Raw genomic sequence first — 231,791 nt, 5'->3', positions numbered from 1 at the left:
TTTCAGGGATAACATCTGTCCTACAGATCAGCATCTTCTTCAGTGCAGTATTGCAGCAGTAGGAGCACTTCCAGTTTGCAGAATAGCACAAGTTAGCAGGTGACTTCTTGAAAGGATAACTATGTGTGGCATGAATGTGAGCACATACATACTCAGAGTGCCATATGGGCTATATTTATTTGGTGTATATATGCAGAGGAGAATGAAGTATATGTGTTGCATTTCATGTAATAAAACAGGTGGTGTTGCTTTTTGTAAAACACTTTTTGTCCTTCTCATGCTTTTCTCTGAAGGCAGAAAAAGTAAGCAGGAAAAAAATGTGAAGAATTTCAATAACAAAAGGTGCTATAAAAATGCTATTGAACATAAGGTGCTCCAAAAAAAAATTTTAATTATTTTACACTAAAGTTCCAGTGTGACTTTCCTAATTTCCCTAGTCTCTTGAACTGGGACCTCCACTGCCTTTGGGAGCCCTTTCCAGATTTTCAGATCAGCTAATGAGTTCATCAGTATTCATATATTATTCTAATCATAAACAAAATTACCTCCAGTTTCCCATATGTTGTAAATAGGTAAAGCAGATCGTCATCATATGTATAGTATTTATAATATTGGCATTTAAGTGACTCTGGAAACCATGCCTTCTTTCCTCCAGCTTTCCTAGTGAATTATCCACCCCCATTCTGCAACTGTTACAAGCTGTAATAGTGTGCGCTGGGTGGATGCGCTTTGTGCATATTTGGCTTCTTAAGTCTGGCGGTAGAAGCTAGATGGAATTCCTCAAAATAACAGGAGGCACCTGCACCCTATTGAGAATGTTATTAGTGGGAGAGAATAAAGATCTCAGCTTGTCCAAGGGTCTGTGTGTCTTATCTGCTCCAAACACAGATGTTGCATATCTTGCCGATGCCTCCCAGGCTGATGCTCATAAGCTTTCTCCATGGTCCTCAGGGCTCTTATGGAACCTCTTATGGCTCACTTACACACTGACTTCTTTGGTGAAAGGACAAATAATGAGTACCTATCTATTGCCTTACTTCAGTTTGTAAGCCCCATTCTCTAAAAGCCAGACTCCAGTACTTATCACTCAGAGGTTGAAAACTTAAACAAGAATCACAAATCTGTACTAAAACATGCAAGGGGATTTCAAGAACACGATAGCCTTGATTGGCTTTCAGATCATGGTCTTTTGTTGGCATAAGCGCTCTAATTTGTGTGCTTCAATAAGAGTGATGGGTAGACTTTTCAGGTTGACTGAGGGATAGGAGATCATCTTGGACAATGGATTTTCCAAATGTCTCCCATTTTGTCATTGTGTTGCAGATCTTCCGGCCTGAACATCTTGGAAAATTCACCAAAGTCATCCAGCTCTCTGATCATCTGTCTGCCTAACAAACATTTGGTCCACATTCTAAGAAGTTATTCTGATGGATCTGTGGTGGTTGCTTCATACCACACGACTACTTTTTGTCCTTTTATTTACAGCACTTCTATGAATAGTTTCTTTAAGTTTATACAATCATTTCACATCTATTGTAACAGGAATGTTGTCATGGAACTGCCAAAGTGATGAATGGGTTGGGAACTTTTTGTGGTACCCCAAGGATCCTTTTGCCTGCTGGCCGACTTATCTGTGACTTGAAACTCACACTGTACTCATCTTTCAGTTCTATCCTTCTGCCATTTGCCGTTGTGTGGATGCTAAAAAGCTGGTAGAGAGCTTCTTGCAGCTTTTCACAAGCTTCTCACAGTTTTCCTGTGAGAAGCTTTCATTCTCACGCAGTCTCTCATGAGAAAGCAGTTAGAGAAAAGTAAACTCTTGGCAGCTGCATAATTGTTATGAGAACTGCATGTTGTTTTGGATACATGGAAAAATAATATTTACGGATGGGTGTTATACGGCTCAACCTATCACCTTGAGAGGTGGTGGGTGAATAGGCCAATCATGTAATTTCTTTATTGTGAACCACATTGTAAAAGATGAGCTTTCCATTAAATGTGGTCTTAGCTCTGCTTCGGCCATATCATCTGACCTGACTCATGTCGTGATTTTCGCCGTCTCTCTGGGGATAACAGCGACACCGTTGCACATCTATTAATCTTTGGCAAGGACTCCTCTGTAGGGCACACCTGCCTTCTCTTAGCCAGGATCTGAAGTTCCACTTTTTCCTCTTCTCCCAACTTTCTGAGTATCACTGTGCCTTTTGTTCTTTCTGATGAGCTCCTAAATATCCTGATGATTTCTACTCAAGATGTGACCATTGACTATCCTCACCATATTTCTTCTCTACTTCTTGATACAGAATCTCCTTTTTCTTCTACCTTTTGTTTCATTTGGTCATGTGATGGCTTACTGTTACCAGTCACAGATCAGTCTTTTGGGTCTTCTCATCAGCTCATGTCTGCAAACCTTATTTTTCCTCTCCTCTTCCGTTGCATGCCTCTCTCAACTTCATTATGGGCTCTGGACATATTGCTGGATATTCTCTTCCTTGGGGCCTATCAGATGACTGGATATGGCACAAACTTCTGTTGAATGCTCAGTGGTTACATTCAGCCCACAGCTGTTTTGTGCAGATAATCCTTTTTCTCTGCAATTTTTCAGATGTCTTCCATTTCTCGAGCAGCTATTTCTTCTCTTCCGTGTCTTACCAGTAAAAAACCCACCACAGCAACCACAAAAACCAGACCTACTGCAACCTTTCCCTCTTTCTGTTGTCTGCCTGCTGTTGTCCTTAATTAAAGGACTCAGGTATTGAAAATTTTGAAGTTTCCTTGCTTCAAAATAAATGTTTCACTACGTAAATAAAATATCTGACAATGCAAATCTAAAGTTACAGAGCTTTGTTTCCGCAGAAACATTAACAGTGATAACCATACTGGTTGAGAATGAAATTGGACTACTGGTGACCTGAATTTCATGCCTGTTCTATGATGAGACCCTGTTATTAAAAGGAAAAGACTTCCGTCTATCTAGGTCCAATGCCTAGTGTCCAACAGAGAGTTTTCCTGCATTAGATCCTGAGGCCAGTTAATGAATCCCCTATGCCCCTATGGAGGTGATCTTATAAGCATCCCAAATATGGCCTGATTAGCTTCTTCATTGCTTACCATGTGTGCCCAGCCAGAAATCAAATCTGCATTCTTTATGCTTCTCACTACGCTTTAAGTAACCCCACTTTATAACAGCCAAGTTATGAGGTGCTGATATAATGAATTTTCCTATATACTTCTTTGGAAGCTACTTTTAAGAGGATGTATATTATTTCATTTTCTGTAGAAACTGGCAAGAATGAGAAAGTTTTTCCTAAATTCTGTAACAAGCTACTTTCTATGATGAAATATATCTGCAAGCATTTCTTTGGTCTTTTTTCACATCTCACTAGCTTTTGGTAAAGGCCAGTAGCACACTGTTAAAGTGAATATTATGCCTTTCCAAAGCTGTGTAAGCATACATTCAACTTCCTTAGAAATACAAGGGCATAGTCTAACCAGATATTTTCACACACCCACTACTTTTGTTTTGCGTCCTAAGTAATAAAAAAGTTAATTACATAATATCTTTGTGAGACAATCGAGCAAGTACATGACCAAGACCTAACTAGGTTTTTATGCGATTGTGCTGGGAGTATGAGTTAAAAATGCATCATTTTTCCTTTAAAGCCAAGGATTAATTCTATTATCTATTTTTCACTGAGTATTTCCTCTGCACTTCTGTTTTTATTACTCATTTGCGATTCTGTGGAACCTCTATTTTTGGAAAAGGCAGCAGTAAATGTAAAAATGCATAATGTGTCTTTAAAGGTCAGTAAATAGAACACTGGTGTAGGATCTGTAAAAGTTAACATCTTTGAAGGCCACAAAAAGAAATGTATATGGTCATTTTTTAAATTTCTGCTTCATTCATCTCTAGGTCATAAATTTTAATCTCTTCAGATGATTGTGAGTGGTTATGCATACAGAATTACCAGGGAACCCAAAAACTTCTCTAAAATAATCAACTGCCTTTTGTCTAACAGCAACTTTTCTAAAAAGGACCAAAGAATAAGGGAAGTTATAATCTCAAGATGCACTCCAGACCTCCCTCAAACGCAGCTTGACGTCAGCAGGCCTTTCTTGCAGGAACTGTTTGTCTTACAGCTTCTGAAAGCAAGTCACAGATGGAAGCTTTGACCGGGAAGGAAGATAGTTTATGTGCTGAAATTGCTTTCTGTGGAAACTCAAAGAACCTGTGCATGTGTCTTTAGGCTAGTTCTGCAGGCAAGAGGGAAAAAATGGTGAATATATACATTTTAACAGCCCCTCTCTAGTGTAAGAAATCATCCTGTGTCATTTACACTCATAACATCTCTTGAAGAACTAGCGTCATAGAAAAGGAAGGGAGAGCTGGTGGCTAGATCACCTCTAACTGTAATAACAACCATCTGGGTGTTATGAGATAAATCTCCATGATACTCCTATAGTGGAGCTGCCTCTAGTGAATGAATCTCAGGACCTGAACTCAAACCCAGATGCCAGAGTGTGAGAGCTTTCTGGTGAAAACCCCTGGTAGTGAGAATTAAGAGGGTTATTGAAACTTCATGTACTTCTCTAGTAATGCAAAAAAGCCCATGGCTGTGGGTGATGCTATTCAGACTGTCATATGCTGTATCCTGAAACTCGTAGTGAGTGAAAGAACTGCATTTACCCTAGGTCAGGTCTCAGAAGCTGTGGTCTGATGGGGTCAGACATGGTGGCCACATCCAAAGAGCAATGGTCTCTGGCCTATGCCTCTTCCTGAATTACATCCAGGAATTACTTGGAGATTGCTAGCTAGCTTTGGCACAGCCATCACAGGGACTCTCCTGACAATTTAACAGTGGAGGCAGTTAAATTCCTGGGAAATGTTTGATTTACTAACCTAGATATAGTCACTGAATATCCTTTAGAAGAGTGAATGAGACTACCAGCAAATGTGAATTGAGGGATTTGGCAGAGATCAAAGGAATGGAACTCAGATACTGGCCTGTGAATGGCATCCTTGCTTTTAGATTATAATGTGGATTCTCACTGCATTGTTTTTTTGAGTATTCATTTTTATTATTTTTTTCTGCCTGCGCAAGCCTATTATAAATCCAAAGGAAAATTTTTCACTTTCATTAAATGTTTTTTCACTATGTGATTGATCCTACAAGTATTATGTCCAGGGTATGCTCATGCTCAGTGGGAAGAAAAGCAGAAAAATGCGTCCTTCAATGTTTAAGGCAGTGAATTGGCTATGCTTGCACTCTTAGTTCTCCTAGACACATCAAAGAGAGCTTTGATTGCAAAAGCCAAGCAGAATCTGGACCAGTGCATGTGTAACAAATTGTTTATTCATCAGCACTTTTCTTGGCAAATAGACGGCTGCTAAAAAACAGTATTTGTTAGTCTTCCCCTCAGCTACACAGTAGTTCTACAGTGAGTACCAGAGATGCATTAGTAGAACAATCAAAATTTCTGGCCACAACATTCTTCTCAAAAGTATCACTGCTTGAAACCCCAGGGACATTAAGTGGAAAGGAGTCAGAACTTATTCCCCTACATGAACTACAAGCTATTTCTGAACTAAAAATGAGCAAATTTTGACAAAAAAATAGCTACTGTGAATCTGACCATATATTAAATGCTGTCAGTGGATCACTTCTGAGACAAGAAGTTCAGGTTATTGCTCAAAACATATTTTACTTCTGAAAAATCAGAGTGAGATAGAAAGTCTTAATAAAAAAGAATTTATCATTAGATTCAGTATCATTTTTCTTTCTTTTCAGTGTTTACCTAGGTTTACATTTACTGACAGTTTAGGTAAAATGTTTTGCAATCTCATGACAAACTAGTATGTAAGATCTCAAAAGTAATTGATGTTCACCAGTGTATTGAAGAGATCCAAAGGTAATGTATGAGATTTATTTGGTCCTGCATTTACTGGACTTGATCCTACTCAATATATTTAATTTGTATTTCTATAAATTGCAAGAGCTTGCAACACTGCAGTATATTTTTCCTCCAAATCAGAAGCAAGAGTCAATATGCTAATACTGCCCAAGTGTTATATTAAGTCATCTGGGTCTATACAGTGTGCATGTTTTATGTCTCAGACAATTTGCATTCCATAATTTTGTTATGAGGAGGGAACAGGATCTATTACTAACACAAATAATTTTCTAGGTGATCCTATGGGTCACACCATGTTCTGCTGTGATTCTTATGCATAGAGCACAGTTTATGTACTAATAAAATGATGGAATGTAATATTTAGGCATTTACAGAAAGTTCAAATGAAATGGTCCAACCTATATTAAAGTGGGCAGTGTTTAGATAGAATGTGTGTTTTGATGTCTTTTATTCTTCCTGCTACTAAGCAAGACAATTAACATTTTCATAATTGTAAAAATGAAGGAATGTCTGAGTTCCTTAGAAATTACAGCTTAGTGTACTAGAGGTGATTTGTAACTCTTGGTTTGTAATTTTTGTGGATTTACTACTTGTAGTGTTACATCTAGGTAATGATATGAGTTCTTAGCAAACATAACTGAGATTTATAATCTAGGTCAAACCTAATATGCATGGATATTCTACCAGTGCCTTCTTACTGTTCTCATTTTCCATCTTTATTCAATAACACAAATGCCTTTTGTTTCTGCAGGAAAGGATCTGCCCCAAATCCTGATATCCCATGGATGCCAAAAGAAGTTGTATCTACACCTCTGTAATAACTCTAAGCAAAGTTCTTAGCATTTGTGCCATACATACTTTCATTTTACTTTCCTCTCTTCAGGCTATCAAAATGTCCTCATTTTTTTCCTTCCCTGCTTGAGAGGCATCACGTTTTACTTTTCTGAAGGTGAAAAAATATTGTGTTGAAGTAATTTGAAGCAGAGAAAAAGAGCTCTTTTGTTCTGTTAGGAAGTTCTAACTGAACCTCTTTAGTCACAGCTATGAGAAAATTTGGCTGAAGTTTGAAAACTGAGATGCCACTGCTAAATTGACTAGACGGCTATAATGGTTACATTTGACTGAAAAAACACTTCTGAAAATACTCACTGGACATCTGTCAAGAAGCAGCTCCTCACTCATGATCTCACATAGGCAATGGGAAGGACATACATTATTTATCTGCTGAGTTTGATAAAGCCAAGTGAGTTTGAAAAAGTGATTGTATAAAGAAGACTGCAAGTGCCTTGTTGCTATGTTCAGAACAAAGTTCTCCCCAAAACTGCTGCCTTATCCCGAGGGAGGCGAGGGGAAACTCCTGTATGAGCTAAGTGCAATTTGTCAGATGTTAGACTGCTCAGTGTGCATTTAAAAGGTCAGTATGCAGAAGAAGCAGTCTGGTTAGAGTATTGCCTTGGCCTCCTTCTGCCTGTGCACTCTGGGAAAGCAGTGTACACAGGACACAGGGAAACAAACACATCCCACAAAATCTGCACTGCAGAGGGCGGGGAATGGGCACGCCTTGTTTGCAGGTGAGGTTGTTCCATATGTGCAATGCACTTTTGAAGTATTTCACTTGTAGGGAACAGATTTACTTGATTTTTTTTTGTGCGTGTGTGTGACATCTTTTCATTTCATTTTGAACTCTACAGGCTGCTAATTTACCACAGAAATTCAGTATCACAATTACTCTGTGCAGCTAATAGTTCCAGTTCCCAAAATTAACTAGCCAGTGATGCAACCAGTAGGTCCCAGCCAAAGAAGACACTGTCACAGGTACAATACAATCAGAAGACTTTACCCAGACCCTTGAAAATCTTGAAGAGCTGTGTCAATCTATTTTATAAAGAAGAGTTTGTAAAAACCTTTGGTCCATGTAAAGCAAAGGTTTCATATGTTTTTTTCACTGTTATTTTATATTATTTTCATTGGAAATTACTATGAACTTGTGACTGCCCTGTGCTTAATGTACGTACGCTTAGCTGAACACAGCAGCCTATCAAAGGAAAAAAAACCACTGTAGTCATAGCAACATTCACCATCTTCTAGAAGAAGGCAAAGCTCAATCGCTGGGAAACCACAAAGGTAAACCCTCCATGCGTTCCACAGCTGTTGTTCTGCAGGAAATGAGTACATCTTGTGGGTACTACGAATTATAAACTTGGACAACCACAAGAAAGCATTAATAATGAAAGGCAGCCTGACTCCTGTTTTGTTTTCCTTTTGAAGGTACACAGCTCACTGTCTGTGTCAGTGTTATGTAACCACAAATTGCCTTCTCATCTTCTGCAAGCTGCATTGCTGTCAAACGATAGTGATGACCCAGCCACACTGTCTAAAGATGTCAGGGGAAGAGAAAAACCAGACTACTACAAGTGACACAGTGAATACTCCTTTCCTGTTACAAATTCCACATTAAATCTAAGTAATTATTTGGCTGCAGTGATACTTAGTCTACAGGACAATGCCTTTACAGGCGTTTAGGAACAGCAGTTTACAATAATGCTGGCATATGGGTTTGATATCTTGTGTTGTTAAAACAAATCAGCAAGTCTAGACTGTAATTTGCTGAAGCAATTTATGGTTATTTCATGGGGTTTTTTCTCTAAGTGGAGGTGAATACATTTGACTGTCTTAAGGGGAAGGATGGTAGTGCACATTCTTTTGATTTTAACTGAAAGACTGATCTGAAACAGAAGTATTAACATCCTGATTTTCATATCACATCAAAAACTGATCTAAACTATTAGTGCTTTATTCCACTATGATATTCAAATATTTTGGAAACTGCTGATTAATCATGAAAAAACACTACTGCAGCCATTTCTTCACAAATTAGTAAATTGAGACTGTCAATACAGCAAGCCAGTAGCAGAGCAGGGAGCAAGGACCCATGTGGGAAACCCTCAGCTGCCTTAAATTTTTACTAAAGTCATCAAAGTGTAACAGCTGCCAGTAGTTGATGGTTCCCCTTAGATTTTCACTCCTGGGCTCCTGCTCCACTAGCAAGGCAAAACAAATGTTTTTTGTATTTCTGGAAACATTGCAACATTGCTTTATGCCAGACTTGATGGTACTTTTCTTCTAGGCGAGCAAGTACTTGCAGGTAATTTTGTCGCGCTATTTTGGACCTTATTACAAATCTCATGTGGCTTCAAAATCTGTATAACACGAGAAGACACTGTGCTCATTCTGCTTAGACATGATTGCACTTCTGAAAAATGTAACATAATATAGAGATAAATAAAAACCCACCAACCAACCAACAAAAAACACCAGGCTTTCGAGAGCTAATAGTTTCTCAGCGGGAGTTTGATTTCCCTGTGCCTTTGAGCCAGAGAAACAAGTCACCAGTCCCACTTGGCTGGTGCCAGGCTCTCTGCTGTGGTACACCCTGATACCAAATTTCCACACAGATGAAACTGTTCCCAGATAAAAGACTCAGAGGGGCACTGGGATTTGTAGTGAACCTTGCAGAGCTGCCTCCCACCTGTCTGTCCACAGCTGGCTGTCTTCCAAAAAGAGGGCCTCCTGAGACACTGTGGACTACAGCTTCAGGGCGCTCACCAGCAAATGAGCACACTCAGCACTGACAGAACAGAAAATGGATTTATATGGACTAGTCATTAGATGACTATTAAACAGAGAAAAATTTAGCTCATATCTTTGTTGTAATGTTTTCTAAAAAAATCCCAGGAATTTAACCAACAGAGACTTTTTTCTTTGCATGGACTGCTATGCTTTCCAAAGCTAATCCATTCTTATACTGAAGTTCTTCATGGCCATGATGGAGTCTTGTATTCTCGTATTTTCTTTATTTTTTTAAATGCTTATGTACATGTGTATGAATTACGTTCTAACAGCATAATGTTTAGATAATTGTTTTGGTGTCTTGCAGTTGTCATACTGACAGACTTTGAAAAAACAAATGCATTTATTGTTTCTAGAAATCATCAGATTATGAATTCACAAGTACACCTTTTTGTTAAGGAGGTAGAACATCCATCATCCTCTATGAGTACAAAGTGGCACAACTCCAGTGAAGGAAGTGATGTGCTACACTACCCTGTTTTCATTAAAATAGCGGTATGTTATGAAAGAAATAACTGTATAATATACTCATTGCTTGTTGACCTTAACCAATACCCAAGATCCTAGAAGTCCCTCTCACCTTTTCCAGCGGCTCCTCATTTCTGTGCTCCAGACAGCATAAATACATCATTTTGTGGTAGAAGATGGAAGAGTTGGTGTTTTACAGAGCACTACATGAGGATCTCATAGCATTGTACAAATGAAAGAGTTGCTCTTTTACAGAGCACTGCATGAGGGTCTCACAGCATTGTGCAGAGCATAACTAATTGAGCCCTTAAACTTTCCAGGACTTGGGAGAAAGAAGTTGGACTGGACTTCTGTTCCAAATAGACTGCAGTTTGTAACAAGCCACCTCATTCAAATTATTTCTCTTCTGACATTATTACACTTTGGGTTGGGCTTGGTTTTATTTTGTGTTGTCCATATGGAGTGCAGTTCCTCTGTAACTTAATCCTTGAAACATCAGTTGTAAGAAGGGATCCTCCCTTGTGCAAGAGATGTGCATGTTTATCAAGGTTATCAAGAAGCAGACTTGAGATTCTACAGGTGGACACTTAGAATTCACTAAATGGGTAAAAAAGCTTATTTGGATGATCTAAAAACACTGTAGAAAGAGGCATGAAACTATGTGGTTGTATTGGGGCAATCTACAAGTATTAGCTGAATATCTATCCCCTCATTGTTCAGAGAGATGTGTCAGGTTATTAAATTGACAATCATAAGTGAAAAATGTTCTGGGGCTCACCCTGGTGTTTGTAGGAGGCCTCTGCCCATGTAAGATGTTTTTGAAATTTCCATGCACCAGTCCAGGATGTGTGTCATGGCCTCTTCTGAGAAGAATGTAGTCACTTGGCCTTTGGCCTCATGACTTCCAGCACACTCCAGGAAAGGAGTTTCTCACCAGGAGCTGTAGCCTGCAATGTCTTCTTTTTCAGTTACCCTCCTAGCTGTGCCAGACTATATTAACCCTGTTAAGAACAGATACTGCCATGCTCCCTAGAATGCCTACGCTAGGGAAATCTTTGGAAAGGCTTATTGCAGTATCAGTGTCCGTATCTGTTGTAACAGGGAACCTCAGCAGGAGTGATTTCAGTCTCTCCGGTAAACAGTTCATGCACAGAATCTGATTTACTCTTTTACCTTTCAACATCTTTTCTCTAACACACAAAGTTTTAAAGTGGTATAAAAATCAATGAAATAAAAAGTCCCTGCAGTCAAATCAGATGTAATCCTCTCATACTCCTTTTCTCCTATGACTTCTGTCAACAGTTTTCAGTGCAGGATGACAGTGTTGGAATGTGACTGTGACACCACAACCACTGACAATCTGATCAGACTGAAGCTGTTACTGTCACGGACAGGGTAGATCTGGGCTCAGCAGGGATATGCATTTAACCCCCTTGAGCCCTGTGCCAGATGGGAAAGTAAAATGAGTCTTTCAGATCACCCTAGTGTCCTCCCAGAAAGCACTCACATTGCTGTGTATTTGACAATCACTGTATCTGGAAAGAAGCAATGTATTTAAACAAATATTTCTAACTAGACCCTTGACTCTTACCGTTATATTAAAGGGATAAAGGTATTAGATTTATAAATGTGTTCAAACATATATTCTACCCTGTTGTTTTTTCCATAATTCTAAACATTTCTGACAGCATCTTTCGTGACCTCCTGTCCAAAGGTTTTTTCAAATTCTTAACATCAAGAAAATAGGAGAGGTCCCAGGTGTCATCTTTTGTCATTTTCTCTGCTAAACCACATAGAAGATGAAAGAGAATTTATTTTCTAAGAATTTGAAAAAATAGCTAATACAAAACCAGAAATACTGGTTAAGGAGCATCCCTGTGTAATACAGGACTTTTTTATTACTTCACTTTTGCTTATTAGTGTGCAAAATTACCACTGTGAAACAGTGCATTTGCATCTAGTTTACATTCGGCTTTAAGTGGCACTTATGTAAATGCAGAGCAACTATATTGAATTGAATTTCCCCCTGGTTTTCAACAGTGTGAGAACATTATTGGCCTGTCCTTTTTGTTAGAGCCCTTACCTTTCATCTGGAAATCCAGGCATTTCTCCACATAAAATGACATTTGACTAATGACAGGAAACCAGTGTCAGAAAGCCAGCCTATAATGTACCCCATACAATACACATAGCAATCAGTCAAGACTAAGGGATTATGGCAGCCCTACTATTTATCACTGCTTAAAACCCATGTAAAGCTTTTGTCAGGGGAGAAAAAGGAGAAAGAATCTAAATTTTTCACAGTAGGCCTAACTGAGAAAACAATTCATTGTAAGAAGATGTTTTAAAGCAATTTTCTGAGTGTATGCTGATTTCATCTGCTGCTGTTGTTCATCCCTGTCCTGAATTTTTGGGATAAGGAGTTTTCTGGCCATGGATCTTGGCTGAGAACAGCCTTCTCTCTCTCTTCTCACAAACCACTGCAGCACAAATATCTTAGACACTTGTCTTCTTAAAACACTTTTTTTCAGAGTAAATACAACCAGCAATCATAAAGTAACAATCCCCATTTGCAGCTGTAATTGAACATTGGATCCTGGAACCAAGTATTTGGTGGGAAAGGACCAGACCTTCCTGGGCACTGCAGCCACATTAGGCTGTACTGAGCCATAAACCAACCTGCCCCCTCCGAAGTTCATATTAAGCAACATTGGAAACTGGTCAGTGAGTTATTCTTAACCTACTGCTGTGGCAGTCACAAGAATATTGCTGGAGAAAATAACATCTAGCAGAGCTGGGACCCATGATGTAAGACATCTTTATTCCTCCTCTGTGAATATGCTTTTTCATCTGCTCTTAGACTTAATATGAACTGCCTGATAAGTTGATGGTTGGTCTTTGTATTGAGAGTAGCATTTTCCTTGTACCTATGAGCTTCACTAGGAAACCTTCACTCGACCCACTGCCTCCCACTAGAGCCACGGTGAGCTGCTCAGGTCCATGGGCAGCTCCTGCACCTCCAGCTTAGAGTCTGGCTCCACAAATGGTGATTCCAGAGCTTGCTTTGCCAAATCTCCATTCCTGGCCTCAGTTTCTGCCTTATGGAGCATTTGGATGAGCTCAAGTACATTAAGATGTATTGCACAGTCCTCCTGCTGTGTGGTACGCACACAGCAAAGAGACAACAGGGGAAGGCAAAGGGGGCATGGCTGTGTCATGTCTTACAGACTTTGTAGACAAAAAGTATCAACAGATCAACCTGGCATTTTTATTTCATTCTGTGGTTGTAAAACAAGATATTATTTGAATTCTTTGACAGGTCCTATAAGCCTGACTGAGAAAGGCAGCCACTGGGCCTCGCAGAGCGAGTTCTGTGTTATTCTGGTACTCACCAGAGTAACTTTGGGTTAAAGAAGGGTCAACCAGCCAGCTGGCTTCTGGTTGACACCAGAAGAGCAATGAGGGGGAGAGGAACAACTGACTGAAAGCAGACTACACACAACACATAAGAAAGATGAAGCAGGAGGATGAGAGAGAGCTGCGTGAGTGCTTGCTCTCTGGAGGACTTTAAATACTGGTATGATCACCATCAGATTTTTGGTTCGTGTTTCCATGACCTCAACCTAACAAGCAGTTTTTAATTTACATAATGCAAGATTTGCAGAATATTCAGCAAGGTATCCTGGGATTCATCCTCCAGTATCTGTATAAAGATGACATAAGTGCAGCTCTTCAACAGTCTCCTGCTGGTGAGGTTGGATAATCAGCTCTGCATTGGAGGAGCTAGGCCATACCCAGATGCCAAATAGAAATAAACTCTTCTATGGAGATTGATTTTGCTCCTATACATGTAGGAATAACACAGAAATATATCAAACACCCTAAAAAGAAGCCTCCTGTCTCTTTCTGTTGGAAGTTACTCCTGTTCAGTAGCAAAAGCTACATTAGACCGATTCCCTTGTTTGCTTCCACTTCTGCTGAGAGGCTGTTTCAGAACTTCACATGGTTAATGATAAATGTCTTTCTCCAGATACATAACAAACAAGCTAGGCTATCACAATGTTCATGTTTTGACTAATGTGGTAAATTTCTGGGAAGGCAGGAAGAAGCTGATTTTAGTAGATGACTGAAGAAATAATCCTACCTAGGGTACAATTTTTGCAATAAAATTGAAGAAATAAACATAATCTGGTACCAGAACCAAGAGAAAAGGAGTATGCAACAATGCCAAAATTATAAAAAGGAAAGAAGATATTTTTGAGAGAGACAGTCCTTGACATGAGTACTTTAGTTGAGTTGGTAAAGAGGAAAGAGTGCTGCTGATCTGGTTTACTCTTCCATCAATCCATTAGATATTTCTGCAGCACTGTTTGTTCCTTTAATTTGGTATTGCCACTTGTATGTCTTGTGAAATACCATTTGAATGCCAGGGCAGCTTAGATTTTGGCACACACTGTTGACAGCTGTTTTGAAACTACAAATATGATGTATGCTACATCTGGTGAGGTTGGAGTGGAAAAATACAGTGGAAAAGCACAATTCCTCTTTTGGAGCTGCTGGGAAGGGTTTACAATATCTAAGCCCCTTATTCAGTAAAGTGACTCTTTAATGACCTGCCCACAGACACAGTCTTTTATAATCAGAACCAAAGATTGATTTGAGTATTTCTGCAAAGCTGGTTCATTCTTTCTAACTAGGAAAATTGACACAGAACATGAAAGATGAGGGATGCTTAAATGAGTAAGCTATATCAGTGAATCAATAAATTATCTAAAAATATTTTTTTGTTAATTTTCATGACATGGCTATGACTGTGCCAAGCAAGGCATCATGTGTACTCAAGTGTAATGAAGCCTCATACCTATGATTCAGTGGCAGAAGTAGCAGCTGGCCTCTGGCACGTGCAATGAATAATCAAGAGATTTGCTGGTGTCAGGCTAAGGTTGTAGATGCTACCAAGTGTCCTCTTACGAGAGAAGTGGAGCTGACTAAGTTATTTTGATATTTTCTCAATTTTCTTTTCCTAACAGTAGCTTTCACTTTCTGCAAAATCACTCTGTGGCTGATATTCAAATCCTTTCAGTATGTAATTTTCCCAAAACTAAAGTCAAGTTTTTTTGTTATATCCTTAATACAGATTGATTAGACTGAGTGTAGAGCTCAATTAAGACCATCTCATGATGGAGCTTTCGTGGGGGAAATGAGCACACCAACAGCAACACTAATATTTTATTTCAGAGGGAGAAAGTTTTTCTATCAAGGTTGCACATTTCTGCATACTGCATTGATTTTGGTAGGATTTCACACCCATAATCTCAACTCCTACATTTTGTACTGCTATATGCTACAGGGCCTTCAAAATGAGTTGTAGTGCTCTCAGGCTGTCCTAGCTTCTACTGAATTTTTAAAAATATGACATGAGTGGAAGCTTATTTTATGACCACTTTTTCTTAGTTGGCTGATTCTGGCAAGGATTCCTGCATTTCTATGATACAATCCCACTGGCTTCAGATGAAAATACAGCCTTGAAACTGGAAGTGAAGCATGAGCACAATGCTATGCTTGAACAAGAATATGCTCTGCTGCAGCCACAGAATGAAGCATTCAGTAGGAATCACCATTTTAATTACAATCATGAAACTGAGTCTGGATTTTCTGCAATAACCATCACCAAAGCTTCTCAGCTCATCCCTAGTGCATCCCTAACTGCCTTTATCAATTGTTTTGTTCTTCCTTCCAGACCCTGTGAAGCTTCACTCTCCTGGGCACTGATGTACCAATGCTGGAGAAGAAAGGGCCATCGTGATGCCTTGCCAGATCCTCTGCTGAAAAGGGGATTTGTGGAACTGGGCAGAGTTGGGGAACACTCTGGGCCTTAAATAATGTGGTACAGTGAGGTCAAACTGTTGTTGTGTGGCACAATGCAGCCTTGAAGAAGGACATAGTGTGGACATGAATGATCCTCAGCTCCACGCTGACCCCACTTCTGCTCCAGAGACATATCCAGTATTCAAGGCTGGCACTCAGTTAATTGGAAGCACTGTGCCTCCAAAAGCCAGAAGGATGAAAACATTTTGGAAAAAACCAAGGAAATGCCAATAACCAGAGCAGTCACCTTCCCAGCCAATCCTGTCACCTCCTTATGCATTCTAAAATACTCAGGATACTTTTATTTTAGGAGGAAAATTCTGGATTAATAAACAGAAGCCAGAAATATTTGGAAAGTACTACTCCCAGGATTAAGTGTTGCAGGTGGAAGGTCCACGTTTAAAAAAATGCACCACTCCTTGAATGCTACATGTGTAGAGAAACATGGACCCCTTTAGTTTTTAAATATGCAAGTGTATAAAGTGAATTTCTACTTTGCTCTGGAATTAAGCAATATTGATTATGGTTTTGTAATGGCATTAAAAAATGAAGATTTCCTGTAACCATAAGAATATACTGTTTTTATGTGACACAAATGTGTGAATTAAGAGGTTTTCACTGGACAGGACATGAAATCTTTCATAAAGGATCATCCTTTTCCCAGAACAAAAATGGCAACAGATCAAGTTTAGAAAAACAACTTCCAAGACCCTTACCTCCCACTCCACTTCTTTAAGACACACTGTATTTTAATTAATTAGACTTGAATTTCTTGAGGTTGATAGTATTACCATTTTAGCAGTTCTCCAGTCATCCATAAAGCTTCCTATGAAGTCTAGATTCAACTTTACAAGTAAAAGTAAACAAAAGCATATCTTAAAAATTAGAAGAAAACAAGACAGATAACCTATACCTTTTGGCTGCCATTTCAGGATAGTATAGGCAATGTCATGAGTTCTCTGACTCCATATTTAATTTGTTTTTATTTAACTTATTTTGTAGATTCACAAAATATGCCATAGAGTCTTTGGCTTTGATTTTGCAATGGCAACTGCCTGAGTAGATCCTTATGAAGTCCCCTTCCTCAATGGAGCTTAGATATTGTAAATCTATCCCAGTCATCCCTAAAGAGAAATTGGACCTTTTCACTGTCTGCAGTCAAACCTCAGCACCTCCAGATGTAGCACGCATCGCAGCCTTCACTTCAAAACAGCTGTCAAGAGCGTGTGCCAGACTTTCAGCTGTCATGCCATACAGTCAGGATCCCACACGACATACAAATGGCAAAATAGAATTAAATAATGGTACATGATACGAGAAGAAAAACGCAAGTTACAAAATGGTAGTGGTCATGCTCACTGGCTTTGCAAAATTCAAAATTTCTCTGCTGGAGTGAGTTTAATACAAGACTGTTCTAAAAATCACGAGGTCAAGATGTAGCTGCATTTGTTGAGAGAAGAGGAGTAACTCTACCTGCTTAAAGTATTTTTAAGAAAGGTGTCCTAAAATTTATCTGGACAAAATACCCCTTCCATTTAATTTATCTGTTATTTATTGTGCATATAAAGCTCTTCTGTTCAGGAGTGATGAAGTATAGTGTGTAACTTGCAACCTCCAAATTGTGGTGTAGAAAAACCCTCTGAAATTGCCTTTATATAGAATTTGGAATGATTTCATCAATTACTAGCACTCCTCCTCAGTATAAGTAGACCTTTAGTTAGTAGTGTATTTGACAAGTCAGATCAAGCTGACAACGTTCATTAGTCAGACATACAACCACTGTAAACATCTTCCAAACCAGAAGGTTAGGCTTAAGAAACAAGACTCTGCTGTTGGCAGGTTCAAAGATAGTTTTTCAACTTTATACAACAGCTCATCTGTGCCATTATAAATTACTGAGAAAGTAATACCCTGAAATACATACTCATGGCCTGACACTGAGAGAGGCCAAAGAATAAGGAAAATTTAGATGATCTTGATCAAGCAGTTTTATTTGTTGAATGCTGTGTCACCAGAAGCAAACCTGTTCAACTGCAGTTCAGGTAAATACTTCTGCATTGGATTTTGAAATAAACATCAACATAAAAATGGGTATGCAAGAAATAAATGGTGAGAATTATTTAATTGAATATCTATATGACAAAGCATTTCTTTTTGTGTAAAGGCACTGTATGTTATTAGTTATAGAGTATTAAATGAAGAAAAGCCCTCTCAGAAGTCTCTCTAGACATTACTTTTTTATAAGATCAAGTCAGGCAAGATGATGTAATAGTCCATTGTGACAAGAACGTTTATAGATCTAGGAAAATTTTTAAATAAAATATAGACCCAAAGATGGTCTAGTAGTTCTAAGTCTTCAAGATTTAACATCCCCCCCCCCCCTCCCCTTCTGTGTTTATCTCAAAGCAATCAAGGTTTTTATTTCAGATCTTCTTATATATTTAAGTACATTGGTGGCACTGGTTGTCTACTATGGCAGTGGTCTAAGTATTTAAGCTTCTCATACACTCTTTGCAAAATTAAATAGAATGTTTAAAATAAAGTATCAGAAAATCAAAGTCCTCATGTTTATATTTCAAATGAATACTGTATAGATTTTTCTCTACCCCCCTCATTATGGAACATGCATGTTATCTTAAAAACTTTTCCCTTGTCCTTTATAGCCTTATAGCACCTTCCAGTAACTGATGGGAGTGTACAAGAGAGCTGGAGAGGGACTTTTTACAAGGACATGTAGTGAAAAGACAAGGGGGGGATGGCTTTAAGCAGAGAGAGTAGGTTTAGATTATGAAGTAGGAAGAAATTCTTTACTGTGAGGGTGGCGAGGCACTGGAACAGGTTGCCCAGAGAAGTTGTGGTTGTCTCATCCCTGGCATCATTCAAGGTCAGGCTGGATGGGGCTCTGAGCAACCAGGTCAAAGTTGTCTCTGCCTATGGAAAGGAGATGGAACTGGATGATCTTTAATATCCCTTCCAACCCAAATCATCCTCCAATTCTATGATTCTATGAAATGAAACTCCAATTAACTCCTGATGGGTAATGCCCTGCCAGGTTATCTCTGAGCAATGAGATAATTTGATTATTGCAGTATTTTAGGTGTGCTAACAGTAAATTTAAACACTACCACTCGTTATATTATTTGTTCCTTGTTAATGTAGCCTGTCATTTTATTCCTGCCGAATAACACCCATCTACTTGATCCAAATGAGGATCTTACACGTCCCAATTAACTACTATTTCTTGCCACCACTTCAATAATATTTCACTCTTTCAATATTTCAATTTTTATTGAGCAGTACTCATGTTGGTCAAGGAATTATGAATAGGTCTTCCTAACAAAACAGCAACCTTTTTATTATAGGTCACCTAAAACTACCAATGTAGTTGCAGGCTACGTTTGCCCTTTCTTCTGTTTTTGAAAGATTGTGCTGACTATGTAGAGCTAATACATCGTTTGGGCATTTGTATGTGTTTTTTAATTAATTCAGGGAATATTCTGAAGTAATAAGAAAATGTGTATGTTCAGATGCTACTAATGAATATCAGTTTAAAAATCTACATAAAAGGGTGGACCAAACTACTTTTCTTCTGCTATGTCTCCTCTTAACAGCAGCAGGAAACATTCGAAGACAACTGTATTTACTTGACTGTTGTATACCAGTTTCACAGACCCAAAGAATTATGTTTAAGTGAGCTGCCAAACCTCGTTTGGTGCCAGCGTGAGCACTCCCAGTGTATCACCAGCTGACCTGCTGCTGCAATTCTAATAACCACTTTCTTGCTCTACACTCATATTTCCTTATGAACAAGATTCCACAGTCATTTCAACATATCCCCCTTTTCCAGAGGTTAAAACATGACTGGAAAAGTCTGTAGCCTGCAAAGCTACAGTTAATATTCACCTGAGTGTCTACCTGTAGTTATAATCTCCATAAGGCACTGGAATCACTACATTTTATGGGTATCTGTATCAAAACTTACAACATTCACTGTAGCCTGACACTATCCCAATTGGTTTCCAGCAGAATTCATGCCAGTGGGCACAGTCTGGATCTGATTTGGAGGACGGTGATGGAAATAGGGATCGTTAAAAACACCCCATTATCATATGGTCTGGTAGTTGGCTACAGTGCAGTTCTACAAACATGATTTAGTACAGATGTTTCATTTAAACTCTAGGTTTATAAAGGTACACATTTTTTTGGTTTACTCTGATTATAACCACAGTCTACTCCTCCCCAGTAATCAACTGCTAGAATTTGTCAAATGTTGTCATTTAATATGTGGGTCACTTCCAGTGCTGTGTTTGTTGCATGGAATGCTCCACTTCCATAGAAACAGATGTTTTAACAGCAAAAAGAGCTAAACAAGTGCATGTGAAGGCGCAGTGAAAATAATGTGTTTCATTTCTGTTATTTATAGCTGTCCACAGCTATCATAATTTTTTTATTTGAAAATTATTAAATCAATTACAAGAAGTTTATTTGCAGATACTGCCAAGAATGATGCATGCTAGGGAACTGCTTCTGGGAAAAGTGTCTTCTTCTGGGCCATTACAGAGGTGTTTCAAAGAAGTCAACGCATTTCTGAAAGACTACAGTATAACAGGGTCTGCACACTAGGCCTCAAAGTATACACAGAAAAAAAAATACTCTCTTTAGATCTCCCAGCCCTTCTGGCAGATTATGTCATGTGTAAGGGCAGTGGAGCTGATACATACTTAACTCCTCAGCATGTCTGAAGAGGGTGTCTTGCCCTCTTTAGTACAGCTGAGATGGTGGTTAGAAGGAAGAGTCAGGGGAGGGGGCTCTCTCTGCAAAAAGGCTGAGCTGAGAAGATGGGTTTCTTCCTTCTTTCAGTTTTATTTGACTGAAATACATCCCACCTAAACTAGGAATTACAGTTGTATGAAAAACTACTAATAGTCTTATCTAAAATGAAAGGGGGAAATATTTTTCGAAACACGGAACTATTTACACATGCCACAACGAAGTAACAAGTCAGCCACCTGTGAAATTCTTTGCTCCTTTAAATCCTACCTGACTAGTTTCAGGTCACTGTAGGAGCTGCTGATTTTTATAACAAAAGTAATGTTTGAAAGCAAGCCATGCTGCATAGTTTCCAAAGCACAAAGACAGAATAATTCGTAACAGTGCTGTAACATTCCTCATCCAGGGGCACATCACATAAAGAGAGAGCTGCGTGCACCCAAGGTAAGGGCTTATAGCTGATAACCTCTAACATAATTTCCCAAACAAACCCAATAATTTCTACACCTGAGCCATGGGCAAGCCTGAAAGTACAGCCCAGGTTAATTTGAAGGCTCCCTGTGTTAGTTTTGATGCCCACCCAAACGCCCTGGACATGTACTCCACCCCCTATGCTGGGTTTTCAGTGCAGTAGTCAGAGCCAGGCCAGATGAGAGAAATATCTATGTTTGGAAAGCCTCAGCAAATGTGGGACACAAAAGCAGTAAACAAATCAATGGGATGCCAGACCAAATGTGTTCCACATTTGTGAAAATAACAAAGTTGAGTCAGGAAGAAAGGTTTATGTGTCTTCTCCTCATACAATCCTTCCCAAGGTACTTTCTTTCAATCCCCCCAAAATTAAATCCAGCCCAGACAGCAGCAATATTTGTGAGTACGCAGCATCAACCAAATGTATTGCAAAGCCACTGACAGCTCCATGTGGCTTGGCATGAAGCACAGCTCAAAGGGGTGAGCAGGTGTTTGTTCCCACAGTCTTCCTCCACACCCAAGCACGTGGATGTGCCACCACACAGCACTGCTGGAAGGACGTGTCAGGGCCACTTACCCAAGCTCAGGAGCCAGGGTGGCAACTTCTTCCCACACAATTCTCAAATCTCTGCCCCTGCCATGAATTCCTGCAAGGGAAAATCTCTGGATCATTTCTCGAGCCATGAGAAAGACCCTGTGACACCTGCCTCTGTTTGTGCCAAGGATGGAAAGCCTTTTCAAATATCTTTTTGAGGGACTCATGAAGCCACAGGAATCAGCTCACCTCTCCTAAATAGGTTAGACAGCATCTGCTAGCTCCACAGTTTGGTGTCTGGTAGCTGTGCTGCAGCAGGCACAGAAGCAGTATGGGACAGAACAGTTGTTCAACATCTAATTTGTATTAAACTTTAAATGCAAAAAAATAAATTACTGAAAGATTTGTCCAAAGTTTCTACTAATTCATTTTTCTATTAAAATCTTGACATGCCTTAAAAATCGTTCACAGCTATTAATTAAAACAGTTCTTTGCCACATCCTTAACGAGAAATGGGAATTTTTGAAAGCTGGGTAATCTGGAAGATTTTTACAGCTCTTTTCAGTGTATTCAAACTAAGTATTTAATGTTCACATATAGTAAGTGAGCACAATCCAACCCAACCCTACAATAAAGGAAAATAATGTAAGCTGATAGCTTTAAAACCTATAGTTTAGACAAAAATAAGTAAGTCAGCATGACTGGCAGCAGATCAATATGAAGATATCTTGAATTAATGTATTTTATTTTAAGGATTATGGCTATTTTATTTATTCAGTTAACTCAGGCTTTTTCCCTGACAGCAATTTTCTACAGAGAAAGTGCTATAAAATTCTTTTGAATTAATTTTTGTCTTAGGAGTAATACGTCAATTTATGGTACAATTTACATGAACAAGGCTAGTCATTTAATTCCTTGAAATTTAGAATTTCATTGTCCACCTGAACCAGATATTGTTTTTAATCTTTTTTGCATGACATAACCTTTATAAAGTGGGTGGAAGGGCCTCACTAATTTACTGGGACTTTCATCCATTTAGACATTTAGAAGCCTGGTTAAAGAAAGAAGATGTATTACACTAGCACTGGATAAGCAGATTAAAGGAATACTAGGGCATACATATTATTGTTGCTTTCTTAACTAATAAAACCATTATCTTCCTATATATATATATATGATCTTCATATTTAGTATATGTTCTCCTTTTGAACAAATGAACCAAAAAAACCTATTGCAATAATACTCAACTGGTTGGGTAGACCTCAAAATCCAGAATCCTTTTACGCATCAGCTATGCACAGTTGTGCCTGCACGTTATAGTCACATTATATCTTTCTTCCCTGATACGGTTATTTGCCACAGAATGAAAGTCTGGAACAAGGATTCGAGGATCCAACTTGAAATATCAATAAGAAAAAGGTTTTACTCCGTGGTCTTAGGTGTGGCCTCTTCCTGCTTTTCTTTCTATCACACCTATTTGCTGTTTCTTTGCAAACTAATCCTCTGGACAAACCTAAAAAATACAGAAAAAGTCATAACAAAGTTACAGATTGCTTTCTGTACCTGGCACCATAGCCATGTGTCTTCCAGCAAGTATTTCCATGTTCTTCAACTCCCTTATTTGCTGCAAACATTAATGGAAGAAAATATTCTCTTGGAGAAATCCTGTACTGTTTGGGAATTTGTGTGCTGAACATCCTGGGGCTCAAGAGAACCTCTCGACATCCTGCCTTCTCCATGGGATTCCTCTAACCCCTCTGATGTGCGTGCCCATGGATATCTAAATGAAAGTAAACAAAAAAATGCAGGATGAACAGTAAAATCAGGTGAAGTCCCAGATGTCTTCAGATTCTTGAGGGTTTCTTTTTCCCAGGTGTTTTAGCTTTCTCAAAAGGTTTGTGTTCTGGGAAAACACATTTGTCCCAGCACCACAGCCCCTTCTAGTAATTCTCCTAAACGCCAAATCCTCCCTCAACATGCAGCAGTGTTAAATTTGGTAGTGCTGCAGTTGCTTTGATGGGAAGATCAAGCAGTTAATTCACAAGAGACAGTGGTAAGTTTACCTTTTGTAAAATGCCTAAAAAGACTGGGGAAAAAGCACTTTTTTCCCCCATTTTCTATTTAGAATCTAAAAAAATGAATTTGTCTATTAAAACTCTCACAAAAGTAAATGCTGTTTGCTGACACCAGCATATCTGGGAAAAACTCAATTGGACAAAAATCCATAAAACCTGTAATTACAAATCATTTGCTTTCATGCTAGAAAGCTGTCATTTAGAGGGTTTCAAGATAGTATTTTGCAATGTATTATTCAGTATTTTATTTTACATTATTTTATTAAGCCTTATTAAAAGCAGAAGAATTACTTTAAATTTTCAGAATCCTTAAAGATATCATCATCAAGTTCACATAAAGTTTTCACTGAAACATCTTTTATTTGCTTCTTAAGCTGAAAGACTTTGTCTTTGATAATGACAGCTGGACGTATCGATATGGCATTTGCATAATGCATATTATGATTGCTATATGTAAATAAAGCAAAAGAAAATTTTTAGAAAAATTAAAATTAATATAATACAATGCAAGAATTATGTTCATAACTTGCATTAAATTTTACAATACCTTCAATAGTTTTTATCACAATGGAATTTAAAGAAAATACTTAGGTATAATCCAAAGCAACATTTTAATAAAAAAAATTTTTTGAGAAAAATTTCTACTCCTTTGCATAGGTATTAACAAGGAAATAAGCTTATTTATAAGTCCCAGAATTAGGAGACAGAAACATATACTTCTCCTTTATTATTTATCTGGAAATATGAATTCCTGTAAATTGAAATTATTCAGTTCTACTTCTGGCAAAATTGTATAAAATGATAAAATGCATAGAAATGAAAAATATTGTAAACATTGTAAAAAACTGAAGGAGATATTTCAACTTCATACAAATTTTTTCCTAAATTATAAAATCTGGAATTTCCGCGGCTTGTGATACAGAAACACAGGGGGTTTTGGGGTTTTTTTTTTGTGGGGGGTTGTTGTTGGTTTTTTTTGGTTTTTTGTTTTTTTCCCCTGGGAAGCTCTTTTTACCTGTTTGGAGTACAATGACAACTCAAAATTCCATTTGGAGATTCCAAAATGCTAGTTTCCACAGCTGGAAAATTAAAGCTCTAACTTTCATTCGATGGAACTTTGGATTCCACCTCACCAAGGTACAGACCTCAGTGTCATTCACTCATCTCCATGTCTCATCTTACAGAGGTGTGATGAAACATTGATTTTTTTTTGTGCATGTTAGCTTAGTATACAAGTGTTCTGGTATTAATCTGATCCTTGTTTCACTTCCATGGCTGCAGAGAAATACCTTATCCTTTTAAGGAGCGGACTAAATGCTTCTCTCACCCTACTTTTTGATCTGACCACTTGTGATTACACCTGCAATCTTAGTCTCACACTAAACCTTCCAGCACAGCACATCCCAGGAGCCAGCATGTTCCCCTGGCTGGACTTGCAGCTGCAGGACACAAAGCAATTCAAAATGTTTTTGAGTCAATGCCACCTTGTGACATATCAGCAGTAAGAGGTATGAAGTTCTCTGGAGTTACACTGCGGGCAATATTTGGAAGGACATTCAGAGCTCCTTTTCACAGGCAGCTCACACCATTTCAATGAGTCTATCCTCCACACAAGCTCTGCTCAGATTTTTCCATGTAAAAAATCCATGCAAAGTGCATTGTTGCAGTCCTCCACCAACAAAATCAGAACAGCTGAATGCATATCATCTCCTCTATGGTAAATCCGTTCTGGCCACATCCTTCTCATGATGCTGACAAGGGGGCTAGGCTGTCCAGCAACAGCAGGAATTGTCTGGGCTGCAGTCAGTCACCAACTACAAAACTCCTTCTTGCACCTGGAGTTGAACTGGGAACAAAGCCACATCCAGGAACGTGTATATTTTCCCACCTGTTTTATCTCCAGTGCAGATGTATCAACAAGCTTCTGTTTCCTATTTGAAATCAGTTTCCTGAACACACAGTTCCTATCCTATAGATCTCCTGGCACCATATGGTTAGGATTCTCCTAAACTCAGTAAGCTTTAGATAAGATCAAATTAGGTATGAGTCAGAAGTTCTTCATGCTCACCACACTGCTGATTTCTACTCTGCATTTTCCCAGGATAAAATCCCAATTGATTTATTTTTGCAGACTCACAGGACATCTACCAGAATCAAGCCTTTGGAGGGTGAGAAGACAGCAGCATCCAAGCTCACCTGCCAACAGTACAGTGGAAAGAGAGACAGGAAAATGGCTCCTGCTGGGAAAACAGAAACGCTACAGTCTCACTTTGTTCATTATGGAAACATGGCCACTGAGTTTTCCATCTTTGAAAAACTGAAAGACAAACCAAAAATATTATTATTTGTCCTGACAGTTATAGTGACCTTTAAACTTGAAATTTGGCCCACTAAGGCATTCTGGCTTCACAGGGTTTTTTTTAATTCCTATATAAAAACGCTTTCTGCCTGTGCGTTCGGAGCAACTGGAAGGTTGCAGATAAAGAAAACTTCCAGCAAGTTGGTTCCAACATCTGCCTCCTGTTTTAACCTGGTTTGAGGGAGTCAGTCCATTGGCTGGTGGCCCCTGTGCAGGTCACAGGTTTTGCTTGTTTAGAGAGCTCATCACATGCCATAACCAGTTAAATTTCCTGGCAGATTCAGAACTCCTTTGGAGAGGTCAGTGGGGAAAGTCATCTTTGTGCCAGCGAGGCACTGCCTGCCCTGCACTGCCGTTAATGGACTTCTGTTAAATTCAGTAGCTGTCTCAAGAGTTCAGAAGAGAAATATGAGGCTGTGATTTAACAAAGTAATTTGATTACATAGAAATCAATCCCCTGCTAGAATTTGATAACTGCAGCAAAAATTCCTGCCTAATTTGACACAACTTCTATTTAAATCATTCCATGAGCTTGTGCTTAAACACTTTTTTAAATGAAGACTTAAGCAGAGGAAGATAGTGCCTTTGTGCTCTCTTTGGGATAACAATCTGAAATGCTTCTAATTGGGTTTGCAGCCTCTTACATATTTTATATCATTTCCTAAATCGGAACAAATTCCTAAATCTGCAGAGAAAGAGAAATGGTGGAAATTTCTCAACCTGAAAAGTGTTTCAAAGCTGAATTTTTCTTGAACATGATTCTAAAGTTGTGTATTACAACTAAATTATGTTTAGATATTTTAGGCTGTAAGGAGTCAAACTTACCAGTGTGCTTAGCACACTTCTCCTGGAATGCTTGTAGCCTCCAATTTCTTTATTGCTACTTAACATGACTATGTGGAGAAAACACTTGCATATCTTAAGTTCTACCTCTTCTTTAAGATGTCAACATTTCAGTGAGGAAGCAAGTTGTTTTAAGAGAGGGAGATAATATACAAGCACAATTTCTTTCATCAGACTTGTCTCTCTCTCTCACTCTTCTGCTCCTCACTCTGTGTCTAAACCTCCACATCTTGGAATAAATGTTTACAAGACACAATACTTGGATTTTTCTTGTGGGTGTGCAGAGTCAGCCCAGGGGCTGGGATTTAATGATGCACAGAGGTTTAATTTCACCAGAAATAAAAGGCAGGAGCAAACCTGGTTATCTGTGTATTCCTTTGCGCACCACTGTCTTGTCTCAGTTCAGTAGATGGAAGCACACATATTTAGATTAACACCTGCAATATGGCATTGGGTAAAAAACTTGTAAAATACCTTGAGTGTGTAACATTTTCTTCCTTTTTTTTCATTCAAGCTTAAAAAGTCCTCTTCTATAATGCACTGCTGATGGAAAGGTGTGTTCTGAGTGAGACATTGTGTTTCCAAGCAAGTTCCCACATTCCAACAGCATTTTTTGGTGGCTAAGCACAGAAGATTAATTTCCTTGGAGATTCACAGGTTATCACACTTGGGCCCAGCCTCCTGAGGTGCATCTCAGTGGTGCTTCCCCTCAGTCTTGCCAGGAAGAAGGGGCTTTGCATGCAAAGGTTGAGGCACCATGAGATACTGAAGCACAGCAGCTTGTCCTCAGTGGAGAGCAGATTGCAGCAGTGCTGCTGGAGAGCTGATCACACCTTCTTTTAAACATGGTCCATAATAATGTTGTTTTTCATGAAATTATGAACTATTAAATCTACGTGATGTATAGATGAGAGAGGAAATGTTCACAGGCCTGCTGTAGTTTATGAACATGTGGTGCACAGATGTTGAGATTTTTCTTCCCTTTACTTTTGAAAATTTGGATTACATTTCTCTCCTTCTCTCTAGTGCTCAAACTCTGTGTTTGATACTTTATTAGATGTCTCAGCAGGGTAAATGGATGATTAATATATGTTGATGACAGATATTTGGTTTCTATAAGCTGTGGAGTGAAAGATAAATATGATGGGAACAGTTGTACCTATGTATGATAACTAAGCCTCTTTAAGACTGTGCTAGGGTTACCCATGATTTATGGGGATGTCACCACTAACACTAGATAGGGAAAACCTCTTAAATTTCTCTTATTGTAATCATCACTTTTTCTTCAGGTATCAGGGGGAAAACAAAAAAACAAAAAAACAAAAAAAAAAAAAAAAAACAAGACAAAGAAAGAAAGAAAAACTTAATTTTTTCAGGGTTGGGAAATATTCCAAAGAACACCCAGTTCCTGATAGTAAAATGAGAGCTTTCTTCAGAGCAATACATGCTCTGTGCTGCCATCTCTCAATTAACCCTTGAGAACAAACCATCAAAACAAGACCACAGTGTTTGTGTGTGCTGGGATCCAGGGCTGCACTACTGGCTCACCCTAGACTCTAGTCCCCACTTCACTGTTAAGAAGAAAAATCAAAAAGACAGTTCTGAATCACTTCTGGGCCAAGATGAGCCATGCCGTCCTGATCTGGATCCTGGAGAGTCATATACAGAGGTAAGGTTTTGCTTCACGACCATTTCTTTTGTAATGAGAAGCATCTGGCCACAGCAACTTAAATCCAATTTCCAGTGTTTTAAATTCAAGGAAAATATTTTAATGGATTAGGTAGGTGGATTGACAGGAATAACTCAAAGCAGTTGGCAGGCTGAAAGCCTTACCTCATTTCTGTGTCTATCATATACAAAATCCTCATTTGCAGAAATACATCACTTCTGTTTCTTTGGGTTGTATTTGTTGGAGAAACAAACAAACAGACAAAAAAAAAAAACCTTAACAATTTTATTAGGAGCTCTTTCTAATTTCTTTAGGTCTTCTAAAAAAACACATAAATGTTGCCAATGTAATATTAATTTTATTTCTAGTATCAACTCCTGATAACTGCAGAACCCTGAACAGAACTGGAAATCCTATAGGCAAAAAGTATTCCAGACAGGGATGTAGACGAAGGATAAGAAAAGTTGGAACACAACCAAGTCAAGTCAGCTATTTCAGTTGAAAAAAAGGAAATTTCCCTTACAAGTACATAACTATAATAGTACTACATGTGCTAAAAAAATTTCGATCTATTACTCATTATTTTATAATAAAATTAATTTTTGACATATAACCAACTACTTACGATACTTTTTTCATGTAAAACTTTTACTCATTCTCACCCCCCCCCTCCCCCCCTCCCCTCCCGCAGCCCCCTGGCCCCAAACCCCACTTTCTGGAAATTTAATTCCTTCTGAAGTTAAATAGTTTAAAGACTACTACAAATTTCTCTGACTCCTAATGTTACTGCAGAATGATGGAAACTCTGCTTTTCTGCACCTTTCTTCTCAGCTTCATTAAATTTTCATGAGTTAAATTTGCATGTAGAAAGAGAATGGTTCCTTCCCACATCTGGTAATTAGTCTGGGAAATGTATTGATATAAGAGATAATCTGATTAAGGACCACAGTTGAACTCTATTCCTCCTAATTAATCATTATGCATGTTGATAAATGCCTGATCTGAATTTTGTTTCCAGAGTACATGGCCTGACAAAGGGTTTTTCAAAAAGGTTAGGAAGTCTGCTTTCTGTTAGTGGAGAAAATAGCAATCATGTTAAGGTTTGGCCCTTCTACTGTTGCTTTGAGGCCCAAGCCCACCTACACCTGGAAACCTAAGGCAAGACTGGCAGGAAGCTAAGTTAATTTGAAGGGACAGGGAAGGACTGTGTGCTGTGAGAGTCTCAAATACTCTGCACCACATACCAGCCTCCTCCTTCTCCAAGACTTCAGAAAAAATAGCAAATTTATATTCTATCTGCCACTTTGATCTGAGCTGTTGGCAAAGTATTCCTCTAGAACAATACAAATTAACAAAATCAATAGAAAACTCCCTTTAATTGTAATTGGGTTTGGAGCAACTGATCTTAAACATTACTAAATTGGTTTTGATTTTGATCACCACTTAATTGTGGACAAAAGGAGTGGAAAACTTAGAAATGAGGAATATGTGCCAAATGTTCCCCTGACCTGTCAGAACTGGTTTCATTACAGAACCCCACTGTCAGGCTGAAGCAAAGCAACATCTCCCAGCTGCTGAAGCAGACAAAGGAGCCTGAGGTGCAGGCTCCACTCACAAGGCAGCCACTCCGTGGCTGGCAGGTGGCACCGTGGGGACACCCAAAACTGTTCAATTTCAGTAGAAACTCTGAGAAAAACAAGCAGAAAAATATTTTAGGCTAAAAATGGGATATAAAGCTCTTTTAACCTGTTCTCACTTGCTGCTGAGGACTGGGAGAAGTCCTAATGCCCTGACACTGTGTTGCCCTTGTGCTGCAGAGGCTGCACAGAGGGTCTCTCCAGTTGGCTGCAGCAGTTCCTCTGTAGCCTTTCTTGATAATGGTAAAGTCCTTGACATCAAGGATATGCAGTAGTGATTGTTACTACACCAGTTTTGAACCAGTGCCTCCAGAGATGAGATCGCCGTTAGTTTCAGCTACACAGGCAATATTCTTCAGCTCTGCCCTCCATTTGGCACAAAGAAGGGTTGACAGGGAATTACCCAGGGGGATAGAATAAGCACTTGGAAAAAAAAAATTATTCTGTACAGGTGGAAACAAGTATGTTTTAATTCAGAGATGTTTCTGTCTGGAGCAAAACTCTCACTTGACAGTTTGAACCAGGATGTGCCTCTGCGTGTTTCCAGGCCAAAGAAGAGGAGTTACCCAACCCAACAGTCAGTCCTCCAGCTGTTTCCTAGTGCTGGATCATGTGTGTCAGGTTCAACAGCAGGGGCAGAGGTACAAGACCTTTTGAGTTTCTCCACCTTCCAAAAAATGCTTAAACTGGCACATTCTCAAACATACAGAATAATAACCTCCTGCTGTCTTAGGCTACTGAGCAGACCTTAACTTATTTTAGGATTATCAGTAGTTTTCAAACCAGCGGAAAACTGGAGAGACAGCTGCCCTTGCATTTTGATGGTTCTTAAATTTTCATGCTACTCACAAGGCATCTATCTGGACTTCTTTAGAGCCTTTGATACAGACCCCCTTGACATCCTTCTGTCTGAATTGGAGAGAGATAGATTTGATGAGTGGACTGTTGGATGAATAAGTTGTTGGACAGTCATATCTGGAGGGTAGTGGTCAATGTCTCAGAGTCCTGATGGACATCAGTGACAAATGGTGTCCTTCAGGGTTCAGTATTGGAACAAGAGTTATTTAATATCTTCATTAATGACATAAAGGATTGAGTGCACCCTCAGCAGATTTGCAGATGACACCCAGCTGAGTTGTGTGGGTGACACACTTGAAGGACAGCATCCATCCAGAGGGACCCGGACAAGATCAAGAAGTGGCCCATGGGAGTCTCATGAGGTTTATAAAGACCAAGTGGTGGAACTGCACCAGGGTTGGGGCAACCCCTGGTGTCAATCCAGGGTGGGAGATGAACAGATTGAGAGCAGTCCTGCTGAGAAGGATCTGGGGGTTCTGGTGGGTGAGAGGCTGGACACAACCCAGCAACGTGTACTTGCTGCCCAGAAAGCCAAACATCCTGGGCTGAATCAAAAGCAGCATGGGCAGCAGGGCCAGGGAGGGGGTTCTGCTCCTCTACTCTGTCCTCCCACCTGGAGAGCCCACCTGTAGGGCTGCATACAGGTCTGGTACCTCAACATAAGAAAGACATGGACCTGTCAGAGAAAGTCCAGAGGAGGCCACCAAGTTGATTAGCAGGATGGAGCACCTCTCCTGTGAGGAAAGGCTGAGAGCATTGGGTTTGTTCAGCCTGGAAAAGAGAAGGCTTTGGGTGACCTACTTGCAGCCTTCCAGTACCTGAAGAGAGCCTACAAGAAGGCTGGAGAGGGAGTTTTTACAAGAGCATGTAGTGACAGGATAAGGGGAATGGCTTCAAACTTTAAGACAGTATGTTTAGATTAGATATTAGGAAAAAAATCTCTACTGTGAGGGTGATGAGGCACTGGAACAGGTTCCTTAGAGAAGCTGTGGATGTCCCATCCCTGGAATCATTCAAGACCAGGCTGGATGGAGCTCTCAGAAACCTGGTCTAGTGAAAGGTGTCCATGCCCACAGAAGGGGGCAGAACTAGATGATCTTTAAGATCCCTTCCAACCCAGGCAATTCCATGATTCTGTAACAGCTGAGATGGACGTTCACACTAATTCTAAGACAGTGGTGTTGAAGTTAATGAATAAATAGATTGGACAGGTTTGTAGTCTGACCATGCGTGATGGCTCCTGTGGTGGTCTGGAAATCACTTACAATCTCTGAATTACATTACCTTACAGATTACTCATAGGCGTTACTTTATAGCCAAAAGTCCTACATTCTATCTTATAGACTAGTTCTGTAGGACAAGGACAGCTGGAGAAATGTACTGGAAGGAATTCATATTATACTGGATGTCCAAGTCAGCCATTCAATGTGCAACACAGGTGTGCACAGGAATACATTTCTGCCATTCCACACATTGCTGTAAATCCCATGTCCAAGAGCTGACTGACTCTGGAAGTGTGCACTTTACAATATGCCAGTAACAATATGTCAGTACTAAAAATATTGACAACTTGGCCCAAATGAAATCTTGTTTTCTTTTCCAGTTTTCTCTCTTCACTGCTCAGGCAGTGTAGTTCTCCCAAGTGGATCAAGACAATGGAGAGTGCCTTTTTTTCCATAGAGGCTGACAGATAGAAGGACAATGATTAGGATAAAGCTGTAATAGTCAAAAGAGTTAAAATACCTTGCTTTGTCTGATATGTTTCAAATATGCTGTCCTGTGCTAATGAGATGAAAAAGAGGACAAACATTCCCCTTTCCCTAGTGGATCTGATCTGGGTGTAAAAATGAAGCTCTAAAAAAGTTTAACTGGTTCCAGCTGGATGCTACACAGCCTACAAAAGACTAGTTCCTCTTAGGCAGATTAGAGCAATGTAAATTCTTCTTATGTCATGACAGTGGCAAGCACTCAGAATCTCTACCACTGGGAAAAGTTGTGAAGGGCACTACAAGAGCATGTAACAGAGAAAAGAGGGATTCTCTTAGGAGAATTTACGGACTTACAAAGATAGCAATAACTACATGTGCATAAGAGTAGACTTCATCAGGAAAGTATAGAGGACCATATCTCATGGGTTATTAAAGAGTGGACAGGGCAAAGTAATGGAAAATGCACTGTATTGAACAATTTTTCATTAGAAGCTGGAAGGACATGGTGAACTATTAAGTAATTTTTCTTATCATGCATGTCTCCCACTGCTTTTGAAAATAGCCTAGGTTGCCAGATAGATCCTTGCTGTGGGACAGCAGCCTCACATTTATAATAGCCTCACATTTTATAATAGTTCACAAAGAAACAGTCAATGGGAACCCTTTAAAAATGCGTCTTTGACAACAATTTGTAGGTTGAAACATGCTGCTTTTATTTTATCTTTCATAAGCCAGTACGAATCCATCATGTTCATAAGCCATGTACAAATCCATCCAACTTTTAATGGCAGGCACATTGTGCGTAACTGGAGCAGTTTCATGTAAATATGTGAACATATTTAAACAAACAATCTAAGGCAGGCTTACCACAGTGAATGAAAAAAATGAAAACTAATAAAATCCCAAGTTAAACTGGTGTGTGCTCATGCAATATACACCTACTGGGACTTAGTTTAAAAGAATTTTGAAATATTTATTTCTCTGATATTTATTTTAATGGAAACTTTCCCAACTGCTGGTGGCAGATATCATAAGCTAGTGGTGATAAGAAAAACGGCAAATTTTCTGTTCTCGTGGAATGTCTTGTTTTAGCTGTATGCAAAGAAATACCATGTTGTAAAGCTGTACTGGAAGACTGTCACTGAAATGAAAATGTGGAAGAAATTTAATTGTTTCCATTACTCCTTATTTGCGTTAAACAAATCTACCCAGCTGCGTAACCTGTGAAAACCTGACAAAGCTGCAGATGTTAAGAATTTAAGCAGTTTGTGGTTCTCTTGATAGCAAACCTTATTAAATGTGAACCTATATGGTTTATGCAAACATATGAGATACAAAATAGTAGGATCTTTTAATTTAACTCTGATAGCAGCTTCCAAATATAATCTGTAAATATTTAATCAGGGACAAAAGGTACTGGTTTTTACAGCATTTCATTAAAAACAAACCCAATAACCTAGTACTCTCAATTACAGTATAGTGCTGGCAATTACTGCTGCTCCATCCAATACTTTTTCATAATGTCTGTTACTTTCTCCCATTTTGTGATTGCCCTGAATTTCTCCTCTTATTTTATCAAAACCAGGCCTGAATCAGTTTAGTTTATTTCTTTCTTCATACCAAAGAAGGAAAGGTAGTATAATTCCTACTAAATCTTGGAATACGTTTTTTGTACTAGCAAGTATTTTCTTTTTCTAAAAATACAACATTTATCCAATGTTAAAGCTTGTTGTAAAATAGAAACTGAACTGGCAACACTGACTAAAACCACATATCCAAACCAATTCCTTTGCATCTGCTTTTATTTCTTGGACTTCTTCAACCTTCCTCAGATTTCAGCTCCATGTACCAAGCAAGTAAGAATTTTGCAAAGGATGAAGCTATCAACCTGCAGGAACAGGCAGAGTTCATCAGGAAAGTTCCTAGCACAGCACCAACACGAAGTCTCTGTGTGCAGACAGCTACAGCACACAAATCACAGTTTACTTCCAGTTATTTTTTGACTGGTATTGCTAACTAGTAGCCAGCCTATTCCTGATACTGTCACACTCAGTGAGAAGCAGCATGTTACGGACTTTGTGTCTGGATGACCTTTTCTCATGTGCCTGAGGAAAGAGCCATCTTTGGAAAGGAGGTAAAACTGAACCCATTGACGAAGCCACAAGAAGGAGGTATACCAGCTCCAGAGCTAACCATGACTGGCCCATGTGCACGCAGCTGGCTGAGCAGAGGCAGCCTAAAAACAACTCTGCCACAAGCACAGCAGTCCCATAACATCGAGAACATTGTTCCCAAGGGAAGAGGGGTGACACACTTGGCACATTGTGGAGACTGGTCCGTGAAGCAGAGGGAAGATTTAGACTTGAGACAGAATTCCTCCTTAAGTCAGCAGTGCATGTACTCATCACTCTCAACATACCAGGACATAAATCCTTTAGCCACCTCATAGAAAACCAGAAAAAGATTTTTCCAAGTAACTGCATTTCAGATATTAACTTTAGGCTCTTGCTTTTCTGCTTTGTTCTCCTCCAGTCAGTTAAACAAAGAGATGTAGAAAATCCAAGGAGAGAAATACGAGCAACTGAAAAAGAAAAGTGCTGTCATGATTGTTCAATAGGTTGCTGGTATTTACAAAATTCTGTGTATTCAGGTTCAATATTTTCCATATGAAGATCATCACTTAGTAATAATGCTGAAGCTGTAAGGAGGATAGGGCCCCTCTTCCAATAAATAATTTGCAGATACAAGGAAAAGTACAATCCCTGCCCTGAGGAGCTTGGAAATAATATCCTGCTTGTATAAGTTGAAATAGAAATGTGTTTATTTTTACTACAGTAAGTGCTTAACACACAATAACTAAACTAAAATTATTATTTCAAAAGGATTTAGAATAATATTTTAATTATCTCAATGTTTATAGAATTGAAAAAGCAGGAACTACTAATAATTACAGTCTCAAATACTTGTATTTTTTCTTTGGAAAATCCAGAGACTGGTATAATGATATGCACTTGTAAAAAACAAAGCAGTTGGATGGATGAGCTCTTCCATTACAGGATTTGGCCTAGAGGAGTGCAAACAAACCAGCATTCTCTTCAGGGCAATTGACACCTTTTGGTCTCCAGAAATTTATATTGTTGAGGAACTTTGGGAGTTTTACTATGCCAAGTCAGAAAACACTGCAAGTTATTTATGAGACCAGCAAAGAAACAGTAACCACATAAAAGAGCATATAATATTTTATTCAGGTTATGTAGGAATACAGAATATAAAAAATAACATGGAAGAAGAGTAAGTATCCAGAAAATAAGTATTGTGGGAACTCACATAGTCTTTTCAGATAATTTTTATCAATATGAATGCTGAGAAGCATCCATTCTTCATTGTCTGTCAAGATAGACTACATACGGCTCTGGAGAAATATTACCACATTGTCTGGTTCTCTTATTCACAGAATATCTGTGACATTCCCAGAATGAGGACCTACAGGTTTGTTGTTAAGTTACTGCCTCCCCCTCCCTGCCAACCCCCGTAACACAGACTAACATGAATAAAGCACATGGAGGAAGAGATTCAAGACAAGTGCATGATGTTGAAGAAAAAAAAGAAAAAAAAGAGAAAACTGTGTTATTTCATAGAATCATTTCGACTGAAAAAGACCTTCAAGATTGTATGTACAGACTGGGGAATGAGACTGAAAAGCAGTGCCATGGAAAGGGACCTGGGGGTCCTGGCCAAGGGCAAGCTGAACAGGAGTCAGCAGTGCCCTGGCAGCCAGGACGGCCAAGCGTGTCCTGGGGGGCATCAGGCACAGCATCACCAGCCGGGCAAGGGAGGGATTGTCCTGCTCTGCTCTGCACTGGGGCGGCCTCACCTTGAGCCCTGGGGGCAGTTCTGGGCGCCACAATAAAAGACAGATATAAAACTATTAGAGAGAGCCCAAAGGAGGGTAACAAAGATGGTGAAGGGCCTTGAGGGGAAGCCGCATGAAGAGGAGCTGAGGTCACTTGGTCTGTTCAGCCTGGAGAAGAGGTAATACCTCATGGAAGTCTACAACTTCCTTGTGAGGAGGAGAGGGGGGCAGACACTGATTTCTCTCTGTGATGATCCAGGACAGGACCCAAGGGAATGGTCTGAAGTTGTGTCTGGAGAGGTTTAGGTTGGATACCAGGAAAAGGTTCTTCACCCAGAGGGTGGTTGGGCACTGGAACAGCTCCCCAGGGAAGTGGTCACAGCAACAAGCCTGACAGAGTTCAAGAAGTGTTTGGACAATGCTCTTGGGCATAAGGTGTGACTCTTGGGGATGGTGCTGTGCAGGGAGCTGGACTTGATGATCCTTGTGGGTTCCATTCAACTCAGCATGTTCTGGGATTCTGTGATTCCAACCTTTGACCAGTCACCACTTTGTCAACTAGACCATAGCATGCAGTGCCACAACCAGTTGTTTCTTGAACACCTCCAGGGATGGTGACTCTGCCACGTCCTTGTGCAGCCTGTACCAGTGCTTGACTACCTCTTCTGTGGAAAAATTCTTCCTGCTGTCCAACCTGAATCTCCCCTGGCACTGCTTGAGGCCGTTTCCTCTTGTCTTGTTGCTAGTTGCCTGGGAGAAGAGGAAAATATTTGGAAAATGCTGCAATATGGACAGCACAGAACAGAGAGTGTGAGATGAGTACAAAGTAGAGGCAGGACCATGCCCATGAAGGGAGGTACTGGCCTCCCCAGAAGTGGTCCTTGGGCTCCCTCTTTTCCTTGCTGTGCTCCTCTACTGCTGTGAGCAGTACCAGTCTTGTATGCATGGGATTTGCTCCCATGCCTGTCATCCAGGGTCTTTGCTGGATCACCCATCCCATGGAGGAGCTCCAGCACAGACACCGTAAAAGAGCTAAAAGATGAAAAGACCCAGAAGAGAAAGGAGTACAGAAATGAGAAGAAATCACTGTTTTAATCTACACCATATGTACAACATGGCTGAGCTACAAGCTCTAGGGAGTCATAACTCTGAATGTCCTGACTTATGTGTTTAAAATCTGAATTGTTGCATTACAACATGGGGTGGGTTTTTATGCATTTAATTTCATTTTTTCTTTGGGGAAAAAGAAAGTATGCTTTACCATACAGTCAAAGAAACCACATGATGGACAGTCAAATAAATATCATCCTCACATTTATTTGCATGATTAAGCCATCAGACAGTCAAGTAACTGGAATGGAGTGCATTTATTTGAGTAACCTCCAAGGTACTTTTGGGCACATAAATAAAATAGGGACAGCAAGTCATGGCCATTAATTTTTCCATTGTTTAAAACAGTGTAGGTCTAGAATAACTCCTCTGAAGCAGAGGTAAAATCAATGTAAAAACAAACTAATACACATCTGAAAACCGGTCTGCTTTTCCCACCCTCCCCCTACACAAAGAGGCTTTCATTTAGGAGGATTTTAATTAGTTATGAAGGGCAACATGCAAGTATGTGTCTAGACAAGGCTCAGTGCTGCAGTGGTTAACCAGATACTAAACACAAGATAGTATAGTGCCCATACATTCTTGCTCTGTAAGAATCAGGAAGCTGTTCTCATAACTCCAAGACATTCTCTTCTCCAAAAGTATATAACATCTGCATTGGGTGCTGTGGTTTACACATCCACAGAAGACCAAGAGGACAGCATTGGTAGAGCAGAACAATCAGCGTGGAAGACTTGAAATCCACAGTACTCACGTTTAAAGGATTTTTTTCTTGCTTTTATCTTGGGGGTTGTTTTTGAGACTTCTAGACTAACTCTAGATTGGCCCCATAGACTAAATGCCTTATTGTGGCTGGAGTTCATTAGATGTGCTCTGGGAGTCTATACTCCAATTTAGTTTCATCCAAAGGCATCCAGCACATATGTGCCAAAACCATCCCACAACGAGAAGCAAAGCACAGTCAGTAGGGACAATCAGGGCTGTCGTTTCCAAGCACACTCCTTATTTGCACTGAAATATCAACATTGGCACACACTGTCAAGGAGAGGAAAGATAACTTGAGCTCATAAACTATGCTTCCTGTATTCTTCTCAAATTAAAGAATAAGCCCTAGAAAATGCACCCAGTTCTCACGACTCCCATGGCAAGGACAGATTAATACATATACAGCTGAGAAAGCTTCAAGACATAATTTTGGAAATGCTTCCAAGGAAGTGCATATGAATTCAGACATTACTTATAGCCCTTTATGACTCAGACCCTGGTATGATGCTTAGTCATGAGTCCTGCGCTTGGAGATGATCAAAAATGTTTCAGTATCCAAAGGCATCCAAATACTAAATGAATCCTATTTTTACCATCCAAAACAATAGTTTCATTCAACAGTGGTGAGAAACATGAACTGAGTTTTATTTTAAATCAATAGTGAAGTCAGTTCCATACAGTATTACAAATTACAAAATTGGAAAAAGTGTGAAAATAACCCAAAGTGATGATTATAAAGCAAAGTAATATTATTAAAAAGTTATATCAACCTAAGGAAAATGTTCTTTAGGTTTCTTGTGCTGCCCTAAGCCTTATTTTTCTTGTGGGTAGACTCATGATCAAGGCCATGAAAACAGCAAACGTCATAATTTCCAAACCTGGTGAAACGTGTTGATTTACATTGGAAGCACTTACAACTCCAGGAAACTGCTGTAGGAGCTGGGTATTCTGGTTTGTATCCTGCAATACCCCAGTATGACATCATATCTTTCAGCAGATGAACTACACCACACCAGGACCTCAGTGGACACGCCACATTGTGCTTAGCTCCTTGACAGTCTCCCAGGTAGAGGTCACATTACTACCTCACTCTCCAGTTTTCCTTTGAAGGAAATTAGCTAGCTCTGTTCACATCAAAGCACAAGGGCAGCGCTGTGGATAGTTTACTAGCAACTCTTCCCAAAAGACAGCATGGACCAACCTGCACTCTGTGGGTCCTGCTCAGTGTAGTCCTCCAGCACTATTGCAAATAAACTCACATTCCTTTCTGTCATACCTCAGAGCCTGCAGCACACACCTTAAGATTCATATAATGAAAAAATCTCCAGTCTAGAAGACTGGAACACAACCCACATGTTACACTTTGATTGGAAAAACACATAAAAATAGCAACTTGTAAGGCCATACTGTGAAGATCAGAAAACTCATACACTATGGACATGACCAGTCTGTTTCAGAGGACAGTAGCCCTGTAAAACATGGATGTTACTATCCTGCACCAGATGGTCTATGGGCCAGGCATCACAGTCTTCAGCAGACACATTTAAGAGCATGAATGTACTGGGTGAATTTAAGTTTCTTGACAGGAAACTCTTGGATACCTGAGAAGTTAACTGAGGAGAGCTTGATAGACTATGGCCTTCTTGGATCTGGGATGTGTTGGTGGTTATATCACCAAGTGCACCAGTGCAAAGAACAGACAGCGCAGTCACTTCCAGAAAAGCAAGAGAGATGATTGTCAATGGACTATTTCTGTAGCCCCTTGACCTGAGAGACTATAAAGAGGAATTCCTATAGAGGTCTCCTATGGAGTGGTGATAGGTCAAAGTCTAGCAAGCCAAGCAAGATGGCAGGGCAGTGATTCTGGTGCCAGGTGACTATAAATTTTCACCTGTGCTACCGGAGTACCAGCCTGGAAGCCTGTGAACACAGGGTGAGAAATACTGCATTCCCATGGCACACAGGAAGCTTGCACCCATCATGTTCAACTGGTGCCTTTTGGGTGACCTGTTAGATATTTCAACTTCGACAGAATAAGTGGTTTAGTAAAGAGATTTATTCAAATATTTATGTCTGTATTTCCACTGAGAACTAATCTAGATTAAAACCATTATAATTAACAATAAAATTTTAATCCTAAATGAGTGCAACTTCAGCCTCAGTAAGGATGTACTCCAAACTACACTGGCATGCACTTTTACAGATTAAAAGCAGCAGATGCTGTGAAAATAAAAGTGTTTTTGGAAAGAAAGGAAATTATGTTGAAAATATTTAAAGCAACACATTTTATCCTAGTAACAAACCTTAATTACTCTATCACATTACCAGAAGGGATTTCATTAATCTCTCTGAAACAAATCATATCATTCATCCAAAAAAAAATTTTAATGATCAATCTAAAATGGAAGTGAACCAAGCCATAACTTCTCAGGATTCCTTGTAATGACTCACAGAATACGAGCTGCTAGTAACACGTGAATTGTGAGCTTGACATACAGGCTGCTACTTTGAAAGCATCTGAAATTCAGTAGATTATTGATTCAAGTGCAGTTTTAAAAACGTGTTTGCAGCTTCTTGCTGAAGAAGCAAAAATTCAGTTACCAAGATGAAAAGTCAAGGGAGGGACAAATGCAAAAAGCAAAAGAAAAACTTTTGTTACAAAATCTTTAAAACCCAATACTGTTTTTCACTACAAAATTAGGGCTTGATGTAGCCAGTATATGTACATTTGTCTAACTTCACCAGCATGAACTTGCAATCAGTTAAGCAGATTCCCTGTGGCAAGCTGTGAGTGAGCTTTGCTCAGTGGGGCACTGACTTGAGTCTCTCTCCTTTAGTATCAATTTTCATGAAGTGTGTAAGACCTTAATAGTTTTGGGACCTCTAATCCTCAGTCAAATTTTGGTTAAAATTGGATGCCAGTTCAGAAATTATTAGAGGAATGTTAGACAAGCACATGAATGGATGGAGGAACAAAAGAGAACTAGAATCAAGTAATTTCTTTCCTTATAGAGTTTAAAATAAAAGGGGCACATTGAAAGTAGGCTGTGAATCAAGGAAAAAGTTCATGCTGATATTCCTCTTTGATTATCAAGAATCTTCCAAGATGATCAGTCATCCTCTGAAACCTTTCAAACTTAATTTGTCAAAATGTCTGTGAATATATAATAAATTACCCTGTAGTAAAAGCATTTTTTACACTGAATAATTAAGTATCTTCAGTAGAATTGCTAAACTATATACAAAAATTGGTCTTTGTTATATCTCTCTTCAGGTGAGCAAATATATATGCATATGTAGCACAGAAATTTATAAAGGTATGAAACTGTTTTTAAATTTAAATCTCCTTTACTAAGTCTTCTTAAGATATGAAAAAATATCTCTATATCAGAAGCAAAACCCATAAGGCAATAAAAATTACACTACATATGCTAGACCAAAAATCTGTCAGTTGGACTATATACTAAATCATCTTTTCAGAGAAGTACAATGAAAATTATTGGATTTACTTGGTATTTGTGTCTGAATGACTCATCCTCAAAGTCAGCCTGGGTGTCTGGTTCTATGTCCTTTGTCATTAATCACTCTGAGGAAAAACAATCTTAACTATCTCCTCAAAGCACATGGATAGCTTTATGGAAAAAAAAAGAACCCTGGCAGTTTAGTAACAATCTCTTTACTTGTACATCTTCCTCTGTTTGTTGTATGTACATTTACAAAATAAACCTCAGGCAGTTTACTTAGTCTTCCTGTCAGTATTTAACAAACTATTTTCCTTATCCCAGTTCAAATTAGTTTCTCCTTGGCATTCGTATTGCTAAGCATCATCTTTGCAGAAATACCTTACCTAAGAATAGGAGTTTTATTTTATTTCACAGACCTAACTACAGCAGTCTTCAACTGATCTGAGCCCCACGGCACTCACGGACATATGGTGATGAGATTTGGTAATGTAAATGCAACATTCATTACAGGGTCACTGGCTGGAAGGTGGTGTTAAGATTCTGGGATCAAAAAAGCTAAAGTATGATCATGTATTTATTGCAGAAAGACTCAGAAATATGCACTGGTATGCACACCCACAAAGCCATACATACTGCTTACATTCAGCAAATATTACCTGTTATTAAAAAGAAAGGCAAAAAAAAAGCTCTTGAATGTCATATTCACACATGAGTTCTGATTTTCACTGTTTTATTTTTATATTGAGCTTTTTAATCAACAGCAAGAGCAAAAAGAGAAAGCAGGGAATAATACAGCAAAATAAAGGAAATCCCAGATGACAGCTCACTGGTAAGCAAGTAAGAACATTTGCACTTTGAGCAAATTGCTAGATTGCAGTGCAAGGATGTGGGGTTTCTATGTGCTCACCTTAGTAGTAGCTACAGGTAGGACAGGTACTATTGCTTTCCTTAAATTAACGGAGTAGCTAAAAGGTCAAATTGAAAGTCTAAAATTTCTCTTAAATTCTTATCAGAATTTAGCAGATAAAAAAATTTGTCTTTTGAAATGTGAACATCCTATTGAGGTCCTACAGAAAGTCAATGGTAACCACACATTTCTAGCAATTTTAAAAAGAATTGGAAACTTAATTATAAGCCAAGCACAGATCCACAAGGCAAAAGTCTAATCCTGGTCAAGTCAGTGGTAACCTCCAGCCTTCAAACCTTCCCATTGATGGGAACACATCAAGGTTTCACCAGCAGTTTAAAAGAGACTTCACAAGTTATTGGAGCCATATCTTTCTGGGTTGAGCAAGCTCTGAATGCCAAAAAGTTGGTTTGATTTTAAATCTTGACAGAGTGCTGTGTGAAAACACAGGAATTGTCATTGAGAAGACGACAGAAAGGCTCCACCCGAGCCTCATGTACAGGCACACTTCTCCCGTGTCTGCCTGCATGGGCCAGGCACCAGGGCCAATGTGCTTTTGTACAGACAGCAAGTGATCTCCTTCTCTCCTGGCAGCCCCTCATAAGAGCTATCAACTGATGAATGGATGACAGAAGGAATCCTGCTCGTGAACCATGCCAGACTTCTGACAACAATGTTTAACTATCCACGTAAAGAAAAGTTTAGGGAATACGGAGGCTTAGTTACAGTACATTGTAATGAATCTTCCCATCCATACTGCCTACAGGACCACTAAAAAGATTTCTTTTTTCAGTGCAGATGATGAAAATTCACCAAAGCTTCAAATTCTGCTATGCACATTTGGCAGACTGCATTATGGGACTTGCAGTCTAAGACCCTAGAGTTGCTTGGTTTTGCAACTCTTCCCTTAGGAACAACTCACAGCAGCATCACAGATTTTTCTCTTTCCAGTTACAGTCCTGCATGGATGTACTGACACAAGGAACATTCAAAATAATCAAGATCTGCAGTACCAAGCCACAGGGGACAGGTGGATGATAGTAGAAAAACCGGAATGATTATTGATGCCTCCGTTTAACAATACAATGTAAAATGAAATCTAAATGAAAACAGAGAGAAAAATGAGTCAATTTTACTTACAAACATTATTAAAAGCTGCCATTTCAGCCACATATCCTGCATGTCTTCAGTTACTCAGTTATGGTTAAAACAATTTTTACATGCATTCTCTGTACATCACTGAATTAAATTACTCAGCCTACTAATTACTGACAGTTACCATTCTGTGACATGAATAATTCTAAAACTATGTTCCTAAGAACTACTTGCTCCAGTTTAAAGGCAAAATTCTGACTGGCATACAGAAAGATCTGACAGATTAGTCAATGGGGGCATCTGATCAGTGACTTGACTTTTTGCCCTACTGAAAAAATAACCAAAGCTACAGCGAAACTTGCTGTAGTGAACATCTGCAGTGAAATTTTTCTCCTCCTTGCTCAATGGTATTATCAGAAAAGGCATGTCTAAAAATCTCTCTTTTTTGAAAGAAGTTAGGCTTATGGTGTCAAACTCAGAATGCTGTGACACATTAAACAGGGTTTCAGAGATGGCCACTACTTCCCAAGCTTAGGTCCCGAGGCTTCATTGAAATTCAGTCATTTGGTGTTCTCTTGTTGCTAAAACCCACCACGATGATGGTGCCAACAACCTTACTAATGGCCAAGGTGATTAGAACACTTAAAACACGGAAGGAATGGGCAAGATGAAACCTGATCTGACTGCTCTCCCATATTTCCACGGGTAAGTTGTACCTACATTGTACTTCAAGCACGTAAGAGATATTTTGCAATTTGCCCTAAATTCAAAGTCACTTTCCTACAACCACTGAGGAGAGGGCAGGTTTGAATTCAGCTTTGGAAAAGATTAGTCTATTCCAGGATATATATTAGCCTGAAAAGAAGAAATATACCACCTCCGAACACGTGTGACAAGTAAAGACAAAGGGCTTTCAAAACTAGAGGAAAAATAAATCTGCAAGATGCTTCTTTCTACTATTATGCTTCAGGTTAGGTCTGTAAGATACCTGCTCTAAGCCTTATGCTAAACAGCTGGAATTCTCTAGGAGACAAGATGCTCATCTCCCTAATGCTCATCAATCTAGATCTACTGCACTGCCTCTGAGCCGTGGAAGGGTTTCTGCAACACTGGCAAGTACTTCCTATGCAAAATATTTTTGTTGTTCTACAAGAACAGTGAATTTCTAAATCAACAGTTTGGATTGTTATAATCAATCCGTATTTGTCACATTGCATTTGTATTTAATGTTTGCTTTCAGTGGCAAAATCAAATCTAAGGAACATTAAAGGAAAAGTTGATCAATCAATCAAATGATGAAAAAAATATGGTCACAGAATTATACTTCTAGCATGATCAGGGCAAAAAAAAATATTTCCTGTATTAATTTCCTTTTGCACTCCCTTCTCTCAAATTACAAGACAATTCCTTTTTTTACACGACTTGAAATACATCAGGATCGTTTTAACCCTTAATTAACATATCCTGAACTTAACTATTCCTTGTTTGCAACAAAGATCTGCACAAACAGGACCTTCCTTTGTAAAATTTCTTTGTCAATGAAAACTATTACACATGGATTTAAATGTGCATTAATCTGTCTTGTTCACACTAGTTCAGTGAGTAGCTCCATTACAATTAATGAGGCAGATAATATCTTGATCTAGATCCTACAACTCTCTTTTCATTTTAGCATAACTAATGTAAATAGGATGATATATGAGCTATGAGCAGTGAAACCAAAATACAAATACACTGAATTGTATTCCAAGCTACTTTGAGGATTAAAACCTGGAAAAGTGAATTTTATTTTAGTGAACTGAGGTGACTTGTTTATAAGGTAGCCTGTTGAATCATCCCTTACTTCTAAGCCTGCAGTTTTAGGAGTTGCCCAAACAGTATTTAATTACAGTTCTGTTCACAAGGCTTAGAAGTACACTGATTAATGAAGGGACAGAATAGCTGCTAACACGCATGCAAATGTGAAGACACCTTGTAAGACATCCTATTGGTGTTTTATAGTCTGCCAACTAAGATGTATTGTAAACTCTGGAACCCCACTATCTGCAAAATGTTCTGATTTGGGTGGTTTCATGTGAGTTTCTGTTCTCAAGCAGGCAGCCAGGCTATTGGCTCTTCTATGAAAAACAGATATTGCTTCCATTTGTGTCGATATTTATGTCAATATTTATGTCAATATTTATGTAAATTAGCTCAAACATTTTCATGAAGGGATATCATTAAATATTGTACCTACATAAACAGTCCGACATTTCAAAATCTATAACCTTTTATCCTTAGGCAGGACATAGATGAACAACATAGATGAAAAGAAATAGAGCAACACATAGATGAAAAGAAATTTTAACTTCCAGCAAGAGCTAGAGCCAGACAGTTTTTGCCCAAGCTCAGTTTACAGCTACTGAGTACATTTTCATTTTATTTGTAGTAACAGCTGTGATTTTTACACAAATTTTGCAAATCGGAGGACAAGCATTTTCCTCTGAGTAACTAATCATGCCTCCAAGGGCTTGAGTTAGCAACACAGACATCCTTTTAAGGGAACAGAAAACACCATCTTTGCGATAGTCTTGACCTAAACCCAAAAGAGCAAGGCCCTTGAGGTCATGATTTCAAGCAGCACTGCCCATACCTTTCCCCTCAGTCATGTATTAGATAATTACTTCACCACTATGGGAAAAGAAGTATGGACAAGTTCACTTCTACTTTCATATTTCTCATGAGTTCAGCAGTTCCTAAAGTCTGATACATAGAAAGGTCTTGTTGCAGACTGATTACAGGCTGGTTTCCAGAAAGATCAAGTAAGGTATTTTAAGCTTCATCAAACATATGGATGTGTCTTGTCTTTTTAGAGGATGTATTTTTCCCAGAGGATTTTCAACATTTTAAAGTTCTACTATTTCGATTTTTTGATAATGTCAGATAAATTTAGGATGACCGAAACTCAGCACAGAAGTCCACAAAACTGACCATAATTGTCCAACAGTGCTATGTTCTTGGATGTTAAATTTCTTTACCTTGTGTGGCTATATATATTCATAGAATGGGTAAGGTTAGAAGGGAACCCAGTGGGTCATCTGGTGCAAGCTCTCTGCTCGAGCAGGGTCATCTAAGAGCACATTGCATAGGATTATGTCCAGATGGTTCTTCAGGGAGACTCCATAACCCCTCTGTAGGAGAGAGGGCAATCTCTTTCAGTGTGTGGTCACCTGCACAGTAAAGAAGTTTTTCCTCACATTCAGGTGGAACTTCCTGTGCATCAGTTTCTGCCCATTGCCTCTTGTCCTACTTCCTGGCTGCACTGAGAAGAGAGCCTGGATCTATCCTCAGACACCCTCCCTTCAGATACTTGTAGACATTTATGATGTCCCCTCTCAGTCACCTCTTCTCAAGGCTGAATAGGCTCCTGTACCTAAGCCTTTGCTCGTAAGAGCTCCCAATTCTAAATCATCTTTGTAGCCCTCAGCTGGACCAGCTCCAGGAGCTCCATGTCAATCCTGTAATGAGGAGCCCAGAACTGGACACAATACTCCAGATGCAGCCTCACTACGGCTGAGTAGAGGGGTGCATTTTCAATTGTAGATACATTTGATAGCAATTATTAATAAGTGTTCAAGGTTTGTTGCACTTGATTAGCTGCAATCAAATATTTCTTGAAAAGAAAAAGCTGATTTTGTCTTTGTGTCTCAGGGTTGAAAACCAACAGCCCCTCCTGCCCCTCAACACACACACATTTTGCAATCGTATCTTCAAGTCCTCCCTATCTACTTGTCTTTATTTTCTGTTGGACAAGAGACATATTGCTCTACATTTTTGCCACTAGTTACATGTCTGATGATCTGATGTAAGTGTAGCTCTACTTGGCTGCCAGGAGATTCTGCTAAAAATCAAGTCTCTCATTCTCTGGCAGATGAAAAAATAGGTTCAGGGATTGTCTTCAGTCCCTGGAATTACTGCAGATTTTCCCTTCTAGTATCTCTACCCTACTTTTAAACTGATTTGACCTGCAGGTTACAAAGGGGCACCTGTGCCATGACAGCAAAAACTTTACTTCTTCAGTGAGCCAGGTTAAAAACTGACTTGCACGTGATCTCAGAAATTACTACATGTGACATAATGGCCGTTGCAGGCAAGAATAACTGTCCATCTGGGCAGTTTAACTAAGGTTTTACTAGATCATGCTCATAGGAGGCAAAAGGAGGTAGCTCTAAGTTTTAACAATCCTCCTATCTTAGTATATCACTATTTCCACTATTTTAAATTCTCTAAAGCCAGCGAAGCCCACCTCAAAAGGTTCCACAATGGGCGGTCAGTTTAAAGCTCCAGCAAGGAATAATCCTCTTTCTAGTTTCTCCTATACACACCTGAAGGAAAAATGTGATGAATTAAACAAGATGCGTATCCCTTGTACATTGCAACTGAAATTGGAAAACTGGGAATTTCTCCAAAAATAGAAAAATGTCCTGAAAACATTCTAAATTTTAGGCAGAAAAATGGAAATTTAAAATACTGTAATAAAGCATACAGCATAATTAAAAGCAGCCTTAGAACAAAGCCCCCAAATCCTCTAGAGAAAAATATATATTAAGTGCCCAATGACATTCACTAAATATATTTCTCCAAAATGTGTGACCTGAGTAAAATGTTAGGAAAAACCTGCAGTTTTTACTATTTCACAGCAACTTCAGAGCACAAAACCAGCACCGGATCAGTGCCACAGTCTGTATGTTCTTTAGCAATGACTTCGTTAACAATATCTTCAGAGGAGGTGCAGCACATCCAACTCCATTTCAGTCCCTGAGAAGTCTCCCTATAACTTCCAAGAGAGCTGGGCATTGTTTCACATGAATTATATTTCCCTTGTAGACTGATTTGCATTTTACTGCCCAAGTTAACTAATATCAAAACTCCTAAAAGCCACAACATTTCCTACAACCTATGTCCTGCCCTGCCTTCATTCCCCAAAAGCAATCCTGAGTAGAGGCATTCAACTGTAATAAACTAGATTTTGGCAAGTATTGCTTACCAATTAAATGTTTATCTATTAAAGTAAAACAAGTCTGTTTGATCAGAATTGAAGCTTGGAAACATTGCTGGGAATCTAGTTCCTAAAAGGTCTAGTACAGAAACACCAACACAGTTTTGTAATAACTGCTAATTTATTGCACATCACAAGTTTTTCTTGGAAGAACACAGGGGACAAAAATTTGCAAGACAGTTATACTTTTACTCAAATATCAGCAAGTCTTAGGGATAACCCTTACCCGATGAGCAATACATGATGCAACACACACACTTCAGGAATGGCCATCCATGTGCACAGTCTCTCCCATTCCACCTACTGCTGCATTTGGCATCAAGACAAAACAGGGTGTTGGCAAAGGCAGAAGTTCAACAGGAAACCACAGCCTCTCTAGAGGGCAGAACAAGCAGCTGCTAGAAACAAGTGCATAGGCACTGGTCATCCACAGCAGCAAATATATGGTACAGAGCACACCTGCATTCAGCAGATGCAAAACCTCTTCCCGTGCATGAACACAAAAACCTTCCAAATCCTTCCCCTACTTGTTCTGTTTGGTTCAGGGATCTCATCCTCCTCTTAGCAGACAAAACATAAACCTAGAGCTCTATTTACATATGATCACAAAGAAGTTTACTGTTAAGACTAGTACCTTAATGCACAAGCCCCTGCTAGTTTAATTACAGAAAGAAAACAGTGAGCATCATTTGCTCTCTTATGTAACTACACGGACATAAAGTGTTTTTAACCTACATGAGGACTGCTAGAACAATTGCACTTTACTGAAAGCATATGCCATTGCTTTTAGATGGAGATGTGCTCATACCATTTGAAGTGTCATGTAGAAATATTATTGCTGTAGCTCCTGTGCTTCCTGACCAAATTTGCTTAAACTGTGACACATCACTGACAAGATTTCCCTCCACTCCTCTAGGGATATATATTCAATATCTTGGGAACACACTGCCGTAAGTAATGGTTCTTTTCAATGTCCATATATAAGAATATATCACAGAGTTTTCACTATCTGGGTTTGTTCCCAGAATAATTTCAGGAAATTTCCAGGCCTTTCTATACAGGTAAGCTTTTCTAAAATACTCATTGGGAATAAACTCTAGAAGCAGATGGATCACAAACACTAGAGCCCAGCAGGAAACAGATTATTAGCAAAGTCAGCATTTGCACACTTGTTCTTGCTTAGGACTTTTTGTTTAAAACTGGTGACTTTTTGGTACAAAAATAACATCATCCATTTTGGTCTTCTGAACAGTCTCTTAGTTATATCTGTGGTATCCAACTATGTCCAACATCTTCATTCTTACCTTCAAGATGTTTCCAGAGTTTGTGCTACTGATACAATGCTCTGCCTTATTTCATTATATAAAGAATTAAATTTCACATCACCTTCCTGTGCATGTGAGAACACCAAAATGACTCTTGAACAAAAATTTGTCTCATCCTTTTTTTACTGGAAAAAGAAACTGCCCTCAGAGATTAAGTGAGTAGGCTATTGGAGAAAATAAGGTGGCAAAACAGAGAAGTCAATGATGTATCAAAAGGCTTATTAATTCCAGTTCCCTTGGGAACTGTACCATGTTTTGCTTGACATTAAAAAAGATTGATAGGTTTGAATTATACTCTACTGGAAGTGAATATGGAAGCATATTAAAAAGCAGTACCATTTCAATTGGATTTCCCATGTCCTGCCCACTGAATCAAGTTTTCTTCCATTTCACGTGTAACATTTATCAAAACTTTTCAACACTGAAAAAAAGGATGAAAAATATTAACAGGAAACTGGACTGGCCAATATTTGGAGAATAGGTCCTTGATTCTTAAATATTTCTAAAAGACTGTGACAAGAAGTGATTTTTAAAAGTATTTCATACATTAAAATAGAATATTTATTTACTTTATTGGACTTAAACTTATTCTGTAACTACAGTAAATTCATATTTACATCTGATGTAACTATGGATCAAAATTTACATGGAAATATTTGCTTGAACATAATTGCACTTGAAAGCATTCTCTCCCACTAACAGTCAAATTTTGATCTCAATCTATTCTGACACAAGCCATTGATGTACAGCTAAACAACTTGGCAAGAAAGAAAAGCAATATTTCAACAATTCTTCAAGTTATTGTTGTCTCAGCACAAAAAAGCCCATACTTACTTAATGAAAAATATTACCAATCTCTAGGGTGTACAAAACAAATTGGTTTTAATGCAGCAGTTTTGGCTCATATTAAAAGCATGTGGAGATTAATTTCTTTCTTTTTGAAGGTAAAAGGAGTTAACGCTGCCAACACTTACAGAAAAAGTTCTAATGCTCTTAAGCACTCCATAAAAACCCCCAGGCGCCAAAGCTGTCTTTTAGTGACAATAGGTAGGTATCATGTGAAACACTAAACACCTAATAATTAAAATTTATGTACTAGATTATTTTTTGCAAACTTTAAGGTATAAGTGAGGAATTTAATTTCTACTTCCATTCTAAATAAGTCCTTTTCATAAACTGACACTATTTTTAGGACACAATCATCCAGTTTGATCTGATATTAGAAGCAAAGTGTCAATAAATACATGCATTTTTACACTGTTTTGCAAATGAATATTGAATAGAATACTGCCACCTTTTGGCTATGATCTGGCCTTAAAAATGCAACTTGTTTGTAAAATTTCTAAAAACATTAGACATATAATTATTGCTCTGAAGAAATCAGTCTGTCAACAGGCTAATGTTATGTTTATCATTAACATATTGTTGATGTAAGAATAAAACTTTTCATACTTAACTGCATAGTATTATCCTATTATTTCAGGATAATGAGCAAGCACTTTCACAAGGGCTTTGTGTTTAGCAGAAAAGACGCAGCCATAGCTTTGACAGCGAGCTAATGGAATTACTACTTTACAATCATGGCAATTCTCCTACTGCTTAGAGTTTAATAATACTTCAGTGCAATTCATACACTCAACTTCATAAATATTGAATCACAGACTGATTCTCAGAAAATTCTTGCTGATTAATTGAATCTAATCATAACCTATAAGCATTTAAAAATGCTTATATGGTGTCAAGTTAAAGGCATGTAAGTATTTCAGTAACCTTCAAAAGAAAATATCTTACCATGAACAAATGATGCTACTAGAACAGGCAGTAAAGAAGAACTGGGATTTGGGGTTAATCCCTAGCAAGTGTTCCAAGTCATTGCAGAGAAATCCTCCCAACTGTGGGTTAATCAGGTTTCAATTTAATTCATTTATGCTGAATAAATTAAATAAGAGGATTTGATCCATCTTTAGGGAAGAGTTTGCTGATTAAAAAAATCAGGAAAATAAGTACTCTGTTTTTGTTTCAGTATTTGTTTTATCAATTAGGGTGTCTTGTTACCAAGCTACACAGAAGGACTATCACTTCTCCAAGGGCTACTTTAAATCAGATCCTATAAGCCTACAACATGTTTATTATGAATTCAGCTATCTAAATTCTCCAGTTTTGCACTGTCAGAAAAAATAAGTAGTAACTTGATGAAAAACACAAAACCCCCACTAGACCGCTCTAACTAAAAGGAGAAAGGTTCTTACCCAACTCCCTGTAAAATGCCAATACCATAGTTAAGTGGATAACAATTTTCATTTGTAAGCATTTTCATACCATTATGCTTTAAAGAACATGTTAAAAAGCAATAACCATGTATCATTTTGCAGCATTCTTGTATCAGCCTTTTTCCTACTATTGTAAATACTCTGTATGTTGAAACTTTGTTAAATCCTATCAGAGCTAAGTAGAGGGAATTCACTAGACTGGAAGCCTAATTTCCATCAACAAGTACAAACATTGAAACTATCCTGACAACATTTTGGAATTTCAAGATATCGTTCACACCTAGAGAAGAACGAACAGCAAGATTCCTATACTTTTAGCCACTAATGCAATAGTTTCCCCTTTTAAACCAATTCTATTTAAAATACCTGCATTTTTCCAAGTATTGGCTATTGGCACAGGGAGTTTTTACTCATAGACCAAAACTGTGCAGGGTCAGTTGAAACTTTTTATACAGAAAATTTGTTCTTCAGAATTAAGTAAGTGTATAAACAATTAGCTTTAGACACTTTCTTCCCCACCTATCTTATTCCAAACTTTTTACTGAGATAAACTGAAGAGGACAACTAGGAATATTTACAAAATTCCTGGTTTTTGGAAACAAATTTTAAAGCAGCATTTAACTTTGACAAATAGCCCTCACTAACCTTTAAAAATTTGCCTGCAGGGATAAAATGACAAATGACTCTCACAATGGGACTTATTAGACTTTTAGAATATTGCTCTAACAGGGCCCTTCAGGAAATACTGTTTCAGATTATATCAGCACTTCCATTTTTCAGGGCCTAATAACTCAGCTTGAAAAAAATAACCCACCAAAAGAAGCAAAACAAAAACCACACACACACACCTTCCCTGGGGGATGAAACTTAACACATGACGTCATGAATGAACCTTGCTTCAAAATTTAAAACATGTGAGTTTCACAACATTCTGTGCCTGTATGTAGCTCATCAGGCTGTATTTCAGAAATAAGAATATTGCAAAAGATTAGCATAGGCAATTGAAATGTTTCCAGTATTTTGGGAGGGGAAGAAAAATTTGACCTCTTTAAATGTCTTAAGGTGATTTAATATTGTGGTGAAAATGCTGTGCTGTTGCAGGCAGTATTAGCTGTTACACTTACGCTCTGGTCCAAATCCTGTATCTGTTTCTGACCCTTTAAAGACCACTGAAGTCAACAGACAAATCCCACTGCCTTCAACAAGTTTGGATCAAAATCCTTAGGATTACATCATGCCACAGAAGACCCGTCTATGTGATATACCAGACATTTAGAAATACCAGTCTTGTTAGGCAAGGAGAGAGTAATTATTGAGATCTAAGACATCATAGTCTGTTGACTGAAAGCAGTAGTACATATTGTACAGATCAACATTTGTATTAGAAGTTCAACAGTGAGAAAGGAAAGTCAGCTTTCCCTTCACCTTCCTGGCTGAGGCTGCATTCAGAATGAGGATTCTGGCAAGCTCACAGAGGCAACCACAGCACTAGGGAGTAGCTATTGCTCTCAGAGGGAAGAGAAGCCCACAACCACAGGGTGATCAGTTGACAGAAGTGCCTAAACCATTTTTTCTTCCACGTTTTCCTGAAGCAGCCATGTTTATTACGTATCTGCTAAAAATCTTAAGTGGTGGCCTCAGTAGAGAGATGTTAAGAATAAGTTAGTATCTTTACTTCAGATACTCCTTTAGTAATAACAGTTGCATCTTCCCTTTTTAATCTACTCTTGTTATAAAAATTTTCAAGGTGTTCTTAAAACTAAATTCACCGAGAGTTTAAGCTGTCAAAGCCATACAGTATGATTGATAAATAGTGAGAATAGAAGAGTTGGGAAATGTAAGAAAGCCTGTCTCTCAAAAGCCTTTACATGGAGCTGGCAACAAATTTACAAAGGGTGCCTCAAAAAAAATTTAAAAAAATAAAATTCAAACCAAACTTTGCCTGCTCTCTTCTTTCTATATCTTATACCCTTCAGGTAGGAACACCTGTATGTGTTCTGCTTTGAAAGCCCTGAGTTCACCTCACATTTTGTAAGGCAGCAATCTCTTTACTATGGCACCTTCTTGCCTCTTTGAGTATGTTCAGACTGGTCTGCAAGCTTTGAGGTGTCTCTTGGTCTCAACCTCCTAAATATCCAGAACCCTTCAGTATACCTGGATTTCCTACCAAAAGAAAGAAGTGCATTTACACCTCCTTCTGATATGGAAAAAAGATGACAGGGTGCATGGGGAATACAGAGTTCTTCATGAGCAGAGAGAATTTGTTTCCTTTTCTGCCCATGAGCTACTCACACCTGTCTTTAATACTTTAACTCATGTCCCGTTAAATGACTTGTTCCAGCAAATGTTTTAATTGCTGCTTCTCTTACCCTATTTGGATCTGCTGTGCCATCTCCCACATTGTAGCCCACTAAAATTGTCCTTAGCTTATTTCTTTGAGCTGTCTTTGTGTAATTTATTATCTCCATATGATTGTCTCGTAATATTCTTACACAACTTTATCTCATGTATCAATCATCCATTCTATGTATTGTCCCACAATTATCACAATGAATGTAGGCTACTGCGGCTGTGGAAGAACAATGCCTTCAAAGACAGCTCTTGAACAAAAGGAGAGAAATGAACATCTTCACCACAACCCCCACCCCCGTGAGAAATTGTGCTTTCCGCTGTCTTAGACTCATTACCGACTGGAGGCCCCTACGACAATTAAGTACTCCAAGAGACCAGAGTGAGGTCAGATCTCTTCTTCTTTTCCTGGTCCTGCCACCAAGCTATTGTGCTAGCTCTCAGTAAGTCTTTATCATCTCCCTGCTTCAATTTTCCTCCTCAACAAATGCGCCTAAAATGTTATCCCTCCTGGAGAAGTTAATTTGAGATGAGTACAGGGAACACTGTAAGATTGGAATGTTTTTCTTGTGGTTAGCATGGTGACGCAGTCCACTTCCCATGGACAAAGCCTGAGAACAGCCAGGGTTTCTTTATGTATTTTCAGGCATCTTTGGTGCATTACTGTTGCAGGGGGAAAAAATAAAAAAGCAATATGAGGCAGGTGATGAATGTCTATACCTGTGTAAATATCTGAAACTGAACTTTATACCACCAGGAAGACTGCTACCTTCCACTGGCAAGCAGTACAGTCTGGATATAAATTTTGATAATGTTGTGACTGAACAGCGGTACATCCCAACTCCTCCAATTAACACAGAGACAGAACCTCCAATTAGGAGGCTGATCATACATTGTGTTTCTACACACACTACTTGAGAAAATGGGAACTAGGGGCCTCAAAGAAGGTTTTCCTGAAAAGAAAAAAAAAAAAAAAAAAAAGACATGGCTTTGGAGAAAAAAAAGAGGCCTGGAAAGAAGGCAGTGAAAAATCCCAGCTGGAGAAAAGATCTCAGGGGTCAAGGGATATGCGTGGAAACAACTGCCAGGGGGTGCTCAGGGACCTTGGTCTGTAATGCCTGAGGCCAGTAGCCAGGAGCAGTGGCACACAAAGATCCAACATGACTTTGGCTCCAGCATTCCTGGACCAGCCATGCCCTCCCTGCTGGGAAGGGAAGCCAAGACCTACTAAATATAATGCTGGGGGTGAGCAAGTCCATGTGAGATAATCTAATAGAGTGAAACCACTAATCTTGTTGGTTCTCGAATGAACCAAAGTAACCAGATCCACTATGGGCTGTTGGTTCCTCTGCCTTGCCCACGAACATGACAGGGTAGTATCCTATAGCCTGCAGCAGTGTCCCTACCTTTCTGAACAAATGCTGTCTGTTTGACACTGATGCACAAAGGCTCTGGATGTATTAGACTAATGTGAATATAGCTTTTTTTAGGATTTGCCATGGTGACTGTGACCATTATCATGACCTCCTGAAGACAGGTACAATAAAGTACCCACATGTGAAATATTCTGCCTGCATTTATGCAGCATGCTCATCTGACGTCTCCAGATTGCTCTGTAACCCATTTTATATACCCCAGAGGCTCCCACAGTACAATCACCTAGCACTACCTGCAAATATTCACCACCACCGCTTCCCAAGCTACTCACTTCTGTAAAGCTACGACAGGCAGGCAGGATGTGGCTTGGCAGCCCCAGTCCTGTCCCGTAAAAGAATTGGGCAGGAGAATGGACATGGGCTGCACTCTCTGACACCCCATCCTCCATGCTACCAGGGCCAGCCTAGACTCCAATTAATTGAGAAGGCTGACAGCAAACAACAATCTTTAAAAATGACAAATTATTCCTTCAGTAAATGCAGGTAAATATCCAGCTGCCAAGAAACATAAAGACTGCCTCTGGTTTTAATTGTAAGCTCTTCCTAAGTTACCTGAAATGAATGTCCAGACCATATGCTCACAGTACCACATCTGCCCTGCCTACTTGCCCAGAAAATAACCCTAAGATTCTCTTTTCTTAAAATTCAGCCCTGCTGAAAGGGAATGCTACCCCATGCAGATGAAATTACATATTTGGCAGCCTAAGCCAGGGTGCATGGTGGGCTGGTTTTTTAAAAAAAAAATGTACATGGAAAAGTAATAAGTAGAAGAGATACAGCACCCTTCCACCTTATTCTGATTCTGAACTGTTTTCTGATGTGAAGTTTTTGGCCAGGTCCACCACCTGATTACAGAGCTATGGATTTTGAACCTAAAAGAGATGGAACACTTATGAAGAATTACACATGTCTCTTTCCCTGTTCCTCCCTATTTCTCCCCCATAAGCCCTTTAGGCAGCTTACTTGAGCATTAGTTTACTGTGGGATTGATCTATCTACTTGTGTTCCTGTTAGCAGGGCTTCTAAGAAGGTTGTGCTGTGCTTATGTTAAGAGTTGTGGACTTCTGGGTCAGAGCTGACCGGATCCTAATGCACCTAGAGGGCAAGCAGGGCACACAGTGTTTAAATTTGGGTATTACTTTTGCTCAAGTACTTTAGAATCCTGTACTTAGGAGTCAAATTTAGGGTTGTGAATGTTACACATTTGGAGCCCTTATTAGAGCAATATAGTATCCATAGTGCCTTTCTTACTGAAAGGAAGATGACCAGTAACACAGTAATAAAATAAAAAAACCTAATGTAGTAGTAAATAAAGCAGTAATTCAAAGTTTACAATATAACAAAAGACAAAACCACAATTAAAATTAATTCCACAGAAACTGGTAAACTTCTGCAGGTAGTACTTCACATACATGAATGTGACAAAAAATTATTTTACCCTCCCTTAGTCAGAAAAAGCTCAGGGAAAATTTTACGTTTCAAGAAATGTATCCACTTGCTACATAATGCTTAAAGTTTACGACCCTTTTACCAAAGTCCTCATGAAAAAAATCCTCTCAATTTTCTATGAATTAAAAAGGTTCTAAAAAGATTTTAAAATATTGAAACTTGGAGGTAAATGTCTTAAGCTAAGATAGTTACAAGCTCCATTTCCTGAACAATGAAAAGGGAAGCAAATATTTAAATCCAAAGGCAGAAAATGTATCTGAAAAAAAAGGCCATTTAAAAGAAGAGGTCATGAAACTCATGCCTATAACCAGATTTATATCAACTTCAGATGGTTTTCAAATGATTGTTTCAAAAAGTCTAGTGATGTATGTATCACCTTCAACTCAGATTTTCATGTACCATAAATTCATTCCATAACTGCTTAATATTTCATAATTGAACCTAAACTGATCCAACAGTCAAGGATAGAAAAAGAATATACAGTAAGAGCTGCTTGCTGTTCACTGGCATGTAGAGTTCTTTTCAGACATAAACTTATCAGGACCCAAGGCAGTGGTCTGAAGCTGTGCCAGGTGAGGTTTAGGTTGGATATTAGAAAAAGGTTCTTCACCCAGAGGGTGGTTGGGCACTGGAACAGCTCCCCAGGGAAGTGGTCACAGCACCAAGCCTGACAGAATTCAAGAAGTGTTTGGACAATGTTCTCAGACACATGGTGTGACTCTTGAGGATGGTGCTGTGCAGGGCTGGGAGTTGGACTTGACGATCCTTGTGGGTCCCTTCCAATTCAGCTTATTCTGTGATACTGTGAAAATAATATTCACTACAAGTTGTTGCACATTCATTATATTGAAGCTTTTTCATAATAGCCTATTATTTTTCCCAAATATCCTGGGGATACAAGATTTAAAAATATTTACCACTGGGAAATTTCACTTTTCCCCCTCCTTTTTATTTCCCTTTTTGTCTTTTTTTTTTTTTAATAAATCAAAAGAGTAACAATTTCCAGTTACTTATTACATGACTTATTGTATCTCTTAATGTATAAAAGCTATTTTGAAAAATAACTTTTTAACATGCTTATTTTGAAAAGCCTCATTTTTTTCTCTGTTCTCCAGCTCAAGTATACTTGAACTCCAATGGTTTTTCTTCAAATCTCTCTCCTGTGAACAACTTGGGATTGGAAAGCAAAGCTGGTTTCTATCATGCTCATCCATCATCACCAATAATAAAGATCTGCGATTAAATTATGCCCTGCCTCACTGATTCCAATACTCTGGGATAAAAAGCTTTACTTACAATTTCCTTTGCCTTGTTTTGTATATCTAAAGTACACTATGTCATACTTATAGAGCCAAATTCATTTATTCCTTAGCAATCCAGCTAAGCTCACTGAAGTATTCTGTAATTCCCAGACATAGTTCTGCCTTACAACAAGCATTTAAAGTCTCTCTTGAAAGCATAGAATTGGACAAGCTGGTAATATTTGAGATACATTTTTTATTTTCAAATAAAATTATACTTTCTTCTATCTTTTCTTGTTACCTCGATGAACATAATCAATGCTGTACCATAGGGTGGAAAGGAAAGGACTATTCCTATGTAAAAGGTTCCCTTCTCCATTCCTTTCATATTACTATATTGTCTAAAAAAATCAAGGTCATAGACCAAGATCAAGCCCATATTATATTGTTTTCTTCACAACTATCATTTCAACCCTATCATGTCACAGTATATTATGATATCTGATGTAACCTTTAAGAGGATATCAGTCAGCAGAGACATCTGCTTTTGCAGGAGATAAACCTCCTAAAACTTTTATTCCAACAGGTATCTTGGAAGTATAAACCATGAGAAAGGTAATATTTTTCCCTGCAAGTGGAATATAAACATAAACCCCCTTTCCCTGTGAAATAACTATCTCTTTGCTTTGTCTTATTCTTCTCAACCACCTTTAGGGAGGTGAGGGGGAAGTATTTTATTTACCTATTTTACGAAAACCTAAGTTTGGCTGAAAACCTTGACAAAGAATACTTTAGAACTTATTGACTGACTTCACTGGATTCAAATTATCAGTGAACATTGCAACACATTAACTTCATAAATTGTTTGTGTTTTTTTATAAGAGAAATAGTTCAAAAAAGACAGCAACCACCACATTGAAAGTTGAGGATAGAGCCTAACACAGTCTAGAACCCATTGGTAAAGTACCATCAGGTAAGTATTTCTGCCTTTGGCTTTTTAATATGATCATACTTTCAGGTGAGGAAAACCTGCTTATCCTAGTTCACTAGGAAAATGCAGAGTAACACCACTAATTTAATTATAATTACATTAGACAAGTTCTTTAATATTCTTAAACCAGAAAAAGTGTATCAAATAACTATAAAGTTATAATGTGGTACAGAATCACAGAATGAATTAGCTTTGAAAAGACCTCTGAGATCATTGAGTCCAACCTATGACTAAACACCACCACATCAACTAGACCATGGCACTGAGTGTCACATCCAGTCTTTCCTTAAACACCTCCAGGGACAGTGACTCCACCACCTCCCTGGGCAGCCCATTCCAGCGACTAATCACCCTTTCTGGGAAGAAATTCTTCCTAATGTTCAACCTAAACCTCCCTAGGCACAGGTTAAGACTGTGTCCTCTTGTCCTGTCCCTAGTTACCTGGGAGAAGAGCCCAAACCCCACCTGGCTACACCCTCCTTTCAGGGAGTTGCAGAGTGACAAGGTTCCCCCAGCTCTCTCGGCCTCTCCTCATAGCACTTGTATTCCAGACCCTGCCTCATCTCCATTGCCCTTCTCTGGACCTGCTCCAGCACCTCAATGTCCTTCCTGAATTGAGGGGCCCAGGACTGGACACAGCAGTTGAGGTGTGGCCTCACCAGTGCTGAGTACAGGAGGACAATCCCTGCCCTGGTCCTGCTGGCCACACTATTGCTGATACAGGCCAGGTGTCACTGGTCTTCCTGGCCACCTGGGCACACAATGGCTCATGTTCAGTTGCACCAGCACTCCCCAGGGTCCTTTTCCACTGAACCACATTCCACTACTTGCATTTTGGACTCTTGTGTTTCCTCATTTTTTTTCCATATAGTTTAAATAGCACATCAACATAATAATGGTTTTTATGATGATTCAGCTGAATTATGAGATATCCTTACTGTAAATTTGCATGCTATCCAGAAATAGTTGACAGCAATGAATTCCTCTAGATGATACATTCTTGATTTTAGAAATACTTCTGTTTTAAGCAGTGTAAAAATATTTATGGAATGCAGGATTTAAAACTTGTTTTCAGATACTAAGTCAAAAGAAAGACAGAAATATAATTTCTGAATTACAAATACCAAAATAAAAAAAAGCCCAGAACAAGTTACATAAGGTTTGAATCATATCAAAGGATGTGGAAGAAGTTAATAGATTCAATTTCCCTTTGATCATGTGAGACAGAAAAATACTTTACTATGATTTCCTAGTGATTGTTTACTTCTAACAATTCAAAGAATGTTGGATTCCACTGTCATGTTAACAATAAGATAAATGGCAACCAATTATGTAAACAAAATCCTTTAGATGAAATTTCTTCACTCTTCAGGAATTATGAAATCAAAATACTTAACCCAAGCAAGATACATTCCTGTTGATTTTCTTAAGATAACCTTCTAGATAATTCTAGCCAAATGGCTTTTATTTCATTAACCAAACTAGCAATCTTATGTACATTGGTGCTAAGGATCTTAAGTACAGTGGACTGAATTTCCAGAAGGGAAGTAGGTTAAAGCACTTCAGCCTCAAGCCTGTTCTATGTCAAAAATGAAATTTGGCCTAGAGGTACTATGCCTTGTATAATTCTTCAGTCAGGTGTCTGTGCAAGAGTTCAAAATAAACTCAAATTTCCTGTTATTCAGTTAAGACTTGCTTAGACTGTTTCGCCATGATAACTTAAATGTATTTTAGAACAATTTGCACCAAGAGGGTGAATATCTATCTCACTAGATGATACAGCTAAAGCAGTCAGACACCCTCTTCTTAAAACAGCAATCCTCTGTGCACAGAGTATGTTTCACTTAGGGAATTTAAACCAGTTTTCCTGATACTTTGCCTTGGCACAGAACTGTTTTAATGGTCTTTCTCTAAAGGGCTCTCCCCAGCTAGTTCTTTACACCTTTTCACTCATTACTGTACCCATTTCTTGCAGACAGTCACTCATCAGCTGGAACCAAGCACTGCAAGGGGCCTTGGATGCTTTTGCATTTTGTAGTGCTGAGTGTCTTCCGCTGGCAGTTCCCCAGCCTGCCTTCCAGTGGCAGCTCTGTAACCTGACTGTCATGAGGAGAAACCAGTGGCAAGTTTGAACAGGCCTTGGTGAAACCCACATAGTTATTATGGGAGAAATAATATAGGAAGATAGTTTTCACCATTAGAGATTATGTATGTCATCAGTGTTATGTAGGTATCAAAGTAAACGGTACCTACAACTACTACGAAAAATACAAGGTTGTCTTGCAGATAAAAAGGGATTCTTTCTCACAGATGATGTTCTGAGAAGAGTATTACTAACACAAAATTACACATACCACAGACTTCTATGAAAGTGTTAACAATTCGGTGTCACGTGAAGAATTACTTAATTCATGCTGCATACTTCTTTTGCCTTTACAGGGTATCATTAAGATGCAATGATGTCTTACCTCTAAAAACCAGGCTGTCACATCCTTAATTCTATTGCCTTTACATCCTTCTGTTAAGGTGGGGAGAACATCACTGGCTACCTGAATAATGGCTTAGTAAATGTTCTTATTCCTCACCTCTCTTTACATTTAAAACAAAGCATCCAAGTCAAAATTAACCTGTACTACAACTATATTAACTTGCTATTCCACATGAATAGCTATTGTAGCTACCATAGACATAGTCTGTAGCTATATGAATCACTAAACAAATTATTATGCCTCTGCTCATGAAAGGAAAAGTTGCCTGATGACAAAGGTTTTAGTCATGCTTTATGAGAAGAGATGAGGCTTGACTTACTAAACTCAACTATGCGCCCTGACAAAAATCTCTAGAAAACTTACAAAGTATAACAGGAAAAGAAACCTTTTATCCTTCTGATGAGTTAACATTGTGAATCACAGAATCATTTAGGTTGGAAAAGACCTCTAAGATCTAGTCCAACCATTAACCCAGCACTGCCAAGTTTACCATTAAACCACGTCCCTAAGTGCCCCATCCACATATTTTCTAAATACCTCCAGGGACGGTGACTCAAACAATTCCCTGGGCAGCCAGTACCAATGCTTCCTTATCATTGTCAGGAAAATTAATCCACAAACACCAGAGGTTTATGTCCAAAAAGGAGACAGAGAAGTCCTATTACTTTATTCAAATAAAGGGAGAGGTCATGGGGCATTCCCATGGGGTCTCTCAAATTCTAAGAGGACGTAGCCTCCTTTTTATCCTAATTTCCCATCTGCATTTCCCTCTCTCTTTCCCCATTGGCCAAGGTACTTGAGGGGTGCAGACTCCCCGAATAGCCTAATAGAGATTTCTTTCAAATGTATACCCCCTCTTTTTCTTTTCCTATGGAATTTACGGTTCTTCCCATTGTTTCTTTCATCTCTCAGTATCTAGCTTTTACCTATCTGCAGACCCACAGTTTGTCTGCAAAGACAAATCCATCTCATTCCTTTCACCATGGTTACAAGTAACATGGAAGTTAATAATATTACCGATTCTTCCATTTCTGTTGCTAAACTCAGCAATACACTTCTGCACTTGCTTGGATTTCCTTGCGTAAGCCATTGTCCAGCACCTCCCCAGCCTCCTTTTTCCATCTCATCTGGCATGGCCTCACCATGGAGAGCTCGGAACCACGGCCAACATGGACCAACCCTTAGCAAACTTTTCACTTGGTGCCAAGGACAGCTTAGACCCCTTTTCAGATTCTCATTGCCAGATTATATCAAGTCAAGCTCCCACACGACGCACAACGCATGGGGGCTGGACTCCCACCTCAGATCTGCTTTCAGGATGTCCCTCCCTCCAGAAATCCCACCCTGTGAAGCTGGACTGCCTGAACTGTCGCCCAGCACTCGCTCCAGCGGCGCCTTCACCTCACCCAAGGCGCGAGCAGGGCCCTGCCCCAGCCGGAGAGGGAGAGGGAGAGGGAGAGGGAGAGGGAGAGGGAGAGGGAGAGGGAGAGGGAGAGGGAGAGGGAGAGGGAGAGGAGAAGGCTCGCCGCCGGGGTCTGTCCCTGTCCCTATCCCTGCCCCGGCGCCGCCGCCCGCTCGCCCCCTCCCGAGCCCACAGTGCGCAGGCGCCGGCTCCCCGCGCCGGGGGGCGGGGCCGCGCAGGCGCAGCGCCCACAAGAGCCCCGTCGCGCCTCTGCCTTTCCCTTCTCCCGGCGCCAAGATGGCGGAGTACGACCTGACCACCAGGATCGCGCACTTCTTGGACCGGCACTTGGTCTTCCCGCTGCTGGAATTCCTCTCCGTCAAGGAGGTACGTGTTTCTCCTACGGGTGGGAAAGCCGGCGGTGGGAGCGGGAAAGTGGCAGGCCCTGCTGCCAACTGCCGGTGCTTCCCATGGGCCTGGGCGCGCCGCGGCCGGGGCTTCGTCCCGTGGGCCTGGGCACTGCGCGGGCCGGGCGCGGCCCGTGAGGGATTCGGAGACTCCGTAGGGAGGAGCTTGGGGTTCCTGTGCCGCGTGGGTCGAGGGGCGAAGCGTGTGGGGCTGCCCAAGGAGGGACGGGAGCGGAGCTGAGAGGAGGCCTGAGGGAGCCGCTCCTTGATCACGCCGCGCAGCTCCTCGGCCCCTCGCTTGCGAGGCGGCACAGAATTCCTGTACTTTCTTCTTCCTCGGATTTGGTGTAGTGTATTTCCCTCACCTATATTCGGAGAAAGGAGAAGCCGAAGTTCTCCCCTGTAGGCGTAGTTCGCAGTCCCGCAGCGTGGGACCCCCTCTATAGCCCTGCTGCTCTTAGTGCTCGGGCCGTCCCGCAGCCGGAGCTCAGGGCGGTCTGTGGGGTTACGCCACTGATACTAATTAATTTTAATTTGAAACCCGTGTTATCACGAAATTGTGTTGGGACCAAATATAAGCCCCTATGGAATTATCCCTTGTTAGTCGTCTTACAAATATTTTTAAGTTATGTTGCTACAAGAACCCACTAATGCTGAAGATACCTCAGACGAGTGCTTCAGGCGCTTTAGACTCTCACCAGTCTAAACTATTCTAAAATGGGAGCAAAATGTGTAAAGTTATGTAAGTTTTGAATTTAAAATAGGTCTTATTTTAGCCTTCAGAAATGAACTGATTAACCATGCATACATTGAGACAACTTGACCTAAGCAGCTGTCATGTCTAGCGTGTGGATTTTGCTTAATGTCTGTCATCTTGGGGGCATTTTTACATTAGCATTTTTATGTCAGCTGAAGTTAGTTAAAACAGTTAATTTTGTAGTGTTAATTTTGAACAGCACGATGTTCAGAGCTGAATTAGAACTTCTACAGATTCTATATCTGAGATGTCCACAAATGTGGTGTGGTGAGTTACTGTAATACAGCTCTTGTGCAAATGCATTGTTGAGGAATATACTGGATTTGGCCCTCACCTACATCTTCAGCACCTAGCAGTGTTTTGCAACTCACTGCTGAATTATGGATATGAACTCTAAAAAACAGTTTGAGAAGTTTAAAAGCACACTATCCAATTACATAGCCACTCTAAATTTATTCTTATGCTATAGACCTAGCAACATACATTAGATTAAACTGCACTACAATTAAATTATAAACTTAATCTTGTGTGTCTCTTCTGAGATCCACTTTAAGTAATTTAACTAGTCCATGGTGTTCAGCATTTTATTTTGTGGAAAGTATTCTGTATTTTTAAAAAAAAATTATGAAAGTTTTATTATTTTTTAAAACATATATACATATATATATAATTTTGCAGTAGGAATTATTTTTCGTGTTAAGAGATTAGTGATGTTGAATTCTAATTAGTTTTTGAAGTACCTGCTTTCATATATAGCAGGCAAGATTTGATATTTTGCCAAGACTGGAAATGCAGAGGGACTTTATAGTAAGTACTCCTAATGATAGAGCTGCGAGATTTGATATTTAAAACAATTCAATTGTACAAAAGTCCATAAACTGTGCCATAAAAGTAACTACGTAATATGAATTGAAGCTGTTTAACACTATTGAAATGAATCTGTTAATAATTCCTGTTTCAGATATACAATGAAAAAGAGCTACTCCAAGGAAAACTGGATCTCCTTAGTGATACCAACATGGTGGATTTTGCTATGGATGTGTACAAAAATCTTTATTCTGATGAAATTCCTCATGGTAAGCTGCTCATTTAAATGTAAAACTCGTTTTGCAACCTTTCTATATAAAATAATGAATAACTAGTGGTAATTTGCTTGTTGCATTCAAAAACTAGAATATTGTTTAACTTCAGCATTACCAAAAGGATGTGCAATACTGAGACAAATAGAATGCCCTAATCCTGGGAAGTTTGGGTTTGTTGGTCTGTCAGGAACTTAACCTTTGAGTGACCTCTTAAGTACTTCAGTGCTGATTTGGTAATTTCAGGTACTTTAAAGGAGTTGTGCTAGCTTTTCATCTGTCAAACACTATTGCACAATGATTTGGTGTCATTTGGTGACTTTTTCTTTAAAGCATCCATTATGTTAAGGCAAGAGTTGCATTGTAAGTAATTCCATTAGTCTCTCTGTCTGTGGCTGAGTTTTAGACTTTGGAGAGAGAAAGGTGTTTTTGAAAATGTGTGTTTTCCTTAGTTCTGTCAATATAAAAATTGCTGCTTCTCTAGAAGAAAATAAATTTAAGATTGTAATGAATGTGATCTCTTACTATCTTATCTGTGATTTTAGTAACTTTCTCGTTTACTGCTTACATTTCTATCATCTTGAGGACCATTTGGGAATGGTGATAAAATTAGATTATCTGGCTTTCTCTAATTTCTATCCTTCATGGGTGTTTTAAGGTTTTTTTTCCAGTTCTTTTTTTTTTAATGGGTCAAGTGTTTTGTTTGTTTCTTCCTGACATAGTCTTTCAATATCCACTGTCTCCCTGTTTCTTCATCTTTTTCATGTTGGGGAATTCCTCACCTTTTTCTTAGCGATTGGGACTACAGTCTACTTTGCCTGCACCTTAGGAGGAAGAGACTTGGGTGCTGTTCCGTTCTTCCTCTGGGTCTTGCTCTTCTCAGGCTCTTGAAACTGCAGAGATGGCTACTTGCCTCTTTGGAAGAAGAGAACTGATAGACTTACGGACATTGAAATCAATATTTTGACCAAGTCTGTGCTAGCACTAGATGTTATGGGCAAATGTACCATGACACGTGGGGCTTACAACATGTAATGAGTACCAGAGGGTTTCACTTCTGTAATCTAAGAAACAGTTGTAACAATAGCTTCACCTTTAGGTTACTTAACAGGTCTACTGATTAAAAAAATTAGGCTGTCTCAGGGCTATAAAAAATCTCAAAGCTGAATAGGTATTCCTCTTTCTTTCCCTGCTTCAGCCTTTTTGAACTGTTGAATATTCTTGTTATCAGTAGTAAATAAGGAGTAAAATACTAAAGTAGTAAACAACACAAGAAATAGCGATTCTAGCAGACTTCCGCAAAGTAACTACTCCAGTGTCTTTGGAATTCTGACTATAGGCAGTTACTTAAGCAGGTTGCCTAAGAGTATTACTTCATAAGGTCACAGCTGCAAGAAAATTGAATGAATTTGCTCCCTTGGAGATCTGCCTTCATTGAAGACCAGCAATTTCCACACTTGTTTGAAAAGAGTATAAGAAAAACATTACATCTCTTAAGATTTTATATCATCACTTTGACAGGGTGTTGTTTTGTTATTGTCATTGGGGTATTTTTTTGGTGGGTTTTTTTGTTTGATCTGTGGCTTTTATTCAGTTAACATAAGCAGAGCTAGTTCTTTCACACGGAGTCCATTGTTCAGGGTGCTTACTTGCACCGCTTCCTATGCAAAGGCCTTAACTTTTGAGATCTCTCTGGTATGTGTCATCTTCATGTATTAGTGCTTATCACAATGTGTGTATGGGCAGGTGGTTCTTACTTGTGGAATCACTGGTGTCATTAGTAGTTTACGCTATTCCTTTTTAAGACTTCACTTTTTAAAGTACTCAAAACTAAGTTCACTTACACAGTTATAATTAGAAATGTCCCTGCACAATTTATAGTTGTTTTGTCTTGTCTTCCATGAGATCAACTTACAATTACACATCCAGGAGATGTCGCAGGAAAACATTTTCGTATTCTTAGTAAGTCAACCGAATGTTTGTTTTTTTTTTTCATCTGTTTCCCCTTCTTTTATAATCTCAAGAGTCAACTGAAGTTGGAGATAATTTCTCCTTATTGGAACACTTCCTGTCAGGCAAGTTGTTCTTATATTTAGGTTGAGTCACCATTATGGTGTTAGCCACCTTGGGCATCCTATTCAAGTACTTGTGTAGTCAAATCGTTAAAGAAATGTCAGCTGTGTTCACCGTGGCATTGAGTGTTCTGGTGTGTGGCTCGCTTTCACAGTTTCCTGGATTTATCTCCTGGGATTTAGTCTTGGCTTCTCTGATCCCATGTTTCTTGGGTCACATAGCCAATGTGAGGGTGATTTTTCTTTTTTTTTTTTTTAATGTGTACACTTTTCTCAGTTTTATTTAAGTCTTCATTTTATTGCATTGCTAGCACTTGGTGAGGAATTTGGGGTCTGTGTAAAATAATCACCCTAAAACTGGTAGCTCAATTTCCTTTCAATTTTTCGTAAAGGGCTTAATGCTTCCATTAAACACGGAGTGTTCAGAATCATAATTTTGCAGGTTGAGCTGCTTGAATATTTTTCCTGTCAGTTTTAGTTAAGTACTCTATAAATGTTCTTTCAGAACCTGGTCATCAGTCAGAAGAAAACCATCTTTGTGGTATCATTAGACTGTTTACTTTTTTCCAAGTTTATTTGGAATAAGTGAACTTAGTTAAAAGTTTTTTCTCCCTTAGTGAAAGCCTGAAGGTACTTTGTCTAATGCAGACTCTGCTACAGCTGTACCTGCTCTCTGGTGGCTTCCACACTGGAGGAAAAGAACCAAATGTTAGAAGTTTTTACTAAGTTACAGAATTATTAGATACAGCTGGGTTTGAGACTTGACTGAGAGGACAAGTGAGGTAGGAATTGGGAAGGTGTGTTTAGGTGTCAGCACCATGAAATTACAGGTTGGTTCATGTAAAAACTTAAAGCATTATATTAAAGTCTTTTTGTTTGTGTGTTCAGCTTTGCGTGAGAAAAGAACAACTGTTGTTGCACAGCTGAAGCAGCTTCAGGCTGAAACGGAACCTATTGTCAAGATGTTTGAGGATCCAGAGACTACGAGGCAAATGCAGTCCACTAGGTAATTTCTACCATAATTTGTCAGGATGGCTTGTTGGTACCTCTCAAGTGTTGCTGCTAGAAATGCTTTCTGTTCAGTGACTGCAAGAAAGACATTTTTATTTACAGACAGTATTTAAGTAGTGCTTGTGGTCAGGTAATCGAAATTGCTGGACAGCTTGCTCTTTTCAGTGCTTTTACCTGTTGTGCAAAAGACGTCTATTGTTTCTAATATTTGTGAATCAACTTGGGACAAGTGACAGTCATGATCCAGTGCAGTCCAATCACAGGGGCTTTTTTGTTTGATTGGCTTTAGGGGTTTTTGAGGGAAAATATGGGCTAAAGTAGTTCAGATTCTCTTTTCTGTCTTCCAGAATAGATTATGGAGTGTCATACTAGTCTGGGAGGCCTGGAGGATGAGCATCCTTTCAGCCTCAGAGCACATATTTCTTTAAGGTGTTCTGGCCTTTTCCTGCTTGCTTGCTCCGTGCCCCAATTGTTCCAACTTGTTGGTGTAAGGTAGTGCTCATAGTAGTCTTTTAAAGATGTGTCCAATTTCTTCTAGATTTTCTTATGGGAGTAATTAAAGTAGAATGAGTTTGTCTGCACTATCGTATCTAAGGTCTATCAGAGTTTCACCATGGTTAAGCTTGAATTGGGCTCTGTAGGAGAGTTTAGCTGTAGTCACTGAGGAGTAACTGCCCCTTCAGCAGAGAGCTGGGCAGGTATTTGTTTGGCATAAATTACTCCTTGTTTCCTTTACATAGGAAACATTGTTATTGCTGTTGTAAATGTGTCTGACAAACTGGAATATTACTTGGGTACCTTCTTCAGCCTTACCTGCTCTAAAATTTTAAGTAGAGCGTACTGTATCAGACAGAGAACCTATGGCTCAACTTGAATTTCAAGGTGATGCCTGTACTTGGGTGTATTGTTGGCAGGCTTTTTGCATCCACTGATATGGAAGGCTGTAACATTACTTCTGGAACCTTTTAGAAAAGTATTGAATGTACAAACTCTTCTTCCTAGTCTGCAAAAATCTTTGGGAACAAACCCCCTGAAAAATATGGGTCCCTCAAGGGAGAGGAACTTGATTAGAATTTACTCTGTTTCAAATACACATTATCATCCTTTTTTTGTTGCCTCTGTTCTTTTTTCCACTCTTTGCATTGTTTTCAGAATTTGTAATAGATTAATTTAAATCTTGGTCAGTGCAGAAATGGTGAGGTGCAGTGTATTGTGTCTCAATGCACACATGAAACAAGATGTCAGAAGGAATCATGAAATCTGTAAGCTTTGCAGCATGTCAGGAGAAGCTTATTTTCAATCCTGATCTCACCAGACGTACTTAAGCTTCTGCTGTAAAAATATTGTTAACTAAGTAAGCTGCCTTTTTATCTGATTTCAGAATGGATGTTGATGTCAGATAATTACATAAAGAAAAGAAATGGCATTTGTTTATGACTTGTGATTATGCAAAGCCAGGGGCCACTTGCTTTTGAAGGTACAGCTTTGAAAGTGAAAGTCCCAGTTACTATGACAATTGAGCCTATCTTAAAAAAAGTCTTCCTCCACAACTATTCAAATCTAATTGAACATATAGAGATCTTGTCCAATTCTTGCTTTGCTTTTAGCCAGTTTTTAAATAATAATTAGCCTTAGAAAACTGTTACTAAAATACTAGCATTTTGTGGGATATATGCTCTGTTACTTGGCTTTTGATTCACAGACTTCTTCAACAGTATGTACTTCAAATTGGAAATGCCTTGTTTGGGAGCAAGAGATGCAGTCAGTAAATGCATGGAATATAACTTGCTTAACACTATAGACTATTAGCCCTACTATTCATATGCAGCAAATTCTGTTTTAGAACTGGTATGTGATTTGTGTTTGTAAAATGTCTGGAAACTTCACAGCTCAGAAGTTCTAGTTTTGGTTATTGGCTTGGCAGTAGCTCTAATCCAGATTATTTGGGTTGTAATGGGTAGAATTGGGCTGAAATATGTCCATCTGTCTAGACCTGAGTAGTGTGCTGTAGATAATAGGAAGAACTTTTGAGAATTTCTGTTGGTGATTTTGAATCTGTATCAAATTCAGATAGCTGCATATTATCACGACTTTAGACATGGCTTTTGATCTGTGGTGACGTAGTTTGGAATATCTCAGTCTGGGAAATAAAGTGTAAAGGAGATTTTGCAGGTAGAAGTTCTTTCAAGAATAAGCCAAAACATTCCACTTCTCTAAGCTACCATTGGTGGACATTGACTTTAAAATTACAGAGCTGTAGTCAGTATTCCTCATCCTTAAAGTATGTTTTAGTGGAACAAATCAATGAGATTATTTAATTGCTTTCACAGGTATGACTGGGGATTGTCATTCTTGGCTCATTTGGCAATTTGCCGTTCCCCTGCAGAATCTTGTACCATAAGTTCTAATTGAACAAACTCACATCTTTGCAGTTGATTTCAGAGTAAATAGGAAAATACTCCCTTGCATACAGTTTTTACTGTATCTTTGTCCCAGGGAATTTACAGCTTGCCTCCTGGAGGCTTAAACTTCTCTTTGATCTAGGTAATACTGCTTGTTCTTTTAGTATTAACGTTAAATAAAAAAGAATCTTCAGAGATGTAATCACATGATCATAGATGTTTAGAACTTACTAGTATGATTATTTTTTATGGTTCTGTGCTCTGCAGATATTCACTGTGGTAGAGATATTCCTGTGACCCACTCTGTCTCAGTGCTAACAGTAGGATACGTTTCCTTTCTACTTCTGTTTACTTTAGTTTTTGCCGTTTTTTCCCATCTCCTCTTCAAATCAAGGCTGTCTAGAGTAACTGCTCTGGAATTGGAATATGAGAGTGGGAAGAGCCCTAATTCAGAATTTAACTTTCATACTGAAAGCTAAGGATGCTATCTAATTTAAAACAACCTTCCACCCTTTCTTAACTGTAGTTATTGTTGCAGGTGGCATTCATTGTTTAAAATTAAAATAATTTTAAGGTTTTGAAACTTCATGACATTTTAGTAATAGATGACTGTGCTTTTGGACAAGTGGATGAATGACTTTAAATTCATGCTCAGTTTCTTGTGTTTTACCTTTAAAATTGCATTGTCTACTGTTGCATGGTGGCTATGAATTTATTTTGTAAAAACAGCACTTTTTATCCTTTTATTATAGAGATGGTCGGATGCTGTTTGACTATTTAGCTGAGAAGCATGGGGTAAGTGTTTTAGCTGCTGGAGTTCAGTTCTAAGTATGTCCACCCAACTTCCCTCACAGCTGACAGCACTTTGACCAAGTATGGCCTAGCATTTTGTTCCATCTCCTGTCAATGTAGCTTATAGGCAGAATTCCTAATACTAACATATTTAAGCCTTTGAACTTTTAATTTTTATACAAACAAAAAAAAAGCTGAAACTTAATGCTAGCTGCACCTATGTAAGTTAGGTGTGATTTACTATGTAATGCAAGATTTCACCTTTTTCCAGTGTTGGTGTAATCTTTCATTCCACAGCATAGGTTGAGAGTATAATAGTTTTCTATTGTCTTTTCCTATGTACAATGTCTTTTGAAAAGCTACAGATTTCAAAGCTCATTCTACTATTAAAATTGGCTTGTGACAGCATGTTTTTTTCCCTAGCGAATAAAAGCTTTTATTGTATTCCTTTTCAGTTTAGGCAGGAGTACCTAGATACACTCTACAGGTATGCAAAATTCCAGTATGAGTGTGGTAACTACTCAGGAGCTGCAGAATATCTCTACTTCTTTAGGGTTCTGGTAAGTTTTGATTGGTTGTTGATGGGGGGGGGGGATAGTTTTATGGTTTGCTTGTTGGGTATTTTTTTAATGAAATATTTAACCCAGTAAATTGTCTGTCTTAACTCTTAGAATATAATACTTTTGAGATTTTTTATGCAATTACTGTACACTGAAGTTGATAGTAATTGCTAATAATCATTACTATTGTTCAGCAATTCTGTTATTTTCAAGTAGAGCTCAGAATTGTTCTTTAAATTTGTAGGTCTTGTAACATTTAATTATAGAATACAGTGAAATGGATACTTGTTTTTATGAATACTTGATTTTGTGCACAGATGTAGTCAACAGCAGTGAAAAGCTTGCAGGTGGATTGAATGTAATTGGTGGTAATGGTGAACTGCCAGCTTCTTACCTGAACTCTCATCTGTCTTCTCTTGAATTCTGTGATGGATTTAAGAGTATAAATCATCTCCCTACAAAATGTAGACAGCTCAGATGATAAATATAAAACCAGATCCATCATCTCTGAAGCAACTCTTTTCATGTTGTTATAATTCATATCATTTGTTACTGGTGGGAGTGAATTTTGAGAATAAAGATTTGATGTCTTGTCAGAATCGCAGCACAGTAAATTTATTGTTGGTAGTCAGTGAATGTGCTGCTTTACTAACAAATGGAAATTTAAGCTAACTTGAAAATCCAGATAATGTAGCTAGAGCAGCTGCAGTACCTAAAAGCAGTTATTGTGAATAGCTACTTATAATTAACTGATTTGGAGCCAGCACAGAGCATGTGAACCTTCTCAACTAAGTATCTGCTAAACTGGCACCGTGGTTGCCTGGAAGGTACACAGTTTGTAAGTCAGTAGCTCATAGATCTGTGCAGTGATTGCTGAAAACATGCAGTGGTTCATACGTGGATGCTTTTTTCTTGCTGATTTCTATTCCCATCTAAAAGTAATCTTAACTCTCTGAAATACTGCAAGAGGAAACCACAATAATTTCTGTAATTGGCTGTAATTAAAGAAGAAAAATTGGAAAATGTATCTTTAATCAGAAGAATAGGGCTTAAAGTAGGAATGAGTTGAATTCTTAGTCTAAATTTTGATGCTAAAGCTGACTTTCAGTGTTAAAGGTTCTTTTTATGTGCCAAGGGGGAAAATGAAAGTTACATATGTAGTTTTGTGGGCAACTGTCCTTAATTCTTCATGCCTTTTTTCTGGGCATAGCATTATGTTCTTGTATGTCAAGTAACTAATCTCAAAAAATGAAGTACTGATTTTGTGCTGGTAATAGCTTAGTACAGGACTTCTGTTACTAATTCTGATGGGAGAAGATTTGTTTAAAAGTTCTGTGTGATGAAGCATAGTCAGTGAAAGAACTATTGTAACCAGTCTGAGAACAGAATATGACATTGTGAATGACATGGTGCAACTCATTCCTGTGTAAAACTAACACAGCTTGACCTTAGGACTGCCCTTCCAGGAAATAGGTTCACTGCTGCCAAGTTCCACTGGACATTTCTATAACAAGTACACTTCTGGGCAAGACATTAGCAGAAAGAGTTTGGAATGCTAGCTCTTTGAAGGTGGTCACCTACTATTATGAGTTCTTCAGGAGCCTGCCTTGTAATAACCTTGTTTTACTAGTTTAGAAGCATTTTTGTATGGTGAAACAAAAAAAAAAAACCCACAAAAGAAATTTGATGCTCAGCCTTTTTTTTTTTTTTTTTTTAAACTTAAACTGCAGCAGTATGCATCTTTGTCTTACTTTGACAGGGTTTCCTAGTTTCTGCGTAAGAAATTTTACTACTGATTTTTTTTCTGTACCTAAACTGCTTTTCTGGGGAGGGAAAAAAAAAAAAAAAAAGGCACTTAATTTGGAGAGTTAGACTATGCAAAACTGATGTCTTGCAAATAAAAAATACTGCCAGAAAATATCTTTCGTAATTTAAAAAAAAATACTAAGAGTGTGACTTTTTTGCTATTGTTGAAAATAGGTTCCAGCAACAGACAGAAATGCTTTGAGTTCTCTTTGGGGAAAACTTGCATCTGAAATCCTGATGCAGAATTGGGATGCAGCCATGGAAGATCTCACAAGACTAAAGGAGACAATAGATAATAATGTAAGTAAAATCTTGGACATCTTAGCAAGGTGAGAGGTTAGACATGCTAGTACTCAAGTTTTATTATAAATCACTTGCAGTCTTATTTAGGAGTAGGTTACCACCTTTTCACTTGATACTTTCGTATTGGCAGTGGGGGAGAGTTGAAGGATGCTTGTGAAGAAATAGTGAAACATTCTCTTTCAAGTTGCTTGCCTCTTAACACCTTACATTCTCGTCTATATTTTCAAATATATTTCCAATAAAAAAATCTTAAGGATGTGTTTGAGGGCAAGGTATCGTTGTGTGAAATTGTTCTTTAATTTCAGATACTGGTACTATTCATTTTCTGTAAAGAATAAAATGCATGTAAATAAACCATGTTTTTATCTCATGAAGACAGCATTTTTGACAGAAAATGCAAGATAGTTTGTATTTGGAAAGAGTTTTCAGCTAATTCAGCTTTCTTGACGAAACTCTTCTGAGTTCAGATGAGTACCAAGAACTTAAGGGGAGAGTGGGGCTGTGGTACTAATTCAGAGCAAATGAAGGCATTAGGGACCTCTGAGTCTTCTCCTTGCTTGTGGAGCTTCACTGGCCATATCTAAGATGTGAAAGTTTTACTCTCTTGAACCAGTCTTGAAAAACCAGAGGTTTTTTTCTGTCCCTCAATCATTCTTTGTGTGGCAGATAATTAGTGTTAACAAATTTTTTTCTGTAATTTTGTCTGTATGATTCTGTATGGTTATGATAGACTATTTGACTTGTTCATAAAACTCCAAGGTTTTTTTTAGGGTAGAATCATAGCAGTTTGTTGTCATGCTCTTTGGAGTGATGATTCATCCTCAGTGTGTTGTTTTGCAGTCTGTTTGAAGTGCTTTTGAAATTTGGAGCTAATACAGGGACTTGGAACTGGACCGTTGTTTGTCCATTATCAGCAGATTTAAATAAAGATAACTAATTTTTTTTTTTTGGCTGAAAGTGATTGTAGAGGTCCATCATTGTCTGAGGGTCTATGGCAAAAAAAAAATCTGGTGAGATTTAGAAAGGAAATAAAACAGAAAAGGTGAAGAAGTCAAGTTGTTTCTCAGATCACATCTGAAGAGGGACTACAAGGAACAAAATTCAGAATTAAAAAGGGAAGTAACTTAGGTTAGTGTGGTGGTCTTAGCTAAAATCTCTGTTTTGCCATAAACAAAAGGCAAATTTCAGCAAACAATTTGGAATATAATACTGGAGAAGTTATCTTGCTTATAACTTACTGTAGATGTATCATTGAGGTGACAAAAAAAGCTGGAGGTCAAACTTAGCCTGAGAGTGATGACAGTTACAAGGAGCTGATGCAAAATCACAAAATTTTGAGCAATTACAAGGTTTCTGTGGATTAGTATTAAAGCGAACTTTGTGTTGTGTTTGACTTGAACGAATGTTACATTTTCTCTTAGTCTGTCAGCTCTCCGCTGCAGTCTCTTCAGCAAAGAACATGGCTCATCCACTGGTCTCTGTTCGTGTTTTTTAATCATCCTAAAGGGAGAGACAACATCATTGACCTTTTTCTGTATCAGCCACAGTAAGTTGTGTTGTACTATATGGGGGTCTTTAAATCAAATTGAAGGCAGACGATGAATATGCAAGCTTGCTGAACTTAGGGTTGCAGGGGTGAAGGTATTGTTTTATTCTGATTTTGAAAAAGCTGTTTAGAAAGATTCTTGAGGGAAATCGAGACTAAAAATGAGAATTGAAACACTGTATCTATTTGTGAGAGGATTGACTTACATGTAGATCTAGGAGTCTTTGTTGCTCTCCTTTGGATGCTCTCTGATAGCTAGATATGTTTGTTATGTTGTGGCACCCAAAACTGCACACAGTACCAACATGAGGCTGCCCCAGTGCAGAGCAGGACAATCCCCTCCCTTGCCCAGCTGGTGATGCTGTGCCTGATGTTCACCAAGACACAGCTGGCCTTCCTGGCTGCCGGGCCACACTGTGATTCATAGGCAACTTCTTGACCAGGACCCCCAGATGCCTTTCTGCTCTCCAGCCTGTCATTCCCCAGTCTGTACATAGATCCAGTGTTGCCCTGTTCCAGAGGCAGAATCTGATGCTTGCCCTTGTTATACTTAATACAGTTGGTGATTATCTAGCCCTCTGATTTCTGCAGGGCCTCTCTGCCTTTGAGGAGTTAACAGCTCCTCCCATTTTAGTGTCATCAGCAAGCTTCAGTGTACCTTTGAGTTCTGAATCTGTGTTTTTTCTTTCTAGGTATCTCAATGCAATTCAGACAATGTGCCCACATATCCTCAGATATTTGACTACTGCAGTCATAACAAATAAGGATGTTCGTAAACGTAGACAGGTGCTGAAAGATCTAGTCAAGGTTATTCAGCAGGTAAGGACTGCAGTATCTGATATTTTCTGCCTCTTTATTAAGGAGACTTCATGATAACTTTCTTCTAATAATAAACCTGGGTTAGGATTTGAGGTATTTTGATTTTTTTTTTTGTCAATTAAAGTCCTTGCTGAGGTAAAATGCGTATCAGTCAGTAGGAGGACGGAACAGTTTTTTTTCTCCTTTCATATACATGAGCAGTGTATGCACTCAATTCTTACTTTCTTTCTATAGGATTAAATGCAGAAAATTCAGTGAGATGTGAAATGGGTTTGGATCTGATTCTTCGTTTTCAGTCATCTGTACGAAAAACTGTTGTATGAATAAGGGTTCTTTCTTACATTTCAAAACCACTGCATTGTCTGTGTTGGTCTGAGTTCACATGCATTCTCTTGAAAACGGTTCTGTTTCATGAAACTTCAAAGTTTCATGAAGACGGAGATACAGAGAAGAGCAGTAAAAGAGTTGCTTGGTAGCAATCAACAGGGTTATGGCCCAGATTTTTATCTGTGACAGTACAGTTTTTACAGGCTATCAGTCAATTATAATCACATCAGGCATTTGGGAAACTACCTATGCAAAACTCAATCAATGCAAAGATCAAATTTTAGTCACAACTTAATCTGTTTTTAACCATTAGTGTACAAAAAGTAGCATAAGAAGCAGTAAATGAGTGTTAAGTGTTATGACTCACCTTTTTATCTAAAATCTGATTGTAACATTGAGCTTCTAATATAATGTGAATTTCTAATACTTGAAGTAAGTAACATTTTACAACTTCTTGTTTATGTTTAATCTTGCACACTATTAGGGTATTCCTTTTGAAAATATCAGCTTGGGCTTTGGTTTTGAAATCTATCAGATTTCTTAGTACTCACCTACTCTGTATGATTCATGATATTAAATCATGATGTGGTAGAGGTTTTATAGATGGGAAATAACTTATGTGGTACTGCTCTAGTAGTAGTAAAAGATTGTTTATACTTGCAACATCTTTGCAAGTATTGAACTGATAGGTAAGCATTTTGTTGTTTATTGAATTTAAGAGATGCTCATTCTAAGACAATTTTGCAAAGTGGATGTTAATAATGGTTAAGTGTAATTTTGATGTGAAAAACATTTACATGTAAAGCTGAATTTGGGATTGTAAATACAATTCTTTGGGTAAGAAAAAAATAACTTCGATCCATAAAAAAAAAATCTCTTTTAGGAATTCCCTTAATCTGTTGATCTTACTGTATGCTAAAGCAGATATTGATAGATAATGATTTAAGCTGTCTTAAAATATGCGTGAGAAACACTTAAGGGGATGTTCAATTACATCTGAATTTACGCAATTGTATATAGATATAGTGTTGCCTCTGCCTGGTAACTGAGAAAGTTGAGTAACTTCTGTAATGCTGAAATAAATTGAAGTAGTTTGTGTATAGAAAGTAGCATTTTTGTTAGCTATGTTGTCCATGAAAATCAAATAATCATTCAGTTTAAAGTATGAAGGATTTGGTGTTGGAGTCATCTTTGAAATCAGAATTTAGGAAGACTATTCTATCATATTTTATGAAGTTTGGAGGTTTGATACAGAGACAGCTCTAGTCTCTTGACACTTTCCCAACTCAAAGATTGCAGCATTAAATGCTGAAGGTGAGACTACACCTCTGGTTTTTTAACTAGACTATCGGGAGGAAGCACACTTATGTAGCTCTTCTAAGAGGAATTGGGAAGTTCAACTTTTTTTAAGGTGATGTAGAAATGCTTGTTCCTACTATTAATTTTTTTTTTAAGAATGTAAGGAATACTTGTGTGATCACATGGCCTTGATTTCAAATTTTGTTCCTAATCTTTTTTGACAGGAATCCTACACATACAGGGACCCTATCACAGAGTTTGTGGAATGCTTGTACGTTAACTTTGATTTTGATGGAGCACAAAAGAAGCTGAGAGAGTGTGAAACAGTAAGACTTAAAATTTTTATAAGACTCATTTTCCTTTAAGTAAAGACCTCTAAGATTCACATTGGACAGCTAATTTGTTTGAAGTGGTGTTTGATTCCATTGTCAGTGTTTTCTGATAAACTTTAATCCATGGTTGGATGCTGTTGTGTTTTTTGACAACTCATTTTGTAACACTTAAGCATGACTTACCATTAAGGATGTAGCTTTAATGTTATAATAATGTTATATTTAAGAAGTTCTAGGAGAAGAAGCAAATAGGTAATCAGGTATTTGGCTGAGCTTCAGGTTTTCCATTAAAGTTTGAGAAATGCTTGAAGAAAAGCTCAGGTTTGCCTTCTGTTGTGAAAGATGAGTAGGGAGTCAAATTCTGTGTTGAAAGGATCTTCAGTAGAGTTAGGACAGCAGTAGAGTTTGACTTTCAGTGGAGTTATTACCTTACTTTCTCCTTGAGTCAGACCTCAGTGATCATGTTAGCATGCAATTTAAATTTAGTAAGATGCTGAACAATGAAGCAATGAAAAATATTGCTAATCTATAGCTTTTCCTCTGCATCTTCGAACATAGCAATGGTGTTTTTAGGTATACTGTGGACTGCTCTTAGTTATTGGCAGTGTCTACCAGTAAATTTCAACTCACATGTTTGTTCTCATGTTCCCTTTCTGCTTACACTTGCAGGTGCTTGTGAATGATTTCTTCTTAGTGGCTTGCCTTGAGGACTTCATTGAGAATGCCCGCCTCTTTATATTTGAGACTTTCTGTCGCATCCATCAGTGCATCAGCATTGGGTAAGAGAACATCTTCATTCCTAAGTTCAGAAAATCAGTCATGGAGGGCAGTTTGACAAACAGTGTAAACTGCAGGAGTGAAGTATTCAGTCATCAGATAAAATCCTAACTGAAATCTCATTTGGATAGTATTCTTTCTAGTTTTATAGCTCTGATGTGATGTACTTGAATACAATTATATTTCAGAGTTGAATTATTGTGTTTAACTTCAAAACAGCCTTTCTCTGCCACCCCTGCGCCCCCCCCCCCCCCCAAAACAAGCAGTACTTTCAAGCTAAAGCTGCTATGGTTTTAAGTGGGATCTGTACTGGATTTAGTAGGAACTTCCCTACCCAGTGTCACCGAAGTCCTGGTGACTTCATTTGGACCTCAATTCCACATGTTGAAGTGGAGTGTTAATATTAAGTAAATACAAATTGCAAATACAGTAATTGCTTAAATATATTTTTACTTAGTAGATACAGCTACCCATGTCTGTCTTACAGGTATGTTCTTTGAAATTTATTAAATCACATTGCTTTTTTAATGAATTAAATAGAAAACAATGGATCTTATTCCCTGTGGCACAAAGTGATTCAGCTGTAATAATTGTTATTAGCAAATATGTCTGTCGTTTATTCAGATTTATTTTATAAATGCAGACTTTTCAAATGGATCAGCTCTGATGCCTCTCTTGTATATATATTAAAAAAACCTAAATGGGAATATATTATGTATGCTTGAGATCTCTTTCCACTTGCCCTTTGCCCACATACCCCGTATTTCCACATCCTTTTAATTTAAAGGAAAAAGTGAAGTGAAAAACTCTGAATGCTATAAAAATCTCTCTGATAGAGAGCAGTGCAGAGATCCTTGAGACAGCAGCAATGAAGGCTGTTGAATCGATAAGTTCAGTGGAGTCTTGTTACTAGCTTGTATCCAGAGCAAATGTGTGCATCTAGTCCTTTAAGGAAAGGATTTAACACTGCCTGATTACAAAGGAAAGGATTTGAGAGAAAATTGTCTTAATATTGCAAACTTCTTGAAAGGATTGCTTTTTTTATGGATAGGTATAGTTGGAGAAAGGACTGATTCTTACTACTTTTAATCTTTAGTCACTGGGTGACATGTTTGTCTTCATTGCCTTTGGAAAATATTTTTTTATCCTTTGTATCAGCTTAAAATAGTCAGTGCCTTTGATGTAAATGGGAAACAGTGGATTTGAGTGTTTTAGCCAGCTGTGGTATATTGGGTTTAAGCATGTAGTCCTAATAGTAAATGGAACTACATGCTGTGAGCAGAGCTTTTCCATACTTAATATTCATTTTTATAAGAGGGCTAATGCTTCATCTAAAATCACTTAAAGCAGAGTACTGCACACTTAGGCATAAAGGGGGTTTGAACAAGTATTTGGAAAAAAACCCATAAATATAGTTCTCTTAAGGATGAGTTTCTGGGTAATATAAAGCCCAATAGTGTCTTGCTCTTTCTTACAAATTCTTTTTAGTGATGTGAATACTGCACATACTCAAGCACAAGTTTCCAATGAAACTAGATGTTTAAGCTTTTTTAACTAGAGACTGTATGTCTTTCTAAGAAGTCTCCTTCTCTTACGTGACTCCAGTCAATGAGCAAAGACTCTGCAGTGTGTATGTTAAATATTTTTCAAGTCTTGTATCAAAAGATATTGATAAACTGTGGGCAACATACCAATGATTCATTACAGCAAAATTGTGGTAGGTGATTGCCATTAATTTAGTGTTTATTACTTATAGTTCATATTTTTTGTACTGATATCTCAACTTTAGGTATGACAAAAGTTATTGCAGTTGGCTGCCCTTGTTATGTGTGAGTAATCCTAAATATAGGTAGCAGTGTCCTTTCTTTATAAGCATTGTAGTGTATTCTGAGGCAAGTGATAGATTTGGAGTTGAGACATTTGTTTCAGAATGACGTGGCTATTCCTACCACATATCCGTAAGTTAATTGCACATGGAATCAATCATCTGTAATGAGGTGGTTCTCAGTATGTCATTCTGGTTTTAATGGTGGATGTCAGCCTTAAATTTCTTTGCAAGCTGTAACAATCATTAGATTTGGGCTGATTAAATTAGGTGCCTAAGTATTTCATAGTGTATTTCAGACTTGCTTTTGAAGAAATTAGCCAGTTGAAATGTTTGGTTGAAATGAATGTTTGGCTGAGGCATAGTTCTTGCATTTCTCTGTTTGCAAGTGATTTCCACTGCTAATCCTGGAGCCAAACTAGATGGTTGTAACACAGGGCTTGATGAGTACTGTTTAACTATGCAGAATGAATTTGAAAATAGTGGGAAACTTGCTATTCCTTATATTAAGTAGAAAATAAATGCCTGTTTAATTTTTTATCTACTTAGATCTGCTAGGGAGCTGGCATTTTTCCAAAGGACATAGTTGATTTGTCAGTTGTAATTTAAAGTTTATACGTCCCAAAACACACTGTGATTTGTTTGCTGTTTGAAATACCATGTTTAATAGGGAGTAATAGATGAAGCTAATTCTTAATGTGTTTTAGTTAGTTTGATATGCCTGTATTTAATTGGAGAGCTGAATATGCTTCATTCTTCTTTTGTACTGCACACACAAAATGATATACAAGATGGGCTTGTTCATATATGAACATGTGAGGAATTCAATACGCTTGCTTTTTAAGTAAATGAAAACTTAAATAACACTAGCCCTAGCATGACCCAAGTAAGTGAATTTCCTTATAAAACAGGGGAACAGAAATGATTAAAAAAATTATTTTTGCAACTGTTTTGACAAAACTGCCATTCAAAATTAGCTGTAACTTGAAATGGTTGACTATTCTGTAACTACTAATAGTATTTCTTCATTATAATTGATTTAATTTTTATTGAATTATAGCAGGAATCTTTAAAAACAGTGGTAACCTATAATACAACTTTCATTGCTTCCTTTCCTTAATATTAATGGTGTTAATATGTATTTGTAAATCCAAATGTGCCACTATTACTTCAACTGTCAAACCTGTGTGAAGCTAAGATGTATTTTATATCTCGAGGGTTTTAAATATATGTTCTAACTGTGTTAGGAGAAAAGTGTTTGGTACAGAGTTGTAGTCAGGATACATCTTCAGTGCATTCACTCTGGAAGGATAAGGAATACTTTTTTGGCCATGAGTGTTACTTCACCAGGAAAATACCTCTATGTTATACATCCATGCACTTTGAGTGGTACTGGCTGCTTCCGTGTAGGCTGCAAGGAGACTCTTAAGAGGGAATCTAGTTGCTGGAGAAAGATCATCTCTTGTGTCAAAGATGTGATAAAGTTTTGTAATAGATTTATTCTTTATTCACTAAAAGATAATTGTTACCTGACAACTTCAGTTGGTTTATATTAAAATTTAAAATCTATGCAAGTCTCAAAGCTACAAGTTGAGATAAAATAGGTTTCTACATCCTTTTTACTCTGTCGTTTTCATTCTATGATTTTTAAGTTTTCCAGATAAAAGTGTAGGAAAATAATACTTATACAGAAGTGTGTTATTTCTGTTGTGTTGCTCCATGTATACTATATGTTATTTCAAAAAACACTTTTTAGTTTAAAAAAAGCCATTTCTGAAGCAGCTGAGCTAGTAGTAAAATGTAGATAAAATAGGAAAAGGTAGAATTATTTGCTAGTAACAAATGTAAAATACTTCATAGTTTCTCGATTGGAATGATTCTCTAGAAATCTGTGCTCTCTTCTGCTCTAATTTCACAGGGACTTTGTTAAGGAAAAAGGAAAGTGTAGGTGCTGTAGGTTGGAAGTCATCTGGTTTAATCCCATGAACCCAGTTACAGCTCTGAGCAGGTCCCACAGCAGTATTCCATTATGCTGCTTAGTCACGAATCCACTAATAAAGGCCCTGTCTCCAAGAATGGAGGTTCCACACTGTAATCCCAAAATTGGGTTGCTTAATCCCCATTGTAGTGGCAGTAGCCTTTCTTATGGTCATCTGGAAGGAAACTTACTTTATCTAAATCTTACTAATGTTTCTAAAAGAGAAATCTGAGAATTGCACCCATGCCCATGTACTTTCAGTCTAAAGTTTCTTTTGTTTCAAGTCAAATGTTTAACGTCACTGATTAGGGGTAATAAAGTGATTGTACATTACTTTCTATTAAAGTATCTCATGTTCTGTCCAGATGACTGATAATTCCACAAAAATTTCCATCCCTGATACCTTCTGCTCTTGTCTGCCTTTACAATTGCTAATTCAAACTCAGATTAAAAGGTCTACTGGAACAGTAGCAACTGGAGTTGGATTTTACTTCTCCTTACTTTGCCAAGTTCAAACACTTTTTACCCATTTGTTGTGTTATTTTGCTGAAGTGAGTCAGTGTAAATCCAGTATGTTAAGCTACTTTGGGTTTTTTTTCTATTCACTTCATGTTTATCTATGGAAAAAAATGGAATTTGTTTTATAGTTGGGAGAAAGGTGAGAGATCAAGACCATATAGGAGAGACAACTGTATAAAAAAGAGTATGTAGAAGTCCAGCCAGGTAGATGAGCTAATAATTGATAGTTTATAAAGTATTTACTTGATGCAAATAATTGTCAAGAAAAAAAATCACTTTTTCTGATGGAGAAAAATACATCAGGCAAGATCCTGTAAAATGGTGAGAAATTGACCTCTTGTGCAACTCAGCATAGCCAGCTGGCTTTTTAGTCATGCCTGTAGCCCTTACCTCATGTTTGTTACCTTTTTCTGAAAGCTGATGGAAGAAAGAGCGTTACAAATGCCCTGTATGAGCCAACTGCCAGCAGGAAGCTAAAGGAGTTAGCTAGAAAGCCACAGGAAACACTATTAGGAGGAATTATTCCTGGACAAGAGTGCTTGTTTGATTAAGAATTTTCCTTTCTCTGTTCTCCCCCACCTTCCTTCCTTGAAATTGCAAAAAGTTCTAGCATGGTTTATCTGTCATATCTTCTGTACTAAGCTCTGTCTCGTGGGTCTTGTTCCTGAACTTCAGAGTGAAGTTTCCTTGCTAAACATTTTCCTGGACTAGTTAGTATATACTTTCTTGACTGCTGATTGCATTTAAATAAGAATAAAAGCAGTTGTTTTTTTGGTTTTTTTTTTATGGTGATGGTGATTTTATGTTAATAGTGAAATTACTTAAATGACAAATTTTCCAAGAATGTTTGTGTAGACAGTTTTTAATAGGAACACAGGAAAATGGTGCTGGTCAAGATTCAAAAGCAATATGGTGTAGTTCAGAATGAGCAAGTATATACTTCAGGATATGCATTTCTTATTTGCAGTGGGGGTGGGAGATGTGCAGGAGAGCATGTATGTAAGTTTTAAAGTCATTTCAGTCAATGAAAGTAAGCGTCCCAGGTATTGCAGTATTTATTGAATCTTGGACTGTGCCAAATTTTGTGTTGGTTTGGCTTGTATTCCATAGTCTCTAGTTATGTTTACCAACATCAGAGAGATTCTCTTTTGTCATTTAATAAGTTTGTTATCTTTTAGTATGTTGGCAGATAAACTAAATATGACTCCTGAAGAAGCAGAAAGATGGATTGTCAATCTAATTCGAAATGCACGATTAGATGCCAAATTGGATTCAAAGCTGGTAAGACTGTACGTAGAATCGTGGAATGGTTTTTGTTGAAGGACCTTAAAGATCATCTAGTTAGAACCCCCCTGCAGGGACACCTCCCACTATACCAGATTGCTCAGAGCCTCATCCATCCTGGCCTTGATGACTTCCAGGGATGCAACATCCACAGTTTTACTGGGCAACCTGTTCCACCCTCTTACAGTAATCTAATCTAAACCTACTCTCTTTCAGTTTAAAGCCAGATGGATGCAAGTGAATTTGTTGAGTTTTTCATTAAATTTCTTTTACTTCACGGGCAAAGAAAAACAATAGAAATCAGAACTTTCTGTTCCTGGATAAACTGCAGTGGATTTCATTTATTGTGTTTTGCTCTTGTCTGTATCATGATCTGTGAAAGCTCTGAAAGCAGAGTATTACACTAAAGGCCTTTGCATTCTGAGCAATTGTTAAATTTGTTTTATCTTTGCTGGGTTTTAGGGCCATGTAGTCATGGGCAACAATGCAGTCTCACCTTACCAACAAGTGATTGAAAAGACCAAAAGCCTGTCTTTTCGTAGTCAAATGTTGGCTATGAACATTGAGAAGAAACTGAATCAGAGTGGTAGATCTGAGGTTGGTATAAGTTACATTTTCCTGAATTCTTGCTGTCTTTTTTTGTGAGAGATAAACTTAAGTACAATTCTTAACCTATGCCTTAATTCACCAGATGTGTACCCACTTCTAGTTCTAATAGTAGGAATTACATTGGAAAAGGCTTACTTTGTCGTGGTGAGAATTAGACAGTGGGTGGTTCTTGCTTTCTTGCAGCCTCTCTCTTCATCATTAGATTTTCTTCTGTTGTGTAACTGTTTCTGTCATTTGCTGCTCTGCTTCCTTTGAGTGGTCTCCTTTACCACCAGGAAAGAGCAGATTATGAAGTGTGACACCTATGAAAGTAGTTATAATACTTTTTCTAAGTAAGTTGTACTAAAGTATTGTAGGTGCATATGTGGTATTGAAAGAAGAATGAATGGTGGTTAAGACGGAGGATGGAGGAAGAGTTGTACAAAACCCTAACTGTTAAACCCATTTAGTGAAATTCTAGAAAATGTAATTAAGTCATTGAAAGGTTTAAGTAGAACCAGTGAAAATGAGAAAGTTGACAAGATCATCTGGGTTTTTTTCCCTCCTCATTACAATATGGGAAGCTCTGTGAGGGAGAACAGCACTGTAAGGGGATGGCTCTGAGGTCCGCTAAGGACCCAGCCATACATCTTTAAAACAAACAAAAAAAGTCAGAACAAACCACACAGTAAAAGAGCTTAAATAGTAGACGTTTTATTCCTCATTGCTTGGCTGAAATACTGGTGGAAGTTGGACAAGCAGTGGTGCACTAGTTTATTCTGTTAATGGGAAGTCATGTGAAACTTGTGTGCCATTACTTTCTTTTAAAAGTGTAGCTGAAAATTATTCATAGATTTATATTGGGATCTTCTAGAACTTTTCGTTTTTGATGCTACTAGCTTGGAGGACTCTACTGTAATTGTACTCAGTTACAGTATGTGTGTCTATTATATCAACACTTGCTTTAATTTTATAGGGTGTCCTTCACTAATTAACAACATTCCCACTTCATATCCATATACAGTATTAGAATTGTTTAACTTAATGTGTCATAAATTTCAGTATGTATTAGGTAATACAGTAATTTCTTCTAATCCTTATTTTTTCATTTTTAGGCACCTAACTGGGCTACTCAAGACTCTGGCTTCTATTGAAATACTTCTGCAGTAGGGGGAAATCTGTTTATTTGACTAAAAAGCACATAAATATGTAACCTTTTTGAGAAAAAGTAATTATGTGTTAGAGCTAATGTTATTTGAATAAAATTGGCTACTTTTACCAGTCTGTGTGTGTTTGATTTACATAGATTATGTTGTATAGGGACTTTTTATCATAGTGTTCTACAGCATTTTGGATCATGTTTTGCAGAATTTAGGATGTCAGTTCTGTTAGGTTGGTTTGTACCAAAGGATGCTTTTGCTCTCAGACTGTCTGAGACTTTGGAAGCAGGGATTTAAAGATTTTTATTACCTGTTGCAAATGTTGCATTTTAAAAAAATTAAAAGTGGTAGTACAAAGAAATAGACAATGTGGACCATGTTTGAACATGTGGTCAAGCCAAAATCTTTTTCTGCACTTCCATGTTTTTGTTTGTTACAGGAGAAGCTTGGAAGAGAGAAGGCACATGTAGCCAGTATCTTTTAAGAAACCTAACATAGTCTATATGTAGAATAATTTGAGTAGACATCTTGTGTTCATGCTTCACAATTTTTGCTGTTTGAAATCTCATTTTTAATCTCATCTTGCCTCATGTTGTAAACTTTTTGGAGTAGTTTTTTTGGTTGGAAAGGAGGATTACAAAAGGCCTGATGAGGGAGCTGCATATGGTTTAAAACTTCCATTCTGAAATTTGAAATTCTTAAGATCAACGATGCAAATAAGGGAACAAAACTCGAGTTCAACTATTGGAATTTGAAGGGGTTTTTTAAGTTTTGGGGTTTTCAGCTACTGTTTCACACTTGCCCGGATTTCCTTAGCACCTTTGCTCTGCAGAATATACCTTAGCACCTTTTAGGAGAAGATCATGGATCCTTGTTCTGAGTTCTGTCAGGTGAAGTGACTGATCACTGAGGTGCATGTTGGAAAGAAAGAGGCACTATCACTGCGTACAGTTTCGTATTTACAGTTGAGGGGAAACACCAGTGACTCACCTTCAGCTTGTTCCAGCTGTGACCTGTTTCCCTCAACTCTTTAAGTGCCCCTATTCATCTACATGTGTAAAGTTGTTTTGGCTTGCCAGCACTCCTGCTTACTGTCTGGAATGTCATGTTGACTGGGAAAGGAGAGTAAGTTAGTAATGTTCAGGCTTAAGGCTAAGACCAGTTTTTACAGGTGTCTTCAGTCCCTTCAGTGGAAGGATTCACAGCAGGACAAGTCTTCAAGACTTCATGGAGACAGGATCAGTGGCAGTGGGCACAAATTGAAACATGGAAAAAATCCAGTTAGATTTAAGTGGGAATAAAAGATATTCTTAGTTTTTTTGACCTGGAAGATGATCTGGCACTGGAAGCAGTCACCTAGAAATGATATGCAATCTCCACCTTTGGATTTATTAAGTACCTGACCACCCTGACAGATGTAAACCTGCTTTGAGGAGGGAGTTTGACTCTGGCCTTCAAAGGTCCCTTCCTTGGCTGAGAAACTGGAATTTAAGAAGTGGTAGCAAGAAGCAGTTAAAAGTAGATTGCTGCTGGATTATAAACATGGTGCAAGAAAGCTGGTCTACAGCACAAGGATTCACTTTATGTATAGGATTGGTTCCTAGGATGGGGTTGAAGAGTCTGAATTGGAGCTGAGGTTAACAAGTTGCTTTTGGAGAGCAGTTTCCTAAAGCTGAGCATGCTCTATGCCAAGTTCCTTACTCCCAAGTTTTCTGTCAAGGGATTGACTAAATGGCAATCCGTAGTAGATTCACTTTATGTTGTTACAGCCCCAAAACAGTCACTTTAGAACAATCCAGATTGTGTAATAGCCATGTTCCTTAACACAATCATAGAAGTGCAGTTGTGTAATAATTAAAGAATTTTTAAATGAGATAAAATTGGAATGTTTCTTTGTAAACAGCAGGGAAAGGGGCCACATGCAGCTTTCCCTTTGCCAGGAAGAATTTACTTAAAAGTACAGTTTTAAAATCATTTCATCCCAGGAGTGGGATGTTATCATAGCTTTCTGTTCTCTTAAGTTTTGGACCTTTCATGTACCAGGTGTGTAGGCACAGAAAAGGTACATTCAGACTGTAACACTACTGAAATGTGTGGTCTCCCATGAAAGGTTTCAGTCCAGCTCACAACAAATGCCAACACTTTTACTACCTTCATGTTCAGGAAAGAAACAATCATTACTTTTTAATTTGGTCCTTCTTAGGAAGCTCAAAGGGTGAAGTTTATTCAACTTGTGGATATAAAACTTGCTTTGTGAGTTGATTCTGGTTTTTTTGAGGAGGGTGGCGGGCTAGGAGTTCCTTGATTTTGTGCTGTCATTTAAATCCTGGTGCTGTCATCACTGATGATTTTAGTACACAGGTAGGTTTCAGAACAGGATTTCAAAATAATTCATACTGATTTCCAGAAGAGATGTTTGCTAGTCACTTTACTAAAATAAAAATCACGTAAGGGAAGTAAGATTCAGAGCAAACTATATTCATTGGTGACATCTCAGGTACCTGCAACTGTGTTGTATGTAATGTTTCCCATTTTCTGAAATTGCAATTTTTGGTGAAAGGGGTTTTAAGCAAATTATTTACTCTTAGTACTTCTGTCAGTACCCCTCATCTCTGCTTAGGAGAAGCTTAGAAAAATGCTCATGTCACTCTTTAAAATAAAAAATGAAACAAAAAGGTGATTGTATAGTTGAGAGTGGTGCATGTGTTCTGAAGCCCACCTGCTGTTACACACTTTGGGTAATGTTTCTAAAAATCATTCTTGTAAATTGATAGATCTCACCTGGTTTCAAGGGCTGAAAGGGAAATGCCTCATTCAGAATGTTGCTATGAAGGGCTTTAGTCCCAGGTACCTCTTGGTGCAGTAAATGTGCTGTGCTTTCAGCAGCCCAGTAAAAATTCAGTCTGCTGATTTTTTTTCTTTATGTGCCAGCACTGCTGTTCAGAGAGGAAAGCTTGGGTGAACCTAAATGTCCAAGAACAAGCCCTGTGGTGGGCTGCTCCTGATGGTGCTGCAACAGCCCTTGGCTCTGCCAGTGGTCACCTGAGGACTTTTCCATGTGGCTGAATGTGTGCTTGGCTGGGACTGTCACCATGGGTATGGGGAATGTGCTGCCTTCCCTGCCTGAGGAATCCGGGACACCTTCACAAATAACTGAGTTATGACTGAATTACACAGGGAGGGGAGAGCAGAAGGCGGAAGGTGAAGTTTTTTCTTAGGCAAAGGGTGAAGCTGGCCAGAGTGTGAGTTTGTGGTAGGTTGGCAGGAGATTAAACTTTCTTCAAGCATGACGATTGCAAATTCTGCCATAACTTTCCATTGACTAAGCTTTAGCAATCTCATTAGTAGCAGTATTTTATAAACATCCAAGAATAGTTGTTCTCTAAATTTCATGAAGATAAGGTCTACTTCATGCCTCTTGTTTTGGCTTTGCTTTTACAAAAAAAATATGTGTAGTAACTGCTAAAAGAAGCCTTGGAAAGAGGAGACGAAGACTGTTTTAAGACTTCCCTCTCCTTCCTTTAGTTTTTGGAAGGGAGAAGGGATGAAGGGTGAAAGATGGGGAAGTCTTGTACTTGTCCTGCTCTAAGGCCTCTTTTAAAATGAAGTTTATTTTTTCAGTAAATTTGTTGAGCAGCTACAATGTTATATTATCAAGTTTTCCCTGTTTTGGAGAAAATAAGGATTGCTGTTTTCTCTTTAAATGACTGTAACATGTAAAGCTATGATTCTCTGGGGGTTAAAATATTTCATCTATCCTATTTAGAGAAGATATGTTGCCATGTTTGTAATTATTTTTTAAAAAATTTAAAGTTTCAGTTGAAGTCTTCTCAATTCCCATTGTAGAAATGCTATCAGAAATTAAGCCTGCAAAAGCCATTCAAGCATTTTTAATAGGAAGGTTGTGGTAAGGCAACAGTGCTGCTTCTGGTAAAGGGCTCCTTTCATAGCATGTGAGAGTGAAAGAATGGAGTGAGGGACTTCTAATCTTCCCTGCAATTGTTTATGTAACCTGTAAATACCCAGGAGGGAAGCAAAATCAGATGCCTGTGAGCTGTACGTTAAAATAAAGGCTTAAACTAAAGCCCACCTGCAGCTTGGAAAGGCAGATGTATTTTCTACTCCAAGTCGTCACTAGGTTTTATAGCCTAAGACTGTTGTGCCAACAAAGAGGACTGACTGTTGGAATTGTTGTGAGTCAGAAAGAAGAATAAGCAAACGTAGATCTGCAGAAAGTGCTGAGAGCTCAGCATGGCTGAAAAGTGGGCTTGGCTTTCCTTGATCATTTTGTAACTCAGCAGAGGATTTGGTGTATGAACTCTCTTTGTAAATAAACAAGATGGCACCAAGTAGATGCCTTTCTCCATAGAACTAGACTTCCAAGTCCAGTGGGTAACAGCATGGTAGGGTGATTACCACCAAGAATAGGCTACCCAGGAACTATGAGCACCCTGCAGCTGGGTTCCATGAATAATAGGAGTGTCCTTAGAAAGGATGGCAACTGGCAATAGAAGCCAAGTTGTGAAACAAATTCCTTGAAATGTATGAGTAGCCAGCTGACCAGCTGTAAAATAACATTCTTCTTTACTTGTATCATGCAACCCTGACTAAAGTTTAAAGATGTAAAAATGTGAATCTGCAAGCCTCCTAATGAATACTATTTTTTGTGAGAATGAGCAATGCTTTGCCAAGAACAAAACCACTACTGCTGTACAGCTGTCCAAAGGTACTCCATTATGTTGTTCACATAGAGGATGGCTGTGGTTTCTTAGCAACTTGGGCAAAGGAATAAGCACATAACCACATCTTCCTTGACTTCACATCACACACATCTTCAGAAGTAGTTTACTTGTTTCTTGCTCAGTGCATTCTCAGTGATAGGGAGGATATTTTGAATTAAGGGTATGAACACTTCTGATCTCCCCTCCTAAAGAATAGGCTGCATGTTAGCAGACTAGACCAGGCATGGCAGGCCTCACCCGTCTGCACTGTGCAGGTGGAAAAGTCTAAACTTCTCCATCCACTGTGTCCCAAAGTATCTTCTGTGTGAGGATTTGTGTTCATATGTGCACCATGGCCACTGGACAAAGCTCAGTTAGCACCAGGTGAAATCATAATGCAGTGTACGCATCGCACAGCTTAAGGCATTTAAAAGGTGTATGAATTAGATGATTGTCATGTTGGATCTCATCTTCCTGGAGCTAACCAGCCCTGAATATACTAAGTTGGTCATGAAGAGAAATTTTAATGCAAAGAACATAAAAGTTTAAGCTTGTTTCAGTAGGTTGAACTTCTTGTTGCAGTGAACATCTACTGTAAATGTAAGAATTTATCTTAAAAAAAATGAGATGCTTGTGAGAGCTTGCACACTGTCATAGCAGTTTGGAAAGGTGCTGGCCATGCTGCTCAGCTCCAGCTGCCTCAGCTGAGGTCCCCTCTTAGGAATTAGAAGTCAAAGTATCTTTTTGGAGGTTTGGGGTGTTAGTTTAATTATTTCTGTATGTTGTCGTATTTTATAGTAGGGCCCACAGAAATGCATTTTCTTATTTGATAATAATTGTTTGCATAATGCATAATTCCGGGTTTTTTTTCCCTGTTTCTACTGCTTTAAGGTGCATTTTTCTTCCCATGATGCCAGATTGATGTATTTTTGAAGAGGCAAAAGGTGATGACATTTAGACAGTAGTAGTTTATCCTACATCAGACTGCAGTTTATCCTTCTCACTTATACAAACCTTGTGTTGCATGATTTCCTCAATGTAAAAACCCTTTTCCTAGATGAATTTTGGAAAAGACAAAGAAATTTTGTTTGTAGTACAGGAAATTTTGAAGTTTGATCAGTATATAGAACAGAGAACAACCTGTCTGTTTCTTTTCTGTAGGTTTATTTTTAACCTAACTAGTACTATTTGTTTAGTGCTGTGCCTTCCTTACTGCATATGTAGGGAGAGGCTTATTTCAACTTCTTTTCTTCCCTGTTTCACACTTCATATTGCCTTATAAATCTCCCTGAAGATCTGAAACTCACTCAAGGCAGTCAGTTTCCAAAGCTTTGAAAACTTTTATTGGAAATTATTAGTAGGAAAAATATAACCCAATATTTTGTATGATTTGAATATAAAGCAAATGTTACCAAGAATGGGAAATGTCAGATAATTTCTGTGAGTCTCCAGAAGGTTCAAATTAGGTTAAAAGTAACAAGAACACTCATCTATTTTGGCTTTCAGCAAGGTTAGATATTAGTTTCCTGGACAAATTAATTGAGTGTTTTCAACAAATACACAGTTTAAGCTAAAATTACACAGCTTAAAGTTACTAATAATTTGCAGTGTCCTGCCAAGTAAACAGAATTTATGAGAGGTTAAACACTTGTGATTCTTGAGTTGTTACTGGTATGGCCAACTATAGATTGAGGAACTTAATTTAGACAGCCACATCATTTCAAATTTTGGCTACATTTAGTGGCGGGATATAGGAGCCTTTGGGATCTAAGGTGCCTTGTGTCAACAGCAGAGTGAAGGAATACCCCGATGTGAAATGAGCTTTCCATTTTGACTTCACTCAATCCTCATCCCCCCCCAAAAGCATCTGACTGCATCTTGTGTATATAATTTATCTGTCAATTCTCTCAGAAAGGGGAGCTTATGTTACTTGGAAGGCCTTCATGCCAATTCCAAAATGAAAAGCAATGCACACTGCCAATACAGCAATTGCCTGCAGGCTTATTGAATTTCTTTCTTCACTCCTACTCACCACCAAAACCAGCTCAGGGGGAAAAAAAAAATCCCCCTAAAGGACTTGTTAGAAGTCAACAGAACTGAAAGCTGATAAAATACTAAGTTTTTTCCTGGGGAAAAAAAAGGAAAAATTATATGTTAAACATTATTAATGAGCTATCATGTGTGTGCTTTGCTCATGTATAGAGCCATACTCACAGGACTGTTGAGCGTGTAGGCAGAAGGAGCCACAAAGAGATATATGTGGTGTTAAAGGCCACATATTCCAGTACTCCACCATGTTCTCTTTATTTTCACTTCCCCTACAGCTTCTGAGCTGGTCCCATAGAAAGAGCCAACACCACCCGTCCCTTCCACCCCTCTGTCTGTTAGTGCTGCACTTGTGAGAAAAGTAAGCAGGATATAAGGGGATATCCATCACCTGGCAGGCTCCATGTAGGTAACAAGGGGCATCCATCCATTAGTTAAATATCCACAATGCAGGAACATCAACTCAGCATTGCTGGTTCTGGAGCAGCAGGGAATTTGAGGGTATTTTCCCCCTGTGGTTTTTCCATCTGTATTTTTCTCAAACTGAGAAATTATTATGGACCCATACGAGGGATTAAAGATAAAGGATGTGAAGGGAAGTCATGGGAGAAGCCTCTACTCCAGAAGAGTGTTTGAAACGGATGTCTAAAGAAACAGGAGGAGGCAAATGGAGGAGGAGCCTGGGAAAAGAACAAGGACTGTGTGAAACAACATAGACCATGTTATGGAAAAGAGAGAGAAAAGAAGCTGTCAGGTAAGAAGAATCAAAAAGTACTAGGCAAAGTTAGGAAGAAATTAGAACAGAGACAAGATAAAAATTCCACATAGCCATGAATACAGGGGAGAAGTGTTGAATTTACATCAGTGCTTGGGGCACATCGGCCAGTGACATTGGTTGAAATGTAATTTCTAAATATTTGTTGGTGTTAGTGGTAATAACTGGGATGTAAAACCTGCACGAAACATGATGGGAAAAGAAAGAGGATGAAACATGCTCTGCTGTTTGTCTCTTAATTTTATCTCTTTTCTGTATATTGGCTCATTAGGAATCCTGCCTGCCTGCCAAGAGAGAAACCATTTTGGGTTTGCATAGTTGTAGCCATATGGGGAAAAGATACAGTGTTCTCCCTGAAAAGATGTGTTTTCTCTCTAATGTAAGATAAGATATTTTGGACACACCATGCTGTTTGCATGGAAATATTACAGTTGAGGAGTTAAATGGCAGAAACAGAAATGGAATAATAAACTTGAGGGAAGTAGTCTGGTTGGCAGCTTACTGGAGGTTTTGGTTAGTATTTATGACAATCCAAAGGCTTCTAGTACCACAAGCGTCTTTCTTTTCTTTTTTGGTTTATTTGTGATGAGAGAAGAATGACAGAAAAGATCCAATTTTAAATTTCCAACATATTTATATTTTTTCTCTTGTGTTTGGAATGGTGATTTATTAAGTGAAAGGGAAGCAGGCTTGCCACTGGGGGAATGGCACACTGCAGCTCTCGCTATCCATCGGACAAAGCCTCCGAGCTCTAATTTGCACAGGAGCTCTTATACAAAATGCCACAAATAAATAACACGATGTGGGGATGGCTGAGAGCAAGAAGTCGCTGCAGTCCAAACCTCCCTGAGCTAGAGGAGAAGTCTGGCTGAACGATCCTTTGTTACAGCAAGGGATAGTAGAATGCTTCTTGTGTTGGGGCAGCCTTCCAGGAACCTTAAGAATCAATTTATTATTGCTAGATTATATAAAATGAGGGTAAAAATTTCCACAGCATAGTTGTTTCAAGCACTATAGGTGACTTGTGTGTCTTGATGCTGTCAAATGGCCTGGAATATGAAACTAGAAATGTAGCTGTTGTGTTAATCAGGAGCTTCCAACTCCTGACCTGCTTTCAGGATCCTTCCACATGGTGCTTCCAGATGCATCTATCAAACTGATGAATGGAGAAGGTATAAAGTTCACTGAAAAATTAGGGCCTTAAGCCTATACTTTACATTCTTCTGATCTGCCCCTAAAAGTTTAGTAAATGTCCTCAAGCTGCCTCGTAAGATATTAGTAACAATGAGGATGCTGTGTTGCAGGACTTGGTGCAGATGAAGGATCCCAGAAGGCCTGGGTGTTCTCAGCAGGTGTGCTTAGCCCATGGTGAATCCCAAACCACTGGCACTCTACTAGCACCTGTCTGGTGGCTTACCCTTAGAGCTTCACTTGCAGGACAGACTTAATCCATGTGTTAAAAATCCCATAAACTATAGCAGTGTTGGGATTGCCGTGTAAATATCAGGAAAGTAAAGATGTGCAGTATTCCTAGAGCAGTATTTCCCTAGGCACACTGTGTGTTCCCAAATTGTTTTGCTTTCAAGTGAACAGCATAGCTATCTATACTTTTATGTCTGGCATCAAGTCTGTGACAGGTTTCCTGCAGTGTTTACTCAGATCTTCTAAAACTGAATGGTGTTTTCTTCATTTATAATTTTTTGTTTCAACCATAGTTACTGATAAAGAAAGAAACCAAAAGGAAGAGATGTGCTAGTTTACAGACAAGGTTGTGTTAGTTTCATGGGCAGAAACGTGTAAGAACTCAGTATTCAACCACCTTTCTTCAGCCAGGCAGTGGGATTACAGAAAATGGGGAATGTTTTTGATAACTATTACCCCACCTGTCATCACCCCACAGGTTGAACTAGTGATAAAGAATCCTTTCACTTTCAGGTGCCAAAATCCAAAATTTAAACCTGCTATGCCTTCTACAACTGCAACCTAACCCTTGAGACTTCTGAATTCCCCACATGGCTAAATTCCCAATTTCATACGTGCAGGCTGAGCTTTGCAGGAGCTGAAGTTGTATTCCTTTTCCTGGAGCCCATCCTACATGGTGGGCACTCTCTGAGACCTGTCCTATCAGGAAAACAAATGAAGAAGATGAAGAGGGATTTGTCAGCTATATAGCCTGACTGCATGCCCAGGACACTCAGCAGCAGGCTTACGTCCCTGTTTTTCCTATTTAGAACAAGGATTTGAACATCAACCTCTCACCTCTCAGAGGGCACTAGAGGCCTTTTCTGTTTTTGCATTTCCTAAATGATTTTTGGATCAGGTCTGCCCCAGCAGGTTTGATAATCATTCCTTTATAATCAATGTTTAAGTGCCTTGTTCAAAGCAAACCAGCTATATCTAAGAAAAAGAAGCAATCCATTGTTTGGGAATCCAGTAACCCCCACACACGTGCTTTCTATACCTTGTATACAATACGATGCAGTTTATGGAAAGGTCTTGGTATAACGAAAACACTAATGTAATGTTTACATTCCAGCAGTGTAAAAAAAGTGGCAAAGTGGATTTATTTTAACTGAGGTATCAGCTAGTGATATCTGAGAGATAAGAGATATCTGCAACAGGAATCATTCTTAGCAAAGTTGTGCTAATTGCTTATTTCAGGTGGTTAAGTCAAAGGGTGGCTTTCTTCTACTGTTTGTTTGAGCAAGTTACACAGTATTGCAGGATTTTTTGTCCACAGTCTCACACTGGACATGTATGATGTACATAGTTTGGGGTTTTAGTATTTTTTTTTACTAAAAATATTAAATTATTTTCATTAGCTGCTCTGGTGTGTTTTCTCTATTAACGTACTACTTGCTTTTATGAAAAACTCTCCACTTACAGAGTATCTTGCTGGAAGATTGCAAAAGCAAATCATGAAAATTATTATGTTGTGTGTGTTGGAGTGTCAAATGGAATAACAGTTGTTGACAATTTAGCATTTAGTTAAACATGCTGCATCTACCTCAGCCAAATCTCTCACCCGGTGTAAACAACACTACCAGGTTAGATGTTACAATAATATTTGTAATACAATTTTTTATAGCCTCTGTTCTGTTGGATCTGGGATTGTATGGTCATGACAGTTTATCAGGCTCATTAGACTGTCCACAACCAGGTTCAGGTATTTTGTCCTCAGCCTTCCTAAGCAGTTATCAGACCTGACATCTCAGGATAAGTATCCATTTTGCTTGGCCTTTTTGTGCCAGTTCAGAAGAACCACCACTCATTTTCCCAGTTCAAGAGAGGCATGGACTTGCTGGAATGAGCCCAGAAGATGGATGATATTTCAGGAACTAGAACATCTCACTTGGGAGAAGAGGCTGAGAAATCTGGGACTGTTCAGTCTTGGAAAAGAGAAGGCTCGGGGGGACCTTATCCACATGTATAAAGTAAGTACCTGGTGGAAGGGGATGAAAAAGAGAAAGCCAGACTTCCCAGTGGTGTCCAGTGACAAGGTGAGAGGCAATGGTCACAAAGCTAAAAAACTAAATTAAATCTGAACACAAAACCTCCCACTTTTTTACTCTGAGTATGATCAAACGCAGGTTGCCCAGAGTGTTCCTTGGACATATTCAAAAGCTGTCTGGGCAATCAGTTGTTGCTGCGTGAGCAGGGAGTTTGGAGCAGGTGACTTTCAGAGGTCCATTCCAACCCCAGCCATCCTGTGATTCTGTGATAATCTCCTTGTACATGAGGCCACTGAATGGAAATGTGCCAGTACCAAACACTGCAATGTACCAGATCTGGCACAGGACAGGTCTGAAAGAAAGCTTGGTTTCATGGGTCCTCTGAAGGTGGAGTAGCATCTTGCTTCTGTTGTGAACATCCGAGTCACACCCTGAGCACAAACATGAATGGAAGGGATCCTGCAGGAATCATCTTCATTTAAAGGTAGTTTGCATTTTGCAGGACCAAAGGGTTTTTCGGGAGCAAAGCATTTTTCGGGAGCAAACTTTAATGTAAGAATGATATATGACCAGAGAGAGTGAGAAAAACATCAGTGGAATGGAAAAATCTGCTCTAGGTCTTGCCAAGAGTTTCATGCTTCTACTCTATTGCTGCTAGTGCCACTGGCAAGAAGGATGATTTGCTACCTTCCCTCCCTGTAAGGTTACATAAGCTTTTCAAAACTTCTCCCCTCTTTCCATATTCCCCTTTAAAAATGGCTGATTTTACAGTTGTGAGCCATTTTTTTCCTTTGTTTTGGCAGCTGCTGGATGTCCTGCTGCTGTCTGGGCAAGAGTTCCTGCTCCCGTCCCCTCCATGGATAATGCCATTTACCTTTCTCCAGACCACTTCCAAGTAGACAGTGGTCATTTTGGGTAAAAAGTAAGCAGGATAGAGTTTCCTCACAAAACTATATACTGTGATCCTATCATCCTGGTCTTAGACATCTTATGTACCCACTGCTTTTTGCTCCAAGTAGATCACATCCAAGCACAGAGAGAATTAAAGTCTGAGAATTCGAATGTGTGCACCCTCATGGCAGTCATTTCTTATTTCAAAAAGAAGAGCATGGAAAAACTTACCTTACTTACTTGGTTTTATGTGGTGTTCCTTGCCTTTCTTTTCCACCTTCTTCCTGCAGATGATTATAATTTAAGCATCACACATCTCTCAAAAAAATCTGTAGTGTTACATGTGAAGGTAGCAAAGCAATATTCACACATCCTTTCACAGAATCACAGCCCCTTGGCTGACCCAGCAAGCAGTTACTTGGCTGCATCAGCACATCGAATGACATTAGAGAAGCAGATACCAATGCAAAGCATCTTGGTATGGGTTGCCTTTAACCTGGATGAGAAGATACCCCAGTCTGAGGTGTGTCAGAGCACCTGAATGAGGCTCAGCAACCACTGCTAGTGCTGGGTCACTTTTTGACCACGCTCTCATCCTTGACTTGTGAATGGCATTTTTTAAGTCATTAAACCATAGGTAGCTGTAAGCCAGTGATCCAGACACCTCTGCTCCCATCACAAATCCTCAAAAGCTGACCCATGTGTGTTCCATGGAGCTACTCAGGAAACTGCGAGGGGAATTGGGTTACAGTTGTCTGTGAGTGATGTCCTGATCAGAGGTGTTTGGAAGGCAGCACAGTGTCCCTGCACCTCTCCAAAGAGCCACCATAAGGGAGATACTGCTTTAACCAGTGAAGAGGGTTGAAAAATATGGTCACCATGTGCCCTTATCTACAGCCACTTTGTCAAAGAACAGATCCAAGTCCATTATTTTCTTTTAAGAAAAACTTTGTAAGGTTGTGTCTCTCTTTGATACTGTCTCACACAGCTGGATAAACACATCGTGTGATGGGTGAGCAACTGGCTCATGGGTCAGGCACAAAGGGTTACAGTGAATGGGGTGACACCAGACTGGCAACCTGTCACTAGTGGGGTTCTGCTGGGCTTCATCTTGGGCCCTGTGCTCTTCAACATGTTCATAAATGACTTGGACGCTGGACTGGAAGGGATACTGAGCAAGTTTGCAGACAATACAAAACTGGGAGGAGCTGCTGACTCCCTCAAAGGCAGGCAGGCTCTTCAGAGACACCTCGACAAATCAGAGGCCTGTACAATCACCAACCACCTGAAGTTCAACAAGGGACAGTGCTGGATTCTGCACCTGGGATGCAGCAACCCTGGATGTACAGACAGACTGGGGAATGAGATGCTGGAGAGCAGTGCCATGGAAAGGGACCTGGAGGTCCTGGACGATGGAATGTGAGTCAGCAGTGCCCTGGCAGCCAGGAGGGCCAAGCATGTCCTGGGGTGCATCAGGCACAGCATCGCCAGCCGGGCAAGGGAGGGATTGTCCCGCTCTGCTCTGCGCTGGGGCAGCCTCACCTCGGGTGCTGGGGACAGTTCTGGGTGCCACAATATAAGAAAGGTGTTAAACTATTAGAGAGAGTCCGAAGGAGAGTAACAAAGATGGTGAAGGGCCTTGAGGGGAAGCCGTACGAGGAGTGGCTGAGGTCACTTGGTCTGTTCAGCCTTGAAAAGAGGAGACTGAGGAGAGACCCCATTGCAGTTACAATTTTCTCATGAGGGGAAGAGAAGGGGCAGGCTCTGATCTCTTCTGTGTGGTGACCAGTGACAGGACCTGAGGGAATGGACTGACGCTGTGTCAGGGGAGGTTTAGGTTGGATAGTAGATAAAGGATCTTCATCCAGAGGGTGGTTGGGCACTGGAACAGCTCCCCAGGGAAGTGGTCACAGCACCAAGCCTGACAGAGTTCAAGAAGTGTTTGGTCTCGGGCACATGGTGTGACTCTTGGGGATGGTTCTGTGCAGGGCTAGGAGTTGGACTCAATGATCCTTGTGGGTCCCTTCCAACTGAGCTTATCCTGTGATTCTGTGCAGTAATTTACAGGCTGAGCCACTCAGCTGGGAGGTGAGAGATGGGTACTCAAGAATGTCCTCAGCCTCAGCGTACATTCACATCCACATCTGCTGGTAGCCATGTGTTTTCCTAGCTGGAATCATCAAGAGATGCATTTCTGCCTTCACATACAGCAACTTCATGGACATTGTTTGCAGACAGAACTTGTTGTGGGCTGATTGCTCCAAAGGAAATTTATAGCTGGGGGCTCTCAGCCCCCCACTCCAAGTTGGTTTTCTGTAGTGGGAGACATGTAGTATTTTATGCAGTAACTGATGAATGCAAACATAAATCTTTTGGGGGGCGGAAAACAGGAAGCCATGCATGGATCTTTCCTAGAATGTAGGCTCCTTTCTTCTGCTTCTTTCTAGTTTAACAAATCCTGATATCCTGGGATTGTTTAGATCACTTCCTCCCCATCCTGTCTGCCACTACTAGTTACTTAGGATACTTTCAGAGATGTAGCTTTTGATATCATGAAGCAAACAATGGGAAATAGTCAGCTGTATAGTGTTAGGGTGCTGTTGCTGTGTAACAAAAAAGTCATCACAGCTGTGTTTTGCAAGGACACCATTCCTGGATATTTTCTCAGAATGCATCTGATAAACCACAATGGCAGGGCTAGGGGCATAGACTGAAAATAGTGATACACATTTCATGCTTGTTTTGCATTTAAGGTTTGAGAATGTGTCTGCTGGAGATGGTCTCAGCCTTCCACATTTGCTAGTTTGAGGTAGAAGCAAAGCCTCCAGGATCTTTGAAATCAAGCTAAATGGTGCTACAGAGTTTCAAACCTCCAGCTGAGAAGCAAGCCAAGATAGGGTTATTTTATTATTGGTTATTTCCATTTTGGATTTAGGTACAGCAATTCAGGTGAAATTTAGTTGTAGACATTCAAATATGTTCTACTTGATTAATCCTTAAAATTCTTCAGGGATTTAGGCCCTAGTTTATATCCCATATATATAAGGGATAAGATAAAAGGTATCTTATCTTTCCCTAATATTTAAAAAGCATTTTGAAGATGACACTTTGTAAAGGGGCAGCAGTAGCACAACATGAATTCCCTTTTAAAAATCCCTTGCCTGAAATTGTCCCAGCCTCATCCCTCTGCATCCCTCATGAGGGGCAGATAAAATGTGGATTTTGATACTTCAACAATTGCTTACTGTGCAAGATGCTGTTCCCCAGAAGTACTAAACAGCAGTGAGTGGACTTGGGCCCAGAGATATTATTAGTTGTATTCACCAAGCCAGCTATCAGTCAGAAAATACTCAGCTGGCAGCTGTGGCCCAAACCAGCACTGGGGTGAAGGAAGGTTTGGGAGTATCATGAGAGCATTGCAGAGGATCAGTAGCTTTTTTTAGACTGAGCCATGTGATTTGTAATATTCCCTTTGTTAGTTTTCATGCTAGCTAAAAAATAAATCCAAACTTAGTATTTCCCCCAAGGAGAGAAGCTGATATTAAATAATGAAAATCAACACAGAGGTCCAGCTGATCTGAAAATATCCCTCAAAGTGAGGATAAAAAACTTCAGTATTGAGTTCAGGGAAAGGAAAGTGAAATATCTGCATTTGGCATGGCCTCACATACTCCTCTGCCTTAAAGGGCTCAGTGGACAGAAAAAAATGTCCAAAAGAAAGTAGATATTAAATCTTCTAGATTATCATATGTATTATTCTGCCAGAGCATGACTGAGTCCTTTAATACTTATTTAAGCCTTTCAGTCCCTAAGGAGCATGATTTATGGGCTTTCTGCTGATCATCAGAAGATAAGCATGGTTACAGGCTACAACTACTTATGTACTGTGGTTCATGCTTTTGGCTCCAGCAGTCTTCTCAGCCCCTGGGGTACTGTTGAAATGGCAGACATCATAGTTTCTCTGCCCTATTTTCTAATTTAATTTTACTTTGAAGAATTGTTCTGAAGAATGATAACCTAAAGTTTCACTTTTTTTCCCTTATGGTTTATTTCTACTTTATTGTAAGGACAGAAATTAGTCTAATTTTGGTTCCAGAAGAAAGGTATGGTACACTTCTCCAAAACTTGCAATGAAGTAAAAGCTGACATTCAGCTCCCATCATGACTGGCAGAGCATAATGCTCAAACAAAACAATATTCTACTGTGGTTTATTGCACTTTTCTAAAAATTAAAAGCTGTAATTTGTGGCTCTCAAATTCTGAAAATATGTCTTCAGTTACATCGTACAATTCCTCTGACAAAAGTGAATGTAAGCTCTTTTGTCTCCCTTTCACCAAAACCCTTCATTTCTGTGCTTAGGTACTGTACAAGATCACGTCGGGGGCTGGCATCCCAAGTGCACTGAGATCATGCTCCCCTTTCCTATTCCTGTCACTATTTACTCCTCAGTGTAGGCTCACCTACTGCTCCAGGCTCTCTCCTGAGCTGGGCTAAAGGAAGTGACAGTGTTTCAGACAGAATGTTCCTGAGTTGTCTTTTAATTTTTTTCCTGAGCTGTTTGTTCAATATATAAGACAAGGAGTAAGCAATGATGTGACAGTGGAAAAGTATTATATTCTGCAGATTATAAAAGTGTCTTGAACATATTTTTTTTTATTACTGGAGACAGTTTTACTTTTGAAACTCAGTGTAGATTAACTATGCAAATTATCAGGATTTTATCTAAGAATTCTCAACTGTCCAAAATCCTTTTTAAACTCCCTTCTTTATTATCATTTGGCAGAGATTCTTCTTGTATATTCCAACAAGTATTGCAATCACTTTATTGCTAAATAGATACGCTGGAGAAAACATGCACTTAACATCACAACATTTAACACTTAGCCTTTATTAACGTTACATAGTCCATGTCTCTAAATTGTACTTGGAAGACATCTCCAAAGCCAGTTACTAAATTAGAAGGTTATTAAGACAATATGTTGAATACATGTGTCTATGCTGAACAATGCTTCTGTTACAAGAAAATAACCTTCGAATTCTGATATTTCAATAAAAAAGTTTCCATCATACCACTTTCCTCATTTTGAGAGCCACTTTTGACTATCATTGCTTATTGTGGTAACAGTTCTGTGTTTACAGGTGTACAGTCATCTTTGCTCCCCTTTCCTTCTGCAACCCACAGAAGCAGTGGGAAAACAAAGCAGACATTTCAAAATGATAGGGTTAGTCTCAAGGATGTAATTTTTAAGAAATATCTTAAATATTTTCTCCATTTGATGCATGGGTGATAAGGAAACAGAGGAATAACAACGTAGAAATAAAAAGTAAACATACATTTAAAACAGATTACAAATATATAATTTTTATACATATTTATTACATATAATTGAATATACCTACAAATATATATATCTACAAACATATATATATATATATTCAGGTATAAAAGGGAGCTTATAAGAAGATGGGGTTCACAGAGAAAAGCAAAAGAGCAACGATCACAACTTGCAATGAGGAAAGTTTTCTCTGGAGATAGGGAAAAAAATTTCACTGTGAGGGTGGACAAGCACTGGAAGAAGTCACCCAGAGAACCTGTGGAATCTTCCACCCTGAACTTTTTCAAACCTCAGCTAGACAAGGCTCTCAGCAACCTGACCTAACTTTGAAGTTAGTTCTGCTTTGAGTGAGATGATCTTCCATGGTCCCTTCCAAACTCAGTTACTCTACGATTTTTTGTGGGTGAGTCTGTACGTGTATGAGAGATAAAGCAGAGATTGCATAAAGCTTAGGGCACAGGATGTAAAACCTTTGTGAAAAAACTATGCAGACACCAGCTCACCATTTCATCTTTGCATTCCAGGTCCTTGTGAAGCCATTTTGTTGAGGCCATATTAGAGCAAATTTAAGCCCATATATATGTTGCAAACCTCCTCTGTAGTTACAGTGCCATGAAAAGCATTGCAAAACAGAAAGCTTGAACTTTACGTTAATTTATTCAGTAATTTTCTGATCTATATGCTGGCAAAATAAAATCACCATTCTGCAAAAAAGTGGATTTTCTGCAGCTGCCAGGCTGGAATTTGAACTCTCGCCTTCAGAATACAGTATCCACAGAGGAGCACACAGGCTCTTGAACACTCCAAGAGAAATATGGTCTCCAAAGCTGGCAGGCAGGAACTGGTAGTCTGGTGCCAGTCCAAATTGGGAAAGGAGGATACACACCATTGAGAATATATTTTTCTTACAATTTTTTGTGTTTCTATATTTTCCTTTTTTTTTTTTTTCAGAAAGAACTGAAAATTTAACTTGAGAGCTACAGAAGTTATTTTAGAGATGTTATCCCTTCTTTCCATTTGCTCCTCTGAGCCCTTAATATAAACATTCAGCTTTGATGAATTGATGAATTTGTTCTTTAGGCAAAATGCTCACGGATACTGTTGGAAGTGCTGCATGAGCAATGTGTGCACAAGGAGGTAAAAAATTGAGGAGTTTGATCCTGTTCCAGAGCAGGAGAAGAGTTAGAAGGACGACAATCTTTTGATCTCCCCAGGGTTTGAATTGAAGACACATACACAGGTGTCTAGAGGTGCACAGGGCAGTCTTCTCAGCCTGTTTTGAGAGCTCATGGGTTTTATAGGATTGACAGATCATGAAAGTTAGCAGGGACCTTGGGAGGTCCTGAGTTCAACCTCTTGCTAAAAGCAAGTAAAATCAGCAGAGGCCAGACCAGGCTGCTTAAGGCCTTGTTCTAGGAAGGAGGGTCCACAACTTCTCTGGGCAAACTGCTTCCAGTTCTTACTCATACTCAGATGGAAAATTATTTTCTATTATACCCAACACAAATCTCTCCTGTTTCGGGACATGACCACTGTCTCCTGTTCTTCTGTCCAGCACCTCCATAAGGATCCTGGCACTTCCTGCTCAGTAACCTCCTTGCAGGTATGGAAAGGAACTGTTGGTCTTCTCTAAATCCTCTCCTTCAGGGTGAACAAGTCCCGCTTCTTCAGCCTTCCTTCACAGGGCTAGTGCTCCAGCCCCCAAACATTGTGGTTCTCCAGTGGTCTTGCTCTGGTTTTGGGAGACCCCAAACTGGGCACAATATTCTACTACAGCTGGTGATGGGGCCAGTGGCTCTGACCCAGGAAGAGGTGACCGGGCCAGAGAGATTGTCCCAAAAGGAATTGCCTTCCCAAGGCTCGGTGTCTTCCCTCAGCTGCTGGCAGGAGGGCCCATGCAGAAGCTGTCAGCTCTTTAGTGATATCAGTTCGTGATTTCAGCTCAGCTCTGCAGGGCAGCCTCCAGGCCAAGCCAGACCAGAGAGAGAGACGAGAGGCTCGTGCGGCTGATTCCGCACAGAGGTAGCTTTATTGTGGGTCCGTACTCCGGTGAAGGAGGAAGCCAGGGACAAGAGCTCTCTCTGTCCCACAGGGGCAGAGGCCTTAGCTTTTATAGGGAGACAGGGGATGGGTAAAGGACCAATGGGTTACAGAGGATCTGGGATGGGTACAGGCCAATGGGTTACAAAGGATCTGCATAGTGTCTCCTAAAGGATTGTGGGTCTGTCTTTTCTTGCCATGACCCAAAGGAGTGGTTGCCTTTCCAGGGAGTCCTGCTGGGCGATTACAAAATCTCTTATCTCAGCAGAGACCCCTCCAGGGCAGGGGCTGGGCATACCCCACAATATTCCATTATTGTTATTATTATTTCAGATGATACTTTGAAGAACTAATGAAGTAAGTGTATTTTAAGAACTTAAAGAGATAAAAATTGACTTAGAAGTAAAAAGTTGGAAGCTGGGTTGTATATAAATATATTTCTTTTTGAAGGTTAGGTGTACAGCTTGTCAGAATCACTCATTTCTTTCACGGAAAATAAAGATATATCTTTTCTACTGCAATGTAAGGCTGCTAAGACTTACATGTTACCGCTGAGATTCTGGTCTTAGGAAAGACCATGACTTTCATGTAGCAATGAGTTGGCCAGTTATAAGAATATATAGAAATTTCTTTTAAAGTAAAGCCTGGTGTTGTTCATTTTAAGATGATGAAGTTAGGATACTTACAGATCACATCCTATGGAGCCAAATAAAGAATGGAAAGATTCAATTACAATTACTTTATATTGCAAAAGCAGCAGCGCTTTGGCTTTAATACAGCTGAAATGTAGAAGGTAAGATCTTTTACAGTCAGTGAAACCTCTATGGAGCACAACACATAAAAATTAATTTTCTATGAACTGAAATTTAGTTCTAGAAAATAATATGATTTCTGAACAGTGCATAATGAATCATCTCAGCACTATTCAAATACATTAATTTGGCTGCTGAGTGTTTTGAATACTCTATGTAAAATACACCCATTCTTAGCTATCCCCATTGCTAAAGCTGTTGCCCAGACCATCATCATCTGGTATTTCAATCATTGCCACATCATCTACTTGGGCCTTGACTAAAGCGTTTTTTCTATGACTCTGTTAATTGAACACACTCAGATAATTTTCCCAGTTCCTCACTTTGACAAAGCCCACCTTAGAATGAGTGCAGTATTGATTAGAGCCACAGCACACACGAGGTGCCATACCTACAGTCAATTCCTCTCTGTTCATTTAAGTGAAGCTGCAGAGACAAAGGGCTACCATGTCCTACAGAACTCATCCCAGTACTTTTCCTTCCCCTGCTTTTTGATCTCTTGGAGAATCTGACTTTTTTCCCTCTGGCTGCAAAAATGTTCTGGGCTCTGCAGACTCTGGTTTGGCTTCCAGGCCATTGACACCACACTTGGAGAGACCTCAGTAATCTTCAGTGTCAGCAAGACACCTTTCAGAAAGTCCATTCTTTTTTTTATTTCAGACGCTTCCAGAAGTGGAGTTGTGTTAATGGGGAGGTCCTGATATCACTGTTTGCACAAAGGACTCCAAGACTCTAGGTAACTGTTGTAGAGTAAAAACCTCATGATTATGGGTTTGTAGATGCGAAACAGTAAAGGAGATTAGTTCCTGGAGTCCTCACAAAAGTGTAGTTAACACCTTTGTTTGATTTCCCCTTCTTGTAGTCTGATCTCTCTCTCCCTGGCATTAAAGCTTGGGAGGATCTCTAGGGTGCTGGTACACTTCTTATTTCTGCATCAGAAAACTGCAAGCACATACTCTAAAGATACTGCTGGTGCAAAAAGTCTCACTTTTAGCTGTCTAAGGTACATAACATGTCACATGAAGTTAGAGTGGATACAGGGACTACATATCCTAGAGAGCTCCAGTTGCCAGTAAACACACTTGAGGGAAATAAATTACGGCCTCTGTTGCAAGTTTTACAGGAAAGTTTCACTGTGAAAGTAGATTGGGGAAAACAAAGACCATAAACCACACATATACATGCCTTTTTTTTGGCATTCTTTCCCTTTGTATCCACTCCAAATCCAGTTGGATACCACTGACAGTGAGCTAGACTGACTTTGTCTGACTGAGTTCTTAGGTCTGTGTTAATTAGTTGACAGGTCACATCCTTGTAATTCTTAGATTATGACAACACTGAAAGGTCCTGGTGCTCTGCATAACACAATGGGATCTCATACACTCTAACCTCATAATGACAGTTAAAATAAATAAATATTTTGCATCAGAAAATACTCATGTCATAGAATCATAAAATGGCTTGCACTGGAAAGGGACCTTAAAGAATCTCTAGTTCCAACCTTCCTACCGTGAGCAGGGACACCTTCCACTAGACCAGATTGTTCTGAGCCTCATCCAACCTAGCCTTCAGCATTTCCAGGGATGGGGCACCCACAGCTTCTCTGGGCAATCTGTGCCAGTGTCTTACCACCCTCACAGTAAAATATTTCTTCCTAATAGCTTGTATAGAACTACTCTCCTTCAGTTTGAAGACATCCCCTCTTGTTATGTCACTACAGGCCCTTGTAAAAAGTCTCTCTCCTCTTTTCTTGTAGGCTCCCTTCAGGTACTGGAAGGCTGCAATTAGGTCACCCCAAAGCCTTCTTTTTTCCAGACTGAATAATCACAGTTCTCTCAGGCTTTCCTGGAAAAGTGCTCCATCCCTCTAATCATCTTGGTGGCCTCCTCTGGACTCACTCCAACAAGTGTCAACAAAATGTCTTTCCTGTGCTGGGGACCCCAGAGCTGGAGACAGCAGCATTCCAGGTGGGATGTCAGGAGAGTGGAGTAGAGGGGCAGAAACTCCTTACTCCTTCCTTGCTGGCCACACTGCTATGGATGCAGCCCAGGACATCTTTGGCTTTCTGGGCTGCCAGTGCACATTGCTGGGTCATGTCCAGCCTTTTATCCACGGCACCCCCAAGTCCTTCTCGGCAGGGCTGCTCTTGTGTTGGTACTGGGGGTTTGCCCCAACCCTGGTGCAGCACTTGCACTTGGTCTTGTTAAACCTCATGAGATTCCCATGTGGCCACTTCTTGAGCTTGTCCAGGTCCCTCTGGATGGATGCCATCCTTCAGGTGTGTCAGCTGCACCACTCAGCTTGGTGTCTTCTGCAAATTTGCTGAGAGTGCACTCAATCCCTACTGTAGCGTGACTTTAAAAAGTCTTTGCATTTGATACTAGTGATTAAACTAGTGTAGAGCTACTACTGTACACTAGAAAAATATAAAGAAAGGCAGCACAGGGATTACAGAACTATCTGAGAGCTTGGGAAACTCAGGATACAGTTTTGACACTGTCTCATACACCCCTTTTGATTTCAGGCAAGTTATCTTTGTAACTCAGTCTTCAGTATGGAAACTGATGATACTGATGCTTCTCTGTCCCAGAGGAATATTTTATGATAAATGCAGTCAAAAATTCTGAGGTCTCAGGATGGTATGGCAAACACCATACAGTCAGACTTCACTTATCTGTGGTTAGATTGTTCAGGCCATGGATGAAAAGCCAGCCTGGGTCTAACACGATGTATTAGCTCAGGCACAGTGCCACATGAATGCAGTTATGCTCTTTCTGAGGCCAGCTCTGCTGTGGAAAGAGTACATCTGCTTTTGTGAGAACCTAGCTGGCTCCATCCCGAGGCAGCTCAGGTATTTCAGCACCAGAGTTATTGGCGCGGGGTTTTGGGGGGAGGGGGCAAGAAGGAGGAGCAGAAACACCCAGCACAGACCCAGCATCGATCCTGGATCCAGCTGGGTTTATGAAACCTGGCTTTGCACCAGCTTTGCCAGACCCACGCTGCCTCCCAGCTTTTGCACCTGCTCCATAGAGCCCCAGGCCCTACGGGGCTCATTAGGTCAGGCACAACGGGATGAGCACCACAAGCAAAGAGTCACGGTCTGTCCATACCTGCAGTGAGGCTGTGAGTGAGGAGCAGAGAAATAAATGGCACTGTGGAGTCAGTGTAGTGGATGTTATGAGGAATTAACAGAGCCTCCTGTATTAAAACTAAATTCACTTAGAAACTTTTGGCTTTCCCCTTGTTTCAGCCTTCCTTATCTGTACTGTTGGGATTCCCATTTTACTAGCTTTACAATAGCTTTGCCAAGTAGCGATGTGGCTAGAAACCAGTACAAATCACTTACTGAACTCACACTTTAGGACTTCTAGAGCCATCTTGCCAAGACAATGAAAGTGGTGTTTCAAGGAAGAGACTTTGAAAAGTGCGAGATCAGATTTTAGGAAGTCACAAGGAAAGAGGGGGGGTGAGGTGGGGGGTGGAATAAATCAATCAAGGTCTTAAATCCAGGGTTGAAAGACATAATTATCAAGAAGAAAAGAAAAGGGAAAGGAAAAATAAAAAAGAAGAGGGCGAGAAGTGAGGAGGACTAGGTTTCAGCAGGCGTTAAGCAGGGCAAAGAAAGGACGAGGAGGCTTTGCGGGGAGAGGGAGAAGCCCGCCGAGGAAGAGCCTCCGGGCGAAAGCATCAGCGGCTCTCGGGCCGGGCTGGCGTTAGGGCCCGGCGGAGGCGGGGGCGCGGGCCGGGGCGGGCGGCGCCAGGGCTGGGCGGCGGGAGGGCCGGGGCGGCGGCACCACCCACGAACCGCGGCCCCGCGCCGCCGCGCATCCCCGCGGAGCCCGCACGGCCCCGCCGCCCGCGCCCCCGCCTCGCCGCATAAAAGGAGCGGGCGGAGGCGGGCGGCCGGGGGCCCGGCGCGGACACCGTCTGCATGTGCCCGGGAGCCCTCGCCGCCCGCTCCGCCGAGCCCCGCGTGGGGCTGCCCCGCGGCGCGGAGCCGCGCTCGGGACCCGGCGGAGGGACGGGGTGGCCGCGGGGCCGCGCCGCGGGAGGTAGGGGGGGGACGGCTTCGCCCCGCCGTGCCGCGACCTGAGCGCGTGTGGGCGGGGAGCGCCCGCGCCGGGATAAATAGCGCTGTCCCCCGGCTGACAGCCCGTCCCGGGGCTCGCGGGGGCCCGGCAGCAGCACTCGCCCGCAGCTGTGGGACACGCTCGGGGCTCTCGGTGACTCTGCTCCGCGGTCTCGCTCCTGCCCCGACCCGGGCTGTGATTTTTCTCTGTCTGTTTTTGGGGAGAGCCGGAGCAGGGGAGGACCAGGAGAGCACGGGGCCAAGCCTTTCACCTCTCTCTCCCTGCAGCATAGGGGAGATGCTGGAAGCGGCGGTGAGTTCGCAGCGCCCGAGAAGGGCGGCAAGAGGCGTGTAAACTCCTGCGGTCCCCAGCGGCAGCCGCTGCCCCGCAACCCTCCGCCGGCCCCTCCTCGCCCCGCACGCCGCTCGTCTCGCCGCCCTTCGCTGCCGCCGGAGGAGGCTGCCCACCCCAGCGGCCCAGGATGCAGTTTCGCCTCTTCTCCTTTGCCTTGATCATCCTGAACTGCATGGATTACGGCCACTGCCAGCCCGGCCGCTGGAGACGCAGCAAGAGAGGTGAGTGGCGCCGGCTGCTCACCCGGGACGCCGGCCGGGGCAGCGGGAAGGGCCGCTCTCCGGCAGGTGAGCCGCGCTCCGGCTCCGCGGGCACCGGGCCGGCACGTGGGGCGGCAGCGGGGGCGAGCCCAGGGCGCGGGGCCGTGCCGGCGTGGCCACCCCTCCGCGGGGCTGCCCGCCGCCCTCCTGCTGGGGAGGTCGAGCCGCGAGCGGGAGCAGCGGCGTGGACGTGAGCTCCGCTGGGAAGGGACCGGCCGGAGCCCGGGGCTGCCGGGGACGAGAAAGTCGAGCGGTAGGCGCACGGCTCCCGGCCCCCACGACGTGTCCTCCCCGCGGGGCCGGTGGAGCCGGAGTCTCTCTGGGAGCTGCCCCCCACGGGAGGGTCCGTAGCGGGCCGGGGACGTCGCTGATGTCGCCGTCGCTCCTCGTCCAACAGCTCACGGCGGCCGGGGGATCGCTGTTAGCCCGCGCAGTTAAGACTCGCGTGTCCATGAGACGGACTTTGAGGCTGCTTTCCGTGGACGTTTCCGAGGCAGAAAGGCGGCTTCTCCCCTTCCATCCTCCGGCACCGCCGTGCCGCTCCCGCGGGGCTTGTCCGCCGGGAGAGCCGCGGCGGCGGAGCGCACCGCGCCTTGCACAGCTCCCGGGGCGTTTCTGTGCCGCCAGCTTTGCTGAAAACGTGCAGATCCCTTTGAGAAAAAGACATAAACGGTGCGTTGGGACTTCATCTGTTTCCCTAAACGCTGGTGTCGGGATGCCGGAGCTTGGGAGCCGGAGCGGTGCAATGTGCCAGTACAGCTCCCGTGTGGACGGAGAGGTTACTGCAGCGCCTTCCGGCTGGCAGCCTGGCCGAGACTTCGGCTGGTTCTTTTTTACTTTTTTTTTTTTGAGCCGTGAGGAGGTTCACCTTTTCATAAAATGTTTTTATTATCCACATAATCTGAATTATTTTTCTATGCCTTTTCCTGTTATTTTCTCGGCCATGCCTCCCCTTTGCATTTCTAAAGTTAGCTGAAAATCAGGTGGCTCAAGCTGCTGAGAAATCCGTATTTCTGAAAGAATTGCACTTTTAGTGGTATTATTTGGAAGGGGAGGGACTTAACATCTTCAGTGTTAAGTGCTACAAATAATAAAACCGTGAGAAGAAAACAGCTTACACTTTCATACGTGTATCACCTTCAGAGTAGGTACAAATAAAATTGTAAAGCAATTTAGTTTTGATAGTTTTTCAACAGATGGTTTCCAGAGTATAATTTCTGTGTGTGTGGCTAAAACGATAGCAGTCCTTTAAAGTGACCAGACTATCTGTGCTAACAAAGGGTATACTGTGTCTTTAATTAAATGTGGAACTACTTAGAGTGCTGGCTAGACAGCGGAGGGTGATAGTGGTATTTCTGCTTTACAACAGAGCTTAAGGGGCTGCATTGTGGGAGTACTGAAATGAATAGACATCTAACTCAAGTTGTGTGAATTGTCCTCCTACAAAAACTTAAGCTGGTTTTAATTGATCTCATGTTCACTGATTGATCCTAGACCAATTGTTGTGCTTGTTGAACAGTTGGCTTTTCCAAAGGAGATTGATTTAAATTAGTTTCTAGTTTAATTATTGGATAAATACAATCAGTATTGATAGTTGACTTACTGGCACTGTTTCATGCTATCACCTAAGGGTTTTGTTTTGGGCTTTGAAGAATGTAGTCTTTTTCAGTTAGTAAGTCTAAAGAAGTAAGCGTAGCCAGTGTTAAGCACGGAAAGCAAAATCTAAGAACGTATTTAAATTATAATAGATATTTGCCATGACACATCCAGTCTGAAGTAATGCTTTCGTACAGGACCCAAAATTCCAATAATTTCACAATTTTTCCATATCCCATCTGCAAATAATCAGGCAGTCACTGTGGGGTACTGGCAGTCAAAATTTCTCTGGCATTCTGTTTTGTCTGTTACATGATCTCAGATGCTCCATAATATCGTTTTCTTAATGAAATACAATTTTTGGCATAGATTAAGTCTCCTGTGTGGTAGGAATCAATTGCATTCAGTCTGGAATTATGGACAAGTATCATGTGTAGCTGATTTTTTTAAAGCAGCTAAATGTACAATAAACTTTAAGTATATATGCCCGTATTGGCATTTGTGTGGCTTAGTTGCTGATGTAGAATACTCTAGTAAAGAAGAATTAAGTAAATTTGGGGGAATGTTCCCAGAGTTCCTCATTCACCATCTGCTTGGAACCCTTTCCCAAACCAAGTCTTGCAACATTGCAGTAGAAGCAGAATAATAAAATAGGGTTTAGAAAGTAGTTCCTACCTGGCATTGATTCATGCTTTGTTAGTCAATGTCACTTCACTAAATTTTTTTGGATAAATCTATAATAATCAAGAGGCTCTGCTTATTTCATTGCTGCTCTTAGTTACTTTTTCAGCTCATTAGAATATTGCTTTGCATAGTTGCTCAGAACAGAACATTACTTTCCTTAAAACACCTCACCAAATTCTCCCTCTGGAAGTCTCTGCCCTGAGCAGGTAATTATGGCCTTTTTGCCTTTCCTGCAGAAGATATTTGAAAACCTATTTACGGGTTACCTAGCTTAAAGGTCAGTGGTGTAATATCACAGCTGGTTTAGCCTAGTCTTTCCTTTTCTTGTTGAATTGTATGACTTGATTTTTTGTTTCTCTTGTAAGCCTTCTTCAATGAAAATTTATATCTCTTTTTCAGATTTCTCTTTAGCAGTCAGTATAAGATGGGCAGCTTCATGTCTTAGCATTTTGCTGAATATCACAGGGTGCATGAAAGACTAGTGGTTTTGAGACATAATGAAAACAACTTTTCCAAAGAGTACCACAAATCAAAATGGGGGTACATAGAAATGAAGACCCTCAGGCTGGCTTACTGGGAGGTGTGATGGTATTCTGCAAAAGCTTTGACAGAAGAGATTATAGGGATCATTATAAACAGCCGTCAAAAAATAGATGCTAACAAAATTCCCCGAGGGGAAAAAAGTCAATATGATAGCAGTGCCTGCATTGATGGGAAGACTCAGGAGTCTACAGAGAGGCTCTCTACAGTTGGTGAGACCAGCATTGGAATAATTAAAGATGTGAATGGGACACATTCACATAGTTAAACCAGAAGTTGCTTATATCTAAGAAATCAAAACTTGTGGCTGTAAAATACTTGTCTTTCCATTTAGTTCCTGTTCATGGAGTGTCATGAGGGCTAAGGTGAATACTTATCTCCTAGATACTTACACTCTGTGTTAGAGGTACATAAAGGTGGAATACCTGCAAGGAGTGAATAATAAGTGACAGTGGTGATGGCAAAATATCCACAGGTGGAAACAGGAGGAATACCGGGGGCAGGAAATTTCCCAAGTGTTTCTCAGACCTCAATATAGCTTTGTGTACAGTGCTTATAGAAGAATATGCATATATGGAGGGACACAGTCACTGGGTTCAAAATTATGTCAATTAAATCTTTATCATCTTAATGTAAGATGAGAATCTTGACCACAAACCTGTTAGTAATATAGGAAGCTGTTACATGGATTTTCAACTGGAAGAAAAACCTGCTTGGATATTGGGTATTGTGATTTAGCTTTCCTCACAAGGCACTTACCTGAGACTGGGATAGTCTTGGAACCTGTCTCAGATGGATTGTGTGGTCAGGCTTTGGGAAAGATAGATGATTTGAGCATTAGGGAAAAAGAGCCTGTGTTGGAAATACTTAACAGAAATGAATACCACATCTACTTTTACAAGGACTGTACTAGCGCCTAAAGAGTAATTTATCTCAAAGAAAGTCATATTGCAAAGAATGCCTTTTAATTTGCTAGCGTTATCCAAAAACCTCTTTGAGGTTGAAACGCATGTTACATTTGGAAGACAGTTAACTTTTTATCTGTGGTTTAAGACTTAAAATCTTATGTGGTAGCTGTACTTGGACATACATTTTTTCCTCAGGTGTGACATTAAGCAGTTGTAACAGACCCTGGGAAAGAACTGAGATGTGCTAACACAAGTGGTGATTTTCCAGGCACTCATGATCAGTAAGAAATGCTTTAGGGTGTAGCTTCTGTTCCTCAGACCCCTACTTAAGATAGTCACTAATCATTCTTTATACTTACATCATTACTACAGCAGTTAGGATATCCTAGCACTGTAATCATTGAAAAGTTAAAACTTTTAAACATTTGGCTATTTACACTTACTATTGGGTACATCTGAGGAAGTTTCTTAAACTGACAGAAGTCAAAATTTCTGTGTGAATGACTGAATACTGAACTAGCTAATGATGCAGTGTTACTGAGGATAAACAATGCTCAAATGGATTGTGAAGATTTGCAGGAAAGATGCTCAAAACACCAAGAGCAGGATTCACTGTCAAAACAGACATCTAAGTTTAGGTGTTTGATTCAGCTTCCCAAAGTAGGTTTGTAGTGCTGCTTATGATTTAAAAGATATACTTCTGGGCTTGGTATGTACATGACCCTCTTTAGCAGCCAGAGGCTGGGCAGGATACCTTGGGGCAGGTCCTATGCATCTGTCGACTTTGCGTGTCCCAAGACCTGTTATTGTGGAAACTAGAAACGGGGAGCGTGTTCTGGCACTGTGTTGCTGTGTTGCGCTTTTCCTTGCCTGTATCCATCCCTTTAGGTTCCATTATTGGTCACTTGGGGTTAGGATGCTGGGCTAGATGGGTGTGCCTGATCAGACCTTGAAGTCTGTGTACATGCTTTTGTGTTAAAACCTCCTATGAGATGTGATGAAGAACTTAGATTTGTGTGCTTGATAAACTTGGCTTAACTCTCTATTTTCCCCTTTTGGGGGATGGAGGGGATACACATTTTCTAAGGCTTGGCTGAAGACTGTCCCTAAAGCAGCTCAAAATGCATGACGGACACTGAAAGTGAGTTTCTACACTAATATGGGGACTTTGTGGTGATAACAGCAAGAATGCAGTTTCTCAACTCAATGTGTATTTACAATATACAGGCCAGCATAAGTACTATGATAAAGTGTGTTAGCATGGTGTTGTTTACATAAGCGGCCTTTAATGAAAAATATGAAATTATTTAAAAGGTAGAAAGTGGAAGAGGTGCTTGCTATCAAAATTTGAAGAATAAAGAAATAAACAATGGTCTTTCTGTAGGCTGTTTCTGTGTTGGGTTTTTTCTTGCTCTTGCTGTTTCTGCCAAGACTCTGATTATCCCATGGAGGTCTGCATTTCATTTCTGATCATCTAGCTATTTTTTAATACCAAAAGCTTCAGCTAGCTAGGGGGACCGTCTAGTCAAACCTGCAGATCATCACAGGCTGAAAACATTGCCCAGTGCACTGTACATCCACCTTGAAAGCTTATAGCTCACAGTAACATCCTTTCCAAAAATGCATCCTTGATTATGAACTCCGGGGTGGGATTCATGTGACATGTAACTATCTGGAACATGAATGAAGGTCTACATTTTCTTTCATAATTGATGTAGTCCTAGTTGGTGCAGTCCATCAAACTGTTGGTACAGTTTAACTCATCCTATGGTCGGTGCCTGCCTTTGATCAGACAAAGCATACCCCTATCTAAATAAATATAAAATAAAATTACTTGATTACCTCTATCTGTAATTGAAGTGTAGTTCAGCTACACATTTCTTCAGTGTTAGCCCCTAAACTAAACTGAAATCAGTCCCCAGTGAGAAAGGATCCACCACTCTTATTAAAATTATATGTTAGTGCAGCTCTTAACTTTAACAGATACACTCCCTGAAAGTGGTAATTTCTCCCATATTAGAGATTGATTTAGTTTTGGGTATTTCTTAATAATTCAATTCCTCAAGCATGCCCTTTCTTTTCACCTCAAAGTTTTGTTCAGGCACAGTTGGAGAATCTTCTGTATTTGTCTAGGCTCCAAGTATTTGCTAATCCTTTTCTTAGTGAAAAGCATGACTTCATATGTGTTGGCTTTTGATAATGCCCAAATGTAACAGCTTGATCCGTTCATCATGGACTGCTTTAGACACTGAAATTAGGTGCTGCCATGGTTTGTATACTCATTGTATTTGTAGTATGTAGTACTGACACCAAAGATGTAATGCTTTGGTAAGTGTCAGTGTGGTGCTGCAAAGTAATTTTGTGCAAGAAGACTAACTCTGTCCCTTTTTTGAGACAGTAGGGATGGATTTAAATCCTGTTTCCAAGTAATTTTTGGTGTAGAGCGTGGAACAGGCTTTGTATTTCTTTTTGATACTTAGATTCTAACTAATACATCTTAGGAAGTGAGGTGTTGAAGTGTCAGTTGGTTCTTGCTTGGAGCACCATATGGCAGATGCAGGGCTCTCTTTCTGCCTAGCGGTGGCTGTGTCCAGGCAGCTCCATCCATAAAGGCCACTTACTGATCAGACATAAGCGTTACCCTTGTTGAACTTCGCATATCTGTGGGCAGTAAGGTCACTTGTAAGTCTGACTTGAATTCTAGCTGTGTCACTTTATTCTCTCTGTATTTGGCTCCTGTTCACTTTCACTAATACTTTTCAAAACTCGGAGGAGAAAGGAAGTTGCAAGGGGTCAGGGTGGTGGTCTCTGCAGTGTATGCCCCAAAAAGGCAGATAGTGGTGCAACCCAGTGTAAAACACAGGAGAGGCAAGAGTCAAAGAATGAATTTGCCAATACTCTAGTGTCACCTTTCCAATGAAGTTTCTGCAGTGGAGGGCGTGGGTGGGATGGAGGAATTACAAGAAATTGGAATTTATACATAATACTATTTCAAAATACTTAATTGGTATGAAACCCATGTTCTGAACATGGAACGGAGAAGACAGGTGTAACTCTTGTGAAATGATGGAATATCATGATATTTTCCTCTGTAGATCTTCCTCCTAAAAGGATTTGAGACTTTAGTTGTATGTCCTTACTTTGGGATTGCTGTGTATTAATACTTTGATTTCAAACAGTTACACACATCTCTGACCTTTGTCTGTCAAACTGTGGTCCATGGAGCAGCGGCTAGCATTTTTGGATGTGTAGAGAACATACTGTCTCATCCTTGTGTTTCTACCTAAATACCCTTGAATGAAATGCTCCAGTGAATTTATATACCTCTGCTTTAATCTTATCCTATTTTGATCCAAGTGCTTGTAACTTACATTCAGTGTTGCTTAAAATTTCTTTTTAGGGGACAGCATACGAAAGATTGGCAATTAAATTTTCTGACATTTCTTCTTGTTTGTGGACTTGAATGTGCAAACTGTGAAATGCAAAAGGATGTAAAAGAAGGACTAGAACTGTAGTGTGGGGAAGAGATTAGTTTTTATGGGAAAGAAAAGCAATTAGTATTTGAGGTACCTTGATTATATGATCAATGAGAGGCTTTTAAGATCCCATCTCTTAAGATCTGGTGAGAAGTGCAAAAAACCTTCACGTTCTTTGTTTCAGTAATTAATCTGTTATGTATTTCTTTTTGAAACACAAATTTCAGTGTCAAGTACTTGATGTATCTCTTAAGATTTTGTCCTTTTATGAGGAAATGCTGTATCCTTTCCTTCCTTTTTTGTTGATTTTATGGGATGTTCATAAGACTGTAACTAGGGAAATGTAAGCAATTACAGGTTGTACAAAGAATATTTAGAAGAGGTGTGAAGTTCTGTAATTGTGAATTGTGTTTCTAAAACTCCCCCCCCCCCCCCCCCTTCAGTGGAATTATGTGTGTTATTTGATGAGGATAACAGCAAATCTCATGTATAGTTAACACAGATCCAAAATATCATAAAAGTACTTCTACTATGATTTTCTGTTTTTAAAAATATTTTTTCTCTCTAGGATTTAAATCTAAAAATAATCAAAAATGTATGGTTTAGGGACTGAGTCTCACATTTACCTTGCAGAAACTTTTGTCTATATTTTTTGTGATAATTGTCAAGATTTTTTCCATCTTGATGAAAAACAGACCCAAACATATATGTAGTGAGGTGGAGGAAGGGACCTGGAAAATAAGTAGTGTTTGTGATATTGGCTTTTAGGTTGGTGGGTTTTTTTAATCACTGGACAGTTGCATGAGCACTAACTCCGAAGTAGACCATGTGCAGCAATGCAGACAGTTTGCACCTTTTTATCTTGGAAGATAACTTGTACTGCTTTTACACTGCAAAGGGACAAGTGTATTTGTTTTAGAGAATTGCAGTGCTGCCATGAAATATAAACTTCCTGATCCAAGCACATAATTTTCTTTTTTGAGTTGAAATGCTGGCTGAAATATGTTGCACACAAACATATACTCTGCCGTAATGTATGGTCTTCTCAGCCGTATGGTTGCCACCTTTGGAATACCAAAAAAACCCCAAACTAGCCACATCAGACAAATGGTTGTTGTGCATGCACAGATTAATCTGCATGTGTATAGCAGTGCTGACAACACCCATCACGTCCATACTTTATGGGCAAGATGCAAACAACTGAAACAGCAATTGTGCTTAGTAAAGATAGATATTGCTGATTCGCTCTTTCTTCTTTCTGGAATGACTCAAAAATTTTGGTAGATACAATATGTTTTTATTATAAACCTTCCAACTTGCACAGTGTTTCCACTGGCTAGCATATAGCTGTGACTCTTTTGAATGGGAATTAAAGTTTTATCATCTTTTGCTTTATCTGTATTGAGTTGGTACTTGAGGGTCCCAGCTGAGGTGAGGCCCTGTAGTGCTGGCCCTGCTTAGACGACAGCCTCTGAACTAAGGTTGCCAGAGCAGAAATCAGAAATCTGTCCTAGATTTCCTTCCTATAGCAGATATGTTCTTTGGCCTTTCATGAGAGCTAGTTCAGACCTGGTTTACGTCTCAGTTTACACAGTGCACACTGATAATGTGGTGGGCATGGATTCAGTTTTGACTCAGCAAGAGTAACTGTAGCTTGGCACAATCACTGTGATGCACACGAGGTGCTTTAGGTTGTGTTCACAGCACAACAACACAGCAGCTGCTGGTTGTAGTTTGCTTAAAGCTTTTAGCAATTATTGTGAAATACTTACAACTAGCCTCTGATCTGAGATGCTTCGCTCTTTCAAGAAATCAAAACCCAAAGAGCATTTCACAGAGAGTTTGTTTATTTATCTGTCCGCATCAGGTTACATGTTTTACTTTCACCAGGAACATTCTCAGGAGGTGGTTTTACCTCTAAATTTGATTTCCTGGCTTCTCCAAAATGGTCAGTGTTCTCTCCCTTACTTTGCTGAGTGCAAGGAAAGCTGACATTCTGAGGGACATCTGAGGGAAGGCACCTTTTAGAGTAGGGTAGCTGCGTGCCTTTGCTGTTGTGATCTACTCCTGCGGCTGCAGGACAGTTGTTCAACTTAAGTTCCTTGCCTGGGCCATGCAAAATATGCCTGGCCTTCATGCATCTGTCTTGGTCTTTTTAAAGTTGTTCAGCAAATATTGATTGTACATGAGTAGATCATATGTTTGGTTTTACCTGACATGGTTCAGTGTTGGAAATTCTGCCTCCCTGGTAAGAGGGTACCTTCAGGATGTCAGAGGGATTGCTTTCATTGTTAGTCTTTCTACCTGTAAAACTTGTGGTTCATATATGTATACATCAATGCAAATGGTAACAGAAAAGAAATCCCTCTTTTCTGTAAATGCTAAGCAGCTTCCCAGTGTGAAATGTTAATATTATGGCAGTAGGGATGTAAATAATGTAAGCATCTAATTGAAATGGTGCTTCTAGACAGGTGCTTTGGCTTCCAACTCTTTTTCTTAGAGCACTATTGCAATATTCTGGAATGCAGCATCTTTGCTGATGCTGAGACGACACTGGGTCATGGTTTCTCTTTCTAGCTATAATGGAACTGCAGAATTACAAGTGCATATCGTAATTCTTTTATTAGTCTCAGAGTTCGCTGAATTTCATCTGTGCCCTTCAAAGATGTTTTGGAATTCAGTTTTAGGAAATGCTTATGGCTATAGTTAGGAATTAAAATGAGAGGAATCTCTCATATTTTTTTGGTAGTGTTTAAGGTAACTTTTTTTTTTTTTTGCTATAAAGCTTACTTTGACTCCAGTATACTCTGGTTTTTTTTTTTTTTTTTTTTGTGGTTGGTTAGGTTTTTTTAAAATATAGATTATTATAGAAGTAGAAAGCTATGACCTGCCTTGATGCAAAATGTGTGGTGTGAAACTGAGAAGCAAATTTGCAAAATCTTTTATTTAGGTGAACAGAACCTGTAGACCGCGTAGTTCTACACAGCCTGTATCTCTAGTGCTGTACAGATGTGGAGTAGCAAAAATATATATATACTCCTTTTGATGGGTTCAGGTAAACAAAACTGGCACATGGAGAAGAAGAAGAGGCATAGAATAACCTTTTTATTAGTGGTTTGGGACAAAGTTGAGTGTCTGACCTCTAGTTTTGATTCTCAGATTTGTCCATATTCACTGGATTATGTAGTCCCTCTGTGTTGAGGGCATGTACTTGCACAAAAAAAGTATTTCCTCCATTTCAGATTAGTGTTCAGCCTCATCTGCATCTCTTTGAGCAAGAAAGACAATTTTTCTTTCTGCATTTGTGCTGTACATGCTCTATCCATCTCTTTTGCATGGTCTCTGCAACCCAATAGAAAGACTTCTGTATTGTGTCAAAGGGAATCTAGTTTGGCTCAGCTTTGAGTACAAGAAGAGGATGATACTGTCTGTTCTTCTCCTAAAAAAGTCTTGTTATTTGCATCTTGCACCAGCAGTGTTATGGAAAATATCCCCAAACCAGGGGACATCAACAAGCTGGAGAAATCGAAAGAAACCTCACAAAGTTCAACAGGAAGTACAAAGTCCTGCACCTGGGAAAGAACAACCCCACACATCACTATAAGTTGGGGGGCAATCAGCAGGAAAGCAGCATGGCAGAAAGGGCCCTGGGGGACATGGTTGATGCTGTGCTGAATGTGAGCCAGCAATGTTCCCTTGCTGCAAGGAAGGATAATGGTGGTCTGGATTGCCAGCAGGTAATTCCTTTAGTCAGCACTGGTGAAGCACAGCTGAATGCTGTGTCCTTCTCTGGGCTCCTCAGAACTAGAGAGAGTTCAGCAAAGGACCACAAAGATGATTAAGGGACTGGAGCATCTCTCCTGTGAGGAAAGCTTGAAAGAGCTGGGACTGTTCAGGCCAGAGAAGGCTCAGAGGGGTTCTCATCAATGTAGCTGAAGGGAGGGTGCAAATAGGTCAGGGCCAGGCTCTTGCCAATGGTGCTCAGTGACAGAACAAGAAGCAATGAGCACAAAGTGAAATAGAGGAGGTACCCTCTGAACATCAGGAGAGACTTTTTCACAGTCCTGACTGAGGACTGGCATGTCTTGTCCAGGGAGGTTGTGGAGTCTCTGCCCTTGGAGATACTCAGAAGTCATCCACGTGTGGTCCTGGGCAGCTGCATTTGTCTGTCCCTACTTGAGCAGGGTAATTGGAGCAAATGGTTCCTTTCACCTCCAGGCGTTCCTTCCAACCTCAGCTGTTCGGTGAGAGGTGGTTTGGAAATATATTGGGTACCTGGCTTGTGCCTGCTTTTTTCTTTTTAGTTATAGCCAGATGTGGAGAGGGAACAGGCAATCCATTTCCCTTTAGGAATCCTTAGTGACTGAATCATGTACAGTTGCAATCCCCTTAACATTGTTGGAGTACTAATATCAGCCCAGAGAAGCTTCTTGGTATTTAGCAGTAGCACAGAGTGTCATAAAAAGAAGATTCTATGTCATGCTAATTTTGCATCACATGAGTTCCTTGCTCACCCATTTTTCTTCTCTCAAGTATTTACAGATACCAAAGAGTGTACTCTGAATATAATAATTATGATGCTAGACCTAACTCTGGTCTCACTCATTTTGTTGTAAATCTGGGGGTGATGTCAATCTGTCTCGGGCATAGCAGATATTCTTGAGGTGGTGCTTGCTCTGGGATATTGTTGCCAATTTGCTAATGCTGTATTTGAGAACTTAATTACTTTTAGCTCTTTCATCAGACTCCTGGAAAAAGTCTTGCTGCTTCCAACTTTTATTTCAGTTATTGTAATTAGCGGTGGCATCAATATGTAGGGTTTATTTTGGCTTTGGAAAAGGGGTGAAATGTAACTCTGTTAAACCTGAGTCTGAACAGAGACTTGGTTTTATATTGTTTTCTCTAATAGCTTTCCAAGCAGGCACTAAGTGAAACTTCTACATATTGAGCCTGATGTAACATGAGGCTCATTGGGTAAAATAACATTAGTCTGTGCTACTTAAACACACTGGAAGGCTTAAGGAGGAGAGGAAGGAAAATATTTGAAGAGATCAACTGGATGTGATCGAATACATGTAATGTCACCTGAGAAGGATTAGAATTTGCCAAAGCTTGACCTGAACGAAGACCTCCATTTGGGGCTTGTGTTCCTACCAGATCAGCTGCAGTGTTTTTTCTATGCACAGTTCTCTACCAGAAGTCATGGAGTGAAAGAGTCCAGTGATTTACTTGGCTTCTGTGTCTCAGCTGTAGTAAGTTTAAAAAAAAAAATAAAAAGGTCTCAGTTTAACATTCCTTCTCCTTATTAGCTGCAGCTGCCTTTTTCTAATTACTAAAGTCAACTTTTTTTTTTCATCTGCATTCTGTTGCTTTTATCTTTGCTGGGAGCTCAGTGTATGCACTCTAGCTGATAAGCAGCTACACGTGTAGTTCATATCCATAGATGTGGGCAGCTTCAAAAAAAATACATGCACTGACACTTCAAATTCCAGAAGACCCCGTGGAGTGGTTAGTAGCAATGGTACTTCATCCACCATGATTTCTGATTATGTGGTGTTAGCAAACCCAGTGACCTTATTCTTAATAACATGATTACTGTGATTGTGTCTTTGAAAATCATGTGTTCTTCTGTTTCGTGATAGTGTTTTTGAGTGCTCAGGATGCTTTCCCATGCGTCTCTCTGAAGTGATGGGTATCTCTTACAGGGGTAGAAGTGGAGTCCTGGGGTTACAAAATAAAGTAAAAGAGAATGACATTTGGGGCTGCTTAGTACCTCTGAAAAAACAAGTCACAAGTGATATTCTCTTTTTACTCATGGCATAGGGGTTGAAGAAAATGAAATGATCGTGCCAGTGTCATGCAACTAGACAGGTGTTCACCACAGCAGGCCCCTATAGCCATTCTTGCTAAATCTGAGGTTTGACTATTGAATGATAAAGTAGGTAATACTTTTATATAGCAATAAAAAAATACAAATTTTCTGATTAAGGTTATAGTTTCATCTCATGCTTCTAGATACAGCCTTGAGTGTCACAGACTGGGAATACTCTTAATGGGGAGATGAATTTGCCTTTGCCACGAAGAGGTTTCTGATACCTTGCTCTAAAGCATTGATTGCTGCTGGAGTGAGCAATGTTTTTGCTCAGTATAACAATTTCCATGTAAAATTTTCGATGCAAAGTTTCTTTTTCTACACAAAGTGGTAATTGATTCTCTGTTTTTGAGGTTCAGCATAGCATGTGCCATTCTGGACTTGATCTTAAAAATACCTCAAGCCACAGTTAAGTTTGGTGGATATGTAATGAGAAAAAAACACACAATGAAATGCAGTGCTGTGGAGGAATAGCATGTCTCTCAAGAGACTTATATTGCAATGATCTAATGTCAGAACTATTTAGAGTTAATCTTCTTTTGCATTTACATCTCATACCACTAAATTATGAAATTGTAACTAAGATTAAACCATTTTGTTTAGCCACAAACATAGTTGACTTGTATTTCATCACTGCTTGTTATTGAGTTTATTTGTATCTTGTTTTTGTCATTCATTCTTAGTTTGTAACAGAAACACACTCTCTCTCCCCTTGTAGTAATCATGTAGAGATCCCCATGATATTCGACTGTGTGGAGTAATTTCTCTTTTGTTTATGTATGTTTAGCTAAGAAATCTGATTAGCTGAATGCTCTTGATAATATTCAAGTACATCTTAGAGCTTTGCATTTGCTGTTTGATGTTCCATTTTACAGCTTTACTTAAATGCTCTGCAGGGATTGTGGTTTAGTGGTGAGAGCATGAAATTTGAATCCAAGGTGCCTGGTTCTCTTACCAACAGAGCTGGTCAGTATGTTTAAAACCAGATTCTTCTGCCCCACCACCCCATAACAGATTTTTGCATGTGTGTCTACAAGTTTTTTTTCTCTCTCTGTTTTTCTTAAATAAGTGTTGAGCAGCTTAAGCAGGCACTGAAAGTCTGTCTTTCCCTTCTGTGCCTCAGTACCTCTGGTGTAGGGGGTCGTGTTTTATCACAGTGCAGTTTAAATTGTATCAGTGATATGCATGGCTAACAGGTGTTAATCTCTAGGCATTTATATGGTTATTATGAAGGATAATAAGCACATAAATAAGTTTCCTGCCTCCAAGTTTATTGACTGAGCACACAGCAGCATGTAGGACATTGCATCCATGGCATTGATCTAGGAGCTTTAGAAAGTGCTGGCTCTGTCTGATGCAGAGTCGTTTGTGCTGTCATGTCTATCAGAAATGAGACAGCAAAACCTCTATGACTCTGCATCAGTGCTCTGCAGGGTGCAGAAGCTACTACTGCCTTTTTTCATTACTAGGTAAGTGTCTGAAAGTATTTAAATGGGGTTTTATCCTGACATTTAAACTTTCAGATACAAAGGATGGAGCTCTTCAGTTGCAGGTAGGTATTTGCAGTAGTCTGACTTAATTGTTGCATGAAGAACTTATGTATTCTTAAAAAAACCCAAATTATGTTTTACATCCTTCCAAAATGAGGTAATTGTATTATCAGATACCTCAGAACTGGGCTGTGAAATTAAGATGTCTCAAAGAGGCCCACAGTTAAGAGTTACTAAGCTGAACATCTTACTAAATTTAACTTATCTGAAAGTGGAAACATAGTTTTAAAAATTTAAGATATTCTCAAAATTAAGAAATGTGTATTTTTGTATTAAGAATATAAAAAAAGGATATAGAATTTTCCTCTTTGCCTTCTCAGAGCTTCCACTGTCTTTTTTTTAATCCTCTGGTCTCTCATTATTCACACTGCAAACATAATCTGTGTAATGTCAGCCAGATAGCTTTTAGTTTTTTAGAAACACATGACCTGTTTCTAAGACTGTACTTGCATTTCCACAGGGTTATGAAAACAAATCAATAAGCCCTTGCCAAATACTATTTCTAATTTCTGCTTGAAATGTACTGAATGGTAAGCACTCAGAGTACACAGGTAAATTTAATACATTTTTATCTTCTTTATGAGGGAATTCTCATTGGAATTTTAAAAAGCCCTGTAGTTATTAAGTGTCATTTTTCACGATGACACCCAGCCTGCTGTGATTTAAGTGGATCTGAAATACAGAAGCTACTACATTTAATTTCATTTTTAATAATATTCCTGCAAGATGTGGAGATAACTATATGTATCTGAAAAGCAAATATGCTCCATCTGTTCTAGTTCAAGATTTCTAAGTCTGGTCCATCATCTTTGAAGTCTCAAACTCTGATGCCTGGGGTTGACAACAGGGAGGATGACGGAAGATTTGGTGGATGTTTTGGATGTGGCAAGTACAAGCAGGATGTAAAGCCCAGTGATGTTGGATTGAATTAAAGTGATGTCCTGCAGCTAAGTGTAGGTTTGTGTAGTGTGGAGACATTCAGTTTTGAGATGTGTTTTTAATATATCTTTCTGTAACTCAGATACTTTCATATTTTCAGATTTCTAATTTTTCAATCCTGTGTTTCCCCATTGTTTAAAGACACCTGTTCTGCTCTTCTGCCTTCCCCTTTCTAGTTAAATTGTTTTGCTGCTCCTCTTCTCAGTCAAGTGCAGCTATGGTAGCATAACTGGCATTTATTCTTCTTTCACTGTTTGTCCAAGTGTCTATAAGCTCTTTTGTCTTGCCTGCAAATCCAGCATTTCCTCAGAGCTTATTGCTGAAAATTCCGTATTTATTTGAAATACCACCTTCTTGTCTCCCAACATCCAAAAAACCTGTCCTTATTGAAAATGGTTTCATTGGTTAATTTTTGTTTTGAAAGATAATTTCAAAAATTCCTAAAAAGTTTCAAAAATCTAGTAATTTGAGTTTTTGAAAGAGTTTCATGAGTAATGGTTTTGTAATGATTGTGTTCAGTTTTGCTAAGTATTTAGAGCAGGATGACTGCAATGATAAGGAACTCTCTCAGGTGCACAGAAGATATATTTTCATTTCCTGATTCTCAACATATGTGACCTTGGTGAAGTTGTTCAGAAAACATCCTGTATCCACCTTTCTTTTTCTGGAAAATGGGACACTTGCTCCTTGCATAGTCTTGCAGCAGCTCTACAATGGTGAAGACTCTGCACATCTGAGAAATAAATTCAATTCTGTTGTCTAGTATTTTGGTTTTGCTTGCATTATGCTACATGCTTTTTTTTTGGTTGCATGTTTTTAGCTTGGAAGATCTGCTCCTTTGCATTACTTTTTCTCTTCTTTTAATGCCTTTATCTGGCATGTTCTTTGGAAGCTTTCTTCCTAGACAGCAACACCGTGGTCAGAATCTCATGCTTGGACTTCAGAGCATCGTATTTCTATTTGCTTAAACTGGTCTGTAAGTTCCTTAAGGCAGAGATACAGTGAGAATTCTGGCCCTGTGAAATGAATGGCTCATCTGCTGACCTGAGTGGAATGAGAATATCACCATTGGTTTACAGTGTCAGGTGAAATTTTGTAACAGTTGGATGTGTTTGTGAAGAAGCTTTGCTTATCCAGTACTTTTCTTGGGTTCTAGTAGGACTGTTCTTCTTTGCTTATTTGCCCAGAAGTTTTCACATCCTATGTAGATGATAATGAAGCCTTAGGTGCCTTAGATGTAGCTGAAGTGAGCTGGAAAACAGGCTATTTCCAGTACAGAGCCTAGCTTGTTACTAATGTTCAATAAAAATAAGAGAATGGGATTTCCTTCAAGTCTCTGAATTTTATTTACTCAGCTTAGTCTTAGCATGTAAAATCTTATGGGCATGAATGAGATTAAGTAACACACATTCTAGTTAGCATTGTTTCAGACTTGGCAATAAACAAAATTTGCTCTTTCCAGCCTCTCAGTAGATAAATGCTTCATATTTTATTAGAACAATTTGGCTCCTGACATGAACTGTAAGCCTGTTAAGCCTGTAATATAGTGATTAAGATTGGAAAAATACAGGATGCAAATATGTTCTTCATTATGCACTTTAATGCCAACCAGATATGTAGTGTGCAGTCTAGAACATGATAGTTGGAGTGTATTAAGCGACTGGCAAATTGTTGACAAGGCTCATCTGCTATTGGTTTATGTTGGGGTTAAGAGCAAAAGACCTTAAGAAATTTCAACTGTTTGATATTATATGTTGATGCCTGTTGCATCTGGCTGGACACAGCTTAAATAGACAGGGCCAGTACCTTTATTACCTTCAGCTCAGTATTCTTCATTGAATCAAGAAACAGGGCAAACTAAAGAATATGTGAAGAATTCATTACTATGTCTTACAGAAGAAGAAGACTCCTCAGTTATGCGAGTGGCTTTTTTGCATTGGGAATAATAAAAAGTAATTCTAGTTTATGAAGCAGTAAATCCAAGCCGTTCTACTTTACCACGATCTTTCCATATGAGACTGGTTTTCCTTCCCAAATTTTATCTGAGAATTGCACAGATCGCTTAAAAGGTGAGAAAGAACAAATTCCTAATGATACCATAGCATCTGCTATTAAGATTTTGGAAGTGATGATAACGATCTCATTTGCCAATAAATTAGTTGCTCAGTGAGGAAAAACAGCCTCCAAACACTGGTCTCCAAACTGGAATGTGTGTATCTTATCTGTGGGGAGCATGCACATGGAAAGGAAGCTTGAAAGCCTTTTGAATACAATTTTAATTTTTCCATGCACTGTTTTCCTCTTTGATTGTCAAGGTATTAGACTTTTGCTTGAAATTTGTGAAAGACAGAATATTGATCAAGTGTCCTCATTATATAATTGAATCATAAAATCATTTACCTTGGAGAAGATCTCCAAGATGAGTGAGTCAAGCTGTTAACCCAGCACTGCCATGACCACCATTAAAACATGCCCCTAAATGCCCCATCTGCATGTTTTCTAAATGCCTGCAGGGATGGGGACTCAAATGCTTCCCTGGGCAGCCAGTATCACTGCTTCCTTACCATGGCTACAAGAAATATACAAGTTGTCATTGGTATTAGTGGTTCTTCCATTTCTGTTGCTAAACTCAGCAATACACTTCTGCACTTGCTTGGATTTCCTTGCATAAGCCATTGTCCAGCACCTCCCCAGCCTCCTTTTTCCATCTCATCTGGCATGGCCTCACCATGGAGAGCTCGGAACCACGGCCAACACGGACCAACCCTTAGCAAACTTTTCACTTGGTGCCAAGGACAGCTTAGACCCCATTTTAGATCCTCTTTGCCAGACTAAATTAACTCAAGCTCCCACATGGCGCACGAAGTGTGGGGGCTGGACTCCCACCTCACAGCTGCTTTCAGGAGATGTTTACAGCTCCAGAAATCCCATTCTATGAAGCTGGACTTGCCCCAGGAGACAAACTGTCCCTCAGCACTTGCTCCACTGTGCACTTGGACAGGCCCTTCCTGTGGCACAGGAGCAGGAGGCAGAAAGGGCTTGGCTCAGCCACTGCCTCCACTCCAACACAGCAGAAGTCTTAAGCTCCTTGCTGGGTCCCATTTGTGTCTCTCTTCTAGGTGCCCCAGGACCAGACTGCCCGCTCACACAACTGCTTACAGTGGTGATTTGTGATGTTTCAAAAGGTTTTGAAAGATCAAAATGGTTTCAAACATAATGGACCATAAATGGACCTGTTGTTATGAAATAGGTTCTTTCACCCGGAGTACATCAGACACACTGTGTGCTGTAGAGATTTGTATTGTTTATACTGAAAGCCATCATGGTTTTTTGTAAAGTTTCCCTTTCTACTCCATGGAGTTTGTTGTGGAGATATTTCTGTCTGTTGGCTTCCAAGCCAGGCAGACTTTTATTACATTTGTGTAAGAGAAAGAACATTCCTTTTATAAATGGAGGAGACATTCTATTGAGATCACCTAATTAATTATTGATTAATTACTGATTTAATAATGGCGCAAAATTAGGGTATTGCATTAATGTGCTGCTATTTTATCTCCTTTCTCTTACAAGACAGCCTAGCAGAAATTTCAGGTCTTCATTAATGGCTTTTGTAAGAATAAGACAAGTTCCATGGCACTGGCAATTGAGCAGTAAGAGATACAGTGAATCTGTAGCCTTACTTTGTCCCTTTCTTAATCATCAGACCTCTCCTTTAGGGCCAAGAATACTATGATTCCACAGCACAGAAATGTGGAAAAAGAGTGAAGGAATTAGTGTACTTGTTGGAGAAAAACAAGAAAGTGTTTTCTATTGGTGGTCGAGGTCAGGCAGAGAAATAGGAAAAAAGCCTCTTTTTCATGAAAAGCAGACAACTATCACAGAAAGTATCATTTAGTGAAAAGAAAAATAATTGCCAAACAAGCTGTCAGTCTAGAAGCTTACTAGCAGCCCCAGAAAACAGTATCAAATTCATTGGTGTGGGATTTTGGGGTGCAATTTTTATTGGATTAGACAAAGTGTGCTGTGATCTCTTTGGAATGAGACTTCATAGAAATGTATTAACAGCCTGCACACAGATTCAGAAAACATTCCTGTATTTGAAGTGGTTTAGCAAAATTCATTTATCCATTAAATCAAGAATTGTGTTTAGGCTGCAGGACCTGATGGTCCACATAATGTGCACTGGGCTCCTACCAGTCATATGTAAACTGTCTAATTGCTCTCAGCTGTGTTGTAACAAATAATTGGAAACTGAATATCCACCAGCAGCCCTACCTGTAGCTGTAACAGTAGTAGATATTCCTCTTACAGTTCCTTAAAAAAAAGATGAGAACTCTCAGAAAAAGTTTAGCTTTCCTTTTTTTTTTCTGCTACTTTTAAAAGCTGCTGTTGCAGCATGACTTGCCTGCCTGTTGTCCATGTTGCATTGTTTTTGTTGAACAAAAGCCAGTCGCCTTTTTGGCAAGTACTCTGCCAAACTGAACAACTGTCAGTGGGGAGTGATACATTTCTGTGTTGATACAGTGATGATTTTAACAGCTTGCTGATGCAGTGGAGGACATTCCAGAAACTTTCCTGGGTATCGAGATCTTTGCTATGAATACCAAGGTGCTGTATGGTGGTCAACTCTGTCCTGTCCACCAGGTAGACTTTCATGTTGGGTAAAAGGCCAGTAAACGTCTATGGTAGCATTTGATGTCACTCCTTGCTCACTTTATGTGTGTGGGATGTAAAAGCAATGAAAAAAGTTGTGCACTATGTTCTGTAGAAGGGTTGTTTCTGTTTTTGTAAGGTTACCTGATCTATTGGAATTTTCCAGATACTGAACTGAGGAAACCAAATCTGCTCAAATGTATTACAAGACCAGGGAGAGTACCCTGAAGGTAGGGTTATGGCATTAGTTAATAGAGCTGTGCAGTCCTCTCAAAAACATAAAGGACAAAGTTATGTCAAAAATTGGGAATAGCTGAAACAAAGTTGTAATGGGATCTCTTGAAAACTGTCATTATGTACCTTTCATTTTAACTCAAGTATGAAATGAGAAATCTTTTCTTTCCTTCATGGCTGTGTCTGAGCAGATGTAACTATTTTGGTGTTCTATAGTTAGCCCGGTAATTAGCTGATGATTGCTCAGCAAAGAAACCAACAAATCAAGAATGTAAAGAGTACAGTGACTCATCTGAGAATATTTGCTGTTATATTTGATTGTTAATTCTTGGTTATATGATTGCTGTATGAAGTACGCAATGTTTCATAACTGGAGAAAGGAGAGAAAGTGGAAGAGCTGGTTTTCAAAGGAAAATACTTTCTTGGGTTTGTGTGGAGAAGATCTTTCTCTTCCACATTCAGGATAAGCCAATGAGGCCAAAACAGGAACGGAAAAGCTGCAAAAGTGTCGCTGTAAAGTTGAAGGTGATAGTATCTGCTTGATTAGGTATTTAATTTGGAACCTTACATTCACCTAGCTGTGTTCGTAGTGTTTAACAGGTGCTGATGTGTATTAACCGCCAACATCCTCCAGGATATGATCACCTCCTCTTGGTCTCCTCCTGATCTGAACCAAGCAGATGATGGGCTCAGTGAGATGTGGATCTGTACAATAAATAAACTTGCACATCTTTATGGCCTTGTAGCACTTCACAGGCTGTAGGTTGGCATGTGAGGAGAACAGTCAGTCTGAGATCACAGAGTCATAGAATGGCTTGGGTTGGAAGGGACCTCAAAGATCATCTAGTTCAACCCCCCTGCCATGGGCAGGGACACCTTTCAGTAGACCAAGTTGCTCAGAGCTCCATCCACCTTGGCCTTGAACACTTCCAGCGATGGGGCATCCGTAACTTCTCTGGGCAACCTCTTCCAGTGCCAGGAATGTGTGGTCTTCTCTTCCCTCCCATTTTCTTCAATGTATCTACTTCTAATGGCCAGCATCTGTGTGAGATCTCTTAGAACTCATAGCAAAAACTCACACTTCTTGGTATTCAATTTATGTTAAGTTGAATTTGGTGGTCACGTGGGCTTGAAAATTTGTAGTTTTCAGTAACAGAGGGGAGTTATTTCCTTTACTTCCATATATGACTTTGAAAATATTCCTAACTACTTGAGAAATTTACTAAATCTGGTGCATTTTAACTGCATTTCCCAGCAATAAAGGGATGAATAAAGATAAACAAGTTTTCCTGTGCTGATCTTTTTTAGTTACCCTCTGCTGTGATTTTGACTGACATACATTTTGATTGACAGTCCATATATATATATATATGTGTGTGTGTGTGTGTGTGTACAAGTGCAATGCAGCTATATTTTTCTAAATATTTCTTAATCTTCCATACTGTTTATTATTTGGGTAGGATGCACTTCAAGAACATGGTCCCTTGAATCTTGAGCTGGCACTTTGTTCCTTGCCTCTTGGGTTTTTCTGTTGTAGTCCTTATCTTGAAGTAAGGTATAGTGCAAGTTTTTTGTAGGTTTGTGATGATCTCCACAAAGTTCAGGAACGACATGTAAGATCAAGGCCTAAATACTTTAATCAGGAAGTCCTAAAAGAGTATAAACAAGGAAACAAATATGGTAAAAGACAATGCTAATGTAGGGGAGCAGAATGTGGCACCAAGTGGAAGAATAGTGAAGAAGGGAGTTTTTATTGTGGAAGGGAAATCAGTTGAGTTGATTAGTTTCATATGTGGGATTATTTTTTAAAATATTTGTTTAAGAACTAAATGGAAATTCCTTACTTGGGAATATTGTGGTGGAGCATGATTATGCATGTGTGACAGAGGATAACTGCATACATTAAAAAAAAAAAAAAAAATTACTCAAAATATCAGGGGGTTTACAGGAAAAGCACCTTTTCATTGACTTTACCAGCAACTAGTTTGTGTGTCCCTGACTTAATTAGTGTCAAAGTTATTTAGATCTCATCATATTAATCTTCTATTTGTAACAGTTAACTGAAATACGGTTCTCAAGAGTGTTTAAGTTTTAGGTGCTGATGACAAAGTTTGTGCATGTTATAAATTTCATGCACTGTGTAGAACTCTTATTAATTGGTGGTGGAAGTTACAATCCATATTTTAAATAAGTAGTATAATACAGCCATTCAGAATTACACCACAAAAAAGAGAGGGGTTTAATGGAATCCATATGTCTACTTTTAGAACTGGTTAAGTAAAACTTTGTTATACCACATAATGGTAAACCATTAGTGCTATAATGTCCTTGGGGTCTTTTAAGAACTTCCTTTATAGACACTCTTCTGACAAAGATTAATTTATTAATGGATTCAAAATAACAGGAATATAGTTTATATTGCTACAATGAACAGGCATCGGTGTTGGTTGCATTGTCCCTTTAAATTCCTGGAAACTGAAATGCAATATCCTTGCTCTTGAGGAAGAGCTAATTTTGAACAAGCAGCAGCTTTTCTAGTATGTCACTTGCATTTTAAAACAATCATTTCAATGCATACTTTAGTTCATGCTCCTTCAGAATAAAGACTAGAATAGTAGATGTATCTAGGAACACACAAACATAGAATGCAGTCTTCCTGCATCAGTGATAATTTTTGATATGGAAATGTTAATAACTATTTCTTAAAAGTTTTTTCATGATTAAGAATTTTAGCAAAAGAGATCTATTTATAACTTCTAAGTTATAAATAGCTTAGGTACTAATTGGTAGCTAGCCTAGGGCCACATTATTTGAGTGGTTTGATATAGCCTGCATCTCCTTCCCCTCACCATTTCCCTCCTCCAAAATCATGCTTACACTTGAGTATTTCCAAACCCAGTGACTGTACATGTGTGCTGCCTGGCCCAGCTGTTCCTTTCATATTGAAAATCAGATCACTGGATTCTTGATCGGTATTTCCATGGGGATCATGTTAAAAACTGTAGCAATTTGCCCTCCTTCATTTGCATCCCTGGGGCACAGGGTGGTGAGGAACGTGCACATCCACATCACCTCAGGGTATTCTGCTTCTTCATTCACACCTATCTGGGTCTGCTCCTCTGTAGATCAAAACTGCCCAGTGGCACCAACGCATCTTCAAGAGTGGGGGCAGAAACTATCGATGGAACTCTAAACAGGAATTCTGGACATTTGCATAGGTGTACCCTAATGAGACAAGCATGTTTTGGTAGAAAACAAAGGCCGTGGCTCTATTAAAAGGGGCATAAACAGGAAGCTAATAATCTGTTTTTAAATTAAAATGATTTGTGCTTTTCAGAATGGTGTATGTACATGTGTGTGAGTGACTGCATACTAATGAGGTTCTTACTATGTTCTGTTGAAGTGTCAAAACTAAAAATTTTTCAAAAAAATCATATAAAAATTGTCTTTCCCAAGATTCTTTTGAAAAATGAATAAATATCAATCTTTTTATTAATTTCATTCAAAATCGCTTTCATATTGAATTATTAATTCCATGAAATGCTTAGCTTTTTAAAAAAAAAAGTAGACTGACTTTGAAAGAAGCTGTTTTACTACACGTAGCTGACCACCTCAAAGTCATATTCAGAGCATTAATAATTCTTTTTAAAGCAACTGCCCCATGTTTAGATGCATCTCCCACTTCCATAGCCCACATGGATATTCACGCTTCATCTCAGGATGGCTGCATGTGTCTGAGCATGGTGGGCTGACCTTGGCTGGAGGTCAGATGCCTGCCCAGCCACTCTCTCACTCCTCGTCAGCCAAACAGCGTGGGGGAAATAAGAGGATGAAGCTCACAGGCAGAGATCAAGACTGGGAGATCACTTACCAAACTAAGCGTTCTTTTGCTATATGGGCGTAACAGCAGTGGGGATCTATTCTTAACTCCTGACGAGAGAGAAAAGCATATGGGCCACTTCTTGAGTGATATCACAGTCTTGCCTTGTGGTAATGAAGTAAAACAGTTTCCTCAAAACTTACTGGAATTTCTTTATTTCGATAAAGCAAGGGAAATGAAGCAAAAAAATTGAAAAGTTCTTCATGGTCTGTAAAGTAGTCCGTGCATTTCAAGGCTGTTATACAAACTGACTGCAAACTTAGACATTGCTTAATCTATTTTTCCTTTACAGATTTTTTTTTTTTTTTTTTGAGAAGGAAGAAGTGCCACTGCTTGCTCTTTTATTTATCACAGAAATCCAGGACCCAGGGTATTTAGGATCCCATTTCCCACATCTTAAGTGTTGGCAATACCACCTTTTAAAGGTTCTGCATTTCACCAAAAAAACCAGTTTACTCCTGGAAGGGAATGATGTAGCTGTAAGAGAAGGACAGGAGAGGTCTCTTCTCGTGGAAGTTCATTTGTAAGTCGTCATTTCTCCTTTCAGAAAGGGCTGATTATTAATTAATTTAGTTACTTTAAGCTCACTTTTTGTCATCAAGAGGTAGTTACTGTAGTAACAAGCGTACATTAGTTATTTCAAATGTTGGGGTTGAATACATGCTCGCAGTCACCTTCTGCACATATGTAATACATTCTAGCTTTTTATAAGGCTGTTGGTTACAAATGGCTTTGAAATAACTACCATGCCTTCCAGCTATAAAATCCCATAATAATTATTCATTATATCATCATCATTTTTATTATGCTAAAAGGGATTCTTCCACACCCCCTTCCACAGCAGAATGTTGTAGAAGAGATTTCTTTTGTCCACATTAATTCAGGATTGTTCAGCACTGCGATACAGCCATATAATCTTTGTTTTAGGGGAAAACTGAATGGAGTGAGACAGCTGCTCCATGAAACTTCAGTAATTGGATTCATGTTTAAATAACTTGGGCAAAAAACCCCTTCAGCTTCCTAGCTTAATTCTTTTTATTATCTGCATGTAATCTGAGTAGGTTCTAACTAGAAGTTCTCTAACAGCTAGGCTAGCTGGCTTTATAGCTATAATTTAGGCACAGTTGTACATACCTCTGACAATTCCCACTTCCTGTTACATATTCAGAACATAAAAGACAAGGATGTTGAGATGGTAATTTGTTTCTAAAAATGAATTCTGATTATTTTAACCCCTCTTCCCTTAAATTTTAAAAATATTTCTAGAGCTTGAGGCCATTTATTTGTGTTTAGTTTTGTTTTCTTCTCTTTTATATTTAAGACTACAGAAAGAATCTGATTTTAACTTAATTTTAATGTGGTATATGCTGTTATAACATCCAACTGCTTAAGCATATTTTAGGTTATAAAATACACTCATTTAAACTGCTTTGGTTCCAGAGCATCTGATTTAGATACTTGTGCATTCACTTCTTAAATAAAGTGAAAGCATATTGTGTCATACAAGATTATTTTTTTCTTCATTATCTGATCCTTATGCATTTGAACTTGGGCTTCTGTGACAAAGGCACAGTTGTTTGTCTGCTGATTGAGTTTAACAAGAAGCTGGTGTTCTCTAAGTACAAGTGCCTCATTTCCTATAGCATAACAGTACAGTAATGCTAAGGGCACATAGGTACAAAAAAGCATTAAACTCCAGAAAATCCCCTTAAATCTCAAAGCTGGAAATTCAACCACTGAAAGGTAATTGTACTGAAATTTAAGCCCCATGTAATTTTCTTACATGGTTAAGGAGTTTTAAATGTGATTAATAAACTGCCTTAAAAGGGATCTTTAGAGGCAACTTCAGGGAGATGTTATGAACTCATGTGTATTGAGTGATCATAGTTCCCAGCCAAATGTACAGCAAAAAGATATTTTCAAACCTCTTGGGAAATAATAGGCATAATAATCCACATTTTACTGCAGCTTCTCGCTTTCTTCTGTTAGATATTTATGTAAATGAGGTATTTTTGGAGACGCTGCCTAATTAACAGGGTCTATAGGCAAGTGTCTCTCCACCTACCCTTGAAGTGTAGCACCCTTGCATTACAGCAAACAAAGTATAACATTGGCTTAGATTAAATTTTAGAGAGGGACCCATTTCATTTAACTGTAGCCATCTGAAAGTTAGGCTCCATCTGACTTAGCCATTAGTCAGTGAAACAAAATGGGCAGCTCAGCAGGGATGCTCATCCCACGTAGCTTTTAGGTTCCTCTCTCGTCAGTGGAACATGTTGAGTGTCTCCAAGGGTAATTTGTTAGCCCAGAGGGCTAACCTAAGAATGAATCCCTAAGGTTTTAGCTGCTGAAGTAAGGTGAGGTGAATTCCATCCCCAGCTCACTAAATGTTGGAGCTTGTTACTAGGGCATACTTGTTTATGACTTGAGGAAGACCCAGGATCTCTGTGCTGGATATTAAATCACATTTGAAGCTTAAGTAAAGCAGAACATTTAATATTGTAGAGCAACACAACATTTTGAATTGTGAATTTCTGAAAAGAAATACCTTTGTCAAGACTTGGGATCCCCAGGGGTGGACTCTGATTTGGGAAGTTCTGATGGAGTCTAAAGACTGAAATTTCAGTGATTTTTTTTTTTTTTTTTAGTATCATTCCATTATGATAACAGAAAGGATTATGGTAGAAAAAGACTTTTAAGATTAAACTTAAACATGTATTTTATGTTGTACAATGTGCACAGGTCCTGTCCTGTTCTTCATTCCTGTATTTTCTAATCCTTAACTTCACAAAAGTTGGAATGAATATATCCTGCAAGCCTTCAAGCGCACAAAGCTAACACACTTCCTGTGGGTGACATCCTTTTTCTCACAACTGTCAGTGAGCTGATGAAAATACCTAAACAAATGAAGAAAACTGCTTGACTCCAATTCTGTTAAAGCAACTTAAAAGTTTCAAATTATTCAGCAGTGTTGTTTGTGGAGCATCTTGTCATAAAATGTTAAATTTCCAGATTGCCTAGAAGGAAGTTCTGCCAAGCTTCTAATCTTGGTATGTTCACTTGCACAGCAATATTAACCTCTCCATAGTATTCTCTATGTGTAAATAGGTTATGGTTTTTCTCTGGTTCCTGTCTGGCTCTACATAGTTACCACCCTGGGCTTTTTTTTGGTAGGTGGGTGGGACAATGGATTGGCTCTTAAATTGTTTTGCATTTGGCACTGGTGCCTGACTGGCTTCTGCCTTCTGTTTAACTCCTATTTTTAAATTTTGATTATAGTCACTGTTCTTTATCTCTAATACTTACATTGTGGTGATGTGTTTGTTTTAGAGTTTCCACAGTGTGCAATAGTTTGTTCTTTGTGTAGTCCCATATGTTCACTTACTGACTTGGACAGCAAAGAGGAAAAAGAAAAAAAAAATAAAAGGAAAGAGCATATGTATCTTTTTCCAACATTTGTAGTCAACACAAAATACACTATGGAAAACACAGTTGTTTCAGCAAACTCAAAGCTGAGACCTGGGTAAAGTTTATAGTTTCAATGAGACTCAAGGGAACATGTATTTTTCTGCCAACTCTAAAAAGACTTGAAAATGTGTTGAAATCTTATATGTACTGTATTTGTTTTGTCTGTGTAGGCAAGTGCTTCTGTGTGGCCCCTGTATTTCTTGATGTTCTCTACAGCTGACCTTGTTAGGTGGGTTTTATGTCTCCAGTGTTGATCAGAGGGAGTTTGTAAAGTGCTTTTTAAAAGTTCTTTAAGAGTTGGTGTGACTTGTGTTTCATGGGTTTGAAGGATTTATTGAAAATATGTTCAGCAAAATAATTTTTATTTCTATGAGGAATTTTAATTTAGTTTTTTGAGTGTTAGGATTTTTTTTCCCCCTCCCTGCTACAAAAAAATAGGCATTTCCAATGGTATTTGAGTGGAAAACTGAGAATTCCCATTTTATGATCTGGTTCCATGTAACTGAGTGTGTAATTTTGGTCATGGTGAAGTTACTGGTCACATGCAGGTGAATATATTAGACTTGTATGCACCTGTACATTAAGGTAATTAGAGTGGTATGTCTTGCAATTTCTTAGACATCATTAGATTAATTAGTTCTTCTTCAAACACCTATTATTACCGTTAGTAGTTGTTAGTAACTCTTACTCAGTGCAGCTAGGGAAGGGTTAGGTACTCAGCTGTGCCACTTCAGAGGAGGGAGCAGGTACCTCCTTTTGATGTCAAGGGAAGGAATCGTACCTGATCTCTGGGATGTGGCTTAATTGATTGGTTTCTTGTCCCAAGTGTGCTTGTTTGGTACCTTATATTGCCTAAACTCCATTATAACGTTGAAAGTTACTTTCCATACTCATATTTCCAAACATATTCAGATGTGTACAGGCATAACTGATTTTAAATATCCAGCCAAACAAGGCTGGTTTCAAGACCACTGGAAGTAAGGAGTGTCAGTACACTGTCCATTTTGACCATGCTGGAACTGTTTTCATGAAATTGCTTGGCGAGATGGATGAAACTGGAAGTGAATTCTTCCAACTACCAGTGGAGCTGAGCAGAATTTAGCTCTGTCTTTCCATGATGGTGGTTTCTTCAGAAAGTTGCTGCTCTTAATCTGTGAAAAGGATCTGCACAATAAGTATGTAAAGATGGGAGCTCTCACAGGAGCATACTTAAAACTGCGCCTCATATGTAAGCAGATGTTATTTTGTGGTTTAGAAACATTAACTTCTTTTTTTTCTTTTCCAGCTGTATGCCAGGATCTTCCATTTTTGCACTTTCTGGATACAGTCAGAAGTTTATGTATCAGTTTATCAAGAACCAGTCTGTTCTCTCTTGTATTTGTGCCTGATATTGCCAAAGATACTTAGATACATTTGGATGAGCTTTTTCACTTTTGGATGCATTTTTATTTGTTTATTTTGATACATGATATTTTGAGATTGCTGCTCTGCAAGAGCAGCAGCCAAAAGGAGATGAGACTAATCCTTTGTTTAAACAGTTCAAAGACTAAACTGATACAGTAACTGCTTTTAGGCTCTCCAAACTACTTTGTAACAAAAACAATATATTTAACTCTCTCCCTTAGTAAATGCAATTTTATTTCATCATCATCTCTATTTGAGAATGAAGTGATTTGGGGTATTGCAGTAGGAGTCCATGTCAGTCTGGGCTGTCGTCTGCCTTTTTTTTCTTCAGTCACCCTGAGTCGTGGGCTCCCCTTTTCCCAGAAGAGCATGCCTCTGCTAGTAAATAGTGGACCTGTTCAGTCACAGAGAGTGAGCGTGTGTATATGTACAGCTTTCCTTCCTGGGCATTGTTTTCTGAAATTTGTATTAATTCCTGTTTCTAAGGTCACGTACTTTTCCTTGCACTCCCTTGTATTGCAGTGTTGAAACATACTTACCAGCAGGTGGAGATCGATTAAAAAAAGAATTGGTTGATTAATTGGTTGATCAATCCTTTTTATCAAAAGTGACCTTTTCAGATGTGTTCAGGATATCTGACTTCTTTTTTCCTGTTCTAAATCCCACTTCACCACAATCTGTTAATTTCTGCTGGTGGAACAGTTTATGCAGAAAGAGCATTTGGAGGGAGATCTCCTGAGCTGCAGAAGGCTTTGAGGAAAAGCTGATGAGTGGGCAGAGATGTTGCAGCTGCCCAGGAGAACTCCAGTAACACTTTCTTGTGCCTTGGAGAGCTTGGCAACTCCCTGCCTTTCCAGCTGAGTGCCACTGTGAGACTCCTCTCCAAAGGGATGGAAAACATTCAAGATTTCTCTGAGCTGTGCTAAGTGTGATCTATCCATTTGCTACTGCAAAGCAAGAGGGAAGGTTTGAGGATTTGCAGTAGCAGTTAATAATTTCAGTCTTTCTGATGTGGTTCCAATGAGCTTTTTCTTGATCTTCTATTTTGAGGACTTTACAGGTAACATACCCTGGGAGATCTCATGGTCAAGCTTTTATTTAGCCTGAGGTTGTCTGGTCTTAACCACTGGGCATACGAGCTAGGTTTGGGTTTCTTCTGGGAGGCAGCAGCAGCATAAGCTCAGGGCAACCTTGAGCTGTGTTGGTGGCCAGCCTCTTCTGCTTCTCTCTTCGTTGCCCCTCTGATAAACAGCAACTTGTAATTCTGCTGACTCCTTTCTTCCACTTGAGAAAGCTGCAGTGCTCAGGTTTCTCCCGGGCTGTGGTGTTGCGGGGTGGCAGATGCTCCCAGCCCAGCTGTGCGAGAGGCAGCTGGCTGGTTTGTGTCCTCCAGGGAAAAGGCACTGAGCCAGATTCAGCTTGTTAACTTCCAGCTGGGTCTTACTAGCTAGTCTGTCCCAACAGCATGCAGAAATGGCAGCTGACATTTAGGAGGTAAGCACGGAATTACAGACTGTTAGAGATCATACTCTGGCAAAATTTGAAGCATCTCTTAAAGCACTGAGAGGACTTTCATAGTATGAAGAATTCATCCAATAATCCATTGTCAATTGTGCATCCAAACTGGGATAGGTAGGACCTGAAGTCAGCCAGCACTGTGAAACAGACTGTTAGCAAACTCCCTAACTGGCTTTACCTTGGCATTTATTTTATCTTCCCTTTTGCATGAGAATTTTGGTCTACACCCACTCCTCTGCACACCACCTTCTTCAAGAACCTTTCCTTGAAGCCTGAGGAAGTGGTTTAACATTGGTTACAGACGCAGGCACATAGACACACAGCATAAAATCCCACTGATAGAAAAGGAGTGTGACTTCCTGTACACAGCAGGATTCATGGGGGTGGGAGTGGCACAGTTTCTAAAATACAAACAGAGGAAAGGCAATCCCCAAAGTATATAAAATTCCTATGATTTAAATGACTAAATCAGCTGAATGCTGGTAAACGTTCTAGTGGTTCAGTACAGAGTTTAAATGCATAACCCGCAGCCTCTCCATCAACCAAAGCTGGACTGTGGAGCCAAGCATGAAGACCATGGGGGTGGATTCTAAAAGAAGGTAGTAGGAATGATTTTAAGCATCTTACTACACAAACTTAAATGCCATTTTATTGTCAAGTAGAACTAAAGATAGGGAACCTATCTGCAGCACACAAAACTTCTTTGTTGAACTGTAACATGGGCTTCTTGTTACTGAACTTCTGCTTCTCCTTTGTTAATACACATCTCATACAGTAAAGATCTGAAGTAAAGATCTCAAGTCAAATGCATCCTGGCCTGGAGTAAGGTTGCTTGTAATATATTCAAGGTGGAATAGCAGGAAAATGGTATGAATGTGATGGAGTAATTTTCATTTTTAAAATTTTTCTTTTCTATACTGCCCCTATACGTGTTCTCCTCCTGTAAAATTGTTGCATGCCCATCTCCCTACAGACTTGTTGAAACTCCTTCTGAATGCCCTTGATGTTCCCATGTGCCCTCAGACCAGTCAAGCTTATGGCCCTCTGGGGTAAAAAGTTGATGTGACCTGCTTCTCTGCTACAGAACCCATTTAATTGGGTACTTGGACATGTAAATGCTTGAGTGTCTTCCTTCCTAACTGAGATAATCCTAATTCTCTCTGCACTTAATTGGAGAATGCAGGTTGTTCCACAGAGATCCATGCTTTACTAGGTGGTTGTACAGGGATTGCAGGGAGACCTGGTAAGACAGCATTTGTCTGGAACTTTCCTTTATGAGGAAAAGTATAAGCTGATGCTGGTACAACAAAGAGGGTTCTGATGGGCCAGTTGAAGGCCTTAGAGGTGTTTGTCTCTGCAGCAGACTCTAGCAGTACCTGTGCCATCAGTAGGAACAAAGCTAGGAGAAAGATCACCCTCATTTTTAAGTAGAAATGAAAAGCTTGATGCAATCAGCTGAATAAACCCAGAAAAACTCTTCAGCCTGCTCATTACGAGCCAAGGCATTTCTTGCTTCTCAACCAGCTATTTATGGGGAAGAAATCCATTCTTGAAAAGAAGTGGTGTTGAAACTACAGTCTCTCTATCTGAAACTCCTGAGCCTTGTGGTGGTACAGGTTTCTAAGAGCACAACTTAGACTGAGAGAATTATGACAAGCTTTTCTTTCTCTCCTAAACACCACATTCTTCAAAAAGACTGTCCCAGTAAACACTTATTGTTCTCTATTCCTTTTCTCTCATGTTTTTGAATATGACAAACTAAGTTTCACCCTTAGATAACCTTATGTCCCTACAAAATTTTATTTAGATGTCTACATTCCTAAAAATAATACATGAATGAAGCGTTCCAAGCAGCAAACCACAGCTTCCTGAGGTATCAGTGGCTGTAATGCAGTTTCTAGTTCAAGGATTTTGTTTTATAAGTGATATAACATTGCAGAGTCTACATCCAGAATTGCTTTGCCATGCACTGTTTGTATGTTTTTTAATGATTTTTGGATGCAAAGCATAAGTCATTTAGTTGACTAACATAAACAGAAGATTGCTAAGGTATGTTTTCTGTGTTATGTGTGCCCAGTCCTCTACTTAACAAGGTTTTTTAACTATATATTGTTTCTAGCCTGCAATCAAAACACTGCCCACAAGTTTTAGTCACATATTTTATCACTTATATACTGAAAGTGCACTTACTTTCGCAGAACATTTCGGTATATTACTCTGATTCTTGATACAAATTGTTTTCCTGGTGTCTAAAGCCATGTTTGCTCAAGTGGTCTCTTGTACAAAGGAATCTGACTGGGATTCAGTAGCCAAAAGTTTTTCAAAAAGGCATCATAAATGATAAGTTATGATTTCAAGTTCATTTGTCTGGGACAAAGGCAAGCATGATAGGTGTTATGTTCCAGAATTAGTTCAGCGACATAGAGTGGGGGCAGGTGAGGGGGAGAGTAAAATGGTAATTTGGCAATGCCAAAGTACTTAATTTTCTTGACAAAGTTCTTGTATTTTAAAACAATTCCATTGTTTGGACAGAAACCATACACTTTTTAATTACTGGCAGTAAAACTAAGGATTTAAGAGCTAAGAGTGTTACAGTTGGAGGAAGCTGTAATTACGGCATTTTTTTCTTAAGGAAAACAGAGAGTTCAGACAGCTTTTAGAAGGAGATGGTAGTTGTATTTGAACTTCTGTGTAGACCATGTATTGATAAATACATGTTCTCTAGTCTTACACCAGTAAGTTCAGCAGTAAAATATATCCTAAGTGACTTCTTAATTTGTGTTTCCCAATGTGCTGTTTCAGCTCTAAGGTGACTTATCTAGTAATAGTTATAATTTCTTCTGATTGTAAGTCAGATTTCCTTAATTCTATATCTTTTATCATCTACTGAGCAAGAGGGGTGTAGAACAAAGTAAAATTTAATGGAGTGGTTAAGAAGTAAGCTGGTTTTGAAATATGCACTGTGTACGTATTTGCACTCTACTGTAGCCTGTCTGCTTCCAGAGAGTCAGGGAGACACGGCTACTGCTGAGCACAATAGCTGGAAGGCTGTTAGTCGACAAATAAATGTGGGTGTACTTAAGTATTGTCAGTCAGCAGGTCATTACATGCAACTAAGTCTAGACCGTCTTGGAATCACTGCAGAAACCACTGGCATATGAATCCCTCTTAGTCTGATGGGCTTCCCTGGGGCAGTATTTTTTAGTCGGGAAAGATGCTGTGGAGGCTGGAGCTTGGAGTGGTGATTGCGGCAGCTCCTGTGCGCTGGAGCTCTCACTTTACCACGGCATTCCAGGGCTGTCAGGATTTTGGCTGCTTTCTCCACTGACTTCCCAGGCACAGTGGGGAGAGCAGACTGGTGTGTCCTGGTGCTGAGCCATGTGGGGTTCCCCTTAGCCTTAAATATTCTGGAAGGGTGTGAGTACCTGGGATGCCCTGTGATGCCAGTTCCCAAGTGCCTGTGTTCCTGCTCCTGATGCAGTGAAATACTCTTGTCAGATGGGCAGCACCAGAACTAGGCTTATCTTTGAATTATTTATTCCTATGTTATTCTGCACTGGAATGAAGACTGATTTTGAAACAGGAAGGTCTTCTGTAAAGCGGAATAATATTTTCTCAACATCCCTGCAAATGGAAATGACTGTTTTTATATCATAGGATTTTGAAGTATTAGGTAGATTTAGATAAAGAGTTACGTAGTTAGGGAACAGAATACCTAAAAAACTTTATTTAGAAAGTCATCAAACTAGTGGTGTAGACGGATAGTGTGACATATAAAACTCTCTTCTTCTTTATATAATTCTTCTAATCAATTCTCTGTTGCACAATTGTTATTGAATTGGCAGATCAGTTGTTTGCAGAGTCAAGCATTTTTGGTGATTTTATTTGAATTTTAATGGGGCAGAGTTCATGTCTCTAGCATTAAAGTTTATTTTGTGAGTGAGTTAGTGTAATCAGAACATTTTGTGTGAGTTTGCATAATCAGATAATTTTGCATGTGAGATAGTTTGGTTTTGAGGCAACTTTTTCAGAATCTAGTTAGAGCTGTCTGTAGATAAACTGTTGCAGTGCTGTGAAGAGCATGTGTGGTCCACAACTTAATGTCCCAATGGATGTCAGTGGTAAGGGGTGGATGACATGCCTGAGGGAAGGGGTGCCATCCATAGGGACCTGCACAAGATTGAGTCATGGACCCATGGGAACCTCATGAGGTTCAACAAGGCCAACTGCTGGTGCTGCACGTGGGTTGGGGCAAACCCCCAGTATTAATCCAGGCTGGGGCATGAACAGATTGAGAGCAGCCCTGCTGAGAATGACTTGGGGGTGCCGTGGATGAAAGGCTGGACATGACCCAGCAATGTGCACTGGCAGCCCAGAAAGCCAAAGATGTCCTGGGCTGCATCCATAGCAGTGTGGCCAGCAAGGAAGGGGTTTCTGCCCCTCTACTCCACTCTGCTGACATCCCACTCAGAGTGCTGCATCCAGCTCTGGGGCCCCCAACATAAGAAGCATGTTTGTGATAGGACAAGGGATGATGGTTTTAAACTAAAAGAGAGTAGACTCAGACTAGATATAAGGAAGAAGTTTTTTATAATGAGGGTGGTGAAATACTGGAACAGGTTGCTGAGAGAGGTGGTGGATGCCCTGGAAACATTCAGGGTCAGATTGAATAGGGCTCTGAGCAACCTGCTCTAGTTGAAGATGTCCCTGATTATTGCAGAGGGTTGGAATTACATGACCTTTAAAAGTCCCTTCCAACCCAAATGGTTCTGTGGTTCTGTGAAATTGTTCATGTGTCCTTCTGTCTGTTTTTTCATATATGAACAATTTTTGAAATCTAAAGTAAAATTAATGTGTTTTACAGTGCTTGTGACAAAGCAGAACTAAGCATGTTTGTAGGTTAAAGATGAGTTCGGTCGGGACGGAGACGGAGACGAATGGAGAGATCTCTATAGGCAGGTCTTGGGACACAGTCGGTTTATTGTAAAGGCGTGGGTATAGGGGCACTGCTCAGAGCTGCCTGACTCAGCTCTGAGCAGGCCCAAGAGAGTAAGCAGGTGAGAGAGAGAGAGAGGGTGTAAGAGCAAGAGTGGAAGTAAGAGTAGAAGTGGAAGAGAGGAATAGAGTATAGAAGAGAGAATGGAAGTGAGAATGAATAGAAGTGAGAATGAATAGAAGTGTCTGAAGTCCTGGTTACAATACAATAAATCATCTTCTGTACTGAATATTCTAATTGTCACTAACCAATCTAATACAAGATACAAATCCTATAGCATTTACATACAGCCTATAAGAGTTCTTATATTACCATAGAGTGTTACATCTTAACTTCTAAAAACTACTCTTTGGACCCCTTCTGCTGAGCTAGTAGGGTCTGCTCTGACCCTTGGACCTGTTTGCAAGCAGAGGGTATTGTTTCATCAAGAGGGGATTATCTTCAGTGGCCATACCATTGTTTTCTAGTTGTTCAGTAACTAAGACCTGGTATTTCAAAAGTGGCTTTCATTTCGATGTTGCCTGTAGTTTTCATATTCCCAAAATCTTTTGTCAGGCAATCATATTTCCAAGTCTTTCCTGTATCATCTTCCCCAACACATGTTTTTGTGCAGGTATATGCCACAATTATGTTTTTCTCTCCAGCTTTGGAGATGAAGGAAGCAGCTGTTCAATGAGAACCATAGTGGAGAGTGAGGGAAAACTGTTCTTTTGGCACCTGGGATTCTTTTTCAGTTTCTAATTTTTACATTTAACCAACCCTGGAAAAGCACACAAAATGTTAAAACACAGTGTTAAGAATGACTTTTGAGGTCACAGGTTATGTTTTAAATCAGACTCATGTTGTTACGGTTCCTGATAATATTTTTGGAATTAGAAACCTGTCAGTGTTTCCATTTGGAGATAGGGAGCTATAACTGGCTATAAAAATATGTTCCCAGCGAAGGCATGGGTTGTTGCTGGAAAGCAATTAAAGTCTGGCAGCTTTGAAATAAGAGGCACATCAACAAGATTGGGAGATCTTCTGTTTTCTGTCGGTGCTGCATTTCTAAAAGTCAGGAAATTCATGGTGATTGGTATATGGTGGCTGTTTGGGGTCTGCTTTTATGGGTCACTGTGCAGAATCAGGTCTGGGTGAATGATTTTGGTTTGTCTTTAGTGATAGGTTTTCTTGTGCTCTGGATGTCATTTCACAAATTAAGCACTTGATAGATATTTTAACACCTTCTGTCCATTTCCTAAATCTTTTGTGCAATTGGTCCTTTTCCTTTGGTTCACCACAACTTTAAGTAGCTCCAGCACATTCTTCCAATTTACAACGTCTCCCTGACTCGCCAGCTGGACTCCACACATAGCCTTGGTGCTCCAGGAAGGAAGACTTGGCATCAAGTGAGTCTGGGGTTAATGAAAGCCTGGAGTGGGAAGTTATAAAAATCAGATGGTTATAGTAATTTTAAGGGGCTATACACTGAGTTTAATAGCCCCGTGGGGAATGGTGATATGTGTATATGAGGAGAGGAGGAGGAGAGAATGGGCATAGTAAGGTGCCATTATTTATATATATGTGTGTGTATATATATATATATCCCTATTCCCTCTCCCCTTTCATTCCCTCTTTGCAGGAGATTTGATATATTTTGGCCAGAATCCTACTCTGACCTGACTGCACTGCATCATCAAACAATCCCTACAGAAAGCTTGCAGAGAGGGGAAGCTTTTTTCAAGATCCAGTTTTCTCCTCTGGCTGCAGTGAAATATTTGACTCTGATAATCACACATGATTATCTCTCCTGCATTTGCCATGGTAATTCTAAATCATCTACTTTATCTTTTATCGTGATCAGATACTTATCTGTTTCATTTTATGTTCAGGCAGCTCTAAGATAAGTTTTTTTTTAAATGAAAAAAGCACCAAAGTTAACTTGGATTTGCTAATTTGCTCCAAATTCAGAGTCAGAATCACATGGGCCAATGCTCCTACTCAGGTGGAAAGAGGTAGTTGCTGGAGGCAGGTAAAGGGTTGACTGTAATCATGAGCTTGTCACCACTGGCTGGCTGTAATGCCCAGTGTGGAGGCAGAGGTGCAGACTCCGGAGTTCACAGCTCCTTGTGGTGGCACTGGCAGTTGCTGTTTGTACAGGGCTTGATGCTGCCAGCCTTCTCCCTTTGTGGAGATGATGTCAGATGCTTGATCTCAGTGAGTCTTGTCCCATGACCCTGCCTGTAAGGAGACAGTGATGTTACTTACATAAGAAAAATTAGGAGTTGCCTCATGTTTAGGGTTATGCTATATCTTAGTGATTGTAATATTAGCTGCTGAAAATGTGTGTTTAGGTAACAGTGAATAGTGCTATGTTGAGGCATGATGCTTACATTTCAAATTAAAAAAATAGATAATATTACCTTGTAACTACAAAAAGTCTTTTACAAGATAAGATCTTCTTTGGGACTGTCTTGCATTCATTCTCTGTCATTCTAGCTCCGTAGTGTTAAAAGGTGGTTGTTTGTCTTGTTGGCTTTGCAAAGTCAGCATTGTGACAAAAAAATCTTGTAGATTTAAAGAATAATGAATAAAATTGCAACCTAAATTCTGCTTTGACTTTAATCTTTTGATTATGAAGGCCGTGTTTTTTAAGTAGTTTAATAGAAAGCATAGGGAGTACAAAACCGTTGAGGGAATACAAGCAGTTTTTATGACATTGTTTAATTAGTTGTTTTGTAGGGCTGGTTTTGGCAGGGAGTATAAATGCATGTGTATATGTGTGCATGTACATAGATGCACACACATGCTCATAACTTGAGCAAACTATTCTGGAAAGTCTTGCGACTCAGCTGTGGAACAGCACTTTGTTGGTTTAGCAGTCACGTTTTGGAGAGGAACTGTTCTTTGAAGAATATTCTAACTGCATAATTTATTCAGTTTTAAAAAAATATACTTCAGGTTAGGATAGCCTGTTTTCTGTATGCTTCACAATGTCAGGAAAACAATAAAAGCAAGCAAACAAAAACCCCAATACCATAGAGATTATGTATCTTGAGGTTTCTTTTTAAGTAAAGTGTTCAAATATACATTTTAATAGAAATGTGTTTAATGATGTTTTTTCAGAGGCCAAAAAAGTGTTATGACTTCCTGAAAATATGCCTCTGGTAGGTAGAGATGAAAATGTCCCTGTGATTCTCAGCTGCAGCTTTATGTGTTACAAATACCCCCAAAAATCTTAGAAACAAAAAAATGCAACTAAGTCTGAGCTACAAAGTGAGAAATGAATTTAAATATATTGCTTTCTTCCTATGAAATAACTGTGAAGAAAACAGGTTTTTTAGGGGTCATTTCAGTGCACTCTCCTTCCCAGGACACGAGATTTCATTTCACATGCAGTGAAGTAAATTTGTTCTCGGTCATTTTGACTTCTTATTTTAAAGCTGAGACCTACCCACATGAAGGCTTTTTTTATTACGCAGTTTTGTGGATGAAGAATGTTAATTTTTTTTTTTTTTTAGGTCTTAATATGGGAATTTGGACAAATAGGAGAGCATGTTTAGTACTATTAATTTTTAGGCTTCTCTAGTTAAATAACAGTGTGGGTAGGATTTTCTTTACTCAAATGATGTTATTTGGGTTCTCCACAGGCTTTCTTGAGAAAGAGTTTTTGCCTATCTTTACAGAAAACACGTATCATCTGCTTTTAGTGGGAAGAGAATTTTTCTTTCTTCCATTTAATTACTTTGAGTCAAAATGTCTCATAATGGGAGTTATAATCGTGGTATGACTTAGCAAGTTGACTTAAAGACCATAGTTGCACCAAGGCTGTACTACACCATCCTTTCTTTCTGGAAAACTGCCAACAAACATTTATCATTCAGAAAACTGTACTGGACACTTACAACTGGAGCATTCCTGGCTTCTACTGTCTTAGCCAAAATGATTGGAGTCCGTTCATGTACAGCAATGTTGAAAATGAAACCCTGTTTGAATATATGTTTAGCTGCCAGGTTTGCAGTGCCTCATTTGAAAATTTTTCAGCATTTTTCAATAGCTGTTTTTTTCAGTGTCTTATGTAATTTTTACATCTGATGGTTTCTAAGATGAAATGTTTTGAGAACTGATAGAGAACTTTGGAGGATTCATTTCTCTTTTATGAAATGCTCCAGAAATGAAATTGTTCTGTTTTTAATAGATTGAACTCTTCTCTCTCTCCCCCCCTCTTTTTAAAATAAAATATAAGCCCATGTAACTTCTTACTTTAAGCCACTGTCAGAGATAGTGAAATTCTATTATCTCACTTTTAAGAGAGGAAAGAGTAAGAAAGGAAAGAGTAAGAAAGGCTAAAGTTATTTACCCAAGTCGTAAAAACAGCTGTGCCCAAATTATTGATTGAACTTAGGTGTGTCTTATCCTAAACTGAGGGCTCCCTAATTAGTTCATTCCTCCTCTCAGAGGTACAGCCTTTTGAATAAAAGGGAATAAAAAGTGATTTAATTAGCAAATCATAATTTGTTTTATTACGACCAGGAAGGACTGTTATTAACATACATTGACAAGTATTGTTACCTTTTACTCAGATGTATGCAGACTAAAGATTCAAACTGGCACAAAGCACTCCAATTCAGAGGTTACTAAACTATGTGTCACACAGACTACAGCAGTGAGCAAGCAGCCCCAAAACACTTCTGGTCCTTGGAAAAGTGAGAATTAACTGGATGAAAATTGCCCATATAGTCCCAGCCATGCCAAATGCTGCAAGTCTAAGCTGATTTGATGGAAGAAAATTCCATTCTGTATGTAATCTGATAACTAGCTTGACTCTGAGTATGTTGGAGACATATATAAATTAGACACGAGTTTTGACCTAGCATATTATTTGCCCCTCGTTATGGTCAGTCTATGATCATTCAGAGGAAGAAAAGTAAGTTTCCTTCATTCTTGGGAAACGATATCTGTTGGTTTCATGTTAAAGTTAGTAACCTTTTAAGGGTATTGGCTGGGCCCTGAAGTATGAAATTGTGTGTGATTTATAACTAATGTGTCTCTGCCCTTTTCAAGAGGTATCTCTGGGGGAAATTGTTAGCTGGTTATTGGCCAGTAGGGGATATTGTCTTGTTCTTTCCTGTATCTCATCTCATTTGAGCTGAGTTGCATTGCTACCTATAGGTCTTTTCCTCTGGTGAGCAATTTTTGTCTCTTAAGATGACTCACTTTGTGTGGGAAAGGGTACTTCCAGCTGTGAAGATATTCTTTTTGTTAACCTTATTTGCAGTTACAGCACATTTCCAAAAATGCTTTTTGTTTCATTCATTGATACTTGTTGTCTCCCTCCATGGGAACTCCTGTGTGAAGGAATATACCTGGACATCCAGAAAACTTTGCATATCCCCATGTGCTTTGTTATCTATTCCTCCTCCATCAAAGTGTGTTGCACATCATGTAGCTCAAGCTGCCTCCTTCTGCAGGCAAGAAGTGAAATCTGATACTTCACATGCAGGTCATAGGACCACAGGGTGAATCAACCTGGAAGTGACCTCTCTGGCAGGATTTTGACTTGCCTTAGCAATCTCCTGCTCAAAGCAAGGTCAGGTGTGATGCCAGACCACGTTAGTTGGCCTTTATCTGGTTGGGGCTTGAAATGGCTGTGCCTTCGTTTAACTGTTCAGGAGTGTTGTGATACCACTTGGAGTCCTGGACTTATGAAACTGAGTAACTCTTGGAGTAACCACAGCATCCATCTAGCTTTGAATTTCCTTCCTGGGCCAGGATAAGACAGTATTTCCTCTCTGCATGGTGCTTCAAGAAAGTTTTGACAAAAATTCAGCTTGAGTTGTAATGCATTCAGCCCAAGAAGCCAACCTGGAACCTTAAGTGCTATCAGTTTTCTAGTGCAAACATAATCATTACCCACTCTCTGCCAGCTGCTGTACTGAGGAAAGGCAGTGCTGTGACTACACAGTACCCAACTCAGTTTCCCTTCAGACAAACCATATCTACCAGGAAACTACTGGCTTAGTCCTCCACAGTACTGTGAGGATCAATTTTACTTCTGTGTGGTCCACGTGTCATTCTCAACCTGATGATGATGCCTAACCTGAAACCCAGGTTGCCTCCATCAGGCTTGGTCATCTAGCAGATCTACTTGTAGAGGCCGCCACTGAAGCTTAGGTCAGAGCTAGCTTTGCTTAATGTAAAACCTGTGCAACATTTCTTCTGCAAAACTTCTGATATTGTGAATACAACCTTACATGCATTTTAAAGTTTCCTACTTAGCTACTTATATCTAAGGACATTAAATCTTCCAGACTATTCACAGCTATCTAAACCTTGAATTTCTTCATTCCTAGAGGCTACCACTTTCTGTACCTTTCCATTTAATAGTGTTCTTTAAAATAAAAAAAGCAAAACCTCCATTTACATGCTGTTCACTATTTCAGATGTTTGCTATTTATGAAACACTAAGCAGTGTGTTCACTGCTATATAATCTGGAGAAATAAGGCATTTTCTTCACTGTTACAGATTTACAACTGCAATCAAGCATTTATTTGTTTCCTTTGTCATTTCCTTTATGTGCCAGTTCTGTTGAACAGTAAAATGTGACAGTATCAATAGTTAAGGTGTAGTCATTACTTTAGTGATAGCTAATATAGCAAGGAAAGTAACTACTTAGTCTTTTCCTCTGTTTATTTTTGCTGGAATTTCTGTATGGGTTGTTTAGCTTCAGAGTCCACGCTTGGTATCTATGACTTTTAAAGTATGTTTCATTTCAACTTCCAGAAAGTGAAAAGAAAGACTTTGCATAAACTCATTCTCTAACTACATTTTTTTTCTCTATTCCTCAGTCTTTTCCACCTTTTTTAGGAATTGTTCAGTAAAAATACGAAAAGGTAAAGTGAAGTATCTCCCATCATGCATAAAGTCTTTTTGTATATCATTGTACTTTGGGTCTTAAGCAGAGTGTTCTGGATCTTCATGTCTATAGCTTCAGTGCTGCCAATATTGTTTTGTCTTCAGTGGTTCGGGTGGATCTGGATTTGGAACTGTGTTTTTGTTGGAATGCCTCTATGTTGGATCCCTGCAGTTCTCAGTGCTTGAAAAAATTATGACTTAGAATGGAAGACAAAGTAAACCCACCATCAAAGGGGAAAAATTAAATCTCTGTTTATTCACCTGCATACTAAAGATGAATCTTATTCACAGCAGCTAGCTGAAATATTCTAGATATTAAAAGGCTTGGAAAAAAAATGACTTTTTTAAAGTCTGGGACTTTGTTCCAATAGGATTTGTGTCCCAGATGTTGATTTGCAGCAGCAATATGCTGGATGAAATCTGCTGTTTAATGTGCTATCAGATAGTGGTACAGAACACATACATGGGAGAAATGCATTTCTGTGCAATTTTGTAATTAAGGAGTAGGCTGTGACAGCCTATGCATTTCTGAATGACTATAGTATGAAAATCTGAAATGGAAAAGTCTGAGAGTGGTGTCCAAGTGACTTTTAACCACCTGAGAGGTAAAAAAAACCACTGCCTTGTGGACTCTACTGGCCAGGCCTCCCCACCAGCATGATGTTATGAGGAAAGAGTAGAGTGTTTGTTGTTTTAAGTTTTGTTCCCCTTTGCAGCTTTCTCACCAGCACTATATAAAAAGAGGTATAGTAAGTCTAGCTTCTAGACTTGTAGACTTCTTCTTGCTTCTAGAAGAAGCAGGACTATTTTTCTGTATTAGAAATGTAACTACCAGCCTCTGTTTGAGCATCTGCTCATGCTTCCCAATGAAATTTATTTTCAATGGAAGGTAAATAAAATGCCCACTTGAAATAAGCTGGGGAACATGGTGATTTTCATGTACCATCTTCCCTGCATATCTCTTCCCACATACAAAGCCTAGAAAGAACTCCTGTGCCTCATATATGGGTAAGACATAGTAGATGTAAGTGAAAAAGAGATAAAGCCTCAGCTGAGGAATGTGATTTTTCAAAAACCTGTTTGGGAGGACACAGCAATTGGTTTTGAAAACCCACAATTTCTGCTGTAGATGGTTAAGGTCAGCTCCTGCAGGCTCCCTGTCTGAGCAGCCAGGCTCTTCAGTCAACACTCTCCTGGCGAGACACACTGTCTGCAGCAGAACTGAGATTGGTGAGTGACTGCATGGTGGCCTGGTGGAAGGGAGCCATAGCTGCTCCTTCATTGAAACCAGCCTGCTGGGCCACTGTCCTGTGAAAAGGGGAGATTTCCTCAACCCTTAGCATTTCATTTGTCTGTCAGCATCCCAGGAAAGCCAAGACCCTTGTGTCTGACCAGTCTGTCATTGTCCCATTACAGGGACCCTTCATTGAACAGTCCTTCTGGGTCAGAGGGTTGTCTGACTGACTTAGGCAGGGACACACACCAAAAGCACAAAGGAGACCCCTCAGTGGGTCTTCCCACTTTATTTGAGTGTGTTACCTGCTGCCGGTGACTGCTTGTGCCCATGAAGGATTCACACTAACAGTTTATGGAATAATACTCTTTATTTATATAAAATTGTAACAGGTTACGGTTTGAGGATTGCCAGTGATCTGACTGCAAAAATTTATTCAAAGCAATATCTCTATTCCCCAATAAAAGTATTCAGCCTGAATAGAGTATGGTTCTTACCCAACAGGCATCCCTTTGGGGGAGGAAACAGGTTCAGCCCATTGACTGGTCCCAGCAGTTACAATGGAGTCTTCCCTAACTTTTCCTCATTCTCAGCTTACTATTTCTTTATGTTTAGGTGGAGCTTGAGTGGCTCTAGTCAGATATACCTTTTTTACAGAGTGGTGTAAAATTATCTTGCTTTGCGTTTAAAAATACAGTAAAAAAATATAGAGCACATAGTGAGGGGTGGTCATATATTGGAGTTAGATAACTTTGGATGGAAGTTAGTATTATAATTAGGTTATAATGAACCAAGTTCATCCGGGGAGAGCAGTTTCACCACACTTGCTGACTCAGCAGCTGGACATCTTCTCCTATCTCCCCTGGCTGACAGGTGCTGTGCACCTTATCAGCTGCAAAGTACCATCGAGTTCCCCTCCCTGCAAGGATTTCTACTGAGCCTGGCTGCAGTGTCTCCACTCTGCTCCACTCTCTGTTCCATCCCTCCTGGTTGCAGATCATGTGTATGGGGAGTCATTGTGGAGCATTCCATCCAGGGAGCAGCAGCTGCATTTTACTCTGTAATTTTCATACCATTACAACTTCTGTAAGGATGTGAATGTAACTTCTCAGTTTCTTCTGATTTTACCCCCAGCCATTTTTCCACTAAGGCAAAAGAACCCTGTCACTGCATGAAAGGCATTTCAGAGAGAGCTGAACATTAGGGTAAATCTGAGGGGGAGAGCATACTGGGCGTGTGGCCTCTGTCCCATCACTTGATTTGTGCAGTCATCATCAGATGTAAATAATCTGTGCTGTTGCCAAAACCAATGATTGTGGTGCTCTTCCTCCCTGTCTGAATTGCTGGGATTTGAGGAAGAACAGCAGCATCTTTTTAAGGAGTTGTGTTGGGGGATTTCTACATTTTATTTTATAGACGTAAAAAGGAGAAAGTGTTATTAATGTAAAATCTAAATAAAAGCATTTGGGAGACAAGTTATCCTTCAAAAGTATTGCATGTTAAAAGTCCCCTTGAGTTTTATGTTTGGAGTTTCTTGAGGTTACTATACATGAAGCTACTGACATTTCATCACATTGTCTGGGACTTAAAAAATATCCTAGAACCCAGTGGGAGTTTATGCAAAGCTTACATCATGAATATTTTTACAGAGACCAAAGATGCCAGATAAGAAAAAGTCTTTGGAGATTTGGAGTAAACAAAACTGCCTAGAGCTGTGCAAATAGTACAGCAATGGGCAGGTATTGTCTATATTTCAGTATTGTTAGACTGTAGGGTTTATAAAAAAGCGTCAATCTATCAACTCAGAAGGACTCTTCTTAGTGTGATGACAATTGAAGCAGCCACTTTAAAAAACAACTTTAGTTGATTAATAGAAGTGGCTGGTTCATTTGTTGGAGTAATGCAATTTCCTACTATATCTGAAATGGATTGGCCTATAAATTAAAACTCGGAAATGGAATTGGCAACATACACGTGAATGTGCATAATGTAAGGCTTTTGAATACCGAATAGGAGTACTTGGTGGGGAGTGAGTGGGGGACTAGGCTTCAAAATAAAAGACGTGTGAGTGGTATTTGTGAACCAGTTGGTTGGTAAGGCTTGGTTGTTGGGTTTTTTTTTTCTGAACAGGCTCTGTATCTGTCCTGTTTGCATGAACGCAATGGAAGAGGATTTTTTTTAGTTTATTTTATTTTACTTTTTTTTTGTCTCTGAGTACACTCTGTGTTGTGATGCTTGGAACTTTTACCACCAGTGTTTTGAGTGTGTGTGTTGAATTAGTCACAGCTGGAAGACCTAGAATAAAACTGGTCAATCTGTGAACAGAAAATACCAATAAAAGCTAATATTTCCTAGGACATTGCAACAGGGAGTATGACATTTCCTCTCTCTGTCTATTTCTGTAGTTGTTTTTTTTAGGAAGGCAGTGATGAGGTGGTATTTGTGACCTGCAACAAATGGTCTGTATTTTTTTTCCATCCTGTAGGCAGAATGAACTTCCCATGGATAAAATGTAAGCTGGTGACAGCTCTGGATTTCCGTACTGGAAAGACAAGTACCATCAGTGGGGAACACTGGGGAAATGCAAGAGGTCTGAGCAACCAGACTGCTCAATTTTCAGGGGAAGAGGAAATGTCTAGAAGCTACACAGAGAGAAATTGTGGAGGAGAATTCACATCACAGGTAGAAGAAGGAAGCAGCATTCAGTGGAGTTAAGGCAAATGAGGATTGGTAGACTGTGAACAGTGGACAGAAGAAGCCAAGAGGAGTTAAATGTTTCCAGATGACAGTAGGTATACAGAAAGTGAACTGTGAAAGAGACCTTTAAAAGCTCCAGATGGTGAAATGAAACATGGCTGAGATATCTCTGTCAGTAGCAGTTCATCTCAGCTAGAAAGAAAATCAGTAATGTTCTCAAAACATCTAAGTAGCCAAGCATCCTGAAACCAACACACGCCATTTTATTGGTAGACTTCTGAACTTTGTAGTCAGTATGCAGTGGTGCTAATGCCTAGACTCACTAAATATTGCAAAGTATCTCAACATGTAAATGATTTCTCAAGGCTTGCCAGGGTGCTGAAGGAGATCAAACTGATCCTCACAGTGATTCTCCATGTCATGGTGGTGGGGAAAACCATACAGAAAATCCTGAAAGTATTCAGCTGGATAGCTGTGTAGCAACAGTGAAATGTTTTGATTTGGAAGTGGAATAAAAGGCCACTGTCTTTTGAGTATAGATGGAATGAAGACAAATCTTTTGGAGGACTACACTAGAATAACCAGAAGGACATTATGTCAGTAATGAGATAATGAAATGAGCTGATAAGTTTAAGCATGAGAGTAGTTTAAGCATAAAATTATGATATTGAAAATATAATGAAGACCTCCAAAGGAAGTGAAGGGATAATAACCAGGCAAAACTTGATGAGATTTATATTAAACTCATTGAAGTGAAATGCCACCCTACAGTTAACCTGTCTTCAGAGGAAGAGTGGGGAACGTGGGTTTTCTCAGTTGTGGACAGCTTCAGAGAAAATGATCCTGAGTAGTGAAGGCCCAGTGCCCTGAGAAGGATCTCCTGTATAACAAAAAAATGGCTGCTTCCTACCCGGAGCAACATGGTACTTGAGAAATAGTATCTTTGTGGTCAAAGAAATTTACCTAACACAGGAATGTTACAGGAGAGTAAAATCTAGGAAAAGTAGAGAAGTTATATCACTTCTTTATTTGGAATTGGTACAATTGCTTTTCCAATGCTGAGCTTTATTTTAGTGTCCATAAGCCTGTTGATAAAATTGTAAGAGACTGATCAAAGGACTGGACATTTTGCCTTGTGGTGAGACATTCTGGAATCTTGCTCTGTTTATCTTACCCATGAGAAGGCTAGGACTTGACCTGATCAGAGGGTCTGCATTGGGAAAAAAATGTTGAAAAACTGTTAACAAACTGGCAGGCAAAGATATAAAAAGGTCCAGTGGTTCATCCTTGAAGTTCAAAATTCCACTGCACATTTTCAACAGTGTGAGTGATTAGCCCCTATGATATCTTAACAAAGGTTGTGGTGGTTTCCTTACCACTGACAATTTAAAAATTAAGATTGAATGGTTTCTTAAATGGTATGTTTCAGTAAAGCAGAAGTTCTGTGGCTTATTTGTACAGGTCGTTGGCCTAATTGTTCATAAAAATCCCCTTTGACCTTGAATTTTTAAATTCTCTTAAAGATAATTACTAGAAACAAACTCGTCTCTTTTTTTTTTTTAATTGAAGTTTTCTGCCTAAAACTTACCTTTGCTTTTACAAAGTTCTCATGAAAAATAGGTATTTTTCTTGGCCAGCTTCTGTTCATAGCCCATCAGATGTTTTTCCACTGTAGTGAACTTGCAGTGTTAGAGTCTTAGTACCTTGGTATACTGCATAGTGTTGGTTTATCTATAAAGCTGTATTTTTTGTTCCATTCCTTGGTGCCCTGAAGACATATGCCAAGCATGAGTGTATTTTATTGAGATAGGTATGGGATATCTTCATAGCATTAATTGAATTCAGAATTATGAATTCTACTATTTTGCAAAAAGTGCAGCTTGTAGTGGTCTTTTAGTTCCTCACCTCCTGTGAGTCCTGTCTGCACATCTCATGTTTACAGTTGTGTCTTGGAGACATTTCTGCTAGATCTGTACTAAAATCCAGTTGCCAGCAGTGCTGTGGCTGTAATCCCAGTTAGGGTGAGAGTGTCATTAAGATGGCCAGTGCATCAGCAAGCCCAGTTTCTGACTTCAGAGAGCTCAAAAGACCAAAGACTGCCAAAGAGTGACCCAGTGACCAGATAGCAAGTGATGTTAGGGACATAGTGAGCATGTTAGCCTTGTTCTCTAAAGAAATGTTGTCTAGGGAATGACTTTTCTACTGCTTGTTTCTCTGCCAGGATCTCCTCTTTCTCCAACTGGCTTTTGATTCATTTGTCTATTTCAGCCTGGTTTTTACGGAAGCATAAAAATACCAGGCTCTTGTGGTGAGCTGAAGCACCAGGTTCAAAAGAGCTTTGTGGCACCCAACAAATGGGTATACAAGAAAGACACAAATTTGAAACAGTTGTGGTATGGGCTGCAGGACAGTAAGATAACAGAAAATCAGATGCTCTAAGTTCTCTTACTTACAGAACAACTTGTATTCTTGTGGGGAACAGGCTAGACTAATTTTGTACTGTTGATTCTCTTGTGATTTCAAATAGTCATAACAACTCACTTAAAACTGCTTCAGCAATGTGGCTTAAATACATTTGATCTAGACGAGTTAAAGTAATTAGCTGACATTTGATTTTACTTGGTATGGATTCAAACCATGAAACTTTGAACACCCTTAGGGTTCAGAAGTGTTTCATTCAGTGTTTGGGTACTAGTCTGTGTTCTCAAGTAACCTTTCCAAACTTGGCAAAGTTAATACCAGATTTAAAAGAAAGGCACTACATGGAGAATCAAGTCTGTAAATGCTTTTTCTTTAACTATAGAGATGCTCTGGACTATAGTTGTAGAAGTAGAACGAATAGAAAATGCGTTACCTGTATTAAGGTGTGTGCTTGTGTTTATATGCAGTGTTCACACCTGTGATCCTACTTATGTGGCTGTACAAAACGTTACTCCTGCTGCAAGGATCTTACAGTCTTAATAGATAACCAGGGCAATCATGTGCTTTGGGAGCCGGAGGATGGTGCTAACTTAGAGCATGTGTGCATTTTCAGTTTTATGATGTGACGACAGCAGCACTCTGACACTGGTTAACATTTGTGGGCCTTGTGGAAGGAGCAAGTCTCCATGAGGGATTTGGCTGGAGGAGACCTGCCTGCATGGCACACGGAGATGAGGAGGGTGTTCCAGGCAGGGTTGAAATAAGGATGAACAGCATGATGTTTTACATTGCATGTGATGCAGTCAGTAATCTGGAATGTAATAGAACATATTTCATAAGCTTGTTATTTTTTCTTGTAGTCTAATATAGAGGGAAAATAAAAAGTTATGAAGAAATTTAAAAGGAAGTGTATAGATGTTTCTGTTGAAGGCGGAGGCGTTCACTTCCTCTTCAAGGAGCAATTATATGCGAACTGGAAAAGCTGTATGTGATAACAATACATTCGATTTGCTATGTTAAGAAACCAAGATGGGAAGGGGAGAATTCGAGGCAGGGAGGATTTTGTGGGATTTAATTATGGCCTATGTATACAGGGGCAAAAGAGGCACAGTTAAGTAGGTATCTTCAAGATGGCATCCTTATGTGACACCAAAACCAGTGCTATGGTATTTGATTTGTTAACATATATATTCATTGTCCAAGTAATTTGTTAGTAGATCATATCACGATTTTCCCTGGCTCCGGGACAAATTGAAGTAGCGGAAAGGTTGCAGAATTCAGAGCTTCCCATGAAGCTCTGAAAGTAAAATAAGCAACAACAATGTGGAAGAATACCAATTCAGTGATACACACTTTACAGTAACTTACTGTATGCAGATTACCCAGAAATTATTCAGTTTGATGGCTAAGCAGCACAATGGGAAGTTTTCAGATTCTTTCACAAAGTTTGCTCTCTGTAATACAACATACAAATCATACTATTTTCCCCTTACCATTTGTACTAGTTTGAAAGCAAACCAGTGAGGGATTCCAAGTCTGAATTACAATTTAATAGGAAAATTAAGATAAAGTCAATAATACAGAAACACTGGCTTTAACTGACAGAGTCAGGATACAACCTGACACCCTGTTGGTCAGGGTCGTGGTAGCAGTCTAATTAAGTGGAGGCTGCAGTCCTGTTGAAAGGATAGATGTTCTGTTGAAGCAGTGATCCTGTAGAAGGGTCTGGTCTTCCTCTGAATGTCCGGTGGTGGTTATGTAGCTCTTGTCCTCTGGGAATGCAGTAGGTAAGGGCTAAGTGTGGTGTTCCAAACCTCAGATTGTATCCAGGATGGAATGCTTGGTTCCTCCCGCTGGGCAGAGCATCTCACAATGGAATGATGTAATTCTATGAGTCATGCAGTGAGGCTTGATGGCCCATGAGCAGAAGATATCCCCTGCAGGGAGTTATCAGGGATGTGTCATGGAAGAGACAAAGAACATTGCCCCACCTGGCTTTAACAGCTTATGCAGATGGTGATAGAATACATACTTTTGGTTACATCTTACATTGTAACCTAAGATACCATCATAATTCTTCAGTGATTTTTAATTTCTTAATGTGCTAAAGAAAGAAAAGAGCTAGGAGACCAACAGGGAAATTCATCAATATGTAACCATTAATTAAATGATGATTTTGAACACTGCTGTCCAAATTCAATGTGTGAGTTAAATAATTGTTCATTTAAGTAACAATAAATACAATATACCTTATATCTGAGGATTTCATAGTTTACAAGTTGTGAATCTCACAACATTCCTATTAGAGGATAAAAAATTACAGGTGTAGAAATAAGAAAATAATTTATTAAGGCTGCTCAGGAGATGAAGAAGGAGGAAGGGCCAGATGTCATAGTTTGGGAAACCTATACAGTTTACAGAATTACTATATTACTGAACACTTTCATATATCTTGAGTTGGCCTTAAACTGTGGAAGATGTGCCATCCATTTCCTGAACAAATAATAGGATAGGATAAGTGAAGATCATTTAATGCTTTTATCTCCTTTTCTATGGAGCTGAAGCCCAGAGGAGTCAGCATAATTAAATTTGCCTGCAGAAAGAAAGGGTTACCAATAAAGGCATCTTACCAGAAACAGACAGAAAAGGTGCTTGGGAAGAGTAACATGTGGCAGTAATATAGGAAAGTTGGACAATAGGTCCAATTTAGACACATTTTGTGGCCAAGAAATCAGAATTTTCATGGAGATCCACGAGAGAAGATTGCCAAGAAACCTACATGGACACCTGATATGTATCTGCTCCAGAGCCTAATTTTTGCTCTGCAAGATCATAGAATTGTTTAAGTTGGAAAAGACCTTTAAGATCATTGAGTACAGCCATTAACCCAGCACTGCCAAATCCACCACTAAACCCTGTCCCTAATCACCGCATCTACACATCTTTTGAATAACTCCAGGGATGGTGATTCAAACACTTCCCTGAGGAGCCCTTTTAAAGGCTTGGCAACCCTTTCCATGGAAAAAGTTTTCCTAATACCCAATCTAAACCTCTCCTGGCACAGCTTGAGGCCATTTTCTCTCATCCTCTTGCTTGTTACTTGGGAGAAAAGACTGAACTCCACCTTGCAAGGACTTTCTTTCAGGTAGTTGTAGAAAATGGTGTGCCCCCTGAGCCTCCTTTTCTCCAGGCTAAACAACCCCAGCTCCCTTAGCAGCTCCTCATAGGACTTGTGCTCCAGACCCCTCACCAGCAATGTAGCCCTTCTCTGGACTTGCTCCAGCACCTCAATGTCTTTCTTGTAATAAGGGGCCTAAAACCCAGCACAGGTTTTGAGGTGCAGCCTCACCAGTGCCCATTACAGAGGGACAATCACTGCCCTGATCCTGTTGGCCACACTATTTGTGACACAGGCAAGGATGTCATTAGCCTTCTTGGCCACCTGGGCACATGCTGGCTCATGTTCAGCCACTGGGCAGCTTTCCAGCCACTCTTTCCCCAGCCTTTAGTATTGCATGGGGTTGTTGTGACCCAGGTGCAGAACCCAGCATTTGACCTTACTGAACCTTATGCTGTCAGCCTTGGTCCACAGATCCAGCCTGTCCAGATCCCTCTGCAGAGCTTTCCTACTCTCCAGCAGATCAACATTCCTGCCCAATTTATGTCATCTGCGAACTAACTGAGGGTACCCTCAATCCCCTCATCCACATCATTGATAAAGACATTAAACAGCACTGGTGCCAGGACTCTGCCCTGGAGAGCACCATGAGTGACCAGCTGCCAGCTCTGTTTACCCCCACTGTCTAAGCCCGGTCATCCGGCATGGTTTTTTACTGAATGAAGAGTACACCCATCCAAGCCATGAGCAGCCAGTTTCTCCCAGACAAAGCTGTGGGAAATGGTGTCTAAGGCTTTACTGAAGTCCCTGTAGACAACATCTGCAGTCTTTCCTTCATCTATTATGTGGATCACTTTGTCATAGAGGTAGATGAGGTCAGTCAGGCAGGACCTGCCTTTCATACCATGCTGGCTGGTCCTGATAAGATGGTTGTCCTGTATGTGCTGCATGATGACACTTAAGATGATTTGCTCTATGACCTTCCCCAGCACTGAGGTAAGACTGATGGCTTGTAGTTCCCTTATCCTCTTTCTGACTCATCTTGTAGATGGGTGTTACATCGGCCAACCTCCAGTCAGCTGGGACCTCTCTGGTTGATCAGCAAATGATTTTCCACCAGCTCCCTCAGTATCCTTGTGTGAATTTCATCCACACAAAATTGGATGGGCCTAAGTGGTGTTGCTGACCATTTCCCCTTGGATTGTGAAGGCTTCATTCTGCTCTCTGTCCCTCTCTTCCAGTTCAGGGGGCTGGGTACCAGAAAAAGACTGGTCTTGAGGGTGAGTGATTGTTAGATGTCTCACAGTGAGGCCTCCCAGAAACAGAGACTAGACAGGAGTAAAGGAATAAAAGTAAGTATTTATTTGAAAGGCCTTCAAAGGTACCCCCTGGGGAGCCAGGGGCTATTACCAAGATGGACCCCAAGATGGACAACAGGCCACGAGTTCTTCACACTTTTATAAGTTTGGTTCATTTGCATATCAGGGTTAATTCTTCAATTAAAGCTTCAGTTAATGATGTAATTTCCCCAAGCTTGCCCCTCCCTTTAGAGGCTTTTGGTTTGTACTTTTTGGGCCTAGGACGGTCTGAGTGTCTTTGGAGAGCAGGCCTGGAGAGGCTTTGTTATGTCTACGTAGCATGAGAGAGCAGAAGTAAAAAGGCTACAAGAAACTTCAGAGTTACACACTAAGCAGTACAGAATTTGAAAAATATGTAAGTTAAAACCATCACCAGCTACTTACAGAATATTTCATCTGCCTCTTTATCCTGGCTGGGAGGTCTGTCACAGACTCCCACCATGATACCTGCCTTGTTGGCCTTCCCCCTGATTCTTACTCACACTCAACCCTATCTTCACCATCACTAAGCTCTAGAGAACCAAAACACCCCTGCCTCCACTGAGATGGCAGACTGACAGACCTTGCTAGTACCCTGTCCCTCAGACACAGGTGTACTGCTCCCAGACTTTAGTGAGCCTTGTTTTATCCTTTTCTCCCTTCAAATATCTTTAAAGCTTTTTCAGTGAGCCCTGCTAACTCCTGTGCAAAGATCTTTTTCTCCCTTTGAGGCAGGTTTACCCTGTCTGTTGCCAGCAGGCCTGCTGTTTTGTTCCCTTTCGCTATATCCATATGTATAGCCTTTATCTGTACCCATATAGATCCATATATATGTGTGTGTATATATACATATGTATATATAGTAGCCCTTAGCTATATTCATGCTGTTCAGCAATTGCCTTGGCCCTAAGTCAAAAACATATACATGATTTCAGCTGTTTTGAACTGCAAAACCACTCTAAGTGGTGAATAAGTTCAGGCATCTTGCATCCTTGCTTTTGCTTTGTTCCTTTTAACTCTTTTGATAAAGGCTTCTCTGAGGAACTTTGAATAAGCTGGAGGTAAAGATTTCCTGAGGGTGAGATCCCAGGAGACTAAAAGAGAAGTCAGAAGTCTACAGGATTGCCCACCATGTGTTAAACGACAATTGCTTTGGAGTACATGGTCACATACTATTTGATGTGGTTACAGTAAGGCAGTCCCTGCCAACAGTGAGATGAGGGATGCATTCATGCCTAGCTCATCATTTGTTTGTTTCTCTTCTGGTATGTCTTTGAAGAAGTGGGTTGTGAATGAAAATAGTTACAAGATGAACTGTAGGAAAAATTGTATCTCAAGTCTTTTGGGCAACAGGAGATGGGGACAGTGTTAGGAGTGTAAGGCAGTTGGTCTGTTAGGGTGTCTCATTACAAAAGGGTTAACAGTGTGCTGAAGAATCATACATATACCACAAAGGGTAAGGATGCTTTTCCCATCAACAAGGATCTCACCTAGTGAGACTGGTAGCAGAGGACTCCAACACTCAGAAAGTGTCCCACTGACTGAGCTGTTTCACACCATATTGCTTCACTTCTTGTCCTGCCTGCCACCCACTAGGATTATTTGTACAAGATCGGAGTTGAATGCTGTCATGCTGAACTTAGTGAGTCCTGTATGGGGGATGGGAGCAGAGAAGGAATTGGAATGTGGTGTGCAGATGTGTGAAGGTGAGAGTAAAGCTTATCAGCTACTGGTTCCAGAGGGTGGTGGGCTTTTCCTTGTTTTTTTCCTGACTCTGGTGGTGAAGTCATCAGTTGAACAACCTCAATTATCCAGCCATACAGGGTAAAAGTACCAGATCACTACATTAGGGTGTGAATACTTTTAAATATTTAAAAATATAACAATTAAACATAGGCCCTTTTAGTGAGCTGCTCTCTGGGTGGCCTCTATTAAAAATCTCTTGAGATCACAAAGACACTTTCCTTTGTTGCATAATATTTTTTTTTCGTTTTCAGTAAATCAGGTTTGAACTGGCAAATTTCTGTGAAGACCTGTAGCCAATTTAATATTTTAAACAGACCTGTTAAGTTATGCTGATTTCAGGAATATCTTGAGCCATCCTCCCTCTGCTAACCTGCAGTGCTGACCCGGCAAGAAGAACTAGACAGCCCATGGGAACAAAGGAGTGTTCTGCAGCTCTGCAGAAAGGCAGGAAAATAAAAGCTCATAAGAGCAAAGAGTGATGTGGCTGAAGTTTGTGTTACAGTTATCAGCCAAGTAATTTAAAAGAAAAAAAGAAAATAATCCAACAAAATCAGAGCGTAGACTTGAATGCACAGCACTTGGTGACCCAAAATGGTAATCTACACTAAATGCTCCTTTGGTAATGTCTGTGCATATGGTTTTCAGCCCATTTGGGGTAAAACTTTGTAGAAAAAGGCTCTTAGAACTTAAAACTGCTACTCTTCTTGGAAAAATTTGTCTTGATACTCAGATCAAGAAGAGTCTGCAAGAAGACAGCTGTTCTAGGACCCTGAGAGCTAGGGGACAGCACACATTACTAGTGCTGTATGTGTTCTGCAGAGATTTCTGTACTCTGAATATTGCTCACTTCACAAATCAGAAATTGTGTCAGTGATGTTGCTTGATTTCCATGGACATATCATTCCATGTGCGTACATCAGGGTGCTGAAGTTCTTATAGTTTGTTGCTGATTTGTGCTTATGTCCCCAGTTTCAAACTAGAATCCAGCATTGCATTTTTATTTAACTTTATACTGTGAACTTTATAAAGCTTGGTCTCTGCTTCCCTGTGCCTGTGTTTTAAATGTGTGTAAAATCATTAAATTGCCCTACATATAATTAAAATGTAGAGATTGCATTTTTTTTTATTCAGTGCCAGTGTAGATAGATGTCTGAAAGTGAGTGTACTTTCAGAACCCTCCTTTTGAAACTTTTTGTAGTCATGCAAAAGACGAGTAACACTTTAGAGGATAGAGGACCTCCAGCCAAAATGCTTTTCAAATGATCTTGAAGTGTAATTTATCTTCTTATTTTGCAGCTAACTATGGACCAAATCCAATTTGCAAAGGTTGCTTATCTTGTTCAAAGGATAACGGGTGCATCAGATGCCAACACAAGTTATTCTTCTTCCTGCGAAGAGAAGGGATGAGGCAGTACGGTGAATGTTTGCATTCCTGCCCATCGGGGTACTATGGACTTCGAACGCCAGATATGAACAGATGTTCAAGTGAGTTATTTTTTGAACCCTTACACTCACTTTTGTAGGAAGGCCATAATTCATGCTCAGTTTTTAAGGCGATATGTTGTGGAACAGAGTTTTATTTTCACAGATGTCTCAAGATCATCATAAAACCTCTTTCCTAAAGAAGGTCCCAGCTCATTCTGAGATATATAACATTCAGCAGATTAAATAGTTGATGAATTGACCTATTTTGTATTTTTGTTATTATTATTGGTTTAATTAGAAGGTTAATTTAGGAAAAAATACATGATTCAATCAGATAGTCCTAGTTTTAAGAAACAAATTCCCACTATATGAAAATAAAAAGGATTAAGAATGAATTTAACATGTAGGTAGAAGTCAGTATAAACACTAACGTGTGGGTGGGCTTCTTGTCATACTTTTTGTTCCCACACAAATTTCAGGTGACCAGACACCTCACGCCAGACATGCTTTAATATGTAAGTGTTGCTAATTTAATAAAACAGATGCACTATTAAAAACAAACAAACAACCTTTCACTTTTAGTGAAGCATTTTATTTGGAAATTTACAACCTGCTAATGTGCAGCAAGATTCCCTGTTTGCATGTTTGTGCCTAGAAGCACAACTGTTAAAATCCTCGAGTGCTCTGGTATCTCACATTATTTCACCTCTGTCTGGCAGTTGTGCTGACTCGTATCGATTTTTCCATATGCTCATATGTGGAGTATTACCCATATGGATTATTAATCATTGCTGTTACCTCTAATTCCTGTTTAGAGAGGGAATGTTTTTGTCATAGGCTAGCCAGAATCAGGTCACCTGACATAAGAACCTGAAGTGAGAAATAGCTTTTCTTTGTTTCCTGCAATAATCAAGTGTCTGTTAAATGTGTGGCACCTTTCCTCTAATGCTGTGCCATGTCATTGGCAACACCGAGCTGTGAGAAAGCGTGTGCTGGTTTCCACATCACACAGTCTTGAGACTCACATGAGGTCACGCAGTGGCAGTCTGGGCTGGATGAAGAGCACTTACGGCCATGCTTGGACCTGTCCCAAACTATCCCATCTCTTTCTTCCCATTCCCTGCGTGGGCTCCCTGGATATAGTATTCTTCTCAAGTGCTGTGTAATATTGCAGAGTGCTGCCTAATCTGTACCAGGTGGTTAAGTTTTGATAAATTGAATGAGACAGTATATGGTTTATGTATCCATTCCGTAAAGTAATTTAGAATCTTGGCCTTAATTTTCATGACACATTTGTGAATTCAACAACTTCTCTACGTGAAACCTTTCAAAACTCGACTGTAAATACTTCCACATGAAAAAATGTTTATGAATATATTTGTAGGTTTAGGAAATAGATTAATTTATCTGTATTAGCCTGTACTGCGCTTGTGAGACAGGCAAAGTAGTCTGTATTGGCAGTATTCTTTACTTTCAAGAAAAGAAAAGAAAAGAAAAGAAAAGAAAAGAAAAGAGAAAAAAGAAAAGAAAAAAGAAAAGAAAAGAAAAAAGAAAAGAAAAGAAAAAAGAAAAGGAGAACAGCTAATTGCAGAAGGTGAAGGGTGAATTCAATGTAATATTTTTTTGGTTTTACCGCTTATGGAAAGTGGCCTTTTCCCCTGAATTACAGGATTGATTTTGAAAAGCGTAAATGCAAGTTGTGTGCAACCTATACTGGCATGTGTTGAGCACTTGATATTTATCTCACCCTCATGCCTTTGACAGTCTCCGCCTGTGAGAATAATGAGGCAGTTGCATTTATGGACTGGTCCTGGTTACCCTCTGATGATTTCTGTATTGTATGTTTTTATGTTAGTGTAACTGCTAACTGGTGTATTTATAAATCACTTCCCTTTTTTTCTTGGTTTGATGATCTTCATTTGCACATTGTGGGCACACAGACATTTTGTGGATTGAAGCTGAGTTGAAATAAACATCCTTAAAAATAGAATATGTTTCTTCCTGCTTGATCTTAGATATTCTTACGTATGCTTACAGACTCCATTTCTCAGATAGTATTATCTCAGCTAAAAATAATACAATTTTTGGCTATGTTAAAATCCTTATGGGAGTTAAAGGGCTTGAATTACATAAACTGAAATAATTTCTTCCCTATTATTGTCTTTATAGATACAAAACCTGTTTAGCATTTTATTACTGGAACACTTTCCCATTTTTGTTAGAGAAGCTATAGAAGGCATTTTTATGGAAAATGTTGTCTTGATTTTAAAAGCCGAGCATTATTAGTGCCAAATGTAACACAATAAATACCACAGCTAAGTGCAGTGGCTCTAAAATGATGGAAATTTTGGATTTCAAGACAAATTTTCTTTTCAATCTTTAAGCAGTATGTGTGCCTAGAATTTGCTAAGTGGTTCTAGACTGTTTTTCTCGTAACAGTGGATTATGAAATTTGAGAATGCTTGTCTCTAGAAATCAATGTAGAGTTTCCTGCTGGATATGATTTCCACCTTGAACACTGAAGTATAAGAATGCAGTCCTTTTGGACATGAAATTGGAAAGTGTTGAATCTCTTCTGTAGAAGAACACCCAAGAGATGAGCTATGCTTTGTTAGTTTTCCAATACTTTTTTAATAATTAATGACTTTGAACTGAACTGCTCCAACAAGAGATATTTTTCATGAGCAAAAACCAGAACTGTATTTAAAGAGTAAGATGAAACCTGTCACTTCGGTGGTTGGACTGATTAATGGATCAAGCCTATCTTGAACCTTCCAACTTAGTCTGTGGCCGTAGTAACCTTTATCATTTTAGTAGGAGAAACCACTCAGAGATTAGAAATTACAGCTCACTTCAACTTTGGCTGGCTACTTCACTTGTTTAGGTTCACCCTCTTTCTCCTGGGAGAGCCAAACATTGTAGTTTCCCCTTCCATTCACCTTCAGTAAAAACAAGATAAAGAAAAGCTTTTAAACAAATTGAGCATTTATTAAATGTGTAGTTAATTCAATGCATTAAGAAAGGTAATTCATGTTTTTAACATTGTTAAAATAGCAGGACTTCATTAATATGTTGTTGCTTGAACTTTACTTACGTGGTATAGTAGAGCATATGACCTTTTGAGACTGTTGTAGCCAGTGCAATCATAGCAGCCAGGGGGTTCAATTACCAAAAAATTCTGGAGAGAATTTGCACAGAAGGTGTTGCTGGTCAATGACAGATTGGTGAGGAGTGCCAGTGGACATGTCAGGATGGCAGCGTGAAGTTAGATCTGTAGCACCAGTGCTGTTCTCGTGAGCAGCAGAGGGATGGGAGCAGGAGTTTGAAGGAGTGAGTGTCACGGTCATGGGGACAGTCTGGGGATTGGTGAAATTATAGAAGAGTCAGAGAGATCTGAGGCAAGAGGAGCAGGGTGCTGTAAGCCAGAGCTCAGTGTGAAAAACCAAAGGGTTAAGGGCTTTGGACCAAGCAACAATTGTCACTCCCCAGGATAACCAACCTCACAAGTTACGGGCCCAGAGACTTCTCTGGAATGATGCCTCAATGGAAAGAATGAATTCGACTTTCAAAAAGAAAATGTTAGCTGTAGTGAATCATCATCTATTGCTCTGACTTCTTAAATACAAGGATCCTCAAGCAAGGACCCAATTTCAGTGCCAAACTGCCAAATCCTTCAATTTAGGAATGCCATGCTTCCTTTCCTAGCTTCTCTTTGCAAAACATCATCATTTTGCTCTCAGCAGTGCAGGCATTGAGTACCAGTAGTTCAGGACAGTTCTCTTTCTTGGGCATGTGGTTGCTGATTTCCACTCATGCAGATCCCCCCACATGTTTTCAATTCACTTTCCCATGTGTAACTGGTCTTCACTGGTATCTGCATTTCACGTGGAGCAGAACTTGTGAATCATTGTTGTTACTAAGATTACTAGGAATTGACCAGCTGTCTTTTCCACTTTGTGTACTACAAAATATCTTTGTTATGAAGGGAGTTATGGATTGATAGTAAACCACATTTATTATGTTTAGAAAGGGACAGTGTAACAATAGAAATGCTACAGAATATGGATATTTCATTATTATTATCAGCAAAAAAAATATTTTACAAATGAGCAACTACTTTTTCTTTTTGTGATACATATCTTTTGACCTTAAAATTCATCATACTGCACTTAGTATGAGAAAATAGTGAACGTTATTCTTAAGGTATGTTAAATACGAAGTATATGCATCTCAATATGAAGCTTTTTTTTCTTTATTTTGAATTTCAAAGGCATTATATTTCCCTAAAATTCAGCTTATTATGCCTCACCTTACAAACTGGTGAAGGATAGTATTTGTTTTGATAATGTTGCACTGTCTGTAATGACAGTACAAAAAGAAGCTGCTTACAGGACCACATGTTCTTTGTTGTTGTTGCAGTAAGGGATATGCACGTGTTTAAATTTAATTTTGTATCTAAATTTGTATTATGAACTCTTAAGCTTTTGATTCCTCCTCTGAAATATAAGTCTCTCAATTCTTTAATGCTTGCTTTGAAGTAAGATGGAATCTCTGGAAAGAAAATTTGAGGTTGTATTTGATGAGTTTCTGTATGAGTGTTAGGATGTCTGAGAGGTCCTGGCTGTGAGTAGAGGGTAGGAGAGCCAGTGGGATATAAGGAGACATGATGCAGAGCAGGAATAGAAGGGATTTGAGGTCTGGTAGGGAGCAAATCCTTGATGAGACACTGCAGACTGAATACAAGGGAAAGAAGAGGCAGGGCTCGAGTGTCTGCCCCTCACCTACAGACCTTTTGTTGCTCTGCTAGATGGGAACAGCAGCAGTGGAGCACCCCTCACTTCACCCTCAGGTTCTAGTGATTCGGTTTTCAGCCCTGCCTTCGTTGTCTTGCAGGTGTGATAGGCCTGTCAAAGGCGTGTGATTGCTCTGGGGGTTTCTTCTGGAGGATTGAATTTTTCACCTCTTCTCCTTCTCCACACCAATTCTGTCTTTCTCTCTCCCCGCCAGCTTCCACTTCCAGGCCTCTCCTCCTTCCTGCTTCTAAAATCTCCCAGGGTGTTGCTCTTGCCTATTTGGAAACCTCTAGTGGGCACCATTTTCTGTTTATTTTTAAAGGGGGGGAAAAAAAAAAACATTTCTGAAGCATAGTGTTAGTCATGCATTATCTATTTCTTTCCTCTGAAGAGTTTCTTGGGTCTAAAATCTTAGATATGTTTACCTTGATTTTTTGGTCTTGTTTCCTTTAGGATTTTTTTTTTTTTTTGGTGTTGTGAATTTCTAGGCAATCTTTTAAGTGGAATAAAAAGAATATGCAAACTGCATCATCTAGCTACTGATATTATACAGAAAATGAAACCACTGGACATGTGAGAAATTGAAGTAAAAAAATTGATTTTGACAAGAGTCTGGTTCAGATGAAAAAATAAGTTTTGTCTTGTTCCAGTTTACTATAATTATTTCAGCTAGCTAGTTAATTTGAAGGGAATTTAAAAGGATTAAGATAGGGATTTTTAATAGTAGGAAAGATTTTGCTTTCCTTCTCCAGAGGTAATCCTAAGATGCTGAGATCAGAAAGTTAAAAGCGTTGAAAACTGTAGCAGTCAGAGGAAAACAGTTCAGGTCATCAAACAGTATTTCCTTGGGTTTTATTAGGTTATTTATTGTAAAGTGTAAAAAAATTTTCAAATCGCAGGTTTTCTTAGTTATTGCATATTATGTCAAACAGTTCTGTATATTTCATAGTAGATTATTCATTATCCAATTTATTATTTTAATAATAGAATACAAAGAATTTTATTAATCTGCAATATGCTTCCATTAATTTCTATATTTAATGAAGTTTACACAGGTAATTATGTTGATTAAAAAAAAGAAATTCAATGGTTATATTTATTTTCAAACAAAGCTATCTTAATATGTTTAGTGGAGTATCGACTTCTTTTAGGCATCCAACTAAAAATGTACGTGATTTCTTTATCTCTTCATGTTGGTATATTTAACTTTAAAAGCAAAAAAACCTAAATAATTCTTTCATTCTAGTGTAATAACCTCAGTTGCAGTTAAAATAATTTACTTAATGGCACTTTTATTTTAAAAAACCTAAAGGTTTTAAGTTTTGAATAAGAGGAAACTAGGCACCAAAAATAATATACTCTAGAAAATTTTCTGTATTTCTTAACCACTATTGTGACAATCTGTGATTGCAAGTAGACTTCTACGTAGTTAGCTTTTTAAACTTCTGGATTATTGCTCTTCTTTAGCTTTTTAAGTTCTTTAAATTTTATAAAAAGTCCGTACAAGGCTGAGGTACAGCAGCACTTCATGATTTGAACTGAATGTATGGAGGATGTCAGAACGGAGTTGTTGCCACTCCTAGTTTACCTTCAGCTATGGTTAAATTATCATTATGATTAGCACCCAGTAACCCTAAGCATTATGCTGAATATCAGTCTGATGAACTAATATTGTAATTTCAGAATTCTTACGGTATTCCTAATACTCTTTCAGTATTTCCCCCTAAATTGCATCTGATACAGATTAAATAATAGGCCTTTCATGTTTGGAGTAGTTTATTTTCATAGGAAAAAAATGAAAATAAATTGCCTTGCTGGAAATCTCCAACCTTCATCCCACCTTCACTCCACCCAACCTTCTCCTACTAAAGCTTCTAAAATATTGTTATCACAAGGACTTGGCTGTGACACAAAAGGAAACTGGCATTGAAGGTAAAGCAGAAAACATAAACAAGATGGGAATTTTGAAAGTATGACCAAAACTGGAGGATTTATTCATTTAATGTTTAAATATGGGGTATTCACATATGTCCTTACGTTAAATAGTGATAGTTTTATAGAGGGAATCCCCAGTGTAAAGTGAGGCCATCTTCCACCTGCCAAGCATGTCTGTATCATATCAAAGAGTAATTTCTATTGAAAGCTTTTCCTTTAGTCCCTCTTCCACACACAAAAAAAGCTTTTAGCATGTTACTCCCAGCATGTTTTTTGAAAGTAATGGTAAAACTGTTGTTTAAAAAATGTTGTATCACTTGGATGTGAGGGAGGGTCACAAGATGCTGTTTTTTGTTTTATTGTTCTGTTCTGCATCTTATTGCTGGCACTACGCAATTTATAAAAACCTGGATGTCTTTTCAGATGTCTCAGGTGGGTGAGCAAGAGGCAAATGTGTTTTCTGAATATTTAAACACACAGGATATTTGACTCAAGCGTTGCATTTAACAAAATACTTGGAGTACACATGGATTGTAACAAACCAGATTAGCAATTAAGTATTGTACATCTCCAGAGCAGCTCACCTAGTTGATTTTGCCTTGCAATGCGGTAATCTGGGGAAGTGATTTTCAGGGTGACTGTGTAGACATCAACCAGGATCCTGTTCTTTAGGGATTGGTTCAACCCTTGTGAAAAAGAAATGATTATTCTTAGGAATTTCCTATAAACTAAAGTGTGGACAAGAAGCCCAACTTGTGCTACTTATATGAACTCAAGTTTTAAAAGCCCCTTTGAAAGATGCTGGACACAGGAGTTGGTAGCACTCAGGTTATGTGTGTTTGTGTCTAAAAAGAGCCAGCAGAGGTTATCTTTGTCAGGGGAAGGCTTCAAGCTGGTGCTCACATTCCTTTTAACCAAGCAAAGGTTACCACCACTTGAAATATACATTTTTCTTTTCATTCTATTTCCCTAATTTGTTGTCCAATGTCACAAGAAACCCAATCTAAAAAACCTCATATTTCCCTAATGGCTAACAAAGAATAATTTTATGCACTCACACACACACAGTTTAAGTATTGTGGGATGCCCTGTTTTAAATATTAATATCTGTTTCATAAAGATTGGCTATATTTGAAATGTTGATTGGGGATATTTACTAACTGCTATTTCAGAAGAGTGCCCTTGTAGTTTGTGGTTTTTTTCTTTATAAAAGAATGAAGAATAAATGAGTGACAGAAATTACCAAAATTATTAGTATATTGTTGCATGACATGAATAAAAAATGCTTCTTGCTTGGCTTCAGATAGCTGAAGAGAGGATACGGTTAATGTTGTTTATTTAATTATGTTAGCTGAAGGATTAGGTGTTTTTAAAATTAATTGTAAATTACAGTAAATTAATAAATTAATTTTACAATTAACTGTAAAATTAATTGATCATTACTGTTCCAAATATAATGGCTTATACTTTTTAATCTTTGGTGTATTATTTTTCCCTGGCATTTTTTTTGTAGGTATGTATGGTATACATATCATCATTGATAACTAGTTAATTTCCAAGTTGACATGTTTTAATATGGAATAAGATATTTCTGAACAGCCTACACCTGAGTCTGTCATCTCTTGCAGGTCATATTCCTCTTAAATTTTCAGAGAAATACAGCATTTCATAAAGGCAATAGTTGTTTGGTTTCGTTTGGTTGGGGTTGTGGTTTTTTTTTTTTCTTGGGTATTGGTTATAGCTTTATGTCTCCTAGTAATTTAAGAATAGTTATTTTTTGTGGATTAAGTGTCTTAATAATAGAGAGGCGTTAAATTCAGAAAAATTTAGGCTTTTTGCACATTCATCTGTATAGACTCAGTCATCACATATACTACATGAAAGCATCCACTCAGTTCAAGGGTCAACTCCGAGAAAAAAAATGTATCCTGATTTCAGAGACAAATTATAAACTGAAGACAATACATATAACACATGCATATTTTCCAAAATAATTTGTTGCATCTCAGGTTCATTGAAATTACTTACACATGCAAATAGTTTACACTGAATATTTTTCCTCCAAGAAGATGTCATTATCTGAAATATAACTAAACTAGGGGTTTTATCTACAGTTTGATTTAAAAAAGTAGGATTAAAAGGACATAGGGGAAAATGTGGTAAACACAGTTACTTTTCATTCTTCTATTGAGCAGATGGATTTCAGGATGACATTATTATAGCACTTCTGGCTTTGCTATTTTATTGCTTTATAAGTCCCTTCATTTTTAGTCTTACCCTAACTTTGCTGTCTCATTGTTCCTTATGATCCTTTTGATTTAGGATGCAGAATAGAAAACTGCGACTCCTGCTTTAGCAGAGACTTTTGTACCAAATGCAAAACTGGCTTTTACTCGCACAGAGGCCGCTGCTTTCGAGGATGTCCCGCTGGATTTGCAGCCTTGGAAGAGCTTATGGAATGTGTGGGTGAGTTTTCTAGCACAGCAGTGCTGCTGAAGTGGCTCTTTTGCTGGGTAGCCGTATTCAAATATGGCACTACTTTAAGGTGATGCTTAGTATTTCTTACCAGGAAATATTCAGTAATTAATTATATCTTGATTTCTTTACTGATAATACTACTAAATTTTTCCAAACATTAAAATACCTCTTCATTGGGAATGCAACTCTGTTGTGCATCAGAAAGTTCTGTCCTCTTAACTGTAAAATCACTGTGTATGAAGATTTACAATTCAGAATTTGTAAGATTTCAGGAATTGTGTCAGAACAAACTCTTTCTTTCAAGAGTATTGCTTGCATTTCATGATGGAGAGGACTTGGAAATGTGAACTTTTGAGCTTTTCAAACCAAGGTGACAACCAAATAGGATCTATATATTAGACAGAGAAAAAAAAAGTCAATCTCATTAATTTAGGAGGGTTTTTGAATATTTGAGACTGTCATAACATATCAAACATACAGTTTGATATTCTGATTTTTTCTTGGTCTGGTTGATGCTGGCTAAAAAGATTCTTTCAGGTTCTGTAGGAGATTTTAATTTTGTTTCAAGCTTTTGCCTGCTAATAGTCAAAATGTCAAGTGTTGCTTTCTAGCAGAGTACAGTGTATTTTAATAAAAAAAAGAAAAAAGAAAAAACCAAACACACCAGAAGAATTGCTCACTTGTGTTTTCTTTTGCTTTATCAGAAGGCTGTGAAGTGGGTCAATGGAGCGAGTGGGGAACTTGCAGCAGAAATAACAAAACATGTGGATTTAAGTGGGGCCTGGAAACGAGAACAAGACAAATTGTGAAGAAGCCAGCAAAGGACACAATACCATGTCCAACCATTGCAGAATCCAGACGGTGTAAAATGGCCATGAGGCATTGTCCAGGAGGTAAGTGTCAGCCAAGACTGAAAAGCAGCAATACTACATCAGTCCTAGTTTGTATAGCGAGACGCCAGAGAAATACTCAGCATGGGAGTAATCAGTCCTTCAGTAGACTGTGAAACTGTTTCTCCTGGTGTGGTACTGAGCATTTTTCAAAGAGGTGCCTCATGGAAGAACCATAACAGGTTGCAGTTTGAGCTTCAGCATGGAAATGATGCTGATGGTGGAAAAACTACTTGTTCTGCACATGGCAGGAAATATTATGATTCTAAACCTCTCTGCAGGTGGCACACACAGTGTTGGTGTGATGAGTATTTAAAGGAAAAGAAGTTAGTTGCACATGGCATTGTTGGCTGGAACTATTAGCTGGAACATATTATTTATTTTAAATATTGTAAATCAAGGCCAAACTATGGTAGATGTGATACAAGCAGAACAGTAATAGATATCGAGATTTTCAGCATGAGACCAGCCTATGGCAACGGCCCTAAGTAAATAAAAGAAATATTCAAATTTCTTTACCATGGTGTTGCAAGACATAGTAGTGATGCTGATGTGAAAAAGGAAATTGAGTTTCAAATTTGGGCCTGGTTTTTTAGACTCCAAACTGAAGGCACATCACTGGTAGAGAGTTCTTTTATCTTCTAAGTTTAAAAGTTTAACCTCTCAGTTGTGTATCCTGACCACTTAAACAGGTTTCAAAATTTGTAGGAGAGGTGGGTGATCAGTAGGTAATAAAGATGCCATTCCTTTTGGAATCACAGGGTTAAATAAAGAATGAACTTCAAGAGATCTCTAGTCCAACCTCCTACTGCTAGCTGGGTGTCCTGGCTTGCAGTGTATTCTGTTACCATCCTCATGAGCTGTTGAAACCAGGTGGGGCAGTGTTTCCTTGCCTCCTCCCTCTGGACCATCTTTCTGTTAATGGCCCATCAATGCCTTGCCGCATGACTCAGAGATAGCTCCCTCCAAACCATCTTCTGTTAATGAGCCCATCAACGCCTGGCCTCATGACTAATCATCCCATTGTGAGATGCTCCACCCAGAAGGAGGAACCAAGCATTCCAACTTGGATATAATCTGAGATTCCGAACACCACAGACACCCTTTCCACTGGATTCCCAGAGGACAGGAGCTACACAGCCACCACTGGAGCTTCTGAGGAACAGCAGGCTCTTTCTACAGGATCACTGCTTCAACAGAACCACATCCACCACTTCAGGAGGACTGCAGCCACCATCTTATCGGACTGCTACCACCACCCTGACTAACAGGGTGTCAGGATGTATCCTGACTCTGTCAATTTAACCCGGTGTTTTCTGCCTTTATTTTTTTGATTTCCCTATTAAATTGTTATTCTGACTTGGTGCCTCCCACTGGTTTGTTTTCAAACTAGTTCATATTTTGGCGCCCAACGTGTAGTGGGGTGCTGAGAAAAGTCGGAATTACAATTTTGTATTGTAGAAGCCACTATGATGCTCAACATGATTACATGGGTCTTGTACCTAGCTCTCTATATTTTTCCACACATGGGGAACTACCTGCCAGTTGTAATGCTCCTGTGTAGACCAAGGTATGGTATAAAATTTGCTTTATTAGTCTGTTATGCCTACTGCATGATAACCTCCGAGACAATGAACATAATTCAAAATATATACTCAACTTTGTCTGCTTGTCCTACTCTAGGCTGCTACATCTGGGGCCTCAACAATCACACCCAGCCCCTGGGGGGAGGATTAGAGAATGTTTTTTTTCCAGCCTTTCAGGCCTGACACAGAAGTTTTTGAACTATTGAGTTCCCTCTGGATGTTAAGGATGGCATAATCTTCTTGTCAGTTCTTTTTTCTTTTTTCTCTATGACCTGCACTGTGTATGCCATGCTTAGAATCTAAGCTATGGCACAGCATTCTCAGGATGAGAGGGAAAAATAGAGCAGAGCAACAAACGCCATGTCTACACAGACTATCACAAAGAAGAAAGGAACCAAATGCAAAGCAACAGCATCCATGTCTACACAGGCTGTCACAGAGGAGAAAGAAGCCAAATGCAAAGCAACAGCATCCATGTCTACGCAGACTGACACAGAGGAGAAAGAAACCAAATGCAAAATAACAGTGTCTATGTCTACACAGACTGACACAGAGGAGAAAGAAACCAAAAGCATTGTCAGCGTCCCCACACAAACCATCACTGAACCAGAACAGCCCAAACCGATTGCAGTTGCCCCCGTCCAGAAGAAGAAATCAAAAAGCAAATCAGTCCACATAGTGACTGACAAGGATGCAGCAGGACCTTCGCACCCAGCAGAAGAGGCAGAGCCAGAGATCATCACTCGGTCGCTATCCCTGGGTGAGCTGCGTGACCTGTAGAGGGAATTCACCCGCCAGATGAACGAGTCCATCTTGACCTGGCTGCTCCACATCTGGAACGCTGCAGCCAATGACACCATTCTGGATGGAAGTGAGGCCAGGCAACTGGGATCTCTGTCCCGGGATGTGGTCATTGACCAGGGGATCGGGAGAACCCAAGAAACCCTCAGCCTCTGGTGGCGACTGCTTACAAGTGTAAGGGACAGGTACCTTTGTAAAGAAGACCTCCAGGTGCACCAAGGAAAATGGAGCACAATGGAACAAGGTATCTGCTGCCTGAGGGAATTGGCTGTGCTGGAAATAATTTTCTTGGAAGACGAGAGATTTCCTAAGAGCCCGGATGGTGTCCAGTGCCCATCACAGATGTGGTTGAGATTCGCACACGTTGGACCAGAGATATACTTCCGTTACCTGGCAATGCTGCAATGGAGGGAAGGCGAGGATAGGGTGGGCGTCTTGGTCAACAAACTGAGGTTTTACAAGGATGCTGTCACAGCCCCATTTCGCAGCCATGTCTCATCCATGGAAACAAGGCTGGCTGAGCAAGTCCGGAGCTTGATTGAAGAGGACCATCAGAAACTGAAAAAGGAACTTAAGGAAGAAATTTACCACATCTCGCCGGAATCAACAAAAATCTCTGCCATTAGGAGCAGGCATCCCCCAACCAGGGAGAGAGGATACACTCCACGAGGTAACCTCTGTTTTTTTCTTCAGGAACATAGAGAAGACATGAGTAAGTGGGATAGAAAACCCACCTTCTACTTAGCAGCCTGGGTACGTGAACTAAAAAGAGGGACAACAACCACAAGAAGCTCATCTAGAGTCAACACTGCTCCGGTCTCTCGCACGCAGAACTCCAGACGGTATAGGAATGACAATGTGACAGATCCTCTTGAAGGGACCTCGGGAGCATATTCACTGGAGGGAAGCAACATGTACCATGACCAGGAATAGAGGGGCCCTTCCTCTAGCCCGGTAGAAGAAAGGGACAGTCAGGTCTTTTGGACTGTGTGGATCCGATGGCCTGGCACATCTGACCCACAAAAATACACGGCTTTAGTTGACACAGGCGCTCAATGTACTCTGATGCCATCAAGGTATGTGGGAGCAGGACCCATTTCTATTTCTGGGGTGACAGGAGGATCCCAGCAGCTGACTATACTGGAAGCTGAAGTGACTTTAACTGGGAACGAGTGGCAGAAGCACCCCATTGTGACTGGCCCAGAGGCCCTGTGCATTCTCGGCATAGACTGTCTCAGAAATGGATATTTCAAAGACCCAAAAGGACATCGTTGGGCTTTTGGGATAGCTGCTGTAGAGACAGAAGATATCAAACAACTGAGTACCTTACCTGGCTTCTCAGATGACCCCTCTGCTGTGGTACTGCTGAGAGTTGAAGAAGAACAAGTACCAATTGCCACAGCAACAGTGCACCGTCGGCAATACCGCACCGACAGAGACTCTGTGGTTCCCGTCTATGAGATGATTCGTAAACTGGAGAGCCAAGGGGTGGTCAGCAAGGCCCATTCACCTTTCAACAGCCCTATATGGCCAGTGCGTAAGTCCAGTGGAGAATGGAGGCTGACGGTGGACTACCGTGGCCTGAATGAGGTCACGCCACCACTGAGTGCTGCCGTGCCAGACATGTTGGAGCTTCAGTACGAGCTGGAGTCCAAGGCAGCGAAGTGGTACGCCACCATCGATATTGCCAATGCCTTCTTCTCCATTCCTTTGGCAGCAGAGTGCAGGCCTCAGTTTGCCTTCACCTGGAGGGGTGTACAGTACACCTGGGACTGACTGCCCCAGGGGTGGAAGCACTGTCCCACCATTTGCCATGGGCTGATTCAGACTGCACTGGAAAAGGGTGAAGCTCCAGAACATCTGCAGTACATCGATGACATCATTGTGTGGGGGAACACGGCAACGGAGGTATTTGAGAAGGGAGAGAGAATCATCCAGATTCTCCTGGAAGCTGGTTTCGCCATCAAGAAGAGCAAAGTCAAGGGACCTGCCCAAGAGATCCAATTCCTGGGAGTAAAGTGGCAAGATGGACGACGTCAGATTCCCACCGAGGTCATCAATAAGATCACAGCAATGTCTCCACCAACCATCAAGAAGGAAATGCAAGCTTTCCTAGGTGCCATAGGCTTTTGGAGGATGCACATTCCCGAGTACAGCCAGATCGTGAGCCCTCTCTACCTGGTTACCCAAAAGAAGAACAATTTCCACTGGGGCCCTGAACAGCAACAAGCCTTCGCTTGCAGATCAAGCAGGAAATCGCTCACATAGTAGCCCTTGGCCCAGTCAGGACAGGACCAGAGGTGAAGAATGTACTCTACTCTGCAGCCGGGAACAATGGTCTGTCCTGGAGCCTCTGGCAGAAGGTGCCTGGTGAGACTCGGGGTTGACCACTGGGATTCTGGAGCCGAAGCTACAGAGGTTCTGAAGCCAACTACAATCCCACAGAGAAGGAAATCTTGGCCACCTGTGAAGGAGTCCAAGCTGCCTCAGAGGTAATTGGCACTGAAGCACAGCTGCTTCTGGCACCCTGACTACTGGTGCTGGGTTGGATGTTCAGGGGAAAGATTCCTTCCACACATCATGCCACCGACACCACATGGAGCAAATGGATTGCTCTCATCACACAGTGTGGCTGTATTGGAAACCCAAATCACCTGGGATTCTGGAAATTATAATGAACTGGCCTGAAGGTGAGACTTTTGGATTATCTTCTGAAGAAGAGGAAGAGCAAGTGACCTGTGCCGAGGAAGTCCCACCGTATAACGAGCTACCGGAGACTGAAAGACGTTATGCCCTCTTCACTGATGGTTCCTGCCGAATTGTAGGTGCTAACCAGAAATGGAAAGCCGCTGTATGGAGCCCCACACGACGAGTTGCACAAGCTACCGAGGGACAAGGTGGATTTGAGTCAGGTTGCAGAGCTTAAAGCCATCCAGCTGGCTTTGGATATTGCTGAACGAGAGAAGTGGCCAAGGCTCTATCTTTACACCGACTCGTGGATGGTAGCTAATGCTCTGTGGGATGGCTGGATTGCTGGAGAAAGGCCAGCTGGCAGCGCAGAGGGACCCATCTGGGCTGCTGAGATTTGGCAGGACATCGCCGCCTGAGTAGAGAAGCTGACCGTGAAGTTTTGACACCTGGATGTGCACGTACCCAAGAGTTGGGCTAATGAAGAGCATCACAACAATGAGCAGGTGGACCGAGCTGCCAAGGTGAAAGTATCTCAGGTGGATCTGGACTGGCAGCACAAGGGGGAATTATTCTTAGCTTGTTGGGCCCATGATGCCTCTGGTCATCAGGGGAGAGATGCAACATACCGATGGGCCCGTGACCGAGCGGTGGACCTTTCCATGGACAGCATCTCACAGGTCATCCACAGTTGTGAGACCTGTGCTGCAAACAGGCCAAGTGGGTGAAGCCTCTGTAGTATGGTGGATGATGGTCAAAGTACAGGTGTGGGGAAGCCTGGCAAGTTGACTACATCACCCTTCCCCAAACCTGCCAATGCAAGCATTATGTGTTGACCATGGTGGAAGCAACCACTGGATGGCTGGAGACCTACCCTGTGCCTCATGCTACTGCCCGGAACACCATCTTGGGCTTGAAAAAGCAAGTCCTGTGGAGACACAGCACCCCTGAGGATCGAGTCAGACAACGGGACTCATTTTAAGAACAGCCTCATAAACACCTGGGCCAGAGAACACGGTATCGAATGGATATATCATATCCCTTATCATGCACCAGCTGCTGGGAAAGTTGAATGCTGCAATGGACTACTTAAAACCACCCTGAAGGCACTTGGTGGGGGGACCTTCAAAAATTGGGAAGTGAACTTAGTAAAGGCCACCTGGATGGTCAATACCCGAGGGTCCATCAATCGAGCTGGTCCCACCGAATCTGAACCCTTGCACACAGCGGATGGACATAGAGTCGCTGTGGTACACCTGAGAGGTATTTTAGGAAAGGCTGTTTGGATTAATCCCACCTCAGGCAAAGGCAAACCCATCCGTGGGATTGTCTTTGCTCAAGGACCAAGTGCTCAAGCACTTGGTGGGTAATGCAGAAAGATGGGGAAACCCGTTGTGTACCACAAGGAGACCTAATCTTAAGTGAGAACTGTGTGTAGGGTTTCATAGTATATATATGTGTGTGTGTGTGTGTGTGTGTGTGTGTGTGTGTGTGTATAGAGTTTAAGGAAGGTATTGATTTGGGATGATGTAGATGGTAATATAATAAGGGGTGGATAACGTTCTGCGTTGCAGTATATTCTATTGCCATCCTCATGAGCTGTTGAAACCAGGTGGGGCAGTGTTTCCTTGCCTCCTCTCTCTGGACTATCTTTCTGTTAATAGCCTATCATTGTCCTGCAACATGACTCAGAGATAACTGCCTCCAAACCATCTTCTGTTAATGAGCCCATCAACGCCTGGCCTCATGACTCATCATCCCACTGTGAGATGCTCCACCCAGAAGGAGGAACCAAGAATTCCATCCTGGATATAATCTGAGATTCCGAATACCACAGACACCCTTTCCACTGGATTCCCAGAGGACAGGAGCTACATAGCCATCACTGGAGCTTCCGAGGAACAGCAGGCCCTTTCTACAGGATCACTGCTTCAACAAAACCACATCCATCACTTCAGGAGAACTGCAGCCACCATCTTATCGGACTGCTACCACCACCCTGACTAACAGGGTGTCAGGATGTATCCTGACTCTGTCAATTTAACCCGCTGTTTTCTGCCTTTATTTGTTTGATTTCCCTATTAAATTGTTATTCTGACTTGGTGCCTCCCACTGGTTTGTTTTCAAACTAATACACTGGGTCAACTGTGAAATCAGACAAATAAAAAAAGAAATAAAGGGTCGAAGAATCCTGAGGAAAGCCATAACATGATGAATAAGATAAACCTCAAACAGTCTTAGAAAAGGTACTTAAATGAGTTGCTTTGTATTCTGGGATTGTTGAAGGTGTCTGTTTTGGCTTGAATATTCTGCCTACCAGTGGATATGTACGTTATACATAGAGTTTTATTTTATGGATTAAATCTGTGTAAGCTTCATTTTTGTCTCTAGGACTGTGAGACAGTCTGTAATGGTATATGAAGTTGATTCTCTGTTATCCAGGTTGACAGTCTATGATGTATTTTGCTTCCCTGTCCCACTCCCTGTACTCATACACACATGGATGGATGCACACACAGGGCATAGTCACAGTGGTACAGGGATGCATTGTACAGCACAGTTAATCTGCAACCTAAATAAACTTCTCAAAGGCATTGAAGAATGGAACCTACAAAATTAACATCTCTATAGGAAAGAAGATGAAAAGGTAAAAATGAAGGCTGATTTGGGCTGCCATGTTAGGAGTGTCATGGTATCTTTGAAGGTTAGTCATCTGCCTCTACAGCAGGGTAGCTACATTTGCTAGTGCTTGCAGCCTGCTGAGTGTTCCAGTTACTTCTAACAGACTCTGAAGCCCCCAAATGGAGGTAGTAATCAGATCAGCTAAGGAAATGTTTTACTGCTAAAATGAAAGGAAATAAAAAGGGCCCATGTCAAGTTCTACTAAATCTCCAATCAGTGTTTTCTTTCTTTCCTTTCATTTGCCTTCAAATGCATGCAGCTGAGCTTGTAGTGGAAAATTTGAGAAGATTGCAGAATTTTTTCAATTCAACATCATGTGGTACAGATTTAGTCATTTATGTACCCAGTGTGTATAGAGGGAGGTATTTTATGGATGCAGTGTCCAGCTTCTATAAAAACTGCTAGCAAGTAGAAATGTGGGTTTAGTCTTGATAATTTAGTTGGGATACAAATTATTCAAATAGTTGTGAATAGTTTGAGAAGTGTGTTTAAGTGGACCATAATATTCAAGAATGCTGTAGCATGTTCATGTAACTGTGTTAATTTGGAGCTATCAAACATTCATACCTTTTTGTGGCATATTCTCTTAGGTTGTTTCAAATTTTCTTGTCCACCAATTCAGGTCACTGCTTAAAGATTTACATCTCAAATTTATCTTTTCAAAGGCCCAGTGGCCTTCCTAAGAGTGAGGATATCTATTGCCTAGTGTCCATATTGTCTCTATATTAAGATCTCTGATCAAATCTTTGGCTTTTTTGTCACTACATATCAGGAAAGTTGTTACTGCAAATACAAATTCAGTGTAGTACTTGTAGTACTCTTTCGTGGGCTCCAGTAAATCCTAAAGATTACAGTCCTCTCCTCCCATGGTGTGGAATTTCCTGCATCTATTTTCAGATAAAAAAATAAATATGTACAAAATTTCAGGTTTGAACTCTCCACACTGAATACCAGTGTTTAATACTGCTTCTGTGCCAACATATAAAACACCTCCCAGAGTATAAACTTCTTTCTCTCTCCTAAGAAACTCCTGGGAGAGTATTAGTGATGTTTTAAGTGCCTAGAGTAAGTCTTTCCCAGACCTGGTTATCTCTGTAGGTGAGGAAGCCACAGAGGCTGCCCTGTATACAACTCCTGCTTTGTAGTATGTTTTAATTTATATTATATACAGGGCTGGTCTAAGACCCTGTTCCTTTATCATATTTTAGTTAGCAGGTTGCCCCGTTAGACACTCAGAATGTTCTATTGCTTATTTGATCATTGTGACATAGTGGGAGGCACAGACACGGGTTACAGGTTCTGGCTGCTAAGGAAGAGATTCGGTGTCTTTAAAAATATGGTGTTTTCCTAATGTTAGGAATTTTGTAACTGAACTTTTAAACTGAAGAAATAAGTGAAAAAAATTGTAAGGTTAGCACTTCTGGGAGCCTGAAGAACCATAATCCCTGTAAATGTCAGTTGAGAGGCTGTTAATAAATCCTTTCATCCTAATGTTCTCAGTACATAAACTCACACAAATGTGGAGAATAAGTGTTGGATTATATAGCTAAGATGATTGTAGATTGTGATGAATTAAATTGAGCACAGGAAGTAAGGATATTTTTGGTAGAACAGGGTCAAATAAAGTGCTTTTGTCATGTGCTTTCTACTTCTGTACATTTTACAGTTACTATTTATGGTCCACACTACAGGGAAACTTCCAAAACAGATTTTTACATACTTGCAGTAGAAGGAAAGTTAAATTCTGTTTTCTTACCAAGTACTTCAGCTTCATATTTTTAAGATACTACCCAGCTGGCCATATGGCTGTGGTACAACTCTGGTTTTTGATGAATTATTTATCACTTCCCCAGTATTTGCAGAGTTGTAGAGATACAAACTGGAATACAAGTGAAAGATGACTTCACTTCTTTCCTACTGAAGCCAGCAAAATAAGAATAACACTGATTTCATATTTGTTACTGATATTTTCTTAGTGTCAGTAGTAATTGATTTAACTGCTATTACCCTGTGGAAATATCACATTTGTGTATCTGTTAATGTTATATAAGTTACCCTGTGGCCTGACTGTAACATGAATCCCACTTTGAGAGGTTAGACTTAGACAAAGGAGACTGGGATTGTTCAGGCTACCTTCTACCTGTGCTGGTCTCTTCCCAGTTAGGAGTTTTCTCCTCTAGTCCAAAAAGACAGAACATGAGAATTTTTAAAAAACAGCAATCATGTTACAGCCAGTGGGGCAATCAGCAGTCTGAAATGTACGATAGACTGATAAATCTTGCTCTCTTCATGTTTTCCCATATATTTACTATAAATATTTTATTTGTACCTCTTATTTTTATGTTCGTCATGTTCACCTCAGTAATTGCTTCTCTTTTGTTTGTGCACTCCAGGAACCTGCAGGTTGATTTAATTTTTCATATTAAGTGTTACATAAGCAAGCAAAGCAGTTCTCTGCTATTTTAGTGTTCATCAGACTGCAATTCTTCAAGCTATCTGATACTTGAATATTACTCTATGCCAAACTAATACTTCTGCAAGTGCACATTGCTGGCCCATGTCCAGCCTCTCATCCACCAGCACCCCCAAGTCCTTCTAGCTCAGCAAAGCCTTCTGTTTTCCAGGCTCAACAAACCCAGTTCATTCAGTCTCTCTTCGCAGGGTAAATGCTTCAGCTCCTGACCGTGTCGGTGATGCTGTGCCAAACTCTACCATTATCTTTCTTTTCTTGAACTGGGGGACCCAAATCTGCATATGGTATTCTAGATGTGGTCTGATGAATGTCAAATAAAGGGAGATGATCACTTTCCTTAATCTGCTCTCAGGCTGTATTAACAGGTCAGCAGATTGAAGGAAGTGATCATTGCTGCTATGGCACAAAGTTGGCTCACACTTTGCTCAAATTTCATCAGGCCTTCCCAGGAGAGCTGTTCCCCAGCCAGTCCATATCCAGCCCCTATTTTTTCAGCGAGTAATTCATTCCCAGATGCAGGACTTTGCACTTTGTTGAATTTCATGAGATTCCTTCCAGCGACAATGAATCTTTTCCTCATAAGTGTGAAATAAAATACAGTCAAAATAAATATAACACCAGTGAATGATATTTGTGATCAGGCAGTTGATCACATTCTTTTGAGCTTTTTGATACATCTACATTGTAGTACCTAATGTTGAAAAGTTTGTAAGCTGGGACTCTTTTGAGACCTTTATTTATACATAGCACTTGTAGTCTGTCTCAGTGCCAAATACCTACAAACACCTTCTGCCTTTGAGTCAAGGCTAGGGCATTCTCTAGGTGGGGCTCAGTAAACATAACGACCATATTTTCTTTCTCTTATTGGTCATGCTCTGTTGCCACAAGAACAGATAGCCTAAGTGGCAAAGTCTGGTCCAGGAACAGCAAGAACTGTTGTTGTTGTTGTTGAACTCAATGAGGACTGTCAAGCACTTGGCTGGATTGGTCCTGGACTGAGTAGGCACCATCCTTGGAAGTTTCTAAGAGTTGACTTGACAAACCCTTGAACAATCTGGTCTGAATAGTCTTGATCCTACTGAGAACAGATGTTTGGACTGGGAACCAGTCTGAATGATTCTGTCTGAATGGCAGAACATGCTGTGGGTATATGCTGAAAGAACACTGTGTTTCCTGTTTGAGCTTTGCAGAATTTCTGATAACTTCTACTGTGGATTAGAGAAAAGCTGGAATGACTGGTTGTAGGGAATAGGAGCAAATCAAATCTTTACTGTGGATGCTATAGTGCTGAAATATCTTCATTTGGCCTATTTTATTCTTGTTGAAATTATATGCAAAGTATGTGTAATGTTTTGAATATAATGCTAACTGTTTAATGCATTTCCAAGTTTAGCCTTAACCAGGATAAAAGCTTAGTTCAAAGTGCTGATTTCTTAATTTATTTATTATTATTTGATCTGTTCACTTAGTTGTCTTTGGCTGAATGCTGCACACGTCTAAATTCAAAATCATGCATAGGATCTACAAGATTCGTAGCACAATAGACCTCTATTTTAAGTTAATGCACTATGGCAGTCTAAGAAAACACTGAAAGACCAGCAGAACTATAGAAATGCAGCTATAGGACTGTATTTTGGAGTTGCTGTGACTTTTCATATCTTAAAGAAAAGTTTGATTTTTCGGACATTTTTAGTAAATTGAGGATTTCATTCCATTGCTAGTAATGTCATGACATAAATGTATGTGTCAAGTTAGACATAAAAGAAAATGATCCTGCTTAGAAAAGATTATCTTATAGGTTGAGGCCTGATGTGAACAGGGATGGTAGCAAACATAAAGTGTTGTGGCTTAGGGAAAGATGACAAGATTTATGAACAGATCATACTACTTTGTTGGTATTGCATGGTTCTTTAAGACATTGGAATATTATTTATCGCTATAAGACTAAAACTAGGATTTACAAGACTTATCAATATATTAAACAAGACTGTGGTACACAGAATGTACAACCAATATACCATCATTGCCTCCTGCAGCTCTCTGTTAATTTTGCAGTTATGTTGGACCAAATCTGCCCTTGTTTGCACTCACCAGACAGGTAGAAGCTTCATTAAGTGTAGCTCCACTGAGTACTGGCTCTGCTAGAATCCTGGTATTACCAAGCAGGCTTTCCTCCTTCATGTATTTTGTGTGTGCCAGGCTGGCCAAGAAGACTTGGCCTTAGCTTGTTTGAAAATATAACCCATAATTTTCATTTACAAAGCATGACTCCAAGCTTTAGAAGGAGAGAAGAAAAACCTGCTTCAGCATCAGTTCACAAGAAGTAAACTCCACCAAAAATGCTTATTTGCACAGTGCACGGTGGGAAAGCAATAGTAATGAGAAAATATTTTTGTGAGTATTTTAGTTGATGGCCATTCTGCACATTTTGTGAAGGACCTAATAAATGGGAACAAGAAGGGACAAAATAGTGGTCCAGTGTGTTTTGGAGGCTTTCCAGGAAACAAGAACTGTTTTATAGTGTGGCTTAACCCTCAGAGCCTGGCATGCTTGTTAGTACATTTGTTCAGGAAACAGGCCTTTGTCAGCTGCAGATTCTGCTTGTCTGGATTGTCAACATCTGCTTTGTACAGAGAATGTTGTGCTGTGAGTATTAAAATGTGGGTCTTTTTCTACCCTTCAGCTGATCACACTCAGAAGGGACTGCAGGCAGTGAAAACCAATTGTAAAGGAAATCTAGACCCTGAAGAAAATGAAACACATAATATTGCTCATTTCAGTGAGAGTGCCTGCAACTAGACTATGTATTTTAATTGAGGTACATAGACAGGAGCTATAGTTATATCATCAATAGTCAATTAAGATTGTACCAGCTTCTAAGAAGACCAGAAGTGTTTTCATCCCTGTTTGGTAACAATAAAAAGAGTGAAAATTGAATCATAAGTAGTGTCAGGTTGGAAAGGACCACAGAAGGTCATCCAATCCAGCCTCCAATTTTCTCCAATTGTGAGAAAATCAGGATTAGCCATTGCTCTCACAATCCTCAGACATCAAATATTCTCCCTTTTTTGGTCTTAGTTCTGTTCCTCTTCATATGCTTATTTCAGAGATGATGATATACAAATTATAGGAAAAATGATGTTGTTTTTATTTGTTTCAAAGTGGAAAATACAGAAATGTACAGCAAATTTGTAGTCATATTTTCATGACCTTTGCATTCATTGACAGTTAGATGTACATGCATGCATGTGCCTGTATTGGAGCACTTCTGTACCTGGTGCCTCTTAGATTTGCAGGTAAAAGTTAGGCAGTATACCTCTCAGGTGATAGCATACTATAAAGTAACTCAAATAAAGAAAGAAACTCTGATTTTTCTTTTCTGCATCAAAGTATCGTATTTTCTATAATCCTTCTTAGAAAAAAAACCTTACATGGATATTTCTTGTACTTTTTTTTTTTTTTTTGAGCTAAGAGAACAAATAACTGTATTGTGCATGTATTTGATTCATATTCATTAAAATGAGTTCAAGTATAAACTCACTGTGACTTTTAAGCAATTGTTGTTATTTTTCTTTTACATTGTTGGGAGCAATCTGTTCCTTAGTTATTTTCCAAAGGCAAATTGCAATCCAATTAGACTCATATTTGAAAAGTAGTTAGAAATAGTTTTTATAAGCTGCATAAACTGGAACGTCAGTTTGAGTAGCAGTTATGTTCAATTCTGAAACTAAGTACCATCCATCAAAGGCCAACATGCAGATTTTGCAGGAATACCTCCTCTTTGCTCCTACTAGATGGCATCACATTGCTTGACGGTTGAGATGGCTCATGAAAACTTCATGAACAAGATGTAGCTGTTGACTGATCCTCCTCCTTTTTCTACGTGCTTGAAATCAGATGAGTTAAAGTAAACAGTTAAACAGTTAAGTACTCTGAAAAAATATCAACACTTTTTGAAAATAACCCTCCTAAGATTTAGGTCATTTAGATAACTGTTCAGTGTTTGGGTTTGTGTTTTCCTTGAAAATGGGATGGTGGTTCTTGCATGGGAGTTGAGGCAGCTTGTTACTATGTCACTGTGCTCCTAAAAAATATTTTTGCTGGTTTTGTCTGGATAAATATTACTATGGGTTGTGATTGCAATTAGGGTAATTGCAAATTAAAATTTGTGGGTTTGTGTGAATGTGGTGAAATAATGCATTACTTACACTGAAACCTGTAACTTAGCTTAGATAGATATAACTAGCCTAAATTTCCTTGGAGTGCTGCTGTAGTGAAGTGTGGTTTTGGTTTGCTCTTTTAACTGATGGGTTGTTTTAAAGCTTTTAAGAGACTTCAGTCTCTTTGAGCAGAATTTAAAAACGCATAAAATAGAAATTAAATCTGTCTAAAGTGACCTGTAGAGGGTACCTTTCATGATATTAGCAAAACACTTTTGTGGAAAAGGATTGTTGTAATTTGATTTCTGTTTTAGTTTTCCTCTTTAGTACCTCTGCCCAAAGCATATCTTGTAATGGACCATATACACTGAGTACGAGGTTTTAACTCTACGTACTTTATCAGGATGATTCAGCCTGTGGAAATTTATGTGTTGTTTTATCATATTGGCAGGATACATTTTCAACTTATTTTTAAAGGCTTTCAAGGGAATTACTGGCAGTGCAGAAAAGCCAGCTCAAGAACATTTTCCCCTTTCTTCTGAATATAAATTATTCTTCAAGCCTCCTTTTTAATTAAAGTAGTAGGAACTATTTTCTTGGGAAGACATTAACATAGTTTTCCCAATCATTAAAAGGTAACATGCACAATTTATTTATTGCTATTATTGTATCTTAGACCAGATAAGTACTTTCAACATATGTGTTTCTTTAAGTAGACCATATTTCAGAAGTAGCATGAGTATTGAGTGATGCAGTGTCTCCTGTGGGAGTTACTGTTTTTAATGAATAACTGAGTGTACCAGAGTGTAAATCCTTGTAAATGACCAGAGTATGAGTTAGAATGGTCCCATGGCAATTATACAATTCAGGGTTGTTTAAAAATACTGAAGGAGAGCCAGCTGCTAATCCACATGGAAATACAAATACTGAAAAGAGCTGTGGCTGATCCAAGTGCACAGATTGAATTTGTCCATAAAAGGTATTTGATGGATTTTATTGTGCATACCCTTGTGAAGTAACTCCTGTTGGTTTTTGTCTCTTGCTCATTCTGAAACTACAATCCACTTGGAGGAGGAAAAGCCGTATACATACTCATTTCTGATTCTTGACTAAAGAGCTATTTTTGTACATTATAGTGTCTCTAGTGTCACAGTGTTTTGTACATTATAGTGTATTCAGTCACAGCAGAGAAACCAGCAAACGCTCACCTGCCTGAGATTATATGTTCCTCCCTTAGGATCAATCAGTTAGGCACAATTCTGTGCATATCCTCTGCCAAACCACAAGCCTGGTATGGCAGGTCTGGAGAGCCATCTGCTGAGGTGTGGCATGGCTAGAGAGCAATCAGCCTTCCTCAGTTTTAAAAGGTTCAGTAAGGCTTTCCTTGCACAGAAGTCTCTTCTTAAGTAATAAACCTATTAGGCATACAGATAGTATTTGTATTCACAGGATTGGTACAAGAGTCACATCCTGACTGTTCCATGATATCCTCAGGCACAGAGGTAAAGCTGACAGGTCTGTATTTCCCAGGGTTCTCCCTCCTGCACTTTTAAAAAATGGGTACAGTGTTTCCCTTTCTTTAGTCACCTGGTACTTCATCTGATTTCCATGATTTTTCAAAGATCATGGAGAGGGACTTGGCAACTCCATCAGCCAATTCCCTCAGGACTCTGGGATGCATCTCATCAGGCTCCATAGGCTTATGTACATTCAGGTTCTTTGGGTAGTCGTGAACCTGATCTTCTCTTACAGTAGGATGTATTTTGCTCCCCCTGTCTTCCAGTCCATTCACTCAAGTGATGTGGGAAGAGAGGTTATTGGTGAAGACTGAGGCAAAACAGTTTTTGAGTACCTCAGTGTTCTCCTCATCTGTTGTTACCAGTTTTGTCAGTTTTGCTCATCAGGGGGTACAACTTATTTTGACCTTCCTTTTCTGGCTGACACACCTGTAGAAGCCCTTCCTGTTATTCTTTGTGTTCTTTGCCAAGTTTAAGTCCAGCTGCACCTTGGCCATCCTGACTCTATCTCCATGCATTCAGGCAGAGTGCCTATACTCTTCCCAGAGTACCTGGCCCTGCTTCCATTGCCTGTGCATTTCCTTCTTGTCCTCTAGTTTGACCAGCAGGTCTTGACTCAGCCATGCTGATCTCTTGCCTTCTTTTCTTGATTTCTTACACCTGGATATTGTGAACTCTTGTGCTCTAAGGAAAGCATCCTTAAAGTTCTACCAGTTCTGTTCTACTCCCTTGTCCCTGAGGGCAGTTTCCTGGGGGGAAACCAGGGGTTTTTATTGACTAATAGAATTAGGACCAGGGGATCCTCTTGACTAATTCCTTGACCAGCTGGAATTTTGCTTTCCTAAAATTCAGGGTACCAAATTTTGTCTTTGCCTGACCCATATCCCGCAGGACTACAAACTCCACCAGTGCATGATCACAGCAGCCCAGGTTTCCTTCAATCTTGATGTCACTGATGTCAATGATTATTTGTGTTGGTGACCATCAGATCCAATAACCATGAGCACGGTCCTTGTCCAGTACCAATGCAAATTGTCTATCACCCTCCCACATGCAGTAGGCCAGCAGTGTACACAAGCTAATTGCAGCTGCTTGACTGTTAAGATAGAAACTCATTACACTGCTGTAACTGTGATTGTGATGTCCTGTCTCTACCCTACATAATAGCTTTGTTACTCTGGAGAATCATTTTGAATGCTCTGTGGCCTGCTTGCTAGCTAGTTGCAGCCTAAGGTAGCCTAAGACAGGAGCCTTACAGGTTCAGGCTAAATTCAGTAGAAGTTGTTCACTTCTTATCCTACAGCCAATGAGGGCAAATGTGGAGGGTAAAGAATCCAGGAAAGAGGAGGAGAGAGGAAATAATCTGAGAAAAAGAGCCATGGCTTCTTCCTGTTGTTTGGTTCTTCGGGCAGAAAAAAATCTTGAAGGTACAGACATAGGGATCCTAATTAATGGCTTTGTTAGCCAACAGGAGAAGGTAAAGCCTGTTCACACATGCTGATTCACTGAATGATTTCCAATGCCTTTTAAAATCAGGCAAACAATGTGCAATTCTACAGTGATGTGTAGTTCAGAGACTCCTAAGTTGGTGCTGCATAAAGTAGCTCAAGAAATGTGGAGTTTAGAAGTGTCAGCATAATGCTGTGCAGGAGTTAATGGTCCCTGCTGAGATACACGATTTATTAGATCTGGCAGGGAGCTGTGCAGATAAAATGTTTTCAGGTCATGAGGAACTACGTTTGGGATGAAGAACTGTGATTTGCTCTATGGGTGCATAGATCAAGAATGCTAACTTGGGGGACTCATTCTCTTATGGGATTTATTCCTGTCTAATTATTACAGAGAGGCTTACAATAACTCTGGAAGGGCACACTGCTCGATGCATAAATGCAGCAGCTTCCAGTGCTCTGCTGCAGGCCAGATTTAATTTAATTAACTTGCACCAGACAGCTGGAGAAGTGAAGGGGGAGTGCCAGGAGGGAATATGTGAAGGAACAATCTCCCCAGCTGCTCTCACTTGTGTGACCACCAGTGTTAGAACTAGGCTGGAGTCAACTGCACTGATTTTTAAGGCTGTGCTGTGAAAGTCCTTCACAGAAAGCTTCTAGATATGTCTGCATCTTTACCTCTCATAAGCAGCAGAAGAAGGGCAATGGAAAAAGGGGAATGGAAGAAAGATTCTGCTACTCTTTCTTTCTTTTTTAATTGTTGCTTGGTTTTGTCTTTTTTTGTTGTTTTTGTTTCTTTTTTTTGTTTTGTTTTGTTGTTGTCTTTTTAGAGCTTTCTGAAATAATTTGAGATAATTTATTTCAGATTGGGAAGTTTGGGCACCACTGATTCCTGTAGTACATTTTGCTTTACACCTCAGAGGTGAATGCAAAGAACTTCCTCTTGAACACTTTGAATTCCTAGTTCATTCTGAAGAACTACAAAAATTACTGTAGATAGTGTTTGGTAAAGGAGTGGGAACCTGAGCATAGGAAAAGAGAGATAGAAAGCAAGAATTGCTCATGATGAACAGGGAATCCCTACTCTGCATTGATTTTACATGGTATTGTACCCATTAAAAATGAGTAGGTTTAAATAATTTTCTGAGTACAGTCTTAAGACTAAATTAGCCTAAAATGAGTAGTAACATGTAAAGAGCAATGCAATACCATGGAGATATCTCAGTACTTTCCCTGTGTCAGTATAACATTCTGCACCAAATGATCAAGCACAGAAGCAGTATTAATCATGATGGACACAATGCAGGGCCCCTTTGTGCAATGAGTCCTCTACCTTAAACATATTTATTTTGTGTGTCTAAACTAGCACTATTTAGATTTTGAAGGGGCCCCAAAAGTCTGTTTTAAAGTGTCCTCCACTGAGTTAGTATCTACATCATCTTTGCTATTTAATGTGAGAGTTTATCAGTTTGTGTTTCTTTATGCAGTGTGAATCAGGTAGAAGGCTACTGGAGTTCAAAAGAGGCTGAGTTTATAAAGCCTTACACAGTGCCTTCAAGTTTGCACATCTATTTACTGTGTAAAAATATTGCAGATACAATAGCAAATTTTAGATTATGTTTTATGACTATTCTTCTTACAGAGCTTGATTAGCTTGGCTGTTCATATATTTGTCCATTTTAAGCCTTTTGTTGGTTTTCTGTGAGCATTCCTTGGCATTCTTAGCTGATCATACACATAAGTGTGATGACTTCTGCAAACCTGGTACTAAGTCAGAGGTACATAGTTGCAAAGAGCAGCAGCAGTAGGACTCCAAAGCAGGTGCTTTACAGCATGTCAGATTTATAAAAAAACTTTAAGAAGTTCAAGCAAGAGGTATGTCTTGCAACTCCAGCATAGCTGCTTGAACTATCATGGAGCATAAAGATCACAGGGATTTCCAATGGCATCAATATCCCATGTTAACACCGTGACACTCGTTAGAGTGAACTTCTGATGAAAATGGCAGCCGGCTCTTAAATCAATCTGCTTCACTGTCAGATACAAATGTGAACATTTTGAGTGGGTTGCCAACTGTACTTATACAAAAAGTTCAGCAGAGTAGAAAGAGTACTATAAAAACTGTCAAATTTTTTTGTTTAATTGCTTTTAATGTTGCACAATGAAACCTTAGCTGTTGACTAGAGGCAACTGCCAAGCAGCTTTGATCAGATCTAGCATAGTTGCCCTAAAGCTAGATTGCATCTATCTTTAATACTATAGTATCTTCAATACTGGCAAAGTTGCTACATGTATCTACTACTTGACATGACAAATGTTTAAAGGGTTTCTAAAACAAAGCTAGTTATAAACTACCAAAAAGATGGTTAAATTCCAGCTTTTTATTTTTGCTCTGAATTTATGGACCAGATTATTTTGTTACCTCCTCATTTACCATCTGTTCCTTGTAAAATCTAAACAAGAAGAAAAAACTTCTGCCGGGGTTTGCAAAGAAAAACCACAATTTGGTCAAATATAGAGGATAATTTTAAGCATTGCAAAACACTGTGGAGGAGAGATACACTAAAAATCAGTTTGCAACTCTGCCATATAGCACTAAGAGTGATGTATGAGTAGGACTATTTGAGTGTATTTACAACAGGAAAAAAGACATTGTATTTGATAACTGATGGCTGAAGAAATTTCTGGGCCATAAAAACTTGACAGATGAAAAATATCTACTGAGCAAGTCCTGTGTCAGGCTTCAGGTTACTGCTCTGGTTAGGCAACTGGAATAACTGGTGGGAGGTTTCTAGCTGAAAGTACTGTGGCAGAATAAAGGGAGATGAGTCTGAAACAAAAGGAAGTTGTTTCAAGATCATTACATTGTGTCAGTGTGATAATACAAATTACTGACATTCTGATGCAAGGTCAGAATCAGATTTTCATAATCACTGAAGGTGATTGTATATATGTTCTCTTTGGGATGAATAGATGCTATCAGATGTAATTCCCAGCACTCAGCATGTGATTATTCTGCCACCAGACTCTGTTAATCGTGTCTACAATCCAGTGCCAGCTTGGGTGTAGGCTGTGATAATTCCTCTTTTGAGAACAAGGGAAGCCAGTGGATCATGAGCCCTAGACATATAAATGGAAAAATCCTGGGAGATAAAGTTCATTTTTTTCTTGCAGCTGTGGCAAGGAAAAAGAGAAGAGGATTTATTATTTCTGCAGAACTCAGAAACAGAGATGACCCAAAAAACAGCAAAGTGTTTTGAGAGAAGTTTTATAACATGCTGAATAGTTCTTTCAACTGGAGTTTTTAAATTAAATAAGTAATTGTTCTTAAAATTTCAAGCTCTAAAGAAAAAGTTGATTCATATGTCTTTTCCAGGATAATGTTTTTTTGGGTGGAGTATGTTGTGAAATAAGAATATTTTACTTTTCTCTTAGTTTTCTTCCAAACATCTGAATTATTTTTTTCAGAGAGATAAAAGAAATTCCATTTCTTCGGAGGGGAACATCCTCCCCCTTTTATTACAGTGTCATAGGTTTACAGTATCTGAAATTGTGTCAAGCTTATAAAGCATTCACCTCCTAGATCTTTGGGTGAGATACTTATCTGGAATAGGTTGGTGGTGTTTTATAGATGAGTTGCTATTAATCTCTCATAGCATTGATGAGTGTGAACTTCTTGATGGTTATTGCCAAAAGTCAGAAGTCCCATCAAAGCCAGTAAAGTTTAATTGCTTGGTTGGTTTAAATGAGAAGCAAATCTATCTGTTTTGTAATTATTACTTGTTCCAGGAAGTAATGGGATCTCAGAACTTAAAAGTGAATGTAAAATAGGAGCCAGAATATAACTAAAGTCCTTCTTGCTTCATTGAGCGATTTTAGAATGTCTCTCTAATTCAGCAAACGTTGTCCTAGAAGAAATTATTAAAAAAAAAAAAGGAAACACACTTTCCCCAAATGAGTATAGAATAAGAGTTTAAATAGTGCTGCTGGACTTGGAGTTATAACTGTCTGCATCAGTGCATTCACTTCAAAGCTGGGAGCAACGTGTTTCAAAACAACCACTTAAAATTTATTATTCTTATTTAGACAGTTGTTCAAGTCAGCATCTCTGTATCATCTTTCAGGGCTATTAAAGAAGGGTGTGGATCTATTGATAGGAGTTTTATTTTTCTATGTGAAGCAAAATTTCATCTAGTTGGACAACTAAGTGTGTAAATTCTCTAGAATTGGTAGAGGCTTTATGTCAGCTCAATAGCAATTGAATTGGTGTGTTTACCTTTTGTGCTACTTACAGTAATTTTTCTAATGGTCTTGTTCTAAGAGTAACAGACAAAAGAGTAGGGAAGGCCTTCTTACTGACAACAGTTCATGTGCAAACTTTTGTCTTCTCCTCAATCAAAAATGACTGATTTTGGAACAACACTTTTTTAGGGAGTGAAACTAATGCTGCCAGCGTGGCAATGCTTCAGCTGCCAAAGGAAAGGTACAAATGCCCTGAAATCTGTAAGAGTATTTGTCCCATGTGGACACTTTGAGGAAGCTCAGGTACTTCCTTCAGCAGAACTCTTAACAGTGAAATTTACTGTCTATCACTTGCAGGGATTGTTATAAAAAGGCTTTACCTTATTACTTCCTAAAATGATTTAGAGAATAAAGTAGTAATGAGGACATTAATGGTAGTTCCCTGTATTGCTTTCTTGTGTAATTTTTGTCACCAGTTTCCTGATTTCTTAAAGCTCAGCTGCTGGAACCACCACATAATAACACTTTTAATGTTTTAGCTGTTTTTCCAGTCTTCATAGCTGCAGGCAAAAGTTGGAGAAAATGGACACTTTGAATGTTTCAACACCAGAAATTAAACAAAAGCACTGGAAATTATTATTCCATTAGAATCCAGTGGTTTTAAGTTTTACTTGCAATTGGCTCATGATTTTTGACTCAATGTGGTTGTCAAACTTTTACCTGACATCCAACCCCAAAGGGAACATATTTAAAGGTGCTGGTTTAGAGTTTTCAATGTTTGCTAAAACAATGTGTCTCATTTAGGTATTCATGTGAAAACTCTGATGTATTTCTGTATGAAAACATTTGGTTTTCATGGTATTTACGTAAAACCTAGTCAGCAGCAAAAAATTAAGTGTTATTAGTGAAGGAACACTTCAGTGCAATATCTGGCATGCTAATTTGAGAAGATTAGAAATTCGTTTTCTCTATTAAGCTCTAAAAAATGAGCTAATGCAATGCATTGTGACTGAACAAAATAATAGCTGGTAATTTACTTCCTTGGTTCCTGTCAGCAGTTTCATTTGTCTTGAATAGGTATAATTGTGCGTCCAAAAAGAGATTGCACTAAACCCGGTTTTGATATAGTCAGACTTTCCAAATCCTGTATTAAGCACAGCAATTTCCTGCTTCAGATAAAAATACTTCAGTCTTCAGTTATATTTACGTTCCGCTAGTAAAAAGTAGCTTTCTTTTAAATGTGCTACTTGTGGTCTTCAAAGCTGAGTTGATTGAAGTTGTCCTATTACAGTAGTGGTCATGTGAATATGGTGTTCAGCTGAGCCAAAGTGAAAATCAAAAGAGCTCATTCTAAGGGCTGTTGAAAGGTAGTGATGTCAGTGTGCTACCTCAGGTATGAGATTTGGAAAGCAAGCACTTGCTGATTGTTTAACAGTCATGAGTTATCACAAGGGTCAAGTGTGGGAGGTTTCAAGCCTAAGCCATTTTACAGAAAATGAAGTGATAATAGTTACTGCCATTAGCCATATGAGTCAGTAGTAACTCAGAGAAACATTGTTTATGCTTGGCAGAAGTTAGTACTAAACAAGCTCCATAATCTCATCTTTGCTAGCAAACACATTTTTCCATTAAAAATGAGCTAAAATGTACTTATGGTGATCTTACACTTCTGAAGATAAATGTAAGAGGTACTTCGCCTAGTTTGGAAGTTTTGGAGTGTTTTTCTGCCAAAGTTATAAACATACTGATAATAAAAATCAGATCTAGATCTTCCTTGCTTTAGGCTTCATACAGTGTTTATTACACTCTAGCTTTATTTTGAAGGAAAAATACCATGAAATTGAGTATCTAATTATGTATATAATATTAAAATGTAGAAACATTTTTGTCTGAGTTACTGTACCTCAAGAGCCAACATTTATTATTCTGTTTTTATTTTTCTACCACGCAACACATTTAGCTAAGATATGGGAACTTAGATTTTGTTTGTGCTTAGATTTCTTCTGATTAAGTTTGGTATATATCATGTTTTTCACTTATACCTAAAGCTTACTGTGTCATCCCTGAAAGCTAACATCCCCACATTAGAGAGACTGGGACAATAGTGATCTGTTGAGACATAATATTAATACTAAAATGTATGTGTACATACACAGAACTAAAAGTGTTTGTGGGCTTCCAGGCTCACTGGTATTTCCTAACTCCAGAAGATGCTTGCAGCTAGAATAATTTTAATCTTTCGCTATTGATGCTTCTTTTAATACACAGCTGCTGTTGTTCAGGCTTTCAAAAATTTGTTCCATAACAGTTTTGTTATTATCATGCCCTACAGAGCATGCTGAGCACTTTTGAACATTTGCTACTGAAGAGTACTCTTTCAGAGGGATGAGTGAGTTCAAAGTTTCCTTCCTTCCATTACAAAAATGTCTTACTGACTTCTAGTTGGACTTGCTGTTCGAAATCCCTCAGGGGCTTGTGAAGATGTAAAGTTAGTCTTTTCTGCCCAAAGTAATGGTATTGCAGAGCGTGCTGGGGGATTTTCATAGCCTTACACTTCTCCACACTAAAATTCACCATTTTAAAATGCTAGATTACAAATAGTCCCATAAAAAAATATTCTCTTGTTTTTCTCAGAAGCAGTGTCCTAATTTATGAAATACTTCTGACTATGTTGCAGTTACACATATCAGCCCAAACAAGACAAATAACTTAGTGGTCAGATGTGCTGAACGCTCCACAAGGAGCCCCCCCAACCCCCGACTGGTTTAGAAATGGGAGTTCGAAACAGTTTGGCAATAAAAATGTTTTTGCACTATTCTTGGAATTGCCTGGTGTCAGTGGAAATATACACAATTTATTTTCACATATTGAATACCCTATTTTTGCAAGGCTAAAATCAAGGAATGGAATAGAAGGATAGAGATTTTTGTGTTGTAGATACCTGTGAATTACATATTAGTTTAGAATAATGGTAGCACAGCATGTCCTTGAATACAGTCTGGATATTAACCCACAGCCCTAGAATCCTAACCATGACCTCAAGCATATTTAGCTTTCTATATAATTGCAAAAATTCTTGACCATAATTTAATTTGTCTTACCATTAAAAAGGGATGTAAAATCTCTCAAAATCATGCCATAAGAACAAACTTTCTTTCAGGATTTTGGAGCTTCCAGTAGTGGCTAAAAGTAGGAATTGCAGAAGCATATGAAAATATTCAAATTGTGGTTAATGGATTGTGTTTTGTTTTGTATGCTTATATTGCTATTGTACTGTGTATAATTCTGATACTTGATATGCAGCTATTTTTCTAAATGTCAAGATGGGGCTACTAAATAACCCTAGAACTCCATTTCTTGGTTACTATAATAAATGATTTTCAATGGAATAATGCAGTTTGGAGAGGAGACATAGCTGTAGCTCACAGTGTGCATTTTTGTTGGGACATTTCTACTTCTGGGTATTTTTTTTTTTTTTTAGCTCTCTAACATAACCACAAAAAAATTTGATATGTTTTCTTAAGTCCCTTGAGGAAAAAGAAAATTCATAGTATTTCATAATATTCTGTTCAAATCATGCATAATTTTTCAGTCCTGTACTGAAACAAGATTTGATATTCTTGTTTGATGGAGTGACTCTCCACTCTGGATGCTTGTACAAAGATAGATCCATTCTTGTACAGGTGCTGGCACAGTGCAAATGGAAAATTACAATTTCAAGCATTCATGGAATTGTTGTAGCTTCATCAAAACCTCCGCTTTTGAAGTTGCTGAGTTTAGCAGACATGCATAATGATGTGAGTTTTCTGCCCTCCATAAAACTATTACAATATTTAAGTTTAAAAGCATTAATTAAGTTATTAATTAAATTATAATTAAATTATTAATTACCTCATTTGGTGGGTGATTACAAAAAGCATCACTTAACATAAATTCACCAAAATGTCCACATGTCATTCCTTCTGTTATGGCTTTGGTTGTGTCTGATAACTACCAGGCTTCTAACACTTTGCAAAACTATTTCTAGACACCTCTGGTTCCCCTGAGTGCTTTCTTCTTGCTTCAGTTTTTGACTCATTTCTCCCTGTTTAGCTATATTCCTCCCCACTTCCCTGGTTTACTTCTGCTTCCTATGATTGTACTTTATTTTTCTTCAGTAAGCAGAGGTTTCCACTCTTTATGTCTTTTCTATTTGCTCATTAATGCTATAATTCACTCTTTCAATTTTGCAAACTATCTCTCAATCTGTGTAAAATAAGTTAATTGATATAATTAATCTAAACTGATAATTTTTATCAGTCTGCTGACAATTTTGATGTTTGGTAATGATACCATTTTGTATTTAATAGGTAATCTAAGTGAATGGGATATATTTATCTAATCTTTAAATAAGAAATCTCAATGTATTTATGTATTTGAGCCAGCAATGTCCCATTACAGCCTAGAAGGTTAATGGTGTCCTATGCTGCATTAGGAGAAGTGTTGCCAGTGGGTTGAGGGAGATCCTTCCCCTCTCCTCGGCACTGGTGAGGCCACAGCTGGAGTATTGGGTCCACCTCTGGGCTCCCCAGTACAAGAGAGACATGGACATACTGGAGAGAGTTCAGTGAAGGGTTCAGTGAAGATGATTAAAGGGATTGGAGCATCTCTGCTGTGAGGAAAAGCTGAGAGAGAGAAGCAAAGCTGTTCAGCCTGGAGAGAAGGCTTGGGGGATCTTACTGTGTTTAAATACCTGAAGAGAGAGTGGAAACAAGGCAATGGGCAGGAACTGAAACACAGAAGGTTCCTTCTGAATATCAGGAAACACTTTTTCACTGTGAGGCGACCAAGTGTTGGCACAGGTTGCTCAAAGAAGTTGCGGAGCCTTCCATCTTGGAGATGTTCCAAAGCCACCTGAACGTAGTCTGGGGCTAATGGCTCTGCAAGGTCCTGCTTGAGCAGGTGATGTTGGACCAGATGACCTCTCTTTTTAATCTCAAAGTCCTCTCTAACTCCAACCATTCTCTCATATGCATAGTTTGATTTCAAATTTGAAGTGGTGGTAAATTAATCAAAATTGTTATAATAGCTGTCTTAAAATGCCAGCATGTTGCCAGAGGTAAAAAGTTCATGGCTTTTTTATTAATTATATGGTTCTCCATTATTAATAAAAAAAAAAAGTGATGTAATATGTGCTTTGGTGCTATGTAATTTAGAGCACCTCACATTTTAGTCCAGGTGTGGACACTGCTTTACCAGGAAAGGGCAATTTATATGACTAGATGGCTGATAGGAAGCTATACACCTCACTGGAACATTGAGCATGATTGTAGAGAAAATTTCTGAAACTTGTGGAGCACTATGGGAAAAAAAATAATGAGAACTCGTATGAAGCATGTAATGCCAGAAAAATATCTGCAGTTTACTTGATGTAGCTGAAAGTAGAATGTAGTTCTTTGCTATACTGTGGATGCTCTTCTCTTACAACTGAGACATTAGCACCATTTGTGTCTCTTTTTTACTATCCTAAAATAATTCCCCTATTTTATAGTTACTCTATCTCTGTCTCTCTGCTACAATAATAATTAAAATCAATATAATAAGTGGCTAGAACCTGAAAAGATTCTGTCTGCCTTGAAATGTCAATCTAGAAGCCTGAAATCCCTTAGCCACTTGGACTTTGATTTCTGAGTCGACCTACATCTTAACCTTCTCAAAATAACATTTACAACTGAACATTTGCAGTTTTGGTGGTTGAGGCAGGGGGCACTGTGCTTAAAAATCTCTTTTATAATGGTTATTAAAGCCACCAACATCTTCTGTGTATAGTTTCTTACTTCAAAAAGCCCAGAGGATTTGGCTGCATTATAGTCCACTGCACATCTGCAACAAACTGTTGCCATTCGCATTAGCACAATAGTTAGCTGAATAAGCTTGCCTCAGCACAGAATATTAACAGATGCTTTTCTCTTTTCTGACCCCATTTAATCACAGTGAAAATAATTTTCTTTTTTCTTTACCAAGGGTGATAGAAGTCTTGCTTCAATGTGTTGTCTGATGTAGTCAGCTTACAACAGAAGTCTTAACCAGTCATTTTATCAGAAATTATTGTCTCCTCATGCTTTCATGTTTTGTAACTACCATCCTGGGCCAGTCTTTCCAAACTGTGATGCTTGAAAGCCATATGCAAAAATATGCAATTATTTTTTATAGTCATAAACCTCAGATAACCAAAATGCAGGCACTATGTGCCTGATTTGTAAGGTATTTAAATTAGAGATGGAGTGATGCACACATTTTTGTATGAGACGTTATGGAGCTGCATGTTTTAAGTGGCAGCATTTTGATGGCTACATGGTGCTATAGGTTGGCATTGCAAAAGAAGTAGATTCATGGCCTATCATGTCAGGAATGGAGCTGGCTTTATGGGCATAAGATAATAAATATCCTGATTTTAGCATGAAAACACTGTTATGGTGAGCTGTACCTTCATCCTTTCTTTTACTCCTTATTAGTCTAATCTCATACAGCAGTTCATACTCTCCTTTATTGTTTCTAGTCTCTCATGTCTCAGGCAGTACCTGTGAGACTTGCAGGTTCAATGCTTTTTTGATAAGCCTAAATTTCATACATTTTCAGTTTCGTGCCAAGTCAGCTGTCCCTTTTGTGCAAAAAAGTTAGTCGTGGTCTATTATCAGCTGAAAAATTATGAGCCAGAATGTTGTAGTTACATGGTCCTGACCAGATTTGTAGAATTAACATCATGAAGTGGCAAAGAAGTTCCTGAGTGGCGGAAGGTCAGGCTGAGGCTTTCACTTACAAGGGTTCTATCAGGACAAATGTTTTCCAGCAGAAACCTGTTTCCAAGCCCTTCTACAGTAAGTGTCTCCATATGGCCATGCCAGGCCTCATGTGTGTTAGAGAAGCTTCTTGTGAAAGGGAGTACATGTCTTTGTCCTACTTTCATACTATTACTGACATGTTAGTGTTGGGCTACTGCTGCAGTAGTGGTTTTGGTGGATCCTTGGTTGACCCAGAGCAGCCACTTTCATGTTTTTGTATTCTGATGCCACCGGCTGACTCTTGCAGCCCATAACATTATGCACATAGGCTTTTAAGGATTTGTGAAATTTGAGTTTCCGTGATTGTTCAAGACTTATGGCCAGCATGGAATGAGCAAAATTCTGCTAGTGATAGTAACTTATATCTGTTGTGTTGTTTGAAAGCTCAGTTATGTTTCCAAGTAGTAATTCTTGCGCATAAGAAGAGAATAAATCAGTTCTTCAAAGATGACCAAAATTTCATTGCCAGATGAAATTTCAGAAGAGAATCATTTATCAAAACAATGTTTTTGAGAAATGATGAGGTCAGGCTAGTTAAGTTGTTCATTATGTAAATTGTGGATGAAATCAATCTCATCTATTATAATTTAAAAAAAGAAAACCCTGTCTTCCCACTTAGTAACATATTGTATTATTCAGTGTTAGTTTTAGCTTCTGTTCTTGGCCTATTCATAGATCTGCAGCCCATTACAGTGGCGCCTGTTAGAGCAAATACTGTGAAAGGTTTGCCAATTTTTCTATGATAAACCATGTTTTCCAGGAATTCATACTTAATCATAAAAAAATCCCTCACAGTTGAGACTTGGCATGGAAAGTCTTGATTCACAAAGATTTCACTTGTATGTTTATCCAGATATTAAAAAATAAATCAGTCACCTAATTTATAAAATCAGAGGTATTTCAAAATAATGTATTGTTTAAAGATCAGAGAATTGTATTTGTTGGAAACAAATAATATTATGATCACTTAATCTAAATAGACACATTTCCTGACAATGAATAATTGATTTGTTGCTCTTACCTTACTAATCACTCTTAAATGTTTCTGTGTGTTTTGTTGGGAAGATTCATAGTTTAAAATGGCCACATTTTTTCAGTATTCTAGAAATATTCAAATGTCTAAGATATTTTCCTTTGAAAAGCTAACTGTGTATCAATGAAAATTCAAATATATAAATAACTCTGTAACTTGTGGTATGATGTTGATATTACATCCTGATGTGCATTTTAAAACTTATTTTTACTAGATGTCATGCTTATATTACTGGTGGCAGGATTTTTCCATTTAGTTAATTACATGTGAGTAAGATTAATGCAAGTTGTGAATATTTATCATGGAGATATGAGAGTCAATCTGCTTTGTTACTCTTACCTGGGATGTTTCCATAGTTCTGATAGAGACAGGCTTTAACACTGGCAATTTCTAACTAATAATCCATATAATTGTGCAGATTTAAATTGCCTTCAATTGACAGACAAACCAGTGAGAAATGCTTACTCTGTAGTACAAACGTTTCTTTTCAACTGGGTATTTATTAGTGCTTTATGTTTCCTGTTGAAATCAGGTTTGAGGAAAGAGCTATTACCTAAAGTTTATTTACACAGAAATGAGCAACAACAGAAATCACATGTTCAAAGCTTGTATATGTGGAAAGAAGTTTCAAGAAGAATAACAAGATAGTGTTGGGGAATAAAGAATTATTTGGATACACAAAAGGAAACTGGAAGATATGCATAACTGGAAGGACAATAAATTCAGACAGGATTTTGAAAGGAATCTTGTGAAGTTGGTAAAAGAGAAAAAGAAAATGCTTCCAGTCTGAGTTACAGAGAAGGAAACTGGCTGTAATAGGGGTTTAATTGTCCCAGTAGAGAAAATAAACAATTGAGAAGATACTTGTAACTAATTAGATAAGTATGTCACACCCTAAATGATCCAGTTGTCATCCACTATTAATCTTACAGGACAGTTTAAATCAACATATGGAATAGATTGTGATAAATGTGCTGGCCAAGAAATGAGTATTTGCTAACATGATGAAATAATTAGCATTTGGTAGAGATCAGCCATACCTCAAATGTGAGAAGCTGATAATCACTTAGCTGATCTTGGTCCAAATTGATAGTTCCTTCCCGTACAAAAAACAGTATCAGCCAGTCCAAGTATGCAGCCAAAGTCATACATTTGTGTTAATTTTCTTCCTAGTAGCTGGTACAGTGCTTGGATTTAGGATGAGAATAATGTTAATAACACACTTACGTGTTGTTTGTTGCTGCACAGTGCTTACACTAAGGCAAGGATGTCTCAGCTTCTCATGCTGCCCTGCCAGCCAGGACAGCTGACCCCATCTGAACAACAGGATACTCCAGACCATATGGCATCATGCTGAACAACAAAACTGGGGGCAGTTGGCTCAGGGCTGGCAGCTGCTTCTCAGGGACTGGCTGGGCACTTGCTCTGTGCATCATTTGTTTTCTATATTCTATCATCATCATCATTGTCATCGTCATTGTTGTTGTTGTTACTGTTATTTCCCCTTCCTTTTCTGTCCTATGAAAATGTCTTTATCACAACCCATGAATGTTAGCTCTTTTCCAATTCTCTCCCCCCATCCCATTGAAGAGGAGTGAGTGAATGGCTGTGCAGCGTTTAGCTGCCTGTTGGGTTAAGCCACAACTTGCATGTCTGGTTTTTAGGACCATGTATTCCAGTCCAGGCGTTTTTCACTCATGCATATAAATCAGAACTGTAAAATTCTTCAGCTTGAAAAACAGCTGTAAATTTGAAGTTAGTGAAGTCTAAAGGGTTCAGGTAAATGTTTCATCATCTCTTGATCTTTTGCAAAAAACATACAAGCAGTAAAGTAGCATTCTTGGAAGACAGTTGGCACAAGAAACATGCCAGGAAACTTGCTAGTGTTTTAGGACAGTGTTCAAACCTGTGCTCTGGCTCTGTTTATTTTCATATACACATAGAATGGTTTGGATTGGGAGGGACCTTAATTATCCTCTAGTTCCAATTCTCCTGCCATGGCCAGGGATGCCACCCACCACACCAGGTTGCTGATTTTATTCATAAGTTGTAGCACTTGCAGCTGGCCACCAGTTTAGCAAGGACTGTGGTTTGTGCTGCTGTACTGTATTCCAGGATGGGCTCTCTCTGACTGCCAGCCTCAATATCCACTGGTGGAAGTGCCTCTGGTGCACAAAGAATTATTAACATCAGGCATTTCTAAGCAAAAATTAAATAGATCTTGAACAGTTTCAGTCTTTAAACTGATACTGTCACAAAATAATGAAGGCAAGATCTTGCATACATTAGAATCTCACCCAAAGTAGCCATAAGACTATGATGATGTGGAGCAGGAATAGCACATGCATTTATATTTTTCATATGGTTAATTAAACCCATAGAATCATTCTGTACATACTAGGGTTTTATTGGTATTAGAATAAAGAATTTCTTTTTTTAAAAAAATGAAACTGATAATTACTTCTCTCTGTGCTTCTAATCAACAGTCTTTGATGTACATCTGTTTTTTAAGCACATCTGTACTGTAACTTCCAGTCAGGAAAAGCCTTTTATGGCAAGTAGCCTTTAAGCTACACACTGTGTTTATTCCACGTATTCCTTTTCCTTTTCTTCTTAAGAAAGTACCCACACATTTTCCGTAACTTTCAGTTGAATTTTCAGTGAATATCTACTTTAAAATGTTTTATGCAAGAAAAACTTCAGTTTTTCAGTTTAGTTTGGACATGTTGTTTAAACTGATGGTAGAGGTTACAGTACTGTCTTTCTTGCAGATGTATCTCAGGATAAGAAGAGAACCTAATTTGTCCACTCCACATGTATTATTGGACACCATATTGTATTGCTTCTTATATCATGTGATGTCAAGACTGTATCCAGCTGCTGTGTATATGAGGGGGATCTGAGGGGAAAGACAGCCTGCTGTGGTGCTGAGAGCATCTACAGTGCTAGGCTGCTGTAACAGATGCTGCAGACCATTCATTGATTCACCTAGCAAATCAGCCTCTTACCTCTGGAAGGGGAAAAAAGGCATTTTTTTGTTGTGTTCTTCAGGTCAGTGCTGAATGTAAAAAATACATGCTTTTAAATACAATGCTTTTAAACACTGATGCACTTAGGGTTGAAATACATACTCATTATTTAGCATATTTAAGCATGTGAATAGCTCCTGTGGATAAATTTATTGTCATGGACTTAGTTCAGTAAAACAATTTGCAGATAAGCCTTTGTTCAATTCTGTGTGGTTGCTGTACATTGAATCAGCACTGCCCTGCTGTAGGTGTTGCTGCAGCTGTCCAGAGGAAGGGACACAGGAGTGCACAGCTGTGCCAGAGGAAGGGACACAGGAGTGCACAGCTGTCCAGAGGGACACGGGAGTGCACAGCTGTGCCAGAGGAAGGGACACAGGAGTGCACAGCTGTGCCAGAGGAAGGGACACAGGAGTGCACAGCTGTCCAGAGGGACACGGGAGTGCACAGCTGTCCAGAGGGACACGGGAGTGCACAGCTGTGCCGGAGGAAGTGACACAGGAGTGCACAGCTGTCCAGAGGGACACGGGAGTGCACAGCTGTGCCAGAGGAAGGGACACAGGAGTGCACAGCTGTCCAGAGGAAGGGACACAGGAGTGCACAGCTGTGCCAGAGGAAGGGACACAGGAGTGCACAGCTGTCCAGAGGGACACGGGAGTGCACAGCTGTGCCAGAAGAAGGGACACAGGAGTGCACAGCTGTCCAGAGGGACACGGGAGTGCACAGCTGTGCCAAAGGAAGGGACACAGGAGTGCACAGCTGTGCCAGAGGAAGGGACACGAGAGGGCACAGCTGTCCAGAGGGACATAGGAGTGCACAGCTGTGCCGGAGGAAGGGACATGGGAGTGCACAGCTGTCTGGAGGAAGGGACACGGGAGGGCACAGCTGTCTGGAGGAATGGACATGGGAGGGCACAGCTGTGCTGGAGAAAGGGACACGGGAGGGCACAGCTGTGCTGGAGGAAGGGACACGGGAGGGCACAGCTGTGCCAAGGGAAGGGACATGGGAGGGCACAGCTGTCTGGAGGAAGGGACTCGTGTGTGCACAGCTGTGCCGGCAGCCTCCAGCAGCACAGGAGGAGCTGAGCCTTCTGGCAGGCATGACACTGTGCTTCTGTGGGTTGACAGTTTTAGTACAGCCTCTTCTGCCTGCAGAGCTGTGACTTGTAGTTGCTGGGTTGGTGGGCACTGAGGAACAGCTTGGACAAAAACGTCCTCAGCAGCTCCAGCTGGATTCAGAAAAGGGGCATTCCCTGTAATTGTAGCAATACTGGTTTCATTCTGAAAATACACTCTATGTTTCTAATGGCTTTTCCTAGACACACATTTCTGTGGTGAAGGTAAATAACAGACTTGGGCTCTGTGGCACCCCACTGAGAGATCACATTTTGCTTATTGCAGCTTCTGATGTAAAAGGTCTTACAGGCATTTGGTTAAGTCCAGCCCAGGTTGTTTTGTTTTTCTTTGTTTGGTTTTGTCATGCCATCAGAAGTGTTTGACCAAACATAATTACTTTAAAAGTAGAATCTCTTTTTGTGAGACTAAGTCTGTACATTCATACATGGAAAGTTTCTGTGAAGTTTGTTCCTTTTGGATCAATATTCGCAGCTGTAGAAATGAAGCTAAACAGAAGCATCACAAGAGTCATGTCCATATCTACCTATCATACTTGAATGTGTTCAGACTTGGAACATTTATAGACCTATTGAATTTCCTTTATCTTTACCACAACATAAAATTAAAGCATTTGCTGGCTGGATATCTAGGAAAAAGTGGTGATGGCCTTAAGATGTTTCTGCAAGCATTACTATTTGTTTTAGTTATATAAACATCTTTTAGAAAAAGAAATAATGTGATCGTAATGGTAAACCATACCATGGGGTAGACCCTGTGATATACTATAGAGTAGACCCAAAGAAAAATGTAGGTTACTTTGAAAAGCAAACACAATTACTTTTCATCTAGTTCAATGTAAAGTTATCCTGGAGAATCAAAGAGTTATAGAACTAGGAATACATACCTGCAGGATGAGGAATGGCATCTAAAAAGCAGTGTTTCTTGAAAGAAATCATGTGAGTCCACTACAATATAGAGAGAAAAGTTTCAAATGCAATTCTTTTCTGTATAACTTTGGTAATAAGGAGGAAGCAAAATAAATCTATTTCAGAATTCTGACATCCAGGCTGAGACCTGTATTTTATAGAAGATATTGGGAAACTGAAGAGATAGTTCAGTTGGGAACTGTGCAGGTACAAGTAAAAAAAATTTATACAAGGACTACACAATAAGCTTTAAAGAAAGGTGTACAGAATCTGCCATATGTTTAACTTCTCAGGAAGATGATGAACAAATATTTGTCTACAGTCTGATCTAGGACAGAAAAGAATAATGAGAAATAATACCTGGATAATAAAATTTAAGTTAGGAATTGGACAGAAATTCTGGCAGTGGAACAATTAACTGCTGGAACAATTACCACAGTGTTGGATCCTCCATCTCCTCTTGTCTTCGGATTTAAATTGGACAAATTTCTTCAACAAGTTAGTAGCCTCAACAGCATGTGAAACTAATGTTTGATTTCTCATGCTTATGTAAGAGATCTCACTAAAGGTTCCCTTGACCTCAATTCTCATTTGCAATCACTGCTTCATCTTAAGTTCTAAGCAATAAAACTTGTTTTCAATTATATTATTATAAAGTGTAGGCATTCTAAAAGTGACATACATTATCTAATTTTCCTATCTATGTATTTATTATTTAATCTACAGACTTTGAAAAGATGCTGCTTTGAAAAGGTATTAATTATTAGGGCCTCATAGGCAGTCTTGGGAAAGTAAGAAAGCTACTGCAACACATTTAGGGATAAAGCTGTGTAACGCAGGACATCCTTTAACTCCCGACTGGCCACAGATCAAAGATTGTGACTATCTCTATAGTAGTTCACTAAAGTTGCTGGGGTGTTACCTGGCCCTGCATTGAAGGGCACAGGTTGGTCCACATCCATTTTGCTCAGCTCAGAGCTCCCAAGCCAGGGACATGCCTGCAGGAGCAGCCCTGGCCTGTGCTGCCTCTCTGGGAAGGACAGGGCTGCCCCAGATCAAAGCATGACAGGCAGTTGGGGTACAGTGTCTGGAGATGTTCTCTAACGCTGCTGAATTTAGTAATGCAGGTCTACCATAGAGAAGTCTGTGGCCATAGTGTGGTAAAGGGAAGTCCTCAGAGCTAAATTTAGATCAGTGGTCTGATCGAATGTCTGAGGAGAAGGGAAAGGTGTGCACTGTATGCACCAGTGGAGTTACAGATAAACAGACACTAACCTGATCGAATTCAGGCAGGCACTGTGAATATCCTGAGCACCTTGACAAGTATAAATCCAGTGACTGTCAGTGAGCAGTGCAGGTGCAGTAGTTCACCTGGTACACTCCTCAATACATGAGAGGAATGAGGTAATAATTTTACATCCTATTAAAAATAATGCATTCATATTCACTTTCAGTTATTATTCAGGAGTCTTTCTGCTGGATTGTACTTTAGTTTGTAGTCAGGTGTTTAATTTAGCCTCTTTTCTTCCTGAACATCTGTAGGATTTACTGTGCAATATTTGAAGAGAGACAGGAGGGATAATAAAAATAATTTTTGAGATGTTTCAGTTATAAAAAAAGAAGAAAATAAAATCAAAGAAAAAGATCCCAGAACAAATTTATTCCTCAGTTCTTTACCTGAATCCTTGAAGGGAATTAAAAAGGACTAACCCTTCATGACTATTCCACAGAAGAAAATATATCTCTAAAAAAAATCAGCTTCTCAGTATAATCTTCGTCTATGTAAGAAACTCTTAATTGAATAAAATGCAATTTCCAGTCTGAAATTAAACCTTCGGTGTGCCACAAATAAATATTGTTTCAATAGAATTCATTTTTTATTCCCAATATGATGAGATAAAAATAAAATTAAGTAAATTCACTTGGAAACAGGAAGAAGAATAAAGAACCCACTCTGAAATACTGAGCAGAGAGAGTTTAAAGTCAGATTAGTATCCAGTCAAACCTAGAGAAGTTCAAGCCAATTAGAGTTTATCTATAACTGTTGCCTGTAGAGTTAGAATATATTTACATGTGCATGCATACTCTTGACAGTGTATAATTTTTCTTTTATTGTTTTGAAATTTGCTTTATATTGCTCTGTAAAAGGAAGGAAAATAAGCAAGCCCAAACCTTTCACTGTAAACATTTTGCTTAGCTCTGCTTGCAAAGTATCTGATCTGACATGGTGTTGATTAAGATAAGAATAGTGCGTACCCTGCATGCAACTGATATTCATATTGTTTGAATTCTGAGCTAAATTTACATTAGACAAACATTTTGGCTGCAGTGGAGACTCGTCTGTTTTCATGCAACTGTGACTGAGAGGACAGTGGGACCCAATATTTGAGCATCTATTCTTTTCAGTTAAACATGGGTCTCCTATGACAGTTTTACAGAGTTTCCATGTCCTCTTGAGTTTACTAGTTTTCTTCTTCCCCAGGGGTGCTTTCTTTTGCTTTCTTCTCTGAGTATGTGCATGGATTTTAGTCTTTCAGTTTCTGTATTCTTTCATGAATATATACTTCTACAAACAAAATATAGTGTTCCTGGAAATGTTGGAAGTGGAAGCCAGGTTTCAGTTCATGTCTCACTGCCATCTACTGTATACACTGGAAAACTGCACTGTGGGAAATGCATTGCATTTCAGTTGTGTAAGATGACTCTTTTCCCAGTTAATTTGCCCTAAAGTTCAGGAAAAAATCTACTGAACTCTCAATAGTCTGTGACATGTAGATTCCATTCTTTGTGTAGGAATCAGTATTTCTTAAACAGATGACAAAATCTGATGACACTCTATATTGTCCAGAAGGAAAGAAAATCAGATTATAGTATTGCTTAGTTAGTTAGTATTCGGGCCAGATGAAAAATAGACGTGTACTTTGGGAGAAAAAGAATACCTCACTTTGCTTATTCTCGTCCTAAATAGTAATACCTTTAATTTCTTAATTTCTTTAATTTCTTTAATTTCTTAAAACAAAAACCTAGCAGGATTTAGATACAGGAACTTGAGATATTTTGATATTTCTTTTAGTTGAATAATTAGTCTATGAATCTTTTAAATTAGCTTTCATCTCAGTAGCTGATGTCTGGTGTACACAAACACCAAGTATATGCAATACTAAGTGTTGGTTGGGATAGATATTATAATTTATCCAAAGCTGTGAAATTGAAAATAAACTAGCAGGATTCTGGATGTCAGGAACTGAGTAAGATATCACTCAGATCATCTTTGCACTGAGTGCTTTTGTAGTGATTTGTGTAGAAATTACAAGGTTTACTCAAGACAGAAGTTTTTTCTTGTCAAACAGACAAGAATGTACGCAAAACACCAAACTTTGTGTTTGCATAAGAGAATTCCTCTTCTTACTCTACTATTAATTTCAGCAGGCTGGGAGTAGACATTTATACCATTAGCTATCAGTATTACACCAAAAAGCATAAAAGAAGACCACTAAGCTTGCAAACTCAGGCATTTCAAAGCTGAAGGAGTGCCTTCATTTGCTTCTTATTTTTATCTGTTGTGATGATGGCTATAATTATGATATGGGTTGTTTGTTATTTTTATTCAGTAATTGTTCTAAGACGTCATTTGCTCAATATTATTTAACCCTTGCAAATGAAGAAAGAATGATTAAATAATTCCTTACTTTCTGTGATGCCCATTGTTACCATATTTCAGTGCTTTGCAAATGTTAATTAACCCATCTTTACCCATGGGGATTTGAAATGGTATCGTGGGCAGCTGATGTACTCTGCGTGATTATTCCATCCCTTCTGGTGTCTTCAGAGGCAAATTATGTGTTCACAAGACTTTTTCAAATCACATCAGAAATTCACCCAGGAAAATGAGGTTTTCTGACGCTTGAGTCTTTCTGTTCCATCTCCTCAACCTTATTTCTTTTCCAGTGTCACCATCTAAGACCAAATGTCTTTCACTCCTTTTCCGAAAAGATATTTTACTTTGGCTGATTTCCTCCAAACCATATTCCTGCTAAAGCACACACTGAGCACAGCCAATTTCAGCCTTAATGTTATGGTATTAAAAAATCCACAACTGCGAACTAGTTTAGGAAAACTGTCATTAATTTGGTAGCAGGTGACCACTGGTAGAGATGCCCATGGTGAGTGGTTTGCGAAGTTGTTAAAGCTCTTTATGTTCCCTTCCTTTCGATCACTTGTCAGTGTTGGTTTGTAAATCATGCTTTAGGAAGAGGATGACTCTGTAGCAGTGAGGAATTTTTTTTTTCCATTGAGTGTGTGTTTATAAGATTTCTTAAAAAATTATGCATTTCTCTAGCAGTTTCAGTATCCAGAATTTTAACTGAAAGCCCTGGGAAATAAATTATTTCTGGGAAATAATTTCTGGACTGAATTTTGTGTTTGCTTGGTTTTTGGATTTTTGCAGTCAGTGTTTATGTATAGTTTGGTGTGAGGTGCAGATGGAAAGTAAGTGATGAGGCATTTGTTGGCCTGTGCACGACCAGCGTCTTGCCAGAGGGGGCTCCTCCAGAAACTGCTGTGAGGAATGGCTGAGGGAGCCGGGGGTGTTTCCCCTGGAGAAGGGGAGGATCAGGGGAGACCTTATCACTCTCTGCAACTTCATGAAAGGAGGATGCAGTGAAAGTTCTGTATATGAACATCCACGGAAGGGAAGCAGGCACTTGCCTCTAAATCCCATCATTCAGTAATCATCATAGAAGAGAAAAACGTTTTAAATAGGGAAGGGAGTATTAAGCATTCTGATAGCTCTAATATGATGATTTGTATGTGAGACTGCTGAAAATTTGGGGAGAATTACACTGTGAAATAAAACTGCAGAGGGTTGTTTTCTTTTTCCCTTTTATTAAATGTTTTAAATTTGCTGCCCTCATGTGGCTGTATACTGTACTGTCTCTGCTGAAACTCCCAGTGGATAGAATTTGTTAGGACAGCAGTACATGCAGCAGTGTTCATGCAGCAGGTGAAGGACAGTTCAGACACTGAACTGGTGCTTCCTGGCTGAGTCAAGGATCTCAAGAAATGTGGCTGGGAGTCCCTGTGAATACATTTGCTGCCTTTTAAATCTGGAGGACCAGATTTAAGACTGTCCTGAGTGTTAAGAATCTGCTGCCCAAATTCTGTCTGGAGAAAGCTGCCTTTGCAGCTGTCAGAAGGTGATAAAGGCTTCTTCTGAATCAGGTAATGTGCATCCCCAGTTGACCAGGTGGGTCTGTCCAGAAGGAATATGCAGTATTTCCAAGCATCTTTCAGCTTGGAGCATGAGACAAACCAGACAACTGAACACAAGTGCATGTGTTGTAGGAGGAACGCTGATAAAATGGTACAAAAGCAACATTAAAAAAAGAAAAAGAACCCAGCAAGATCCAACTTAAGGTTGTTTTTGGTTTTGTTTGGTTGGGGTTTTTTTGTTTGTTTGTTTTTGGGGTTTTTTTTGTAGCTGTTACTCTTTGGTGTACAGACAATTGCTGTGTATATTAGCATAAATAATTTTCTTCAAGAATTCATGTTACAATTGCATTTTCATCCATATGCTATTGTACCATCACCTATATGTTGCCATTACAAGATGTGATACAAGGTTAGTTAATGATAATATTTCACTGCATACCATATTAGTTACGCACCTACCTGCCTGAATTAAGTGATCCAAACAAAAGTTTAATGGATAACACTTTAAAGATAGCACCCATTGGGATAAGTTATTTAGAAAATAAAGACTTACTCATTGGTAATTTATAAAGCAAATTGCAAAACCAATTTTTTAAAAATTGGAATAAAGAGTTTAAATTAATGGCTTTACCAATATTGCTTCTGCAAAAATAACCTGTGCAGAAATGTGAGATACAGAATGATAGATAGGGCTTTCAAGGCTTTTTTTTGATAGATAGTTGAACACTGAATTCAGATACATTTCACATCTTTCTTGGGCCCTATACATTTCAGTGTATGCAATGACTTTACAGAGAATTAAACAAATTATGTAAACCATGTCAGAGCTGACTTTGATAACAGAAATTGAGGAGCCTGTTTTTAGACAGTCAGAGATAAAAAATGCTTTTCAAGGAGAAGCTAGTTATCTAGTTAGTATGTAGGGGAAACCACAGTCAAAATAAATATAAGAATACAGAAGCACAGAACAGTGCTCAAATATCCTGCTCTTTGCATGAATTATTTGTATTTGCTCCCCTTGCTGCTAGCATCAAGGTCTTAAAAAAAATAAATATAGCAAAGATTTAAGATGAGGCCTGATCTGGAGACCTGTAACCCAGAAAGCAGAAACAAGGTGCATTGCCATCCACCAAATGACATCCACTAGGAAGGATGTAATGTCACTTAAAAGATTAGGGCTGACTGGATCCTAGGAAGTTGCAATGGATTGTTTGCTTTCTTGAATACTGCTTCTGATCAGGAGGGGTTTATAAGGTAGATGGATCAGACTTAATATCTCAGGTATTCATATAAACAGAGAATGGTTTGGGTTGAAAGGGACCTTAAAGATCCTCTACTTTGAAACCCCCTGCTTTGGGCAGGAACATGTTCCACTAGACTAGGAACATGTTCCACTAGGTTGCTCAAAGCCTCATCCAGCCTGGCCTTGAACACTTCCAGGGACGGGGCATCCACATCTTCTCTGGGCAGTCTGTTCCAGTGCTTCACCACCCTCACAATAAAGAATTTCTTCCTGTTATCTAATCTAAACCTCTTCCAGTTTAAAACTATTTCTTCCTGCCCTATCACTACATGCCCTTCCTTGTAAGAAATCCCTCTCCAGTTCTCTTGTATTGTCACCTTCTGTTCTGTACTATAATATTGTAACCTGTTTTTGATAGTGATAAAATCCCTCTAAAGAGACAGAGTCCTTTTGCTCACCCTCCTCATTTGCTTCAGTGAGGAATTACCTTCTACATGCCACAGCAGGTTCTGGACTGTAATACAGTGATGCTAAAAATCCATTCCTTTTCAACTGCACAACAGAGCCAAGCATGGCAGAGCCCTGCTGCTTCCTATGGAGAGATGAACTTGGGATCAGGGCTCTTGCTCAAAGGAGCAAGAAGTGAGCGTGGCAAGGTGTGGGGAAGGTTGTGCACACAACCTGCACGTGAGGTTTCCACACCTGACCCATGGCACAGAGCAGAGGTGGTTGCTGCCATCCTGGCCCCAGGGGACTCCTCCATTGGCTGTCCTTGTCGAGTTTGTCCTCCAGTTGGGGAACTGGGATAGCCTGGCTCACAGATCCTTTCAGAGGATCTACTTTGCATATCATAAACACCATGTTCTTCAAAAGACATCTAGCAAGATATTCAGTAGATACTTCTGTGTGCTTCTCCTGATAAAATAAGCATTGTGATTGAAATCTGCATTTAATAAAAGTTGTCATGCATGGAGGCTTCAGCAGCATACTTTTTTGAACTCTAGTCTTTATAATCAGTTTTTTCTTGCTAATGTCTAGTCTCTGATGTATTCTACTAACAATATGGGAACTGATGGTTAGCCAAGAAATACCTTTTATATTCAGTTTTCTGGTTAAAATAACATTTCGAGTTTGGGATTCTTAGCATCACCAAATCATCCGGATTTTCTCTGTGTGGTTTAATATTGTCCTGAAAATAATGAAACTTAATCTGTATACAACAGGGTAATTTGAGATATAGTGAGCAGCCAAAGAGCTCCTAACAGAAGAAAAAACTATCAGTTCTCAGTGGCTCAGGGATGCTGCCACTGCATGGTTTGCTAGTCCCACAGCACATTTAAAAGAAGGCATTTGGCCTTTGGTTTCCCTTGGAATAAAAAGCAAGCACAGAGACAATTGCTGCAGAGCAGCAGAAGCATTGTAATGTACTCATTGCACACTGACATGTAAAATAATTGAACTCTAGTCCAGTTCTTTTCTATTTTAATGATACAATATGGAGAGCATGCTGACAATTTGATTTGATGTTTGTGTTGCAGGAGCTACTTTCTAAGGCTTAGCTAGAGATACCAGCTGTGTTGTGTGTCATTTTATCAGTGCAACTCAAAGTCTTTAGAGGAAAAGTAATAGAATCTTTAACTGCCTTAAACTTATAGTAAACAATTAATGTAGTTCTCTTGAGGATGTCATAGAGAAACTAGATGAGACACTGACTGAAGTTAATATTTCTTTTACTGGTTGGTCTATTTAGTGAAAAACCTCAGCCGGTAAGATCACTGAGCTGACTGGGTAGCAGATTTCCAATAAGGCTCCTATTGAATCTGTTGGTCTAGTGAGAATCAATTAACCAGCAGAATTGGTCACTCTTCTCCTATTATTTCCCCTCATCTACTCCTCCTTAATAAGCATTTCAAAGATTTGGGTCAAAAAATTAAGAATATTGAAAGTGCAAGTTAGAATACAGTGTTGAACAGTACATCCATGCAAGTTCTGATGCCTTGCAATATATCAACTAGTAGAAATCCATAAAAAAAATTTATATGGAAATTTCTATAATTCAAACCACTTTACTGTAATACCACTTTGTGTCAAGTGTTCCTTCCCTCTGACCTCATTAGGCATGCCTCGTCATTAGATACACTGTTACTAAAGAGTTTTAACTTAAAAGCTGCTTTGATTAATGCTTGGTTGGACTGAGGATTTATTGTGTAGGATTAACTAGATTTAAAAATGGCAAAATGCCATAGTAACTTTAATGCCAGACTTTAATGAGAAGCAGAAGTAAACTCCAAGGACCCTTATGATTTTTAATATGGACTAAACTCATGTGCTCATTACCTTAATGTCCTGTCCTATTTTATATACAAGTACTCCAATAATTCCTAGAGAATAGTAGCCTAGAAAGTGTATTACAGATGTGTAACCTGAAGTATATAACCCTATATTTTTAATGAATCATAAATTTTGATAATTTTATAATCAGGTTTATTCAGTATTATTATCAAATAGAGAAAAACTCTTTGCACTGGTTTGGGCCTTTTTAACTAAAAAACAATATAGGAGTAAGACAAAAACAGGCTGGCAAACATTTGTCCCAATTAATAATGTACTGACAATGTAGATGAAAAATTCATTTTCACATTTTTATGTAATCTGCTAATTGAATTTCTTTTTACTGTCTTCTTAAGTTCATTTAGTGCTCCTGAAAGTTTACAAAGTTGGTGCTTCTGAATTTAATAACCTTATTTTTTTACCATTGATCACGTATTTTAGTATATGATACTGCCAAGAAAATCCAGACCATTCTCACATCTGACAACATTTGGTCGTCTCCTTAAATCCTACTAGACTTGATAGGATTTAAGCATATACTTAAAAGGTAATGCATTGCTCAACGAGGGCCTTTGTATCTGACATTTTTTCTGTCCATACTATCTTTGCTGAGATAACCAAAGGGCACTGATTTATTATTAGAGGTAAACAGGAAAAACCTTTTCATTCAAAAACCTTGTAAACTTTTTTCTGAATTGATCTTGATTTCCTAATTTTGTTTATTTTTCAGTGAAATTCCAATAGTAGAAGCATGTAATGAAATGTTTGTTTCTGCACAGTTATATACTGTGAGAATTAGGCACAATGTGCTAATAATAAGTAACAACAGTTCTTCAGAGAGGTGGTACTGTCTCTGCCAAAGTGTGTAGGATGGCATCCAACCAAGTACTTGGGCTGTAATGCCTAATTTGTCATTGAAATCACAGATACATTGGACATGACTTAAATAGGATTACTCACTCAAGCAAATTTACACAAGGGTCTAAGGCGTATATCCAGCTTCGACTGAGGTAGGAGTCTGCATACTCATTTGGCTCCGGGCCTTGGGTACTTGCATAACGTTGCTTGTGTAGCTTACCCTGCCAAAAATGAAGCCTGCATCAACATGGTTACTCATACCAGAAAAATTGTGCCGGTGGACAAGTGATGACAGTCGGGGATCCTGCTTCCTTTTGTATCACACTGAAAACCTCTGTTTTCACTGATGATTGAAGCTCTTTAGCCAGCATTACTGTTGCAGTACCTATTCATAATTTCTATACTGCTGAGTTGTTTTTGTTGGGGTTTTTTATCACTTCTGGATTCTTTACTCGACTCATGGCTATTATATGTTTTTCCTTTTTTTTTTTTTCAGGGAGAAGGCCAGCAAAAACGAAGGACAAAAAAAAGAAGAAAAAGAATTTGATGGAAAGGGCTCAGAAGCAGCACAGCATCTTTTTAGCAACAGATAAAACAAGCCAGTAAAGACTTGATTTTCCTTAATGTATTTTTTTGCAAAGTGCACAAAAGCTGCTATATGCTCCTGCACATGGATGCACTACAATTCAGCTGCTTTGACAGTATTGGTGGCAAATAACTTGTGAAAATAAAGCCCACAAGCTTGTTTGTTTTATTTATATATTTTTTATTTTATTTTTTCCTGATTTTTGACCTGAAGACTTCAAGGTCAGGAGTGCACTGAGTTGGATCAGTGGAAGTGGTCCTGAAGTGCATCAGAGATACTCTTCTGAGTGCCTGGTCAACATGTTGACAAGGAAAGAAACCTACGGAGCACCAGTAGGTGGACTTGTGCATATTTAAATAAATAAGAAAAAAAGGAAGTCTTGGAGGTGTAGGTACTATTGCATTTATGGCCTTTGTTTCCTGTATTTGTACATTTCAAGAGTAAATGGATATGAGTTACCTACTTAGTGTTAATGTACATTGTTCTTACACCTGCTACATCGATACAGTTGTGTGATAAAACTGCTTTAAGACAGCGCAGGATTCACTTCTTACACTCACCGAAGCACAACAGACTCTGTGTGTACATATTACTCCATCTACATATAAATGAACATATTTACTGTACATCTATGCATTTTTAGGTATAATACTTTATACATGTTTAAAGGTATGTCCTGTTGGTTCTAGTAATATACTTTTAAATAATCCAGTAAATGTTTACTTTTTGCTATGTTTTAAGTATCTTCTCATGTTCCTCAATAGTTACAAACTGGATTTTTTTTTTCTCATTTGCAAAGCACACTCATTTGCAGAGCTACCTGGCACTGACACTCACAATGGAGTGTCAGCTCTGAAGTATACTTGCCAGACTAGTAATCCACAAATTCTTTCTTCTATTCTGTACTTCTGTCTCAGCCCCCATATATTTTATCTCAGAAAAAGAAGTTTAATGTTTTTTAAGATGAGACACGATGATGATAGACGTTTTGAGTGTCAGGAGAGAAATTATTTGTAAAGTTCTTGGTATCTAAGACTGTATGTGTAGTTTGTTGGGGTTTTTTTTCCAATGTAATGCACAGTGTTTTATTTCAGTTAGTCCTGATGCAGTCAGATAAGAAAACAAATACCTGAATAAGGGAGAAACAAAATAAAAGTCATATGAAGTCAGCCATTCAAAAGTATAGAAAACATCAATGTCCCAGTATTTCCAATTATTTCTAGAAGCTTAACAAGTTTATTCTGCAGCTATTGTTTGCTTTAGGATACAAAGGTCGAGACAATTTTCTATGTAGGACCTTAAGATGGCTCAGGATGTGTAATTTGGTAATCTAGCATTATTAGGCTAGCTTTCAAGGTGATTTTTGAATTCCTGACAGGAAAAGCCTACACTATGCCTGTTGTTTAAAGCTGTCACTTAAGAGAAATTATTTCAGTTTTAGGACTAAAACTTGCATACTACCTACACAAAAATGAAACAGCAAAACAGACCCCAGACTTCCACAAACCTTTTTTTGACATATACTTTAGAAAAATCCCACAAATACCAGTTTTAGTTTTATGGGTTATATGCTTTTCAAATAAACTAGGGAAATAAAGCATCTGTAAGCACAAACATATCTGTATTTAGCTATGACAAGTGTTACTACCAAAATGTGAGTAGTTAGACACATATGAATGTTCCATCAAACTGCTTGTGGACTTCCACTCAACCGTGAGGTTTTCACTGTATGTTCATATTTACCTAGAACATAATAATGTTACAGACAGTAAGATTGTTCTAAGCCTGGGATGCTATTTTGGACATAAAATGCTCGCTTCAAAAAAGAAAAAAACAAAAAACTGTAGCTGTCTGTTTGCTTATCGGTTATCAAATTTGGCTGTAAGTGCAGTTAATGCCCTCATATGAACCTTTCAGTAGTGGTTACAAATATTGTATTAGGCATGTCATGGAAAGAATGCTACAAAATACAATAAAATGGTGTCACAAGCCTCTGAGTAAAATATTTTTGGTCCTTTTTAATTCAAGTAGCATATTCCTTTGGAATTGCATGCATATAGAAGAACTGGAGAAGGTGGGGAGATGCAGATTTTCTTCCACTGGATTAAAAAATGTGAGGATTTTCCATACAGCTGTTTTGTTTGAAAAGACCCTGAGCGTTAGATGTACATTGATTTCCCGGTCACCTTCGCATTTAGAGTTTTCTTGGGAGTGTAGAATGAAAAAATTCATCCCTAAGTAGCAGATGCCCTATGTAGTTCCTTCTTTGTCCTAGACATCCTGCCTTTGCATGGTGGACCCTGCCAATGTGTTCATAGCACTGGGGCTTTTGTAGGATCATACTTTGGAGGTTGGAAAGGATGGTTCCTTGGACATTAGGAAAAGGCTTTGCACTGAGAGGGCATTTGGTCACAGGCTCCTCAGGGGAGTGGTCATGGCACCAAGCCTGTCGGAGTTCAAGGAGTGTCTGGACAATGCTCTTAGTAATATGGTTTAGTTTTAGGTACTCCTGTGAGGAGCAGGGATTGGACTCAGTGATCCTTATGGGTCTTTTCCATCTTTCCATTCTCTATTGGAAATTTATTTTAAACTACAAAAGATTCAAATTAGGAGGATAAAGAACTTTATATGCTGTAGTCATTGGTTTTAATAAGCTGTTACATTGCTATGATGAGTAGACAGTGCTTTTTCAAAAGCATACACTATTTTATATCTTATTCACATGTCCCAGAAGAGGCAGTTGCACACTGCACTGTGTATTTAGGATCTCTCTATTCTTAGTTTGCCTTCTCTTATCCTGGCCTCCTAATATGTCTCTAATCAAAAAACAAAACAAAACAAAACAAAAAAAGAAGAAAGAAAAACAACCCCAAGTGCATCTTTAAAGCAATTATTTTGTGGCTGACTGGTCTTTATTGCATCTCAGCTGCTCTTGCTAGTGAGAAATTTTTGTTATTTGTCTCTTTGTTTATTCCTGGCAGAAAAACACAATGTTGCATTCCACATTATGGTAATGCAAACCTTCCATATTACAAATGTCATTTTAAGGACATTGTTCTCTTACACCTGTATGCTTCATATAATGATGTCTGCAAGAGAACAGTGAATACTTACAGAGCTTACATGATGTGTCTCCACTTATCAGTATGAGTTACAGAAAACTGCAGACCAGAAAAAATAAAGTATATTTTCATCTGAGTTAGCTAAAAACAAACTAAAAATCAATTAAATGCCATGTTAACTTTTTTTAATGAAAACAAAAATATGGCTAAAATCCTGATTAAAACCTTATAAAAGGAGAAGACAGATTTTTTCCAGACAGATTAAGATCAAATTTAGTGCTTCAACTTTGTTATGCTGATGAAATAGAATATAGAATAAAAATAACTGGGTATTTCTGGCACGAGTGCCATGCTTTTTTCAGTGGGTGATGTTACTGGAGGCTGATGCTACCACTTACCAGAGGGTATGAGAGTTTTTTGAATTCAAACTCTCTCTCTTCACCAACAAAATGTATTTGCCTTTTGACACCAGTTCACTTTTGTGTCCAATGGTGTAAGCCAGCATGAATTCCAGTAAGCTCTAGACTGAAGTTATTTTGGACTGACACCAAGAAGAACAAAATGTACCCTTCTCAAAGTGTAACCCAGAAACCACTGTCGGCTTTTTGTTTAGTTCTTTACCGAAAGCTCTGTGCTGAACCTGGCATTGTTTCTTTCATGAGAAGCTGTGGTGATCTGTTTACCCACTGCTTTTCTGACCCCATATTGTTCCTCCCCACTTTCCCTTGCCCCTAGCCCTGGCCAGTCCCTCGGGCTCTCCCTATTGGTTCCTGTACCCCAACTCCACCCAGGTACTGCCTCTGAGCCCCTGACAAATCCCCTTGCACCCGGATCACGAGGTCTCTCTGCCTCTGGGGATGGCTGGGACAAGATCCTCTGAAACCCTCACGGAGGGACCCTTCTCGCCTCCTTCGCCATCGCTGTGTTGTAGAGCTGGTAGCTACTGGAGCAAGAGTGCGGAGCTGTCTGAAATGGACTACAGGAGGACAGAATGGTCTCACTGCCCTAAGCAGCCCTGCTGAGCTCTCAGGGAAAGCTGCAGCTTGCTAAACCAAACCTAGCTCTGCAACAAGAAGCCTCTGTCCAGGAATGAGGAAAGGACATTAACTTTAGGAAGTATTAGAGCAGCCTGATCTGCAGGACATCTGGGAGAAGAGCAACCCAGTATTTGAAGTGCAATTCCTCTCAGAAGTGAAAAGCTGTAAGAAAAGTCTGAGAAGAGAGAGCATCTGAAGTGAGCCCAGCTTTTAGCCCATTGCCAAACTCTTATAAACTTCAACTGATTTTTTTAAATGCAAAGTACTTCTGTTTGTGAATAATGAACATACATCTTCAACCCCAGTTAAGCTGTATGTTTACTTAAAGGGCCAGTAATATATCTATGGTCATGCCAGCTGCAAAAACGCTTCCCAGCCTCCTTGTTTTCAAATTGTGTCTTCAGTGACACTCATATAACACTGTTGATTTTAACTCGGCAATACTGATGAAGCTAACTAACAGTTCATAGACCACAAATGAATAAACACTGAAAATGAGCCTGGTTTGTTCTACCCCTGTCACTTTTCAAAATAGAAATTCAGCTCAAGAAAGCAAGCAGTAGCAGTTAGAAGATACGTCTTGGCTTGCAACTATTTCTTAGCTTCCCTTAAGTCTTTAAGGGGGCTTTATGAGAAAAATAAGAGTTTCGGGGGTTTAGATGGGACTGTATGATTTTTTTTCCCCCTGAAGTCCTCTTTTTTAAATTAGAAACTGCAGTGAGACTTTATGTTTGCTTTCTGAGTGGACTCGTTTGCCATCTACAGAAGCTAAGGGCCATAACTGCAAGGGGGCTCCTGATATTTTGCTCCAGGATTGCTTCAGTCTTTAATTGTCTCGTGGTAGGTACATGAAAAGTCTTGGGGACATGGAGTGCAGCCACAGGATTTCTCTGTCATGGTTTGGTGCTCTCCTTTTGGCCTCATGTTCTTGTTACGCTGTAGCCTGGCTTCAGCAGGAGCAAGTGAACAGCTTTTCTACCATAAATGTCTTCCAGTCTGCATATTCTCTTGGCTAGGGCATGTGATTTCTAACTCTAAGGTTGATCCTAGTAATTTATTTTGTGGTCAAATATTTTCTCTCTAAAGAGAGTTAAAGAGAAATTCAAGGACTAAAGATCTATAAACAGATGATCAGAGGACTAGGCAAGTATGTATTCTCTCACAGCCATGATCTAATACAGGAATAGGTAAGTGTATAGGTAAATACAATGACCATCCCTGATCCAGTGATTGCAGATGCTGAAGGAGTATGAGATGAATGGACAGCAGATAATGTCTCAGTTATTTCACAATATTGCCCATTGGCCACTGTTGGAGACAGAATATTAAGCTATTGGTTTGACTTGTTAGAGCTTGTCTTTTAGGCTTTTATGGAAAAGTATGTAGTGTTTCTTGCCCTACTAAGATAGTTTAGATAACAGTTTTTCTGCCCTTTTTTTTTTGGGGTTCATAATGAATTTATAAATTCAAATCGGTTCAATCCCAGTTCAATGGGATTGTTTAAAATCAAAGTCTTCAATTGGTTTTCTTGGGACTGTTGATAAAGGCAGTCACTGATCTTAGCAGGGAAGGTAAAAGGTCTTTATCACCTAAAATTATATTTGATTTTGAACTAAAACCGTGACAGTTTATGACAAGGTGATAGCTTGTAGAAACTTGGCAACAGTAAGAAAGATGTGGAAGAAATATTTTTCATTCTTAATTTAGTATGCAGTTACGATAAATATGTATGAATACTGAATGATAGCATTTTAAAGATCCATAATGAGATGAACAAAGTTGTGTTTCTTCTGTATGTAAGTGACTGGAGTTCTGCAATGCTGATAAATTGAATGAGGCAATATTTCTTCATTTTTACTCTCGTTTTGGTTTTATTTTTCTTTCATGCTAACAGTGCAGCACAAGGATTTGGGGGTTTTGCCTACTCTTTCTTCCCCTCCCCTTCTGCTCCCTGGTGCTCCGTCTGCCGTAATTCAAGGGATTCCCACAAGCCCTAAGATGCAGATGCTTTGCAATATGCAGCCGCCTTGCAGATGTTTTGGCATGTATTTCCAAGTTACACAGCCAGGCACTCTGAAGAAAATCCAGATGTTATTCTGAGAGAGAAATTAGGTAGCACATGCATTCTAGATAAGTATATTAATTCTTACTGTTTCCCTGGTCAGCTTCATTCTTTGAGGTAAGAAGAAAAAACAGATGTATTTTCTGGGAAGCCTCCAAATCCTCTTCTTAGAAAAGTAGAGATTTTTGACTATACTGGAATTGAACAATATTGGTGTGGTTTTAAGCAGAATGCTGCTGCTGTTGTGCTGAATGGACAGAGGAGATGGAGAACTCAGCTCTGCAATAGAACTTTGTGCCACAATTAACCTTATCATAAAATTACCTTTGCCTTATTAAAATGGCAAGTAACAGATAAAAATATAGGTGAAGGCTTCTTGAGCAAATAAAGATCATTTAAGGCTCATGGACTCTTTGCTAACAATGAAGAAAATGTGTGCATTTCAGCCTGGACTACTGTACCACCAAGGCATTATTCAAGACCAGTCTTGAATCCTAGGATAAATTTCTTAAGATCTGGAATAGGATTTGAAACACAGAGCAGGCCAATTTTGATTTCTTCAGTGCAATATCATGGAATCGTAAAATGGTTGAGGTTGGAAGAAACCTTAAAGATCATCTAGACCTTCAGAAATAAACTCTGCAACCAGTTTGATAGGTCAGAAAAACAACATTAATTTATTCAGCACGCTGGGTGCATAGGGATAGCTCCACTTAACATATACACATACTTTCAAAACTTTTCACTATTAATCTTAGCAAACAAAGAAATTAATGTTCATTGGCTATACATTACATAATTTTTATCATTAATTAGTGTTCTGTCTTCTATTGGTTATTGATTTCTCTCTTCTTGTGCTAATTAGTCCACCCAGACAGGGTTTCAGTACAATTGCCAAATTGTCCTAGTTAGTTTCTCTGTCTTGGGGTTCTAAAAAATGTCTTTGTGGTCCATAAATTCCGCATTTCTTGCGCCCAGTTTCAGCAATATATCTCTCTCCCAGGCTTTGTTAACCCCCTTCTAGGTCTGAGATCATTGAATCATATCAAGGTTGATTACAACTGCTTTAGTACAACTTAGAGTTCCATTAATTTTCCCAAACTCTGTTCCCACAATAGCATCTTATCACAAACCTTGCTAAATGCTGGCTACAGTGGCATGTGACAGAGTGGCTAATTGCAGTGCTTATGATTATTTAAAGCAATTAATTAGAAAATTCATCAAAACAATTATATTAGAAAATTATAGCAAATTATTAGGAAAGTCATATAATTTACTGTGCACTATATGGTACAAAACTAAACATTAATCATGGCTAGGGATCAAACACTATTGTGTTAAGGTTAAAATAATTTTCCAGCGTCTTCCCCCACTGCTGCATAGATTCCTTTTTGAAGAAATACGACTTGTTTGGTAACATCCTGAAGGACTAGATGTGCATATGGCCAGAAAGAAGGGCAGTAATTTTTAATTCTTGTATAAATGTGTCTTTACAGTTGATATAGTATGGCTGAGGGCTGAGTCACAAACCTTCTTTGACTTTTCTGTGGTAGCCAGACAGTTTGGAGCTCCCACCCATCTACTCCACAGATTCCAGGGATCATCACTATTAAGGAAACATCCCTGTCCAACCATCCAGGACCCACTATGGCAGTTACTGTCACACCACCTGAGGTGGGACCAAGGCCCCTTCATGGCTACACACCCCACATTCACGCAGTCAGAACAGGTTTCCTCACCGGTTGGACCCTGAGTTTCCCAGAGCAGAGCCTCAGGCATCAAGGTCCTTCAAATATTTAATGGTGG

General features: G+C 39.3%; 2 protein-coding genes and 1 long non-coding RNA gene across 6 annotated transcripts; all 3 read left to right on the top strand.

The window, feature by feature from the left end:
- Positions 1-37,262: 37,262 nt before the first annotated feature.
- LOC116454665 lies at positions 37,263-55,935 on the top strand. The gene is made up of 3 exons (XR_004244161.1): positions 37,263-37,345; positions 40,751-40,755; positions 55,926-55,935. It is a non-coding gene; the product is annotated as an uncharacterized LOC116454665 (long non-coding RNA).
- Positions 55,936-64,248: 8,313 nt separating this feature from the next.
- On the top strand, positions 64,249-87,750 carry EIF3E (eukaryotic translation initiation factor 3 subunit E). 2 transcript variants are annotated; one of them, XM_032131521.1, is made up of 14 exons: positions 64,249-64,376; positions 66,115-66,229; positions 68,138-68,194; positions 69,193-69,310; positions 72,470-72,512; positions 72,965-73,069; positions 75,050-75,175; positions 76,600-76,724; positions 77,417-77,543; positions 79,394-79,495; positions 80,171-80,280; positions 85,779-85,881; positions 86,347-86,481; positions 87,588-87,750. In XM_032131521.1, exons 1-14 carry the CDS (start codon positions 64,287-64,289, stop codon positions 87,624-87,626), a joined length of 1,395 nt encoding a protein of 464 aa, XP_031987412.1. In that variant the 5' UTR covers positions 64,249-64,286; the 3' UTR covers positions 87,627-87,750. The 2 variants fall into 2 exon arrangements, with proteins under 2 accessions (XP_031987412.1, XP_031987421.1); XM_032131530.1 differs by lacking the exon at positions 68,138-68,194.
- Positions 87,751-111,581: 23,831 nt separating this feature from the next.
- Positions 111,582-225,827, top strand: RSPO2 (R-spondin 2). Of its 3 annotated transcripts, none has more exons than XM_032131498.1 (5): positions 111,582-111,758; positions 112,064-112,351; positions 168,853-169,041; positions 178,032-178,175; positions 178,892-179,208. In XM_032131498.1, exons 2-5 carry the CDS (start codon positions 112,258-112,260, stop codon positions 179,191-179,193), a joined length of 729 nt encoding a protein of 242 aa, XP_031987389.1. In that variant the 5' UTR covers positions 111,582-111,758; positions 112,064-112,257; the 3' UTR covers positions 179,194-179,208. The 3 variants fall into 3 exon arrangements, with proteins under 3 accessions (XP_031987389.1, XP_031987397.1, XP_031987381.1); XM_032131506.1 differs by lacking the exon at positions 111,582-111,758 and adding an exon at positions 223,735-225,827 and having other exon boundaries at positions 111,774-112,351; positions 178,892-179,080; XM_032131490.1 differs by lacking the exon at positions 111,582-111,758 and having other exon boundaries at positions 111,774-112,351.
- Positions 225,828-231,791: the final 5,964 nt, after the last annotated feature.

The sequence above is a fragment of the Corvus moneduloides genome, chromosome 1, assembly GCF_009650955.1.
Source record: "Corvus moneduloides isolate bCorMon1 chromosome 1, bCorMon1.pri, whole genome shotgun sequence".
In the NCBI taxonomy this organism is placed as follows: Eukaryota; Metazoa; Chordata; class Aves; order Passeriformes; family Corvidae; genus Corvus; species Corvus moneduloides.
Note: the sequence above shows the minus strand (reverse complement) of the source record. Positions and strands in the feature narration are given on the sequence as shown.

Coding starts and splice junctions, on each gene's coding strand:
- EIF3E (XM_032131521.1), top strand. CDS start 64,287: ATGGCGGAGTACGACCTGACCACCAGGATCGCGCACTTCTTGGACCGG. Junction 64,377..66,114: donor AATTCCTCTCCGTCAAGGAG/GTACGTGTTTCT, acceptor TTCCTGTTTCAG/ATATACAATGAAAAAGAGCT. Junction 72,513..72,964: donor ATTTAGCTGAGAAGCATGGG/GTAAGTGTTTTA, acceptor ATTCCTTTTCAG/TTTAGGCAGGAGTACCTAGA.
- RSPO2 (XM_032131498.1), top strand. CDS start 112,258: ATGCAGTTTCGCCTCTTCTCCTTTGCCTTGATCATCCTGAACTGCATG. Junction 112,352..168,852: donor CTGGAGACGCAGCAAGAGAG/GTGAGTGGCGCC, acceptor CTTATTTTGCAG/CTAACTATGGACCAAATCCA. Junction 178,176..178,891: donor AGAGCTTATGGAATGTGTGG/GTGAGTTTTCTA, acceptor TTGCTTTATCAG/AAGGCTGTGAAGTGGGTCAA.